Genomic DNA, 247,928 nt, shown 5'->3' with positions numbered 1-247,928 from the left:
GGGGCAGCACAAAGTCACACCTTACGACAGACAGAGCTCTCGTGGGAGGTTTATGGGGGGAGGCGCTGGGCAGCCTGTGAGCTAGAGCAGAAGGAAAGAGAGAGAAGGGCAGGAAGGGTTTGCCTTTATAATGAGGTGTAGTGCATGTGTATGGGGAGAATGCTCTACTTAGTGGCCCCGGCTGTCGCTACTGTGTCCTGCTAGGCCCTGAGAACAGGCCAGTGTAAATGTCTGAATGCTAACACTGCCTGTCTGAGCAGAAAGATGACACTACCTGGTGTTGCCCTCCCCCCACACTGTGTGCCTTCCTGTCTTCCTGCTTTTCCACCCTGCGCACACATAACTGGCACCCATATCCTACAATTCTAATTCCCAAGATTAGACACACTTGCCTTTGTTGGTTTTGGTTTGTTTTGAGACTGCGTTTCATGTGTACACAGTTGGAGTCTGAATACTAACAGGTATTGCTTTCGTATAAGACTATAATGATCTACTTAAGGTCCATATGATCATTTCCTGGAGACCTATCCCCAGTCACACAGTGTATTCTCATTATTTTAAAGCCAAATTATGACATCTTCAATCTAGAGCCCACAACTAAAATAAAGAACTATTTGCAAAACCAGTTAGCTACAAGTCAAAAACCGGACATGGAGCTCGCCGTAAGGGACACTTGAGCTGCCTGATGTAGCTGCGGCCCCTGCTCTTTGTCCTACACACTCACAGCCAAGGACGACTCTAAATATGTTCACCAACTGTGCCACTTTATCACTCAAAAACCATAAAGACAACACGCAGTATGTAACAATTTAAGATTTTATTTTTAGTTTTTATTTTAGAGGGGCTGGGGATTTAATTCAGTTGTAGAATGCTTGTCTAGCAAGCACAAGGTTCTGGGTTTGGTCCTCGGTTCTGAAAAAAGAATTTTTTATTCTGATGCCATCTTGCAACATGTGCCAGTTGGCCTTGAACTCACCATTCTCAGGTCTCAGCCTCCTGAATGCTGGGGAATGTGTACCACCGTGGCTAGCTCACAAGGTTTTAGAAAGGAATAGACATTCTGTTGGGAACTGAGCTAAAGGCTGTGTGTATTCTGGCAAACAATCTGACTTTGTTCCACACATCCTGAAATTTTGAGTGAGGCAGGAATGGAAAAAAGAAAGAAAGAAAGAAAAACAAAACAATGAGCTAGGCTGTCTCTCAAAGGGAAATTACAACATACCATAACATCCAGCATGTAGTATGTTTACTGAAAATTGTCTTGAAAAAAAAACCCAACAACTCAAGTAGTTTCTTTGAACTTTACCTGTTATGTTTCCCTTTTTTTTTTTTTTTTTGGTTTCTGGCTTGAGATTTGTTACATACAGGTTTAAAGAAATACTGCATACTATATTGCCCTTATTCGTGCTTTTGTGTACACATGTGCTTTCATTCTCTGGGACAAGCATCTACACATATGAATGTTGGGCTGCACGGTGTGTGTTTGGTTTTGTAAGAAACTACTAGGGCCTTGGCTGAACAGCTCTCCACATGTCCTTGGACCTAGATCCTACCCCTTTCTCACTTTTATTTCTTTTCTAAAAAAAAATTTCATGTGTACATGCCTGAGCATGTATATGTCAGAAGAGATCAGAAGAAGGCATTGGAGTTGCTGTGGCTGAGGTTATAGACAGTTGAAAACCACCATGAGGGCTCTAGAAACTAAATTCAGGTCCTCAGCAAGAGCAGAAAATGCTCTTAACCATTGAGCCATCTCTCCAAATCTTACCTGTGGTTCTTATGTATAACGAGATGGCAGGGAATTCAACATCCGGAAATAAGTCTCATCTCTGTTCCTGTTCCCTAGAAACAAGATGGCCTTCAGTAATTTAGCCCCGTGTGTCAATATGGCCTGGGATATAAAGGCCAGGGTGGTCTGCTTTCTGTGGCCCTCAGCTGTGACGTAGACAACACATGCATAGTTGAGACTCCAGCCTCCCTGGGCAGCCCTCCTGAGCCTTGTCAGGATCGGCTCACAATGAATGCCAGGCTTCCACTGACCTTTGCTGCCCATCTGCACATAATGAATTGTGTAACGAATGCATGCAAGTTTTCTCTCTTGGTAGATGCGGGATTTGGAAACCACCAAGCACCATGCACCAAACTTCTCCCCACGTTCCCAGAGCAGGCAGGCCTATCAATCTACATTCTCATCAACAACAGACAAATGAAGGCTCTTTAAATACTTCCTAAGAGCTCTGTAGATTAACTGAAGAGAATATAACTGTGCTTTTTGGTTTGTGGTTATTCCTGGACATGACCGTGGCTGTGCTTTTTTTTTTTTTTTTTGGTTATTCCTGGACTTGACCTTCTGATGAAAACATTCCATAGATTCCATAGCCCTCAGTCCCCATGGTTGGTTTTGTGTTTTAGGATGATGTCTATAGGGGAAAATGATTGCAAAACAAGTTAGGTCAAGGAAGTCTTAAGTAAAAAAAAAAAAAAAAAAAAAAAAAATTCAGCTTGTTGTAAGCCACCTTGTGGGTTCTAGGAACTAAACTCTGGTCTTCAACAAGAGCAGAAAATGCTCTTAACCATTGAGTTATCTCTCCAGCCCTTACCCATGGTTCTTATAAATAAGGACATGACTGGGAGCACAGCATCCTGAAATAAGTTCGGTTGACTTAACTGGAAAGGAAGGTATCTTTAAAGAAAGTTGGGAATGTATTCTAAAGGCTCTGAGAAGTGAGAAAACACGTTTATTGAGATGACAGGTTAAGCATGTCTCAATCTATCTCATTCATCTATCCCAGAGATGCTGTAAAAAAGATATTGTGTGCATTCTACAAACAATTCAAGCAAAGTAACTTTCCAAACAAGCTCTAGAATTTAGTGACTACAGGAAAGGAGAAACTTTACAGCAGCTCCTAATGACCTTTATCTCCGAAGTGTAAAAAAACAGGAAACAGGGGCTGGAGAGATGGCTCAGTGGTTAAGAGCACTGACTGCTCTTCCAGAGGTCCTGAGTTCAATTCCCAGCAACCACATGGTGGCTCACAACCACTTGTAAAGAGATCTGGCACCCTCTTCTGGCGTGCTGACATACATGGAGGCAGAATGTTGTATACATAATAAATAAATAAATCTAAAAAAAAACAGGAAACAATCAACACATTCATGAAAAAGACAGAAAGAAAGGGAATAAGAGAAGAATATCTGACTTAAGGTTTATGCGTCCCAGGCAGGAAAATTGACTCATCTGAATCTGTTTCTTTACCTGTTAAGGGAAGGTAGTGACACTTCCTTCACAAAACTGAAGTGATAAAATAGGAGAAAACTGTTTGAAAAGATGTAAATGACACATCATTATAATAGCTTACATCATATTCTAGTATAAGCACAGTCAGAGTCATAAGGAGGACTGAAAATGTAGGCATGCATCTCGGGTGGGTAGGACAGGGCCAGGAACTTGCTGGTATGGCCCCATGCAGATTGTTAGGTTTCCTTATGTGCAAATCATTGCCATGTTTACTACATTCAAGCACCTTTGTAACAGATTCTTAAAAACCATGTTTTAACAGAGAGTAGTCATCCTTTACATAAAGAATTTACAACTGTTTACTATATTTTCCAGGATGTAGAAAACTAGATAAGTGATTGTCTTTACCCATGACATTTGGTACTGTGTCAATTAGGCTGTTCTGGCCTATGTCAATATTATGACATTTGTTATTGGTGTGTGGGGTGTGTGTGTATGTGTGTGTGTGTGTGTGTGTGTGTTGTGTAAGCAGAGTTAGAATGGCTATTAGTATAAGGACTTGCACATACTTTCCAAACACCAGAGTTGAAGAAAGATGGGAATTACATAGAAGTCTGGAAGAGCAATCAAGGAATTGGTGGATTGTGTCTGGAGAAAGAATGTAGGTGATCTGGAGAAAGAATGTAGGTGACTAGGGTGAAGACGTATTATTTGTACTCGTTTGCATTCGTCATATTAGAAATTTGAGCTGATGTTAGTGTGCTACTCTTAAGAAATACACCGAAGGCAGGTTGTGGTGGTTCAGGTCTTTAATCATGGCACTTAGGTGGCAAAAGCAGGTGGATCTTTGAGGGTTTTTGTTTGTTTGGTTTTTGTTTTCTTTGTGCATCATTGGCTGTCATGGAACAAAGTTCTGCAGACCAGGCTGGTTGTGAACTCACAGAGATATGCCTGCCTCTGCCTCCTGAGGACTGGGATTAAAGGTGTGCAACAACACCACCTCATGGGATCTCTGGGTTTTAGGACAGCCAGGACTACATACCAACTTCCTGGCCAGCCACAATCACGGAGTGAGACCTCCCCCCCCTCACACACTCACACACACTACACTACACTGAAACACTATTCCCCAGTTTCCTCTGTTGCCATGGAATGCTATAAGGCTCAGATTTTGTATCTGTATCTCAGTTGACCAGACCAGTATGTGTCCAGATTGGCAATGCCTGCTGGGAGCCCTACTGCATAGGACACAGTATCCAGCCTAATGGCAAGATCACAAGTGACAGAACCATTAATGATGAATCCTTATTCACCTAATCTGGGGAGTCAGGCATTGGCAAGCATGCGCTCAGGGTATTGTTTGTAGACTTGAAACTCGCAATCACTGATGAAGTTCATGCTAACACCTATTTCTAGTTTTCCCACCCTGAGTAGCTCATCACAGTCTAGGAAGATGGTGCCCGTGACTGTACACGTAGACATAGCACCATGGGTAAGGAGATCATTGACTTCATTGTGGACTGAATTTAGAAGATGACTGACCAGCTCACGAGTCTTCAGGGCTTGTTCCTCTTTTCTGAAGACTTGGTTAGAAACACTGCTTCTGGTTTATGTCCCTGATGATGGAATGACTTCCCTGATTTTGGCAAGGCAGTTTTCCATTGGCCACCACCCCTCTTTCCTAGAGCACTCTGCATTTGCCTTCACGGCAGATATGATACCATCTATGACATCTGTCTGCTGTAGGATGATGCTCTTGTACTCTGTAAATGTAGCATGACGGCCGGCTTGTTGGGGTTTCTGTCCTGCCCAGTACTCCACAGCCGGCAAGCCCAAAGAAAATCACACACAGGACTCCATAAGGTTATAAACTGATTGGCCCATCAGGTCAGGCTCCTTATTAGTCCTTGTAACTTACATTAATCCATTATCATTATCTATGTTAGCACATGGCTATGTACCTTTCTCAGCTGGGCAAGTTACATGCTGCCTCTTCGGTGGTCTGCGCAGGAGTGGCAGAGGAACCTCTCTGCTTCCCAGAATTCTCCTGTTCTCATTGCATCACCTCTACTTCCTGTCTGGTTTCCCCGCCTATACTGCTTGCCTGGCCAATCAGCGTTTTATTAAAATATGATTGACAGAATACAGATAATGCTCCTGCACCATTTCCCTCTTTTTTTTTTTTTAAACAAAGGAAAATACCCATAATCCATTTGTTGGGAATGTGAGTGTAGTATTTCAGGCTACTTCCTGCTGGTTGGGGGTGCTGATAGTCTTATGGGGACCTAAAGAAAATTTAGAGTTATAATCAAGTCCTGACTGAAGTATCCTGTGAGTCTCGATCATCTCAGGCAGCAGTCTTGAATCTGTTCTGGATGTAAAACTCAGACATCTGGGCCATCTATTCTTGTCGGAGATTTTTCAGGTGGCCTTCCTTGGTCAAAGGTGATTTTTCTTAACTCTGAATAAATCCAGAGCCTCTCGTTTTCTGTGGAAACAAAAGCAGAATCTCTTCTCCAAAGTAACATACCTTTTGACTTCAATTTTGAAGCCAAGGTATTTTCAAAATACCTATCTTGGGTAAGTTCAGCAGCATTTATAAACAAAAGTCTTTTAGCAGCTGTTGCTCCTTCCTCAGCATTCAAACAATTCAAAGAGAGCATAATAGCATACAGTATCAAGATTCTCTGTGTATTTTCCATCTTTATGTGGCTTTATTTTAACCTCTATTTCTTTTATTTTTACTTTTAACTTTTGAGACAGGTTCTCTGTATATATCTTTGTCCTGGAATAACTCTGTAGACCAGGCTGTCCTTGAACTCACAGAGATTCCTCTGTCTCTGCCTCCCCAGTGCTGGGATTAAAGGCGTGTGCTACCACACCACACCTTGAACTCACAGAGATCTGTCTGCCTCTGCCTCGCAGGCATTGGGATTAAAGGTGCGTACCACCACACCCAACTACTCTCTTTCTTTCTTTTTACTTTAAGAACTTTAACTTTTATCCTGCATATATTTTTAACATACTGTAAACCATTTAGAGGTTTTCTTCCTCTTTGAATCTCTCTTTACTGTATATCTCTCTTTTTCTGACCACTTGAGTCTTTAAGAAGAGGATGAAAGCTGTGGCTTTGATGGCTAGATCCTCGTGGCTGAGGTACCAGCCAGAGTTGTGTTTACTGCCACAACTCAATGGCGTTTCAAGGTCCTTGCCAGCAAGCTGCAGCATTCTGCTCACAGACCACACTCAGTCAGACTACCTGCCTGAAAGTGTCAGAGATTGCCCTGGCAGGACAGCCCAGAAAGCTGGCATTTTAAAACAGTGCAGCTTTTTTCCTGCTACGGCTGAAAACCGAAAAGCATGCGTTCAGCTTTTCACCAACACGGTTTAAGTGTTTTGTGGCAGGACCTTTTAATGAGCTGCAGGGTTTTGCAGCTAAAGCTGAGTCAGGAAGCCTCTCTTAGATGAGAGCACTTGCTTGCCTCTAGCAAGCAGAGCAGACCCGAGAAATTGCTGCTACCAAGAAAATATGCTTTACCCTATTCTTTCCCAAGCTTTCTCAGGCTTTCCGTGGATTCAGTTATCCACGTCTGGGCGCCATATGTAACATGACGGGCCGACTTGTTTGGGTATCTGTTCCCGCCCGGTACCTTACAGCTGGCAAATCCCAAAGAGAAATCACACACAGGACTCCATAAGGTTATAAACTGATTGGTCCACTAGGTCAGGCTTCTTGTTAACTCTTATAACTTATATTAACCCATTATTCTCAACTATGTTAGCCATAATGGCTCCGTACCTTTCTCAGCTGGGCAAGTTACATGCTGCCTCTTCAGTGGTCTGCGCAGGAGTGGCAGAGGAACCTCTCTGCTTCCCAGAATTCTCCTGTTCTCATTGCATCACCTCTACTTCCTGTCTGGTTTTCCCGCCTATACTGCCTGCCTGGCCAATCGGCGTTTTATTAAAATATGATTGACAGAATACAGATAATTCTCCCGCACCATGCAAAGATTTGTCACTTGTATTGGTTTAATAAAATGCTGATTGGCCAGTAGCTAGGCAGGAAATATAGGTGGGGCGACCAGACTAGAAGAATTCTGGGAAAAGGAAAGGTTCAATCTGCAGTCATAACCCAGACTCACAGGAAGCAAGTTGGAAATGAGAAAAGGTACCAAGCCATGTGGCTAAACATAGATAAAAATTGTGGGTTAATTTAAGTTGCAAGAGCTAGTTAATAATATGTCTGAGTTAATAGACTAAACAGTTTATAATTACTATAAGCCTCTGTGTTTTCTTTGGAACTGAACAACTGTAGGACCAAGAGGGACAGAAACTTCCAGCTACATCTGCCAGAAAAATCATCATAACCAGGACCCAGCCTACATTGACTTAAACCACCTTGTCATCCAATGGTGTTTCCAATACTGCTTTCCTCAGATTTGATGGAGCCCTAAATATTTATTCAACAAAATTCCATACCAACCCAAGACCCTACCCTCACTCCACTCTCCTTCAGCTACATATACCTAGAGAAGAGACGGTGAGCTGTGTGCATTCTGGCCAAGATCATAGACATTGTAGAGACTCAGACTGACCTAGATCACAGGTTTGCTACGGTGTATGCCAAGCATGCCTTTGTATGTGGGTGAGTGTAGGCAGAAGAGTTTTCTGAAGCCCAAGATAATATGGCTGCCCCAGGGAAGGGTTAAAAGGCTGGGAGACAGTGCAAAAGAAGAGGAGGCCCGAGAAGGGTATTAGCTCATGTGCTGAAATTTTACACTTCATTGTTGGTGAATTTGTTCTCCCTATTTTTATAAAATTGTCTCTGGCAATCCTAAACTATCAATAGAGGTAATGTTTCCATTTAAAAAATAGGGGGTTGGAGAGATGACTCAGCAGTTGATAATGCTTAATTGTTTTCCTGTAGGTGTTAGGGTGATGTTCCCATGTGGTTCCAAACCACATTTGCTTGTAACTTGAGCTTCAGAGCAGTTGGAAGGTTTCTTCTGGCCTCTGTAAGCACTCACACACATGTGGCATTACCCCCACTCCACAGATATATAAATTAAAAGAAAATAAAAAAATAGGTACATGCCCTGTAGTGGTGGCTCACACGTTTAATCCCAGCATCTGGGATGCAGAGGCAGGCAGATCTCTACGAGTTCGAGGCCAGCCTGGTCTACAAAGCGAATTCCAGAACAGCTAAAACGATTACACAAAGAAACGCTGTCTCGAAAAATCAAAGAAGAAAAAAAAAAGATTCACTAAAAGCTTAGAAAATTCTCACGTAAAATCTAAGTGTAGCATACAAATAAAGCATATTTAGTTAGCATTGCTTTAGTTTCAATTAACTTAAATCATAAAACTACAAAGCTAGTTCATTTTCAATTTCCTATCTTCTCAACAAAGTTTGTGATTGTTGAGGGTGCTTAACTTCTGAATAAAGTCTTTTCTTTTTACTATTATTTTGTAAAACTGCTTTGTTAGGTGGTGTACCTAACTCATCAGAGTTATTGTCTAGAATAACATTAAGTGCAGGTAGGGGCTGCTGTTTTGATGCTGAGTTTAGAGAAGAAATGAAGCAGAAAGTAAACAAAGGAAAGTTAAGCAAAAGAGAGGAAGCGGTCAGACCCAGAATGGCCAAGGGCCAACTGCTGGAGCTCAGACTGTCATGGTTTCCATAAACATTCTGCCATCAAATAGTGATAAAAGCTTTTTGTAAGTATTTTTGTGTTTTGAGGCGGGATCTTGCTATGTTATAGTTCTACACAGGTTGCTTTGGTTTCCACTGTAGCTGGGATTATAGAAGGTCGCCTCTGTACCAGGGTGGGGTTACAGTGTGCAATGGGTCGCTAACGACCTAGTGCCTCCCAGCTCCTTGGGTGCTTAGAAAATGAGTTTAAAAGGGGAACGTATGACCTTTCCTTTTTTAGTTTCTAAAGTTAAAACATTCAAAATCAATTTATGGAAACACACTTTTTCTTTCTCTTCTAGTCTCAGACCCCGCACTACCCCAGCCAGCCAGTCAGGCTCGTGGCCCCACCCACTCTGCTCTCACAGGTGCCTGCTGTAAAAAGCCCCGCCCCCACAGTGGAGCTCCACCTCCACCTGGCCCTAAGCCCCGCCCTCTAAGCGTCCTTGTACCATTGTACGTCAGCGCGTCGCAGCGGAAGCCCGGCGGCAGCGAATGAGCGCGGGCGGCCGCGGCCTTGGCCTCGTTGTCAGCGCGTGCGCGCCGAGTGCGCGAGTCCCGAAACCCTGGCGGAGCGCAGCGCGAATGGAGGCCTGAGGGCGGCGGGGGCGGGGCGCGCCGCGAGCGGGGGCCGTGGCCGCGGCGGGCGCCGTCTAGAGGAGGCCCAGCCGTCCGCCACCACGCAGTCGGGCGCGGTGAAACGCAGGCGGCTGAGACCGTGTGCCGCGGCGGCGATGCAGCGACGGCGGCGCGCTCCGCCCGCGGCTCCGCCGGCCCAGGACGGCGGGTGCGGCGAGGAGCTGGAGGTGCAGTTCTCGGCCGGGCGTTTGGGCTCGGCCGCGCCTGCCGGCCCCCCTGCGCGTACCCCCTCCGAGGAAGAGGAGCGGCTGGAGCGCGAGCACTTCTGGAAGGTCATCAACGCGTTCCGCTACTACGGGTAAGGCGCGCCCCCAGCCCGCCCGGCAGCCTCGTGGCGAGCGGGTTCGCGGGTCACCTGCGCGCGCTCCCCGAGGACGGCTTTCCCACTTTTCCCGGCGCCGCCCGAAAGAGCGTGCACTTTCCTAGAGAAGTGAACGGCGCCGCTGAGTGGCTCAAACCGGATGGTGAAAGGTTGAAGTGATCCCGGAATTCCAAAACGTGCTGCTTGGGAAGGGAAAGACAGCAGGCACCGGAGCCGGCTTTATGTTCTCGTAGTCTGAGAGTAAGAATGAAATTCCTTTCGTGGGCTAGGCATGGTTGCAGGACCCTTAAGTATGCTCCGCGTTCGTAATACAACTTCCTAACTTTAACGTTTCGTCTAGATAGGTGTTCAGATAGTCTAGTCAGAGTGTGTAAGTGCAGGTCTGAAAGGGTCTTCGTGCGCCTGGATTTTGGGGCAAAGATAATAGATTTTATTCTGGTAAGTGATAGAGTCCCCTGGTTGCTGTATTTTGAGCCTGTAGTTGGAACCAGAGAGACGGACAAGACTCCTTGTGGGTCAGACCATTGTAGATGGGACCCTTGTGCTAGTAGTACAGTTGTTTATATAAATAATTTATTTGCCCAGCTGTGACCGCCCACCTCCAGGGCATGAACTGAGCCTTACTTATTTTTAATGTCACGGCACTTGGCAATGTTGGTGAAGCTCTATTTCTAACGAATAAAACATAGTAACAAAAAAAGGACACCCCAGTAGAACCCTCTTCAGTTTTGGCCAATGCTTACAGTACTTTGTTACTGGTTTGAATTGAGTAGAGTTATTTAGGATCTGATGGTTACGTTGTAGCAGGTATGGCAGAAGCACGGAATCCAAAACCTCAATCTTTCCAATTGGGAGTACTTACTGCTTAGCTACACTTCTAGGCTCATGACAGACTGTTTCTTAGATCAAAGATTTTGATGAAATAATTTACTATTTAAACTCAGAAGGAAGGGGTTATTCTGTGATAGTAGCACATTTTACTATTGACAAATAGGAAGAATTTCGGAAACAACTTGGCACATAGTAGACTCGGTTAAACTTAGGCGTTTGTATTCAGTTTTAGTATATTGGAGCCAAGAATTGGTGCTTATTATTAGGTATTGGGTGGGCCCTTAGCCTGGGGGAGAGGACCTTTGACTTGAGACTCATCTTGAATTTTGCCGTATAGAAAAGGATGCTGTGTGCATTTTCTAGTTGTAACGTAGTTCCCGGTGCTTTCTTCTCTCTTTAACAGTTGAATGTGGAATTGGGTTGGGGGAATTTTCATTAAAGTTTTTATTTGTGTATACTGTCTGTGTGAGACACTCCAAGTCTCTGGAAAAGTAGTGTAGCCTAAGTAACAAATAAATGCCATTGAGAGGTGAGGGGTATAGCAAGCACTGTGTTGCTGTCTAACATCTTTTGACGATCTGGCCTTGAAGGGTATACTGTATACTATACTGTAACCACTACTCACATCTGGACAGATGTAAATTCACTGAAGGTTAGGATTGAGTTGCTCGGTCTCACTAGCCATCTATCAAGTGCGCCACCACCTGTTGCTAGTGTACCACGTTAGAGTATGGGTAGATGTCTTTTCATCATTAGTCGGTTCTGACAGCCAGTCCTGTTCTAGACTCCCAGCACATTTTGGAGGGCTTAGTTTTACCACTAAATGTTACAGTAAATAGAAGACTTAGATTAAAGATTACAGGGCAAGAAATGCCTTTTGGCTCCTGAGTGTACCAAAAAAAAATCTGGTGTTTGAAGACATTCATGAGAAGCAGAGTGCCATCAAAAAGTTCCTATATTTTACCAATGAGGTCTTTACAGATGTTCAGCTTGGAACACATGAGCATTGTGTGAATAAAGGAGCTTGATGGCTGCTCTAGAAAGAGGCTACAAAATCATCAAATAGCTAGTGGACCTTAGCTTATAGTTTCCATAATAGCTATGTTACCCCAAATATTGCATGATAGGATCAGACTGCTTTCAGCTCTGGCAAAATGGTCCCCCCCCCATGTTTTTATTTGTTTTGTTTTGTTTCTTTCCTGACTGTGTGTGAGGAGGGCATTTTTAGGGCTGGCCCATAAACATATGCTGTACCTCATGAAGCTGCAGACCCTCAGCCCAAACCCTTTAAGGATCTCCCAGAGTGCCCTGGAGACAACTAGATCACTCGGGGTTAAGGACTGTGCTTCCTTTTATCCAGTTCTGTGGTTGCCTGAGTGATACATAGTCTCCATGAGCAGCTAGAAGCACCAGCATGCCCAGCATTGGTTTGTTGTTGTTGTTCTTACTGAAATTGGACATTTGAAAATGGTATAGATGGAAGTTGTACCTAGAAAAATGACTAGGAGAGCAGGGGACGATGGGGAGACCTTGTGGGGAGACAGCATGCATCTAGCAGCACTCTTGCTCAGTAGCAAGCTCTTGAGTACTCTCTGTGCACTGTGGGGCTGAGGAAAGTCATTCAGAGACTGTGTTAGCTGTGAAGATAGGGGGGCACAATCTAGGCGGTGATGGCACATGCCTTTAGTCCCACACTTGGGAGGTAGAGGCTGGGGAATCTCTGTGAGTTCGAGGCCAGCCTGGTCTACAGAGTGAGTTCCAGGACAGCCAGGGCTACACAGAGAAATCCTGTCTTGGAAAAGAAAGAAAAAAGGAAGAAAGAAGGGAGAGAGGGAGGGAGGAAGGAAGGAAGGAAGGAAGGAAAAAAGGGGGACACACGCTACTAAAAACCAGTTTGGTGGTTTTAGTCACGAGTTTTGAGGTGTGGTGAGAAAATGACAGGACAGCCATTGCCTAGGAATACTAGGAAGAAAGGTCTATAATAAGACTGAGCTGCTTAGAGTGAACTTGAAATTGTTGCCATTCTGCTGTTTGCCTGACTTTACTAAGGCAACATTAGAACTATGTAGGTATTGATTAAAACAAAACTTTTTGAAAGTCATTTTGTACTTATTCAAACCTGATAATACTACTTTGGGAAATTTGTTCCCTCCTCCTTTTTTTCCCTAAACAATCTGTTGCCATAAGTGAATCTCCCAAGTTAGGTAATTTACTTGTAAGGATTAAAGCTATAAAAAGGTGGGAGTTTCAAGGTGTGGACCACATTTAATGAAGTCCTTCTTGCTGGTGGAGAGTCTATGGAGCCCTGAGGCGGTATAGGACATCACTTGGTGGAAGGACTGGGCAGCCTCCAGGTCTCCTTTCTTTTCCTTCTAAAGCCACAGTCCTGTTAGATTAGGGGCTACGCTTCAGGTACCATTTAACTTAAATGATTTCCTCTAAGTCCTACCTTCAAATACCATAGTTGTCTTACGTTTCTAACACTTTATACCTCACAATGAGGATTAAATTTTAATGTGCATTTTTGTGGCTAGTTTCAAACCATAGTAAATACAGATTGTGAACATAAAAAAAGTTCACTGCTCAGTGCCCAGTAGTTAGAAAATAGCTTAGTAAATTTTGTTTGCATAAAGTAGAATGTTAAACAATCATTTTATTCATTTTATATTTGAGAACTTTTGTCCAACCTGAGAAAAGTTCTTCCTGCAAGGATGAAGAATTATAAATGATTCTCAGACTTTGAGGTGTACCCGAATCAGCTGTGAAACTTAGCTAAAAGGCAGATTCCACTCGGTAGGACATAGGTCTGTCTGGATGTCCATTCCTAACCTCTTCCAAGAGGTTTACTACTATTATATTTGGAGTAACTATTACATGACAGCAAGTCAGACATGGGAAGACAGATACCTCATGTTTCTATGTGTGGAATCTAAACAGTCGCACATAGAAGGAGCAGGATGTAGTTAACCACCAGATGGGAGCGCAGGGGTGAAGATGGGGTAAATAACACTTTGTGTTCCATAACTGTGTAGAACTAGAATTTGTGAATTCGGTCTTAGGTCATGAATGACTTTGTCTTTAACAGCTCCAAGAGGGGTAAATGTGGAAGGTTAGAAGTAGTTCCTTCTAGAAGAGGGCTTGCTATCTCTTTCCCGGGGGGGGGGTGTAGTTTTACTTTTCTGGGTTTTTGTTTTGTTTTGTTTTTGGTATTTCTACTGTGGGTTTGGTAATACGTAGAAAGTAGGTATGTCTGCTATATTTGCATGCTGTATTTGCCAGACTGTCACTGTGCTAAACCCCAGTGTAAACAACTTGATGGAGGGCAAATGTATTTGATGCACTGTTTCAAAGGTATCAGTCAGCTGTGAGAAATGTTGACTGAGCAGAGCGGCTGGTCTCCTGGCAGCCTGCAATCAGAAAGAATCTGGAGAAGATTCCCAAAAGGGTGTCCCCTTGCCCTGTGATCTGTCACCTCCTGCTACCTTGTAGAGTTTCTAGAACCTCCCCCAGAAGTGCTGTTAGCTAGAAACCAAGCCTTTTGGTATATGTTTCTTGGGTTTGTTTTGTTTTTCTCTTTTTTAAGGAAAGGGACTTCATATGCAAATCATAAAAAGTGTTTATGCTCACTAGTTTTCATAACCAGTGAAGGCTGATGGAATGAACAGAGGACTATAATGATACCTACCTTGTGGGTATTGTGGAAATTTATTCCAACCAGTCTGTTATGTACATGCTTGGTAGTTACTAAATTTCAATAAATGATACTTCCATCATCATTATTTTACCTTGTTTTATCAAGACACTTTGAGGTGTATAAGGATCCCATAGTAGTAAGACTGGAGAATGGACCTACAGTCCCCAAAAGTCCATACAGCCACTGCCCAGGTGGCCTCTAACATTACCCTCAGGGCCTCTCTATCAGAATGCCACACGTGCTTTTAGAAACATGACTGTAGCATGTGTGTATAGCATGAGCTTCATCTGTGCTTCTTCATGTTTCACAGAAGATATTTACATTTGTATTTTACAGAAGCATTTGTTTTATTTGTATTTAGAGAATGTAAAGAATGCTACGCTGAGTACCTATGAGCCACCGCCCCGTATCCACAGTTCATCACACTCGTGGCACACACACACCCCTGTCCTATTACTTTTTCTCACAGAGAGTGTTCTTGAAACATTTTCTTGCGCAGTCACTTGAGGTCTAAACAGTATATTGTTTAATATATAAAATGGAGTTGTATATCATGTGTCCTTTAATTTGCTGTTTTCAAATATTTGCGTTCTTGATTTTTATCTATTATGGTTGTGGTAGCGCTTTGTTCATTTCTCTGCATTCCACTGTAGAGCTATTATTTCTTCATCCTGACCACTGGTAATGTCCTTTCTGTGGTCTGTGGGTTTTTTGTTTGCCATTTAACAGTGCTGCGGTGAAGGAGACTTGTGTTTCTTGATTGTGTGTAAGATTATAATTTCTAGCTCATAGGGCAGATGAAACAGTAAGCTTTACTAAGTATGCTGTTATTTTACAAGATGGTGTGCATTCACCATTAGTGTGTAAATGTTCTGAGTTTTTCCACAGTTTTACCAATATTTGATCTAGTTTGGATTTTTAGATTTTTGCCAGTTTCGTTGATGTAAAATGACACTTATGTGTGAGTATATATTTAGCTTCTAAAAATGAGGCTCTCTTTTTTACTTCCTGAATAAACAATCCCCAAAGAACCATTCTACTTAGGAAGCTTTTGAAATACAAATTGTGAATTTTACATTTGGAACTCTTTAGAATCTTAATTTTCCATTTGCTTAATACTTTGGTATTATATGCTTTGTATTTTTCAGAATTCAACTTGGACTGGCTTTTAGTTATTTTCAAAACATTTTTTATTCTATATTATTACTATTTTGATTCTGGGGATTCAGCCTATACTCCTTAAGCATGCTGGGCAAGTACTTTGTCACTGAACTATATATTCAGACCTTTTTTTGTTTTGTTTTTTGTTTTGTTTTGTTTTGGAGACAAGGTTTCTCTGTAGCTTTGGAGCCTGTCCTGGAACTAGCTTTTGTAGACCAGGCTGGCCTCGAACTCAAAGAGATCCATCTGCTTCTGTCTCCCGAGTGCTGGGATTAAAGGTGTGTACCACCACTGCCCGGCTATTCAGACCTTTTCAATGTATTTTTACAGCAGCATGTTACGACTTGATGATACAGGAATCTAAGCCAATTTTACCCAAAATGTTTAATTTGAAAATTTAAATTATTAAAAGTAATTGTAAATTAATCTTTTTCCTCTTATTAGTACACATATCTGTTTTTACCATTTTGTTGTTGATTGCTCTAAGAAGTATTCCTCATGAAGTAAAAACATAAGCTTTCTAAGCTGATATTCTTCCAAAGTCAAAGGATAGTAAATGAGGGCAGTGTCCAGCATAGCTAAGGAATAGTTATGTGGGATGGCAGTCTTAAAGTATGGTTGGCCTCTGGCGAGAGTTTTTCTTGACAATTAAACACCTTTTCTGTTTTAGCACCAGTATGCATGAACGAGTGAAGCGAACAGAAAGGCAGTTCCGATCACTTCCAGACAACCAGCAAAAACTGCTTCCTCAGTTTCCTCTCCACTTGGACAAGATCCGGAAATGCATTGACCATAATCAGGAAATACTGCTGACCATTGTGAACGATTGCATACATATGTTTGAAAATAAAGAATATGGAGAAGATGTATGTGAAACTTATTCTGTCCCTTTTCCTGTGAGGGTAACCGTCTGTATGTGCAGGCCTTGAGCAGGTCATCCACTCTACTGAGAGGGTGTTTCCATGTGATAAAGCTGGAACAGCATGCTAGGGATTGCATTTGTTTGCTGTTTATTTCTTAAACACCTAGATAATTGGTAGTGCTTTCACGTGTTTTCAATCTTATATAGTATATAAAGGACTTTAATTATTTGAAAGACTTTACTAGCTGTATTAATTCCCCTTGTTGCGTTTTCAGTATCTTCTATTTGTTAATATTCATCTTTTATTTTAAAATAGGAATATTTTCACTTAAATATTAAGTGCCTGGCAGTAATAGGAACTGAAGTCTCTGTATTCACATGGTAGATGGTACAGTTTGGTCAGTCCAGTGCTATTCATCAGTGAGCTGGAAGGAATGTCTTCCCTCTCTTGGAGGGTGGGATGGCCTGTCCTTATAGCAGCTCAGTGCTGGTCCTTTCCCAAGTAAGGACTGCTTCACTTTGTGGTCGTTTTATGATTAATGATTCTTCCCTGTTGAGGGCAGAAGTGAGAGCACCGGACGTTTTTCATGAAGGCTCTCAAGCTGCACTTGAGCCCCTAGGTGAGAGGCTAACAACTATCCACTGACCCACCTGTATCTTAGTATGCTCATTTAATCATATTCAGAATTGACTTTCAGAAAATAATTCTTTTCTTTCCCCTCCCTTTTTAACAGGGCAATGGAAAGATTATGCCAGCATCGACATTTGACATGGATAAGTTAAAGTCTACATTGAAACAGTTTGTAAGAGACTGGAGTGAGACTGGCAAAGCAGAGAGGGACGCCTGCTATAAGCCAATCATAAAAGAAATCTTAAAAAACTTCCCCAAGGAGAGCTGGTAAATACTGCTGCATTTCTGACCCCTTTCTTTACGGCGTGTAAGCACTTAGCCACGACATTTCACCTTGTGATTCATTTTCATAGCCGCTCTGTGCCTGCATGTCTTTACATGTCTGAGAGATCTGTTTGTTACTGGATGCTGCAGTTGGGTGACGTCGGGGTTTTTATGTTCTGTAACATTTACTCTAGTAATTTTAAAAAACAATTTGAAACTAAAGTTAGAATAAATATTCATAATCAATAATACACACTACTTTATAAGTTGTTTTTATAGCAAAACAAAAGTGATAGATTTTACTTTATCTCATTATGGCATTCTTAAAAGAAATGAGGGGTCCAGAGATCTACTGACCAGAGAGATTTAATTAACTTTTTGAACATAGAACCTTTCAGACATTCGGAAGCTTATGGTCTGATTTTCAGACTAACATTCATAAATGAATACAATGAAATGCATGGCCTCAAAGAACTGGTTATTTTGAAATAAAGTTACTGAAATCTTTAAAAAGCAAACTTGTGGAGGGCTGGGGTGGTACTTGCTACAATACATGAGGGCCTGTGTTTGAATCCCTAGCACCTGCTTAAGAAGCCGGCTCTTAGTAGTCTGAACCGAGAGACCCTATCTTGTCTCAAAATTAAGTTGGGAAGCAACTGAAGAAGACACTCGTATACATTTCTAGTGACACAAACACACACATACACACAGACACAGATTCATATAAAATAAGTAATGTATCTTAATTAAGCAAATACTGTGCTCCTAGGTACTTTTTACAATGTATTGATTAAATACAACCTGGCAGTGGATATACGTAATACATTAAGAAAATACTGAATAGTTTGTACATTATTTTTCATAAAAGTGTGATTCCTATTGGTGATAAAGTTATAGATATTCCTAAATTTACCATTACTCATTGCCTACATTTTGTAATTGAAGACAAGTATCAATTAAATATTATTGTACTTAGAATCTGTTTGGGGCTACAGAGATGGTTCAGTAATTAGAGCCTGTACTTACTGCTCTTGTAGAGGACCCAAGTTCAGTTTCCAGCTGAACATTATCAGGCGGCTCACAATCACCGGGAATTTTAGCTCTAAGGGATCCGATGCCCTCTCTGGACCCTGTAGGCGTCGGCACTCATATATGCTTCTTACCACACTCAGACACATACAATGTGTACAATTTAAAGTAGACCATTTTTTAAAAAAATAATAAAATGAAATCTAACTTTCCCTCATGCTCCTAATGTGAATTTTGTCCTCAGACCCCCAGGATTCATTGGTCCCTGTGTTCAGCACTCCTGAGTTTGAGTGTATCCCTTGAGGGATGTTAGTGCCTGTGTCTCTCTCTCTTTCTTCTCGCTTTGAACTTTTAATTTTGAAATAGCTTCAAAATTATGGTTCATGAATTGTGTAACCACCCTCCACACTCTTTACCAAAGTTCATCAAGTTTTGGCATTTTACAGCATTGCTGTATCATTCCCACCTTCTCCTTCTCTCCATCTTCCAGCATGTGGATGGCGAAAAGCACACACTCAGAATGACTGCGAAGCCATTGGAGACTTGCGTTAGCATCTGCCGTGCTTTCTTCCTGCCTAGAAATTTCCAGCGTCAGTCTTCAGGGTCTCACTCTGTAGCCCTGGCTGACCTGGAGCACCCAGATCCATGCGCCTCTGCCTCCTGAGTCTGCATTGAAAGTGTGTGCCACCACCCAGGTGCACTTTATTCTTAAGTCTGTTCCCGTTCAGTTACCAGAGTCAGGAAATTGACCCTTGAACACAGTTATGGAACCTGATGGTATCTGCTTAGATTTCAGAATTGTCCTGGTAGTCTTGTACCATGTCCTGTCCGCTCTAGAATCCAGTCCTCTGGTGGTTCTTATGTGAGACCATCTCTTAGCCTTCAGAGTTTGTAGGCTGCCTTCTACCAAAGGAAGGCTCTTCTCTCTCCTTTATATATTTATTTTAGTGACTCATCATTTGTAGTCAGTGAACTATAATCTATTACCATTGTTTTAATTTTGTTGTTCAAATTCCTTTATTTTTTTATTTGTGAAAAAATATAAAATATTTCAGACTCATGTTGTAGTTTCCTGTGAGGTGTGGCTATTTCTCCAAAGATTTGAGTTTTTTGTAATTTGGCATGCTATCCAGATTCCCCAAAACAGATATGGGGTCTCTTTGTTGTTACTCAGATGTCATTTGCTTTTGGGCATTCTGCTGCACAGACACAAACACACATACCGATACTCAGTGCTGAATTCCTCTGTGGTACACATGGTCTCTCTCTTCAATTAGATGCTTTAACTTTATGCTTTTCTGAGGCAGGGTCTCACTGTAGCTCCTGAGCTCATGCTGGCCTTGAATTTATCCTCCTGTCCAGATCCACCTCCAGAGTGTAGGACTATGGGTGTGTGCTGCTACATCTCAGCTCAGTGTAGTTTACAGCGATTTTTTTCTTTTCATTTGTTTTTGTTGTTGTTTTTTTTTTTTTTAGTCACTACCCAATAACCCCAACATCTGTGTTGTTCGTGAGTTTCTTTTGAAAACTTCCTTTATTTTCTTGAGTTTTTTCATGAACAGTTTTGTTTTAGTGGGACATTTTACGTTAAAAAAAAGTGAAGATTAGCATAAAAAAATAAATGACGCTTTGCTTTTTCTGTCAGGACACTAGTATAGAGGGAAGGGTAAATAGTGTGTCTTAAATTTCTGAAATACTTGCAAGTATTTATTGCTTCAGACAGTCTCTTAAGAAATTTTTTTATAGGCTAGAGAGATGGCTCAGAAGTTAAGAGAACTGGCTGCTCTTACAGAGGTCCTGAGTTCAATTCCCAGCAACCACATGGTGGCTCACAGCCATCAGTAATGAGTTCTGGTTCCCTCTTCTGGTGTGCAGTCGTACATGCAGACAGAATACTGTATACATAATAAATAAATAAATCTTAAAAAAAATTTTTTTATAAACCTTGCATCAACAAATACAAGATTATTGCCTCTTTCTAGAGAATCAACTAGTTTATAAGGTTTTGGATATATTTCATCTTCTACTTCATACACATTAACTTCAGCATCTTACCGAGACAGGGTATTAGTTACTGGTCTCTACATAAAAACAATTACTACTTCAATAGTAAGTCAACTACTGTGTACACAGGAAACCATCGGCTTATTGAGATGTCATCTACAAAGGCTAGGAGCAAGATATTTTGTTGCTGAGTCAACTTTAACACAAAATGCTTGACTATCTTCCTTATTTAGATACCTCTCTCTACCTGTGTGTGTATTTTCATTACTGTTCTTTAAAATCGTCACAATTTGGGCTTTCTGGTTTTTTTTTCCTCCCAAAGTATTTTCTTTGATTTATTTTTTTTTAATTACCATACAACATAATGGGTTTCTTTATGCATTTTCAGGCATATATGTCAGATACAGCTCTTACTCATCCACTTCTCCATTGGCTCTTACTCATTCATTTCTCCATTATGTCATGTAGTTTATTTTCAGGAGAATAAACATCATAAAAGTCATGGTGTAAATGTTTGTGATCTTTTGACATTTTGGACTGTACTTTCTGAATAGGATCTAGCTTTCTTGTAGACTTTTTTTTGGGGGGAGGGAGGATTTCCATATGTAAGATATCATGCAAAAAGTCTTTATTTCTTCCTTTCCAATTTGAATACCTTTTATTCCTTGTTTTTGTTCTTAGGGAGAAAATTTTCTCTTTTCACCGTTATGTATAATACTAATTGTAGAGTTTTCGTAATTCTCTTTTTCTTGTTGAATAATTTCCATCTTTATTAGAAAGTGTGTTGAATATTAAATACCTTTTGATTCTATTGAGACAACTTTGCAGGTCTTCTCCACCCCCCCTCATTTTATTAAATTCTCATTTTCTTGTTTTAAACCACCTTTGCCTTCTTGGGATAAATCACATTTGGTTATGATAAATAATTTCCTAAGCATATTATTGGGTTAGATTTGCTAATATTTTGTTTGAGATTTCTACACTCATTTATTATAAGGGATAGTGGCCAACAGTTATGTTTTACTAGGAGTAAGCATTTACTTTCTACCCGTATGACCTTGAGACATTTGCAGCTTGTTTTTTATTCTCTGAAAGATAGGGAGCAATCTTCAGTAAGACTCATCTTGAAGACTTTACTTCCGTTCTTCAAGACTGCTCTGCTCAATCATCAATGCTACTACAAGTTATCTGCTCATGTGCTGCACATTGACCCTACCAATGAGTTCCATTCCTGCCTGAGATTCTTATCAGTGGCAGTTCATGGAGGGTTCCACAGCTAGTAGAACAGTGAACTAATCTCTTATGTTAATTTTTATAGTTTTTGTAATTGCTTTAAAGTTTATGAACCTTTATGGACATCATTGCTTCTATGGGGATAGTTTTTATTTTAAAGTTTCTAGTTTTTATTCTCTCTGAATGTCATCAGTACTTTGCTCACTAAAGTACTAGATAATGGCTTCTTTGAAGTCTACGTATCCCTGAAAATTCAAAGTATCTTTGTTTCTGAAAGTAGATTGTAAAGTAAGGCTCTTTAAAATTTGAGTGTACCAAAGCTTGAATGAATTTTAAAGGCTCAAAGATCAGCTGTTTATGTCAGCATAAATGACAACATATTTATAATTTTATTCATGCTCAGATTCTTAAATAATATATGCTGTTCTGTCTAATCAGCCTTTCAATACTAACTTATCTAAAAACCCGTGTCATTATTAAAGGTGGGGTAAGCTTGCACACTCACCACTGTTTTACGGTTACTTTCCTGCTGTTACAGTGTCGACAGTGTAAGCAGGTAAATGGATGAATGAACCCTAGGTGGTTCTAGTAAATTACTTAAAAAGTAAAAGACAAAGACATTTTTCAGTAGGTAAAAGTATTCAAAGCTGAGGTTAAGAAGGATGTGAATCTTTGAAACTGCTCTCCAGCCACCCACTTTTCTACAATGCTACAGACGTGGTGAGGATATGCATACACACACTCATAAACTTTAAATAGCATATATGGGTCAGGGGAGGGTATTTATTCCCTCCAGTTTTAGACTCGATGGGAAAATTGTGTATTTCCTTTCATATTATTTTGTCTTGTTTCACTTAGATTAGTTGCCTTATTGTATTGTAGAAAGTTAAATAGTGGGGCCACATATTAAAGTCATAGATTTCCCATAAAATGTAAACCCCATAGCCAGGTGTAGGTGTGGTGTCATGTTCCTGTGCCCCCATACAGCTGAGGTAGGATGGTGGTGAATTTGAGGCCAGCCTTCATTGCACAGCAAAACACTGTTTCAAAGAAGGAAAAGCACCTGGATAAGGCACATTAATTACAGCCGTTCAGAATCTGGGTTAGTTCTGGATAAAGTGTTGTCATCTGGATCTCAGATGGCACCACGGCAGGCATAGGAACTTGATGTCCTTATTTATATTTGAGCTGGATTTGACTCAGTTTCAACTGTCTTTCCCTACTGAGATTTCAGTGATGGCCATTCTGAGATGTGTATGAAAGATAGCATGTCTAACAGATATGCATAGAACTACCTGGACCTAATTATTACAATGTTTTATGTAAACATTTTATTTTCCTGTTTGTCCATGTTTGGGAATAATGTACTTGAGTTTTTTAAGTACAAAATTTGAAGGCACAGATCAAATTCTGCAAGGATCTGTGTGTTAATGAAGTACTTTCTACATTTTACCAAATGCCAGATCACTTGCCTCTGCTTTGGTTTTACCTAAAAGTGGTTTTCTATGCTGATATTGTAAACAGTTAACATTGAAGTTATCAGGCAGTACTATCTCTTTTTATTTTGTTTAAAATCCAAGTTTAGCTGGGCGTTTAATCCCAGCATTGGAGAGGCATAGGCAAGTGGATCTCTGTGAGTTTGAGGCCAGCCTGATCTACAGAGTGAGTTCTAGGACAGCCAAGGCTACACAGAGAAACCCTGTCTCAAAAAAACCCAAAACAAACAGAAAATCTGGGCTTATCTGAATGTGGTGGCTCGAACATCAGTAATCCTAGTATTCAGTAGGGAGAGGCAGGAGGAGCAACACAAGGGAAAGGCCACTGTGGTATAGCCTGTGTTAAACTAGCGAAGCTAAGTATTGAGACCATGTCTCAATCAAAAACATGAGCACAAGAATAGTGTAACACTAAGCATTTGGTGGAATAGTATGTATTGAAATTTTCATCCAAACAAGAAAACAATAAACACCACAAAACATATGTTCCTTTTTCCCAAGTGTCTGCTGCTTTGAGCTATAAAGTACATAAATGTGAAGGAAAGACATTTGGGCCTGTCTTAAAGGCTCAGAGTTTTTATCATAAGAACTGTTTTTTGTTATTGTTGTTTTAAGATCTTAATTGATGTGCCTATTTTAAGATAGTTTATGGTGATCTTTTTAATGAATATGTCAGTATTTACTGTACTCCAGAAGACGGTGGCGGGCGGACTTGGTGAAAATTTTGCTTTCTTATACTATTTAGGAAAATATTGTTTTAAAGGACCACTTTATATTTATATTAAAATAAGGATTTAAATTATTTTTATGAAGGGATTTATTAGCTTAAGGGAATCCATTTTAAAAGAGAAAATGGAGGAAATATAGAGTGCCAGGTACAATTATATAAAGAACATTTTCTCTCATTCTCAAAGCCTTCTTGACTGAAAACAGGTATGTGCTTTAGACTTCACTCAAATCAAATTTCAGATGTTCATAATTCTAGAATAATACCCCAGTGATAAAACTATCCAAGATTAGAAAAGAAAATGACATAAATTGGTATAAAAGAAATGACAATCTCACAAGAAAATTCAAATCTAAAAATCTATGTTAATAAACCATTTTTATGTAATTTATTAAAAAAATGAAAATTATGGAAAAGTGAAGCTGTGAAGAAACATTTTTCTTGTGAAAGAAAAAAATTAGTAAAAATTTTATGGAGGACAATTTGGTGGTGCTTATCATGTTTATTAAAAATCTTAGAGTTCAATTTTGTTGAATTTGATTTACAGATATACTTCTGTATGTGGAAACTATTCTAATAATAATATCAACTATTAAAAGTAATGTAGTTTCCTGTAATTTATTTATTTTTGTTTTTTCCAGACAGGATTTCTTTGTGTAGCCCTGTCTGTCCTTGTCCTGGTATAGTGTTTTAATAGTTTATTTATATAGGCCACCATTCAGAATGTATGTAAATATGCAGGCTCTAAATATAAGGTCCGTATGTAATTTTAAATGCTTTGAAGTAAAGTAGTGGAAACATTTTTTCCAGAATATTTCTACCACCAGGGGTCAGCCAAGTGTCATTCTGCTGATACCACAAAACAAAGAACAGTGTGTTAGAGTTTGCTAATTTGTAAAGGAGAAATAGTACAGTTAAATAAAGCTCTTTTATTTATTGTTGGTATATAACCCAGTCTGCTTGTGTGTTAGTTTTGTCCTAGTAGGTCCTCCTCTTCTTCACGCCTGTCCTGAATGAACTGCTGAGGTTCCCCTCATGTGTCAGGAGTCGCATTTAGAGTAGATGCACCTTACTAACTTGGTCAGCTTGCTGCTTTTTTGCTGAGAATCTCAAGCAGGCAGCATTTGATTATTTAGACACATTTTATATATCTATCTCTTCCTGGTTTTTCAAGTTTTAAAACCTCTATATCTGTTTTTTAAGTTTGTTTCTCCTCTCCATGAAAACAAGGAATGCTTGAGACTTCTTAAAGATTCCTATCATTATGTATACCTTTGGGGGAAACATCTAGCTAATATTACACATTTAGGAAAACCTTCTTGTCATCTGTTCTTGATCAATCATATTTTTATTCTGCTGAATTCATTCTAAGGCCCTTTGAAAACACCTTTTTGTCATAATATGATAGTTTGAAGATCTGCAACAGTGTTTGCTAGCTTGTGAGGCAGGATCTTGATATATTCTGTATTTTGTGTATTAGTGCCTTTTAATAGCAATATACACACTTAAAATGATTCCTTTTGGCACAAAGTTCATGGTTCTGTGGTGCAGGAGAATTGTCTGTATTCTGTCAATCATGTATTTTAATAAAACGCTGATTGGCCAGGTAGAAAGTATAGGCAGGTCAACCAGACAGGAAGTAGAGGCGGGGCAATGAGAACAGGATAAGCTAGGGGGGAGGAAGCTCCCTTTGCCATTCCTGCCCAGACCACTGAAGAAGCAACATGTGAGCTGACAGCTGAAAAAGGCACCAAGCCATATGGCTAACATAGATCAGAATAATGGGTTAAGATAAGTCATAAGAACTAATAAGTAGCCTGACCTAATGGGCCAATCAGCTTTATAACTTATAGAGATCTCTATGTGATTGATTTTCTCTGGGACTTGCCAACTGTGGGGTACCGGGCGGGAACAGATACCCCAACAAGCCGACCCTCATGTTACAGTTCTGGTTAGGGAAATTTTGATAAAAAGCAATAATAAAGCTAATCTTCCATAAGTTACTAAATTATTCTTGTTGAATTTTGTTTTGTTTCTTTAAAGACACGTTTTTCGTTGTGTAGACCTGACTGGCTTGGAACTCATTACGTAGCCAAGAATGGCCTCGAATTCACAATGATCTGCCTGCTTCTTTCTCCTGAGTTCTGGAATTGAAGGTGTGTGCCCATTCCTGACAGATGTATATTTCAAACATGTGTTCCATAAATGGATATATAAAATGAAATTACCTCGGGCTAATACTTTGGGACTACATTGTAGACTGAATTTTCAAGTTCCCGTAAATTGTTTGTGTATGTGTACATGCGTGTTTGTGTACACGTGCATGTGGGTGGAGGCCAGAGGTAACATTGATGTCTTTCTCGGTTGTTCTTCATCTTATTTTTTTAGATAGGATCTCTCACTGAACCTGAGCTCATTGATTCATCTAGAAAGCCCTGGGGATTCTCTTGTCTCTGTCTTCCTGGTGCCGGGACTATGAGGTTTTTGGAGATGCAGTTCAAGTTCGCAGGCTTGCACGGCCAGCACTTTACTGACTGAGCCATTTCCCTGGCCCCCAGTTCCTGTTTTTTTGTTGTTTTAAAATGGAATATGCAAAGATTGCCTTATAGAACACAATGCTAATAAAAAGGCCCTGTTGATCTCTGAGAGTGCACACCTCAGAGAACAGGTGGTAAGATTTGAATGGTTTGAAATAGAATTGAAAGAACCAAATTTTGGAAGTGTAATAGTTAAATTCCTTTTTTATAGACAATACCAACTGGTTACACACATTTTCCTTTGGCTTCCTATACAAGTGTCATTTTCTTCTCATTAAAAGAAAAGTTGTGTGTGTGACTACATGTATTCTTGTGTACACCAATGCACCTGTGGAGATCAGGGGATAGCGCAAAAGAGTTGGTCCTCTCCTTCTACTGTGTTGTTCCTAGGGATTGAACTTGAATTGTCAGTCTTTGTCCACTGAGACTTTTATCCACTGAGCCATCTTGATAACCCTAGAATTTGATTTGCTAGGGTTCCCAAGAAAAGTTCCCTGCTCCCTACCTTTTTTTCCTCTAAAGCTTATTGCAGTGTGCAGGTAAACTAGCAGACCTCGGAGAGAAGGAGCATGTATGTGACGGCAGTGCGATGGAGTAAATAGGGTCTCTGGGCTGTTGCGGGGTATTTGTCGTGAGTGCTTGCCCCGATGTCCTTATCAGGAGCTGTGGCAGGAAGGCCATGAGTTTGAGACCAATCTGGGGCTACTTAATGAAATCCTTGTGAGAAAAAGGCAGTTGCCCATTTTCTCCGAGAGAATATCCATCCCTCTGCTTCTTGCTTCTGGGGGAAGCGGTAAGGGCAGCTACTTTGGAGTTAACAATGAGGGCCAGGCTAGTCTCAAACTCAGTGGCAATCCTTCGAGCCTCCCAACTCTGGAATTACAGGTATGAGCTACTGTGCCCAGAACTTCTACCCTTTCCTTTTTGTACCTGAGGTCTATCAAATCTTAGACTTTATACATTAAAATGTAAATATAGTTAATTTATTTGTTTCTGTAAATCATTGTATTGTATGAACTTTAAAGTGTTCTCCGCCTCATGATGAAGTAATTGTTCAAATGTCCCATATGTAATTCTGGGATCACTTTGGGATGATTTATCTTCCCCAAAATAAGAATGGCTATAAATCTTTAGATACAATGTGATTCAGTTTTTCTCCTGAGAAGTATTGGGGGAGGTCAGATAAAATTCTCACATGATAATGCAATGATTCCTTCTATATCTTACTTTTATTGACATTTAGAAATACTTCAGTTTTAAGAAGTCTAGACTCTGAGTAAGGTTATTCTTATTGAATAATTCAGTAAATTTTTAGTTGTTAATATGGATTTTGTCTTTTTTTTCTAATTTTTTTCCTCTTTGAGGGGCAGGATATAATTGCCTTGTTTCATTGCAGGGATCCTTCTAAAGTAAATATTCTGGTACCTGGTGCTGGACTAGGAAGATTGGCCTGGGAAATAGCTATGCTAGGTTATGCTTGTCAAGGAAATGAATGGAGTTTTTTTATGCTCTTTTCTTCCAACTTTGTACTCAACAGGTATTTAATTTACTTTTTGCTGGAAATAGTAACTTCTCAAAATTAAATTGCTTTACCAATTTTTGAACAATTTTGAATTAGAAGAAAAGTATATAGTACTTGATTGATTTAGATCATATTTACAGTAAATTCATAATGTTTATACCAATTGCCACTGTAGCCAGTGTTAATTAGCTAGCAGTGTTGACACAGGGCAAGCAACAGCTATTTAGAAAGTAATTTGGCAGTCCATGAAATTAAAACAGTTTCTCTGTAGACTCTTTAGTGTTAATTATGATATAGAAAAGGGGTTTTTCCTCATTTTTTTTTAAAGGTCTTTTTACCTTTGTTTCTTGGTGAAGAGTTTATGGTAGCAATTGTAGCTGTTTTCCTTAACTGACTTTTCACTAAGTGGCCATACGTGCTTACTTGACTCATCTAGAATGAGGTCTGAGAACTGCTGTGTCCTCTACCAGAAGGTAGTAGACAAGAGTGACTATTGTAAGTCAGCAGGTGCAGCGCGTTAAAGACAGCTAGTCCCTGGCTCAGTAGCACACTACAGTGACATACTCGGTTCCTCAGTGTAGTTCTGTGTTGTTACTGGTGAGATGGGGGAAAAGGTTATATACAGAATGGTAAAAAATGGGTAACAAGACGAGCTTTCTTGCTTTTACTCAAGGTTTAGGTTCAGGAATACATTTTTGCTGGATGTGGTAGCACAGGCCTCTAATCTCAGCTTTTGTGGGGTGGAAACAGGAGGATCAAGAATTCAATGCCATTCTTAGTTACACAGTGAGTTCAAGGCCAGGCTGGGCTACTTAAGACCCGTCTCAAAAACCAACAAAATTTTAACAATTTTTTAAAAATTCGAATGAATAGCACATGTGAATCTCTAAGTTTCTTTCTTTTAATCCATGGTTGGTCATTTACATGTATACACACCTTCAATACCAGTGTAGTATAGATTGGCACTTTTCTAGTCTAATTAGTTTCATGCGAAGATCTTCAATAGATATTTTAATGCTTAAAGTAGATTCTTTTTTGGTAAAATGTGTAGTTAACATTGAACCTTATGTTCATATTTTACAGATGTTCTGAAATTAACAAATATAAACTTTATCCCTGGATCCATCAGTTTAGCAATAATCGGAGATCAGCTGATCAAATTCGACCCATTTTTTTCCCTGATGTTGACCCCCACAGTCTTCCTTCAGGTTCTAACTTTTCAATGACAGCAGGAGACTTTCAGGAGATTTATTCAGAATGCAGTAAGTTCAAAGCAAGTATTTAAAGTTCTTATCTGTTATTCTAAATAGTGACCCAGTGTTAAAACCATTTGTTTTGATGCCAGGATATAAGGTGTGCAATGTCAGCGACATTTTCAAAGTCATGTAAAAGGCAGTGACAGGAAATGTAAGGAAATATATGTACATTCAAAAGATGTTGAGTTGGGGCTGGAGTGATGGCTCAGGGGTAGGAGCACTGCCTGTTTTTCCAAAGGTCCTGAGTTCAATTCCCAGCAACCATATAGTGGCTCACTATAAGTAATGAGATCTGGTGTCCTCTTCTGGTCTGTAGACACATATGCAGGCAGAACACTATATATAATAAATAAATCTTAAAAATAAAAAGAAATGTTGACTCTGTTAATAAAAGAGTTCAAATGTATAGTGATTGCAGTAAGATGGAAATAAATAGTGGGAATGGAGCTTTCTAATGAGGCTGTGACTTGATTGATGGACAGAGATGAGTAGTTAAGAGAGTAAAGTCATCGGGGACTGCAGCAGGATTAGATTGGCAAGGAAAGAAATTTTATGGGTGATATGTCTTAAAAAGTAGGTTAGCTTCAGTTGTAGAAGGCTTGTATCAGGTTGGAAGTTAGATTCCAGTCTGGCAAATTAGTAAAGACATTGGAGGGAGGCAGGCATGGAAAGGGAAAGAGTATGAACTGGCAGTAGCAGGAAAAAGGGAAACAGAATTCTGAGCAGTAGCTAGAGTATCCTTTCAACAAGTATCTATTTGCCACGTGTTAAATGCCAAGTACATTCGAGACATCGAAAACATAACAGCAGGACAGAGTTCTTAGCCACAAGGGACTTATAACTGGAAGGAACAGAGAGGCCATAACATACAGTATTGTATGTAAGAAAATAAGGCACAGTACTAAGCCTAACAATAGAAACTAAGAAGGCGGTTGTCACTTACATGTTTAGGGATGGCAAGGGGCTTAGGAAAGAGTGCTTGGCTGAGTTCAGCAGGGGCTGTGGTGAAGTGAGTAGTGGGGATGAGGGAGATAGTAGGGCACAGGATTGGTTAGGCTAACTTAAAGCAAGAAGTTTGAATTTTACTCTGAGAGGGTCAGGAAGCCCCCAAAATATGGCTCGAAGCAGGGAGTAGCAACACAGAAAGATTTTATATATCTAATTTTCTAAGATAGGAAATAAGCGCCTAAATTCTGAGACTAGGACAAACTGCATTCTGAAGATAGAACGGAACAATTAAGAGAGGTTAAGCTGTTGAGTAAATGTTAAGGAGCAAGATCTTAGAATAGTGAAATAGTGGAAAGCATTGCAATGCCATAAGGAGTCATTTTCCTCTGACTGGAAGAGGACACAGATGATCTCTTTTGGACTGGGCACTTTTACAACATCAGGATTAGAATAGATAGTACATCTTGAATCTGGTCCCTACCTCTGCCTGGAACAGCGTACAAGAGCTGAACAGTTTTCTAGTTGAGGGCCCACCTTTTCTGTGCCTTTCCCAGCCAACTTCTCCCTGATGATTATCAGGTCATGCTAGGTATTCGGGTATTTTGATGTCATCATTTCTCAAACTGGCAAGAAAGGCCAACTTCTAAAACCTGCCAGAATCAGTAATTAACATTAGTTTAAATCAGAACTCAAAAATCAAGATGATTATTATTTTGTTTATGCGGATTTTAGATGAGAGCTAGGGTAGGCCATCACAGAGCACCTTCCAAGCTCAAGACCCTAGGTTTAGTTACAAGCATCACAGAAGAAGCATAGTAAAACTAAAGGCTACAGTTGAGTGTAGATGATGAGCAACTCTTTCAGTGTCACTTGGTAGTATGTGTTGATGTGTTAATAACAAGTGATTTCCAGATTGACTACTGTATCTACTACACTATAATCATCCTGATTATATATATATATATATACATATATATATATATATATATATATTTGCATCCTGATTATAGTGTTGATCAGAATAGTATAGTGTCTGTATCCCTTCAGGTAAATGAAATATTAGTACTCTGCAAGAGTTAGTTGGCAAGTATGGGGGAAAAGAAAAAAAAATAACAGATGCAATGGTCTGATTTCTGTTGATTAGATACCTGGGACTGTATTGCCACCTGTTTCTTCATAGACACAGCTCACAATGTAATTGATTATATTGATACGATATGGAGAATACTGAAACCAGGTGGAATTTGGATAAACCTCGGTAAGTGCTTTAATGTTCATTAATATTTTACACATCAGTCTGAGGATTAGAGTTTTTCCCCATTTGGTAGTGGCACAGTACCAGATACTTGTGAACATTGTAATTATGTTGTATTATCTGTTAGGACCACGTCCAAGTGGGTAATTACCTCCTGAAAGCAGTGGCAATCCAAGCATTGGGATGATCCTCTTAGATCATCAGCACATACTAAGTTCAGTCTGCTGCTTCATCTCGGTCCCTTGTAATCTTCCCCCACTCCATGCAGGTGGTGGCGTTTCATTCCGTTAAGAGGAGGGTGCTTTCAGAGACTGAAGCAGCAAGCATGAATTTGCACCAGATCCTCTGCATATATGTTACAGATTGATGTTCTTGTGAGACTCCTAACAGTGGGAGTGTGTTTATCTCAGACTCTTGTCTGCTCTTGCGACTCTTTTCTCCTATTGGGTTGTTTTGTGCAACCTCCATATGAGGGCTTTCGCCTTGTCTTATTGTATCTTATTTAGTCCTGTCTGGCTGTCGTGTCTTGCGGACCTTCTCTTCTGAAGAGGAAATGGAGGGAGAGTGGATCTAGGGGACCCAGGAGGTGTGGGGGAGCTAGGGGGAGTGGAGGAGGGAAAATTGGTTGGGATGTATTGTATGAGCAAAGGATCTATTGTCAAAAAAAAAAAAAGTTCACACAAAAAACAGAGGGAATGTTTTTATTGTTTTTAAATTTTAAAGGAAGGACTTTACCTCCATCATGAAATTCTCCTCTCAGTAGATGAAATAGTTTTTCTAACTATCATGAGTTTAAGAAGCAATAGAGATACAATTTCATACATGCAAAAATACCTTGTACTTTGAGCCTATTGCTTGATACTAAAATATAATTATGAGTATGCTTTGTTCCTTTATCAAGAATTAAAAGGTAATTGCCTATTTTCTCCTCTTAAAGTTACATTTAAGTTTGCATGTCTTCCTTAAGTGTGATGTGTGCCCTATGTTCAGAGTTAACCACGCTTAGAATATGAGACTTTCATGATGATTCTACCACAGCAAAGGGCATACATAAAGACCTAGTTTATTGCTGAGGTCCTGACAATTGTATTGTGTATTGTTTTATTTTTACTAGAAATTTTTTCATCAGGACCAAGACTAGAAGTAGTAAATCTTCCCACTTTCTCTTCAAAATTTTGTAAGATTAGCTGAGAACAGCTGTAAAATGCAGTCATCATAAGAATCAAATATCTCACCGGGCGGTGGTGTGCACCTCTAATCCCAGCACTCGGGAGGCAGAGACAGGTCGATCTCTGTGAGCTCAAGGCCAGCCTGGTCTACAAGAGTTAAGTTCTAGGACAGACCCCAAAGCTACAGAAAAACCCTGTTCTCGATCCCCCTCCCCCCAAAAAAGGGAATCATATCTTAAACCTTAGAATTTTAAAAATAAATGCTTTGGGAAAGTTGGCCCAAGGAATGACTTAAGGATACTGCTGAGAACCTGTGTGTTGTGATTTAGGTGCTGTTATAAATACTTTAAATTCATAGCAGCCCTATCCTGTTTTATAGTCCTAGAGGATTAAAGTAGAACATTGTATACCTGGACAGGTTCTCTTTCCACTGAGCTCCGTCCTCAGCCTCTCAGAGCAGCCCTAATGAAAAGGCGCTATTTACTAACAGTGGAAGAAAATGAGACCTGGTTCAGTAACTAGCAGAAAGGTCCCGGGCTTACTTGTGGCAAGAGGCAGGCTCATAGCCTGACACTGCCAGTTTGTACTTAGTGTTAACATGATCCTATATATACATAATTGAAGGTTTGCTTCCTAGTTACTGAGCTGTGATACAGTTTGTTGTCCTACTGAGATACTTGATTTAACTGATACAAGCAACTTTGTGTATGAACACTTCTTTTATTAATATTTTATTAATGTTACATAACAAGTGCCTGACATATTTAACAAAGTTGGCCCTTCTAAACACGGGGGTTGTTCTCTAAAAGTAGTTATGCTGCAGTATGTCTTATGTGTCGTGGACAGCAGAAGTCATGGAGCAGGTACTTACAAGAGGACAGAAGACTTTCTAGGCATCTAGACACAAGGTTTCAAAACAATCTGAGGTATTATAATAATTAAACACCTACTTTATCTTAATACTTCATAAATAGAATATTTTGCATGCTTAAATTAAAGAATATTACAAATAATAATCAGGGCTGGAAAACTGGCTCTGTAGTTTGGTGTGCATACTTTTCTTCAGAGGACCAGAGTTGATTGCCCAGCACTCACATCAGGTGCTCAGCTAGACCTCAAGTGAGCTCCAAAGGTCCTGGCCTCCAGGCTCCGGCACTCATGCTCACGTATGCACACATATACATATAATTAAAAGCAAAATCTTTAAAAATAAAGAATCTAGTTTTCCGTAAATATTGGTGTATTATGGATATTGTTAATGTTCTTTACTTTCCATACCACGTGCTGGCTCTTTACTTCATTCTTGCCACCCGGTTGCATAGTTTCCCCTATTGGTTTTAATTCTCTGTCAGTATTTTTGATTCAAATAATGCTCTTGTGTTCCAAGCCAGTTTTGTCTTTCATGGATTAAAAAAAGTCTAGATGTCTCAAGATGATTCTGGTGCCTCCCTGCTATTTTTCTATTTTCTGATCTGTTTAAACTACCTCAGCAAACATTGCAAGAATGTGTTTGATCTTTTGATTAGGTTGGGCTACTAAAACAATGCCTAACAGATTGGATAAACAGCAGGCATTTATTTTGTCTTAGTTTTGGAGATGGGATTCCAAGGATAAGGTGCCAGCCCAGTTGATGTCCGGAGAAGGCTGTCTTGTGTTGCAGTTACAGATTGCACATAGCTGCTGTCTCAGTTAGGATTACTACTGCTGTGATGAAACACTATGACCGATAGCAAATAGACAAAAAAAAAAAAAGGTTTATTTAGCTTTACATTTCTACATTGCTTTTCATCATTGGAGGAAGTCAGGACAGGAACTCAAGCAGGGCAGGAACCTGGAGGCTGATGCAGAGGTCATGGAGGGGTGCTGCTTACTGGCTTGCTCCTTATAAGTTGCTCAGTCTGCTTCCTTAAAGAACTCAGGACCACCAGCTCAGGGGTGGCACCACCCACCATGGGCTGTCCCCTCCCCCATCAATCATTAATTAAGAAAATGCCTTACAGCAGTGGTTCTCAACCATCCTAATGATGCTAACCCATATATGTAATACTTCATCCTGTACATCAAGGAAAGCCTGCAAGGAGATTCAGTATATTTTCTATTGAGAATCAGTGAATGGAGTAGAGATGGCTTTATTTTCTTTTGGTGCTATTTCATGTTACTTTAACTTTCTATTATGAACTTACTCTATATATTTTATGATCAAGGAAAATACATCTTAGTTCTTTCTCAATATGAAGAGAGATAATAACTGAAAAATTAGCTGGAACTGCTGTTTAGGTTTCTGTAAGTCCAGTCTCCCCCTTTTCACAATATCATGTGAACAGAACCAGAGAGTGTAGTGCTTTATGTATCCGGCTTCCATTGTCTGGCATGATGCTTTTGAGACTCACTTGGTCGCTATGTAACCCATGTGTTGTTCCCTTTTATTTTTGAGTGATACATCATTGGATGGATGGTTGACATTTTGTTTATCAGTTCTCAGTGGATGGACATTTGATTTATTGCCAGACTGCTGGTTAGGAATAAAGTTGCTATTGACACTTGGCACAAAATCTTAAGTGTGGCTGTAAGATTTCATTTCTCTTGGGTTAACACCTAGTAAAGAAATTTCTTAGTTATATATGATGAGTGGGTAGCAAATTTTGCAAGAAACTACTGACCTGTTTTCCAGAGTAACAGTACCATGGCTTCTCACCCCATAAGGTTTTGAGACAGTACTCCTCATGCAATTGTGAGTGAAAATCTATACAGATCTCTCTGAACTTGAAAGTCTAAATTGCTCTAAAATGTTGATATGCCAAGTGACAGAGTTCATACATGATCTCATCTGACAGATGACAGGCAACATTTTTGTACACGAAAACTACTGTGCAAAATTAGTTTTAGAGTTCAGAGTTAGAACTCATTGGTTAGAACCTTCCTATAAGCAAAGCCCTTTAGTCTAGGACTGCCAGACAAACTATCAGGCTACGTGATTAAGTATGTATGAAACTAGTTTTGTGGTTAGACTCAGTCCCTGCCTCTACCTCCTTTTGTATATGTAAATATTCTAAAATCTCAAACACCTGTACTCAAGCACTTCAGCTAAGAGACCTTCCTTCTGTAACTCCTTTGGCAGTTTGAATCACGTCAGCAAACGTAGTTGTTGACTCAAGAAATGTCTTTGTGTAAGGGAAGATCTGAAATATGTGGAGATGTCTGTCACAGCACAGTTAATAACAAAAGACTACAGAAAGTATTCACATCACAGTCACTGTCCTTTATTGTTAGTGTTACAAACACTTAAAGTTATACAATCAACGTGCAGTAGTTAGTCATTTTGGTAGACTTAAGAGAAATGTAAAGACTTCTTTGGGCTGGTGAGATGATTATGTGGATGGGAGTGCTTGCTATGCATCCACATACAAAGGCAGGTATGTAGCCTGGAGTCATAGCTTAGAGGTTACTAGCACTTGCTACTCTTCCAGTGGACCAGAGTACTGTTCCCAGACTGATGTTTCATGACTCACATCAACCTGTATGTAACTCAAGCACGGAGTGAATCTGATGCCTTCTTCAGGCCTCTGCAGGTTATCTGTATGAATGTGGCATATACTCAACACAGACACATCTACATAAATAAAATAAAAATAAATCTTATAAAATGAAGTGCCAGATGTTGCCATGAGCATGCCTGAAACCTCAGCACCGTTGGAGATACTGATAAGAGGATCACTGAGGCTTGCTGGCCACCACCATACATGGTCCTGGGTTCAGTGAGAGAGCGTGTCTCAAAGAAATAGGGTGGGGAATGATAGAGAAGGATAGCCAGTGTCATCCTCTGACCTTTGTGTGCACACATATGCATATACACCACATTCATCTTTATATATTGCTTGATGCGTAGTCTGCAAACTAGAGAATGCTGATACTTACCTGAAGGTAGTGTGAGATAGAACACTGCAGTAAAAGAGTTTTTTAAAAATATTTATTATGTAAATAATATTCTGTCTGTGTATATGCCTGCAGGCCAGAAGAGGGCACCAGATGATTGTGAGCCACCATGTGGTTGCTGGGAATTGAACTCAGGACCTTTGGAAGAGCAGGCAATGCTCTTAACCTCTGAGCCATATCTCCAGCCCCAGTAAAAGAGTTTTAAAAATGTACTATGAAGGACTTATTCTAGCTTACAGATTATAGTCAACCGTACAGGGAATCAAGGCAGGAGCAGAAACAACAGGAATTCTTCCTGGGTTACTCTCTCTGGCATAGTCTACTTTTCTTATACATCCTGGCCCACCTCTCTAAGGATGGCGCTGCCCACTGTGGACTGTCCACATCAGTAGCAACATGTGGCTTACTGGGTGAGTGTATACCTACAAAACTGTATTTTCAGATTCTCTTAAAACAGTAGAGCAAGGAGGTTATTGAGATGTTTCAGTGGTTAAGAGAACTTACTGCTCTTGCAGAGAGCCCAGGTTTAGTCCCAGAACCCACATGGTGGTTTCTCACAACCTTTTGTAACTCTGGTAACCAGGAAGTCCTTTTGCATCTTCTGACCTCCATGTGGTATATACACATACTTGCAGGCAAAACATTCATGCACATAAAATAAACATTTTTTTTAAAAAAGTGAAACAGGAGCAGACGTAAAGTAAGCTTTGAAGACTATAAAGATTGCTGTGAGGCTCTGCATCTGTAAAAAGGCTGTGATACAGTTTAGGACTGATCAGATGGCCAGAAATTGTCTCAGTAAGAGTAAGTAGGCTTTTAAAGAAGAGCTACTGTTATTTTGTCCCAAGTGTGCTAACATATAAATTATATTCATGATCATTTATTCTAGTGATTTTAGGTAGGGTAAAAGTAGAAGAGGGGCAGCAGGACTAAATTCCTAGCATTTAGAGGCTGAGGCAAAAGGATCTGGTGTTCAAGGCCTCCTGGGCTACTTTGAAAAAGCCTACCTCCAAACTAAAGGAGATGAAAATGCCCACAGGATGACAGGATGGCAAAGCCTCTTAAGAGCAGAAACTGTCTCACTTGTTACTTTTTTCTCCCTTACTTTTCTCTCGCTTCCCTTTCCTTTTCCCTTCCCCCTTCCCTTTCCTTTCCCCTCCCCTCCCCTCCTCTTCCCTTCCCTTTTTTCCTTTCTTTTCCTTTTTCCTTTCCTTCAATCTTAGTATGTTGTCTGAGGAGTGTAAATGGAGCTAACTTGTATGTAGGATTTATGATTTACTCAAAGGTAAAGACAAGACTGAGTAATCTGAGAATACAATTGTGATATGATGTTTCCCTCGCTGAAACTGATGGGTTCGTGTTTCAGAAGTTTTTATAATTGTCCTCAGCAAATGTAGTGGATCTTTCATTTTTACCTTATTTCCTACTCAACTATTACATCAGGAATTCAGTGTACAAAGCTATTAGTGTGTGCTTATGTTCATGTAACTCATTCATAGTTTCTTCAAACCATAGGTCCTCTACTGTACCATTTTGAAAATCTGGCAAATGAACTTTCTATAGAATTGAGCTATGAGGATATCAAAAACGTCGTTCTGCAGTATGGATTCCAGCTGGAGGTAAGAATGGAAAGACATTGCCAATGTTAAACTTGAAAAGCCTTTAAACAGGAATATAGGTATTATAGCAGTTACTAACTTTACTTTTTCTCATCCAGATAGAAAAGGTATTATTACATAGCTCTCTTAATTGTAAAGATTTGGGACAATATGTATATAAAGGGAAAACTGTAATTCCTGATGAAGTAGACCTTCAATAATGGTAGCTGATAATGGCCTGGCTAATCTTTCACTGACAGGCTCTGGAGAAGGCAGATATCAATGAAACAGTTCTTTCTATCTTATTTTATTCTGCCTGGCCTTTCTTCTCTCAGCCACCCCATATTAAATAAAACTTTATGGTACTTTGGCTATTGAGTTGGTTTTTTTACTTATTTAGGACTATTACACTCATTTACAAAGTAATGGGTTTATTCTTAATAAAGAGAAACAGTGCATATATGCACTTTGTAGTTGACTGCCTGAATTTGAAACCATTTTTAACCACCTATTAGTGGTGTGATGATGAATTTACATGACCTGTTACTTTGTGTGTGGGATTATGAATGCTACCAGTCTTATGGGGAGGGGGTTGGTATTGTTTTTGTTTTGTTTTGTTTCTTTTGGTTTTTCGAGACAGGGTTTCTCTGTAGCTTCGGTGCCTGTCCTGGACCTAACTCTTGTAGACCAGGCTGGCCTCGAACTCACAAAGATCTGCCTGCCTCTACCTCCCGAGTGCTGGGATTAAAGGTGTGTGCCACCACCGCCCGGCGGGGGGGGGGGGGGTATTGTTTAAATATAGCTATGATAGTGCCTATAACTATTAACTTCTTGTTTTTGTTAATTGTGTTGCAATCACGATCTTAGGATTTTTGCTTTTTTACAGGTGGAAGAGGAATCTGTATTGTCAACATATACTGTGAATGATCTCTCTATGATGAAATACTACTATGAATGTGTTTTGTTTGTGGTCCGGAAGCCACAGTAATGGTCCTAAGTGGTACTACCCAGAAAAAGGTTTAATATGAACAAATGCTGAAATAAACAGCTCACAGTCAGCTATCAGTGACAACAGGACACAACCTCAAATCAGTGGTGCCTTCTTATTCCTAACAAAATTTAGAAATAGTGTCTATTTTCTTAATAATATCTATTGCTTTTTTTCAGAAATATACTATACCATGCAAATTTATATTGCACAGAAAAAAAATGGAGAAAATATTTCCTGTGCCAGATATATAATGGAAGAAATATCTTCAAGTACTTTTCTTTGAAACCCAGAATCGTCCTTCTTTAAAGAAAACAAAAACAAAAAGAAACCAAACTCCAGTCTTTCTGAAGCTGTTGCAAGTCTGCCCTATTAATGACTGATAGTGCTGAAGTCCACATTGAGCTCCTTTTGGGCTTTACATTGCCTGTGTTACTTTTAGAAGAGGCTAAGGATGCTGTTATACTCAGCATCTGGAATTGGAACTTTCTTCTCATTGAATCTAAGTAACTCATAAAGAATATTGAAACTATTCTTTTATCATTCATTTTTTTTTCTTCTTAGTCCAGCTGAATTTAGAGAGGCATCAAATATGTCTTATATGAAATGCTAATTCGGTTGTATCACAGGTAAAAATTCAATGAAATGCATCAACAGAGAAATTTAGTCTTTGTCCATGCTAAACTGAATCTTCTATTAACTCCCGGAAAATCCCATTGAAGTGTATAAGATATAAACATTTGGAGGCACAAAATTTTTTAAGCAGTGTTTGCCCATCTGAAACATAACTTCAAATCAATGATGAGTTATAAAGTTTGTCAGTGTAATGTTTACAATGATGTCTTTTAAGTATGTGGCTTATGAAAGCAAGCACTTTTTTAAGTTAAAATATATTTTAGTAAAAACTGTCATGATAGAATTAATGTGAGAAGTTTTGAGTATGAAATTCAGGGATAAGTTAATGCCCATGGTCTGTCTTCAGTATCCTAGGCAGCAACCATTCATGGAATTTCAGATTAATAACAGTTTTGTCTCCTGGTAGAGTTGGAATTTAAACAGTGTGTGTGCTGCTTTAATTTTCTACCTCTAGGGAGACCTGTTTGGGAGGGAATTTCCTTGCTGCTGTTAATTTTGACATTTGTTACTCTGTTTCCATTAGCTAGGAGAGTAAAGATGACTGATGTTTTTACTTCTACATGAAAAGAAAAGTTCTTGCTGAATATTTCACAGATGCTTGTGACCTCTGTGGCCTTCGGATTAGATAGATTTAGTATGTGCTGTGGCATAACTGTCATGTTGCCATGCTTTCATACAAATCTTCAGGCCTTTGTGTTGCTATGGGATCTACTGTCCTTCTAGTTGGGGGTTCTACACAGTGTAGGAATTGCCATCTGTCCTCCCCTTAGGAAGTCCATGGCACCATGGAGTGCATTTTACTTACGCTATGTAAATCATACTCCACTTACCTTTGAAAATTATTTCTTGTTCTTCCAGTGCTCAGTACTTCATCATGTTCATTTGGTGGAAATTCTCACTTCTTACTATTGGCAAGGATGAAAAGTCTCCCAGAATTATTTTTTTTAAGGAAAAAAAATTTAAAGTGTTTTAAAAGGCGTTCACTGAACACAAGGCATGCATGTTTTTGTTTTTGTTCAGTTGTTACTTAGGAATGCTCTTTATGAATTTTGTAGTATTTCTCGTAGCCTGCTTGTTGTCTTTCTTACAAATGTAAGAACAAACTGACACCAGTGGGTTGGTTTTGTTACCTAAAGGTTTTTTCCCTGCCATGTTTTACTCTGAATAATACCACTTACATTTCTAAATTATATATTTTACTTATCTCTGAAGTCAGTTAATCCTTTTATTTTTAGTTTTTTTCCTTATATCATGAATATTTTTAAAAATATTCCTTATAAGTTTGCATTACCCTTATCTGGCTTTTGAAGTTAATATATTCTAAATTTGAAAATAAGGTATAAATCAATAATAGAAGAGTCACTGGAGGACTTTAGTTTTGTATTTTTATATTTAGGTTGAGCTGCTTAACCGTATAAGCCTTGAAGTTTTAAATTTTTTTTCCTAAATTTGCTCATACACAAATTTTTTCATCATAAGGTGATCATGTGCTTGCTGTTTTTAAATTTTGACTTTTTGATGTGATGCAAATTTAGGTTCTGATCAGTGAGCAAGATAGGGCATATAAAATATACAGGGAAGCTGCAGAAATCACAGTATGAAATGATCAAGTTTGAGAACTGTAAAGTATATGGTATTTATATGTAATTCACATTCTAAATGTTGCCAGAAAGTTGAATTGGAAATTTCATGTCTGCATGAAATTTCCTATATTTTTAATGTGTACATGAACTTAATTTTTCTTAAATATTAAAGTCTGCCAATTGCTATAACAGTTTTTGTTGGTGTTTCCCTCTCTGTAATGATGGCCATAATGGGAGTATTATTTAATTAATCATATTCTTTTCACCTCTTGGTTATCCTAATTTTTGTATGCTTTTAGAAAGTTAGTAATAATGTATATTTGACCTTTGAGTTTGCCCAGGTGGACAGTATTTATTTTCACTTTGTTTCATTCATGCTCACTATAATGGACTTGGAATCCCCCACGGAAGATTAGTCTTGACAGAGGCTAATCACCAAAACAAGTACCAGGATGAGCATTTTTATTTTCTGGGTTCATTTCCCTGAATTCTTCTCTAATGACTGGGGTTTGGGGTAGTCTCGGAGGCCTTTGGGAGAGGCCTGCATGGTGCTCAACAGAAGCCCGCTGGAGAGGGCTTCACACTTTGTGACTGGGCATTTTCTCCACTCCTAGTCTCTTCTCTCTTCTGTAGTATATGACAACATGTCTTTCAAGTAAAAAAGATAGCAGGTTTGCTGTTTTGTCTCAGTTTCTCTCTGAGCTCACTTGGCTGTTTTTTCTGTGGTAATGAAGCAGAACTTGAGGATTAGGATCAAAATGCAGTGAAGCAGTTGGGAAGCAGAGGATGCCTGATGTGGAAGGGCCAGGGCTAAAAACAGTTCCAGAGGCATGCCTGTAGAGGAAGATCCACCTTCCGGTATTCCATCCATGGATGATGTCATCAAAGAAATAGTTCGTCCATTCATGAGGTCAGAGCCTTCACTGCTAAGCAATCATTGGGGATCAAGTTTTTAATGTATATACACTGGGGGACCTTTTATACTCTGTCCCTACTGCATTGCAGAAGTCTTTTCAGGGTTCCCTGAGTGGTGAAGACCTGTTAATGTGCCCGACCTTGGTGCACTGTTTCAGGAGGGTGGAAAGAGGCAAAGGAGTCCCTTTTTTGATTTCGTCTTTGTATTAGTCAAGGTTCCCTAGAGTCACAGAATTTATGGAATGAATACACACACACACTCACCCCTGAGGCTGGGTGTCTCAGCTGGTCTTCTGTATGCTGGAATCCCGAGTAGGCTCCAGTGCCAGTGAAGGAATGGATATGCTCTTAAGGCGAGGGCAATCAAGCAAAGGGAGAAGGAACAAACCATACTTCTTCCATGTCTTAGGCTTCCAGCAGAAGGTGTGGCCCAGATTAAAGATGTGCCTTCCCACCTCAGAATCTGAATTAAAGGTGTGTGTCATCCTGCCTCAAAATCTGGATCACAGGTGTGCCCCCATTTCTGGGTTGTAGTTGATTCCAGATAGTCAGGCTGACAATCAAGAACAGCCATCAAAGTCTCTTACTCTATTTCAGCATGTAATTGAAACCTTGACTGTTACTGTCAAGATTTTGCTGTGCAAAAACATTGACCAAAAGCAACTTCGGAAGGAAAGGGTTTATTTCATCTTACAGAGTTCCACACCACACTAGATCACTGACGGAAGTCAGAAGAGGAACTCACACAGGGCAGGAACCTGGTGGCAAGAACTGTTGCAGAGGCCACGGAGGACTGATGCTTACTTGACTTGCTCCTTTGGCTTTTTGTTTAAATCTGCTGCTCTAACACTGGCAAGTTCACCTCTGGCTCTAGTTGATCCTCCAGGACCTTCTGTCCACACACATGCCAGCCTGCTTCACATTCGGTCAAACTGTGAATACGTAACAGCCTTTCAGAGCAAGAATATCTATAGGAATACATATCCAGCAAATAAAGTTCACGAGTGACCAATCAAAAATTGTCACACAGGGTTGGAGAAAAGGCTCAGAGCACATAGGTCTCTTAGAGAGGGAGGACTCATGTTCAATTCCAAGCACCTGTGTTAGACTCTGTAACTCTAGATCCAGGGGATCTGAGAGCACTTGTGGGCACACAGGTGCACATATTCACATACATACCCATGTATACACAGAATTAAAAGTAAATCCTTAATTACTGTGTGGCTCAGAAAGCAGGAAATAGAGAAAGGTGAGTGAAATGATACGGCCCCCAAACTAACATGGATTATAAAATTAGCAGAGAGCAGTTAAGACTGCCGTCATATATGTTCAGACATTATTAGACTCATGGGAAGAATAAAAATGACCCAACTTGAATTTGTAAAGGTGAAAAGTAGATATTATGGGATGGAAAATAGGCTGGCCCTAGTGGCAGCTTTGAAAACAATCTGTCTGGAACCATAGCACTGTGGAGAGAAGGCTGCCGTGGCTTCTTTGCTCAGGTAGGCACGCTTAGGTTATGTTCGGACTTGGGGACATTTCACACTTGCTGTGACTTCTGCCAAGGATCACTCCACTGTATATGACTTTCCGTCCACTCTTCGAGGTCTTTACTAGACAGTCAGCATAAAGAGTTCCTTTCCCCCACTAACTCCTTTTCTCTGCCTTTTGAAAATAAAGGCACATTTATTAGATATCCTGTCTGTCTCCCTCAATTCAACGAGAGTTGAAGGAAGTTATTTAACTTGGTCCTTAGCAGATACTCAGAGTGGTTATGAGGGCTTATGGCTATACTTCTGTGCCTGAGTGGTAAATGGTAGTGCATGGCAAACAGTGGAATACAGTCGTCACTATGCCCACAAATACTAGCCATCTGCTATATGGCACACATTGAAGTGACTGATGTAGAGAAGCTATATCCGTGAAGTCTCATGAACATAACTGCCTAAAACATGAGCTGAACAAGACCACCAATAGAAATGCTAACCTGGAAGGGCAGCTCGCAAGGCCTCAACCCTAGTTAACAAACAAACCTTCAAAAAATTACAGGGAACCAAGGGATGCTGAGAGTGGGAAAACGGTCTTTCCCAGGGAAGAGCAATCTGCTCAGTCTGTTATTTGTATATATATTTAGGAATACTCAGACATAAAACAGCCATGAATTTGAAAGAGTAGGGGGAAGGAGGACAGAAAAAGGGAGGAAATGTAATTTTAAAGTCTAAAAACATAATTCTTTGAAAGAGCCCTAATTACTGAAAACTCATTTCTAGTGTGGGAGACGAGAATAAAAAGTGACAGCTGTACTTTCCTTTATGGTGACCAGAGTTGGGCACACTGAGAAACTGACCAGTGCTCAGGGGAGGATTATCTATCAATTAGAAACATTTTAAAAATTGAGATCTGTTCAAGGTCTGCAAAACAACAACAACAAAAAAGTCAACCACTTAAAACTACTTTGTAAGGTTCCCACCAGTCTGATGATCAGAATAAAGCAGTGTAAAGGCTCCTGCTTGTGGCTCCAACCCTGGGGAAGGCAAAGGTAGAAGCTGCCTGAATCCAGGAGTGGGAGGACAGTCTGCATGAAAGAGTAAAACTCTCAAGACAGTAATTTTGTTTTTGTTTTTCAAGACAGGGTTTCTCTCTAGCTTTGGAACGTGTCCTGGAACTAGCTCTTAAAGATCACGCTGACCTCGAACTCTCAGAGATCCACCTGCCTCTGCCTCCTAAATGTTGGGATTAAAGAAAGCTATGTGCTACCACCACCCGGCTCAAAACAGTAAATTCTTAAAAATATATTACTTTATCAGGAAAACCAGGGGGTGGGTGAATTAAAAACCAACTTCTGGTACATTACTGATAGCATTTGATTTTTGTTCCATCTGTTCACTGTATGTGTGTCAACGCGCCAGCCACACTGGAGGTGAGCGTCAGGGGACTACTTCTCAGTTGTTATTTTTGTACCATATACAGGACTGGGGCCTAAACTCAGGTTGTTAGGTTTGGATGTATGCACTGTAGCCTGCTGAGCTACCTCACCAGTCCCAGACCGCATTTTATATCAAACTATAGGACAGGCAGAATTGGTTGAAGATACTATCAGGCCAATATGAAAATTGGTTGAATGAGTTGGGTTATGTTTTATATAAACAGTACAAAGTTTAAGCACAGGCTCTGAAAACCGGTTCAAGATGAATATTAACCTTAGAGTAACCATTACATATTAATGCAAAGAGCTATAACTAAAGCGCCAAGGGGTTAAACTGAAATGGAATTAAAAATATTCTGGTGATTTAATAGAAATCAGGAAGAAAATAAGAATTCCAATGTATTTCAGACCTTAAGAACAATGAAAGCAGCACACCAGACACTGCAGACTAGCTGAGGCAGCTGCAGCTTCAATGTTAGTACTGGAAAAGAAGACGGCTGGGCCTGCTGCACCAGTCCCAGCTCCTGCTCTAGTAATGCAATGAATATGCGGCGACCCTGGCTACAGGAACGAGAACATGTCTCAAAAGACCAAACAATTAGGAAGAGTATACTCAGTTTTAGGCTCCACCAGCACTAAGAAAGTATTACGACAACTTGTATTTCTTGACTAAGTAGATTGGTCCAACTGAGGGCAAAGTGACAGCAAGTACTATGGTGGCAGTTATGGGCAAAAAGGTAGAAGATGTCTATAATGAGAACTTCAACATTTTAATGAAGGACATTTAAAAATCTAACTAGAGCTTGGATACTCCAGAATTAGCAGTGGGCCTGATGTTGTAAAGATGAAAAATTTTCCTCAAACCAATCTATAATGATGGGGCCCATAGGTATGGGTCCATTCTACCTTGGCTAAAGGTCTAAGAGTTAGAACTTACTCCTTTCCTTCAAAGTTATTGTCAACAGCTCAAATAACAGGTATGGCTAATATCCAGACCTGGTTTTTCAGATACAAAGAAGTAGATCTGTTTCTACCTCAAACAAAAGTCTAAGAATCCAACTAGGTTCCTACTCCCTTAGGGAGATAACTATGGATTCCACCCAGGGAGTGGTTTGCCTACATACAGTTTTAGTCTAGGGTGTGTTACTTGTCTTGTTTTGGGAACAGAATGTTTAAGAATGTAGCCTCTAATCCTTTAATTGCTCTGTTCATTCCTGGTATCATATGAATGCAGGTTTTTTCTTTTTTCTTTTTTTAAATCTTACTCCTATCTTTTAATGTCAGGGTATTTAAGCAAATGGAAATTAAATGCAGGCGATTTTCAGTTTTCACTGGAACTCCCTCCCTGTGCTATCCTGTTTCTGTTTTATTTATTATTTTCACTCATGTCTTCATTCTCTTTACTTATGTTCCTAATCCCCATGCCTCTATCCTGGTAAGTGGTATCATTGTTGAAGCTGATCTCCAACATAATTCCCCTGTAATTCAAAAGACCCAAAGGGAAATGCTATGGTGGTTTCATATGGAAGAGCCAGGGGCTAAGTGTCCTGCACACAATCCTAAAAATAGTCAAGGATTGCTCTATAGCTATCAAATCTTTTAGTAAAAACAATGTGTGTGTGTGCACGTGCGTGCATTAACTTGAACACATGGCATGGATCAGAGAATACCTTGCTGAAGTTGTCTTTCCACCATAGGGGTCTCAGAAATTGAACTCAGGCTTAGGCTTGGAAGTAAGCATTTCTATCCATTAAGCTGTCTTGCTGGCCCTGTCAAACCTGCCTATAAAGCTGTAAGCATGTAGATGCTATTTATTGAGACACAATTGCAAATAGAATAGTTGAGCTGAATAGAGTGCCCAACCTCACAAGTTCAGGGAGGAATGGAGTTAGCATGGAGTAGGAACCACACAACAGTGAGCAACAACTGTCTCATACGGGAACAGAATATACTGTCCTTAGCATAAACACACACACACACACACATTGATTCCAAGTGTAGGAAAGACTCAAGTATGGAAAGAAAAATTAGAGACTGTAAAATGCTTAGACAAAACATTATGTACAAACTAAAACAGACATGGCAGATCTATCTTACTATATTAAGTCATGGCAGGGCCAATGAGATGGCTCCATGGGTTGAGGTACTAGCCACTTGTCTTGACCATCTGAATTTGATTCCTGGGACCCACAAGATGGAAGGAGAGAACGAATGCAACATTGTCATAAGCTGGGGGGCTTCAGCTCCAGGTTCTTTGCGAGTAGTACTGTGAGGACTTAATTTGACTTACCACTTATCTATAAAACACTTATCAATTAACATTTCCTAATCTTATCAATTATCATAAGATATCTCTTAACATTTCACACACTAAACATATGTATTAACACATCTATGCTCTTAACATCTCATACATGCATTAAATAGCATCATATGACCTGGTATTCTTCAGCTTTAAAAAGGACTTTTTGGATTTCCTTAGGCTGGATGCCTGACAGCACTGGGGGCTTGACAGCGTGGCTCAACTCTTGACCCTGTTAGTCTGCATTTGGGAGATAAGGCGTTCGATGTCCTGCTCTCAGGCTGGTATCAGGTGCTGGATCAATTCTTGACTGCAGTCTGTGGTCTGGTGCTAGTCTATCTCGGAATGCAGGGCCTTGAACTCTGCTTTCGGGTGACAGAGTCTCAGGAGACAAGGCTTTAGTTCTCTGCTCTCGAGATGGCAAAGCGTTCTGTCGGCTCTCGAGTCAGGAGGCGAAGCTCTGCTCTCAGGATGGCAAAGCATTAAATGTTTCTGCTTTCGGGAGGCAGGCTTGAGGATCTGTCTCTACGAGGCTCAGTGCCCAGGCCATAGTAAGAAGTGAAATAACTGCCCTGCTTCTGCCCTCTCTTTTTATGCCAGTTTGAAACTGCCTCTCGTTTGATCCTTCTGATAACCAGATGTCCTAGGTTATCAGTATCGACTGGCCACAGAAGGGTGGGCAAGATTACTTTTGTTACCAAGGTTGCTGGGTGCCTTCAAGTGGGCAAAATGTTCTCTTAATAGTTCACCTTAGTAATTCTCCACACCACACACAAGAAGAAATGCTTTTACACTACACCAAGTTGCACTCATTCTATAAATTTCCTGCTCTATCTACACTACAGATTTCCCTCTTTATTTATCCATTCAGAGGAATCTGTTTCCATGCTCATTACAAACATAAAATTAAAGTCAGACCTGGTAATACACACCTTTACTCTAGTTCTCAGGAGGCAGTGGCAGATGCAGCTCTATGAATTTGAGGCTAGCCTGGTCTACTTATAGAGCACAAGTCCAACTAGGGATACCTATTGAAACCCTGTCTCAAAAATAAATTACAAGTAATATACTAAACAATGAAAATATAAGACACAAGTTGGTAGCAGTATTTCTAACACCATTACTGTAGGAGACATTTCTAGAGTACTAAAGAAAAAGGTTCTCACAAACCAGAAAAAAGGATACCCAGTCTAATTTTTAAAGAGGGCTAACAATGCAACACACCTTTAACCAATGTCTAGCAATCCAAACGGGGCCAAGCAGGTACTAGAGGTCAAGTGTAGGCTTTGAAGCAGAGGTAGTGGTGGAAGGACAAACTCCTTACAGCAGACCGAAACCAAAAGGAAAAGCAGGACTGATCACTTGAGCCACATGTAAATATAGAATTCGTTTAGCAAAGAACATCATTAAATATAACGGCTTTTTGCACCAAAAAAAGATGTCCAACTTCACTGAGTAAGATGCAAATTGAGGCCACATGAGATCCATTTCACATCGACCACGTCAGACCACCAATGTTTGCTGCTGAGGATGTAACGAAAATGAAGTTGTAAACAATAGCCTACCAATGCTAAAAAACGCTTTAAACTGAGGAAAACATTTTATGAAATCAGCCTTTGTCTACACAAAATCTTCTTGACCAATGCTCTCAGCAGCTTTATACATAATAACTTTCACTGAAAAGTAATTAAGCCATCAACAAATGATTAAACATCCTCATGCAGTGGAATACTATTTGTCAATAAAAAGTAAATTAAGCCATCAACAAATGAATAAACATTCTCATGCAGTGGAATATTACTTATCAATAAAAAGTAAAGACCAACTAACATGGAAGGATCTTAAGATACTTACGCCAAGGCGGGGAAAGGTAAACAAAAGTATAGATTGCATTGTTCCATTTACATAGAGAAAATGCTGCAGAGAAGTAGATGACAGAAAGCAAATCTAATACTTAGGGGATATTAAGGGAGTCACAAGGGAGAAATTATTAAGGTGATGGACACATGTACTACCATGTATTTTCATAGGCGTATGTGATGACGATGTCACATTTGAAATATAAGCAATTTATTGTATCAGACCTCAATAAATCTTAAAAATATCAACAAAAACCTTTTGCAAATATATCTGGGTGAAATATAGTTTATTGTACGAGACCTCAATACATCTTAAAAATATCAGCAAAACCAAAAATCTTTCACAGATTTTCTGGGTGAGTGACTAGATGGGGAAATTATAAAGAAGTAATAAATAACTCTGAAACAAGACTACTTGGGCACAGAAAGGAGGTGCCAGTGGGGAGGCATGCAAGATGCTCTTTGGCCCTTCTGGTACTGTGCTGTTTCTGAAACTGGGTTAGGCAACTCGATGTCTTTATGGCTATTTTAGCCATGTGCCTGCTTTCTATTACCCTGTGTACATATGCAAAGCCTCACAACTGAGGGGCAAGGCACGAACCACTGCCCAGGCTGTATTCTTTTTGGAACAGGGTCTATGCAGAATAATCCATCTGAAGGATTAAGTTCTTGCATGTCTACACTGTGTCACTAGTTTGAAAATGGTAAACTTTTCATTTGTTTCAGGTGGAAGAATTATCAACTGGAAACAATTGGAGAGATTAAATGGAAAAGCTATGGTAAACCTCCCGATACACCAGTGTCTGCGCTTGTTAATACTTACACTCCTCCCACAACCCTCCAGGGTACACCTCCAAATACAAGTGGTTGAGCATGCACGTGGCACACATACATAATCATAGCTAAAACAGAATTATCTTCCTTGCATGCATTTTTTGCTCGAGAATATTGTTTCTTCAGAGTACTGAACCTACGACCTTGAGGCATGGTGGGCAAGCAGTCTATCACTGAGTAATGGGCCCGACCGCTAGTTGTTGCTTAAATCAAACGACTAAAATACAGCCTGAAGCAAACCCATCACGGTTTGCAGTTGTCTTCTCCAGACACTGGAAAGAAGGTCTTGGAATCGGGCCGGCCACAGCAGGCAGGGTAAGCGGGGCCTCGGGTTAAGCAGTCACCTCGGCCGCACGACAATCGCAGTGAAAAGTCAAAGGGCCCCAGCCTGCTTTCCTCCTGATCCTCTTGAAGCCGCGGAGTCTCTCGGCCGCTCGCGCCCATGGAAGCCCCAATACCATTTCAGATGCAAAGAGGGTCGCCAGACTGTAGCTGCAGGAGCCATGCCCCGCCTCCTAGAGGCGCGCACTTCCGGCCGCAAGGGCGCTCGGGAATGCAGGCCATGAGCTTCCACCAACCAGCGGTCGCGTCGGGCCGGCGCGACTGCGCGCGCATCGCGGCGCAGGTTCGAATCTCGGGCGCCTCTCTGCGGTTCCCCCAACGTCCCGGTCGCCCTCGGGGCGCCGTAGCCCGCTGCTCCGCGCCGCCCTCCGCCCTCCCGCCGCCACCCGCGTGCTACCCATCCCCGGCCCATGGCCAAGCGGCGTGCGGCCGAGCCGCTCACGTTCCGCGTGCCTTGGAAGCGGCTCTTGCTCAGTGACTTCCCCGAGGGGCCGCCGCTCTGGGTCCCGCCGGCTCGGTCCCGCAAACGGCAGGGGGACGCGGGGACCATGGAGCCTGCGGCTGCGCCCCGCAAGCGACGCGGCGGCGGGGACGGCGGCCAGGAGCGGCAACTTTGCCGCGGCCTGGAGCCGGGAGAGCCACCTCCCAGCGAGCAGGAGGAACCCCGGGGCAGCCGAGTTCCCGGCAACGACGACGGGATGGGGAGCGCGGGCAGCGGAGCCGACCGGGCGCACATCCAGGTAGGTCCGCCCCGCACAAGCCCGGAGCCGGGTCCCAGACTGCGGAAGTCTGGCCCACTCGAGGGTCTGGACCAAATGGTAAAGACCGTGGTCCCGAGGGTCAGCTCAGTGCAAGCGGGAGAGAGTTTGGTTTAATGGCGATTATTGTAGAACTTGTAGTAGGTTTTCCAGTAGCATCCGTCAGTTAATTGAGCATGGTGCTGGGCTGGGCAGAAGGCTAGGATGTCGTCGGGTCTTAAGAGAACCCGTTAACTCATAATGCTCAGTCCTATGAGAAAGGGTGGTGCCGCTGTCTGTTCCAGTAAAACACTAGAAGTGCAACTTATCCAAATTTATGTGTTGTAAATGTATAAAAGAGTAGGCACTTAAAATTTGGTTAAGATAAAAGTTCAGAGTTGCCCGGCAGTGGTGGTGATGCACACCTTTAATCCCAGAACTCGGGAGACAGAGGCAGTTGGAGCTCTGACGTCGAGGCCAGCCTGGTCTACAGAGGGAGTTCCGGCACAGCCGGAGGCTATAAAAAGAAACCCTGTCTCAAAAAACAAACAAACAAAAACCCAAAAACTGGGGAGTCTCAGGGTCTGTGCTTTGTTACACACGAAGTAACTTTTCACACATTAGGTGGAATGAAATGCTAATTTTACTTTGTAAAATGTGACCGGAAAACTCCTAATGAGTTTATAAACGCACATTGTATATGTGCTGCACAGCCTTGTCCAGACTTGAGAACTCCGACCTGCCTTTAAAACAGTTCTGGTGGAGGTTAGGGTATTTGGCAAGTGTATGGCAAGTGTAATTCTCAGAACTCAGCAAAACCACCTCAACCATCTTGGAATGCATCTGCTCAATGACTTTTTTTAGTGTCTTAAACATTTTATGACAAAGTTAAGAATCATGCCATGAATAAATAATTGAGATACTTTTGCCATTTTTTTTTTTCGTGCGAAGTCTGGTAACGGAAATTTTTTATTTGGAACTCCTCATTCCCTCTTGGTTGTGAGAAAGTATCTCTCTTTTTGTTTCGTTTTCCTAGCTGGGTTTCTTTATTTAATCTTGGTTGTCCTGGGCCAGAATGGCCTCTAACTCAGAGATCTGCCTGTCTGTGTCTCCCGGGTGCTGGGTTGAACGTGTGGGGAAAGATTATCTTTCAATGCTGTGGTGACTGTTTCTAGTTGTGGTTTCGAGTTGTAAGTATATAATTTAACGTGGGCCTTATTAGGATTTTCGTTAATTTGTGAGAAGTTCAAAACCAGCTTCCATAAAACAGAATCATAGTCTTCCATGACCATTGGGTAGAGGCGCATGGTGTCTAGACCATCTTTGGCAAGCTGCCCTAACGCACATTATCTTTCCTACCAGAATATACTGTGTGCAGTGTAGGTGCAGACTGCTATATGTGCACGGCTGATGAGGGACAGATGTTGGCCATGGGGAGCTTTTTGTTGTTTATTTGAGAGGATTTCTCTGTGTAACGGAGTGTACTGGAACTAACTCACTTTGTAGATCAGGCTAGCCTTGAACTCACTGAGCTCCGCCTGACTCTGCTCCCAAGTGCTGGGATTTAAAGTGTGTCCCACCACCACCTGACTCAAAGGGAGCTTTTAATATCTGCACAGCATCTGCTTACCTCATTTGGGTCTTGCCTCACATATTGGCTAGATATGGCAGTTTTTACCTGTGTTAGTTGCGGCCAGATGGCGGCCATGAAGCCCTGCAATGTTCTGTTGTTAGGTCTGTTCTTGAGTTCCTTCTCTTCTGCAGAACTATGAAAAGACAGAAATTCTTCATCTCTCTTGCCTTCAATGACAAGATTTTGTATTAAGAGCATATCGTCTAGGAGAAAAGAAAGACTATATCAAAAAGCATACTGACATCAGTGTTGGTCTGATTTCTCTTTGCTCAGATTAGGGCTTCCATCCTTGCCCTAACCCCATAGTCTCATGTAGGAAATGCTACCACAGATGCCTTCTTTCCACGCACAATATTCGTATCTACTTTGTGCTGTCAAGCTTCAGGATGGGTCCTGCATGGTTTCATATACAGAGTCAATGTATGTATGTACATATGTACTTGTGTGTATACATAGCTTATATGTGTATATAGAGAGGGGATAGTTTATTGTACATGTATACTGAAGACAAAGCCAAAAGTGCATGTGTTACATATAAAATATATCTTTAATGACAGTATAATTTTATGCAGACTAATTGCTTAGCCAATATTGCATTACACTTTTCAGTAACAGCAGAAATTTTTGTTTGTTTTTTGTTTTGCAAGACGGGGCTTCTCTGTGTAACAGCCCTAGCTGTCCTGGAACTAGTTCTTATAGACTAGGCTGGCCTCAAACTCAGAGATTCGCCCGCTCTGCCTCCCGAGTGCTGGGATTAAAGGCATGCACCACCACCGCCTGGCTCAGAAATGTTTTATTAGGACGAGAGTTAATGATAAATTCATTTGAGGATATGTGATATCCAGCAATAGTGAGCATTTACTGTCTTACCTTTTAATTCTCACAAAGATCCTAATTCATGTTTCTAAGGGGGTAAGAGCGGAGATTTTTGCCAGTTATTCACAGTGAGGTATACTTGATGGCAGTTCGTTCTCAGTCACTGCTAGGCTTACATCAGATGATCCTTTTCCTTTGTACTTGTAAGTAGAGAACTAGAGGGTAACTATTTTGACCCCATTTGTTTATTAAAGTGGAATGTTTTTTGATCATCCTTTAAAAGTTTTTCATGTATGTATTTGGTTATCTGCTGAACCATCTCACCAGTCCTTTGTCTTTTGACTTTATTGTATCTTTACCCCAATATTAAGAATTTCCCCAAAGACTAATCTTTTTTGCCTAAACGTCAAAAGGGTGACTGCAACATGACTGCTTATCCTGCTGTCTACTTTGTCATGTGTCCCCTGAGTATTGACATGTAGCCACTTTGAATAGTAGAAGTGTAAGGTACATTCTTAATTTTGAAAAGAGTGTCTTATACCATTAAGTTTTGAAATGTTGAAGCAATATTTTTGCTATATTGGGTTAAAGAAAATCAAAGTTAATTTCCCTTGTTTTTATTTCTGTTATCATTGGAGAAGTAAGTACAGGTCATTTCCATTCCGGTGGATGGAGTTACTGTAGCAAGTGTAAATTTAACACAGCAGAGTAAGGCCAGGGTGTTCAGGCTAAGAACTGTCACACGTCAGCCTTTGTGGGACTCCAGTGCTGCTGTCTTTCATGGAGTATTTTAAGGATATTGTGCCAATTTTCACTTCATTACTTAAAGTAATTTTGTAATCATTTAGGGTAAACTGCTTAAAGTTTAAGGGGTCACCATTCATTTGGCTTGGTAGACCTATTTGCCTGTCATACCGATAGTTCTGTGTTCTTCTCTTTAGCAAGTTTATATACTAAGCTTTATAGGAGGTCATGAACTATTTTGGCCTTTATGTTAGTCTCAATCCTAAACATCAGGAAAAATCAAAGTAAGTTATATTTCTCATTGAACTTAACACTGGCTGCAGGGTGCAATTCTTCAAACCCACATGGTGACTCACATCAGCCTGTAACAATAGTCTGTAACTCCAGTCTGAAGGGATCTGATGCCTTCTTCTGGCCTCCTCAGGCACTGCATGCCCACAGTACACAGACAAAATACCCATACACATAAATCAAAATTTTACAGCATTACAATTTTTTTGGGAAGATGCTATTGAAGGAATTTTTTTTTTAAATTAAACCCTTAGCAAATACAAACCCACAGATTTGATTGGGTATGTGAAATGCTTTATGAAAATCAAAACTGCCTTTGTTAAAAATGGAAAAGAGTGTGTAAAATATATCTGAGTCTTTTTTAGACAGGGAATTTAAAAAGTAGTTATTGGGCTGGCAAGATGTCTTAGCAGGTAAAGGCACTGCCTGCCAAGTCTAAGGACTTGAGTTCAGTCCCCAGAACTTACATTGTGGAAGGGGGGTGCTGTCTCCTGAAGGTTGTCCTCTGATCTCTTTGAGCCAGGGTAGCCCAGGATGGCCTTAAGTTTACAGCCCTTCCACTCAGTGCCCTCAGTGCTGTGATTCTGGGCATGTCAACCTGCACAGCTGAGAGAAGGAGATAATCCCTACAGTGTGTGTGTGTGGGGGGGTGCGGGTTTCTAAACAGTGCTAACATTTTATCTCTCTTCTTCCCATAAAGCCCAGGGAGGAGTTTTGGCAGTACAATACATTCCAGTACTGGAGGAACCCTCTACCACCCATTGATCTGGCGGCTCTTGAAGATGTGAGTGCAGACAGTTTGACAGAAACACTTCAGGACAAGAATGAAGTAGTTGAGATTGACATGGAATCCTGACAGGAGAAACTGAAGAAGTGGATTTTTTTAATTTGAGAAGAACTAAAGGAAATGTTATTTTCCGTCCTTGACATTTGACATGGTACTGTTGTCAAACCTGAAAAATGAGGAAGAGTTTTGAGGCTTAAATACTTGTAATTACTACTGAATATCCTAATGGAGATTTGTTAAAGAAATAACATGGTTGGAGGCAAAATACTTGCATTTTTAATGAACAGGGTTTTGTTCCTGCTCTAACTGTGGAGATGCTTATCTTGGAAAGGTGTTGGCAGCTTTAGAGGAAGCACTCAGCTCCTCCTCTCCTGCTCTGTCAAATGCTCCCCTGCACCAAAAAGCTTTCTTGCGGTACATGGAATGAACACATTTAACATTTATATAGCTGATGCTAATAAATACTTTCTAGTACATTTTATTGGCTCCTCTTGGTTGAACAAATAGACTTGAGTATCTATGCAAATTTAAAACGTGAGATTGTTTCTTAAGCTAATATTGTTTTAGAAGTCTATAAATTTTAAACTAGTGAAAATTTCCATTTGGGTAGCTTGTTTTAACTTTCAGTATTTGCTGTTTATTAGAGGCAATGGATATAGCCAAAAACTGGATAAAGAGCAGTAAGAAGTAGATGCCTGCCCCTCCTCCCCTTTTCTGAAGTGAAAGGAATGATGTGGTTGGTGTATTGAGTTTTGGTTTGAGTACATTTTGTTACTGTTGACTACTCTAGCCCTGCAGTTCTCAACACTGATAGCACTTTAACAGGTTCTTTATTTTTTTTTTGAGCCCCACCCTAGAGAAATTTTATTCAATTATTTGAAGGTGGGCTTTACACATAGTTAGTCTTTTGTTGTTGTGTTGTTTTGGGCGTCAAGTCTGCATTCCTGTAATGTGCAGACCTGGCCAGAACCACTAGACTAGGAGCTTTTCCTGTTTAAAGGAGACGCTAGTGAGCTGAAGAATGCCTGTTTGTTAGTCTTGTCCTTAATTTGTTACATTATTGGATCTGTCACTTCTAAGTTATTGTGTTACAATTTTGTTGTTAATAAAGTACACTGTTTATGCTTGAGTTATGTATCAATGACTGCTTTTTGTATTGCATACAGAATGCTGGCTTTGTTACTACTGAATAATTTGGTTATGTTTGTGTATTTTTGACATTGAATCCAGTCCAAAATTCAGAAAAGATAGTTGATGTCAGTAAGAGGAAAATGAGAAATAGTAAATAGTATCTATCTCAGAGTGACTACTTTTTAAAATGTTATGTTTTTCTGTGGTTGATCCTCTCTCCCATCTGCCTGCCTGTCCAGGCTTCCCTGATGTTTTTTTTTTTTTTTTTCATTCACAGGGCTGTTGTTTCAGCCTCTTCATCCTCCTTAAACCTTTTCTACCTCCTGAGGGCCCTGTCTCAGTCTCTTTCCTGTTGTGATGCCAACAGGATCAAAAAGCCACTTAGGGCAGAGAAGGTTCACTCCAGCTCTGCGAGGCTATAGTTCCCCTTATGAGGCCTCAGCAGCAAGAGCAGGAGGCAGTGGATGCGTGTACTCACTCTGAGATAACCTTTAAAATGGCACCTTGGTGTATATATGTGGGCACTTGTTTTCTCTGTGGTGGTCAGTGAACAACTTGAGAGTTGGTCCTGCCCGCTGTTTCCTGGGAGCCAAACTCAGGTCATCAGGCGTGGAAAGCTTTACCTTTACTTTTACCTACTGAGCCAGCCCGATGACAGTCACCTTTTTATATGGTCCAGGATTACTGCCCAAAGAATGGTTCCACCCACAGTGGCAAGACCTATCTCAGTCTCAGTTGGGATCAAAATAATTTCTCCTAGGTGACAATAGATGTTGTCAAGTTGACGGCATCACAGGTCTGTCTAGTTTCTCGGCTTGCCTATGCTCACCCCTCAAATACATGTTTGTTAGAAGCAGATCTATTTTAAGAGAAACATTTAATACTTGTTTTTCGGAACTTGGGTTACCTCCCCTAGTGCTTTCTACTTCATACGTTTTCCTACAACTTTTTAGTTTTGGTTGAATGAAATGTGATTACGTGTATCACATTTTCTTTGCTGATAGACATTGAGGCTGATTGCATTTACTCCTGGTGTGACTCGGACAGGAGCAAACACACCTCTAGCAGGATGTAGAGTCTTTTGCATACATGTGTGTCCAGAAATGATATAGCTGGGTCATATGGTAGTTCCACATTTAGTATAGGGATATTTTTTCTTTTTCTTTCTTTTGTTTAGGACTTCACCCTGACAGTGGCTGTACAAGTTTACATTCCCATGAACAAAAAGAGTTTTCCAACATCTGTTTTTTTTTTTTTTTCTCATTTTTTGAGACAGAGTCTTGTGTAGCCCTGGAACTCCAGGTGTGTTCCACTACACCCAACTTGGCATTTGTTTTCTTGATAGCCCTATTCACAAGGGTGGGATGTAATCATTACGTTTCAATTTGCATTTCTCGCGCTGGCCAAGGACATTACACCCTTTAAAAATACTTCTTAGTCCTTGTGTTTATTTTAAGGACTGTGTTCAGTTCGTTGCACACTTATTGGTCGGCAGTGTGTATGTGTGTGTCACAGTCCTTTGTATAGTGGGTATTAGCTCCTTGTCTGATGTGTGACCGACAAAGTCTCCGTGTGTCTCCCATCTTTTACCCTACTGAAGCTTTTGCTTTGCAGGAGCTTCGTGATTTTCTGTAATCCTGCATGTTCATTTTTGAAGCTGCTCTGTGATGCTGGAATTCTACCCAGAAAATGTCGTCTATATCTACATTTGAGAGTTGTCCCTATGCTTCCCCTACAGGTTCAGCATTTCATGTTTTAAATTAAGGTCTTTGGCCCACCTTGGATTTGTTCAAGATGTAGAGAGTTAGATGTAATCGTAATCTAATTCTGTAGATGGGCTCCTTTGCTGGGTGAAAATAACCTTGAACTGATCCTCCTGCCTCCACCTCCATGCTGGGATTACAGCTGTGTGACACCTCACCTGGTTTATGTGATGCTGGGGATCAAACCTAGGGCTTCCTGTATGCCAGACAAGTACTCCAACAACTGAGCCTCACGCCCAGCCCATAAATATTACATTTAGAGGTATATTACATAATAGAGAGTTGGTAGATTTGCTTAGTAGAACAAAGACGACAGGAAGAAACCAATGAACTTGATGGTGGAGCAAAAGAAATGATCACAGCTCAAAACAAGAAAGGATATCACTACAAGGAACAGAATCTTGGCAGCTCATGGTGCAACGCAGAAACTCAGAATATTTACGTCACTGAAGCTCTAAGAATCACCGAGCTGGGAATGCAGCTCAGGGTTATAGTGCTTGTTCAGTATATGCAGTGAGTCACTGGGTTCAGTACGAAAAAAACATGGGGGGAAATGAAAATGATAGTACATACAACTTTATTTTGAGGAATTAGATCAAGTGGATACATTTCTTTATAGGCATAAACTACTATGGCATCTTCATAAATATGTAACCTTAATAGTCTCATGTCTATTAAACTAAATATGAATTGAAACCTTCCAACAGCCCTCTGGAGTCATGTAATCTTGCTGGAAAATTCTTCCAATTATTTAAGGTAGAAATAACACAATTTCCTTCAGAAAAACGAGACAGAAACACTTCTCAGTGTCACTCTGATTCCAGAACTAGACAAACATGTCTCATGCACATAAGCATACAAGTCTTCCTCTACAAAATGCTGAGAAATGGGGCTGGAGAGATGGCTCAGAGGTTAAGAACACTGCCTGCTCTTCCAAAGGTCCTGAGCTCAATTCCCAGCAACCACATGGTGGCTCACAACCATCTGTAATGGGGTCTGGTGCCCTCTTCTGGCCTGCAGGCATACACACAGACAGAATATTGTATACATAATAAATAAATAATTTTAAAAATGCTGAGAAATAAAAGAAATAGTAACATAAATATACATATTCCTCTCTGATGTCCTAAGGTGTGTTTAGTAGCCATTCTTTTTTTCTTTTGCTTATCTAATTGTTTTTAATCTACATATTTCATTTTGCTTTTTAATCCAAGACAGACACTACAGTCATGATTGGTCCTGCCCATGTTTAGAATCTTCACAGGGCTAGTGAGTCTTGGAAACTCCAAGCTGTTGAAGTGACATTGCTCTGTATATAAAGAGCTTAGTGTTTCAGCCAGTAACCAGCTTTCAAATATGCTGGCTCGCCCTCCAGATGAAAGGTGGAGCTATTGCATGACGCTTATTAAAATTTTCACAACAATCATTTTACTTACATTAATATAGCTTTCCTGATGTTAACTCATAAAGCTACAGGTGCGAAAGTTTGGGACCATTCACTGGTGCCCAGTTGCTTACCAGCCCTGCTTTATAGGCATCTTCTGGATATTGAGTTCCAGGTCAGGTTAACAGCTGGGGAGTCTGGCAAAGATATTTATCTGGTGCCAAGCTCTAGCTACACAAAACTAAATCTATCAACCAACATCATAATAGTGTGCACTCACACACACACACACACACACACACAGGTTTTCTATTTATTAAAAAGAAGCAACTGAAAATGTAAGCAAAGAGTTGAACACAAAACAATTATTTTTAAATGACACCAATATAACTTAGAATAATGTATAATAGCATGAGATGAACATCCCACCCAGCCCCTCTTGATGGACACTGTGATGGACGAATGACAATTATGGACTAAAAGGAGAAGTAAATAGCAATATAGTTTTATTAATGGACATCATTTTACAGGAAATTTATTATTAATATATATATGTATATATATACACACAATTTTACTCGAACCTAATAAAAAAATTAAATAAAGTGCTATTTCCTAGATAAATTTTCTTTTACATTTTTATTTCTCTTTTAGAGTAGTTACACCAAAGTAAAAAAAGTGCTTACGCCAAAGGCTCACATCCGAGTTGTGGGCTAAGACACTGAACATCCGGTGTTTGGCTACTGGCTTGTGTGTCTCAACACTGCCTATCTCCTGCCCGACAAAAGTCTCTCTTCGTTACACATTGCTTAACAAAGGACAATGTGAAAGTTGAAAACCAAGATGATAAGGCAAGCAGCAAGGAGATGCACATATCTCCCCCACTACATCTACAGAGTCTTCTCGTGCCTTTTCCTCTGCCTGAGGCGCCTTAGGATCCCCTTTCTTTGAAGCCGTGAATACTTTTCACAGTGCTTTCAGCGCAGTTCGTACATCCACTCTCCCCACACAAAGGGAACAGTGCTGACCTGCATGCTTCCACTTTAGAACCTATTGAGGGAAGGAAGGAAGCAAGAAAATGTGTGTGAGAGAGACAGAAAGTCAGAGAGATGGAGTCAGCACAGCTCCAGCTCCCCGTGGGAACAAGAAGGCCCTTCCACTGTAAACCTAGCACCACAAGGACATTAAACCACATCTGCTTTCATTGCTGCCTCCAGCTTTCTCCGCTCATCAATTACATTTACTGAATTATCATTATGAACTCATGAATAACCTACTGACGTTTTAGCTTATCTGCCCCACCTCTTGTCTCATAGGTTCACAATTGGTCTTTCGTGGGACCAATTTCAGGGCTTCTAGCCATAATATCATCTGGCCTCTCAGCCTTTCCTTTGCTATCTTTCTCCATAGCTGAGCAACTCTTCGATTTTACTTGTCTACAAAACCAACAGCATTTAGACAAGGCTAAGGTCTTCCATTAGCCTGAGCTATACCACTGAGTCCTGGACAGCTGAACATAAGAGGGAGCCACTTGTTTGTTCCCGACTGCTTAGCCCCTAAATAATCACACAGAAACTGTATTAATTAAATCACTGTTTGGCCCATTAGTTCTAACCTTTGTTTGTTTGTTTGTTTGTTTGTTTGTTTTTTGGCTTTTCGAGACAGGGTTTCTTTGTGGGTTTGGAGCCTGTCCTGGAACTAGCACTTGTAGACCAGGCTGGCCTCGAACTCACAGAGATCCACCTGCCTCAGCCTCCCAAGTGCTGGGATTAAAGGCGTGTGCCACCACTGCCCCGCTTAGCTCTCTAACTTACTGGTTAACTCTTACATCTTAATTTAACTCATCACCATTAATCTGTGCATCACCACGAGGTCATTTCAGCATGTCTATCTCCGGAGGCAGTGGCTCCATGGCGTCTCTTAACCCCGCCTTTCTTTCTCGCAGCATACAGCCTAGCTTTCCCTGCCTACCAAAGTCCTACCCTAACAGGTCAAGGCAGTTTTTTTATTCATTAACCAATAAAAGCAACATATAGACAGAAGGACCTCCCACACCAGTTCCTCAGGATTTCTCAAACAAAAGTCATTGAAATGAGCTCATATTTTAAAACTATTTATTTTATGTGTATAAGTGTTTTTGTCTGCATTCTGCATGTACATATACCATGTGTATGCCTGATGCCCATGGAGATCAGAAGAGGGCCTTGGATCCCGTGGACCTGGACTCAAGTACAGTTGTGAACCCCTACATGGATTCTGGGAACCGAACTTGGATCCCCTGCAACAGCAGCAAGTCCTGTGAACTGCTGGGGCGTCTCTCCAGCCCTAGGAGTCCACACATCTATGTCTTTGAGCTTGCGATGAGTGGTGTCTTTGATTGCCAAGATTCCCTCATGGCACCTTTGCAACTGCTCTCCTGCCAAATACTTCATTCATTTAGCTGTTTAATTTTTAGAGTTTCATTTAATTTTTAATTATGTGTAGGCGTGTCTGTGTTGTGTGCACATTTGTGCAGGTGCCAGCAGAGGCCGGAGGTATAGTATTTCCCGAAGCAGACTGGATACAGGTGACTGTGAGCCACTTGATGTGGGTGCTGGGTATGAACTCAAATCCTCTGGAAGAACAATGCACTTCATTCTCTTACCTGCTGAGCCATTTTTTCCAGTCCCCTTTGATTTCTCTTTAGTGCTGCTTGCCTCTTTAACCACGACACCCTCTTTGGGTGCAATTTTTAACATGATTCTATTTCTAGCAAATTGCATATTTTTCACTTATTTCTTTTTATGGTCTTCATTCCTGTCTCTCTAAATAATAATCATGGCAAATGGTTGTTCTGTGTATCTAGTGTACCAGACACAGCAAGAAGCCCCACCTCTCAGGGCCAGTTTTCTGTGTCAGACAACTTTTCATCACTGTGACGAAACACCCAGAGTAGACTGACTTACAGGAAGAAAGATTCCTCTTGGTTCGTGGTTTTTGTTCATGTTGCACCGTAGCTCTGGGTTTGTGACAAGGTGAGACAACATGTCAGGAAGCACATGGAACAAAGTTTCTCAACAAGTAACCCAGGAAGACAAAGGAATAAGAAGAAAGAACCCCGACCCCAGTACACTCTGACAGTCATGTCTCAGTCCTGCTTCCTCTCTCTAGCTCCCACCTCCTGATGCTTCACCAGCTCCCAGGGCACCAGACGACTCAAGCCTTCAGCTTACAAACTTTTGGAGGGCATGGAAAACTGGAATCATAATATGGGGTTTCTGCTTTCTTTGTCCCACTTGGGCCCAGGTGGCACTCCTTCTGTCTCTCCCAACGCTGTTAGGACGATCTTCTCTCCTTGTGACTTCTCGGCCTTCCAGCACCAACTCTCCTGTCTGAAGGAGGATGACAGCACTTGGGATGTTACTTCCAGGCTATTGCAGCTTCTGAAAAGTTAAAGCAAGAAGAGAGAAACTAGGTACAACTATGTAAAAGTCATATAAGCTTCAGGCATTTTCATGCCCTTTTTGTGTACAGTTAACACCTTATATGGTCATCGTTAGCTTACTCTCATTCAGTTGAACATGTACAATGGTCACCTGTCTTGTGTGTTCTGTTCCTGTGATATTCTGCTTATAATATTTGTAATAAGAGTGCGAACTTTGTTACTCAAAATAGTTACTATTGAGCTTTGCAGTTTTATGGAGATCAGATCACCTTTGCCTGACACCTGGAGTCCAGTTCTGAGTCTATGTATACCATATGCCTACCACAGAAAACTATATGGTTTTCTTTTCCAGAATTTATTCTTCAGTGATGAGGAGATACCTACTGTGCTGAATTATAGTGAAACTTTTTAAAATAAAAAATATTAAAGATTTATTCTTATGTATGTATCTCTATGAGGATTTTGCCACAAATGTATAGATGTCCATGGAGGACAGAATATTGGATCCCCTTGGAGCTGGAATTACAGAAGGTTGTGAACATCTCAACACAGGTTCTGGGAACTGAACTTGGGTCCTCTGGAAGAGCATCAAGTGTTCCTAACTGCTGAACCATCTCTCCATCCCTCCACATTTTCATTATTCTCCGGAGCAGAGGATTTGACTTTAACTTGTGTCATTGACCCCTTTAGTTAAAGATCTTATAAATTATAACAATGTTTTTTTTCTGGAGATATTCACATGACAACCATACATTTTAAATGCAATTTTAGGGTTTTTTTTTTCAAGACTCCTGATTTGCTTTATATAGCAGATAGCTTTGACACCCGACCAATAATGGCAAATGATTTTGTTCTGTGCAGGCACTGTGAGAATGACTAACTACATGGATGGTGTGTGTGTGTGTGTGTGTGTGTGTGTGTGTGTGCATGTAAGTGGGTGTGTGGGTGTGTGCATGTAATTATTTTCTCCCGACTTCCTACTTAAATGTAGCTAGGCAAAAAGAAGGAGAGAATGGCAGATAAATCAGTGAGTACCCACTTTATTTCAGGGACTTTATGGAACATCTGAAGCTCACACAAAACCCTTGCTACCAAAATGAAAATCATCATAGGTGAACAGAGAGGAGGGAGATGAATTCATTGACAAGTTCAACAGCCCTGAAATCATTGAAGCTTGGTTTACTTGATAGGGTGTGGTGGGATGCGGTTAGGAAGACGTCTTTAGAGTCCTAGAACTTGGCAGGGAAAAAAAAAAAAAAGATAAGAACGCTGAGTCATCAATCTCCTCCTAAAGATCGGTCCCGGGGCTATCAGGGAAGTGAAGTTTATGACGCCATAAACACAAGTGGACTGCTCTTCTGCTCTGCCGCAGCCCACTGCAACCCCAGGTTTACAGTCACTGGCCATTTAGCCAGCATCAATTGCATGGTCTACTCTACGCTGTTGGAGTGGAGCAGGAGAACCAGAGTCTCTACTCGCATCATCGTCGTGGGCTCCTGGTTTAAAGACACTGCATAGACAGCTGTCCAGGAAATCTCAGCCATTTCTCTTATGGGGTGAGTGTATTTCTTTTCTTCTTCTAGAAGCGTCTATGAAGGACTATGATTGTTATTCACGTTGTTCTTCAAAGCAAACCATGTAGACAGAAAGCTTAGGAATCTCTGGAGACTTGTGGGTGCCTGTAAGTTGGGTGCTCCTATGTTCACCCTCCCCCTTTTTTCTATAACCCAAGGCTTCGGAAGAATAAATGCTTCACTTCAAAAGGCCACTTGCTTAGAAGTATCATTGAGGAGACAAGGCTGCAAGGAACACAGAGATTCTGTTAATGTTACTTACAAATCTTTGGAATTTTAAAGGAAAGGGTCAACGCGATAATTCATCTTTTAATATGAGGCACAGAAGTGAGAAGGAAAATGAACTTTTTCAGAACTATGATTGAATAAAAATGGCCACTCGTGAAATTAGCAATGCTCACAGGCACATTTTTACTTAGAATACCTAGGCCCTTGAGTCAAGTGGGGGCAAGCAGGTTCAGTGGGACCAGGAATTTACAACGTCCATTCCCAGAATTGCTAAGTTCCTGCAGCCAGGCACCTCCAGCTGGAGAGCTCTCTAGCAGATGTCAACAGAGGCGTTAATCATTTTCCCACCAACCTTAGTCACAAGTTCCTGTTAAAAGTGAAATCAACCCCTCGGGTTTAAGTGGCATTAAATGTTTTCTGTTTTTGTTTTTTTTTTTTTTTTTTTTTTTTTTTTTTTTTTTTTTTTTATTCTGCGAACATTACATTTCTCCCTTCTAGATTAAGCCCACGGGAATGTGTTGGGCAGCTCTTTTTACAGCTCCCTTTCCATTACTCTCACAAGCTGGGGTTTATCTGATGGTGTGCTGGATGGAAACCGAAGGACAGAAGTCAATGTCTGAAGACTGAGTCAAGGTTACGCCGGCTGTGGTGATGAAGAGGGTAAGTCGATGAACATTCTCATCACTACTGCTTGCATTTCTTTCTTTTCTGTGAGATTTTATACATCACAAAATGCTCAGGGCACGTCACGGGGAACTGCTATTGCAAGTCGAATGCATTTAGTGGTTGATTAGGTGAGCCTACTCTGAACCAAGAAATCAAACTGTACAGGGGAGTATGCATGGCAAACAACATTGCTTCAATTCTTGCGGGGGGGGGGGGGAGAACCCTTTTATTAATAATGAAGCAATGTGCTTAGTTAACTGACCTGTTAGAAAATGCCCTTTCGTATTATTATTTGACTACTTAGTATTTGACCACTCAGTAAATACATTGGAGATAATTTTGTGTGAAGAAAATGGCATAGATCATTTTGATTGTTATAAACAGAAGGTTGGATGTTGTATGGATTCTCTGGGGTCAGATGTCAAGTGACCAGTTATTCCATTCTAGTAAGAAAGTTTATTATGGTTGTGCATTTCTGTACAGCAAGACAGTATTTTTTTTTCTTAAAATTTCCTTGAAAACGTCATGATTTCAATTCCTTTCCTGTAAAGCAAAATATATTTAGGCATGGTTAGGAAAGTGAAGGATCTTCTTGCTCTGGGTGGGGATGCTTCATTCAACAGTTTTGTCGCTGCTGTTCTTCCTTTTCATGCTTCTTAATGGCAGTATACAGGTACACCAGTTCACACAGCCGCCATGACGCACAGCTACTGAATGAATGAGTGGTGCTCATCTCTAGTGCAGGGCTTCTGCATTTTGTTGGTTCTGTTTGGCTCTGAGAAAAACAGGAGGCAGTTATGTTTGTTTGGGATCATTCTGGTGACCAGTGACAGAACAGTGTGACTAAAATAACCAGAATTAAAAGTCTCTCTCTCTCTCTCTCTCTCTCTCTCTCACACACACACACACACACACACAGAGAGAGAGAGAGAGAGAGAGAGAGAGAGAGAGAAAGAGAGAGAGAGAGAGAGAGAGAGAGAGAGAGAGAGAGAGAGACTATATGTATGAAAATAGAAACCAGGAATTGTTAAGAATAAACCATGTGTTCCTTCTCTGGGTGGCCACTTAAATACCCTGTGGGAGGGGTCAGCGCTTGGCAGGCTGGGAATTGGAGTCTAAGCACTTGGCAGGCTGGGAGTTGGAGTCCAGACCAACAGGAAAGAGATTATTATTTGGGGGAGGGAGGAGCAGGAGGGAAGAAGAGAGAGAATATGAGGAAAATACAATGATATATCTTTATCTATATCTATCTGTATAATGTGTGTGTGTATGAAAATGTCATGCAGAAATCCATTATGTTGTACTTGTAAGACTAAATTAGGAATAGTGGATGGCTCAGCAGGTAAAGATGTGTGCTGTAAAGTCTAGTAATGATCTGAGTTCAGTCCCCAGTACTCACATAGAGGACCCTTGTAAATTGTCCTCTGACCTTCAGATGTGTGCAATGGTGTGCTGGCATGTGCATGTATGAGCACAATTTCAAGACACACACAGAATAAATAAATACATATTTTAAACCCCCAAATGGTCTTAAAATGTAAATAAAATAAAACTGGCAGAGGTAGCTTAAAGATGCTCCCGGTATGAGAAATAGCCAGACTGTATAGCTCAAAATAACTCCCCCATCTCTCTCACTTCCTTGTTCCTTTCTCTCTCCCTCTCTCCTTTCCCTTCTATCCCTTGTTTGTTATTGGATGAACTTCTTTCCTGAGGATGCAAATCAGCTGCTAGAGTCCCCAGGAACTGTAATATGTTCTTTCAGTTCCAGACCTATCATGAAAAAGCTAATCTTCATGTGAGCATTTATAGAGGCAAAAGCATGACACTCACTCAGGGTTAGGGAGAGCCACTCAATGGTCACTCCAGTCCAGACAGTCTGCATGAAGTCTTTGGTGAGCAGTTAATTCATCAATGCAAGCAGTAAGGGTGGGTGAAAGAACTCAGGGGAGCAAATGTGATGTGGGCTGTGAAGGCAGGATATGCACCTGCAGAGCTGGAAGGACTAAGAGGAGGAAGGCAGGAAGCAAGGAGGCCAGCACAGAAGAACCAGTTCTGAAAATTCAGTGGACGGGGTGTGTGTGTGTGTGTGTGTGTGTGTGTGTGTGTGTAGCTCCATGTGGCTGAAGATGACTGTGATGCTGGGTGGGAGTGTGGATGTGAGATTTAACATAGAAAATCTATTCAATTCTTGATTCAAAAGCTTCCAGGAGCTTCCTGCTGCCTATAGGATTAAATCAAACTCCCTAGAAGAGACCGCAAGTCCTCTGTGTCTTATTTATTGCTGGTTCATCTTAGTCCCGGCTTAGCTGCTACTCTCTAGGTTTCTGCTTCAGGATGGTGTGTTGTGCCACCAGTCCTTTCTTCTTGGCATGCCCACTCCTATATATAAGGTCAACGCAACCATAAACTTCCCAGCAGGCCTTTCCTACCTCACCGAGACCCTTTATACTGTTTTTGGATCGAATTAGCTGTACCTGTTTTCTACTTTTTACTTTTGAAATCAGTGCTGCCCAGATTATATGACTACTTCATTGGTTAATGTTCATATCCATCATTATAAGTTCCAGGAAGCAGGTCTCAAAGACCTTTCCCTCACATCTTTGCTTTTTCATTGCGCTGATAAAACACCATGGCAACTTATAAAAGAAATAGTTTACTTCTGCTTGCAATTCCAGAGCTAGAGTCTGCAATGGTAGAGAGACATGGTAGTAGGTGGCTGGAGCAGGAAGCTAATAGATTGCATCTATAGCAAAAAAGAAGCTGAGAAAGAACAGGAAGTGGGGGAGGTGCTAAGTTACCTGCAGTGATGTACTTCTTCTATCAAGTTTCTAACCTAAAGGTCCCAACACTTTCTCAAACAGTGCCACCAACTGGTGACCAAGTGTTCAAATACTTGAGCCTCTGGGGCACATTTCTCATTGAAAAACCACAATAGCCTTAATACTTTATGTACAGTTGATATTTGAGTGAACATATAAGTACTTGCTGAATAAATAAATGAATGAGTCAGAGGAATTAGCTAAAAGATTGAAATGAAAATTCTGCTAAAGGAAATCAGAAAACAGCAGTTGGGACGTGGAGATTAGAAGTGTTCTCAAGCAGCTCAGGTTTTAAGAAGAAATACTCAAATGGATCTTTAAAGTTGTTAGGTTTTGGGATGAGGGCTCACTGTAGAGCTCAGTTGGGCCTTAAGGTTGAGCTCTTTCTGCCTCAACTGGAATGATACAGGCATATGCAAAAGAAAGTCTGTGTATTGGCCTGCTTTCCATTATTATAACAAAACACCCGAAGTAATCAAGTTAAAAAACAGAGAAGGTTTGTTCTGACTCACAGTCTTGGAGGTTCTAAGCCATGACCAGCTGATCTTACTGCTTTGAACTTGTGACAAAATACCATGCAGTTACAGGAACAAATGATAGATCAAAACCTGATCGCTTCATGCCAAGAAACAAAGGAGAACAGACTGGGGTCCCACTGTCCCTTTATAGGGATGTCTCCAAGGACCTAAGTGTCTTTCATCAGGTTCCACCTGATATGGGCTCTGCACCTCCCAGCACACCATGCCAAAACCAAACCCTTAAGATGCAGACTTTAGGGAAGCATCCAAATTAGGATTTGTATTCTTAGTTTTGAGGAATGTATTTTAAAGACTAAGAATAGTAATGTCTTGTTCCTCCCTACTTTTTTTTTTAAAAAACAAAGTAGTCAGGATTTTAAGATCTATACACATTTCTATGTTATAAATATATTGTGATTGATACATCATACAAATGCTTTATTTCCAGCTGTTAGTTCAATCAGTATTATTTCTGACTCCTTGAACATCCCCCCTTTCGTTTTTGCATTGACAAACATGAAAATTTACTGGGATATTTATTCAGGAAAGACTTGCTGGACCTCAGAATGTATACATGTGTTTGATCTTACTTGGAAGGGCCTTATTTCTTGGCTAAATGTTAGCTGTTTATGGACCCCAACTCCCAGCCAATGTCCAGAGTATGTATAAATTATAAGACTCACCATACTTAGCCCTGCCAGCTTCCTAATTTTGCTTGTCAGAGGAAATATTAACATTCCGTTGTTGCCCTACTTGGCATGACTATTTACTAAAAAGCTTTGAAATCTTGCCATTTCTGTTTCTTCTATAATTACCCCTTTGTATTTTTTCATTTTTCTAATGAACTTTTGACATTTCCTTGTTAGTTTACTTTTACATGCTTATAATCAAATGACTGTATGGAATGCTAAATTACTTTATGCCAAGGTCTTCTCACTTTATAATTAGTAAAAGTTCTGATTGTGAGGTGGCAATGGATGTATAGTGCTTTTGGTTTCTGCTCTCCTCACACGTGAACAGAAGGCAAATCCAAAGAGCCACAAACAATGCTTAACAAACTAAGTGCATCCAGTTTCTGACCCTTCACCCAGCCTCAGCCCAGCTTCTCCTTCCTCCTCATCTGGGGCCTGCACCTGCCTCCTTGTCACTGGCTGCAAGAACCAGGCCAGGGGCCCTAGAAAGATTTAAGGTCATTAATTTTTCTGGTGTCATTTGCCCTTATTGCTAAGACCTGGGTTCCATGTTCCAGGTTGGGCCACTGTGTACCTTTGTTCTGAGAAGTCTTTGCTGCAGCGAGAACCACAAACTTTCTTAAGGGAGCACACCCTTATTCTGCTTCCAATCAGTCACAATCAGGCAATTTTCCTGGGATCCTAGAAAGGCTGGCTCTCCAGGACCAGTCCTTTGGAGAAAAAGGACATTTAGTGGTTGGCTTAGTTGGTGAGGAGCATGAGGTGGCTCCCAGACACAGCAAGCACACTGTTTCTCTCCAAGAAGCTTTTGACTACTAACTTTAGGGTCCTCTTTCTTTCATACGCCAGGGGAATGATGGGTTCTGTGTTGTTGCTTTTTTTTTTTAAAAAAATCTCTCTTTGTCTTTCTGTCTCTCTATGTCTCTGTCTCTGTCTCTGTCTCTGTCTCTCTCTCTCTCTCTGTGTGTGTGTGTGTGTGTGTGTGTGTGTGTGTGTGTGTGTGAGAGAGAGAGAGAGAGAGAGAGAGAGGGAGAGAGATTTGTCTGTGTGTGAGAGGCAGGCCCACACACGCCTTCTCTGTTGAACTATTGACTACTGATAGATTCTGGAAGAAGGGGAGTCATTGTCTTCAGTTGAGTACTAGGAAGTTCCCGATTCTACCCTACAACTAATTAGTAGTTTTTAATCCGTAAACACCAGCTTAAATAGGCAGATACTGGTCCTGAGCACATACTCTATTTAGTCAGTAAATGTCTCAGTGTTGGGGTTTTGCTCACTGATTTTTCAGAAATATGCTCTTCATAACGCGTGAATTATACTTGTCCCTTTTTCCTGTTCATTTCAGTTTAATCAAATCTACTTACCTTTTGCATTTGGGGAAAGGGTGGATTCTGGATTTAGAATCCCTCAGCATTTCTCTCAATGAACTCTTGGACACATACTTTTTTATGCCAAGTGTTAAAACAACACAGTGGTGACTAACCTTTGTGCTTTTTCGTTGATAACAACTTGCTCATGGTAATAACTAGGATTAAGGAGGCTTCCACAGCTTTTAAACTATAATCCTGGGCTAGTAAATGTTTTCTGGGCATTGAATTATATATATATATATATATATATATATATATATATATATAAATTCAACTGTTTTAACTTCCTCTTAACCTCTTTTATTATTTCCGATTTTCAGTAACTAGAGTAGTTGTTGCAAACTTTCTACGGAGTCCAAAAGTGTTCACTATCCCGAGTATGAAGGAAAGAGATTCAAACACAGAAAACTTTGGGAGGGTCAAGATACCTCTGTGTTTGACACAGCTTGTAAGAGGTAATAAATATTTCTTTGCGTTTGAGTCACGATGTATAAGAGACAATATCGTTGTTAAGTGGCAGGCCCATCAGCCAACAATACATAGTACGTTTGTAGATATTTTGCACACTAAGTAGTGTGGCATAGAGATCATGCATAATGACAGGGGAAATTATGTGAAAAGACTGGAAATAAAAGTGGCAAGAAAGCGATTTGATTCTGGATGTGAGGCGACAGAGCTGCAGAAAGCTCTGGAGCCGGTTCCCTTTTCTCTTTTGAAATAGACACATGGAAACTAGCAAAAAAGAGTACAGAAAGAGGTCCTACAGACCTGCAAATTTCTGTTAGGAACATCTATAGACCGATATTTAAGAGAGCGAATCCATATTTAGACCACATAGAGGCCTTTCCCAGTTGTTTGTAGCGTTATAGAGGCCGTCTAGAGAGGTCTTGCCAGTTTTCATCAATGAGTTCAAAGAGGAGGAATGCGGCAAACATGGCGGTGGACAAGCTGAACTCCTCTGAGAAGTCAGTCTCTTTCTGGGTCCTTTGGGTTGTAAACGTACCACATAATCCTTTGTAAACTGACCCTTCCCTTGCTTTGCTCCCTAGGCGACAACTGGTTGCCTACTGTCAGACTTCACGCTAACATTCTTTCTGTTCTCTTATTGTAGTGTTCTTAACCTCCTCCTAGAAACAGGTCAGCCCTCCCCACCCCCAAATACACACGTACACGCACAACCCCATCCCCACCAGTCACATAAACTGGACTGTTTGGATTTGTCAACTTGACACAAACTAGAGTTAGCTGGGAAGAGGAAGCCTCAACAGAAAAATCACCTTCATCAGGTTGGTCCATAAGAAGTCTGTGGGGGCATTTTCTTGAATAATGATTGATGTAGGAAGGTCCCGCCCACTTTGGGCGGTGCCATCCCTGGGCAGATGGCCCTGAACCATACAACAAAGCAAGCCGAATGAATCAGCAACAGGAAACAAACCAAAAGGCAGCATTTCCGCCTGGTCTCTGCTCCAGGCTGCTGCTTGAACTCCTACCCTGAATGCCTCAGTGATGGACTATGCTCAGGAAGCCAGATACACTCTTTGCTCCCTAAAGTGTTGTGGGTCACGGCGGTTATCACAGCAACTGAAAGCAAACTAGGGCAACTGCTTTGTAAATAAAGACACTGGGAACAGCATAAATCAGTGTAAGTAAGAACTGGGAGCAGATTTTCCTTGCACACACTAGCTTCCAAGTTCTAAGTTTCCTATTCTCCCTCCAGACCTATGCAGACGGCCCTGCAACGAATTCCCGCACAGAACAGTGTCTGTATTTTTAAGTCCATGCTCATAGCGATGCGGTTTCCAAAGATGCAGACATTTTTGCGAGTTAGAGAAAAGATGAACTCTGCTGTGTTAGATAGTCAAAATTGCCAGTAACTCATTCTCCCAGGATCTCTTCCTTCCCTCCTTTCTTTCTCCTGCACATTTTCGAGTTTCCTCCTGTCTCCAACGGTGATGTATGGCTTTTGTTGGTAGAGAGATAAGAGTTCTACCGAGCTGAAAGGGATACAACTGTTTGGAGAATTCCCAGCACTGTCTTTGGGAAAGGAGGTAGATTATGCAGCCCTGGGCTCCTTTGAGGTAGAGGTGAGGAGGCACATACCTACACATACTTACACACACACACACACACACACACACACACACACACACACACACGGGTTCTGAGTGCTGTAGGCACACGCGTGGTTTAGAACTTAGCCAAGAAACAGTATCTATGTGGAGAAAAAGTTCTCACTATCTTTGCTTTGTTTTCCACAGTGGGATGTTAAGCCACCACATATTCCTTCAGCTAGGGTTCTACCTGGGTAGAGAAAATTAGCCAATTCCCGGTAGGCGTCACCGCTGGAGAACCTCACATTTATGTTAGGGAATGCTGACAAACATCCAGTTCTCCTAGGTTGGGAACCGAACTTGGTGCCATCAAAGGTTCATCCTCCTTGACAGGAAAGCATGAAGGGCAAGCACCCAGGCAGCACTGAGGAGCATGCTCCTGAGATGACTTTGCTTTCCTGTGTGACTCTGACCTTGAAATCCGTCCGATGATCACGATAGTGTTGTTTTCTTCTCCCACCAGAGTCTCACACTAGGCTTCCTAGTCCTGTCTGTGGTGGCTTGGCTGGCACAGCAAGGCTATATGTGAACCTGCATGCCATGAATTTGGGATAGGGTTCAGCCCATATAAGCGTGTTTTACCACCTGTATCGGCACAGGGCCTTGCTTTGTCTGCAGGGACAATCTCCTTTTGTTGGTTTTAATTTTATTGTGCTGTTTCAGCTTTGCCAAACGTTATTAGGGACACCTAATACCCGCACACAAAGAAGGCCTTCCATTTCTCTCTGCGAACTCATGCTGGAGTCAGCATCGTAACGCCACACTCAGAGCAGCTTGGTTGTTCTTAGCACTATTTGCTTCTTAAGGAAAACCTGGAGCGTCCTACAGTCTAACTTAGTATTGTGACTTGGAGATGAAGAATCTCCTTAAAAATTTCTCATGTATGACAAGGTTGCTTACAGGGTAGCAGCAGTATTTTGGAAGGTTCTGGAAGGTGGGACTTGATTGGGGGAAGTAGGTCACTCAGTATGGGTTTTAGGGAGTGGGTATATTATTTCTGGCCCCTTCCTGTCATGTCCACTTTCTGCTTCCTGTCTGAGTGAGATGAGGACCTTCTTTACTACATACCATGATGTTTTTTTCTGTTCCACTACATGGGGCAAAATGCGCATAGACTGAACCCTCCACCACCATGAGTTAGAATAAACCTTTGCTTCTGAGTTACTTTCTTGGGCATTTAGTCATAATGATGAAAGTTAATATATTTCGTAGCCGGGTGGTGGTGACACATGCCTTTAATCTCAGCACTCAGGAGGCAGAGACAGGCGGATCTCTGTGAGTTCGAGGCCAGCCCGATCTACAAGAGTTAGTTCAAGGACAGGCTCCAAAGCCACAGAAAAATACACTTATAAAGTGTGTTAACTTTCTTTGTTTTCAAATACCATTTAATGTGGGAGATAATAACTTCCTTCCTTCCTTTCTGTCTGTCTGTCTTTCTTTCTTTCTTTCTTTCTCTTTTTTCCTTTTTGTTATTTCTCAATAGAGTTTCTCTGTGTAACAGCTCTGGCTGTCCTGGAACTCAATCTGTATAGCCCAGGGTGGCCTTGACCTCACAGAACTCAGCATTCCTCTGACTACCAAGTGCTAGATTAAAAGTGTGCACTACCACCGACCCTCTGGGAGAGGGTAATTTAAGGAAGTATGATCCTTTATTAAAGAGTCAAGGTTGGCTACGGAGCAGAAGTTTATGAGAATACCTGCCTGAGACCCAGGGTCAGCTTGATCAGGAGAACTGTAAATGCTGAGTGAGGAAAGAGTTTCCTACCTTTATTGAGCTTAAAACTAGTCAAAACAAAACCAGTTTAAAGCTTTTAAATGAATATCCTGTTTGCCCTTGTGCCAAGGGAGGTCTGGAGTATTTAGAGACATCAAAGTGGTTGGAAGAACCTCATAGCTGAAGGCTTCCAGGAAGGATTGTGGGTTGGCCTGGAAGGTAAAGTGGTTATGCAAACACAGACACTTTTAAGGGTAAGGAAGGGTGTAAATGATGTTTACACTTGTGCAAGAGGCACGTACTGGCTCCCCTAGTCAGGTAGTTCGTACAGCTTCTGAGTTTAACTGGTAGGAAAATATGTTAATCATTTAGGACACCATAACTGGCAACCTTGACACCACATTATTTCATTGCTGTGCATTTCTGGAAGCTAGAAACTGGAAATCAAGTGTCACTGAGGTTGATGCCTCTGAAGGCTGCGAGGGACATTCTGCTCAGGCTACCTTCTCCCTGGTACTCTTCGTCTGTTTCCTGTCCTTACATACCTGTGTTCAAAATTCCTCTCTTGTTATTTTGGTGTGAGATGTTATATGGAAGTATGAACATTCTTCACACAATTCTAACACAAATGCCGACATTCCAATTTGCATATTAATAATATGTAAAGAAAAGGAAATTAGTAGTTCAGTGGCAGAATACTTGCCTAGCATGTGTGCTAATCCTTAGCACTGAAAAAAAAATCATCATTTTTTTCTTCTTTTTAAAATAGAAAATTGTGTGTGTGTGTGTGTGTGTGTGTGTGTGTGTGTGTATGTGTGTGTGCATGTGAATCTGGAGGTCAGAAGCTGATTGTCAGTGCCTTCCTTCTCACTCTCCTTCTTATTATGTGTTGAAGCAGGGTTTCTCAGAGCTCGAGGTTTGGGCTAGTCTAGCCGGCCGTCTTCCTCTAAGGAATCCCTGTCTCCACTCTGGAGGAATGACAAGCGGACTGCCATAACTCCCTAGCATTTACATGGGTATTGAGGACTTGAACTCTGCTCCTCACACTTGAGACAATATTTCTAACTTAGCTTCCCAAGTGTTGGGATTATCGGCGTGTGCCACCCTGCCTGGCTTTGGTAGATTTCGAAAGTATGAAGTCCAAGGTTTGCAATTATGGTGGAAAGGGAGGTGCCTTGCATAGATTGCTGAAATCCCTCATCCCCAATTAAAGATATTCTAGTCTTTGTTTATGTGGGAGGAGAGATCCTCTGTCTTCGAGGCTGTTAGACAGAGCTGGAGCACACCAGATAAGTGCTATTCACCTAGTGAAAATGATAGAGCCTTTCCTTTCTATAGGAGTTCGGGTTTGCAGTGGTTTAAGAGAAAGAATGAACGGACAGAATAAGTTGCCACTCTGAGGTTGAACAGGAAGGTTGTTTTAGTCAGGATTTTTGTTACTGTGCTGAAACGCTATGACCACAAGCAGCTTAGGGAGGGAAGGGTTTCTTTCACTCATACTTCCATATTGCAGCGCATCAGTCATTGAAATCAGTTAGGGCAGGAACCCAAATAGAGAAGGAAACTGGAGGCAGAAGCTCCTCCTGTGGGGGAGACCTGCTTAAGGCTTCTTCCTCGTGGCTTGCTCAGATGCTTTTTTAAAATGGTAAAATTTCTTTTTCATACACCATATTTTGACTATGGTTTCTTCTTCCTCATTTCCTCCCAGTCCACCCTCCCACTATCTAACTCCACACCTTCTTTCTCTCTCTCTTTAGGAAACAAATAGTGTGATAGTCAGTGTAAAACAAAACAAACAAACAATAAAAAAGTAAAAGCATGACAGATACACACACACACACACACACACACACACACACACCATAGAAGTTCAAAATCAGAAACCATTATAAGTAACCAAATGACAAGTAAGGTTAAAAAAAATTCCCCAGCAAAGCATTCTGAGACAAAGCGTCTCCAAAAATACCACGGAGTTCATTCTATGTTGCCCATCTTCAGAAGGACATGGGCTTGCCGTAAGTGTTGTCTGTACTTCCAGTGAGACTCCATTGGAGGAAACTGTATTTTCCTTTGTGAGTGGCTGCCAACTGGAGATAGCTTTTGGGTTAGGGATGAGGCTTCAAGTACAGTGTCCTTCTCAGCATTGGGACCTATCTATCAGTCTACTTTCTTATAGAATCCAGGACTACCAGCCCAGGATGTCCCCATCCACAATGCTCTGGGCCCTCTTTCTCTTATCTATCACCAATTAAGAAAATGCACTACAGGCTTTCCTGCCCACAGCATGACCTTATAAAGTACATTTTCTCAGTTGAAGTTTCCTCCTTTCAGATGACTTTACCTTGTGTCAGTTTGGTTTCAGAACTAGCCAGGACAAAGGTCTAAAAACAGAAACAACTATGCAGAAAGGGCTGAATTCCATCCTTTATCTCTGGCTTTTCTCCAACTTTTAAAAGAAATATGTTTTTGAGACAAGGTTTTGGTCTGTGACCTAACCTGGCTCGAAGCACCCAGAAACTCTCCTGCCTCAGCCTCTGATGCACTTGGATTACAGGTGTGAGCCACCACTCCTACCCTGATCTCCTTAATAACCTATAATTCTACATTTCTCCCAATTGTGCAATTGCTTATTGTAATTGTAGCTGGCTTGTGGCAGTCGGAGTATATTACCTTTCCGCATGGCATTGTCCTTTCTTATGTTCTCTGGGCTTCTGAAAGCAAAAGAGTCGTGAGTCAACCTGAGGATCATAAGCCAGGCAAGACAGTGAACTGCACCAGACCACTCCCACACATGGTGCCTTTCCTTCTCGGTGCAAAGAAAAAGTCATTCATTTCCCCTTAGTCCTAAAAGAATGGGAGGTATGACTTTGGAAAATCTCTAAAAATCCTTCCAAGGAAAGGAAATGAAAGCAAAACCAAATTCAAATCCAAGCCTGCAACCATTCTCCTTCAGAGTCGACTATTTGTATTAGAAAATATCCCTTGGTGCTCTTGACTGTTTGGGACTCATTAAGAAACGAAGGATGGCTGGGGCACCATCCTTTCTCGTGATAAAAGATCAGCTGCTCAACTCCACCCTAAACTCACCAAGTTAACCTTTAATGTTGAAACCCTAGCGTAAGCGTTGTTAGCTCTTACAAGACTAACATGTGCGCGTGCCCATTAGAAGGCTGGAGACCTTGAAAACTCTGGGTGAGAGGAGAGACCAGACAAAAGAGAAGAAAACCTAAGAGAAGAATGGACAGAGGCATAAAGAGAGGGCAGGGATGCAGTCAACGGAGGAGAAAATGAAGCCCTTTAAGATGCTGAGGCTTGGGGATGGTGGCCCAGGCATGCTTCCGGTTCTGATTGCTCCCCTTCCTGTAAAGTTGAGCTCTTTGGAGGCTGGACAATATCTTATTCATCTTTGACTTTTCTGGCATCCAACATTGTCTGCAAAATAGTCTGTGTTCGAGGGACTATTTGTCGGTCTGAATCAGCCCACCCCAGACAAATAATGAACATGGCAAAATTTAAGCATCCTAAGTAGAGATATGCTTGTGGGCAGAATAATTTTATATACAATCTTTTCAACTGATTGAGGGAGCTATGAAAGAGATTCCTGGGCTCTACCTTAGGAATACCTGAGGATCTGTCAAGAGAAGCCCAGGATTTAAAACATCCCTAGTGACTGTTCTATGACTCGGGTGAGATAATACTTTCTTCCGTGATCATGAGCTTGGTAAACAGCAGGAGGACTTCAGGTAGCCTCGAGGCGACCGTTTTGCAATAACTACAGATGGTTGCATTAGTCAGTGGCAAGAACAGCCCAGAGAAATAATGGCCTTTGTTTTGCCATTCACAGAGCAGCCAGCTTTTCTGTGACTAGGCCTTCCAGTCTAGTGTGCATCCTTTGCTCCCACCCTGTGTCCCTGGAGGTCCCTCAAGAGCCCAGGAACGCCCATTAATGGTTCCTAGAAGAGATTAAGTCAGCTTTCCTGAAAGATGGGTTTTGTGACTGGTGTCCTTTATCTTCTGACTGAGCCAGTTTTTCTAATCAGGTCACCTTCCTGGCCTTAGCACCCGGCCAGCTGTACAGTGAGCAGCAGCCTTGGGGTTAGTAACACTCTTATTCCAATGCCTCCAGTACTTTCGATGCAGCTTGGAACCAAAGGGCCTTGTAAACCAGTACATTTAGAAGGTCAAAGCGTTTAGGAACCACCTTGGGTTCCAAGTGTCTTGAAGCTTGATCACGTGACCACGCTAAAACACACACACACACACACACACAAAACTGCCTGAGAGATAAAAGTAGACTATAATAGTTTCCAGACACTGAGAGGTGTCAGCATGTGCCAGTCCAGATGCTTAGTCACTTAGTCTTTTGGATGAGTCTAGATTTTTCGTTCGCTGGCTTTAGGGTTGTGAAGAGAGCTAACAGAAATGATCTATGACGAGCACCAGCCAGGAGGCTCTGGCTTGCCTTGTAAGAGCATCCATCCTGGTAAATGTCTACAGATCATTAACGATTTGAGGAGGTGAACCTAGAGGAAATGACTTCTCAATTTTTAGTAGGCAAAACAGCAAAGTGAGAATATACAATTTTACTAACAAACAAGGAAATGACTATTGAGACCACACTGAGAAATGAGGGAACAAGTTTTTTGTTTGTTTGTTCGTTTTTGTTTTCAAGACAGGGTTTTTCTGTGTAAAAGCCCTAGCTGTCCTGGAATTAGCTCTGTAGACCAGACTGGCCTCGAAATTAAAAAGATCCACTTGCTTCTGCCTCCTGCGTGCTGGGATTAAAGGCGTGCGCAGCCACCACCAGGCAGAAACAAGTTTTATTAACTGTGACTGCAAATGCGAGCTCACCAGGCAAAACTTTGGACTGGACTTAATCGTAGGTGTCGCTAATTTAAAGTCACCTGTCCGGGATAAATGCCTAGTATTGTTCATTATAGTTTTTGTATGTAGGAGGAGGGCCCGCTTGCTTGTCCTGGACCTCCCACACCATTTGTGATCCTCTGAATATTGTGTTTCTCCGATGTGTCACCTCTTCCAACACAGAGATACATCTGGAGTCACTGACCACAGCCTTAGACAAGACTGTGCAGTCAGAGGACCCCCTTCCCTGCAACAAGAATCACAAAAGACATTTGTATGATCCTTCATAAATAAGCCAAAGAAACTGTCTTTGTCCAGTGTAACCTCTGTGAGAAAGGCGGGTTTTCTTATTATTCTTTCTGTGTAAGTAAGTAAACCAGGTCCCAGGAGGACCTCTTATGTTCAGCAACTCACAGGTGTTAAAGAAACACTGCAAGCCTAAACTCTTGAGTGTCTCCTCACCTACAGCTCTGAATCAAGAATCTAAAATCTGTCTGATGACAGTGACCGTCCCATCTGATCCTGGGACTACTTTGGAGCCATCTCTTTCCTATACAGGAGGCAACAGAACCCAAAAGACCACGTGACAACTCCACGGAGCTGTAAAGGGCAGTGACCACGTGAAGGTGGAGGACAGATTTTTAACTCCACAGTCCTCAAACCAGGTTTTGGTAGCTGGCCTGGAAAATCTAGGATGAGGACCGGGGCAGCGCTCTGCGGTAGGCACGGGTCAGGCTCGGGGCCCCAGGTGGCTGTGGGTGGAGCCAGGCGCACGCGTATCTAACTGCGATCTAGAATAGGTAGGATTTGCGAAATGCTGGCTTTCAAGTCCTCTAGTCTCCACCCGAAGATGATTATCATAGCTGAAGTTTTGGCAACCTCGTGGACCCTCCCGAAGGGCAGGACCCGTAGTCTTTCCTCCGAGAGTTGGGACCCGGCCAGACCTGGGTCGTGGCCGAGCGGAAACCGAACCCGGGGTCAGGGCGGCGGGGCGCGCTTGTGAGTCCGGGTCTGCGGAATCCTGGAGGAATCGAGTTTCGGGAGGTGTCCGGAACCCGGAGGAATCCGCTGTCGCTTCGGCTCCTCTGGCGGTGAGAATGCAGGTCAAGGTAAAAGTTGGGCCTGCGGCTGTCCGCGTTGGCCCCTGTCTACTGCCGCTGCTGGGGACCCCTGCGCGACACCAATGTTCCCAGGTCGTGGACAGTGACAGCGCCCAGTCCAGTGCTTAGAAGAAAACAGGATGCGGTGCCTGGGTGTCCTTTAAGACCGCTAGGCATTGCTAGGCACAAGCTGCCTGTCATCTCTACCGGTTTTTCTTTACTTTCACACTTGGTGCGAGAAATAATACTTATTGTGCCCATTGTGTACAGGCATAGTTCAGGCTTGCTATGCGTTGGGTCTTTTCAGCCTGGCCTGGTTGAGAAGAGCACATTCTCTGTTATCTTTTCAGACATCGTGAATTGGCATCTCAGCTCCATCACCACCTGTAACTCTGGGAGCTTAGTTATTAGCTTTGGCTTTTGCATTTGGAGCAACTGGAAAATACTGTTATAAGATTAAGTGGGCTATGATACACCATGTTCCCTTAGAATAATGCTTAGTGTATTTGACAAGATGCAAGGGCTTTCCTTTTCCTCCTGTGTTGGGGTTTGATCCTATGGCCTCCAGGATCCAAGCTCTCTACCACTGAGCTACATTCCCAGCCTTTTAAATACTTTTTATTTCGAAGCAGGAACTCATCAAGTTTCCCAGACTAGCCTTGAACTTGTAATCCCCCTGCCTCACTCAGCCTCTCCAGTAATTGGGCTAAACAGGATGTCATCTCTCTTCTCCCAACCTCCTTCCTTCAGGGAGAAAACAAAGCTGAGGGAAAAAAGCAGAGTTGAGATTTGAAGTCATGCCAAGGTACAGAATGCATGGAAAAATCTAGCCATATACGTAATGGTGATAGTTTGTTCTAGAGAATTATACTTTTTTTTTTTTTTTGGACAGGGTTTTTCCGTAGCTTTTGGAGCCTTTCCTGGAACTTGCTCTGTAGACTAGGTTGGCCTCAGACTCACAGAGATCGACCTGCCTCTGCCTTCCAAGTGCTGGAATTAAAAGCATGTGCCACCACCGCCGGCTAACTATACAACTCTTAACTATTCAGTGGGAAATGCATGTATCCTTCAGTTTCTTTGTTCGTGTGTGCGCATGTGCATGCACACACACACATCATGATTGTGTGAGTTGCCATGGTATGCATGTGGAGAGCAGATGACAGCTTCATGAATTGGTTTTATATGTATGTATGTATGTATGTATGTATGGTTCTCACCTTCCCTTGTGGGACCTGGGGATTGAGTTTGGGTTATCAAGTTTGTGCGGTAATTGATTGTAAACACTTTTTCTTGGTGAGCCATTTCTTAGGCTCCCATATGCCTTTGATGTACTAATTTATTCTTTGCTTTGGATTCTTCTACAACCAATTTATCATTAGCTAGTCAGCTGGATTGGCTAATTTGACTACTTGGATTTGAGTTTAAGCTGTGAGAATTTGATTGACTGTTTCTTATTTCTCATGAGGGGTTGTAACCATATGGGTGGAAGAAATTATATAGGATAAATGTGTGTGTGTACAATTCATATATACATACTTTCTGTATATGGCTCCATTGTTTTAATTTGTGCATTGTGTAAAAGGAATCAGATTGTATACATTGCACTGTTAATAGTTTCTAGGGAAAAAAATTCATGTCGGTATATATAGTGCTTGCTCAAGTTAAGACCATACATGCAGCATTTTCTCCCTATGACTATCAGTCTTCTGGGTTCATTTAGCCAACACATGTTTGTAGCGTGTCAACTATGTGATGAGCCCTCGCTCAGAGCCTGGGACTGTAGTTTGACACTGGATTGTTGAGATAAAGATGTGATGAGGAACCCAATGGGATGGAGCTCAATGTCAGCTATAGTTAGGTTTTGTTTTTTTCCTTTCCGAGAGTGTCCATGCCATACAGTCAAGCATCTCCCCCTCTCTTCCCTCCTTGTAAAGTAATAACGTTAGCTTGCATGCCCTCGGACCCTCAGAGCCACACCCTTGAGATATAGGAGCAGACTTTCTGAGAGGATAGTGTGACACTTGCGCACACGCAGCCGATTAATTTTGGCCTTGGCAAGGGTGGAAGTTTTGACATTTGCTAGCAGACGAATGAAACCTGGGACCGTTATATTACGTGATATGAGCCAGTCATAAAAAAGACAAATAGGATTCCATTTATGATATATTTAAGAATGTCAAATTCGTAAAATTGATATGTTGAGTGGTGATTGCCAGGGTGGGGGGATAGAAAGATGGAGTTGCTGTATGGGTCTAGAGTCCCAGCTTTGACGCATAGAGGAGTTTCAGAGACGGCTGCCTAACAATGGAACTGTATGTATCAATACTGAATGTCAAACTTAGAAAACAGGACAGTAAATACTTTATCGTGTATCTTTTATCACAATTAAAAATAGAAAGAGACCAGTTAGAATGATCCATGCTTATAATCCCTGCTCTTAGGAGACAGATGCCGGAGGATCATGACTCCAAGCCAACCTGGGCTGTATATTGAATTAGAGGCCAGTTTCAGTTACAGAGAAAGACCTAGTAGCAAAATCAAGCAAATATGAAAGAAAGATGCTCACATAAACTATGTAATGAAGTTTTTTTTTTCTAAACTTTGGATATGATTGTGAAATCTGAACTCAGGTAGGAGTAGGGGAGGGGTGGCAATGGAACACCCTGGAAAATTTCCCCTTGATTTGGACAGCCCAACACTTACTCTTTCTCACTGTCTTTTGATACAGGGTCTCAATGACAGCCCTTCCACCATTGAGATTCTTTCCCTTAGTATTGATGAATGTTTGCATTTCTGTGTTTCTTTGGGAGAAGTTCTTGGTCATGGGTAGCACAGGGAAACTATAGGACTATTTCAGAGTGTCACCATCTGTTTCTAGCAGTGAGAAGCAACCATTTAATTTGCCTTAGAGGCTGGATACTTTCTCAGGGTTTGGCCAGCACTCCTTTCTGCCACAGCCCTGCAGTTCACCCGTGTAGACATGCGTGCTGAGGCCAGAGGTCAACACCAGGTGTCGTTCCTCAAGATGGCTGTCCACTTTATCCTGACACAGGGTCTGCCACTGGGATCTGTTGTTTGCCTGACTCTGTGCTGGCTGGTTTGGGAGGCCAGGACACTCCCTGCTTCTACCTCCCCAGCACTGAGATAACAAGCATGCACCACACCGTCTGACTTCTTCTGTGAGTATTAAGGATCAAACTCAGATCCTGTGCTTGTGAAAGTACTTTACCCACTGAGTCATATTTCCAGTTTCCTACAATCCATTCTGACTGGAAAAGAAGTGTACTCAAAGCTCAGCAAGACACCATCCCATATGTGGTTACATCACATTTCCCCGGCTGACCTTGGGTATGTAGCCTGTGGAAGCCTGGAGTGGTTGATATCGTGATGAACTCACTAGTGGGATGCATTGCCATTTTCTGCCTCTGCTGGTTCCAGATCTTCTGTAAATAGACTGAGCCAGATGAGCATCAGATACCCCAGGTTTCTAGTGGTAAGATTAACTTGTGAATTCAGTTGTTCTTTATATCTGTCCCATCCTTAAACTGTGTGTGGACATTACATGGCATTTCCTTTGCCTGACTCAAAGCCTGGGTCACTGAATGACTATAGTTCTTCAAAGTGTTTACCTTTCTTGCCTAGTTATGGACTAGTAACTTCTTATGAATGGTCCTTTTTCACCAGGGAAGCAAAGATATTGGTGAGAAGTAAGTGCCTTCTGTAGCAGATGCACTAAGAGGCCTCGGAGAAGGGTCATTGCCTAGTATGTTCAAGTCTGATGTTCTCTTCACCCTCCTTAGTGTTGGGAGATGATGGCCTCTGACTTGGGAGGGCTAGGTCAAGCTGCCCATGCAAACCACATTGAATCCTGGGGCAAGGCAGAACTTCTTGCTCATAATTAGATCATAATGTCTGAAAACCACAAACTGTTTTCAGAATGCATGTTGTGTTGCCTTTTCACGGAGTTCTCTCTGTTGGTACTAAATAGAAACGGAGAAATAGCAATGATAAACATTTGGAGATACTAGCAGCAGAAGTAAAGAACAAGGAGCTCTAGGGCGATAACTCAGTGTTAGAGTACTTGGTTAGCATGCAAAAGGCCCTTCAGCACCGAAGAAAAGAATGTAATGGAAAAAAACCCCTGTTTTACTGCGGGCTGCATGTCCTCTGGACTCATAAGTCACCTTAGTTACTTTACCCATGAAACAAATAGCCTCCCTTTATAGGCCACCTCTTTCTAAGGGTTGTGGCTGCGACTTGGGTCTGAGGTTCCATTGGAATCTGTTAAAAGCAATAGATGAGAGACTTGAAATCACAAATGGAGCCGAACCCAGCAGTGGCTGGAACCACAATAAACTGACTTCTACAAGCTCTGTCTTGCTAGGGCCCCTCAGCCCCAGCTTTCTCTTGCCATAATTTTTCTCCTACAATTTCTTATTAAAGAAAAACCAAATAATACAGATTATTTCTTGAAAGCGAAATCTTTTAGTTTTCACATTATGATGGTTGGTTTGAAATTTTTTCTTAAACTATATAGTCTGAACAGAACACTTGGGCGATCTGCAGTCTCAGTGGGGGCTATCACCTAATTTCTATGTGCTTTTGTTGTTTTCTGGGGTAAGGCTTTCTTTCTGCCTGTGTTTCATTCTTTTTTGTTTTTAAAACAGAAGTCGTGTATGCATACATGGTTGTGCGTGCGTGTGTGTGTGTGTGTGTGTGTATGTGTGTATGTGTGTGTGCTCATGCTTGTGTGCTTGGTGTATAGGTTTGTGCATGTGTGCACGGGCATTCTCGCTCACACAGAGACCCGTGGTTGATGTCAGACGTCTTCCACAGGTACTTCTGTACCTTTGAGATTAGGTTTCTCACTGAACTCACACACAACTGGCTACCCAGCAAACCCCTGGGATCCATCTGCCTGTCTCTGTACTCAATACCTCCTCACACTCCTCCCTAACAATGTTGTTGTAGGTATGAGCAGTGACAGCTGACTTTTTATGTGGGTTCTGGGCATCTGAACTCAGGTCTTTATACTTAAGCAGCAAGGACTCAGCCCACTAAACTGTCTCTCCAGCCCCTTCCATTTCTAAAGAAAAGGATTCCCCAAAGGAATCCCACTGGTATTAGTTATCCCCTCCTTCCACATCTATACTACCCGCCAATCACTGACCTGCCTGCTGTTGCTGTAAGTCTACCTGTTTCAGGCATCATATATAAAGGGTTGCATGCTGCTGAAAGTGCTTTGTGACAAGCTTATCTCATCCTGATGGGTTCAGGGTTATCCATGTTGCAGCATATGCAGGAACTTCATCTCTTTGTCTTATTAAACAATTTTCCATTGCGTGTGCGCGCGCGCACACACACACATACACACACATATAAAATCAGTTTTTCATTGATGGAATTTGGTTGCTTCTATATTTTGGACTATACAATGATGCTTTTATGAAAATTCGTGTACAAGATTTTGAGTGGATTTGTTTTCATTTCTCTTGGGTAGACACTTAGGGGTAGCATTGCTGGGAGATACAGTAAATCCGAGTTTAGCTTTTTGAGAAACTGTAGACTTCTTTCCTAAAGTCACTGTACCATTTTACATTCCTTCTAGCAATTGATGAGAGTTGCCATTTTTTTTTTCAATTTCCTCATCTTTCCCTTTCTGACTATGGCCATCACAATGAATGCACAGGCGACCTGCTGGTTTTGATTGACATTTCCCTAAAGTCTAACAAGTTTGACCACCTTTTGTGTGCTTATGGCTGTTTTCTTTGGAAAACTGAATGTTTAGGTCCTTTCCATGGCACTTAGGTTTGAACCAGTACTTGAGATTGTCTTCTGGAAGTGTTCCATATTCACAGAAAAGTTAGCTTGTAATTCCTAATGGCTGTCAACCCTCTTGTCACCTCTGTGGGTTTCAGGGCTCACACAGAGGGCATGATGTCTTGCAGCGACTTTCCTGAGGATTTTCCATGCTTGGTGTGTGAGGGGCCTCACAGGATTCAGATGGCAAAACAATATTCAAGAAATTAATTTGCAAACCTTAAAACCTTGCTGTTAAACTATCATTCTTTTTTAGATTTATTTTATATATTTTAAGATATATTTTATGTATATTAGTATTTTGCCTGTGTGTATTATGTGGGTACCTGGTATTTGTAGAGACTAGAAGAGGGAGATCGAGCCTCTGGAACTGAAGTTACAGATGGTTGTGAGCCACCGTATGGGTACCGGGACATGACCCCAGTTCCTCTGGAAGAACAAGTGTCCATAACCATTGAGCCATTCCTCTTTCCAGCCCCCAACCATGGTTCTTGGGGATGGAGGTTCTCTGAAGTAAAGGGTTTATTAAACCATTACAGAAAGACACCTGGCATGGGGACAAACCCCAGAGCCATGATCAACAAATGAGGCAGCAGCTGAAAATAGGACTACTGAAGCTAGGGGCCAAGAATAGTGTGTGTGTGTGTGTGTGTGTGTGTGTGTGTGTGTGTGTGTGTATCCCAGTGTTGGGTTCCCTGGGCACATTATTCACCGTCTGTAGATTTAGTATCTCATTTATAGAAAGGAGCTAATAGTTGCAGTCAGGTGTTCTGGGGCACATTAAGTACTTGGCATTGTGCAGGTGAGACCGTCGAGAGGGCAGAATCAATGCTCACCCCCCACCCCCGCTGCTACTATTCTTTAACAAACTGGGTTGGATTTCCAATATGGAGACCTCTTTTTTTTTTTCTGCAAAAATAGATAGCCTCCACTGACCTAAGGATCAAGAGATTTTGTAAACCGAGCCTTATAATCATCTCTGAGAGACAGTTTTCTTCCCAGATGAATCTAAGAGGGCACTCACAGACACTTGGCTTGTGTCCAGAAACCCTTTCCAAACTTCGTCTTCACGGTCAGCTTGTGCTTCACAAGGATTCTCAAACAAAACAGAACAAAACAAATCTCAATCTTTGACCTTATCTGTGCTAGATAAACTGGACCCTTTGAGCAGCCAGGTTTCCTGTTTGACCACAGGACCAAGTAAGGAGGTATTTTTGAATGTGTAGAGACGATTTTAAATTTTTTTGTTGGTTTTTTTTTTTCAAAGACAGGGTTTCCTTTTGTAACACTGACTGTCCTGGAACTTGCTTTGTAACTTAGAGATCTGCCTGCCTCTGCCTCCTGAGTGGTGGGAAGAAAGGGGTACACCACCACTGCCCAGCAAAGATTTTAAATCTTTAATTAAAAAACAAAACAAAACAAAATTTCTCTACTCTGCTCAGGTTATCCTTGAATCCTCTCAGCCTCCCATTCGGGTGGATTGCAGGAGTGCCTGGGCGTGTTTGGCTCCGGGGGTCAAAACCTTGCAATTAAAAACTTCTCTAACCTTAGTTTTTAACGGACAGCTCCAGGCCAAGCAAACTGACACAAGACACTTGCAAACTGGGTTCTTAATCTTGCAGGGAACACAGAGGCAAGCTACGGTGAGCCCATATTTGGCTTGCTCAAGTTCCTTGCAGCCACTCCCGCTGTGAGGGAAAGCATTCCTCAGGAGCAGGTCTTATCTTGGAGACCTTTCAGGCAGAAGTTATGTTCTGCTGACTGCCACTTAGGTTTAGCAAACGTCGAGCTGAAGAGCAGGGTTGGTGGCTGAAGGACCAGGAGCCCCGGAGGAGCTCGTCACCACCCTTGTGCCAGGGGGTGTGCAGGTGTCGTCTGGGTCCCTCCGATCAGCAGGAGGGCAGGTTTGCGGAGCAGGTGCCCGCGCACTTCTAGGAGGTACTGAATTCCTGTTCGTCAGCTTTGTTCTCCAACTGTAGGCAATGATGGTGGGTTCCTTTAAGTTATTTTAATTTGTAAAGCTTGGGCTTACACTCGGGGGCAACTAGAGTGAAACGTTCCTCTTTATAATCCAATCACAAGATGTGGTGAGCATCCGAGTAACTTGTTCTGGAGTAGGAAGTTTGCTGTTCTTTTTGTTTAATCCCTCTTTTGTGGCTGCCCTTTGGAGGCGAAGTCTCTTCCTTATGGAGTGATTGTATTTCTTCTCATCTTACAATGTCACAAGAACTCAAACAGAGAAGGAACATCTTAAGAATTAAAGTGAGCATGGAACCTGCCCTGCAGTTTGCTGCTGGGTGACTCTCGGAGGGAGGTGCTGTGTGGTGGCGGTGCCCTCTTTCCTTCCTGAGTGGCCCGGGTGTACACTCAAGCCTCCACGGAACAACCCCGGAGCTTTGAACACCACAGCAACAGCAACAAACAGGAGCCGGGAAATTCGGGCCTAGCAAATGCTTCATGCCTGCCAGTCTCTCTTAGTCACAGCATTCTTGCTCTCCTACTGACTGACCAACTGCTGAGGCTTCACTTCCTGGACCACCCTCCTTCTCACAAAACATCTTTTTGCTCACAGACTTTTAGGAGAGTTAGCTATTCTCAATACGGGAAATTTGATACTAACGTATTAAAGGCATTCCAGAGACTGTTTCTCTTTATCTTTGTGTGTGGTATATATGTATGTACATGTTTGTGTGTGGTGCACATGTGTCTATGTGTGTGTGTGTGCTGAGTCGTGTAGAAGCCACAGGTCAATGCCTGGTGTCTTCTTCCCTGCTTTCCACTTCATCTTTTGAGACAGGGTCTCTCACCAACCTGAAGTTCAATGATTTACCCCGACTGGCTGTCTTGTGAGTTCTGAGGTTACCCTTGTCTCTTTTTTACTCTTCAGCACTGGGGTTATAGATATAGGCCTCCACCCTCAACTTTTGTGTGGTTTCTAGATATTTGAATTCAGGTTCTCACATGGGAACACACTTTGATGAGAAATCTCGGGGCCCCCAGCAGCCCAGTGGTAGAGTTAAGCGCAGCATACATGAAGCTCTGGGCTTAACACCAACATCTGAACAAAAACAAACAGAAAGGTGAACAGGGCGGAAGGGATAGAAAACATAACAAAATAAAAGCCCCACAAGTGAAACAAAATGAAAGAACACATTAATGGTTCAAAATGTTCCTGTTGAATTAAAAACAATTGAAGATTGAGATGGAAATCTTTATTTTTCTACTTTAAAATAGCACCCAAAGATTAAGGTTAAACATCTTAACATGATAGAAAACAAACAAACAAACAAACAAACAAAAACAAAACAAAACAAAACAAAGAAAAAAGGAAAAAGGTTTAGGCAAGCAGGGTTCTTTATTGAAAATCTCCTAGAAAAAGAATCCCCCAAAATTATGTTTCCCAAGGAAACAATCCCGTGATCTTGTCAGAGGAACCCTGGACCACAGGTTCAGAGGAATCACACTAGATTATCAGGAGACTCACGATATTTTCAAACGCTTACATGGCCGCAATACCTTTTCTTTCTCCCATGTTGCGCCTTTGTTTTTCAGTATAGAAAGCAGTGGCAAGCGCTTGCACACAGCCCAGTCGGCAGGAAGGCCGGCCGAGCACAGAGGGTTTAAACAGGTCACAATGGAAGAGCGGATACCGAGAGTCCAGAGGCTCAGAGGGCACACAGGAGGAGAATTTGATCCACATTTTATTCTAGACAGCAAAGGAGTAGAGAGTGCCGACAGTGAGAACAGCCCGAAGAGAGCTCCTGAAGAGAGGGCCTGTAAGTTGTTTAGTGGATGTAAAATGTGACTTTTATAATTTAATAAAATTTACTAAAAAAAAAAAAAAAATGTGGGGGCTGAGGCAGGGAGACGAACACCCAGGATGTGGTTGGCCGGGAGTAGGGTGTGAACACAGTGACGGATTTCCAATACCCACAAGACCATGGGGAGCCACTGGGTGCTTTCAAGTGAATCTGCCTTTCTCTCTCACTTATGAAGACCACAGGCCTGATTGCAGAGATTGGGCCAGAGAAAAGCAAACTGGAGGCAGGAAGGTCTCAGAGATAACCGACACAAAACTTTACGGTGACTTTAGCTCGGGAAGTGGAAGCATTAACTAGGTTCGTGGTGACGCAGGTGCGGCGCTGTAGACAATCCGTCAGCTATTTCAGAGATAGGCCCCATAACTTAACAGACTGATAGGAGAAGGAAAAGCTTTTCTGAACAACAAGCCAGATATTGGAAGACAAACAACACACAGCAGTTCCTCTTGCTTGGTACAGAAAGGGAAGGCGCCCAGTGTCTTTTGTGAGACTACCATCCCAGCGTTCAGCAGGTGGCTGTCAGGGAGGTTCATTAGTTTTGAAAAGTTGCCGGTTCTGAAACATGGACTGTGCGTGTCTTAATCCAGGGGTCACCGAATATCCTGGACCTATGCAGCCAAGAAAACATGTTCCCTGCTTCCATTACAGTCAGTAACTGGCTGAATTATAGTTTTCTGACTATAATCTTTTAATGGGGATATCTCCTGGAACCTCAAGTCAGGAGAGCGCAGGGGAAGTGGCTGGTACATCTAACAGATTCCACAATCAGTCATAAAGATTTGGGGCAGGATGAAAAGAGGAAGCAAAGGTACACTCATCAACAGAAAAGAAGAAAGAGAGAAAGAAAAATAATTTCCCTTTTAGTTGAGGGTGCAGGTTCAGTCAGGATGGGAGTGTCCTAGTTTCTAACATGGACACTTGGGTTCAGTAAGGAGACTTTAGGGAGCCCCAGAGAGGCAGCAGTTTTGGGTGGGGGAAATGGTGGGCAGGCTAAGGCCCCAATCAGAGCTGCTCAGGTGAGTGGGTACGTCTTGCGTGAGCAGTTGCTTGAACTGCAGGCAGGTGAGTGGGCTGCCCGCAGTCAATGCCGATAGCAGCTCCCTGTCCTTGCGCTTCGCCCTCCGCTTTTCTCTACGTCTTCAATGTACGTGACCTCTGTTGATGTCCAGTCACAAATCACCAGACACAGAATAGTTGCGGTAGGGAAGCCGTCTGTTGTTCAATAGTCTGGTCTTTTCACGGCGCTGCTCTAGACGCTTTAACCTTCTAAACCTTCAAGGCAGTGCAAGGAGATGGCTTTTTTGTAGCAGCAAAGTGATATTTTTACTTACTGTATTTGTTATTATTACTTTATTTATTTATCTCTATTATTTGATTGTTTTTATTGTGCTATACACTTTTCTCTGTCTCCCCCCCCCCCCCATTATACGTTTAAGTAAGAGAAATTTGGTCCCTTCAAAATCCTTTTGGGAGGAAGTTGAACATAAATAATAGAGTTGGTAACTCTCTGAGGCAATTGAAATGCATTATGGTGAAACTATTCCTTCACCAGACAGTGCCTAACAGTCACTAGTAGCTTGTACTGGTCGGTCTTTCTGTCAGCTTGAAATAAGCTAGAGTCATCTAGGAAGAGGGCACCTCACATGAGGAATTAATTGGTTCTCTCAGAGTGTCCTGTAGATGAGTGGGGGGGGGCATTTTCTTGAGTAATGGTTGATATGTGAGGGCCCAGCCCACTATAGGTGGTGCCCGCCCCAGGCAGATGGTCCTAGGTTGTTTAAGAAGGAGAAAACCAGGGAGAGCAAGCCAGTAAGCAGCACTCCTCTCTGAGGTCTGCTGTGGCCCCACTTCCAGGTTTCTGACCTCCTTGATCCTGCCCGATTTCCCTCCGTGATGAACTGTGGCCTGGAAATTCAGAGGATGAGATAATAGTAGACATAGTAAATTATAAGATGAGATAAATCCTTTCCTTCCCTAAGCTGGTTTTGGTCAGTGTTTGATCACGGCAATAGAGAAATAGACTAGGATATAACTCATGGTTTTACTCATAAATCGACAGTCTGCACGGAGAACAAGATAGTATTTATCTGCATTTTCTTCCATTTCTACTCCACAAATACAGATGTGCATGAAAATTACGCTTTCAGGGACATTTTGTACAACATGAAGAATGACAGATTTACACGAGTAAGTTATTTGCCTTGTACAAAGATTTATGTATAAAAGAATATCTGTTGGCTCCCATAAGCAAATGTGTATGAGTATTAGTAACATCATGATTAATGTTAAAGCATTGAGGCATAGAGATGCATATTTGTGAAATTTTTTGTATATATTATAAATGCACAGGATGTCTTTGGAAGAATGTTCATTGAAGTGTAACAGAGCTTAGCTTTGAAAAGGGGAACTGGTGGCTCCAGTAGAGGGGTGAGACAGGCAGCTCATGTTCTCACTAGCATCTGCCGTCTTTTGGATTCTGTACCATTTGTAGCATTACCTATTAGAAGGTACGTTTGGGGGATACAGCTCAGAAGTAGAACACTAGCATATGTGAAGCCTGGGTTTGAGCTTTGGCCCTGGGAGAAGATAAGACCCGACACCTCCCCCCCCCCCCCCCAATTGCCAGGATCTGGTTTCCTATGTCAGGACCCATGCTCGGTTCTAAGAATCCACTTTGTGTGGCTCACAATTGCCTGTAATGCTGGCTCCAGGGGTCCAGTGCCCTCTTCTGGCTTTTGAGGGTACATGTACTCCTGTGCACATATACCCCATCCTCATCCAACATAGAGTTAATTATAAAATAATCTTTTAAAAAAGACTCATCCATGTTGCTGTTTGGGGTCCCCTGTAGGCTAGACAAGAGAGTAAATTTGTTTTAGCTCTTCCTTCCCACAGAATCTTATCCTTCCCTTGAGTGCAGGTACCTGCATATGCAGTAATTTCGAGACCCACGCTTTTAAGTTAAAATTTAGGAGAATTTCCTATTTATTATGTAGCAGGAAGATGGTGCTTTCTCTGGAGTATCCAATAGGCTGCTATGAATGCTCCCAATCTACCAAATTTAGTGGGTACTTTTCATTATGTCTTCGTTGCTCTTCTACTGTTGTGATAAAACACCATGACGAAGAAGCAGAAGAAGCAGAAGAAGCAGAAGAAGCAGAAGAAGAAGAAGAAGAAGAAGAAGAAGAAGAAGAAGAAGAAGAAGAAGAAGAAGAAGAAGAAGAAGAAGAAGAAGAAGAAGAAGTTGTTTAATGAGGTTTATAGTTTCAGAGGATGAGTCCATGACCATCATGATGAGGACCATGACAGCAGTTTGGTGCTGGAGCCGTAGCTGAGAGCATCCATCTGACCCACAATCACAAGGCAGAGAGAGAGAGAGAGAGAAAGGAGGTGGCGGATCCATCTACCCCCCAGAGATACGCCTCTTGCAATGAGTCTGCATTTTCTAACATTTCTCAAGCAGTTCCATAAGGGGAACAAATCATTCAAATATGTGAGCTATGGGGTCCATTCTCAAATCACCGGAGATTCTAAGAGCATTTCCTGTGTACTGCAAGCCCAAGCTTCACCAGACACAAGGTGAAAACACACTGCGATGGTACCTAGCTGTGTGGTGCTAATGCAAGAGAGGGGATGGTGAATGCATGGTGAGCTTCCTTCCTCTTCCTCTCTGGCTGAGGGTGACAGGACAGCAGACACTTCCAGTCCTCAGAGCTAAACTGACCGTGACTTCTTGTAGAACATGGAAAATAGAGCCTTGTACAAAATTACCATGGAAAATTAGCATGTCAGTCACTCTTTGTGTTTCAGGGGAGTGAACAGTTTCTGCAGTTATGAGCATGTCTCTCTCTCTCTCTCTCTCTTTGAAAAAGTAAATTACATTTACGGATTGTGTGTGTGTGTGTGTGTGTGTGTGTGTGTGTGTGTGTGTGTGTGTGTGTGCATGTACACATCTGCATGTGTGTGCATGTGGAGGTCAGAGGACAGCTTTCAGCAGTTAGTTGGCTCCCTCCTTCCATCTTGTGGGGTCTGAGGTATCAAAGTGGACTAAGCTGTCAGTGGCCTTGTCTGCAGAGTCAGCTCACAGCTCCTGAGCTCTGACTGTCCAGACCATGTGTACACAGCACCACCCAACCTTCCAACATCTCCACGGTCGTTTTCTTTCTTCTCTTGTCTTCTGTCCTTTTTCCCCTCATTCCTTTATCTTCCTTCTCTCTGAGGTGCTTTTTCTCTCTCTCTCTTTTCACTAACTGCTCCTTTGTGTTCACACAAGTCGTACTCTTCACATGAACTTTCCCTATAAAACATCACGTGGACAATTACTGCCCTTGTTTTTAGAGCACTGGTTCTCATTCTTCCTAAGGCTGCGACCTTTTAACACAGTTCCTCATGTTGTGCTGGCCCCCAACCATAACATTATTTTCATTGTTACTTCATAACTGTAATTTTGCCACTGTTATGAATCATACTGTAAATATCTGATATGCAGGACATCTGTTATGTGACCCTTGTGAAAGGTCGTTTGACCCCTAAAGGGGTCATGACCTACAGGTTGAGTACAGCTGTTTTAGATAGAACTTGTTCTTCTGCATAATGGAGCAGTAAGGTATCATATTAAGGCATAATAATACCAATAAGGTATTAGCCATGAAATTATGGATAATAGTTTAGTTAAGAAAAGAACACTTCCCACAGCTCTTGGCATATATAAAAGGCTATGTTAATATCAGATTTTGGGTTGTATTGTTGACTTAGGGACACTATGTGTGCGTGCATGTGCACATGCGCTTTTGTGCTTGAGCACGTGGCTGTTGTTTATACTGCTGTTGGTTTTCCCCAGAGTACCTCCTTCTGCCTAGCTGTTCTCACATTCAATTTGGTCATCGTGGACAAACCTGTCATCCTCTCTGGTTTGTTTGTGGTTTTAATCACAATGGAAGTATTTCTCTGAGATTTTCTGGGTTCGTAATAATGCACTTATTTCCATTGAGATGAAACTGCTGTGGACTTATGTGTCAAGTCACCATCGTGGATAGGCGCTGTTCTTTAGCTTCCGAGCCCTTCATCCTCTGCCTTAAACTTGGATCTTGTTTCCACAGTTTTCTCTTCCTCCCTGACCACATTTTTTTTTTTTTAAATAAAAATCCTACCATGAATGTTTTTGGATTCTCCAGTCACTGGGGTCAGTACCCGCAGACATGACTCAATAAAGCTTGTCAATGATCCTTCGTAGATTTTAGGGTATTAAAGAATCTTAAATCCCCCAAATTTGATGAGAAATGGAGACGAATCACCCACACTTAAAAACCTTTATAATAAGCATTGATTTCTGTGTGTCTGCACATGCGCCTGTCTTGGCGAGCAAGTGGCAGTCAGAAGATAACTTGTGGGTTCCTCTCCTTTTACCACGTGAGTCTGGGCACTGAACTCAGGTTGTTAGGCTTGGTGGCACACACTGAGGCTTTCGCAGCTGAGCCAGTTCACTGGCTCATGTCCGTACTTTCTATTTTTTAATTAAAAAAATTTTATATAATATACTTTGATTATTTTCCCATTCTCCAATTCCTTTCCATCCAACCTCATGTTCATTTGCTCTTTTTTTTTAAAGAAAAAAATCCACACAGCAAAAACAAGACCGAAAAACCCCCACAAAACACAAAAGACCAATAAGACAAAAACAACCCAAACAAAAGCAAATGAACAAACATCACAGGGTTAATTTTGTGTTGGCCAATTACCATTAGGTATGGGGTTTGTCCTGTGGCAATCCAGGGTAGATAACTGATTATTCCTTTGCATCTGGTATCAATGGCAATTAATTCTTGGTTAGGGTTAGGACCCCAGTTTTTCCCCTCAAGGCTGGGACCCTGTCTGACTTGAACATGTGCAAATCTTATGCAAGGTGTCACAGTCTCTGTGAGTTCACGTGTGCATCCGTCTTGTTGTAGCTGGAAGATGCTGTCTCCTGGAGTCATTCATCGTGGATCTTTTCCAATCTTTCTGCTTCCTCTTGTGCAGAGTTCCCTGAGTCCTGAGGGGAGGGTGTGACAGAGACGCCCCATTTAGAACTGAGTATCCCAAGGTCCGTTGCCTTCTGAACATTGTCCAGTTATGGTTCTTTGTATTCCCATTTTCCGCAGAGGTAGCTTATCTGATCATGGCTGAGTGAGAGACACTGATCTATGCACTTAGCAAAATGTAATTAGAAATCATTTTATTGCTATATTCCTTATCTGAATAATGGTAATGCATTTTCTCCTAGGCCCATAACCTTTCTAGGTGATTGGTTGCACCCACAATGTTTATTGCACCAGTTTATCTTGTAGGTTCATGGTTTATGTCCCAGGATTTGTATCTAGGAGATATCGATCATTATCAGTCATCCAGTGGCATGCAGAGTACCTTCCAGCCCCATGAAGGCAAGTCAGCAGGGGTGAAGCTGCTAGCTGGGCGCCAACTGAGCTTCTCCACATTCAAGGACATAGTGTTGTCTTCAGCAATAGGGCTTGTCCATCAGGCTGTGGAGAGTAAACCAATTGTTTTGACAATAGCCTGTGATGTTTGGGGGCGTTTTGTGGTCCCCTTTGACCAGTGACTCAACAAGATGTAACCAATTCCTGGCACTGGAGGTTTTACTTGGATATTCTTACACTTTTAAATCTGTCTTTCAGGCTTTCCTAGAACTCATTGTGTACGTAGCACAGGCTAGTCCTGAACCCAAAGTACCCTCCTGCTGGTATTACAGGCAAAGTCACCACACCTGGCTCTTTTCTCGTATTGTTTTAGAAAGGGTTTGTTTGCTTGTTTGTTTGTCCATATATTTATTTATTCTGAGACGGGTCTCTCTATGTATGTTTGTCTAATTTTAATAATATGACATAGGTTTCTACCATTTTTTCCCCATCCCACATCTGAGCAGACTCTCACTGTATAGGAAGGCCCGGAACTCTTGGCAGTCCTCCTGCCTCAGCCTCAGGAGTGCCGGACTGACAAGCCAGTGCATCATGTCCTGATGCAATAGACTTTAAGAAGGAAAGTCTTTCTTATACTTTTTCTGCTGGGCTACACTGAAAAATAAAAATAAAAAAGGCATTCCTGTAGATAATCACAATAGCATTTAGCCTGAAATTCCTAATTTGTTCCCTTAGGAAGTTACATTTCCTTTAAGTTTAATGTTTAGTCGATTATTTAAACATATAATTTTATGAGTGTTACATTTAGAATGTAAAATACCTTCCACAGATCATGTGTCTGAACTTTTAGTTCCCAGTGATGCTGGCAGTCCTACTGGTGTCTGTGAAGCTGTTTTGGGACATGCGGCCTAGCTAGCAGAATCGGGTTGCTTGGGTGGGTCTTGAAGGTATTATCCATCGATGGCCTGGGTGTGAGTTCTCTGGGTTTCCTGGTCCTCCCGGCTGGTTAGGATTTCTGTGTTCCTGCTTTCCCTGCCTTCCCTTCATGGTAGGCTAACACCTCAGAAATTGTGAGTCAGAACTAACCTTTCCTCCCAAGGTTGTTTACTTAGGTGTTTATCACAGCCGTATGAAAAGCAACACAGTCCGTTGTCCCCAGAAAGTGTGTTATCAACTATGTAGTGGGTGTGGGTGTTATCTTACTAACATTTTGGATAGTTTGGTTTGATATTTTTTGTTTTGAGCATAAGCAAAGACCATCTGTAGGAACTCGGATGTAACTCAGTGGTTGAACACTTGCCCATCGTGCAAAGATCCCTCGGTTTGATCTTGTGTTCATAGCCAACACATTTGCAGGTATATTGCTCCTTAGAAGTGGGAGGGACTTTTATGCATCTGCCAGGAAAGTCTTAATAGGTCAGAGCTGTAATGCAACAAATATTCTGGCATTTGCTTTAAATTAAAGTGCTCCCATTTAATTATCCAAGGACACTCGTTAAAAGAAAAACTCTATTTCCTCCTCTCCCCATCCCCCCGAGACAGCGTTTCTTTGTGTATTCCTGGCTGTCCTGGAACTCACTCTGTAGACCAGGCTGCCTCCAACTCACAGAGATCTCCATGCCTCTGCCTCCCAAGCACTGAGATTAAAGATACACACCACCACTGCCCAGTTATTTCCTTTTTTTTTTTAATATCAAAATGACCGAGCATGCCCAGAGCTCCAAGGTGTCTTACGTTTGCATTTGACAGGTGGGGAGTGTTTTTGATACAGGGTTTCTCTGTGTGACAGCCATGGCTGTCCTGGAACTCACAGAGATCCTCCTGCATCTGCCTCCTGAGTCCTGGGATTAAAGGTGTGCGCCAGCACTTCTGACTTGACATTTGTAGTTTTGTTCCTAAGACTGGACAACTGTGTGTGACAGCCCAGGAAAAGTTACCTTTCACTGATATTTTGAAAATCCTGAGCCCTTTAGAACTTTAAAGAACATAAGAAGAGGCAAGAAGGAGCGTGGCAGGAAGGGGCGTGGCATCAGTTTAGCATGCAACTTCATTATTTATTTATGGAAGGTCAGTGTTGTTGCCTCTAACTCTCCCATTTGGCCGTGTGAAAGACACGTACATGGATTGTTTCTTTGTCCATGAGTTCATGTAGTCTAGAAATTCATTCTGGGATTCTTAATGCTTTCACCTAGCAAAGCATTATGGGAAGATCTTTAGTTTACATAGAAGAAAACGCATTTTAGTAATGCATGGGTTATTTGGCTGACATTCTACTTTAGGGATGTTATAAAAATTACTAATATAAAAATGGCTCACCTTTACTATCAAAAAAGAGGAAAAAAGAATAAGTTACTTCTATGTTTTCTTTCTGTGAGTATTTCTAAATTCTGCTTCCTGGAAGAATATTTAATGGAAATTGAGTCAACATACCTATGGAAGTGTTGGTGGAACAGATACTAAATTCTTGGATATTCTGGGTATGAATGCTATTTTTTCTGAGATTGTTTCTCTTGTGGAAGAATGCAAGGCATTCTTCCCGAGTTCACACAGGACTTACACAATAGTTCCTAGAGCTGATTCTCCCAAAGGAGTGACCTCTCTTCCCTGAGCCAGCAGATGGTTTATCTATGAGATACATATTTTGAAAGAAGGAATTGCTCTAAGGGAGAAGTCATACAGAGAAAGCTTCAAATGTCACTCTGAAGCGCAAAATTATTATCGTTTCATTTGAGCTATTCTTGTGGTTCCCTACAGATTGTGAATTCCAAGATACATAAGATAATAATCTCTGTAACTAGAATCTCAATCTCAATCTCTCTCTCTCTCTCTCTCTCTCTCTCTCTCTCTCTCTCCATGCCTTTGCATTGTGTGAGTGTGTATATAGTGACCGGAGGTTGATACTGGGCATTGTGATTGCTTTCTATCTTACAAATGGAAAAAGAGTCTTTCATGTGATCTCAGAGTTGGCTGATTCCACTAGTCTGTCTACATAGATTGTTCCAGGGCCTCCCTATCTCTGCCTCCCGTATGTTAGTACTATAGGTGAGTCACCACATATATCAGGTTTTCACGTGAGAGCTGGAGATTTGATCTTCAGACCTCACTGTTCCAAGGCAAGTGCTTTATCTGCTGATGCACTCATAGACCAGACAATAATTTTTTTTTACAATTTATTTGTTTATTAAAAATTTCCACTTCCACCTTCCTTTTCCCTCCCCCTCTCCCCTCCCCCTCCCTCTCCAGTCCTAAGAGCAGTCAGGGTTCCGTGCCCCATGGGAAGTCCAAGGTCCTCCCTCCTCCATCCAGGTCTCACAGTCCATGCAGTCCAGGTCTCACAGTCCAAACAAACCAGGCTCTCACAGTCCATGCAGTAGAATCAAAACCCAGTGCCATTGTTCTTGGCTTCTCAGTCAACCTTCATTGACAACCACGTTCAGAGTGTCCATTTTGATCACATGCTCCGTCAGTCCCAGTCCCTCTGGCCTTGGTGAGCTCCCATTAGATCAGTCCCACCGTCTCAGTGGGTAGACACACCTCTCGCTGTCCTGACTTCCTTGCTCATGTTCTCCCGCCTTCTGCTCCTTATTTGGACTTTGGGAGCTCAGTCCAGTGCTCCAATGTGGGTCTCTGTCTCTAGCTCCATCTTTTCTCTTTTAGAGGTGCTGGATTTGGAATCCAGGTCTTGTACATGCTTGGCAAACCCACCACTGCTGACGTGAGTCTTTAAGTGCATGCTAGGCAAACCCACCACTGCTGACGTGAGTCTTTAAGTGCATGATATCCTCATCTAAAGTTGGTAAATACAGGTAGCAGAATGTATCCAGCTAGACTGTGTCAGTGCCATGCTCTGTGTAATGTAGAACAGGTGCCATCAAAACTGGAGCAAGTCATCTCTGGTGGGGAAGTTTGTGTGCGCTCTTTGAAGAAGTGAAAAAGTTTGGGGATGAAAATAAGTGATCTGTTCCTTTGTTTCCTTAGCCCCTCAGATGTTAAAATGAATGATAGGTGTTTAAAATGAAGAGACGCTTCCAAGAATCTGTCTTTTCAGAGATTCCACCGAAAGAATTTGTGTTCGGAAAGTATTTCAAAGCCCTAGGGCCTGGGAATGTGGCTTGAGGGTAGAGTCCATGTTCAGCATGTGTGAGGTGTGGGTTCAATCACCAGCCTTGTGGAAAAACCAGTAGTGTGAGCTGGGACTATTCATAGATAGTGACTATTCAAGGCCTGTCTCTGACTGTTTCTTTGTCTTTCCCAGGTTTACCTCAGGTCTAAGATTGGATGTGAAAGGTAATTTTAGTTTAGGGTGAAGGAAGTTGAGGCCAGCCCTGGTTCTTCTCTGCCTTTTCCTCCTCCAAGGCCAAATTGACAAGGAAAAAGTGCTGACCTATGGAGGCAGCTACAGCATCTCATCCTCACTATGTGGCCCAGGCTGGCTTTGAACTTTCTGCCTCATCCTCCCAAGTGCTGGAATTGGAAACTTTTGCTATAGTTTTGAGCTAAAACACAGTGACTGCAAGAAAAAAAATCTCTGTTTCTGTTAGGTCACAGGCTTCTTGTTTATACCCTTGAAAGGAAAATTGTATGCAATGTTACCCGCAGGTCTATTTTGAAGGTATTCATTTTGTTCATTCAATAATCCTTGGGTGGGGGCCTAGGACAACATACACAACTAATGCTGGGTCTGCATCACCTGGACTTTAAGGAGAAAGTGGAGGTGTAAGGCCATTACATCATATTATGAGGAGTCCTATGAGGGAGATTTGGAGGTTCTCACTTTGTTCTGTGGCATAGATACAATAACCAAATACTAATTTTACTCTTTGGTATAGCTAATAATGATAGCTAAGCTTTATAGAGACATAATAAGTCCTTGGAAGAAATCTAAACTTTAAATGAACAGATCTTTCCAATATCTCTGCGGAGGAGTGTTATTATAACTATTGTTTTTGTGCCAGGATTGTATCCTGGGCTGTACATGCTAAGCGCATGCGCTACCACTGAGCTACATGCCTGGATGAGCTAGTCTTGGCAAGCATTTTCATTTTTGAAAATGAGCAAACAGATAATGAAGAAATTGAGTCTGATCAGAGAGTTTGTTATCTAGTCTTTGAAAAGAATAGGCCGAGTGGCTGGATAGGCGGCTCAGCAGTTCAGAGCACTGGCTGCTCTCGGAGAACCTGGGTTTGATTCCCAGCACCCACATGGTGACTCACAACTGTCAAAATTCTCGTTCCAGGGAATCTTGTGCCCTCTTCTGACCTCTGGAGGCACCAGACACATATATAGTGCATTTACATACGCACAGACAAAGCAATCATATGCATAAACAATGCATATTTAAAAAAAGAAATAGACTGAGTTCAACTTGCTGTGTGTGTGTGTGTGTGTGTGTGTGTGTATAAATGCACACAGTATACTAGGGCCCTTCTTTGCAGTCAGTTGTTTGTTTTGTTTATTTATTTATATACTTGTATTTGGAGATAGCATCTTGCTGTGTTGCCATTCTGGGCTCAAATTCCTGGGATCCTCCTAGCTCAGCTTCTGAAGGAGCTGAGGCAATAATTGGATATTATTGTATCTGATTGACAATTCTTTTTTTTATAGCCCATTGTTCATATGATGTGTTATGTCAGTTTTTATCTCTTCCTCCCTTCGTTTTTACTTTTCTTGACATTAGGAACCTTGTATTTATTACAGATTTCCCAGTATGTAAGCACGGAGGTCTGTCCAAGGGAGTTTTGAATTATTTAATAGATTCAAATATTTGGAAATTCAGAGTAAAAAATTCTTTGAGGACATATTCGTGCCTTTGTAGCACTTTTGCTGTCACTTGGCAAAAATCAGCTATTTAATATGTCTGTAGAGTAGTTGGGTAAAATTGTCAATGTTTTTACTAGGGATAGAGTTTAATGCTTCTTAGTGTTTGTGTCATTTCTTCATATAATAAACACATCATGAGCTCCTGTCTATTTTGTTAATTTTAAATTCTGTCATTTTTGATTTTTTTGGATTTATATTTTTACAGTTCATTGAATGTTTTTAATTGACACAAATTGTGGCAGACTGTGCAAAAGGGACAGAAGGACTAAGGTCCAACCGCCCCCTCTCCCATCTGACTCAGATCTGGACTCCGTCCGTTATATTGTGCTGTATTCAGTAGTAGACCCGTGGATTTAGAGTTTGTGCATTTAGAATATAGTTACTTCCCTCGCATTCCATTATACTTGGTATGGATTTCTAAAGTTATATCCATACCTCTAATCTTAGGCTATTTGGTATCAAAATATTTTCACATGGGGTCCAGAGAGAGGGCTCAGTGGTAAGAGCCCTTAGTGATCTTTCAGGGCATTTGGGTTTGATTCCCAGAAACCACATGGTGGCTCATAACTCCAGCTCTAGGGGATCTGATGCCATCTTTTGGCTTTGTGGAGTAGCTAAGCATACATGTGGTGCATATATACATGTGCAGGCAAAGTATGTTTAGACATAGAAAATAGCACCTAAAATGAATAAATCAAAATAAATCAAAAAGCAGTTTTATATTATAACAAAGCCAAGCTTGTTGGTTAGTTGGGCACGATGGTGGCTCCCTGTCTTGTGTTTCCAGACTTCAAATGCAGCTGGAATGCATTCTAGTGCAGTTGGCTATGACTTGGATTTTGTAGAATGGAAGACCCTTTGCTAGAAGAAAGAGTGAGCCTCAGGTCCCCATGGAGGTTTTGTGTCATGAAGTGAAGTTGCCAATGGTAAGCTGTGCTCACAGGCTATCTCAAGAAACTGTCAAGATGGGAGCTGTTCTTTGACATGCTTTCCAGTGTTTTGACATCCTAGGCATGCTGGGATTTAAAGAGCGATAAGGCCTTTTCAGTCCTTGTGACTTCAATTCACAATCACCTAGTTATACCCAATCAATCATTATGAAGAGTGCACAATTTTCAATGAGATGGATCTATATTTGAAAATACTTGGGGTTCAGAATTAATATTCTAGTGAATATTTTTATTCTTTCAACCAAAATATCTCTATTTTCTTCAGTTTTGTTCTAATGTCTTTGGCTTTTGTGCTATCAGTGTTTGTGAAAGCAAAACCATTGTCTTATACCTGAATATCTATGACAATAGAGCAAGATTTCCGTTTGCCTTATGTTGAAAATTATGTCTCTATTATTTTAATAGATATTTAAGAAAAAACTCATTGAAGTTGAATTGAGGTCAATCAGGAAGGAGTTCTGTCTAAATTTGTATTAGATTGTGCTTCAGTCTCCAATCTCCTAATATTATTAGCCTTGGCTTTTCTGATGGAATGATTCATTTTACATACCCCTGTGATCTCCTTAGAGAAAACCAGCGCATATGTGCATCTTTTCTTCCCCATTATGTCCACAGTAAATCATAGTATTTGTTCTTCTTTTTAAAAAGAATGGAGAACACAATAGTCTTGTGTTGTTGGGATTATGGCACAAGACCTGGAAGTAAGTCTTAGCAGGTCTAAGGGAATGTATCAGTTACAGCTTTACTAAGACCTTGTTACTCAAGATGAAATCCTGCATCAGGTGGTTTTGTATTTTGTATGGACATTAGGCTGTAGAAGCTACTGAGTACTGAACCTGTTTTGATTTGGTCTATGTATTAATGCATGCGTGTGTGGTTGTGCATGAGAGGCCAGTGGTTGACATTGGGTGTCTTCCTCTATTGCTGAGTCAGCTAGATCAGTTTTCTGGTAGAACCCGGGCATCTTCTTTTCTCTGCTTTCCCAGAGCACAGTTACAGGTACACGCTACTACATCTGGCTTTTATGCTGAGTGTTAGGGAGCTGAACTCAGGGCTTCATGCTTGTGCAGCAAATACTTTACTGAAAGAACTGTGTCTCCAGCCCCTGGTCATGGTATTTTAATGAATATCATGATAATTACATATATATTGCCTACCCGAATTACCACAGTTATACCACACCCACCTTTCATTAAAACAGATCACAAAATAACATTTTTCTCTGTTTCAGAAATCTTGGATTGAAGGGGTATTCTACAAGAGAGAGTGTAACAAATTCATACCCAGCACAAAAGACCCTCACAGGTACAGTTTTAAATTTCATTCTCCCTTCTTAAAAGTGGTACGACTTCAAGTGCTAGTTGAAGAAACTTAGAAATATCACTTATGTAGGGTGTTTAATAATAGCTATGGAGTAAGGGTATTTACTCATTTCGATCTGTTTGTTCCTGTACTCCATAAAAGCCCATTTTGAAGATTGAAGAAAATCTACTAGGAGAAGGAACTGTCAGCTACGTGTGACAGCCCCAGTGCCTGTCACCGATATGGTCCTGTTAAATGTCCATCTAAAGAAGTAGTCAACTCAAAGAGGAAAAAAATACGTATAATAATAGCACTTACTCGTCGCACTGTGGTGGATTCTGGTCCATGTACCACTGCAGTTCCCCTTGGAGGCAGGACAGACGTCATAGGGATGTAAGGCTATAACCCACCAAGTTAGGGCAAATAATTTTTACTATCTCCATAGTGAATACTCCAAATGTTGTGGCTATTCTTCATTCCACCTAAAGTATCCCAACTACATGACGACTGTGGAGGACACATCAGGGACATTGCAGAGATCCAAAGGGGTCAGGAGGCTGAGTTGTGGTTTCCTTCTGAGGCTTTGTGTTTAGGCAGATTCTAGGCAGCAGGGTCGAGTTAGAGAACTCCACGTTCTGGACAACCCTATGGAAACTACTTGGAGAACAAAGTCCAGCAAGGCAGCTGGTACGAAATGGGAAGAAAGGTCTTCGGAAAATTCCTCAGGCTAATCAGGTCTGTGAACTTACGACCGGATGTCATTGCCCTGATGGAAAACCGATAGGGGAATAAAAAAGAAATATTTTCATTAGGGTAGCCAGTCTATTTTAGATTCCCTTGAGCCATTGGCCTTACATCCGTTTAAAGTTTAGAAGTCATGAGTGCATGCTTATGAAGGAAAGTGTGGTAAGGTCTGGGCGAGGACTGACGTGTTGCTCTTTGTCTTGGTTAAACATTGACTAGTCCCACCCTCCCTGAATTACCTATGCTTGGTAAGCCCTGTGATTGGAAATTCTCATTTTACCTGTGTACAAAGTATTTATCGGATGCTAAGGTAACACAGTTTTTTTCCCCATTCATCTTTTATGGTTTCATGCGACATGATACTCATTTCACTTCTTTGAATGGAAAATCATCTTCATAACTATCTTGGACCTCAGGAAAAGCGACAGAGTACCAACTGTGGTTATCCCTAAGATGCAAGGAGAATGATCTGGGACAGAATTCAGTGTTGGAGCATGCATTTAGTGTGCATTGGGCCCTGCTGTCCATCCCCAGCATTAGAGAAAAAGAAAACCACTGGGTATATATTTATTTTAAGATAGGGTATCAGTATGCTGCCTGGACTGGCCTTAAACTCATCATTCTCCTGCCTCCTTCCTGGGTACTACAACTACAGACATGTGCCACTGTGCCTGGCTCTGTTGAACATAATTTTATGAAACATTCAAGACTTCCTACTGTTTATGGGGGAAAAAATCTGTCTCTATGTTTGTGTGATTGCAAAAAATGCAATAGACGACCATGGAAATTCCTCTTATAGGTCGATTTTCTTGGGTTCTAGTAAGATTCTCAGGAAAAATAGTTTCGATGTGTTTTTTGTCATTACAATGGGTAGGAAGCTAGTAGTGTACTTGTTACTTCTCCCGTGTGACAAAATAGTCAACGGAAGCAGTTAGGGAAGAAGGACTTGTTTTGACTTTAACTCCAGAAGGTCTCAGTACCGCATGTAGGGTAGGCACTGACTATTGTATGTGGCTAGATATTGTTTACATTGTTCAGACTAGAAAACAGAAGCGGTGGTTGAAATGAGTGGTGAGTTATTACCCTCAAAGGCTTTCCATTAAGTGGAACATTTCTGCCAGTCAGGCTCCACCTCTCAAAGGTTATGCACCTATAAACAGCACCACATACGGTGGGGGTGAAAATCAAACATTCAAAGCATTAACCTGGGTTGAGGGGGACCAGATTAAAACTGTAAAACTAGTATTTCACTATTTAATACCAATAAAAATTTCTTTCTTCCATTAAATCTTTTTTTAGCTCCTAATAAGAAAACAAACCTAATAGTTTTGATTATAGCTTCCTTTTCCTTTCTTATTTTAAAGAAAAAAACACAAAGAAAAAGTGAAGCTTAGAATGCTGGGTTTTGAAGAGTTTAGACTGATCACATTTGATAAACAGTGTCTTTCTGTTGCTTAATTACAGTTTTAAAAAATTATTTTACACTTAAAATAAGATCATTTGCTAACAAATTCCTGGAAGTTTTTTCTGAAAATTAAAGAGGAAAACTAATCAGGAAAAGACTTATATTCATAGTAAGTCCCAAATCATTTTACAAATTAAATAAAATACTCATAAAAATCATGACATTTTCAAAAGATTTAAAAAAATTTATATAGGTTTATATGTGTTTAGAAAGGTAAAATAATTTTAATCTTATTTATTTATTTATTTATTTAGACACTAGAGATGGAATATTGGACTTCACATACTCCTCAGCCAAGAAAAGTAGAACAGTATTTAAAACAAGACAAAAATAGAGGACTTGCCTTTGAGATGTCATGATGTGTTACCAAACAGCAGTGATGAGAACTGAGTCCAGAACTCTGTGGCAACATGTGCACTCACATGTGCAAGGCTTTGGATTCCATTCTTAGCACTGTGCCAAACAAATAAACCAAAGCGAACCAGACAAAATCAATCCAAATCAACTAAAACAAACTAAGCCAAATCAAACTAAGCCAACTAAACCAAAGAAAATAAAAGCCAGCCTTATCAAAGTAACCAAACCAACTAAACCAAACCAACCAAACCAAACCAAGCCAAACTAACCAATAAAACCAATCAAACTAACCAAACAAATAAAAAAATACTCCAACAAAGCCGTGTTATGGAACAGAGTGGCATTAGTTAGACACTCATGTCTAATGGTGGATCAACGGCAGTATTTGATTGGATGCTGTTTTACACACACGTACATACACACACACAAGTACAAAAGACAGTGTCTCTTGTAGCTCAGCATGGTCTGGAACTCAGGATGTCACAGAGAATGACCTTGAGCTTCTGATCTTCCTCATTCCCCCACTGAGTCTACAAATTATTGGTGTGTGCCTTTATACCCAGTTTATGAGGGACTAGGGAAATAATCCAAGGCCTCTTTTGTGCTCAGCAAGCTGAGGGAGTTACATCACTGGTCCTGCTTTATAACTTTGAGCTATTTAAAAATACATTTTATTACTTGATTTCCTAGAGTTCTGTGTTACCTTCACTGTTCAGTAATTACAATAGCCAAGTAATAGCAACAGTAGTCATAATACCTACCCATGATGCTTAACCTCCACCACCTGCTTGACTGGATTGATAATCCCCTACTGAATTAATGAGACACACTTCTGGGTGTGTTTATGAGAGTGTTTCCAGGGAAGTTTTACCGAGTAGGAAAAGACCCACCCAGAATGTGGTTGGTAGATTTCCCATAGGCTGCTCCCAGAATGAATAAAAGGGGGAAAGTTGAGCACCAGCATTCCCCTCTCTGGTGCCCGATTTCTGACACAGTGTGAACAGCTGCCTCACACCTTTATGACTTAATTACCCGCGATGGACTGTATCCCCTCAAACTGTGAGCCAAAACTGACCCTTTCTTCCTCAAGTTGCTTTGATCAGATACCTTGCCACAGTGGTGAGAAAGGTAACTAATCTACCTTTATTCAATATATTGCAATGTAGGAGCTGGCACAAGCTACTTCAGATAGATTACTTATGATAATCCTTTTTATCACCTTATGGGGGGATGAAAAAGTGTTTGAAATTATTTTTAAGTGTGAGAGCTGGGACTTAAAAGAATCACTGAGTCAATGGTATTCAAACCTAGGTAGTTTGGTTTCATAGTTCATGGTTTATTAACTTTGTCATTGTTTCTACTGTATAATTATGCACAGGAAATGATATGGGAAGTAAATGATGAATGCATGTTTAGCAAATTCCAATTTTCAGACAATGGAAAATGATGTTTACTAGATAAGCAGAAAATTCTTAGTACAAATATTGGTAAACTAACAATGATTTTATTTCTTTAACTCAGATGCACTCAAGGCTGCCAAGTCTGTCAGAACTTAGTCAGGTGAGACTTTGACAAATCAGCTTCTTTTCATTTTAAGGTGTTCCCAATATGCTTAGAAGAGTTTCTTCAGATCTCCAGACCTTTTTTCTTTCCTTTCTTTTGGAGGTTCTAGCAGGGGAGCTAAACTCCTTGTGAATTTTAGACTGAGGAAGTCCCCTTTATCCAGGAAGGCTGTCCTCTTCATCAGATCATGAATGGAGTTTTGGGAGGGACACAAAAGGAACAGTGAGGGAGAGGTGGACAATCTTGTAGTGGGCTGGATCAGGGAAAACAGCTCTTTTGATTGAAGTAACAGATGTGTCGGGCTTCTCTCAGAAGTTGAGTGGACTCTGATTAAGGCACCTGTTATTTCCTCTGAAAAGAATGGAGGTATAAAAGGTGTGTGTGTGTGTGTGTGTGTGTGTGTGTGTGTTCTTCCTTACTTGAGCATGGAACTTGAGTCTAATAGAAGTCCTGAAGTCCTGAGTTATTGAGATATGCAAACATCTTAGGATATTTGACAAGAGCTTTTATCACCTAAAACATGTATGACATGTACCTCTTTATTTTGCTATTGCATTTGGATAAAATGTAACTCTATGTTGCATACGCAGTGAGGTATTTGACATATGAGTTACACATGTCATATTTGCACAAAACAGGCAAAACACTCACACTGCGCAATAAAGTGAACTTTGCAGTGCACGTTGTAGCAGTGACACACATCTTAAGGTGTATGTGCAAGTGGGTTTGTGTGTGTGCAAGTGGGTTTGTGTGTATGCAAGTGGGTTTGCCCTTCCTTTTAGTCAGTGGAGCAAAACAAAGTCCTTAATCCTGACCATATCCCAAAGTCTGTGAGTTTAAACAACGCTAACTTTAACTTTTATATTATTTGATTTTTATAGCTTTAAATTTTGAGACAGGGTCTTGGAGTCTTTTAAATTGCCTAGGGTGGACTTCAATTTCCAATTCTCTGGTCTCAGTTGCACTAGTAACTGAGATTGTAGGTGGTTATCACTACACTTGACTTACTGTTTTTTTTGTTTATTTTAAACAAGGTCTCATGTAGCTCAGGCTATCCTTAAACTTGTCATGTTTCTAAGGATGACCTCCAACTTCTGATTCTCCCTTCCCTATCTGTGTAGTGCTGTATTCCTTGTGTATACCTCTTTGCCTGATTTTGTGGTGCTGGAGATCAAACCCTGGGCTTCTTTCAGGCTGAGGAAAACACTCTACCAAGGGAGCTATCTGTTTAGCCCCATAGTGCATCCTTATTGATGAATGTTCAGGTTATTTAGTCATTTACAGTATTTTAAAGTTATGAACAGAAAAACAATGAACAGTTTGATGCATTTGTAATTTCACTTCTGTCTTGACTAATATTTACTATGTGGACTGACATGAGCATGTTATATTATTTATAAATGAATATACATATCTTGTGGTCCATGCTAAAGATTTCTGCTTTTGATTGAGTGAACTTCACATGTTTTACTCTATACTACATCATTAAACATTTTGGGTTATGTATATCAATATGCACATGATATGTGTGCTTATTTACAAATTACATAAATATATACTACTGTGTTAGTAAAGATTTATAAAGTGAAGGAAAAAGACAGATGAAGAATAGTGTAGAATTTTAGTTATAGAAAAGCCTTGGTTTCCCTCACTCACAGCTACTCCTATTTAGAATCCAGCCACATCTGATGGCACCCTATCGTGGTCTAACTACTTAGGAGGCTGGGGCAGAAGCATCATTTATATCTAGAGTTTAGTGTTCCAGACTAGCTTGAGCATCCTGGTGAGATTCCATCTTTAAAAAAAAAAGACCCCAAATATAAACAAAACAACAGTAAGGAGCGAGGGAAGATATAAAGTCCATTATATGTTTTATGATCTTTCATGACATGGCAGACAGAGTGTATATCAGTGTTAAGAAGGAGACATAGGAACTGGTGAGGTGGCTTACTGGGTACAGGTGCTCACTGCCAAGTCTGGTGACCTAAATATCAATTTTAAGAGTTATTAATACATGACATCTATACATCAATCTGAGGATTGGGATTATTGCACCAGTTTTCTGTTTTGAGTGACTGTCTTTCTGAATTTAGGTGCTACTGTGGCCGGCTGATTCAAGAACATCATGGGTTGGATTACACCTGGACCCTCTCAGCCGCTGAGGGCAGTGGAGAGGAACAGTGGTCTGCTGAGAAGCACACAGTGAAGAGCCCTACAGATACCTTTGGCACCATTAATTTCCAAGATGGAGAGCATATCTACCACTCCAAGGTCTGCTGATAACCCAAAGCATCTCACTAGTTTTGAACAGAAGAGATTTTTCAAGTGTACCTCTAAGGAGAGAGAGCCACATGCCATGACTTTCCTTCAAAGGGAGCCGTGTCATTGATCCACAGTCACATCTAGCCAGGTCCTCACTTCCCTTAGGTATGAAGGGCGTTGTCTGTCTCTCAAGTGTAGGACTAAGTCCAAATGGGTGCCTAGATGATGGTCTAAGTAGGTCATAACAGCAGTAGGAACTGATCTGAGCTGAAGCTCCTACGGCAGTTCCAAGTTCCCTGTGTGTTAGTCCCTTGACACACACTGAGGGTGGTCAGATGACACATCAGTAGAGTTCATTGTCATTTTATTGTTAGGTGATTTCTTCATTGTGGGGTCCAGGTGAGGGTGTTTCTCCACTATGGTGTTTCTCATAAGTTCTCAAAATTTTCTCATAGTTTTCTTGGATAACTTTAATATAGTTACGTGATCATATGGCCTCTGTTAACGTTATAAATTTATAGAGTAGAGCCTTTTTTAACATTTTAGGGTTATTTATCAGTTTGTTCACTGTGGGTGGTGCCAGGGAGATGGTACTGTTTATGTGGCCAATGAAGTGCAGAGTCTGCGCTTGCAGGCAAAGTGGAGTCATATCATGCTTGTAAAGTGGAATCTTTCAGGGCAAAGGTGCAGCCTGTAACACTATGGCTTTACACAGCATGCAGTCAGTGACTTTGGGCAGGGCACAGTCTGATTTTAACAGCAGCTGGGAAGAATTAGAGAATAGGGACAAGGGTAACAGTATCCTTGCAGGGTGCACCCCCAATGACCTAACGTCTTCCCATTCGGCCCCACCTTCTACAGCTTCTGCCATCTCCCATTAATGTGGGTGAGTAGGCCTTTAACACATGTAGTGCTTTTGGGGACACTACAGATCCAAACTGTAGCATACAGTGTTAACAGGTCACCTGTCCCTCAGGTGTACTCTTCTGAGAGCGGTCATTGCCTGATGTTTTCTTAGCACCTGATTTCCCAAGTGGAGCAACCTCAGGAAAGCCGAGGGCCAGTCATGCTCTGGAGGTGACCATCAGAAGGCAGCTTAATAAAGTTGCAGTGTGTCTCTAGAGGAATCCACATTTATAGTTATCCGTCTTCTTGCATTTAACTATGCAGGCTTATTTCTGTTTTAGTTAGCAGAAAAATTCCCCCTCATTTTCTGATCCCCTTCGGAGTCTGATTCTTAGAGAGCCCTGCGTACAATTTTCCCTTCAAGTTTGACACTCTTTCCTTTTGCTGTTTTTGTTTGTATGTTTGTTTGTTTTGTTCTTGTGAGACAGGGTTTCTCTGTGAAACAGCCTTAACTGTCCTGAAACTCCCTTTGCAGACTAGTCTGGCCTTGAACTCAGAAATCTGCCCTCCTTTGCCTCCCAAGTGGGATTAAAGGTGTGCACTACCACCACCAGGCTTGCTTTTTTTTTTAAAAGACATTTATTTACTTATTTATTGTGTGTGTGTGTGTGTGTGTGTGTGTGTGTATGTGTGTATGTGTTAGTATATGACATATGTGTGTGGTGCTGATGGAGGCCAGAAGAGACTATTGGATGCCCTGGGTCTAGGGTTATAGGTTGTTGTAAGCCACTTAATATAGGTGCTAAGAACTGAATTTGAGTCCTCTGGAAGAACAGCAAGTGTTCTTTACCACTGACCTTTCCTGTCTCCCCCTTTCTCTCTATACCTCTGTTTTTGTCTCATCGTTATTGTTGATTTGTTGCAGTACTAGGAGTAGAACCCAGGGCCTTCTATGTGTAAGCCAAGTACTCTATTATTGTATCATGATCCCAGATATTGTTCATTTTTAGCTTTATTTATTCTTTTTTCCTGCACATCCATTACTTATTGTGTGCCTATATGTAACATGAGGGCCAGCTGTGGGGATTTCCGTCCCGCCCAGTAGCCCACAGCCAGCAAGCCCCAAAGAAAATCACACAGAAGTCTCCATAAGATTATAAATTGATTGGCCCATTAGCTCAGGCTTCTTATTACCTCTTATCACTTAGATTAACCCATTATTCTTATCTATGCTAGCCAAATGGCTCAGTACCTTTTCTAGCTGGGCAGCTCACATGTTGCTTCTTCAGTGATCTGGGCTGGACTGTGGAGGGAACTTCCTGCTTCCCAGAATACTCCCATTCTCTTTGTTCCACCTCTACTTCCTGTCTGATTTTTCCACCTATACTTCCTGCCTGGCCAATCAGCATTTATTTAAAATATGCTTGACAGAATACAGACAATTCTTCCATACCATTTCCCCCTCTTTTTTTTTTTAAACAAAGGAAAATATCCATAGTCCATTTTTTGTGAATGTGGGCATAGTTTTCCAGGCTACTTCCTGCTGTTTGGGGGCACTGATAATCTTATGGTGACCTAAAGAAAATTTAGAATTATGATCAAGCCCCAACTGGAGTGTCCTGTGAGTCTTGATCATCTCAGGCAGCAGTCTTGAATCTGATCTGGATGTAGAACTCAGACATCCAGGCCATCTGTTCCTACCGGAGATTTCTCAGGTGGTCTTCCTTGATCAAACTAGATTTTTCTTATCTCAGAATGAATCCACAGCCTCTCATTTTCTGTGGAAACAAAAGCAAATCCTCTTCTCCAAAGTAACATACCTTTTGACTTCAATTTTGAAGTCAAGGTATTTTCAGAATACCTATCTTGGATTAATTCAGCAGCATTTATAAACAAATATCTTTTAACAGCTGTTGCTCCTTCCTCAACATTCAAACTATTCAAAGAGAGCATAATAGCATACAGTATCAAGATTCTCTGTGTATTTTCCATCTTTATGCAGCTTTATTTTAACTTTTATTTGTTTTATTTTTACTTTTACTTTTTGAGACAGGTTCTCTATATATCTTTGTCCTGGAATAACTCTGTAGACCAGGCTGCCCTTGAACTCACAGAGATCTGTCTGTCTCTGCCTACCCAGTGCTGGGATTAAACGTGTGTGCTATTACACCTTGAACTCACAGAGACCTGTGTGTCTCTGCCAACCAGGCATTGGGATTAAAGGCATGTGCTACCACACCTTGAAGTCACAGAGGTCAATCTACTTCTGTCTCCCAGGCATTGAGATTAAAGGTGTGTACCACCACACCCAACTACTCTCTTTCTTTCTTTTTACTTTAAGAACTTTAACTTTTATCCTTCATATATTTTTAACACACTGTAAACCATTTAGAGGTTTCTTCGTCTTTGAATCTCTCTTTACGGTATATCTCTCTCCTTTTTGACCACATGAATCTTTATGGAGAGGATTAAAGCCGTGGCTTTGACGACTGGATCGAGCCCATTCCTTAGCTTTCCAGCATCATGGCAGAGGTACCAGCTGTAGCCATTTTTATTGCCACAACTCTATGGCATTTCAAGGTCCCTGCCAGCAAGCAAGTTGTAACAGTCAAATGCTCTCTTTGTAGCTGACCTCCTGCCTCAAAGAGTCAGAGTTTGTCCTGGCAGGACAGCCTAGAAAGTTGGCATTTTAAAATGGTACAGCCTATTTTCTGCTACGGCTGAAAACTGAAAAGCATGTGTTCAGCTTTTCATCAACACTATGTAAGTGTTTCATGGCAGGACCTCTTAAAAGAGCTGCAGGGTTTTGCAGCTAAAGCTGAGTCAGGAAGCCTCTCTTAAATGAGAATGTTTACTTGCCTCTAGTAAGCAGAAAAGACCTGAGAAACTGCTGCCACCAAGAAGTCATGCCTTACTCTATTCTTTCCCAAGCTTTCTCAAGCATTCAGTTATCCACATGGGCACCGTTCTGTAACATGAAGGGCTTGCTTGTTGGGGTATCTGTCCGGCCCGATATCCCACAGCTGGCAAGCTCCAAAGAAAATCACACAAAGGACTCCATAAGATTATAAACTGATTGGCCCTTAGCTCAGGCTACCTATTAGCTCTTATAACTTATGTTAGCCCATTATTTTTTATCTATGTTAGCCACACGGCTCAATACCTTTCTCAGCGGTACATCTTGTCTTTCTGGTGGTCTGGGCAGAACTGTGGAGGGAGCTTCCTGCTTCCCAGAATACTCCTGTTCTCTTTGTTCCACCTCTACTTCCTGTCTGGTTTTCCCACCTATACTTCCTGCCTGGTCAATCATCATTTATTTAAAATCTGATTGACAGAATACAGACAATTCTCCCATACCTCCTATATACTTCCTATGGTCTAAAAAGAATCGGTTTTCTATATTGCCAATGGTTGGCATTTGGGGAGGGACATAGGGAATAAATATACAACCCTCACAAAAGTGGAGGATGCTATATGAACAGGTTCTTTGAGAGAATGAAAGTGATAACCCCTTCAGTCTCAGAGAGAGAGGACATAGTGTGCAATGAGGAAGACATTCAGAGATAGAGAAAACGGGCCCCTGTATTAAGCTGAGATCTGAAGGTGAACAAGGTCAAGGGGCCCAGTGAAGAAGTTGCTTTGCTTGTACAAAGGTCAAAGAACATTCAGGAAAATTGAGAATAGAGCTAGATATACCTCCTGACAATTGGCTTATTTTTCCCCTTAAATTTATTTTTATTTGATGTGCATGGATGTTTTGTCTGCATGTGTGTCTGTGCACCATGTGTGCCTGGTGCCCATGAAGGTGGGAAGAGAGCATCAGGTCTCCTGAACCTGGAGTTACAGATGGTTGGAATTCTCCATTTGGGTGCTAGGAATTGAACCTTCATTCTCTGGAAGGGCTGCCATCTCAGCAACCACTGAGCCATCTCTTCGGTTCCCACAGCTTCTGTCATCACAGCTTGTGTATCTGAGTGCATTTTAGTTCATGTCTCAGCAGAGTGTGCTTCATCCTTCCAGCTCATATTGAGCAGCATCCAATCTTGAGAGAGACTGTCTTTTGTTTCCCTCCGCTGCAGTGTTCTTCCCAGAGTCCCTCCCCTCCACGTGCGTACCCAGTTCTATGAAGGATATGAGAGAGAGTCTGCTTATTAGGTTCGGCCAGGGGAAGTGAGTTACTTATAAAGGAAATAGAAGAGAGGTTTTCAGTTAGCCTTTGGGTGGACAAACCATTGCTAATGACTTAGTTCTTTGCAGTGTTTCTCCAAAGAGCCATACCTGCTACAATGGGGAAGATCTAGAGTTGAAGTCAGGCTCACCCTAGAGAAGAGCTGGGGTACAGGCAGGTGAATGGAACCCAGGCTTCTCCTTTGCCCTCACCCATTGTTCTCAGCAACAGAACCATCTCTTAAGGGTCCGTTTGTGTTTGTCCTGCTATTGCAGTGTGTTGTAAAACCTGGCAGTGCAGTGGCATCTCTCATACATGGGCTCATGGTCTTCCTTCTATTCTTCCTATTACATGTGTGTTATGATAGCTGTACAGACCAGATGGTCAGAAATTCTAATATTTTACTTATGAAACGAAGTATTCCTATATTAACAAATTCAAAGATGAATAGCAAACTACTTTGTTATTTTAGAGGCTACTGTGATAATTTATACTTGCTTTTATGGAGCGTTCCACCCATGCTTTTGACATAGACTTGTAATTCATGTTTTCCCAATGTCCCCCCCCCCTTTTCCCCTCATAACCTGGTTTATTCCCACTGGTTGGGATTCTGTTTGAGGAAGCCGAACTCACCTCACTGTGCAGAAATTAGGTGGCCTGTGGCCAGTCATGCTCTGTAATGTCAAACCAGTGGCTCTCTTAGGTGTGACCTCACTGGTCTTTTCTTTGGCTAGCACTATCAGAGGTGAATGTACTTATTTTCAAAAGAAAATTTTCTCAGAGGGATAATGGTATGTAAAGAAATTATTGGTAGATAAATTAAAAACACAGGTTCATGCTCCTGAATTTTTAAAGTGTTTACAGATATATGAGAAGGATCAAGTACATGCAGAGTCATGTGCTATTGAAAAGTCATATTTCATCTTCTTTGTAAAGCTCCCTCCCAATCGCTTTGCTGATGTACTGATGAAGTATTTCTGCCTCACCTCCAGCCTTCTTATGAATCATGGAGGCCAAACCTCCAAACAGAGGAAGCTTATCTGTCATGGTTTATAATTCCCAGAAGGAAGTTGGAGGGAGTGTGGAGTCTTTAAAAGAAAACATTTCCATTAGGTGAAGTTAAACCTTCAGAGAAGCCCTCAACACTTCTGACCAGGTTGAGGCCACCCTAGTGGCCCTGCTGTGTGCTCATTTTCTCTACTGACTTGCATGGTGCACTGTGTTCTCTTCATGGGTGTATACTGTCCTTCCAGTACATCAGAACTTCTTGGGATACAAACTCGGAACACCTGTTGCATTTAATGTTGAAAGAATGGAATATGGAGCTGCCAAAGCTTGTGATCTCTGTTCATGGGGGTATCCAGAACTTCAAGATGTCCTCCAACCTCAAAGAAGCCTTCAGCCAGGGTCTGGTCAAAGCTGCAGAGACCACAGGAGCATGGATAATTACAGAAGGCATAAACTCAGGTAAAGCGCATGCTGGATCCCTTCCACTCCCCGCTTCCCTATCTGCCAAATACCCTGCTATCAAATCCCTGCTCTGTAGCACTCACAGCAGATTTGGTGATGGTAGGGAAAAAGACAAACCAAACCAAAACAAAAAACCCATCTCCCACACAGTGGTCTCTGAACCTCATGCCTTTATATCAGAGTTTCAGGGCATTTTACTGATTCATTTGATAACACTGCAATGCTCACGATGTTAAGCAGTACATGGAACATTCTAGCCAGGCAAGAGTAGTGATTGTGTTAGAAATTGGTCAAGGAAGAGGAGAATTATTCAGGTCCTGGCTCCAGGTAAGAGGAAGAGAGGTTAAGAGAAGAGAGAGAAAGTCAAGAAGCCAGCTTCCAATTCCACGGTGCTAAGAGTCTTCCTTAAGAATGACATTTTACATACGATCATCTATTTGTCTGTGAGAGTCCTTGTTTATCTTGATCTATGAGCTGAAATTTGACTTCTGCTCTGATTGTTTCATAGGAGTGTCCAAGCACGTTGGGGATGCCCTAAAAGCCCATTCCTCTAAGTGTTTGAGGAAAATCTGGACAGTTGGAATCCCTCCTTGGGGTGTCATTGAGAACCAGAGGGAACTGGTTGGAAGAGATGTGAGTAGACCATTCTTTCATAACAAAGAGAAATAAGATGTGTCTGAATTGCTGTCTTTACGATGTACCCAAATATCTGATAAGACACCTCAAATGTGATGAATCAACGTTTGCCTTCCTATGACATCTGTCACCCTAGCTCACAAAATGCCAGTTCTGTCTTGCAACTGCCTAATCCAAAACCTTGGATTAAGTTTAGAGCAACCCCTTTTGTGTTATGCCTCAAATTCAACCTTTCGGTAAACTCTCAACTCCTCCTTCAGAGTATAATCAGAGTCTAACTTCTTTTTCCCTCCCCTGTCATTGAGGCAGAACTAAATGACCATGCTCTAACACCCAAATGCTTGGAAGTCTCCCTTTCTCTTACTTTTGTAATCTGTTGTAGTCTAGCCTCAATGCAATAACAGAGTAATTCTTTCTTTCTTGTTTTTATTGAGCTCTCTATTTTTCTCTGCTCCCATTCCCCTTCCCTTCTAACCTCTCTCATGGTCCCAGTGCTACCAATTTCTTCAGGAGATCTTGTCTTTTTCTACTTCTCATGTAGATTAGATCCATGTATGTCTCTCTTAGGGTCGTTTTTGTTGCCTAGGTTCTCTAAGATTGTGAATTGTAGGCTGTTTTTTTTTCTTTATGTCTAAAAGCCATTTATGAGTGAGTAAATATAATATTTGTCTTTTTGGGTCTGGGCTACCTCACTCGATATGATATTTTCTATATCTATCCATTTGCCCTCAAATTTCAAGATGTCAATTTTTTTTCTGCTGTGCAGTCCACTGTGTAAATGAACCACATTTTCCTTATCTATTCTTCAGTCAAGGGACATTTAGGTTGTTTTCAGGTTCTGGCTATGACAAACAATGCTGCTATGAACATAGTTGAACATATATCCTTGTGGTACAATTGAGCATCCTTTGGTTATATACCCAAAAGTGGTATTGCTGGGTCTTGAGGTAGACTGTTTTCTAATTTTCTGAGAAATCGCCATAAAAGGGGCTGTACCAGTTTGTACTCCCACCAGCAATGGAGGAGTGTTCCCTTTACCCCACAACCTCTCCAGCATAAGTTGTCATCAGTGTTTTTGATCTTGACCATTCTTATAAGTGTAAGATGAAATCTCAGAGTTGTTTTGATTTTCATTTCTCTAATGAAAGGATGTCTCTAATGAAAGGCTAAGGATGTTGAGCATTTCCTTAAGTGCCTTTCAGCCATTTTAAATTTCTCTGTTGAGAGGTCTCTATTTATGCCTGTACCTCAATTTTTAATTGGATTATTTGTTCTTTTGATGACCAATTTCTTGAGTTCTTTCTATATTTTGAAGATCAGCCCCCTGTCTGATGTGGGATTGGTGAAGATATTTTCCCCTTCTGTAGGCTGCAGTTTTTTCTTGTTGACCATGTCCCTTGCTTTAGAGAAACCTATCAGTTTCAGGAGATCCCATTTATTAATTGTTTCTCTCAGTGTCTGTGCTGCTGTGGTTATATTTAGAAAGTGGTCTCCTATGACAATGCATTCAAGTGTACTTCCCACTTTGTCTTCTATGAGGTCTAGTTTTGCTGACTTTATGTTGAGGTCTTTAATCCATTTGGACTTGAGTTTTGTACATGACCTTAGATATGGATCTATTTTTATTCCTCTACATGTTGATATCCAGCTATGCCAGCACCATTTGTTGAATATGCTTTCTTTTTTCCATTTGATATTTTTTTGCTTCTTTGTCAAAAATCAGGTTGTGGATTGATATCTGGGTCTTCAATTCAGTTCCATTGGTCCTCCTGTCTGTTTTTATGCCAATACCAGGCTGTTTTCAGTATTGTAGCTCTGTAGTAGAGTTTGAAGTTGGGGATTGTGAGGCCTCCAGGAGTTTCTTTATTGTACAGGATTGTTTTGGCTATTTTGTATTTTTTTACTTTTCCATATGAAGTTGAGTATTGTTCTTTTGAGGTCTGTGAAGAATTTTGCTGGGATTTTGCTGGGTATTGCATTGAATCTGTAGATTGCTTTTGGTAAGATTGCCATTTTTACTATGTTAATTCTACCTACCCAAGTGCATGGGAGACCTTTTCATTTCTCTGGTGTCTTCTTCAATTTCTTTCTTCAAAGATTTAAAATTCTTGTCATACAGGTTTCTACTTGTTTGGTTAGAGTTAGTCCATTTGTGGCTATTGTGTAGAGTGATATTTTTCTGATTTCTTTCTTAACCCATTTATCATCTGTGTATAGGAGGGCTACTGATTTTTTTGAGTTATTCTTGTATCCTGCTACATTACTGAATATGTTTACGAGTTGTAAAAGTTACTTGGTAAAATTTTGGGGATCGCTTACGTAAACCATCATATCATCAGCAAACAGTGAGAATTTGACTTCTTTTCTGATTTGTATCCCCTTGATCTCCTTTTGTTGTTTTATTGCTCTAGTTAGACCTTCAAGAACTATATTAAATAGATATGGAGAGAGTGGACAACCTTGCCTTGTTCCTAATTTCAGTGGGGTCACTTTGATTCTCTCTCCATTTAGTTTGATGTTGACTGTTGACTTGATGTATATACTGCTTTTATTAGGGTTAGGTATGCTCCATGAATCTCTGCTCTTTCCAAGACCTTTATCAGGAAGGGATATTGTATTTTGTCAAAGGCCTTTTCAGCATCTTAATAAGATGATAATGTGTTTTTTTCAGCTTGCTTATTTGGTGGATTACATTGACAGATTTTTGTATGTTGCCATCCCTGCATCTCTGGGATGATGCCAACTTGATCATGGTGGATGATTTTTCTGATGTGTTCTTGAATTCTGTTTGCCAGTATTTTATTGAGTATTTTTGCATCAATGTTTATTGATTGATATTGGTCTGTAATTCTCTTTCTTAATAATGTCTTTGTGTAGTTTAGGTATCAGGGTAATTGTAGCCTCATAAAAAGACTTTGACAACATTCCTTCTGTTTCTATTGTGTGGAACAATTTGAGAAGTATTGATATTAGTTCTTTGAAAATCTTGTAGAATTCTATGCTGAAACCATCTGGTCCTGGGCTTTTTTTTTTTTGGTTGGGAGACTTTTGATGACTGTTTCTATTTCTTTAGCAGTTATAGGTCTATTTAATTTGCTTATCTGGTCTTGATTTAATTTTTGTAAGTGGTATTTATCTAGAAAATTGTCCATTTCCTTTAAGTTTTCCAATTTTGTAGAGTACAGGTTTTTGAAATATGAGCTAATGATTCAACACAGTAATTCTTATAAATTGGACCATGCTATTCTCTTTGTCAAATTCTTGAGTGGGTCCATCCTGCATACAACCAATGTATAGAGCCTTGTAGTGTTTTACACAAAGAACAAATCACACTGTTAAGTTGGCCCTTTCTACTTGTTTTTTCCTAGCTTATATTCTGCTCTGCTTCATTCATTCCTGTGTACTCATTCATTGTATATGTAAGAGTATTGTGTTTTTGTATGTGTGTATGTAAGAGTATGTGTATGTATGTTTGTATGTGTAAGAATATGTGTATGTGTGTGTAGAATATGTGTGTGTATGAATGTGTGTGTGTGATGTGTACAGACAGGTATACTTGCATGTATATATGTAGACTTGTGTACAGTCAGAACACAACCTTGGTATTGTTTCTCAGGTACCCTATATCTTCCTTTGCCTTTCTTTTGAAATATGGTCTCTCACAGGTCTAGAGTTCACTGACAATGCTAGGATGGCCAGTCAGTGAACCCCAGGGTTCTGCCAATTCTATCTCCCTAGTACCAACAATACAAATATGTGCACATATACCACCATGCTTGACTTTTTCCCCCACCTCCCCTAGCCCTACTGTTTTTTTTAAATGTGCATTCTGGGGACAGAAGTCAGTTCCTCATAGACTCTTTGTCATCTGAACCATCTCCCCAGACCCATATCTGTTTCTATCTTTGCCTGTTGATAGGGAACGGACTGTCTAAACTTATGTATAAAGCACATGTGTGTTTGTTGTTGAAAGTATAATGCATTAGTAAAAGATTCAAGGAGTTAATTATTGATAATATTTGATATGCTACCATTTTAGAATTTGGTTACACATTTGTATATGTCTAGAGTTAAAATGCTTGTTGTATGTATGTGTGTGTGTATGTGGTTTATGAATCTGTGCACATGTGTGTACATGTGCATGCCCATGGGTATGTCTGTGGAGGTCATAGGTCAATGCTAAATACCTATGGGTATTTCTATTGCTCTTCACCTTAAATTTTGAGAGTCATCTGCTGAATCTAGAATTTGCTGTTTGGCTAGGCTGGCCCTCTGCTAAGCCCTCAGAATTTACCCATCTATCCCCACAGCACTAGTGTTGAAGATACATATTGTCCTGCCTGGCTTTTGATGTGGGTGCTGGGGATCTGAGTGTAGGTCCTCATGCTTGTGCAGTAGCACATTACCATGTGAGCCTTTGCCACAGTTCCTACAAAATCTGTTTTTAAAAACAGATGAATCTGATATTTACTGTTTGATTATTCAACAGGTTTTTTTTAATGGTAGTTGCTACACACTGGTCATGGTTTATTTTGACTTGTATTTTGGAAAGTCCACATATTAAACAGTGGCAATGCTCCAACCATGAATTCTTGTGTACCATTTCTTAGTTTTAATGGCTATTGATTTGTTGTTCAACTTTGTTTCATTTATTTTTTTATCCATTTCCAAGTAATGGTGTTCATTACTTTGAAACAAACTACAGACATCAAATAATTGTATCTTCAAAATAAGAATTAAAAAAATCCCCCTTTTAGTCAACTCACAAAGTAGTAGGTTTCCACAGGACTTTCCCCACAATTCCTTATCTTATTAACTGTCCCATCTCTTTTTTCTATTCTTCTTCCTGAATTCCAGATTAAACCTTTCACTTGCAGAATCCCCTCCCTCTGCTTTCATATCACGTGTTCTAGTGTCTATTCCTTGCCATGCCTTACCCACCTTATGTCTATTTTCTTGGTCCCTTGTCTTTATAGATATTCACTCTGGATTAAACAAAGGAACATAAAAAATTGAAGCTATATATAAATGAAAGCCAATGTTGGATAGCTTTTATTTTTAGGCTTTCTATTACAAAGCTTAAAATTGATATATTTGCTTATATGTCCTTTGCATATACTTACCAGATTCCTTGCTTTTAGTAGTATAGAATATCATATCCATGGTTTTGTAGAAAATTAATGACAAAATCTATCTTAAAATTGTTTGTTTTTGCCCAACCTCCTTCTAAATATTATGATCACATGCAGAAAATAAACCATTAGTATGTGATCTGGGTACTATTTATAAAAATCTATTACTCCTATCAACATACACACATGCATGCTTGCACGCACACACGCACACACCCTATGCATTTAAAACCTAGCTCTGTTACTTTTCATGGCTCTGTGGATGTGACAATTAACTTCAATGATTTAGGTATTTGTTTTGTTAACTAAAACACACAGATAACTACAGCAACAGAAATCTTTAGTTAGCATAAGTATAGCAAATAATTCTTCAGTTTTTATACTAAGATCTATTTAAGTGCTTAGTAGTTGTTATTCATAATTGAAATTTTCTGAGTTTGATAAAGGGATTGAGCATTGAATTTGTATCAAATTTCAATAACCAACATCATTTTCAGCTTTAAAAAATTCACAAAACTTTGAAGCTAGGATTTGCAAATAAAAGAAAACATACAGGATTTGTTTGTCTAGGTCTGGATTACTTCAGTCAGTATAATTTTTCCAATTCTATTTGTTTCTCAACAAGCCTCATTTTTCTTCATAGATGAATAAACTTCCATAAGGTATTTTGGAAGTTTTGTTAGGTATTCATTTATTGATGGCTAATAGGCTGAAACCATTTCCTAGGTATTGTAACCAGAGCATCAATGAATGTAGATGTGTAGGCACCTCTGTGATAAAATGTAGAATCCTTTGGGTGTTTGCCCAGAAGTGGGGTTGTTGGGCCATATGGCAGTTCTATTTTAAATTTTTTTTAAGCAACTTCCAGGTTGATTTCCAAAGTGACTACACCAGTCACACTCCTACTAGCAGTGTAGGATTTCTCTTTCCCCACATCTTTTCCAGGATTTGCAGTCATTTGTTTTCTTGATTGACTGAGGTGAGATAGAATCTCAAAGTAGTTTTGATTTGCATTGCCATGGTGGCTAAGGATGTTGGGCACTTTAAAAGTTTTCATTGTTAGTCTATACTTTTAAAATGTTTTTGTTCAGTTCCTCAGCCCATATTTAATTGAGTTGTTTTAGTTTTTTGATGCTTAGCTTGTTAAATTTTTTACATATTCCAGATATTAATCCTCTATAGGATGTGTAAGTGGTAAAGGTCTTGTTCCATTTTGAATTCTGCCTCTTCAATTGATTAATAGTCTCTTTTGTTGTACAGAAACCTCTAAATTTCACGACGTCTTTTTTTTTGGTCAATCATTGGTTTTTTTTTTTTCCTATGGCTGGAGATCTAGTTAGAAAGCTATCCCCTTATCTATATCTTAAATTGTTTTATATTTTTTTCTTCTAGAAGCTTCTGAGTTTCAGGGCTTACATTAAGATACTTCTAAAATATATGGGCAATTTAAGAAAATATCATTATAATACTATTAAAGTTCCCAAAAATTAACAATAATTAATGAGTACCCTTGACTTCTCAGTGCAATCTAGTTTTTTATTTCTTCATGGTTTAAAATTTTTGATTAATCTATATTCATCACATAAAGTAATATACTTCATTACAACATCTTCACACATATATGCATGTAACATATCTGACTTAACTCTAGGTGTATTTTTCTTTCCCACCTGCTAGTTCCCAAGTAACCAACACAGAGACTCAATATTTATTATAAATGCTGAGCCCATAGCACAAGCTTAATATTAACTAGCTCTTACAACTTAAATTAACCCATTTCTTTTCATCTATGTGCTGCCATGTGGCTTGTGGCTTTACCTCTCCTCCGGCATGTCTTGGTCCCTCTACATCTCTCGGTGACTCTGAGACTCTGTCCTTCTTCTATCTGGCATTCTCAGTTTGGCTCTCCTGCCTAACCTTATCTTGTCCAGCTCTTGGCCAGTCAACTTCTTTATTAAAACAATTTGAATGACAAATCTTTGCAGCATACATAAGGATTATTCTACAGCACATATCTGTTCCCCCTTTACCCTCACTTGTCCTCCACTTACCATGTTTCTCTTTCTCTTCCAGAAGAGTATTCCCCTACTTTAATGTCTTTAAAATCTAAATTCAATATAGTTTCATACTTTTAAATCTTTTGATTTTTATTAAGCAACAATGTTTTATATATTGTGATGGACCAGTACATTTTTTTTATTTTCAATTTTCCTTATTGACTTATAGTTCATTTTGCCCTGTATATGACTTATAATGCCCCTATTATGACTTATAATTGATACTTACAATTAATTGCCCCTCTAATTTGTTGAAGAAATTAAACCATTTGCCTCAAAAAGTTTCTAACAGTTTTTTAGATATAGCCTATTGAAGCAGACCTAGCATGTTTTTTGTCTCTTGTCTTTCTTGTAAATTGCTAGTTTGATCTACAAGTGTGATCATATTCAGATTTCTTTTGTGCAAATTTATGCCTTGAGAGGAGCTATATCCCTTTTATGTAATATTTGATATCTACCAATTTATGATTTTTGGCAGCCATTATCTAGATTCAATTTTCAACAGTATTATGTCCTAGTTAGGTTTTCTATTCCCGTGATAAAGCCCATGACTAAAAACAACTTAGGGAGAAAGGCTGTATTTGTATTGTCATGAGACAGGAACTAAAGCAGAGACCATGGAAGAGTGCTGTGTGCTAGCTTGCTCCTTCTGACTTGCTCACTTTGCTTTCTTATACACCACAGGACCATTTGCCCAGGGGTGATATGACACACAGTTGCTTGAGCTCTTCTACATCAGTTATTAATCCAAAATTCCTCATAGGCTTGCCTATAAGCCAATCTGATGGAGGCATTTGCCGAGTGAAGGTCCCCCTTCTCAGATCATTCTAGCTTGTGTCACGTTGACAAAAAACTAACCAATGTAGGTATCAAATGATATTTAATTGTAGCATTCTTATTGTACTTACTAGCTTAATACCCTATAAAGAAAAATATTTTCATCAACATATATATCATCTTGTGCTACATGAGAATACAGAAAGGGGAAGGTACTACCTGATACCTTATTTGGCAGTTTTAAAAACCTTGAGACGTTCACCTATTATTCTTCAAAGGTGAAAGATGACTTAGAGCTTATGAATTTTTTATTTTTTTCTCCTATTTATTGATTTTTATTGAGCTCTACTTTTTGTCTGCTCCCCTCCCTGCTTCTCCCCTCCCCTCTTCAAGCCTCCCCCAAGGTCCCCATGCTCCCAATTTACTCAGGAGAGCTTGTCTTTTTCTACTTCCCATGTAGATTAGATCTATGTAAGTCTCTCTTCGTGTACTCATTGTTGTCTAGGTTCTCTGGGATTGTAATTTGTAGACTGGTTTTCTTTGCTTATGTTTATGAATTTTAAGCTTTTTGATGTGTTCTCATCTATTCATCCTGTGACTGATGTAGTGACGTTTCATTAGTATTTTAATAAAGTTTGCCTGAGGATCAGAAAAGTAAAATAACCACACTGGCCAACCTTGCAGACTAGGCAGCAATGACATGCACCTTTAGTCCCAGGAGCCACACTAACTTGCCATAGAAGTCAGACAGTAGTGGCACATGTCTTTCATCCCATAACTACAGGGGATTACAAGGTGGGAGGAGATAGCGCTCAGTCTCATTCTGAGAATCCTGGAGGTAGGATTGCTGTTTCAAACTGAGGTAGAGGTAAGAGCCAGTGGCTGCCTATTTTGCTTTTCTGACCTTCAGGTTGAACTCTAATTTCTGTCTCTGAGTTTTTGTTAATCATGCTTCACTCTGATTGTTTATGAGGTTTAGTATCTGTGTATATTTTTATGCATTACCATAATTCAACCCCATAACATTGTCAATATTAAGCATTTCTCCCAGTTTTTATTTTGCATTTTTTTATAAATGCACAGCTTGTAGTAAACCTACCAGTGACTTTCCCTCTGGTTTCTGGCCTCTGCTTTATGCTGTGAAATTATAAAGTTAATCATTAAAGGCTAAGGTCTGTTATTTCTTTGAAGTCTTACAAAAACCTTGTGGTATTGGAAGGATCATTATCCTTACTTCTACAAGAGAAAAAGCGAGACAGAAATTACTGAGAGTTAAAATTAGCCCGAGATTACACTTGGAAATAAGAAGCAGAGCAGCTTAAGGGAGAGTCCATAAATGTAACAAAGACCCTGAAGTCACACTGCTGTCTGTTAGCCTGTATTTCATTTGGAATATGTGAAAAAATAGTACCAAAATGTTATTCGAAAGTTTACTAGAATAATTTTCTTTTGGATAGTGGTGTAGTCTATGGACTGGTGCCCATCCTTGAACAGTTTTTTAATGGTCAGAAACAAGGTAAGTACCGAAAATGAGAAATTATTTTTTAGAACCATTTTAGTAATATGACTACCATGTCATCTAAGCCCATGGTGCCATGGCCGGGTGCTTATCCTGCTGACCTGGGTAGGGCATGTGGGCATTGCTCAGCTTGTCTTTTTCATGCACCGCGAGGTCCCCTATTGATGGAGGGCATCGTTTGATCTGTAAGAAATGAGAACTAATTTAAAAAGATAAGCTTGTTGAGAAATACGGTCCTAAATCGTCAGTAATACTTTTCATCTAGATAGGGTGCTCCACTAGTGTAGACAAACAGGGCTTAGAGTCGGCGAGGTCTGTGGAAGGACTCTGAGCTCTGAGGCCCCCTCGTCCTTGCTGTCTCCCAGGTAGTGTGCATGTACCAGCCTGTGAGTGGCAACCCGTTCAGTAAGCTCACCACCCTCAACTCCATGCACTCTCACTTCATCCTGTGTGACGATGGGACAGTGGGCAAGTATGGGAATGAGGTGAAGCTCAGGCGGAACCTGGAGAAGCATCTCTCCACGCAGAAGATCCACAGCTGTAAGTTCCATCGGGGCCCGGCATCTGGCGGCCGCGGGGTGGGGGGCTGGGAGCTTGCTAGTGAACCAGGTGCCTCCTTGCCATCTACTCAGGGTGAGCAGACCTCAGGGGCTCCCTGCCTTCGAGCAGCCAGAGCGTCCAGCTAACACGCATGAGCCAAAAGATAGAGGAAAGCAGGATGTTGGTTGATACAGCATTGTTGGTGACATTAGGACAGAGGAAGACGTCTTTTGGGGGACAGGGTAGTCGGGGCAGATTTCCTCATGAATGAAACTTTAGCAAGGCATCCAAGAGAGTGTAGGGCTAGACAGAGAGCAATAGGGAAGTGTCCATGTGTAAAAGGGAGTGGCTAAGGAGAAATAAAAAGATGAACTCAAGAGGAATATGCATCTGAGCTTTGTTTGTCAAGGAAGACTGAAATTTCATGTGTGTGCCCTCGGCAGGGAAGGAGTTAAAAATCAGCACTCAGGGTACGGGTTAAAACCTGTAGAAAGAAGAGTTTGGAAGGCATTAAGGCTGTGCCGTGTTCACACTGGTGCTGTAAGAATGTCACTTTTTGGCTGGAGAGTACATGTAGCAGACAGTGGCAATCCTTTTGGCATTACAGTTATGTGGTAAGGGGCTTGTCTAGCACGTGTGAGGCTCTGTTCCAACCCAGCACTGCCAAGATCCGTCCTCCCTCCTCAGCAGCAGCAACGACAACAAATGGCCATTTGGTGCTGTCTGTGGAGCAGGCGTGCTAGTCAGGCTGGCTAGAGAATCCTTCTAGAAAGAGGCGGGTGCGGGGAGGCTACTGCTTTCTGAAGGGACGGAGACTTTTTACTCAGGCGTCACCAAGTGGGCCCTGAGTTGTACTGAGCCAAGTCTTCCTTAAGATACCCGTACCCTTCAAGGGGCTCTAGTTCTTTGCCCCCTTCGCATGGTGGGTGCGGAAGTAAGTCCCTTTAGTTTTTGTTGTTGCTCCTTTGAGGCAGCAGCAAGTGTGGGATTAGAGACAACTCCGTGTTTGTTGTCTGTGAGCTTGGGCAATGGAGCTAACACTTGTGAAACTTTTAAACTTTATAAGTGTAAAGATTTGTCTATCTCGAACATTCGTTGCAGAAACCGAGAAAAAAAAAATGTGTTCAATAATGTCTTAGATTCCCCCATGATGAGATTCTCTGACAACAGCAACCGCGGGAAGGTTGAGCTTGGTCTGGCTCTCAGTTCAAGGGTATGGGCCATCATGCTGGGGTGGTCAAGGCCACAGCAGCTTGAAGAAATTGGTTCTCTCGCATCCACAATCAGGAGGCAGAGGGAAATAAACGTGTGTTAGTGTTCCACTTGTTTTTCTTCATTTTATACAGTCTGGGAAGCTCTTGCCAGAGAATAGTCCTGTTCACATTCAAGATGGTTCTTCCCATATCAATAAGTGCAATCAAGATAATCTCCCACAGGCGTGCCTAGAGGGCCATCTCTCAGGGGATTCCAGACTCGTCCTAGTTGACAGCTAACACTAATCTGCCTCTTGCTTTGCACAGGATGTCTTTGGGGCAGAGGCCCAAGCAGCCCCCAGAAGCCAAGATCTTGGGGCCTTGTGAGCTTCAGGAAGTGGGATGTGAGCATGGGCTTCTCCTGGCAGTCATCCTGCATAGATCCCTGTCTTAGGGTTTCTATTGCTGTGAAGAGACACCAGGATCAGGCAACTCTTATAAAGGAAAACATTTAATTGGGGCTGGCTTACCGTTTCAGAGGTTTAGTCCATTATCATCATGGCAGGAAGTAAGGTAGCACACAGGCAGACATGGTGCTCGAGATGTACCTGAGAGTTCTACATCCAGATCAGCAGAAAGCAGGAACAGAACACCACACTAGACAAGAAAGCTTTGTGACAGTGTGGTACTGTTTGTGACCTGAAACAGGCTCAAGACAAGGTGTGCCCGTGGTGGGGTTGGTGGTGGAAGGAGGCCCCAACGTCATCCTCTCGGTGTGGGAGACTGTCAAGAACAAGGAGCCTGTGGTGGTGTGTGAGGGCACAGGCCGAGCTGCTGACATCCTGGCCTTCACCTACAAACACTTGGAGGACGGAGGGTGAGTTGCTGACTCTTCTGTTCTGAAAATATGGTGACTATTCCTTCTGTGCGTGTTCGTGGGCCAGATGAGCCACGTGCAGAGACAGCCATTCCTCTTTCAGTGACTGAATTTGTGCAGTAGACTCCCACCCTGTAACTGGGAGAGTTGCTATTGTCTCAGTTGAGCAACCGCCTGCCGTTTCAGGCGATCAGACCATCTGACAATATTATACCCAGACTGTGAAAACGCACTGCCTTCTGGAACCCTATCAGATCAAGAAGACTAGTTTAGAATGTATTGTTTCAGGGGACCTGGTGGATGAATACTTCTCACATTACACTTCATCCTCTCCGCACCCCTCTCTCCCTGCCATGTATTTGCTTATTGCTCATGGACTCTCTTGAGGGCATGTTTCTCAGTAGGGTACCCACATGGAGTACCCTACTAGCATCCGTGCTACTGGCTTGGCCTCTTCAAGTTACGCCCATTTATTTCTCCGCCAGGATGCTGCGCCCTCAAGTGAAAGAAGAGATCATCTGCTTGGTTCAGAGCATGTTCAACTTTAGCCTTAGGCAGTCTAAGCACCTTTTCCAAATTCTAATGAACTGCATGGTGCACAAGGATTGTGTAAGTATGATGAGTTGATGGCTTAAAAAAAAAAAAGCCACCTTCTGGATATCAAAATATTTATTTTCACATTTTTTTTTTAAAAAAATGCATGGAATACCCATTTTGAACTTTGATGGATATGACTCTGCAAATTTGACCCTCCAGTTGTGTAAACTTGGATTCCTGCTCCACCTCCACTCTTACCCTTCATGTTTTGCATTTCAGATTCAATCTGGGACAAAGCACTTACAAAAACATATTACACAAAAGTTGCCAAACATAAACATTTGCAAGGGCTGCAAGAGTGGCTCCAGGAGTCCAGTGGACCCAAATCTGCTGTGTTAGATGACCACAGCGCACGCGCACGCGCGCACACACACACACACACATATATATCAAGTCTAAAAATCTAGAAAGGAGACCAAAAAAAGGGTAATACCAAACGATGAAGGATAGGGATGTGTATGTGGTGGGTCAAAGGACACACAGGACATCAAAGAGGAAGAGAATCTGTTGGGAGGGTGCCCGGGGACACAAAAGTACCAATGGATGTGGAGATGGTGGAAGCAAGAACCACATAATCATCATATTTCATTAAAAAGTGTCACAGTGGATCTGACACATTCTATGCTTTTTTTTTTTTAAGTCAGTCTCATACTAGAATGCCCTGGGCACTTACATCATGAAGAACGCAGCTCATTGGACCAACCGTGGGCTCCATGGTCACCATCTCACTGAGGTCAGGATGAACATTTGAGGAGTCACTTCTCATCGTGAAGCAAAGGTCTTAGTTTCAATGTTCATGTGCACAGAGGGCTCTCACAGTTTTTCCTTCCATAGGAGAGTGATTCAATTTACATAGAGTTGACAATGGGGCGTTTTACCCGAGGAGGATGCATCGTGAGCTCCACGACATGTGAGATTTTTAGTGTTTATTTTTTCCGAGTGCCTCTAATTCTTTGTCACCCTATTTGAAACAGTTTTTCTTCTGTAAGTCACATAACACCATGCTGTTTTTAAATTACAAAAGCAGGACCATTTTCTTCAGTAGCTGAAGTGTTCGTCTCATTGGTACCATTTGAAGATATGTCTGTGGTAGTTTCTAAACCGCATGACTTTTGATTTCCCCCGTCACAGATTACCATATTTGATGCTGATTCTGAGGAGCACCAAGACCTTGATTTGGCAATCCTCACGGCTTTGCTGAAGGGTGAGTGGCCCACCAACTTCACAGTTCCTCCTCCCTTCCCCTTCTCGTGTTCTAGAGGATTCTATGCTTTTCAAGTAGATAGTTTTGAAGAGAATATATGATTTTTCCTTTCTTCCCCCCCCCCCAGGCACAAGCTTATCAGTGTCAGAACAATTAAACCTGGCAATGGCTTGGGACAGAGTGGACATAGCCAAGAAACATATCCTAATTTATGGACAACACTGGAAGGTATAATGAAAATGAAGTGTTTTTTTAAAGGTATTTTGCATATTGGTTTGTTCAAGAGGGACAAAGAAAAAATTGGAGCAGAGATAGTATCGCTCTGATGGGTAGGAAGTCAGGGAAGCAAAGGCATGTCTCTTTCTTGGTTTGCCTCCTCAAAAACAAAATTTCTCTGGCTTCATGGAAGATGAAATAGGAAGTCAAAAGATCAAAAGAATGGAAAGAGCTTAAATTTATTTTTAATGAGTTAGATTTTGTTTTTTATTATTTATAACTTAAATATTATCTTAGTGTCTTACTTACCTTTACATGAAAATGTAGTATTTGTAGTGAAACATGAGAGACTGTCACAAGAAGACTCAAAACAAATACATTTTGAGTCCTAAACCTCTTTTTTTGATATTTATTGAGCTCTACATTTTTCTCTGCTCCCCTCCCTGCCTCTCCCCTCACCTCTTCAACCCTCCCCGAAGGTCCCCAAGCTCCCAATTTACTCAAGAGATCTTGTCGTTTTCTACTTTCTACTTCCCATGTAGATTAGATCTATGCAAGTCTCTCTTAGTGTCCTCATTGTTGTCTAAGTTCTCTGGGATTGTGGTTTGTAGGCTGGCTTTCTTTGCTAAACATAAAATTTATGTTTAAAAACCACATATGAGTGAGTACATGTGATAATTGTCTTTCTGTGTCTGGGTTACCTCACTCAAAATAATGCTTTCTAGCTCCATCCATTTTCCTGCAAAATTCAAGCTGTCATTATTTTTTTCTGCTGTGTAGTACTCCATTGTGTAAATGTACCACATTTTCTTTATCCATTTTTTCAGTTGAGGGGCATTTAGGTTGTTTCTAGGTTCTGGCTATGACAAACAAAGCTGCTATGAACATAGTTGAGCATATGTCCTTGTGGCACGATTGAGCATCCTTTGGATATATGCCCAAAAGTGGTATTACTGGGTCTTGAGGAAGGTTGTTTCCTAATTTTCTGAGAAATCGTCACACTGACACCCAAACGGGCTGCGCCAGCTTGCATTCCCACCAGCAATGCAGAAGTGTTCCCTTTACCCCACAACCTCTCCAGCATAGGTTGCCATCAGTGTTTTTGATCTTGGCCATTCTTACAGGTATGAGATGAAATCTCATATTAGTTTTGATTTGCATTTCTCTGATGACTAAGGATATTGAACATTTCCTTAAGTGTCTTTGAGCCATTTTAGATACCTCTGTTGAGATTTCTCTGTTTAGGTCTATACTCCATTTTTTAAATTGGATTATGTATTCTTTTGGTGTCCAATTTCTTGATTTCTTTGTATATTTTGGAGATCAGACCTTTGTCTTATGTGGAGTTAGTGAAGATCTTTTATCATTCTGTAAGCTGTCGTTTTGTCTTGTTGACCGTGTCCTTTGTTTTACAGAAGCTTTTCAGTTTCAGGAGGTCCCATTTATTAGTTGTTTCTCTCAGTATCTGTGCTGCTGGGGTTATATTTAGGAAGTGGTTCGGAGTGCCAATTCGTTCAAGTGTACTTTCCACCTTCTCTTTTATAAGGTTCAGTGTGCCGGCTTTATGTTGAAGTCTTTGATCCATTTGGACTTGAGTTTTGTGCATGGTGATAGCTATGGGTCTATTTTCATTCTTCTACATGTTGATATCCAGCACCACTTGTTAAATATACTTTCTTTTTTCCATTTGAAATTTTTTGCTTCCTTGTCAAAAAGTCCTTAACCTCTTAACCCAGTGAAAACACAATGTGTGTCTTTTGCCTCTGGTTAGTCCTTCCTTACACTCTGTCATCAGCTGTGCTGTGAAGAGCCAGACTAGATCACAAATCTAAAATGACTACAGGAGCTCCTTTTGACTAAACCAAGATAAAAACTACAAATGGCAAGCCAAGATGAAGGGAACAGTTACTGCCAAGAAAAACCTTTATTCCACAAGTTGTCTTCAAAAAGACTTGAGAATCACCTCCGAGGCCAGCATGCCATAAGACTGAATCTCCTCTCCTCCAGTCACGCCTCTGCTGTGTGGGCTATGATCACAGCTGTCCGGGGAACTCTGCAGACATGTTAGCTAGAAATCCTGGCTCTGCTTTGGGACATATACTTCCCGGGTAGATGACTGAAGTAGGAGACAGGACTTGGTATCTGTGCCTTCACATTCCCTGTCCCTTTGCTGCTCAGTCTTGATTCAGCCTTTGCTCTGCACGTAGACATGCTGATCATTTGAAAAATGTTTTGTTTAAAGACAGTGAAGGCTTAACTTGACCACGGCCAGCTGGAGCGGGTCTGAGTTTCTTACGCATGCACTCCCTTTAACTCAAGCACTGCAAGTCCTTCATCCTTGTAACGAGGCCAAGAAGTTTGTGCAAGATGAGGACATGACCCTTTACTCAGCAGCTCCTGAGTGGAGCTGAACACTTTTTAATCCACCAAATAGAAGACCAGGATGCTTGTGCTTAAGAGGAATAGTGTTTGAAACTCTGCCCATGACTAATGGACAATCACCAAATCTTGGACCATTCCCATAAAAGAATCAAAGCTGGCAGCCTTTTGCTGAAGTGAGCAGCTGCTCTCTTTTGGTTTGGCCTCATTTCTACTGTTACCATACTGTTCTCTGATCTCAATAATAGAAATCAGTGAAAAGCAGAAAAATCTATTCAATATTCAATATTACAGTGGTAATAACCACCATTAATACTGTACTAAGAATTTAAATTGTGATTATACCTCAGTTGCATTTCATTCAAACTAACACTTTCACATGGGTTTAAAAACATCAAGTAAGGTTGCAAGGCTATGAAAATGATAATTTTGTGCTGCAATGAGCCTTCTACATTTGACAATTTTGACTATTCTGATACTTATAACTTTCTAGATTCTAAATTGCATCACAAGGATATCTTCCAATTCATTAAAAGTTAGAAATGTCTTGACCTTTCTGTCTTGCAAGGCTTGCTCTGGAGCCGGAGGTTCCTTCTGGTTTTGGATCTTGGATATCATTATGGGTTCTCCCTCAACAGCAAGCGAACTTCTTGCCCCTCTGCTCTGTTTCCTGTGCCTCAAGACTGCTTTTCTAGTTTTTCTCTTCTGTAATGATGACATGGATTCTTTCATTAAGAAAGAATGTGTGAAATAAATCTTCAGAAGGCCTAATATATGCCTGTATTTTAATTCATGACTATAAATATTTTCAAGTTTTTGTTACTACTACTACTACTACTATTATTTTGTTGTTGGGGGAAGGGGCACACATGCCATGGCATGCAAGTGAAGACTAGAGGACAACTTTGAGGGGTCATTTCTGTCCTTACAACTTAATGTAGGTTCTAAGGATCCATCTCAGGTTGCTGGGCTTTCAGGGCAAATGTTTTTGCCCAATGAGCTATCTTACTTGTCCTAGAACTACATTTTTTTCCCCTGCAGGATTTTGAATGCCTAGCACTGATGTTGACAAATGAACATAATTTCATCTTTAGGTCCTTTGTGACCAATTTTTTTCTCTTTCCTGGAACTTTTAAGATATTTTCTTTCTCCAAGGTTCTGAGCTTTCACAATAGTGTATATTAGGTCTTGTTTTAATTACTTTCCTACTGTCGTGATAAAACATCATGACCAAGGCAACTTCTGAAAGAAAACATTTAATTGGGCTTATGGTTTCAGAGGGTCAGAGTTCATGATGGCAGAGTGAAGGCTTGGTGGCAGGAACAGCTGAAAGCTCTTATGTCAGAACCACAAGCACAAAAAAGAGAGACACACTGGGAAGGGTGCAAGTCTTTTGAAACCTCAAAGCCTGGCCCCAGTGACACACCTCCTCTGACAAGGCCACACCCCCTAATCCTTCCCAAACAGTTCTATCAGCTAGAGCATTCAGATATATGATGCTCATTCACACAGCACAAGTCTACAGATTTGTTATGCACACGCCTTCAAACTTTATTCACAGTTCCATTCTATCCCCTCTGTTTTCTCTGCTCATTTTTTTGGATTCCTGTTTCCTGAATCAGGAATATTTACTCAGCTGCTGATAATTTTTTCTCTTGCTTTTCTTATGCTTGTGTTTGGTAAGTTTTCTCAACTTCTCAGCCTCAGTGAAGCCGTACTTTACTGATAGCATAGGGTTAGTCTATCAATTTTCATGAGCACATTTGTTTGCTGAGTGGACTGCCTTTCCCCTGTGTTCAGTGTCAACTGGAATAGATCTTATAAATAATTATGAGGCAATTATTTATAATATTAACAAACCATTATTTTATTGATAATTGATTAACTATTATCAATATTAAAATTATTAATAACAGCCCTTTGGAGGCTTTCCTCCTGAATTATTTGGTTCCACCTAGCTTTTTAGAAACATTTGTGTTCAATTTTTTTACTCAAGGGTGAAAGACAGAGAGGGAGCTATTTTGTGCACGGTGAGTTTGAACTTGCAAAGGGTCATCTGATGCCATTTGCTGGGGGACTCCTCAGTGTCAGCATATTTGCATCTTCTCTTGCGTTGGTGATAATGCCAGAAAAGAAGTGTCTATCCAAGCTGGGAGGAGCAAGCGTTACTGCTTGTAGTGAGGGTCAAGTGGGAACAATGACTTCCAAGTCCTAATGCTAAACTCAGCACGTGTACATTGATGTCACTGTGGTGTCATGGTTACATGGCATCCATCTGAGGGATCCTTGGCACTTCTCAGTTCAGTTGTTTGGCTTTGGGTGGGCTGCTGAGCCAACTACCACGTGACCAACTGCGTTTCACATTTCACACTGCAATCCTCATCTCCTGTCACCCCTTTGTACTTATGAATTGATTTGGTTAAATAAGTTCCTCTAATGTAGTTTTGGTGAACTTTTGGTAGGGAAAATCAGGTGAATACATTCCATACGCTACTTTTACCCCTCATGCAGATAAGGTTTAAATGGAAGAATTATGGTAACAAAAACAAAGCTAAAATCAATATTTTTAAAAAAATCAGACAAATGAATGAGTAAATATTTCCCTCCACTTTCAAATTAAAAACAAACCCAGAAACTCTTGGAATTTCATTAGAATTACATTTAAGACTCACCATCAGTTTGGGGGAGCTTTGAGGTTGGTAAAGGGTTTAGTTTCCTCACACAAGAACGTGAATCATTCTTGCCTATGTCTTTAGTTGGTCCCTGCTTTCTTAGGAAGATTGTATTTCATAATGATGACATCTATGTAGTGTTATCTGTGATTCTTGTTTCTCTCGTGTCAATTGTCTTCATACCTCTTCCTTATTTGTACCTCCCGAAGCCTGGTGTTCTAGAACAAGCAATGTTAGATGCCTTAGTGATGGATCGGGTGGATTTTGTGAAACTCTTGATAGAGAATGGAGTGAACCTTCACCGTTTCCTCACCATCCCCCGACTGGAAGATCTTTATAATACAGTGAGTATGGAACACTTCATGCCATCTTACTCAAGATTCATGCTCTCTTTATCTTAGGGCTTGTCTGTCTCCTTGAATGCTCATGTCCTAACATAGTTTTCAGAATGCGGACTTACTTCCTAACTTAAGTCACACCCTTACCATGGAATCATTTTATCTCAAGACAGAGACTACAGTGTGAATAAGAAAAAATTGCTTTTTGTTCAATTATTGGGAGTATCTTGACCTAAAGCCACTATTACTATGATGCTCGTGGGCCAGTGAGGTGGCTTAGTGGGTAAAGGCACTTGTGTCCAAGACTGAAGACCAAGTCCAACCCCTGAAACCTGCTTATCCATTGGGAAAATGTCCATTGCTCATGCCAGGCACCTTCCTGTATTGTCTCTCCTGCTTCTGTCAGTACTGCCTCCCTTCTTCATTGCTCCAGGTGCTTAGCAGTGATCTCTTTCTAGAATTTGCATTACTTTCAGCTTCTTTTTAGCCTGCACATCTTCACACTTTTGGCCACTTTTAGGACACATACTGCTCTTCATTTTCTCTTATTGTGAAGGCTCCCTTGAATCCCTCAGGAGACTGAACATAGTAAGGATTTGATAAAGTACCAATTGATAGAATGCACTTGTGTACAGAGACGTGTGACTATCTGATAGAGTTTGTATACAGTAAAGGAAGGTCATAAATGCTCAAGGTCTGTACTATTAACCACATAAAACTAATGCCCTTACTATCTCTCTATATAAACATGCTTTGATAATTACTTTGAATAATCACAACTTCTCTTGGGAAACTCGCTCTTCAGGATGAAGGTAGCTTAAGTTTCATTACCAAAGATGTTGAGGAAGGTTTTCAATGTTCTGGGTTGCCCATATAATTTGAAATACCTATGCAGTTCTGAAACACAGCTCCTCCGGCGTATGACAGTCTAATGAAATTCTTCTTTTTCTTCGTTTTTAATCACAGAAACAAGGACCAACTAATATGTTTTTGCGTCATCTTGTCCAAGATGTCAAACAGGTAACTTAAGTATGAAAGTTGAAAAATACTCTTTGCCTAATACCTTAGATTTGAGATAGTTGAGTGAAAATTTATAAAATGTGGGTTTGGATTTTGTTGTAAATTAACTTACTCTTTAATCACCAAATTTTACTTTTAGGGTTTCCCACTGTTTCTGTTTTAGTTTGTTCCATTAACTAAGTTACTTAGTAATGAGAAACATGTATCCGAAGAAGTGGTTCAGTGGCACAGTGCTTTACGTAAAACCTTGAGTCCAGTTGTCAACACCACACAAATAAACAAATAAACAGGCCAGATTTGGGGGTTCATGCTTATAACACTCAGGAGGCTGAGGCACGAGGATCCAGGTTTTAAAGGCAGCGTGGGCTACATATTAGACCCTGTCTCAAAAGAAACAACCAAAATAAATGAAGAAACATAAGCAATGGGCCAGCACCCCAATAGATTATATCTATCACAGAGCCAATGAGAACAGCAGTCACATGGGCTTTTGGGAATGTCTAGTGTGTGATTTCTGATATTTTCTGCTATCCTTGTTTTGAGCACCAGTGTCATCTTAGGGATGAAGACAATACCTCTGCGTGTGTTTGAGCCCTGTTGTAGGGAGTTAGGATGGTCAAACATCCTTGCTTGTGTTTTTCTCAGTGTTCTCATTGGATGTTGAGTAACATACAACTTGAAAATTTAAAAGTCTTTCATTTGCCACTGTGGTAAAAAGCTACCCACAGTACATTTTAAGAGTGCTCTCATTTTTTGAGCTTCGTATCTCGTTGGATAGTGTGTGGGCTGTCTGCTTCTGTTGACTTAGTTGGAGAGTCAGATGAAAGAGGGGTATTTACTTGGCAAACTTACAGTAAGCAAAGTTGTCTATGCTGATATAAATTTAAGTTATATTGACTTGAACTGTAACAAAAGGACTGGCCTGAATTCTTTCCTGAAACCTTGTCACAATATACTGAAGATAAAGGGATGGGTAAGTTAAATGTGTTGCCTTCCGAGAGCCTGGAAAAAGGAATAGAGGAGAAAAAAAGCTGTGAATCCTTGTTCTTCGTTGTAGCACACTCTTCTCTCGAGCTACAGAATAACGCTCATCGACATTGGGCTGGTAATAGAATACCTCATTGGTGGAGCCTACCGAAGCAGCTACACTAGGAAAAGCTTTCGTGTTCTCTACAACAACCTCTACAGAAAAAACAAGGTAAAATCATTGAAAAGTACCCCAGTGTGTGGAAGGGGAATTGCAAAGTGTGGTTTTAGGAAAATGGCTGAAGGAATCCCAGAGGCTTCGGTGATGGCCCTCCCATCTGAGGGCACATGCCACCTGCTGTCTGTAGAGCGCTCTGCAAAACGGTTTGTGAGCTGGCATGAGATGACTACAAAGAAACCTTTTAGAGGAAGCAGATTGATGGGTGAATTACCCACAATACAAAGCAGGATGCTGTGCTGTATTGACATGGAAGCCGTGTGTGATGAATCTGGCTTGAGAGCAGCTGCTATTTCTTTTCTTCCTTTTGAAAACAAAGAGATCAAAGGTCAAACTCTTAATAAATTTATTTCCAAAGACTAACAATGGCCTCTATAGTCCGGAGACTGCATATGGGCTAAGCGTGTAAGGATTATATTGGAGGATTAAAAAAAAAAAAAAAGGGTGTGAACTTACAAAAGGGAAAGGTTTTACAGATGAGAGTGTATTTTCTGTCATAGTTTTGGAAGAGCAAGATGATAAAGGCAGAGTTGCCATCACAGATCAGCAGTCAGAGGAGCCTAGTTCTTTTTAGAGATACAAACACCAGACAAGGAGCCCTGGACACTGACGTAGAGAGAAAGATGAAAACAGAGAAAGGCAGTGTTCCGAACTCAGGGCGGAGTTCTGCAGCGACACCAAGACCTTTGTCGGGGGTGGACAGGTGTGAGATTGGAATGTGGCTTGGGAGGAGGTCCCATAAGGAATGCGGGCTATCCAGCTGCTTGGGACCTTCATAAAGAATTGGAAGAAGTGCTAGCCCAACTTAAGTTTAGGAAATGAACTAAACAACCCCCACAAAACCACGCAAAATAGGGGAAACCACATCTCACCTAGGAAAGAACCTCTAATGAGGTTTCTGAGGACAAAAGACACCCAGGATCAGCTCCTGCCTTTGAAAGGAACGACACTACTGGGTGCCAGTGAGGACAGCACTGCTGTGTGGCCTTGGTGCAGCTGGTTTGCTCTTTCCTAGGAGGCTCCATTCCTGCTCGTTCTGGAAGCAGGCCATTCATATGACACTTCCCATTTCACTAGTGGCTTTTCCTGAATGTAGGTGATGGTGTTTCAGAGCAGACCACAGTCAGACCACAGTGCTAACACCGATGGAGTGTGGAGTCAGAGTGGTTTGACATCAAATCCTATTTGTCTTTTTACTTGGTTTACAAAGCATAATCTGTCAAACTGGGCAACGGAGGCACAAGCCTTTAATCCCAGCCCTGGGGAGGCAGAGGCAGGCAGTTTTCTGTGAGTTCGAGGCCAGCTTGGTCTACAAGAGCTAGTTCCAGGACACCTTGGGCTGTTACACAGAGAAACCCTGTCTTGAAAAACAAACAAAAAACCAAACCAAACAAACCATGATTTGTCTGTGTTTCCACTCTCCCATCTATGAAATGGCATATTAGTGTCCTGGTCACAAACTTGTGAGAATACCCAAACTTTTCCATGTCCTCATTACAGAGCAAGCTTTGAGTGACTTAATTGTTATCCCCTGTGATTGTCACCATGTTGACATAATTAATTCTGTTACAATAATGATGAGACTAATGTGAGCATGGACACTGGAAAGTCTTGATGTCATTCTTCCTGTGTTGATTTTTTACCCAAAGCACACATGCTGAAGGAGAGTAGAGCTTTCAGAATCCTGAGGTTTGTAGCCTAGGCTCTCACGGCAGTCTCTGCAGACTTCTGCTCCTCCTAGCTGACACTTCATTTGGTGCCCATGCCGTGGAGATATCACATGCCACATGGAAACCTTCCGGAACTTTCTAACTTCACCTTCGCCTTAGAGCTCTTTGTGAATGGAAACTTTCTCTTACCAAAACTGTAAAGTTTTATTGCCTGTTTTGAGCTTGTTCTGCGGCTAATTGATTTCAAAGGAATTTCCTCATAGGAAAGAAACTCAGAGGTAGAATAGGAGACAAAGGAGCATGCTCTCTAAAAGGTCAGGAAATAGAGCTCCGCAGACGGACGTGGGGAGGCTAGTGAGTGGGGAATCTCCAGACACATTAGTTACTAATCCTGAACCAGAGACAGAGGTGTTGGTTGTTTGAGAGGACACGTATTTAGCTTTCCTCGTTGTCTGGAAAGATGATGTTTTCACTACTATAATCTTTTTTTGATCTCTCCCCGTTTGTTTTCTTTAAAAAAACAAAATAGCAGAGTGTGAGCAGCTTGTCTCAGAGCCTTTCCCAGCATCCTCTTCACCAGAGACATTCCTTGGGAAGCAGAAGTGACTCTTCAGAAAGCACCCCGCATTCCCAGTTCTTTAGGACTGCCCAGCCCTACAAATCCAAGGTACACTGTTTTGTTTGTAGAGTTGAATATAAAGCTGGTTTTGCAGACTGACATGGCCCTTTCCTTTGACACTGGAGAAAGGGAGGGGTTAATGAAGAATCATCGCCCTATCATGTAAACAGACGGTGTAATTCACAAGCATCACCGCGGCCACAGCTGTCCTTCAACAACACAGAATGCTGACAACCCAGTGATTGTCTGGACTTGCCCCTTGTACAGTTGGTGACACAGGAAGGCTGTGTGTGGCATGGTATTAGACATTCATAGTTATTAGCCTCACACTATGCACTTAACTTTCTTGCTCAAGCCTGGTTGGATATGAGGACCATCCCCTTTGTAACTCTCAGTTTTGGGGAGATGGTCGTTTTGTATCTTCTTTTTCCTAACTAAGTCTTTCTTGAAGTTAGTTTGATCCTAATTTTGCAATATAATAAAGGTCATGAATGTGTGTCTTTAGCCTGCCCTTCTCTGGGACAGAAAGGTTTTGCCTAAGTATTTCCATGGAAATCATATACTAATCATATACATCGTAGTGTTTGCTACGATGCTTCAAATTACAAGTGCTTATTTTAAAACCTTTATTAGTCCCCAAGCATTATGATGAGTACTTGGTTGGACTGGGGAGGTGAGCAGGTAGAGGCAGATAAAATGGTGACGGAGAAATGGTTCCACTTTTCTTAAGGTGCTAACTATTATACTGGACACTGGATCAGAGACAGGAAGCCGTACAAAGGTACACAGGGAGTTTGAGTGGCAAGTTAGTTGAACATTGGGTCAGTTTGCCAGGGGGATAATGCTCATTGTTACCAGAATAAAATAAAGCAAAGTGACCCTTTTGAAAGTATGCAGGCAACACTAGTGACGCTCTTCAAAGGAACAGTGACAAATCAAGTCATTAAGGTAAAAGTAGAGAATATTTAAAATAAAAGTCTTACCCAAATAAATGAAAGTGCAAATTGTGCTTGCTTGTTTATCTTAGTGATATTCCACATGCTCTTGAGACAAGGACTCACCACGGAGTCAGGATTGTTTTTTAGCTTAGTCCTCATGGCCTTCTAAGTCCTGTGTTGTAGTTCAATAAAGCATGCTTTTTTTTTAATAGTTCTGAGAATTGAACTCAGGGTTTTGTACATATCAGTTGGCCACTCTACCACAGAGTTACATCCCCAGCTGATTGCTTTTGTATGCCTTCTACAGTGGGCACACCGTCAGTTTTACTGGAGAATTTGTACTCACAGTTCCACTGCGGTGGATATCTGGGCTTTTTGTTTGCTTGGGTTTTTTTCTTCAGTGCCAGGATCTAGCATAGGTAGTAATTATCTTAAAAAAAAGTATATCCCTGGGAGGAAGGGAGGGGAATGGAGAAAAATGTGTACCTCGATAAAAACAATTTTAAAAAGTATCCCTAGGATACTTGCTGTGTTATATTTAGCAAAGTATTATGCACTGGAATATTCAGGACTTTGTTCTCCTTTGCTATAGGACAAGCCTGGAGACTCTCATAAATCAAAGAAGAAGTCAAAGGACATACACAGCCCGTCGGAGGACCCCGAGCCAGCTGGCTTTGTCTACCCATACAGCGAGCTGCTGGTGTGGGCTGTGCTCATGAAGAGGCAGAAGATGGCCATGTTCTTCTGGCAGCACGGAGAGGAGGCCACAGTCAAGGCAGTCATTGCTAGTATTCTCTATAGAGCCATGGCCCGGGAAGCTAAGGAGAGCAACATGGTGGATGATACCTCAGAGGAACTGGAAAATTACTCAGAGTAGGTCTTCTCTCTTCACTTCACACCAAGCAGCAATGCTTTATCCAAGTGTAGACACTCCTTTCTCCCTCGCTTTGCCGTAGGATAAAGGGATTTCCTTAGAATCGTATATTTTAGTCAAGCAACAGAACCAGTACGGTGTATAGATAGTTAAATGGGAGGGACTAGTAAGAGAATTGACTTAAGTGGTAAGTGATTCTGGTAGCTGACAAGACTGTGTGGACCCTGGAGACCATGGATGCTAGAAACATGGCTAAGTCCGTGTCCAGAGGCCCCAGAACCAGGGGATCTATGGCAGGCCTTTGACCTGGGGGGGGGGCTGTTGCTGGTATAACTGTGGAATCTTTGGACTGCAGAACCTGGGCTGCTGATGTCTGGGGCACACAACAGGTGTCTCACCTCTCAGGGGCAGAGGTCAATTCTCTTTCTGTACTTATCCTTTGTGGCTTCCTGGAGGATCGGGTGGTGGCCCTCCAGCTAGAAAAGGGATCTTCTTCACGTAGCCCACTCAGACTCCCATGCTAAGCCCTGGAAACACAATTGCAGACACAATGTAATACTGATTTCTAGGTATCCCTTGATCCTACTCACCCAGCAGCCAACGCTGACTATCACACTCCACATTTCTTGCTCTCTTGTAGTAAAGGGTTCCTGAGGATTTGAAGGAACTCTGTGGAATGTAGGAGAGAGGTGACCTTCCAGGGAGGCACACTGAGTCCCAGGGGCAACTCTTTTTGCATTGTGTAGGTTAGCCAACTCGATTTTAGCCTTTAGTTCCTTAAGGAGAGTTAATGAGTTTTGAAACAAATGATGTAGAAAGCCCTTTGGAGCTCCAAAGTCTTTGATGTTGTTAACATGGCTGCTGACCTTAGGAGTTCTTCAGGCTGAGGAAGTGAATACACACATTGTAGAAAGAATCAGAAGGCAGCTGGTGGGAAAGAGAAAGAGGAGAGATGCTCCCATTAATCGGAGTACTGAAGCATTATAGTCCTTGGGTGGAGGGAAGCTCAGAGAATGACGGAAGTTAACCTCTAGCTTGATTGACAGACCTAGAGAATTTCTGGAAAAGAAAGCCTCCTGGAATTTCCTGAGGGTTTCTGGGTCTAGATTCTTAGTACTTAAGGATTTTATAAAAAATAATAGTAATAGAAATATGGTGCCACAATGTTTCTTGAACATAGTGTTTTCTGTCAGAATTTCTGTCCTAAGTTTTATCATGTAGATTCACCCACCCCAGGATGAATATAGGACAAACACAGCATAGAATGGCTTCCGACACAAACATTAAATTCTACTTTGGGCTACCAGGAAAATAGGACACATTGTCTACCTTCCATACCTGAGACAGATCTGCTTCTGAGCAGCTGTGGTAGCTTCTGACAGCTGAGATGAATTGGCTGGTTTTTTTTTCAACATAGCCTAATTTTGTTTTGATCTCACAGCCCAATTATCTGTTGTGTTCTGTGTGCCGTGGCCCATCTTTGAAGACATTTCTGGGGCTCTGACCGGCCTTTTGTGTTCTCTGTTCACCACTGTGTCTTCAGGCAGTTCGGCCAGCTTGCCCTGGATGTGTTAGAGAAGGCTTTCAAGCAGAACGAGCCAATGGCCATGAAACTGTTGACCTATGAACTCAAGAACTGGAGCAATTTCACCTGCTTGAAACTGGCAGTGTCTGGAGGACTGCGTCCCTTTGTGTCACATTCTTGTACCCAAATGCTGCTGACAGACATGTGGATGGGACGTCTGAAAATGAGGAAAAATTCCTGGCTGAAGGTACATTCTTTTTCTGTACGTCATATCCTCAGTGTAGTGAGAGGGTCAGTGCCCCTGAGTTCCACGTGGGTCCTCTGTCAAACAGCACCTCCCTGCAGGTGCACAGATCCTCAGTGTAGTGAGATGGTCAGTGCTCCTGAGTTCCACGTGGGTCCTCTGTCAAACAACACCTCCCTGCAGGTGCACGGATCAGCCCATCCCTCAGGAATCTCTAAACTACTTTCCCGCAGTGACTTTTCAAAACTTGATGATTGTCCTGCCCTGCCACCACAGAGCCATTCTTGTGTGAAGGCGATCAGAGTCCCAAGCAAACAAAAGCGACCCTTCACTGTACCAAATGACAGTGTCTGAGAATTCCACAGGGGTTGGGGGTGCATAACTCACTTATAGAATGCTTAAACAGCATCCACAGGCCCTGGGTTTGGTCTCCAGTGCCATAAAATTAATAAACTGGAGTTCTGTTATCAACTGTTATGAACTGACATGTAAGTGCTGGGAACTGAACTGAGGTCCTGTGTGAGAGCAACCAGTGCTTTGGACCACTGAGACATCTTTCCAGCCCTTACAGTTTCCTCTTTATTGTTAACACTGCATTCCACCATTAGGTTTTTCTATATTATCTGTCCCTGTACAGCTGGACCTTGTTACTTGGTGAGTCTTATTTTTTTTTTTTTGCCTTTGCAATCAGCTGTGCACAAACACCTCTCTGCCCACCTTTGCACAGAGCTGAGGGACACATCTGTAGAACTGAAATGGATGAGCTAAACTATATGTAGACTCGGGATAGAAACTGAGCTGGGAGTGGATGGGGTATCTATACACACGCATTCTTACATCTGTTGCTCAGACAGTGCATGTGTCCTCTGTCCTCTGCTTATCCTTTGTCTTGTTTCCTCTGCAGATAATCATCAGTATCCTGTTACCACCCATGATTTTGACATTGGAATTTAAAAGCAAAGCTGAGATGTCACATGTCCCACAATCCCAGGATTTCCAGTTTACGTGGAATAACAGCGACCAGGATCTCAGTAACACCAAAGAAAGTGCTTGTGCGGTGAGTACACTTCCGTAGTAAATTGGCTTTCCAGGGTGTAACTGTGCACAGAGATGCACAAGCATGGAGCTTATCTGTAATAGGCATCTGTTAAACCAAACGTTTGCCCTTTTACTGTTAACAGGGTATTTATTAACCCCACCCCCAGTACACACCTCTCTGTGTGTAACTACATTTCCCAGAATGGCTTTGAGTTTCTGGCCAATGTTTCAGTCCAGTGAAGTTACATATTACCCTGAGGCTACACATTACTCTAAAAGCCCAGGACTGATTCATCAATCAAGCATTTAATTCTCCCCATGTAATCCCCATCTCGTTATATACGAGTTAGGTAGAGCATGTAAGCAAAGTATCCCATTTCTGCTTCAAAGACAAAGTCTTTGTGTCCAACAGCTGTCTCAGCATTGCTCTGAGAGGGGCAGAACGGATAAGCTTACCACTTTAGGCCTCCATCAACACCGCCACACACCCCTATGGTTCTCATCTGTAAAGACACGTTTAGAATTTGTGTTGATGGGCCTGAGAGATGACTTAGTGGGTGAGGGTACTTGCTGCCAAGCCTGGCATCCTGAGTTCAACGCCTGACCTCACACAGAAGAAGGCAAGGACTGACTCCAAGAGGCTGTCCTCTGACCTCCACACACACGCTGTGACATGTGTGTACCTCCCAAACAAATGGGACAAGATTTTTGTTGATCCTCCCACGTCTTATCCTTCTCACCCAGTGGCTGTGAGTAGTTTTTTTTTTTTGGGTTCTGGGTGTGTGCTCTTCCCTGGCCTGACAGTCCCTTTCCCAGCAGCTGACTGTCACAGGCAGGGGTCCAGGATGCTAGGAATGCTCTCTCTGCTTCCACTTTGACCATGATTCATAAAGCTGCCCTTTGTTGAAAGGTGCGGAGAACATCTTCTCTGGCACTTACACTGACTAAAGTGCCTTTAATACCTTGTCTGATATGCTGTGGCATGTATGATGTATTTATTTAAATATTATTTATTCTCCAAGTGCTAAATATGAAGGTTAACTCTGATGAGTGTATTTTGGCTAACGGTGCCTGGCTGAGCATCTGCATTCTGATACCCTGGAGATATGCCTCTTCCCTGTCATTAAATACTTCAGTTATTGCTCTTTTTTAGGTGTGTGTATATCCCCTCACTCCTTCCCTTCCTTCTGCCTAGTTCCATCTTGAACCCTTGGAATCCAGGAAGCCAAGTACCTTCTACTGTCTGTAGAACACACAAAGAATCTCTTAAAATCCTGGGCTAGACACATGGTTACATTTGTGTTGGTCTCAGGTTCAAACCTAGCAAAGGGAAGAAGTTCAATGATGGCCCCACCCGTGGAGATGTCACATGGGTCTGGCGCAGAGGTGCTCTACTTGGGTGTATGCCTGTTTGATTGTGCACTCCAAATTTAGTTTGCTAGTTGAAGCTGAACAAGGAAGAAAGTTGTATAAGCCCTACCTACTTAGAATGTACACACAACTGTCACAGGACATAGGCGATAGTTTGTCAGTGGTATGGAAATCCCACTTTTGGTTCTCATGGATTTGATAGAATGATGGAATCATCACACTTGAAGGGTTTTGGAAAACTGGTGTATTTATATCAGAACTGTTATCAAAGGGAGCATAGTTCCTTCACAGAATTGCAGATAAATATGTGCTCTTGAAATTAAATATATATAGTAAGTTCTTGAGACCCCCTGACTAGTGTCCTGCGATAGCAGTTGTCCCCGTAGGTAGTTTAGATGTGGCCATATCAATTAATTAATTCAGTGAATATTTAAGTTAAAGCAGATGTGGTCTCCACCATGATGAGCTTATTATCAGAAAAATATCCATGAAACATTAGCATTCTTCAATTTGAGACTCTCAGTGAAAGAGCTGTTGAAGAGCATTATATTATGACTGGCTTGTGATCATAAAAAGTGGATTTTGTTGTTACTCTTTATATTCATCTTAAGCAAAAATTATTGACTACACTTGTCTAGCAATTTTTGCTTGCTGGTGGAGGCTGCTTGTTCATTTCCCAGCTGCCTAGACCTAAAATAATCACACAGAATCTATACTTCAACACTGCTTGGCCAATGACTCTAGCATATTCCTAGCTAACTTTTACATCTTAAATTAACCCATTTCTATTATTTTATATTTTACCATGAGGCTCATGGTTTACCAGTAAGAGTCCCTGTGGGTGGCTCACATCTTCCTCCTCCAGGGGCTACATGGCGTCTCACTCACTCTGCCTTCTTTCTCCCAGCATTCAGTTTAGTTTTCCTGCCTAGCTCTATTCTGCCCTGTCATAGTTCCAAGCAGCTTCGTTATTCATTAGCCAATAAAAGCAACATATATACAAAAGGACTTCCCACATCTCTCGCTCTCTCTCACAATTTTTATTAAGTTTTACCTGGGAGATTTGGTAGACTATATATGAATTCATAATGAATAATATGTAAAAGTAATTGATTAAGGAACATGGTTTTCATTGTGTATTGTGGGAGAAAGCTGGAGGCAGCAATCAAAACAGATGTGGTTTAATGTGTCTTTGTGGTAGTAAGTTTACAACAGGAAAGGCCTTCTTGTTCCCACGGGGAGCTGAAGATGGATTATCAGATACTGCATTTGCTCTGTGAGGTTTTAATAAATTTCCCCCCACAACTCTTTCTGTAGTGGTATCGGCGGGCTGCTTTTCGTCCCGCCTAGCTCCTGGCCGCCTGGCTAGCTCTGCCCCGGAAATAATTACATGGAAACTGTATTCTTTTGAACACTGCCTGGCCCATTATCTCTAGAGAGTTAGTTACTGGCTAACTCTCACATCTTGATTAACCCATTTCTAATAATCTGTGTACCACCATGAGGTGGTGGCTTACCGGGAAAGATTCAGCATGTCTGACCTGGTGACTGGCTCCATGGTGTCTGCCTCATTGCCCTCTTCCCAGCATTCTGTTCTGTTTACTCTGCCTACCTAATTTTCTGTCCTATCAAAGGGCCAACGCAGTCTCTTTATTAACCAATGAAAATAACACATAGACAGAAGGCCCACCTATATCATCTCTCTCTTTCTCTCTCTCTCTCTCTCTCTCTCTCTCTCTCTCTCTCTCTCTCGTGTGTTTTTACCTGTCTTGCTATATTTTCTAGAATGGCCTTGAGTTTCTGGACTCAAGTGATCCCCCCATCTCAGTTTCATGAGTAGCTAGAACTGCAAGGGTACACTTCCATGCTAAATCAGAATTCTTTTTGGAAGTTTCCACAGGCAAAATAATTTTCTTTAAAGAAATGTAAGTTTATTGATTGCTAATCTCTTTAAGCATGACCTCTGTGACCTCAACTAGCCCAGAAATAAGCTGTATAAAGATACTGGAATGGAAAACTCTGGATGGAAGAGGAATGACTGTTTTCAGTAGGGCCAGTGGGGGAGGATTAGGGATGGATGACAGCTTCATGAAACCATAGCTCAGACACAGTGGCAGGAAGTGTGAGGCAGAGGGTTAGCATGGTAAGTGGGGCAGTTTGGCTGGACTGGTGGCTGTGGAGAGAGCTGGACAAGCAGGGGATAATTGTAGGCATGGCTGGAAATGCAGAAGGCGGATCATGAGATTCTTGTATGCCTTATAAGAGAGCATCATTCTGTTTCACTCAGCAGAGAAACAGTGGAGGTCAGTGAGCAGAGTAGTGAGACAAGCTGCCACAGGAAAGTCACTGCCTTAACTGCACAGGATCACCTGACAAGAAGACAGACTAGAGTCAAGGAGAACATAGACCAGCATGGCCATCAAGACCAGAAGGGACAAGGATGCCAGCCAGGATCAGTAACAAAAGATGCGGAAAGGAAAAGAGGGATTTTAACTAAATAAACAGGAGGCATGGGCAAGAGAGAAAGAGAGACAGCAAGCCCGACTGGGAATTAATGGTTTGCTCAGGGATGCCACTGCCCACCGTGGGCTGAGCCTCATTATGTAGATCAGAAGTTAAGAAAGTGCCCCACAGACATTCCCACAGGCCAATGTGATGAGGCAGTTCTTCACTGGAAGGTTCCTTTTCTCAGATATGTCAAGTTGGTAGCTGAGGTTAGCTGTCTCAGCAAGAAGTAATGATGGCAGGCTGCGGTGGTGCATGCCTTTAATCCTGGCACGGGAGACACAAAGGCACGGAGATCTCTGTGAGTTCCAGGACAGCTAGGGATTTATAGTAAGATCTTGTCTCCAAAAGCTTGAGGATGAGAGGGGGTATATTTATTGCTGTTTATTATTCTTAGTGGTGGCAGAGGATCTGGGAATTGAACCCAGGACCTTACACAAATAACACATGAATTTTACTACTATGTTACACCCTCTAGTCTATAGCATTATTGCTTACTTTTCAGAAAAACTATGATTTGGAAAGAGGCCCTGATGAGAAACTGGATGAAAATGTGCACTTCGACATCAAAAATGGGCCCCAGAGCCTCCCCTGGACAAGGAGAGTCTACGAGTTCTACAGCGCTCCCTTTGTGAAGTTTTGGTTTCACACGGTTCGTCTCATTACAGTAATGTTAATAATAATTAGTGGTTTACGATAATGTTACTAATGGTATGTCTCATTTGTTAACCTGAGATAAAAATGTAAGAATTTCATTGAAAAACAAGCAAAAGAAATGGGGGGATAGGAAAGTAGGCAGGTGACAGGGTTGGAAGAAGACAAAACAAGTCTCTCTCTCTCTCTCTCTCTCTCTCTGTGTGTGTGTGTGTGTGTATGTGTGTGTGTGTAGACTTTAAGTTCTGAATGAGTAACACTATTTTCTCAACAGGAGCAATCCGTGATTGTTTTTCACCATCATTTTTTTAAACGTCTATCTGTCATCTGTCTGTCTGTCTGTCTGTCTATCTATCTATCTATCTATCTATCTATCTATCTATCTATCTATCATCTATCTACCTACCTATATCATCTATCCTTAGCATCCAGAAGGCAGTTACAGATACCCTGGAACTTGAGTTACAGGCAGTTGTAAGCTGTGCTTGGACCCGTTGTTCATGCAAGAGCAGTATGTGCTCTTAACTGCTGAGCCGTTTCTCCATCTCCCTAGCCAGAATAACATTTACTCGTTATAAAATAACACTTTAGTGGTAGTGAATATCAGCTTACTGTGAAGATAGGCATCCACAGATACTGCTCATCTGGCAATCTTGGCATACATATCTTCCCAGCTGAAACTAAAGGGGAGGCATGAGATTCTTTCCTGGTCTGCCACTAGCTTGCCAGTGTGCACACTGCAGGGGTTAGTGCTAGTAGGGTAGCATCCCCTCCCTTTACTGGCAAACAGCGATGATCATTCATCGACCGTAGATACTTCCATTGTCCTTGACATCGAGTCATCAAGGATCAGAGGTGAGTCCCAGTTATAGTTTCATATTGTCGTGTCGAAGTCTGATGCTTCTGGGCTCCGTCTGCAGAGCTCTGCGTGGCATCCTTTGTGGTCTCTTGAGCTCACCTCCGGGGAATGTGTGTCCCTCACAGATGGCTTACCTGGCATTCCTCATGCTGTTCACTTACACAGTGTTGGTGGAGATGCAGCCTGAACCCATCGTGCAAGAGTGGTTTGTCATCATCTACATCTTCACCAACGCCATCGAGAAGGCCAGGGAGGTGAGTGCGCCTTCTGTGTCTTCTCCATGCCCACGGGAGAGGGGTTCTAGGCGCTGGGGATGAAAATGACCTCCTGTCAAGTGTGTGACGGAGAGAGAGCATACTGAATCCAATTCTCCTATAAGAAGGGTGCTCAGGGAAAAGTTTCTGGTTTTGTTCCTTTAACCTTACCAAATACTTTCTGTTGAACTTTGAAAACAGCTGTTTTGAAGCACAGTCTTCTTGTGCTTGTTACTCAAGAAGCAATAGGCATGCTTTGTTTGTTATTGAGCTCTCCAGCTGCCTGCTTCCCACGGTGCAGCTTTCTTTGTGACGTGGATTTTTAATCACCTAGCCTTACCTCATATTGTCAGTTTTACCCAATAGAGTGAGTGGCACATGAATGGCTACAGTTGTATAATATGTAAGGAATCCACTCACATTGGAAGGAAGTTTCTAGTCAACTCCCTTGAAAACAGAAGCTGGATATCCTGCTGGGAGAAGAGGACCGAGAGTTGAAGAAACTAAACATTTTCATTTCTACTTTGCCACTGGTCACTTAAAAGTTAGCGTTCTTAATGCAATTTTACATATAATTCCAAGTAGTTATGACTTTGACTCTCCCAGATGTGTGTGCATATCTCTGTATGTCTATAGGTTTGTCTTGTTCCAGTGGTAGTTTGGCCCACATTCTATGCTAAGTAAGCATCTTCTTAGAAGCTAGCCTGCATTGCCTGCTAAGTAAGGATCTTTATAGTCAAGAAACACTATCTGAATTCTACCATGATTTTTATGTTTTAGGGAAAACAAGCTTAGTGTTTACATTGCAGCGTGTCTGCTATAGGAGTGCATGGGAAGCTTCTTATTCTCGTGAGTCCCAACACCATGTTCTTAGTGATTTGCCAAGAACTCATTTAGCAGCAGCTGTAGGAGCTCACACGACTGCTGGGTTTCCAGTCAGAAATCTTTGCCCTCAGTTCATGAAGCAGAATGATGGCTAGGCAGAGCCACAGCAGTGCTGAGCTCTGAAATGGTCTGGTGTTGGTGTAAAATTTGGTAGGAATTGTTTTACTCTTTAAATGATGGGTTAATGAATTTAAAAAAGATGGTATTGATGGTATTCCCCTTCAGCTATGGTTTGGGGGCTTGAACCCAGGGTCTTTTGTGTCGGAGACGAGTGCTGTACCACTCTCCTCCACCCCCAGTCCTGTACCCTTCTTTACATTTTCCTCTTTCTCCCTTTAGATATGCATTTCAGAACCAAGCAAGTTTACTCAAAAGGTGAAGATGTGGTTGAGCGAATACTGGAACCTAATAGAAGCTGTGGCCATTGTCCTGTTTTTAGTGGGTTTTGGCCTACGGTGGGGAAGCTCCCCTTTGCACACTGTAGGAAGACTCATCTACTGCCTAGACATCATATTTTGGTTCTCTCGGCTCATGGACTTCTTCGCTGTCAATCAACATGCAGGTCCATATGTGACCATGATTGCAAAAATGGTATGTACCTCATATTTTATACACAAATGTCCCTTTTCAGCGGCACCACTGTTGTGCTTCGTATCTCACACTTTAACTCTCTCTCTTGTGATGTATGCATGCGTACACACATATGTTTGTGGGTGTCCTCACCCTTGTTTGCGTGTGTAGAGGGTGGACATCAGTGTCGAGTGCCTTCCATTATTTCCCTTGTCCTAGTTGTCTTTCTGCTGCTGTGAGGTGACAGCATGACCAGGGCAACTTAGAAAATGAAGAGTTTGATTTGGGGCCTTATACTTCCAGAGGATTAGTGTCCCTGGGGAGCATGGCAGCAGACAGGCAGGCATGCCACTGAAACAGTAGCAGAGAGCTCACATCTGATCCACGAGCACACAATAGACAGAAAGTTAACTATGATATGGACTTTGAAACTCCAAAGCCCACCCCCAGTGGCACACCTCTTCCATCAAGGCCACACCTCCTAATCCTTCCCAAACAGTTCCATCAACTGGGGACCAAACATTCAGATCTATGAGCCTATAGGAGATATTCTCATTCAAACCACCATAGATCTCATCTTAGCTTTGGAAACAGACACTACTTAAAGAACTTGAAGCTCACTGTTTTGTTCAGACTGGCTGGCTAGAGAATTCCCAGGATCCATACTATACCTGGTTGTTATATGCTTTCTTGGAATCCCCTCTCAGGTCCAGCAGGCATTTTAACACTGAGCCATCTCCCTAGCTCACTAATTAAATGTTTGAATTGTTCCAAGAGGCATACTGACTCATATCTGGCTAACCATAAACTTGTATATAAAATGGGCCTGGAGAGCACCTTGGGTAGTTAATAGGAACACTTAGTTTAGCCTTTTGTGAGGATTGTCAATATGAGATTGAGTCACATTAGTCTTTGATTTGTGCAAGGCCACCACCACGACTGTTTCTCTGAAGGTGTTGATTCATTCTTTTGACACTCTCTTACTCCTAAGTAGTACCACTATGTACCACACATGGTGCCAGATATTCTGTATATATTAACTCACAATGTTTGTAGCAACTTAATGAAATAAGTAGTATTGTCTATTTTTTTATGCAAGGAAATGGACATTAAGTAAATCCCTCATGAGCACATGTGGGGGATCCAAGCTCCCAAAGTGGGTGGCTTGGCTATGCACTGAGCTTGCTGAACAATGTGCCAGGTTTTGCCATCCGGCAATTTGAAAGTACCCAAAGATCTACCGCCTAGGCATACAGTATCAAGATTATATTGCATTTGCTTCTAGAATACAAGGAAAGGTATTATTCTGGAGGGTCAGGGGAACACAGAAATAAAGGAAGACAGAGGGAGAAGGCCCTGAAGAGTCTCCAGATGGACCTTATTGCTTCTGCTTCCATCTCTCTCCCCTTCTTAGTTTCCTCTTCTTCTTGTCCTCATATTTCTCCTTTTGGTCAGACTGGGGATTGAACCTAGGTCCTCATGCATGAGAGGCAGACACTGTACTGCCGAGACCCAGCTCAGCCTTTAGAGTTTCTTCTTCACTACTTTTCTCTTCGACCATAAGCAAGCACATCCTCTGGTTTTGCTAAGGTCACATTTGTTAGCGAAGCTATGTGAGATAACAAGTCCATCTCAGTGATGTGGCACAAGGTCTCTTCTCCCCGAAGCAGGCTGTGATGGGCTTTCCAAGTGCTGACTCCAGGACACAGAATTTCATCTTTGTGTGGCATAGCCATGCCAGCTCACCCCTTCCAGGGTCTCCTTTGTCAGCAACAGTTCAGCACCGTGTAAAAACTCGGGCAAAGCCACTGGGGTCACTCTCCAGCCTCTTGGCTACTTGGATCTTATAGTTGCTACTGAGTAAGATAAGAAATGTGGAGAACGTGAAAATGTTGGTGACTTCCGGGTCTGCCACACTGAACACGTGGGTTGAGTTGATGTATTTCACAAGATGGAGGGAAACTGGGGTGATCATTACATGGCTCTAGGGGCTCTGGGAGGTAATTCTGGGAACAGTTATTAGAATAATTTGAATATGTCTTATCCTTTTAAAATATTTTCTAACTAAGTTTTTGATTTAGTTGGTCAAAAGTTGGGTGCTAGCCAGCCAGAAACAGTTGACATTTGATGGCTGCTTCTACAAAGTCTTTATTTGTAATTTCTGCACATCATGTGTCTCCACAGATGTCACTAACCTAAAACACATACTGTGTAGGGAAAAGAAAATAACTTAGCCAGTTATTTTTGGATAGAGGGTTTTAGCCACTGGCTAGACTGCGTAACAATCTCTAGGTGTGCAATGAGAACCTTGAGGGCTTTGATGTGTGGTAAATTCTGGTTGTGCTGTGCTGTTTTGCAGGCAGCAAACATGTTCTACATTGTGATCATGATGGCCATTGTCCTGCTGAGCTTTGGCGTGGCGCGCAAAGCCATCCTCTCACCAAATGAGCCTCCTTCATGGCGCCTGGCTCGAGATATTGTTTTCGAGCCATACTGGATGATGTATGGAGAAGTCTATGCTTCAGATATAGATGGTACATTTGGGGTTTGCCCTCATGCAGAATCAGAACCCCTGTAGATACTGAGAGAAAAATGAATCTGGAAAGTATCCACGAGAATCTTTTCAATGTGTAAAGTGTGTGGCATTCTGTGGAGTTGAGGGACCAAATATTTTCAGAGGGCCCCAGGGCTGTGATTTGTCTTATCCCATTCTTGAATTCTTTGTTTTTAGTTTGTTCAAGTGACCCTTCTTGCCCTCCGGGTTCTTTCCTGACTCCATTTCTGCAAGCTGTCTACCTCTTTGTCCAATACATCATCATGGTGAACCTGCTGATTGCCTGCTTCAAGTAGGTAACTTCATTAACTGTGGTCATTTTGTTTACCAAAATATGCGAGCAGCTATATTGAATATATTCTGATAGATGTTGAATATGTGATCTTTTTATGTGTGTCACATGCTATATTTCTGTGGCTTTAAAGCAAGGGCTTGAAATTATTGGTAGAAAAAAAGTTGAACTTTTAGACCATAGAATAATGGAAGTCATATCTGATGTGCGGGAGAGGAACGCCGAGCCATCACTGTGTAGGTAGAGTCTTGTAGAATGAGGGTTGGAGCTGATGGCTCACCCAGGGTTCTTTGTGTGCTCTCCCCACATGGCCCCTGTCTGTTTGGCTTCCTTTCTTCTCTCTCAAACTTAGCTGCCTCTTCTTAGTCTCCCATTTCACACTAAAAAGTCATGGGCCTAGACATTGGACCTTTTCCTTTTCGTATTGTGCCTTTTCATGTCTGTGTTTAGTTTCCTGTATATTTGGGAAATCCCATTTCCATGTCCAGCTTTGCTGACACTCCAGGCTCATCAACCCACTGTTTCTCCCGGTGGCAACCTCTTGAACCCCCTCTTTTCCCAACATAGACTGATTCCATTTCCAGTCTTCTCAAAATCTATAGGGAAGAAGAGGAGCTTCCCTGGGAAGTCCAACCCACAGCTGTTTCCCTCCCTGCTGCTCCTCTCATCCTTTTTTTCCTTCCTCTGCATTCTTCCCCCTCTCCTCCCTTTATTCCCTTTCTTTTCCCCGACTCTCCATACAAACAACAACACTCTGAGGAGCAAGCAAGTGTGGCGATCCCAGATCTGATGACTTACTTATCTGGGAGAACACTTTAAGATGGAGTTCTTACCGTTAAAGACCCTGAAATACTTTGTGAATGACACCACCTGCTGGTGGACAGGCTGAAGTCACCTGTGAATTGAAGACCTAATTGGGACTAGCCTTGAGGGTGGCAGAACTGCAGGTTAATGGTGTTGAGGCAGAGGCCAAGAATGTGCTTGCCCCCTCTCCGTCTTATCCTGACCTGGTTCTCTCGAGGATGGATAGTCATGGCTTCTTCTCCCAGTTCTTGGTCAGTTTTTGGTTACCAATGTTTTCATTGCTAAGTTTGGCTCATATTCTACTCCACCACTTATTTTCCTCCGAAGAAACTTGTTTTTAAAAATCTGTTTTTTTTTTTAAAGTATAATGTTACAGTGGTTATTCCATTGGACCCACTACCTATATTGTGTTAAATACTAAACAGTTTGGGGTGATAAGTTGTTTTGAAGATCTGTTACCTGCTAGAATTTCCATTTGGAGTTATTTAGTGTCTGTGTTTATTGACTTCTTTTAAAACTGACATAATTTAAGAGAAAATCCAAAGTTCCCACCAGTAGAGACTTCCTTCACTGTGAAGCTAACGTGAATAATTTATCAAGTTCCCTTTGGAAGCTCCGGGGAGCTTATTTAAGGAGAAATCGATCCTTCTCTTCTATGTCTTCTTTATCCATATGATTCTCTTGCAATGTTTCAGTTAGAATAAGTCTTGCATGTCTTGCTTCTGGCAGGTGAGAGATATTTTTAATAAAGGCAGTAATGCAGAGGAACATCACACTTGTTTGCAATGAAGGATGAGCTATGTTTTGGAAAAGAGCATCAGAGGAGCAAAAGTGCCCCAGACAGGGCTGAGTGAGACGGGGCAGTTTTTGTTCCCCACCTAAAATGCTGTCATTTTTCTAATCTCTGATTCCAATGTTTGTGTTTTGCGCTTTGTTCCTTAACAATGAGCATTAACATTGTTCATTAACATTTGTTAATGTTCTTTGTTATAAAAGTGCTTATTCTATTTTATTTGATGGAAGAAAATTAATAAGTGGATCATAGTTATTGGCTATCTGCCGCTGATTGCTAACCAATCAGAAGAGTTTGGAGATAGAGTCTGTCACATTTCAGGGTCCCATAGTAAAACGTTGTCTCTCTCCTTTTCTACAACCTTCAGCAACATTTACTTCGATATAAAATCCATCTCGAACAAAGTCTGGAAATACAATCGCTATCGCTACATCATGACCTACCACCAGAAGCCCTGGCTGCCCCCACCCTTGATCCTGCTGAACCACATATGCCTGCTCCTCCGAGGTCTCTGCTGTCGCCCAGGGCCACAGGACCAGGAAGAGGGTGATGTAGGGCTAAGTAAGTTTCTCCAGTGGGGCAGGAGGAATGAGGAATTAAAGGGCAGATACCCAGGAACTCAAGGAGGGAGGAGGTAAACGCTGGAGACCTGGTGTTGACAGTTCCAATGAGGACATGGCATGAAGGCTCTCAGGGGACACTGGCTGCAGACCCTCGCCTTTGCCTGGGGTCTCAGGGTTGGTTTTGCCTCTGTTAAGTGGTCCTTGGAAGGAGAGAAGCAGAGGAGACAGTGTCTTTGATTGAATGCAAAAAAGCTTTACACCTTCTAGAAAACCTGGGCTTTCTCTGCTGACCAGGGAACTCCTCTGAACATCTCTTAGGGGGTAATCACCTGACCTGTTCTTATTGCCCTGTTGAGTAAAACGGTGACTCCAAAGGTCTGGGATCCAGGGAAACAGAGAAGCAAGCGTCTCCAGAATCACAGCTCTGGTTCCCTAAGCTCCCAAGAACGAATGAGGGTCCTAAAGGAGGTCTATTATTGTCAGAACATCAACATGAAGTGCAGGGATATAGAAAAGTGTGTTCTTATTTTGCTTTGTTTAAATCGGGATGCTTACATTTTTTTCCCAGATGTGACCATGGAAATGTAGGTCTATGAAAGGGGTGTTTACTAATAACAAATCACAGACATTTGTTTAAGAACAACCCTGGGGGTGTGTGTAGAGCTGATGCAATGGGTAAGAGAACTGATTGAGAAGACTTGAGCATGAGTCCCAGCACCCCATGGCAGCTTACAACTGCCTGTAATTCCAGTTCTAAGGGATCTAACTCCCCCTTCTGGCCTCCATAGACACTGCATGCATGTGGTACACTCAAGCAGGCAAAATGCCCATACACATTAAAATTTTAAAAAATCCTTGGGTATCCATTTATTAAAGGCAAAGCTAATAATTTACACAAGAATGAGGTGGATGTGCTTGTTTTTATACATAAATAATTTAAAGTTGACTATTGATACTTAGCGGTATAGAGCTTCCTCGGTGTTTATGGACATTTTGATTTTATAATTGTACATTTTAAGAATCCCTTTGCCTAAATATATGGTACAAAAGGCAGACGTATATTCAGAGCTATATAATCCCAAGCCAAAATTTATTTAATGATTCTTTTGAAACGCAAGTCAGCAACTTAGATAGCAGATTTTAAAATCACACAAGATACTTCAAAGAGATATTATTTCAGTATTTGTCTGCTGAGGAAAGTTACAATTGTTTGCTGTTTTGATAATTAAGCAATCATGTTTGTATACAAGCAGACAAATTTGTCTTACATCACAGTTCACTGCGTTCCTCACCTGCAGTTGTGTACAAGCGGAGTGTTCTCGGCAGTGTTCACTGGAACTGTCTGCTGTGATGACAGATACTGTCCAGTATTAGAACGAAGGCTGTAGTGAAGCCTAGTGACACAGCACCCGAGATCTGCCACACACACTTGAATATACAGCACCTGCTATACCACACACACCTGAATATACAGCACCTGCTATGCCACACACACCTGAATATACAGCACCTGCTATGCCACACACACCTGAATATACAGCACCTGCTATGCCACACACACTTGAATATACAGCACCTGCTATGCCACACACATCTGAATGTACGGCACCTGAGCTCTGCCGTACACACCTGATGACACGGTGAACACTACCGTACACACCTGATGATACAGTGGACACTGCCATACACACCTGATGATACGGTGAACACTGCCATACACACCTGATGATACAGTGAACTCTGCCATACACACCTGATGATACAGTGGACACTGCCATACACACCTGATGATACAGTGAACACTGCCATACACACCTGATGATACGGTGAACTCTGCCATACACACCTGATGATACGGTGAACACCGCCGTACACACCTGATGATACAGTGAACACTGCCATACACACCTGATGATACAGTGAACTCTGCCATACACACCTGATGATACGGTGAACTCTGCCATACACACCTGATGATACGGTGAACTCTGCCATGCACACCTGATGACACGGTGAACTCTGCCATACACACCTGATGATACGGTGAACACTGCCATACACACCTGATGATACAGTGAACACTGCCATACACATCTGATGATACAGTGGACACTGCCATACACACCTGATGATACAGTGGACACTGCCATACACACCTGATGATACAGTGGACACTGCCATACACACCTGATGATACAGTGAACTCTGCCGTACACACCTGATGCCACGGCACAGCGAACACTGCTGTACACACTGGGTTCATGAGTTTGACTTTGAGTTGGATGTTAGTTGTTGCAGGCTCACAGACCTTTTATTCCTGTTAGTTGTTTGTTTGTTTGTTTGTTTTTGCCATCCTCACACTCAGTTATGTGAGTCCATGTGAGCTGTGACCCTGCTGAGGTATGCAGAGTCCAGATCACAAGCCTGCATGCTTTGACATTCTCCCAGTTCATCCTGACTGTGATCTGACTGCTACTCGGCCTGCCACATGAGGACTTCACTTGGTCTCACAGATTGTTTGTGTTTCTGTCAAGCAATAACATGATTGGCGCCAGGCCCTTTTCTAGATCATTCCTATATATAGAGGACGTGACAAAGTCACATTTCTCTATCCCAAATATTTAACTCAAAATGTTTCTGAGGCCTTGTCTCCAAGTCTGGCAGTTTGAGTTCTTCCCTGGGACTCATGCGGTGGAAAGGGGAAATCAGCTTCTACTATTATCTTCTGACCTCCGCACATGTGCTGTGGCATGCTGGTATGTATACACACATATAAACTGACAGCCTTTTAGTCCTATGAACCAGGAAAGGACTCTTTAGGCCAAAAGTGGTCCGGAAACAGGAGCAGGGTAAAAGCAACTTACTTTCCACTCCATGAAGTTCGACCATCCAAGCATTTTCCTGTAGGCTTTGGAGACTGACTGAAATGGAAGAAGAAAAACTTTGTGAGCTCTGAGATACTACTGATTCCAGAAGTCTCGGAAAGGGTCTAGTGTCCTATTTACACAATCTTAAGGACTCTGTTATCTCCTGCCATGTGTGGTCATGGGACTGGAAGGACAGTGAGTGTGTGCTTACGGCCCATGGCCCTCTGAATGGCTCTTTCTGTTTGAAGAGTTATGATGCTCTTATTTCTTCTCAAGCGACTTGGCCATTAGAAGGAAGCCAAGAGCAGGCCCCTAGCAGCTTGTCATCCCAGCACCGGAGGTGGGGGTAGGGGTGAGAGTCAGGAGGGTCTTGAATCATGGCCAGCCTGGGCTGCATGGCAAGATAGTGTCTCAAAACACCAAAATAACAAGCAAGCGGGCAAAGATGAAGGCACAGCTGAATTTAAGCTAGCGGCACATGTTTTGAAATTTCAATTTCTGGTAGAGAGCTGAACCTGGCTCTCCCTGGGTAGCTACAATGACCCCAGTACAGTGCGAGACCCTAGTCAATTCTAGGACTAGCTAGGATTGACCAATCCCTGTAGAGGAGCCTTTCTTGGCCTAATAGGGTGGTGTCCACAGAAGACTTTTTTTTAAAAATCGTTTATTTATTTATTTGTTATATGTGTAGGTATTTTGAGTGTATGTACATCTGTGCACTACTTGAGTGTCTGACTCAGTTTTTGCTTCATGGCAAGTTCACTCAGAGCGCTAGACCATGAAGAGCAAGCTGACTTTATGGGCTAGGAGTGCCACCTTGTGGATCATTTTAGGTACTGCATACACTAAGGTGTGCCTGTTGCTGGACATGCTCTTGGGAGTTTGAGGAAGCAGGTGTGGGGAGAGAAGTTGGGGTAGGGGATTCGCTGCTGATGTATATTCTGGGGGGGGGAAGGAGTAGGGGATTCGCTACTGGTGTATATCCTGGGCCTGAAAAACTTCATACTTATAGGACATCAGAGATGGGGACTTTGGGAAACGGTCAATTTTTTTTTTTTAATGTCTAAAGGATTCTTCTACACTATATAAATCACAAAATAATGTGTGAGCACAGTTTGTATAGCTAAACACATTTTCAATTTGAAACTAATACCTTATTGCTCATTTAATTGAGCAATAAGTAACCTGTCGCGTTATTAATAAATTATGGATAAAGGTAATATTTAATTTTCTTCTGACTTAAGACACGAAAGAACTTTCCAGTTTTATCCTCTTAGGAACATCTCAGCCTCTTGATATTTCCCAAGTTTTAGGAACACATTTAAAGGTGATTTCTGGTCTCATTCCCTGATAACCAAGGCAGTATATAAGCAAGCCTGCTGAGGTTGGAGAAAGGCCTGCGCGGGCCTCAGCAGCACAGGGCGAGTGCCCCTTTAATGAGTCTATTACTTCATGGAAGGTGTGCTGTGCTGACTGGCCGTGGCTGGCAGTTCTCAGGAGGGGGACTTTGTTCATCCGTGCACAGCCTGACAAGGGAAGCCTTCCTCCCAGAGGCTGGAGCAGCACCCGCAGACTCTGCCCTCCCATAACGTCGATTTCCTACTGTAGATTTCTTATTGTCATCTTAGTAGCTAAAGCAGTTGACGGAGAAAAGGGACAATGGCATTCTTTCTCCAGCTGTATATGGATATAGGGAACCTTGGCTAACACACGAGAACATTGTGAGCTATGAAAATATTGAGATGAAAGTGTCAGTCTATCCTCATGTTGGTCTTTTTCAAAGAAGGAAGAAGGTGCAGTGTAGTATTCTTAGATGATTGCATGTCCTGCCTTTCTCAGAGCGCAGCGGACCACCTGGTGACATCTGTCACAGAAGCAACCGCTTCGCGTTTTCAGTACAAGTGGAAGCAAAGGCCGCCACACTTATGACATGGTTATCACACAATACCCGAGACTAGTTGCTTAGGAAAGATAAGAGGTTTCCATTTGATCTTTGAATAACCAAGGTTTAGTTGCAAATACTCTTGCACATAATTTTGCTTTTGAACATTTGCAATATTAAAAAAACCCTAGAAGACCATGCTGGGTACTGTGAGACACACTGGTAAACCCAGACTTGGGGAGTTGGAGGAAAGGGTGTCTGTGGGTTTGACATTAGCCTGAGCTACGTCGGAAAAGTGTTTCATTTAAAAACACACGATCAAACAATTTAAAACAAAAACTCTCAGATACCAATTCTATAGCATAGAAATTTGAGCAATATTAAGAAAAAAGGGGCTGGAGTGATAGTTCAGCCTATGACATGGCTCCCATGCAGACGTGAGGGCCTTAGCATGGTTCTCAGAACCCACGGGACATGACCTGCTCTGGAGATGCATTCTTTTAATCCCCGCATTGCGGAGGCAGAAACAGGCGTATCCCGTGGCCTCTTGCCATTCCGTCCAGATAAATGTTCTTGTCAGTGAGAGACCTTGATTTCAGAAACACAACCAGAAGGTTGACCTCTGACCTCTACATGTATGTGCACACATGTGCCCTCCTGTATGTTTATTTCCCTATAAACACACAGACACAGAAATATTCACAGAAAAAGGTATGAGTACATCGAATGCATTCAGAGACAATAATGTATTTTATCACATTTTACCAAAAAATGAAGAAAAATTGTGATCACAGAGCATCAGTAGTACCACTTGTACAAGAGGAATGCAAGCAAGCACAAAGACATAGTATTAAACTGCAGTTGTGTTTGTAACTGGAGCAGTAATGTGACCTTCACAGCCACCTGCTGCCCCCTTGCTGATCTAAAGTGCATCTGCTGAGGACCCTGTGTGTTGCTCATCACAGTGTGAGCAGCTGATCTGCTCCCCCAGTGCTGGTGTTGAAAGAATGCACCTCCACACAAAGCCATTTTATGTAGGTTCTGGAAATCAAATTCAGGACCTCCTGTCTGCATGGCAAGTATTGTTAGAGACTCAACTATTACTCTACCCCTCTTCTTAATGGAAAGTTAAAAAAAAGTGATTTCTTACAATTTCTCCACATATAATACATATATCATGGAAAGACATCTGAATCGCCTATGTTATTACTAGAGTGTCTGGCCAATGTAGATGGCTGGGAAACCAAATTTTATATGCAGATTTTTGACCACAAGCACATCAGCACCCGTAGCTCCGCCATTGAAGGATTTGCAGGCTGAAGTTCCAAGGTTGTCATCTACTTCCGGCCAGCTTCTAGAGATGGTCTTCTAGTCACATCATAACGTAGTGGGCGGGCTCCTGTAGTGCACGTGTATGGGGTGGGGAAGGGGAGGTGAAGTGGGGTAGGAGCCAGAAAGGGAGTGGGGGAGCCCTGCATGGAAAGATGTGAGACAGGAAAGCAGGAGATCTGGGAGAGGCTGGCTGATGTGACCAGCCCATCCTTCCATTCCTGAGGCAGTCCCCATGATCTGCTTATTGCCCAACATCCCACCATTTCAGCGTCACCAGTGGACCAAGCTTCTGGCACATGAACCACTAGGGACACGATCTGTGTGTCAGCTCCCCAGGAGCAGTCCTTTATATGTGTCATGCTTGTCTCCACAGAGCTCTACCTCACCGAGGAGGACTTGAAAAAGCTTTATGATTTTGAGGAACAGTGTGTGGAAAAATATTTCCATGAGAAGACGAAAGGGCTGAACTGTAGTTTTGAGGAACAGATCCGAGTGACGTCAGAACGGTAAAGTACCTCTTTCAAATCCCAAAACTGCCACCAAATCACGATTGTTCTAGAATGGCTAAGAGTATTCTTTTTGAAAGACTCACTTTCAAACCCCAGAGGTCTGAGCTCTGCACAATTTGAAGTATGTATTGCAGTATGATGTATGTATTCAGTATCTGTTTGTTGGACATTCCTGTGGTCTGAACAATCTTCCATTTCCAAGGGATCAGTGGAGACGGGAGACAAGGGTCCCCATCTGATGTGCTTTCATCCCGGTGTTTACATGTGGAGGAGTAGAAAACACAAGATAATCAAGGAAGTACACTGGGGAAACATGCACATTAGTGTTGGTCAGTAGTAAAAGCCATGAAGAACTGGGTGTCATGGCGCATGCCTTTAATCCCAGCCCTGGAGAGGCAGAGACAGGCAGATCTCTGTGAGACTGTGGTGAGCCTGGTCTACAGAGTGAGTTCCAGAACATCTAGGGCTACAGAGAGAGACCCTGTCCTGAAAAAAAACAGAACAATAAAATAAAAAGCTGTGAAGAAAATGAGGTGATTTAAAGATAAAGGAAATATGAAGAAGAGAGAACTCGCAGCCTGGGCTTTGGATTGTTCCGCTTCACTTAACTCGGTCCAGAGAGGTTGCTGGGAGGATTTTGAAGAGGAGGGGTCTCAAGGACTCCACATGGTGGAGTGATGTGCTCAGAGAAGTGACACCCACTGTCCCTGCAGGCCATATGGTGGCCCAGCAGCAGCTGCAGACCCAAGCAGGGGCAGGGCAGTGGCTGACTGGCAGCGTGGATTTCTGTAGCAGGCCCTGGTCAGCATTTGCTGGTGGTGTGACTGGAGACAACTTCCCTGCCCAGGAGCAAGAACAGGAGGGGTTGAATCAGCAAGCGTGGCAGTTTAGGGGAGCAAGTTGACTGCAAAGGGAAAGAAGGATGGGGCGTGGGGACACGATGAGCCGCCTTTGTTATCTACAGAAATGACAAAATAAATGTGTGTTGTTCTGGAAGGGATCTTGCCTGGGTTGTTACCACAAGAAGCCAGGATAGACTACGGGCAGTGGACAAGCCTGTGGGGGGTACAGCAGTGAGCACTCAGGTGCTTGCCTCAAAGCTGCGCCTGAGGGTGCTTGTGGTTCCTGAACTTTCTGGAAGGGGGGAGGGGTAGGAAGACCATTCAGAGCTTTGAGTGACGACAGATGTGTTGGAGAGAGGGGATGTATTAGGAAACCTAGTGCATGTGTCACTAGAATAATTGCATGTGTACGGCACTGAGTTAAAGTGTGGAAGGGTGCACATGATTTTATGGACTTTTAAAAACGGAATTGTTCTTGCAAGTAGAAGCAAATTGACATAAGTTAAATATATCCCTTCAGTTTTGAATATACATGAGACTGACTATAGAATGTTTAATCTAATTATATGTGTTTTTTTTCTGATGCCCACCCCCAAATCACATAGATAGATGTGACTTCTTAAGCACAGCTTCCCTTAAAATAGACGGACACTCGGAACTTTCCAAATGGCTTACAGTAGGCATGCCATATTTATGTAATCCTGTATTTTTCTGTTGATAACATGTTTACATAAAGATGTGCTTATGCAGCTGGTTGAACTTCAGATCAAACTTAATGCTGAGAAGTTGTTGACTATCAAATGAAGATTGTGGACCCATAAAGTTATAATTTACCTCAATAATCTCTTTAGACTGTAGCCACGTGAACCTTCTTTCTCCGTTTTCTGCATAGTCTCTCTGGACAGCTGTTTTTCTGCACTGCTGTGGGCCTGCTGGGCTTTGTGCTTTGTGTGATGTGTCGGCTCTTAGGAGCTGGCAGAGCCAGAATGCAGCACTGTGTCTACACCTGTAACTCTATGTTCTTAGAGAAGTGTGCGCTGTGCTATGTCACTTACTTGTGACATAGATGAGAACCTAGGCCAATCTCTTAGAGCTGTGTGGATCAACCTGGGTTAAAGGGGTGAGCCAGGCATAGGTGGGTAGAAAGATACAACACCACTTACTTGGGAAAATAGATCACAAATTAGGAGTAAAAAAAAATTTTTTTTGAAATACTGTATTTGTTACTTTTCATTGCGGTGATGAAACCCCTGATAAGAAGCAAGAGAGAAAGGACTTATTTCTGCTCTAAGTTTGAGGGTGTAATACATCACAGAAGAGGAAGCACGGCAGCAGGGGAGCGAAACGCCTAGTCACGTGGAATCCACAGTCAGGAAGCAGAGAGAGATGAATGCTGGTGTTCAGTTTGATTTCTCCTTTTTAGTTCAGTCTGGGACCTCTGCCCATGGGATGGTGCCACCCACATTCGTAACAGATTCATTTTAGAACTCACTGGAAACAGTCTCAAAGGTAAACTCAGAGATATGTTTCCAAGGTGATTCTAAATCCTGTCAAATTGATGTCAGCATTGATCATCATAAATACAAATTCCCCTTTAAGACCTGGAGAGAGATAAAATGAGGTCAGAGCGGCTCCTGCTGAGATTGTGAATACAGGCAGGGTCAGAGAGACCCCTCACTCTACCTGTGCTAAGGAAGGTGTCTACACCCGCTGTGGCATGGGAAGGCTTGTGAGCCTGGTAGATTTGAATGTGAATTCGAGGGATCACTTGGGGACCAGGGATGCCAAGTGCAAGAAGGTGTGTAGCACAGGCTGTGGCAGGGGGTGGAACAAAGGAATAATTCATGATTAGTAGGGATTAGTTGAAACTGAAGGGCAGAATGGAGCCTCAGATCCCAACAGGATCCCATCAGGAAACAGTGGCACCATCAGGAGACAAAGTACGAACATGCGGGAGAGCAACAGGGCTCGTGTTTCTTGGCCATGGGATTCACGTGACACAGTTAGCCACAGCTGCCCACGAGGCTGGGGACGGGAGTCTGCTGCCAGTTCCAGCAGAGAATGTGACAAGAGAAGTAGAACGAAGGCAGCACGTGCCAGAGGTGTAGAGTGGTGCCGGCATCTGTAAACCGCAGAAGAGGGACTTATGGAGAAGACTGGAAAGGCGAGCCGCAAGGGGGCGCAAGAGGTGTTCGCGGGGTTGGGGTGGGTAGTAATCAGAAATCAAGGCAATGCTGAGTGTGAACTTGGGTACCAAAGATTACAGCTTGTACCTCAGTGGTGATGGTCCGAAGACCTTCAGTCCCCTAACCCTCCCGCACCATCTTTCTTGAACTTGAGAATCTAAGAACCCAAGGGAGCTAGAAACAAGAACTTAAGTGGTGATGTTCCCCCCCACCCCCTTGCGTGACACTTCAGTTCTCTTAGACTTGTGGGGAGGACAGATGTTATGTCATTATATAACTCCTGAAAAATATGGATACTCCCAAGGGGTTTTGGACTTAGTTCTGAGTTTCTAATAGATTTTCTTCAAATGATCATATGTTTTCTTACTAGCATGATCCCCAGTGGCAATGATTTTATATTGCCGTCCTTGTTGGGGCTGTTTTGGGGTAACTCATAAATGAGGAATGCTAGGGAAGTAACTGAGCAACGGTTTTAGAGATAAGGAGATCTTAGAGGCCATTGCCTGTTTGCTACCTCCAAAGGGGGCATTAACCATCTACCTTCTAGAAGGAAATGACTTTGGTTGTGGACAGAGGGCAAGTGCTAAGGCCCTTAGGTATTGAGTAGGGACATCTGCTGGTGCTGTCTTCTCAGCAGGGTTTGCCAATTTCCTTTCTCCCTGGTCTGTGGGGAAAGATGCCCGTGGTGTCCTTTCCCCTTGAGCACATTCAGCACTGACCCGGGAAGGGCCACGCTTTCTACAATTTGTGGAAGCTTCGGCCCGGGCACGATGGGCACCTCGATTCCATTGTGCAGTTTGAACTTCAGCAAATTCCTGTCTCCTGGCTGAGGCTCTATGGAGCAACATCTGTGAGCATCTCCAGGGGCTTTATCCTTCACATCGGAGTCCCCATAAAAACGTGCTTTGATCCCAGATGATTTGCTAAGGGTGTTGGCTGGCTGCAGTGATGGGGTTAGGTGTGGGCTGTCTGGCTTGATGCCCAGCCACGTGACATCGAATCCGTGACCTAACCCCTTTCCTGCGATGTGCTGAAAGAAAGCAGTGTGCGTGGAACCTTGGTGTATAGCTTTGCTCATCCTGAGCCCTCCATGACGGGACTTTCAGGCTGATTATAATAGTATTTCTTGTTATCTCATTTTTAAGAATGCTGGCTAATGGCCCCACAGGTAAAACAGTCACCAGGCCTGTCTTTCCCCCACTCAGACCTTGCACAGAGGAAACTGCACTAGCAAGAATTTGTTTTATGTGTCAGAATGACTGAAAAGCTACATTGAGTTAATGCAGCCAGTGGTCTAGGAACATAATTAAAATATGCTTCACAGGACGCCGTGTTTTAGAAAATGAGTTCCCGTAAAAAGCAAGAGGGCCCATTTCAGGCGACCAGGTTATTTGTCTAACAGGTTCCTATTGTAGCATGCCACCTGTTGCTGTGAATAGTGCCTGGGTCCTATTGTATTCATTCGATGTGTCTGCAGCTAATGGAACTTAATGAGTCTCCATTACCGCTGCTCAGACCGCACTGTTTTTGAATTAGATGAAACGGGGCGCTGGATGGAGATGTTCCAATTAAGCATATTTGGAAGAAAATATACATATACTTTGTGCTCTTTCCTACACGGTCCTTGCCAGTTCGAACATTTTAGGTTTCAGAAGGTCAGCAAGCGTGTTTTAAGCCTCCGGTGAGTCACAGAAGTTGGATTTTATACAAAATTAGCCAGAAAGGGTTCTGCTCCTATAGAATACAATGAAAATGAAAACCACCACCCGCTTTATTTGTTAAGTTCCTATCTACAGTGCTCTCAGAAAGAAGGGGTGGGAAGCCACTTGAGTCCTGCGCTTTAGACTTGTGCCAGAGGCAGGAAACTGAGCACTGATTTGGGAGGTGCTTGCTAAAACTGAGTGCCCTTCTCTCTGCGGAGAGAACCTCCTTCTCCCAGTCCCAAGTAAGAATGGGACTATTTCTCAGGTCTGCAGATGACCACATCAGCTATGAAATCACTGGGTAGATTTCCTCCCTAATTGATTTTCAGTTTCATCTCATTATCAACGATTTTCTTTTTATGTGCAAACATGCCTTGTCTGCATGTAACTATGTATAGTTCATGCGTGCCTGGTGTCCAAGGAGGTCAGGAGAGCGGGCACTGGATCATCTGGAACTAGAGTTATAGACAGTTGTGAGCTATCATGTGGGGGCTGGGAACTGAACCTGGGTCCTCTGCAAGAGCAGTCAGTGTTCTTTGATTGTTGATTCAGCTCCCCAGTTGCAGAAATACCCTTTTAAAAAACTATTTATTTTGCTTTTACGTGCATGTATAGTGTGCCTGCAGAGGCCAGAGAGAGTGTCTGATCCCCTAGTTACAGATGGCCCATAGCTCTGGCCTCTCCAGTGTCATGGAGTCTACAACACAATCCAGGCTTTACTTTCATAGCTGCAAGCAGTGACCACTCTGGGCCTCCATAGAGGGAACACCCTGCACATGCCTGGTCACAGCAGCTTTTCTTAGTTGTGGAAGAATTTACAACTTCTTCACTCATGTATTTTTCATGACCTTAAAGTCGCACCATGTAACCTATGTTGCCAAGTTCTGTTGCCGGCTTGGGATGGAATCTCTCCCTCCTTGAATTATATTTACAAAAGCTTTGATTTGTTGATACTTTCCTTCCTACACGTTGGAAGCTTAGCTTGGTGGGATTTTTCCTTGAGGATACCAGTCCCTTTATTCCTTTCTGCATCAGGCCTGCCATCTCTCAGAACAACCCTTGGCTCCAACACTAAATTTTCTGATGCTCTTTTTCTCCTCAAACTGTACCTTTTGTATATTTTTTTTGCCCCATTTGCCCTTTTTCATTGTAGACCTGCATAAGAGAGGCTTATTAATAACCACACAAGACAGTAAAGAGTAGGCTGTCTTGTGTTTTGATACATCTGCCAAATAAATTAATATAAAACTCTTCAATTTAGCCTCCAGCAGATTTTTGTTTTTGTTTTTGTTTTTGTTTTTTGTATTTCAAGACAGAGTTTTCTGTAGCTTTGGAGCCTGTCCTGGAACTAGCTCTTGTAGACCAGGCTGGCCTCATATTCATAGAGATCCGCCTGTCTCTGCTTCCCGAGTGCCGGGATTAAAGGCATGTGCCACCACTGCTTGCCTTGCCTTACCTCCAGAAACAGCCCCCCCTTCTTTTTTTTTGCCAAAGCTTAAGTTGCTGATTTGTTACCTCTGAAACTTCTTGAACTGGTCCCCCATAGTTCACATTTCTCTTAGCCCTACTGTCCTCCATGCGCCTACTAGGATGATCTGTTAAGCCCTGCTTACAGCTTTCAACTGCCCTTCTAGTGCAAAGTCCAAAAATCAACATGGTCAGGCCTGTCAAAGCAACATCCCACTTCCTGGTACTAACTTCTATCTTAGTTACTTCTGTCTTTGGTATTCTTATGATAAGACACTATGATCAAAGCAGCACACAGAAGAAAAGAATTTCCTGTGTGCTTACAGTTTCAGAAGATGAGTCCATGACTGGTATGGCAAACAGCATGGCAGTAAGCAGGCAAGCATGGTGCGGGAGCAGTAGCTGAGAGTGTACATCTTTATCCATAAGTAAAAGTTAGAGAGACACAGAAAGAGAGAGAGATACACACACACAGAGGGACAGACGGAGGGAGGGAGGGAGAGAGAGAGAGAGAGAGAGAGAGAGAGAGAGAGAAAGAGAGAGAGACACAGAGAGAAAGACAGAGGAGAGAGAGAGAGAGAGAGAGAGAGAGAGAGAGAGAGAGAGAGAGAGAATTCAACCTGGTGGAATCCAAACTTGAAGTAATTAAATACTGGCCAGGACAATGGACATTGGCAAGGTCCATACTGCTGATTGCTGATTTCCAGAGTACGGTACCTAATTACATTAGTCAGGTGCTCATAGAGGCAAACCCCGCAAGGCTACATACATCCCACCTTCATCCGTTCAGGGCAAGCATACATCCTGACATAGGAATGTTTGTCCAAGCATACAATTCTGCCTATGTACCACCTGTCTACACGTGATCAAGCACATCCTGTGCAGCTGGGGCAAACAAGTTTATTTACAGAAGTGAAAACACGTGGCTTGCTCCCTTACCTGAGCACCAGCCCCTAGCATTCCAGGAAGTTATCTGTCCTTGGGCAGTGGGGCTTACAGGTTAGAGGCGTTTTTGTTTTATAGATCTCTTCAGCATAATAGTTTAAACTTAAAACATAACTTTAACTATGACATTCACCCCATGAATTGTTTCCTGAGTCAAACCCTTAACTCTGTGGTAGGTACCTGTTTATACTGGAATCTAATAATCATCATCTTAATGGCACCCAGATGGGAATTTATGTATTGGCATTAAATGACGCAAGGGCCAACAGTAATTAGCAGAAACAGAAGGGCCAAAGGCCCTGTGATGGCTGACATCAGAGTTATTATCTAGAAGGAGACTGAAAATGAGAATAGGAGTCAGCCATGTCTCTCGTCTTGGGACCAGATTATCCAGACGATTACTGAGTGGTTTGCATAGGAAACAATAGTTTTTTTCTTAAAGCCATACAATAACCTCCTTCTTCTCCATAGAGCAGGTTGAGTGCCCTATCACACTGTTTCAGATAGTGAATCTATTGATAGATTCAGATCAATTTAGTTTCCTAAGGTACCTTTTTGATAATGAGGCTGAAGGCCAGCATGACTTCTGATTTGCCAAGAGGTACACTATGTGGCCATTTTGTCCCCTTTTGCCTGGGATTTTCCTTTGAACCTAATATTCCAGCCTTTTGTTGAGGACAATGGGTGACATACTCTGTTTTGTAACCATTTTCTGCTGAAATTAGGACATTGCTATCAGGGTCCAAAAGGTTGAAACACTAGTCAAAGGCCAGGAGGAGATGTCAACAATGGGGGTATTCATCAGAAGCTTATGGTTAACTGACCCAACGTAAGAGACGGGGAACAATCACATTGGCTAGACTGGTTCACATCAACTTTTAGCAAGTTTGGGGCTCTACAGTCCTGTAGGACTATCAGGAGCTGACATATTGTCTTCAATTATTGGAGCAGTTTGTAGTCCTCAGCGGATTCCTGGATGATGTCTCTTAACCAAGTGGAAATCTGCTGGATAAATATAGATTAAGAGTAGAAGTTAGAGTTAAGAAAATTAAAGGGAATCTTACATTTGGAACTTCCACTTTCACGGTCCTGATAGTTGGGGAAGGGGAGGAGTCCTAAGACTTTCTGAGATTTAGATTTCAGGATTCTTTAACTTTCTGAAGCTTACGTGACTTTTTTGTTTACAAAAGAGATAAAAGTTTTAGATATATTAACATTATCATTGTTTGTCATCTGTATTGAAATCCACATTGCAGAAAAGGCAATTAACAAATGTCTGTAGAGCACCTGCAATAGGCTCAAACCTTTGAGTCATAGCAAAAGCTATGGTTTGGGGTTATAAAGCATGAACATTCTTTTCTCTTTCCAGAGGGCTAGATATATAAATTGGACAGAGATGTTTTCAGTCCAATGAGAAGGGCCTTTAAGTCTATACTAAGAAGACAACCAAAGGAAATTAAATTGTTAAGCTTATGATTATGATATAGTCAGTACTTTACCATCTTCTCATAACTTCATTGATCAATGTTAAAACTCTGAACCTTGGCCAGGCAGTGGTGGCACACGCCTTTAGTCCCAGCCCATGGGAGTCAGAGGCAGGCAGATCTCTGTGAGTTTGAGGCCAGCCTGGTCTACAAGAGCTACTTCCAGACAGCTAGGGCTATTACACAGAGAAACCCTGTCTCAAAAAAAAAAAAAAAAAACCCAAACAAACAAAACAAAAACAAACAAACAAAAAACACTCTGAACCTTTGAAACCTTAGTATAACAATAGCTTAGAGGAGAAAGAAATCTCAAAGAGTTGTTGTTTTTCACATACCTTAAATAACTTCCTTAGACTTTTATAGCTTGCATTTACACATCTTAAAACACTTTTTTTAGACCCTCACAACTTACTTAAGCTTCAAACCTTTTTATTTCCATCTAATCATTTACCACGAGGCACACGAAGTTAGTTACTGACAGCAGTCATTGCAAAACAAGTTTTTTTCTTCCTTTTTTTTTTTTTTAAATCAAGGAATGGTAAAAAAAAGTTACATCTGAAACATGTTTATCTTTTAAAATGAAGCCTGTTAGCAAGGCAAATCTGTCTGCCTTTCTCAGTAGGAGATCTCGTAGGCTAGAAACATCAAGGCTTGGTTTTGACATAGGAAATTAACTAACAAGGTAGCCGCAGCCTTGAGGAAGAAGCTGGTTTCCCACTGCTGCCAAACTGACAAAGCTACAGTTAGCCATCAACACCATTAGAGATCTGAGAGGGATAAATTAGGGCAGAAAATACAGACCAAGGCCTTTGCAGTGATTAAAATGCCAGAGACCTAGCTGCTACCTGTGAGGCTCCTGTGGTCTGTGTGTCTTCACTGGGCGCAGAAGTCGTAGTCTTTGGCTGTTACACAGGACAGCATTGCATCTTCAGCTGCGGCACAGGACAGCCTTGGCCTTTGCCTGTCAGACTTAGACGGTCTGAGAGATTTTACTATGGATGAAGAACTTGGAAAAACTGGTCTACCTTGACTTAGATAGAGGAAGATAATCAATCCAACAGTGTCCGCACTTTGTGCAGGTCCGAGCAGCTGGTGAGGCATGAAGAAGTTTTTCCCACTTGATAGTGGCACCACAATCCAGGTCTAGGATCTGGCATTTTTGTCTATCATAGGAAGCATTTTTTCCATTAAACATTTTACGTGCCATAGTCCTCAGATTTCTAAAAAGTTTTGAGTGCCATACATTAAGTACACTTGATTTTATTGAGTGTGGTGGCGCACACCTTTAATCCTAACATTCAGGAGAACAGAGGTAGGTGGATCTCTGGGAGTTCGAGGCCAGCTTGGTCTACAAAGTGAATTTCAGGACAGCCAGAAATATACAGAAAAACCCTGTCTTGAAAAATAAAACAAACAACAACAAAATGTATACCTGATTTCAAATAAAATTGACTTTTTGTTGTTACTTGCTTTAGGCTTAAGCTTGAAAACATATGGGAGACTAAATAAACCTTATTCCTGTAATTAATTACATTGGTACTCAGCATAATTGCAAGTATAGTTCTGAACAAATTAAAAGATATGATAATTCATAATATGACTATTAACTTGCATGTCTTAGACATCTTTAACAGTTTACAATAAGTTAATGGCTTTTATCAGATTAGGATTTGCATTTCTATCCCTGCTAAGCTTATCCTTAAAAGAAAAACAATTTTTGAGTTAAAGCCCTTTTAGTATTAGAATAAAACTTTAAGTCTTATGTATAATCTATAGGGAGACTGGCAACATTATTTCCTGGTGATTAAATACTGTATCATTACAGAATATCACAGTTTCTTGTATGACTCAGTTTTTCAAAATAGCTAATGCTTAACAAAGTTAGCAAGACAAAGAAGCTAGACATACATTCTCAAGTTAGAGTCTGTTCATTTGAATAGACTCTGGTAAGGAGAGACTTTCTATAGACTTTTTGCAAGACTGATTAGGTCCTTGTCTCACTGCATCTTAAGATAGGAATATCCCAGTTTCTAGTGTTTGGTGCTCATAGTTGTGACCCTAACTCATTTTTCTTTCTTTATATATTGATCCCTGTCGAATACTACTTCAACTATTCCCATATACCTTGCCCGCATTGTCTTTTTCAAATTTGGGGCCTCTTTTTCTTTAATATACACGATAATATGGAAAGGCAAAAGCTCAGGAGGCCTTAAACCCTAGGCAGCCACCGAAGACTGAGAGCAGAAGAAATAGTCTTCCCTAGCAAAGACCACACAGACTGAATGGTCAGCCACTGAAAACACACATACAAATTACAATGTATAGACTGAGAAAGACTTTTTTTTTCATATTTATGTTGCTTGTCTTCAAGTAGGGGTTAGTAAATGAAATAATTTTAACTCGACTACTTGTGTAAAGAACGAAATAAGGGTCTTGTGTTAAGATGTCAACATTGTTTTTTGAAGGAACCATAACACCCCTAATGGAGATATTTACAATGATATATATATATATATATATATATATATATATATATATATACAAACATTTAGCAAACAAGATTTTATTTTTTCTTCCCTCTCTGTGAATGGAAATGTTATCCCAATCCTATTTATTTGCAGTTTGTTCTTAAATGAGTCTACTATAGAATGTGCCATGTTGTTTTTACATAAATCAATGGCTATATATCATAATTTTGGGTTCACGTATTCAAAATAATTAAAAATTTTGCCATATTCTTTTCTGACGATAGACGTCCTAAAATGGATTTTATTTGGAGTGTGAGATGTATACTTGAACTACAGGGTTGAAGGTGTTTTCTGTCTCCATCGTTTTGATTTTCTCTTAGAGCTTCCTCCTACCAGGATTGTCCAAAAGAAGATTTTCCAGTGTTTGTCATGCAATAGGATGACTACATTAGAGAATAATAATGGGCTGGCCCATCAGATAATTGCAGTGATAACCTGCAGGCAGCTGGAAAGTCAGTCCTGAGATAGTAGAAAGATATCAGGGCTGGGAATTTAGATTTACAGCATTCCTCCCTGGAGTTGAAGTGGGAAGAGAGGGAAGTAAGATCACCTGGGATTGGAACACGTACTGTGTTAGAGAGAGAGAAGGACATAGGAGGCAGGCTAAATTTGGGAAGCAGGTACGATTTAGTTGTCACGTATGGGCGGGAGCAAATCGAGCAGAGAGCAAAACCAAGTTCAACAGATTAATGTGGTTATTGGCTTTCTTCCTGTCCGCACCATTAGGGTTTCAGAGATGTTCTTCCAACTGAAAGAGATGAATGAAAAAGTATCTTTTATAAAGGACTCCCTACTATCCTTGGACAGCCAGGTGGGCCACCTCCAGGACCTCTCTGCCCTGACCGTTGACACCCTGAAGGTCCTTTCCGCTGTTGACACGTTGCAGGAAGACGAGGTTCTTCGGACCGACAGAAAGCACTCCACTTGTCGAAAACGTCCCCACAGCTGGACCAATGTCATCTGCACAAATGTTCTCAGCAGCATGAGAAGCTGTGGAAAGAAGAAATTTCAATGCTACAGCATGCCCCCTTCTTTGCTGCGGAGTCTTGCCAGAAGCCAGCTTCCCCCAAGTGTGCAGAAGGGCACCTTGCTAGAGATTACACACGGTAAGGGAGAGGCCTCATGTGTAAGAGAAGACCAAGAGGAACAAGAAATGGACCCAGTTGCTTCCGGGGTGTCCCAGGTCAGACAAGTGCACTCTAAGTATGGTCAGTTTCTCCTGGTCCCGTCTTCTGGAAAACAAGTTCCTTTCTCTTTTGAAAGGCCCCCACCTCTTTTCAGATCATCTGAAGAAGCCAACATAGATGACCTGGCACTGGAACATGTATGCCAGCATGATATTACCATCCGTCTGCCTATGCAGACCTCTGCTGCCTCCCACCAGGCATTGGTAGCAGAACACAAGGAACAACATGAGGCAGTCACGCAGATGTCAGACAAACATGACAAGGCCGAAGAAGATTCACTCACGCTCAGTGGCCTACCTGCTCCCTTGACCATGACCTCGCTTCCTTCCCGGGCCATCAGCATGCAAGCCGAAGGTGGATATGTGAACTGGGCCTTTTCCGAAAGTGATGAAACCGATGTGTTCAGTTTCAAAAAAAAGTGGAAAACTTGCTTGCCATCTATGTGCAGCAGTGAAGAATGCCCCCTCCAGAGAGGAGGCAGGTTGGGACTGGAGAATTCAAGAAGATCGGCCCAGAGTAGTGGGCGCTCCGTCGTGGCAGGACCATGGGCCCAGCCAAGGAGATCTTTTTGCCTCAGTTCTCCCTGTAGAGACAGACCTCTCATCAGGAGCCATAGCTTTAGATTCCACAAGGAGGAGAAACTGAGGAAGAGCTGGAAGAACAACAGTAAGGAGCAAATGCTTTAAATTTATTTTTATTTTCTCACTCATAAGATCTCTTATTTTTTATTTTTAAAACTTTTCATGCAACATGTTTTGGTTGTGTTCTCTTTCCTCTCCCAGCTCCTCCCAGATCTTCCCTTCCCCCACAACTTCATGTTCTCTCTCTCTCTCTCTCTTTCTCTCTCTCTCTCTCTCCAAACAAACAGAAACAACAACAAAAAATCCAAACCAAAAGCAAGCTTGAAACAGAACAAAACACAGTAGAACCACGGAATTCTTTGTGTTGACCAATTACTCCCCGGGGCTTGCCCTGCCTGGGGTTTGGTTGATTTAGCCAGTGTCACTACATTGGAGAAAAGGGATTTTTCCCCATCTCTTAGCATCTATCACTTGCAATAGGTCCTTGATTAGGGGTTCAACTTAGGGTCCACCTCCCCTTCTTACTGGCATTTTTGTCTCGCATGAACTCTGGCAAGTCTTGTACCCGCTGTCCCAGGACATGCGAGTTCATATGTGCGGTAACCCTGCTTTGTCCGGAAGCACCGCCTCCTCAGAGTTATCCATCATCTCTGTTTATCACAGTCTTTCTAGCCACCTTTCTTGTTTCCTCCTGATTCCCGGATCTTGAGGCTTGAGGGATGATAAAGACATCCATTTATGGCTGGGTGAGGAGGAAACATTTTTAAAAGTGTGGTCATTAGCATTGCTACTCTTCTGAAAATGTCTGTGATTGTTAAGGGTGGTTAACTTTCTTCTCATTACCCCAGGCCTCTCTTTACAACAAAATTGTCTCCATACACAGCCTTCAGCATTCACATGCACACAATTTCCTTGCCAGGCCTCGCAAGAGCCTCAGAGACAGGCTCAACATGGATCAAAGCAAAACTCCTAACCAAGAACAGGAGCCTGTCAAAAAAGAAGAAGAAGAAGACAACTCAGGGACTCCAGGTGCCAGTAAGTATTCCTCCCTTTTACTTTGGGGTTTGAATATCTGAGTCAGTGGCATCTCCCCTTGGCTCCTGTTGTGGACACACACAATGACATTGTACCAGGAGGAGTGAAGACATCTGTCTTGACTTGCTTATCTGCTCACTAGCTGAAAGTCATTTAGAATGTTTCTGATTTGGGTTAGTCCAAGAGAGCCTGAGTGAGCACTTGTGTACAAGCCCTGTGAATATTTGTTTCATTTCTCTTTGGCAAGAACTTGGGAGAGGGTGAGGAACTCCAGCATCCTGTGACATTGTTGGGGATGTCATCCCATGACTTTCTGGGGCCATCTCTGGTTTGTGAGTTTATCAGCTGTTCTGCTTCTGCATCTGTGTGCACGCGGCTCAGTCTTGATCTCAGGCGCATTGGTGGCTCTGTAGTGAGCACCGCTGTGAGGTTAGTGAGGATTAACTCAAGTTCTTAGGAGACCTTCCGTGTGTTCATCTGGACTCACCTGTCTGCGTCCTTTATAGAATGCAGTAATTGATTTGTTTGCTTACTGTGATGTAAACTCTCGCTGTGTGTCCTAGTGTTTTGTTGGATTTTTTTGTGAACCCCCTTTCCCACTGGCACCTTACCCCTCTGCTGTCATGACTGCTGTCAGAAGTGCACAGATTTATTTTTAAAAATTTTTATCAAATATTTGACTTTTTCCTTCTGTAGCTAAAGGCTGCTCTTCCCCCAGAACCCAAGCTATCACCAAGATGTTGTCTCTTGTTTTCTGCTACGATTTCTACACTTTTTGTCTCTACATTTGCTCTAGAGCTCATTTTAAGGTTCTTTTTGTATATGGGGATAGGAAAGGATTGAATTTTCTCTCCTGTGTAAATATCAAAAAATTCTATCATTTTTTTTTTGGTAAAATTGTGACTTTTTTTTCTATTGAATTACCTTAACATTTGTCAAAAGCTAATTGACTATACAGACCCACAGTATGTGTGGCTCTATTTCTGTCTATCTCCATGCCAATACTAAATCCATCTCGACTACCGAAACTTTATAAGTTGTGAAATCATGCATAAAAGAAATCCTTCGTTTTTCAAGAAATGATTTGGCTATTTTATGTTCTTTGCATTTATATATAAATTTAGTCTCAGATTTCACTTTTTACACAGAAGCCTTCTGGAATTTGGAACAGAATTGCTCTGAATCTGCATGCCAGTTGTGGGAAATTGACATCTTATCCACAACTAGGTGTCTGATTCATTGGAAGTGATGTATGTCTAGCTTTAGGTAGTTTTAACCTGAGTAATTCTTTGTAGTTTTCAGCACTCAGGTCTTGAATATTTCTGGTTACATGTGTATCTAACATTGAAAATACATATCAAAGTTTTAAAATTTGTTGTGATTGTAGTTACTTTAAAATAGTAAATCTCCTTTTTCTCTTTCTCTCTCTGTGTATATGTATGTGTGTGAAGCCTTGGTCTTATATTTCACAATTTTGCCAAACTCACTTTTGCTTTCGAAAGTTTTTTGATAATATTTTATGTAAGTGATGATATTGACAATGGATTTTTAATTATTCATTTTCAATCTGGATACATTTTATTACTTTTTTTTGCCTGATTACACTGGCTGGAACACTGAGTACCGTGTTAAATAGAAGCGATGAAAGCAGGCATCTTTCCACGTTTTCTTTTCAACTATAATGGAGGCCGAACACAGTGTCTTTGTTTTTCTTTTATTGCTCCTGGTAGAGAGTACTTTGTCTTTCATCATTAAATAGGGTTTTTGTCAATATTTTGTGCACCAATTTAGATGGTTTTCTTCTTTACCTTGTTAATTGATTTTATAAGGTCAGAGTTAACATTTTGAGCATTAAACCAGCATTACTGGGATAAACGCCACTTGTCCACTTATGTACTCTTACAAATGATATCAATTTTGCTAGTCCTTTTGCACCTGTGTTCCTGGGGCATTGTCTTCAGTTCCTTTATTGACATAACTTTGGTTTGGGTAACAGTGTTATCCCAGGATAATTGGCTACATTGAGTATATGTCTTCAGTTTTCTTTGTGAGTTTGTAAAGAGTTGATAATGTTTCAACATTACATATTCTGTTGAATTATCCAATAAACCCATCTTTTTGGTAAAGTTTTTAACTAGATATTAAGCATCTGTAATAGTCATAGGGCTATTTAGATTATCGGATGTTAAATAGTCTTTGACTGTTTCTGTATTTAAAGACTATCTATTTTGTTTAATGTAAGTGGAGATTGCTTGTTCATTTCCCAGTCACCCAGACCCAAATAATCACAAAAAACCATATTAATTACAACACTGTTTGACCAATAGCTTAGACATATTCCTAGCTAGCTCCTACATCTTAAATCAACCCATTTCTATTATTTTATATTTTACCATGAGGATTGTGGTTTGTTACCTCTTGCTTCTTGGGCAACTCCATGGTGTCTGCCTCCTTTGGCAGCTACATGGCATGTCCCGGACTCAGCCTACTCTTTCTATAGATCTCTTCCAGACTGGTTATATTCTTCCCTGCCGTATAGGCCAAAGCAGCTTTATTCATTAACCAATAAAAGCAACACATAGACAGAAGGACATTCTGTATCATCATCCCTTTTCTGTCTAATTAAAATGGAAGGTTTTAGTTTTAACATAGTAAAATTACATATAACATAACAGTTATCAAGCAAGAATTACAGTTACAATCTTTCTTCGTGAGTTTAAAGTTTCATATCTAATTTATCTTTTATCAAAACTAAGGAAAACTGCAACTATAGCTATTTGTCTTAACTCCATCAAAGACTTCAGGAGGATAAACTATTATCTAAGTAAACAAAAAGTATATTGTAAGCAACTTCCAAAGTTCTAGAAATGACAGAGGTATCTTGCTGTCTTGACAGTCACCCGAAGTTCTTCTGTAATATTTGGGCATCCATCTTCAACTTACAGGCCCACAGTATCTTGCAGAATTTTCCATGAATCAGGAAATTTGAAAAACTGTTTTGCTTATATTGACAGTTTTCAGTCACTTTTTTCTGTGTCCTGCAGAACGTCTGGCAGTTTCCTCTGTGAATCAGAAACCCTGAAAAACCATCCATCTTTTGGAAAGTTTAGCAGTCTTTTTTTTTTTTTTTTTTTGTGGGTCCTGTATATCCAGTTCATACAGCATACTATCAAGCAGTCCAGGCAAGAGCAGTTTCTTAATCAAATGGCTAGCCTTGTCACATTGAATGCAAATTTCATAACAGGTTTCTTCGATGCCCATCTACTTCTCTGAAGTAATTGGTGTTGCCAGAAGCAGACATGTCTAACTGTTGAGAAATGTTGATGTTTTTAAAACATTTTAAATGCCATATTCTGTAGGTCTTTGACCATCTATTTAACTGAAATATATCTCTGTATATCTAGAAAACCTGACATGACTACAAGTTTGACAACTACAAATGACTATTAATCTGCAATTTTTAATTATTTATTACATTTAAAAATGAGCTGTACAAATAAAATACTGTAAATAAGAGTAGAAATATGCATATAACAAAACTGACCCTAAATTTGTATCAATGCAAAGTATTCATCTCTAAATCATATCCCTCTTTAAATGAAAACAAACATTTTTAAATAATCATTTTAAAAATTTGGCCATAGTTTTCTCCAAACTGCTTCCTGCTGTTTATTGGGTGAAGTATTTTTAGGGTTTCTGGAGACCTTTCAGGGGATCTTGTTCCAACAAATCACATTAGCCTGAAAGAAATCCATAGGTTCCCATTCTCTGTGGAAACAAAAAGAGAACCTCTTTTCTGAAGTAACATATTCTTAGACTCAAATTCTGAAGTCAAGATACCTTTAAAATATACGTGCTGGTTTAGCTTAGCAGCCCATACAATGAAATATCTCTCTCTACTTAGCTATTCACAGTCAAAAAATTCAAAGAAAACACAATAATATGCATAATCCATACTGTGTGAATTTTCCATCTTTACATGGATTATTTCTTTTTCACTCCCTTTACTTCTTTAATCTATGATTGTCTGTATTCTTTTATATTACTTTTACTGTCTCTTCAAAGACTTTTTTTTTTAGTTTTTAAATTTTTTTCTTCTCTCTACCAAGCCTATGTACATTTTTTCAAACACACTATGATCTATTCAGAGGTTTATTTCTGTCCAAATCTGTCTTTATTGCATAGCTGTAATCATTTTCTGACCAGAAGCGCTTTTAAAATAGTAAGCAGCTTGGCTGCAGCAGCCCTGGATGCTGGCTTCACCTCTTTTAGCCTTTCAATATGGTGGAAATCCATTTACCACCAGTTCTACAAGCCATGCTCACTGCCCCAGCTCCAGGGACACAGCTGATCTATGTTACCATTCATCAACTTATATAGCACTCTGCTCACAAACCCTAAATGCTCTGTAGAAGGAAGAGCCAGAGCCATTCATTGCTGCCAGTACAAACCAGGAAGCTGTTTTTAAAGGAACAATGCCTCTGCTTGTGGCCTGCAAATAGAGCCTATCTGGAAAAAAAAATGTGGCTACCAAGAAGCTGCATTTGGCTCCAGTTTTTGTGAGTCTAGAAGCCTCTTTTTTTTTCTTAAGCATTTTAGGTCTTATGTGAACTCATGCCCCAGACTGTGGGTGCCATTTTGTAAGCAGAGACTGCTTGTTTGTTTCCCAGCCACCCAGACCCAAATAATCACAAAAAACCATATTAATTACAATACTGTTTGACCAATAGCCTAGGCATATTCCTAGCTAGCTCTTAAATTTTAAATTAACCCATTTCTAATATTTTATATTGTACCATGACACTTGTGGTTTGTTACCTCTTGCTTCTTGGGCAACTACAACCCCATGGTGTCTGCTTCCTTTGGCAGCTACATGACATTTCCCTGATTCTGCCTACTCTCTCTATATATCTCTTCTAGCCTGATTATATCCTTCCATGCCATAGGCTAAAGCAGCTTTATTCATTAATCAATAAAAGCAACACATATACAGAAGGACATTCTACATCAGTTTAATGTTTCCTGTTCATCTCTGCTCCTGGTAACTTGGGTCATCTCTTCCTTTCTTTTGGTTAGTTGGGCCAAGAGTCTGTGTATCTTATTAGTTGGCCTAGTGTTATTTATAATAGCCCTTCCTCTTCTAACCCCTCTCTCCAGCTCTGTCTCTGAGACAGGGTATCACTATGTAGTTCTGGCTGGCCTGGAACTCATACTCCTCTCACCAAAGCATCGCAGAAGCTGTGATAGCAGGTGTGTGTGGTACACCTGCCTTGTTTTAATATTTTCTTGTTACACCTATAGTGATGCCGTCTCTTGAATTCTGAACATTTTAACTTTTTATTTTCTTTCTCTGTTTCATGATCAGTGTGGCTGTAGGATTTTATCTGTTTAATTAATTTTTTTTTCTTTTGGAAAAGCCAACTCAATTTTATGATTTTTTTTCCTGAATTAAATTCTATTTCCTTTGTTCAGTTTACTTTGGGTTTGACTTGATTTTCTCTTTCTAGTCTAATGTTAAAAAGTTTGGTTAATGATTTGGGAATTTCCAGTATTTAGAAAGAATATTTTAATTTATTCATTGACAGTTTTATACATGTAAATATTTTGCCTTTTATTTTTGAATACAGGCATTCAAGCATATGTAGTCAAGTCCTACAAACTCTGGTGTTTTCATGTTAGTCCAGGGAATCTGTTAGAATGACTCCATCTAATTTCGCAAGAATTCACTTTCATGGTCTTCAAGTGCTGTTTAATTTTCTTTTTCATTTACACATATTTTTTTCTGAATAAACTGATACTTAAAAAATACTCAGTTCTCTTTGTTACAGTAATAAGAAGCAGTTGAAGACTTTTAACTACTTATTTGTTATGGGTCTGTTTAAGTTCCTGATTGTTTATTATTGGTTCAAACTAAGTGGTTTGCATGAGTCTAGAAATTTGTTGATTTTTCCATTTTCTACTTAATGGAGTACAAGTTTTTAAAGCATTCTTTTACAATAGTCTGAATTTCTTTGGTGTCTGTTGTAATATTTTCCTGATCATCTTTGTTTTGATTAATTTGGGTCTTCTCTTTCTTTTGGTGAGTTGGTCAAAGGGTCTGTCAATCTTAAATACTTTCTCAAAGTGCCAGCTCTTAGATTCATTGATTTTTTTGTATTGTTTTCTTTGTTTCTTTTTCATTAATTTTTTGCTCTGATTTTAATTTTCTCTTTCCATCTACTGTGTTTGATTTGTTTGTTTTTTTTTCCAAATTCTTAAGTTGTATCATTAAGCCATGTGTTTCTGTCTTTAAATTTTTTTCAATGTGAGTGCTTTGGAGCTATCACTTTTCATGTTTAGACAGCTTCTACTGTGACACAGAGGTTTTTGTTGTATATGTGTTTTGTTTTCATTTTTATTTAGTACCAGGAATCTTCTAATTTCTTTCTCATTTCATCTTGGACCCATTCATCTTTCAGTAATGTGTTGTTTAATCTTCATGAGTTTGTGCAATTACTGGGAATTCATTTGGTGATGGTTTTAAGTTTATTGCATCGTGTTCAGAAAGAATAAATGGAATTATTTCAATTTTATGAATTTGTTAAGATTTGTTTTGTATCTCAGATTGGGTTTTTGGTGGTGCACACTTTTAATCCTAGCACTTGGGAGGTAGAGTCAAGTGGATCTCAATGAGTCGGAGGCCAGCCTGAGTCTACAAAGAGAGTTCCAGGACAGCAAGGACTGTTACATAGAGAAACCCTGTCTTGAAACAAAACAAACCAAAAACCAAAACCAAAAAATAAAAAATAAAAAAATAAAAACCCACCACCAACAGCAGAAAAACCCCAAAGATTTGTTTTGTATTTCATTATATGGTCTATTTTAGAGATGATTCCATGCACTGTTGAGTAGAATATTTATTTTTTAGTCTTTGGGTTGAATCTTCTTTAAATATCTACTAAGTCCATTTGATGCACATTATCATTTAATTATGATGTTTCTTCCTTTATTTTATTTATTTTGGGGTTTTTTTGTCCACTGGATAAAGTAGGGTACTGAAATTATCCTCTGTTATTAAACTGGAGTTTATTTGCATTTTCATATCCAGTATAATGCTTTTATGAAATTGAGCTCATCAGTGTTTGGGGGCATATATATTTAAGATGAAAATATTATCTTGGTTAATTGTTCACTTGACTAGGATTTCTGTTCTGATTAGTTTTAGTTTGGTTTTGATTTTGTTAGATACTAGGATAGTGACAGATGCTTTCTTCTTGATCTCATTTGCTTAGAATACTTCTTTTCATCTTTCGACTTTGAGATGGTACCTGTTTTGAAGGCAAACTGAGTTCCTTGTAGAACACAGAAAGATGAATTTTGCTTCTTAATCCATCCCACTAATCTTAGGTGAAGGGGGAGTTGAAGCTACTGATATTTACATTTATTACTGAAAGGTTGATTGATATAATTTTATTATTGTTATTATTGCTATCTGTGTTGTTAGTCCTATTTTGTGTTATAGTAATTATAGCTTTGTTCTTTTTTTATACTCTCTTGGATGCTTATTCCTGTCTTCAGCCTGGAGTAGGGCTTCTAGAATTTTCTGTAGGGTTGTTGGTCTGGTGGACATGAATTCTTTTAGTATGTTTGTATCTTGGAAAGTTTTGCTTTCTCCAACTATGGCGGATAGTTTGGCTGGTGCAGTGTTCTATGTTGACATCTGTGATCTTTTAGAACTTGAAGTAATTTATTACCCACTCCTCATCAAAAAGACTTTTTTTTGAAGTAGACTGAAAGCCATAACTGGTCAAAATGCTGGGAATAACTGACCATGGGCTGCCCAGCCCCAGCTGACAGATATCACCAACAACATAACCCTGACACCTGAGGCTTAGGGAATACTTTGGAAGAGGGGGCAGAAAGCTTGTAAGAACCAGATGATCAAGGTATCTGTTGTGAGATAGTGTCTTCTGTATATTGCATCCATGAAATCTCAAAAATAATATCACCTAAACAAGACCTGCACAATGACACCAGATAGGCTAATGTAGATGGAATATCTCAAAAGACCCTACCTCTAGATGAAGAGGAACAATCAATGGCTACTAGAAAAAGAATAATCAGTCTTTTCCAGGGACAAGTCCTCAATAAGTAATCCAGCTGGTCATTCTGTAACAGATACATGTAAGAGCACCACTGAATGGACTCAGCATGTTGTTTGTATACATGTGTATATATATATAAGCAAATATATAAAAATAATGAAAGAAGTCATGAGTTTGAGAGGAGTTGTAGGCTTGCAAGGAGTTGGAGGTTGAAATGATGTAAATATAGTGCTCATATGTAAACACTCCACCACCAATTAAGTTAAAAGGGAGCAGAAGCAAAGAGACAAGATGGAGACAATTATATAGACTCAGCTAGGAGAGAGTTAGTTTGAGAAGGAAGGCTACTATCTCAGAAGATGCCATGACCTGTTGGAATACTGTGGGATTAAGCGTTTAAGGAGATTTATTTTAAGAATATTTCAAATGGTCTGAGTTCAGTTAGGTTTCACCTGAGTTCAAGTATTCAAAATTTCATTCATGAATTGCTTTGAAATTTACTGTTTTGCCTGTTGTCTCTCCCTGGGAAAGGTGTAAGATAGTCATGGTATACCAGTCACCCATCACTTCAGTGCTGGAGACAGTGAGGGATGGAAATAGTAAACGATTTTCTAAGTCCACACAGGTTCTGATGGGGCAGAATTCCAATGCAAGTACTTTGAGTTGAAACCCTTTCCCTTCTCGACATAAGCAGATTTTGGAATATGGTTTCTGATCAGCAGCATGGGTTTCCCCTGGGAATGCATTAGATATCTCAGCCTAATCTCTCCCCAGACATTCTAACTAGAAACCCTGAGGGTGCAGGCCAGTGACCGTTCCTGAGCCCTAAGTGATTCTGATGCTTATTCAGGTTCCAATCACATTCTGGTTCTTCACCATGACCACAAAGAGAATGCACACAGATGTGTGTATCCTGCTAACCTGAGTGATGGGGTTTGTATGTGTTCCGGGTAATTCAAAGTGCAGCCAGGGTTAATCACTGCCTTCCACTGTGTGCTTCTATAAACATGATGTAAAATTTTATCAGATTAATGTCATGGCGTTCCTACATGTGACTGCCTCTCCAGGTGATAACAGTCAATACCTGCTATCAAAGTGACCCATTGAATTCAGAGCCAGGAGAAACAAACATCACTGAACAGTACGGCAAGAAGTGGCTCCCCGTGTCCAACTTCAACCAGATAAGTATGTGTTTGTGTAGTCTTGGACCCCAACATCTGGCAGAACCCTCTAAGGCACCTAGGACAGTGGTTCTCAACCCATGGGTCCTGACTCTTCGGGGATGTTGAACAACACTTTCTTAGGGAGTCACGTATCAGATATCCTGCATATCAGATATTTGCATTATGATTCATAACTAGCAAAATTATAGTTATGAAGTAGCAACAGAATAATTTTGTGGTTGGGAGTCACCACTAGGATAGCATAAGGAAGGTTGAGAACCACTGGTCTAGAGTGTGGCCTTTAGTCCATAGGTGGTTTCTGATTTTCTTTTGTTTAGAGATGAGCTAAGGAGATTGTAACATGAGGTCTTGCTAGTTTGTGTTTTCTGTCCTGCCCAGTTCCCACAGCTGTTTAGGTCCCAAAGAAAATCACACAAAGATCTCGATTAGTTATAAAGCTGATTGGCCCATTAGGTTAGGCTTCTTATTAGTTCTTGTAACTTATATTAACCCATTGTTCTTATCTATGCTAGCCATGTGGTTCAGTACCTTTTTCAGTGGGGCAGATCACATCCTGCTGCTTCAGTGATCTGGGCAGGAGTGGGAGGAATCAACTTCCTCCTCCCCAGAATTCTCCTGCTCTCCTTGCATCATTTCCACTTCCTGTCTGGTTTTCCCGCCTACACCTCCTGCCTGGCCAATCAGCATTTATTTAAAACATGATTGACAGAATACAGACAATACTCCCGTACCAGGAGATGGTCAAAACCTCTAAGGAAAGCAGTTCTTTGTTGCTTGTAATGCTTACAGAAGGGACAACACTTCATTTGTTTAAAGGAATTGTTATCAGGATACAGAAAAGAAATATTAAAATTTAGATAATTTTTCATATTCAAAGTGTTTCCCCCCAATTGGGGTCCTTCAGTCTGACTTATAGAGAAGGGAGTTTGCTTAATTTTCAGAATCCTTAGAGCTTGTACAATACTGATAAGAATCAGCAGTCAGCCATTGTTGGTAATTTACTGTGGCCCACATGGGATGTTTATATGTGGATGTATGTCCTTTAAGCTCAAAGGGCTGTGTGGGGAAGAGCTCCAAACAAACATAGCATGAGAAACAGGGAGGACGATTATTACTAAAAACACATACAAATGCAGATTCGAACTTTGTGCACTAGAAGTACTTTTGAAAAAGAAGAAATCACATGATCAAGGACACACATGCACACACATTTGAAATGTCGACACTACATAAAAGGCACTGATACATACTGCAGGGCCCTGTACTTCTTCATAAACCTTCCTCACTCAGGTACTCTGTGGTCCTCAACTAAGTGGGACATTTTCACAGTAACCCCAGCCCCTTGCCCTCCCCAAGGGATACTGGGCAAAGTCTTCAGACATGTTTTGTTGTCACAATCAAAGGGGCTGCTCTTGGTACTTGGTGAGAAGAGGCCAGGGGTGCTAAGAGGCATCCTGTGACATATGCTACGGACTTCAGGACAAAGAATTACCCAGACCAAACATCGATGCCAAAGTGGGTGAACCCTGTTTTGTATTTAAAATACAGAACCGTTTATGAAGCCAATGTGAATCAAGTGGGCACAAAGGTAGAAGACGCGTTAGAAATTAAATGGAAGCCAGGTGGTGGCAGCACACGCTTTTAATCCCAGCACTCAGGGAGGCAGAGGCAGGCAGATCTCTGTGAGTTTGAGGCCAGCTTGGTCGACTGAGTGAGTTCAGGATAGCCACTGATATCCAGAGAAACTCTGTCTCGAAAAAAACCAAAAAGAAAAGCAAAAAAGAAGAAATAAAAGAGGAACGACATTGATTTACAAATATGGCCCAGGAGCTTAATTGCCTTGCCTTAACTCACCATTTCCTGGAAACTACATTTACATATATCAAACCCTTGCATAAAATATGACTTGAGCTGGGCTGAGGCCTCCCTGACAACAACATGAGCATGAAGGAGGCTGAGGCAAGAAGACTGTGTCTTCCAGGTTAGTCTGGGCTGGACAGTGAGAACTTTCATCACAGTAAAAATGGGAACAAGGCAGTAAGCAAGCAAAGGAAAAACCCTGACATCAGTCTCGGATGAATCATAGAATGTAGTATGGATTTTACAGATACTATAACCTGTGTTTAGCTTTTATTTTTTAGGCTCTATTAATTTTAGAAAATGGGCTCACGATGATATTTCTGTACGTGTGTATAGCCTGCTTCGTTCATACTCACTTCGGTTCCCTTCTCTCGCCACCACTTCCTCGCCTCTGGCTCCCTTCCAAGAGTTCTCCTCCTACTTTAATACTCTTTAAAATCCTGAGTCTACAGATGAGAAAATACATGGATAGTTGTCCTACTCTGTCTGCCTTGATTTGCTGACTATGATGACTTCCATCTATGTTCCCCAAATGACATTGTTTTCTTCTTTATGCCGAGTGAAACTCCATGGTACCTACCTTAGGTCATAGTACATCATTCTAAATATGTATCTTCTTTCCAGTGAGACTCAGACAGGGAGCTCTGTGTCAGGAGGGTTTAGCGAGGCATTTTGTCCTAAGACAGAAAGTCCAGAGAAAATGTCTGACCTCAGGGCCAGCAGATCTGGTGAGGCCTGGCATCATCCTTGCGTCACATCTTGAATTGAGAAGCTTTGTTGTTTCTTTTGAAACACCTTACACAATAATTGAAAATTAAGAAAATAAAATTTGGTGAGTGGCAAGCTTCTTCCTTTCCCTCTCTGAATCAGGGTCTCCTGTAGCCCAGGTTAGCTTCAAAGATAAGGTGTAGCTGAGGATCACCTTGACCTCTGATCCTTCTGCCTCTAACTCCTGAATCCTGAGGTCGCAGGTATGTAGTACCATGCATTGCATATGCAGTGCTGGGGACTGAACTCAGGGCCTATGCATACTAGGGGCACTCTATGGGGGACTGAAGAACCCATGTATGCTAGGTATTCTATCCAGGGGATTGAACTCAGAACCCATGCATGCTAGGCACTCTGCCCAGGGGACTGAACTCAGAACCATGCATGCTAGGTACTCTATGGGAGACTGAAATCAGAGTTCATGCATACTGGACACTCTGTGGAGGACTGAACTCAGGACCCATGCATTCTAGGCTCTGTGTTGGGGACTGAACTCAGGGACCATCTGTTCTAGGCTCTCTGTGGGGGAGTGAACTCAGGGCCCATCTGTTCTAGGCTCTCTGTGGGGGACAGAACTCAGGGCCCATCCGTTCTAGGCACTCTATCGACTCTACCTACCCCAGTTTTCAGGCAGTTCTCATTATGCAATCACAAAATTTCTAAGAAAACTATGAAAAGATAAAACATGTTTTTTTTATAAATTTTTGTTTTAATGATAATACAGTTTTGACATTGAAATTGTATTTATTGTAATTTTATCATATGCCAGCAACTTTCTTTGTCCTTCTTATATATTTTTATGGTGCAAAAATCACATGGGAAAATATGATTATTGTCTCTTACATTTGTTACAACTCTTAACTCTGTAGATATCAGGTGTAACAGGGAAATAACGTCTCTCATCATCCTTTCTAAGAAAAGCATAAAAATTAAGCCTAAGAGATAGCATTTTTTTTTGCCCTTCTCTTTTGTTGTTATTGTACTTTTTTGTTTGGTGCCCTTATGAAGGAAGGATTACTAATATATAACAAAAATTTAATATATTTTAACGTATGGGTAGTTGAATACAGAAGATGGCAAATGTAAAAAACTGTTGGGTGTGTTTTATAGAGAGAAAACCATCATGCATTATCTAATTCCTGACTTTGATGGAGAAGTCAAAGCTAGGGTATGTGTGATGGCTTGGTGGGTAAGGCACTCGCTGCCCAAGCCTGAGGACGGGAGTTCAATCCCCAGCATCTCTGCAAAAGTGGAAGGGGAGAAAGGATTCTGCAGAGTTGTCCTCTGACCTCCAAGTGCAAGAGCCACATGTGCGTGCCTTGCAAGAATGGTGACTACATCTGGAAAGAGAAGTAGAAATGTATTACACCCGTGAGCGCAACTAGAGGAGACTGGAAACAGAATATACAGTTTTCAATCCCAAGGGGTAAAAAAAAAAGGAAAAATGAAACTTGGTGAAACTTTCTAAAAATAGAGAAAACTATATCTAAGTTTAAATAAATGTACTGTGTCCAGATTTTTCTATTTGAGAAATGTGATTTGAATGTAACACATTTCAACCAATTTTCTAATTTTTCTCCTTCTTTTAAAAACAAGGTTTAGAACCTTATATATATCAGAAAATGAAAATGAAGGAAATTGAGCAACATACCACACGAGCCAGCGACTACCTGAAGTATTGTCAAGAGGTAAAAATAATTTGAAAGTCTTTTAAGAATTTGGGCATGAACCACTTCGTTTGTCTCTGCTGACTTTCCCTGTCACAGTCCGTACATGGCCTCTGTTTCCTACTGGCCTTGGATTGAAATCCTTGGGGACTATGTGTTCAGGTCAGCCCTTGCTTAGTTTTCTAATAGCCTTTGTTCTCTTTCTCGTGCAGTTTGCTCCTCCCGGGATGCTTAGCCTAAGAAAAAAGAACTCACTTTTTCAGATATGTGAACATTGTCATATGCAAGAGAAAAAGGTTTTCTCCAAGCATGCTTCTCCGAGGCAGATCTAGGACAATCGTGGGGGAATTAATGTAAGACAGCTGATCTGAGAAGAAACTTTTACCAGTTGGAACCCTTCCAGGACAGAACGATAGGTTCTGGAGACAATGAATTCCTCGTGGGATTAGTCTAGCCTAGGCTGTGGGGATGTGTTCTGGGGACTAAAGCATTGCAGAGTGCAGGCGCCTCTGTGTTCCTCTAGTACCCCGATAGCAAGTTTTGCTTTTGGCTTTTCTACCACCTCCAAATAGGTGTCTTGTCCTAGTGCCTTCTTCCCATGTGGCATGTGTCACAGAGTAACCCAAGGAAACTAATTTTGGTCTTGGATTGAATAGCTGAACTTGGGAACAGTAAACCCTACCTATATAAATATCCTCAGGAGTTCTTGTAGCAATCTAAAGGAAGCTGAAAGTGCTCGCTTGAGGATGATTGTGAGCAACACCTGTGTTCACATCCCAATTCCATTGTTTCCATCTCTCCCCACTAAAGCTGGGTGTGTCAGTTAGCCTGTGAGAGTCTCTACCGATCTCCATGGGATGCTCTTGTTGCAAGATTGTCCGTACTTCCAAAGGTCCTGAGTTCAATTCCCAGCAACCACATGGTGGCTCACAACCATCTGTAATGATGTCTGGTGCCTTCTTCTGGCCTGCAGGCATACATGCAGACAGAATATTGTATAATATATAATAAATAAATAAATAAATAAATAATTTAAAAAAACAATTAGACTTGAGTCTGGAGAGATGGCGCAGAGGTTAAGAGCATTGCCTGCCCTTCCAAAAATCCTGAGTTCAATTCCCAGCAACCACATGGTGGCTCACAACCATCTGTAATGGGGTCTCATGCCCTCTTCTGGCCTGCAGGCATTCACACAGACAGAATATTGTATACATAATAATAAAAAAAAAAGATTGCCTGTAGTACCCAACCAAGAGACCTCACAGGAAAATTCCCAGTACAATGCCTGGAGTGTACTCTGTCTCAAGAAATATGGCTTGGATAAACAGGCAATAGGATGAGGTAAATCCAGGGTAATGCTCTTTAGACTACCCCCGCCATCGCCTGGAACTGTTGTGTACTTACGACTGGGATGCTATGATGTAATAGTCGATATTTCTAAATACCTAGCAAAAGGAAACCCCATGGGGGCCACACAAAGGCTATTTTTGGCTGTTTGTGAGCATGCAGTCAAGCAAGGGCCTGGAAGGCCCAATTGAATGTAGGAGTCGCAGAGAGTTGTGGTAGCTGGATGCGTGTTCCCATGTCTACAGAGCGGGATTCAGGAAGGGAATGCTTTCTCATCTCGGTTTTTAAGTCAGTTTGGAGCCCCAGGCCATGGCATGGTGCCAACCTCCTTCAGAATGTGTCTTCCCACCTGAGTTAATCCTCTCTGGAAACATCCTCACAGTAGCAGCCAGAGGAGTACCTCATTGTCTTAGTTAGCTTCCTATTGCTGTAATGAGACACCATTACCACAGCAACTCTTATAAACATTTGGTTGGGGTGGCTCGTTTACAGGTTCAAAGGTTCAGTCTATCATCACCATAATATGGAGCATGGTGGCAGGCAGTCAGATATGGTGCTGGATCTGGGAGTGCTACATCTTGACCAGAAGGCAAAAGGAAGTCAACTGACTCACTGGGCAGTATTTTGAGCATAGGAAACCTCAAAGCCTGCCCCCACAATGACTCACTTCCTCCAACAAGACCATACCCATTCCAACAAAACCACACCTCCTAACAGTGCCACTCCCTATGAGATTAAGGGGGCCATTTATATTCAAACTACCACATTCCACTCCCTGGTCTCCATAAACTTGTAACACTATCATAATGCAAATGACATTTAGTCTAATTTCAAAAGTCCCCATAGTCTCTAACAGTCTCTTGCTTTAAAGTCTGAAGTTCAAAGTCTCTTCTGAGACTCATGCAATCTCTTAACTGTAACCCCCTGTAAAAAATCAAAATCAAAAAACAGATCACATGTTTCCAATATATAATGGTATAGGACGTACATTACCATTCTAAAATTCAGGGTAGGGAGCACAGCAAGGAAATACTGGACCAAAGCAAGACTAAAATCAGCTGGGCAAGCTTCAAACTCTGTATCTCCATGTTTGATATCAAACGGCTCTTCAGCTCTCCAGCTGTCCAGCTCTGTTGACTGCAGCACACTTCTTTCTCTTGGGCTGGTTCCATCCCCTGTTAGCAGCTCTCCTCAGCATGTATCCCAGGACTCTGACATCTCTAACATTCTGGGTTCTCCAAGGCAATACAGGCTGCAACTTTACACCTTCACATAATGGCCTCTCTACTAGGCCTCCATTCAGAGATAGCCCTGACTCATGCCTGGCCTCAGTGACTTTATTCCATAATTCAATTTCTACTGTCCTTAACTCCAAACCCAGAGTCATGTAACCAAAGTTGCCAAATTCTGCTGCTTGATGGGGCTGGAACCTGATCTTTTCTTTCAGTTACATCTTTACCAGCTTTCTGTCTTTCACTGCCTAAGCTTACCTGTTCTGAAACTTGTTATATGGACCAGATTGGCTTCAATCTCAGAGATCTGCAAGCCTCTACCTTCCCAGTGTATGCCCCTCAACACCTGGCTCTAAGCATCTTTTTTTTTTTTAAAAGTTCCTTTTCACAAGTTGGAACGTTCGCTGGGTGGGATCTTGCCATGAGGTTACCACTCCCTTCATTCTATTTCTTAACCCATTTATCTCCTTGAATACATAATTTAGCTCTATTCCACTTCCTGTTGCTCTTTTTCTCCTCAAAACTTTAATTTTGCAATTTACCTTGCTCAGCTTGCTTCTCTTCATTGTAAATCTTCATTACAATTACTACTAAAAAACACATGGCAGAGTCTGTACTAGACTGTTTGGAGATTTCCTCTGCCAATGGAATTAATCCAAAACTCTTTATCCTCAGGTAGATTCTTCAGACAAAGGCAAAAGACAGTTACTTTGTTCACCAAAATATGACAAGAATGATCTTTAGGCAGCACACTAAAATTCTTTCGCCCCTGAAACCTCTTGAGTCAGTCTCCCATAGTTCAAATAACTCTTAGCACCGTTGTCTTCTATGCTCTTAGTAGTGTGGTCCATTCATCAGTGCTCAAAGCATTTCACCACTGCCTTCTAAACCCAAAGTACCAAAGTCCAAATTCCTCCAAACAAATACATGGTCAGGCCTATTAGCCTGGCAATAACCAGGCTTTACCCCACTTCTGGTACCAACTTCTGACTTAGTTTGGTTTCTAGGCTTCCAAGGGACACCATAACCACAGCAACTCATAAAAAAAAAAGCCAATTTAATTGGGGTGTCTCACTTACAGTTTCAAAAGTTCAGTCTATTATCATCATAACAGGTAGCATGGTGGCATGCAGGCAGATGTGATGTTGGAGCTGAGAGTGTTGTATCTTGACCAGAAGGCTACAGGAAGCTAACTGACTCACTAGGCAGTATTCTGAGCACAAGAAACCTCAAAGTCTGCCCCCACAATGACTTACTTCCTCCAACAAGGCCATACCCACTCAAACAAAGCCGTACCTCCTAATAGTGCCACTCCCTATGAATTTATGGGGCCCCATTATGTTCAAACTATCACATTCATTAATACCCTATGTGCTTTTTAATATGTTAAGTTGATAAAATTATCCATTGTATGTGCCAAGTAGGACCTTCATTCCTTCTTTCAGACCATTAGCTCAGTAATCTCTATTTCTGTAAAATTTTTCATATGTTGCATTTTCCTTTCAGTGTCCCCAAAAAAGTAGTTTCATTCAGTTAAAGCCATCAACTATGGGGCTATCTTGATTACAGGTTGACATTATGCATCTTTCTAGTTTGTGTTTCCTTTGTTGACTTAAAGAGAGGTACTGAGCCAGTCAGAGGAAGAGTGTGTTTTGCTGATGAGCCACTAAAAGGATGGGGTGGATGTGCTGGTTGCATTCATAATGTCCGTTCCCTTATTCTCAGAACCCAGATGCAAACCCCTCATGGAGTCCCAGGAACACCAACCTCAACAGGAGTTTTCTGTGAGTACTTCTGTGTGGCTTTCATCAGGACCTTCTGGATCCTGTCCTCCAAAGATAAGGAGCAAAAGTTTAGTTTGGTCAGAGTAGGAAGAAAAAAGTTCATGTGAGGTGACTTTTCCAGCTTCTAGTTCCTCACCCAAGTCCCTTTAAGAATAGGGTGATAAAATATATACTTTGACAGTCGATGAAAAATTCCTTTGTAAACTCAATAAAAATAATAAAAAGAAACATATAGAATACCAAATAGAAAAAATTCCTTTGTAGTATCAAAAAGTTCACACATGAATTGATTGTTATATCTTTTCAGATAGTAAGGTTGTGAATATGTTTACAGTGTAAAATACATGTGTTGGTTTATCTTAAAACAAACAAATAAACCTGAAGGCTTGTTTAAATTTATTTTCTATTTTTAGAATGTATATAAATAAATTATGTATCTATTTTTTATTTAATATATTTTCCCTGCATATATTTAAGCTAACATGTGTGCAATATTCACGGAGGCCAGATGGGATTTCTTGGATCTGGAGTTATGGATAGTCACTATCGACCAGGTGGATACTTAGAACTGAGACTAAGTCTTCTGCAAGAGCAACAAGTGCTCTTAACCACCAAGCTTCACTCCAGGCCTTGTTCGCTAGATTTCAAAACCCATTCTCCCCAGTGTGTTCCTTTTACAGAATGGGGTTGGTCTTGGTTTCCTCATTTTCAGTGGAATTCCAATTGTCAAGGCATCCACTCTGACAAGGACTGAGGGTGAGATGGGAAGGAGAGAATCTGGTATATTGAGTATATTCCTGAATTTGGTTTATTAGGAGAAATAGAATTTGAAACACAACCAAGTAAAGATGATTCCATTCTTTTAAAGTATTTTTTTTTTCAAGAGACATGGTCTCATGATGTTGCCCAGGCTGGCATAAACTCCTGGGCTCAAGTGATCCTCCTGTCTCAGTATCCTAAGTAGCTAGCATTGCAGGTGTTTGGCTCTGTGCTGCTGTGATGTTTCCACTTCATCTGTAGAGGGTGTGTGTGTGTGTATGTGTGTGTGTGTATATGTGTGTGTGTGTGTATGTGTGTGTGTATGTGTGTGTGTATGTGTGTGTGTATGTGTGTGTGTATGTGTGTGTGTATGTGTGTGTATGTGTGTGTGTGTGTGTGTGTGTGTGTGTATACTTTCCTAGTTACAGCATCAATCATCTACAAAGTCATAGGGGTAGAGGGAAATCTCCCTGTGGGAAGACCATTTGATGTAAAGAAGGTAAAAGATGTCTTTTAGTTATGGTCCTCAGCTCTATTGACGTGGCCTTTCTTGGGAACTGCCACCCCAGCCCCACGTAAGCCTGCTTCTAGACCGAAAGGATACATGACTTTCTTCTCCCAAAGGTTCAGTAGTTTGTGCTCATCCTGAGTGGTGGGTTATTGCAGCATGAAATTAAACAATAATTGTAATTGTACTTTCTTCCCTAAGGACCTGAAATCCTGGAGATATTCTTCGAATGCTTTTATTCAGACTTGCCCGTGGCCACTTGTGCACTTGAGCAGGACAAGTAACAATTTAAAGAGAGCTAATTCCAGCCTGTGAACATTTAGGGGCCACGTGGGCTAATGAAACTGATTTGTGGTCTTGTCCAGAGACATTCTCAGACTCATTTGTAGGCATCTGCTTTGCATAGTTCAGGCACCCTTTAGTTTAATTGATCCAGAATAACACAAACACAGTTAAATCTTATATATGTTATGTGATCACACAGCTAATTAAAACCACTAACACCACCATTTCTCAATTAGCTTGGGGCATAGATAATAAGTGATTTACATGCCTTACTGGCATTATTGTGTGTGTGTGTGTGTGTGAAAATAATTGTATGACTACAAACTTCTCTATTGGTAAAATAGGGATAAGATGGAGCAGCGAATTTCATACACATATGTGAAATATATATTACATAAGATATAATAAAATATAAATGTGCATGCATATATACATATACTCTTTATTTCTGTTTCAGATAATTTTTCAGTGTTTTGGAAATTAAAAGATTTAAAGCAGCATTTTCTAAATCATTTTATTTCCCCCCAAACAGAGCAAGAAGCTCAAGTGAAATTGACAGTAAGTTCTTATATTTAAACATTTATTTTTAATTTTTAATTTCATTGATAATGGAATTCATTGTCCTGTTATGAATTTTATAGTTCTTGACTTTTATTCTTTTTGTGTTTTTTTTTGTGGTTGTTGTTGCTATTTGAGATACATACAAAGTAGAAAATTCAGTAGAAAAATAGAAATTGCCCAGATAAATCAAAACTAATGTGTGCTCATGTGTTTTTGTTTTGTTTTATGTTTGTGATTCTGAGGCTTGAGTCCAGGACACTGTGTACTCTAGGCAAGCACCTTACCCACTGAGCTACATCCCCAGCTTGAGATTCTTTGTGTAACCTGTTTCCACTGTAACGTTCCTGTTGTTCCTCTGCATGAGAGCAGACCCACTGAACTCATATTGACTCTGCAGCAATTAATAGTGTCATATTTTACAGACACAGAGTCAGGCACATGCTTGCACATGGAAGCTTTCTTCAGTACAATTTCCAGGATGCTGTACCCCAAATGTCTGAATAGGGCCTGGTCACATAGCCAGCCACTCTCCTTGTGTTCTTGCTCTTTCTCTGAGAGTACTGCGCAGTCCGGCATGTGGTCCATCGGTGCTCAGTTAATATGTGTTAAATACCACCAAGGTTTTGAAGCTCCTCAGATGTTGAAGTCTAGATTGAAACTGATCAGATGACTGTGATCTTCCATCGTCCAGTTAGCATTAAGGAAATCCATAAACCTTGATATTCCGTGGTTTATTATCAATTAGCAAACTGATAATTAGATAAACAATTATCAATTAGCAAAATTATGATAACAGTTGCATGAGTTTTTCTCGAGTCCACCACATTTACCTTTCTGAAGGGCGAGCACCTTTTCCTAGTCCCTTCTCATGCCTAGTGTGACCCATAGTGGGAGTCAAAAGTCTACCAACTGAATTCAGAAATGGAAGCCTTTTCTGCTGACCATAGGTCTCAGCATGCCCCCTCAAAGGACGCTTGTTCCCTTGTTATGTGGCCACAGGAGCCGGAATGCTCTGTAATCCCAGGCTCACTTGGCTGCTTACTCTAGTAGTTGCAAAGCATTGGCTGTTGTGAGACTGAAGTTTCATCTCTTTAATTTTGATTTTCATGGAACAGCAAAATTATTTCAAAGGATTTCTCTGGAGCCGTATGATTTAGGGCTGGAACAGAAAGGAAAGTGAGAGTTAACATTGAAGGGGGCGTTCCCTATATAGGGTCCTGGTATAGCTTAGCAAATGGCATGCTGTGATACTAGCCACCCCCCTCCGATGTGTCTGGCATATACTTAATGTTCTGTCATTAGTTTCAGTCAATGAGCTAGCATGCTAATAAGTTGGCATTAATATTGTCTTTGCACGGGTAGATGCATCTTGGCAAGGAGCTCAGAGGACCATGCTTCTGGGATGTCATGATAGGCAGCTGTGTGCCCTCTCTAACCCAGAGGTGTAATTGGTTCAGAGGAACTACATCTTTGAGGCTAATATTACCTGTCTTTCTTCAATTCCCTCTATAAATATGCTTGGAGATATTACACTGATGATTGGAAGCTGTCAGGATACCATGAACAATAATGAGTTAAAGGGTATTGGGTGAGCTTTTCTGAATAGCGAGTAGCTATTCTGAGGAAGCCATTTAATAGTAACTTTGAAGGCAGTGTACAAACGTATTTATCTGCAGCCAAGTAATTAAAGTGCCAATCATTTCTATGATTTCAGAGATCTCGGCCTCCTTAAAGAGCCCTCAAGAGCCTCACCACCATTATTCAGGTAGGAAGCATGTGTGTAGATGGGTCATTGGAGCTAAACGTGTGTGATTCTGCCTCGTAAACATGAACACCCATCAACTCCACATTATCAATACAGCGCCAATTCAGAAGATCATTCACTCTAACAGTTAGAACAATTAGATTTCCCAACCATGGCCCTGACTCAGAGAAACAAATTGTTGGGATTTAAGAGAATTCACATGCAAGAAGTTTTGAAGGAGAAGACACCTTTGGTGCCTAAAATTTCCTTGCAAGCTCAGTGCTAGCCAAAATCCAAATATCTTAGTGTTTTGAGCAATGTCCTTTGTACTGTGCCCTTTTAATTGCCATGCTGGGGCTTGAACCCAGAGCTTTGCTGGACAAGTATCTACCACTGAGCTATACCCCAGTCTGATCTGAATGATTTGGATCAGGAAAAGGGCAGACTTGAAAGTCCTCAGTGAACTTGAAGGTTCCCTTGGCGAGCACAACCACCAAATAGATGCCTCCTCTCACGGCATTAAGGCCAACAAACATGCTTTGCAAAGATGCTGTTAAACAGAGATGTCAAGGGGCTCGACTCTGTTATTGGGCAAGGCTTCCCAGCTTTTCAGCTGCCTTTCTTTCAGAGGGGGAACGATTGTCCTTTCCTTCTCGGAGGGACAGTCTGCCAAATGGCTAGCTGAGAATTAAGAGGCAGATACTTTGAGATGCAAAGCAGCCTAGAGCAACTGGATTTGTGCCCTGGTGTGGTTTCTCCGTGGTCGCTGCTCTTGGTGGGTGAGCTGACGCAAGGACAAGGCTTTCACACCGTCTAGCACTCAGTGTGAGCAAGACCTTGCCGGCACTTCAATTACCAGTCTTATTATATGAAGGGCATTTGTTTAGGGTTCCATAACAGACTGTCTTATCCTGAGTTCTCCTCTGTGGTGAATAATGGTTCTGTGGACTCCAGCCTTCTCTAGGCTCCTATGACTGGGTCCTACAGCTCAGCAGTGATCTGTTATTTGGACTTTAACTGCGAGCTGTAGAGAGTCTCTGGTGAGGAATACTGTAACTCAGACGCACTCTGATCTGTTAGGCTATGGCTCTTGGCAGGAAAATGCAGATCAGTTGCTTCTAATTAAAATTAGTGTTCCATTCTCTCTGGGAAAAAGGGCGGCCAGCTCCGCAAAACCAACAGTAGGTGTCCCCACAGACCACTGTGCACTGGGTTTGCTTTGGAAAAAGGAAAGCAGAGACTGTGGGACATAGATTAAATCCATTTAAAAGAAAGACTTAAGTATTATTTGAGTTAGTGTCTAATTGGTTATTTGGGAGAGCGAGAAGATAGCCCCATCTTAGAAACATGTTACATAATCTCATGTAAAATTTCCCGAGAATAAGGTATGCTCACTGTTTAAGGCATATTTTATATTTAAAACTATCATTTATAATAGTTCTGCTAATGGAGAAGATAAAGGATGTTTGAAATGAAACATTCTGGAATTGATGTGTACTTTGGTATGTGGGGGTTCTCTGTAAGTTTAATCATTGATGCGGAGCTAAAGTAGTCAATCCGTTTTTGTTTGTAGCCATTGAAAGGAATAATTTAATGAGGCTTTCTCAGACCATCCCGTTTACACCAATCCAGCTGTTTGGTGAGTAATACCCCCTCCCCTTCTTGAGGTTAGGCGAGGGCGGAGTGAATGCTGGCACACAACAGAAAGAAAAAACAAAAACCAAAAAAAACAAGAAACAAAAGCACAATGTTGCTTCACTTGACTCACAGTTTTCATTTTGGCCATGTGGTCGACTAAGGAGATTCGTTTCCCAAAGTAGCAATTCTTGTTAACTACTGTGGCCAGCATTTGGGGGTTCAGACACTGATACCATGGGGATGAGACCTACAGGGGTCCACAGTGGGGAAACCAGCGTGCTGCCGCAGCTGGCGGTCACTGATTCTAGGCTGGACACGCACAGGGTAGAAAAGAGCAAACCAACCTTGTATAATGGACAGAGAAGAAAGCAGGACATGGCAGTCTGCAGAAAGCTGACAGGCCTGGGAAGAGAAGCCCTTTGTTGTCTTACAGCTGTTTGATTTGTTCCATGAACATGGATTGCTCTTTCTTCGAGCTGCAAATGTAGTCTTTAAAAGCTGGAGCGGTAAAGAAAAACAAGTTTGTGTTAGCCAAGAGTATCGGAGTTTTCCTGCCTTGCAGGATAAAGCGTGAGCAGTTGACAGAAGAACAAAGGTGCCTACGCTGCCCACCATCTTCATTCTCACACTGTTCCAACGGGCAGAGCCCAGGTTGGCTTCTGATCGTTTATGCAGATGCCTCCTTCTTCCCCTTGGCTCCAGGGCTCATTTTGCAAATCAATAGCTCTTCTCTAAAGCCTCCAGGAATTAGGACTCCAGAGAGCTCCTCAGTGGCATTCACTTGGGCATCAAGAGTAAACATTTGAGACTACACCACACATTCTTCAGATACTCTTATTGATAAGGAATTAGGAAGAAGGATGAGGGGGATAGATGGCTTCCCTTCTGGTAACTCAATACAATGTCCACAGAGAGCAAACAAACAAGCAGCAGCAGCAGCAGCAGCAACAACAAACGGATATTTGAAGCAAAGTGTAAGAAAACAAAGCGCTACAACTTTGAGGGGAACTCTGTGTGGCTTGTTACTCCTCTCATGCAGTTATAACACTGTATCTGTGAAGTCCGAGTCCAGCAATGACCCCTTCTTGCTCTCTAAGCTCCGAGTGGGTGCTGTGTTGCACTTACTCAGTGTGTTGTGTCTAAAGTCCTTTTAAGTGGGGTTGAGCCTGTTTCTGAGATTCTAATTTGCTGCAACCCTGATAACATATGTGATCTGTACTACAGACCACCGAAACAAAGGTTATCTTTCCCTTTTATTAAGAGAGGGTTTCAGTAATTTGCTAATGAGTGCAAAAGAAAATAGTAGAGACTCAGGGTATGATCTTAGTACTGAGTGATTCCCACTGGGGAAAACCATGCATTTTGGTGAGGTCAAATTGCACTTCATGGAGCAAGTGCAACAAGCAAAACCACACCCAGAAAACAAAACCCATCATGTCCTTCATGTTTAAAGTGAAGATACATATATAGCTCACAAAGAGTACACAGTGTATTTAACATTGTATGGAAGGCAGTTATAAAAGTACTTGCGCCTTATAAAAATGGCTAACTCTAGGTTAAACCGTCTCTAGAGATAGATTTGTTTTGAGCCAGGTGTCATAGCAGGTGCCTATAATCTCATCACTCAGAAGGCTAAGGCAGGAGAATCAGAAATTTGGAGCTACTCTGGAATATATAATGATTGCTAGGTCAGTCTTAGTTATAAAGCAAACCATGTCTCTAATAGAAAGTCTAACAGTGGCCGGGCAGTGGTGGCACATATCTTTAATCCCAGCACTCAGGAGGCAGAGGCCGAAGGATCTCTGTGAGTTTGAGGCCAGCCTGATCTACAAGAGCTAGTTCCAGGACAGGCTCCAAAGCTACAGAGAAACCCTGCCTTGAAAAACAAAAGAAAAACAAACAAACAAACAAACAAAAAGTATAACAGTGGCAACTTAGCCATGCTGTTCTAATATTGTTTTTGTCTAATTAGTTCATAATAAGCACAACTTAATTTTTATATGCTATTTGATGCATCGTTCCTCCTCTCCCTCCCCACCGTCATCAGTGGACAAGTCAGATGCATTTGTGCCCTGACCTTGTTCTGGCTCCTGCTAGCTGCATCCTCTGAACGCAGGGACAATTGAACTGATTCTGAGTTGATCTTCAGGGCACCAATCACACCCCAGACCTGCTGTTTTGTTGAACTGGCTTTCCCTTCTTATTGCAGCAGGAGAAGAGGTGACCATCTACAGGCTTGAGGAGAGTTCCCCTCTGACTCTCGATAAGAGCATGTCCTCTTGGTCCCAGCACGGGAGAGCTGCCATGATCCAGGTGCTGTCCCAAGAGGAAATGGACGGGGGCCTCCGCAAAGCCATGCGAGTCATCAGCACGTGGTCTGAGGATGAAGTTCTCAAGCCCGGGAAGGTTTTCATTGTGAAGTCCTTTCTCCCGGAGGTTGTACAGACGTGGTATAAAATCTTTCAAGAGAGCACTGTGCTTCATCTTTGCCTGAGGGTAGGTCTGAAGTTGAGAGACCCAGAGCCGAGATGGACAAAACAGAAGTGTAGAAACCTGGCTACATTTTTATTTAAGATGGGTTTTCATCAACCAAAGGGAGGTTGTTAGGTTTTGAAGGTGGTGGCAGCGTTTTATTATTTTTGTTCTGTAGGACACTTGCTTTTGGGGTATAGAGTACTAGAAGCTAAATAATGTTAAATGTTGGGCAATTGGGGACTGTTTGAGCTTTAATAAGAAGAGTAAGGTTAGTAAACAAATATTTATTTTTTTGGGGGAATTTCATTACAACATTTTCAGTCCTTTCTTCCTCTCCAACCCCTCCTATACCCCCAGATTCTCTGCCAAATTCTTTACCTCTTTTTCTATAATTATTATGGATACTTGATATTGATCTCTATCTCTCTCTCTCTCTTTCTCTCTCTCATACACACACACACACACACACACACACACACACACACTACTAGGTTCATTTAATGTTGCTCTTACACATATGTGTTTAAGGTTGACTGCTTGTGATTTAGATAACCTATCAGGAAGTTTGTCCCTAAACACCTCCCCATACACACGTATTTGATATATATACACACACACATATATATGTGTATATACATATATATACACATATATATTATAAATATATATTTTAATCAATTCTTCTTTTTTTGTTTTTTGTTTTTTTTTTTTAGGAAATTCAACAGCAAAGAGCTGCCCAAAAACTCATCTATACCTTCAACCAAGTCAAACCACAAACTATACCCTATACACCAAGGTGGGTAAACCTGCCACTGTGGTTCTTCATTATAGGAACTCCATTTAACCTCTTCTCAGCCCATTAGACACGAGAAATACCAGACCCAAGGGGAAGGTTCTCCATGACCCTTTTCAGGGTTCTTCCTTTAATAGTTATACAGACTGGTATAAAGATAGTTAAATGTTCCAGACATATCTGGGTTTCACTTCCTGAACTTATGTGAGTAGAAATAAAGTTCAGACAGATCGATGACAAACATTTCAGATAGGTGAGACAGGCAGAAGCTGGGTGTAGTCGCTAATATCTAGGGGTATTATGGCCTCAAAACATGTCTACTTAAAACTTAGCTGTCTCCTTAGCATCCTAAACCAATTAGGAAGCTTGCAATCATGAAGCTTCATTATTTTCCCTTGGGTGTCTTAATATGCTTATATTCACTTATCAAGGCAGATCATAATTTCGTGCTGAGAAATTAGAATAAAACCCTTTCCTCTATTTTACAAGAAATTTTATAGAGCCCAGCATGAAAAGTTGGATCCGGTACTCAGAAAAAAAGTTGGCAACTTTTCTCAAAGAAAAGGGAGACGAGCAAGCTTGGGAACAAACCTCCCAGCTGTGCTGTTTCCTCTGTCCATAGAAAGGCCAAGGTCAAATGGCGTTTGTGGTTGAGTGTTCTGAAGGGTAACTGCTACGCTTCCTTTCTGAGAGGAGGGGATCATTGGCTTCTTTTTCCCTCACAGGTTTCTGGAGGTTTTCTTGATCTACTGCCATTCAGCTAACCAATGGTTAACCATTGAGAAGTACATGACAGGGGAGTTCCGGAAATACAATAACAACAATGGTGACGAAATTGCCCCCACCAACACCCTCGAGGAGCTGATGCTGGCTTTCTCTCACTGGACATATGAGTATACCCGGGGAGAGCTGCTGGTTTTAGATTTGCAAGGTAACTAATTGATGATGCAGGAGGCCGAGTTCCTAGACATCTCGCAAGAACTAGGGTGGGCACGTGGAGCTGTTCTACCCAGCGTGGGAGAGAGATACAGGCATTTAGTTCTGAGACATTGGGGGATAACGAGCGTGGGTACCCACTCTGCTGGATTCTACTTAGCCAGAGGGGGAAATATAGGCAGAGAGTTAACTATTTACATCTTGAACAGTTAAGTAGATGGGGAATGATTTTTGTATCATTTGTTTGCGTGTTATCACTTTGCCTTATCTTCTGCTTACCAGAAACATCAACTGTATATCTGCATACGTGGGAAAGCTTCAATTCTGGATACTTTTCATTATTTTTAGTTTACTGCCTTGGCAATTTATAAGTTAGTTCATTATGTTTGATGTATTCCTTGATATGGCAGTTCGGTTCAGGGAAGTCCTTGGCTCCAAGAGAGGGCTGGAGTACACGCTTGTTTAATGAAGCCTTTGATCCAGTATCGCCCACAGTCAGCACCTCCTGCCAGAGAGATGTCTAATCCCACAGCGCAGTCAGTGTGTCCCCAGGAGGTTTTCCTCAGGAGGAGGCCACAGAATATGAGTTCTGGCCAAAGTTTCGTTCTTGGGCTCATGAGCTGGAGCTTTGGATTCAAATAAGGGATCTGGCCCAGACATGTCCTACAAGTTACCTCATTTAACCCCAGCAGCAGCACACGGAAGTATATATCACTGGGAATTTAGGACCAGAAGGTTTAAATAACTTGCCTCAGGTTGCACAGGTTTTAAAGGGGAAGTGGGATGTAGACTTCAGCTGGTGTCTTCCTACTATCCTTTTCTCCTCCCTAAGTCCCAGTATTTCTGTAGGAGTGTCATTCTGAGAAGAAATGACCATCTTCGGGTATATTTAAACAACATGAACTTTCTTCTTTTCCTTTCTGATTTTCCTTTCTAGTTCTTGGCAAAACCAGGTCTGAGGCTGGGGAAATGGACACTCCTAGGGCATCAGGAGCAATGTCCAGGACTAGGCAGTCACTTGGAAGTCTCTGTGACATGCTCAGTGATCCATGAACACTTAAAGCATTGCACATATTACTAAGCACATCTGTCTTCTGATACCCCCGGTGTTCTCAAGGCTGGGTTATATTTCTAAAACTCTAAAACAATTTTTTCAGGAAGGGATATAAACTGAATTAATGTGAAAAAGAATCCAGCTTTTTATACCAATAAGCACTTGATGAAAATCGGCCCGGAGTGGGGGTGCCAACAGCATCTGTTTTGTACTTCTGGCTGGAGAAACCTTGATTGTTTTCATCTGTGCTCCACTGTTTGTGTTTTTGCTTTGAATTTTGGGTGGAGTTGTTTTAAAAAAGCAAAAACAGAAACAATAACAACAAACAACCAAAGAAAAACTTTAAGGAATTAATGATGACTCTTCAGTGTGTTTTGTGTTTCACTTGAATAGGGTTTTGTTTAATGATGTTTATGTTTGGGGATTTTTATGTTTCTTAGTAATCCAAAGTGACATTAAACAGAACAAATGTTGCGATTATAGTCTTGGAGGGAAAAGGGAATTAACTTTATTCTTTTCCTGAGTAATTATGTGAATTGCTGAAATAGGTCCCTGCAAGTCAACTATGTCAAAACATCGACCTTCAAAGAAGGCCTGAGTGGACATCACAGAACCACAGGCTAGGTGTTATGAAATGCATGAAACTTATCAGAGAGCTAGATAATTGTTGGTCTGAATTCGTGGAAAAACATGAGTCTATCCCACTAATTATAAAATTATAATGCTGTTGCTAGTTAACGCTGAATAAGGTTGGAAAGGAAAATTGTGTTTTTAAGATTTTCTTGCTTACTTTTCTAAAGCCCTTTATTTACTAGTATTTTTAGTGTCTGGAAAGATGATGCATTCTGCCAGGCCCTACAGTGAATTGCTTGTATGCCTTGAGGAGCAACCACCTTGAGTCCCACCTCCCTCAGTTGTAAAGGGGAAAAATAGTATTATGCCTTTAAGTCGCTTGGTTATTAAATTCCTAACGAGCTCAGCTGAGGCGAGTTCTCCACATGTATCAAGCCCTTGATAAATGTCACCTGCTGTTGTCAGGAGTAACCCTTGAATGGCTCTTTGAAGGGGAATTTAAGCTTCAGGTATGGGGAAGCTATCCTTAGCTGTTTGACCCTGGGGTACCACAGGACCCCCTCTCCACCAGACCCTACTTGTTGCTGCTTGAGAGGAAGAAGGGTGAAGAAATACTTGGGCACTTGGTCTTTTTCTGTTTTCCTTTTTCTTATTTCATTCTTCCGAAAAGAATGAAACCCGGAAACAGCCATAGCATTCTAGGAAGCTGAGCTCTGAGGAGAGGCGTGACCAATTCCCCATTATTTATAAGTCTAATGAAGTTTTCTGGTCTTTTTCCACTTCAAAATCTTACATGGGAAGGCTTGAATCATCGTCACTGCACTTGAAGTCCAACAGTTAATTCCCAGCAGTGGAAATTAAAAACAACTGCATTCCAAATTAGAGCAATGTTTAGTTTCTTTGTCTTATTCTATTTTTCAGTGGACTTTTGGAGATACAGTCCTAATTTTTTGTTTAATAAAGCATTTTCTAGAAAAAGTTAGCACCCGCATCACCATGAATGATGTCACTACACAGAGGTGACCTGTTTGCATAGATTTGGGAATGGAGGTCACTGGTGATGCCGAGCTGGATGAAGTTCCATGGATGTTTCTGGGCTTTCTCTGGGTATGGGTATTTATTCATAATGACATCAGTAAAGAGAGAGCACCAGGATGTTTAGATATCCAATCAGCTTAATTGTTCCATATTTTGCAAATATCAGGAGGGTCCGAGACCAGTTGTCTTGGGTTGGGTGCTCTTGTGTGGCTAGAAGAGCTGAGTGACTCAGTCTGGCTAAGTGATGTGGAGGGCATTGAATCGTTGGTCTTTGGGGCCTTCTCTCCCTGTTCCTGGGTCATAAAGCCCTTCTTCCATTAGAACACCTCAAAATAAGTATTTAAGCTAAGTTTTATCATATAAAACATAGAGTTGTGCTTTAACATCTAAAAATGGGCTGGTGTATACTTTTTAACCCCTCTTTTAAGATGTTCTTTAGTACTAGGAAATATACTTTTGGGGAATGAGAGATAAACATGGCTTTACTGCTGGTATGGGAGCTTCTAGATAGAATACAGAAAATGGAGTAACAGCTGACATTGGAAGCTTCTTATGGGTTAGACGCAGCTCATTGAATTCCCCCCTAGCCCTCTTTGATAAGACCGGGATGCGACACTCTCAGATGACAAAAGCAGGCTTCAGGGAGATTAAACAGGGTACTGAGGCCTTACAGATAGAACATGGCAGAATTTGAAGTGGAACCTCTCTCTTTCTGTGTGTCTAACAAGCTATAGAGGTTCTGTAATAAGATTTAGACAAAAAAAATTTTAACTCTGTAAAGACCCCCCTCCCCCCAACTAATAGTGCTTCTTCAGCTACTCTAGGTAGTCCTGGCTTAAATTTGCGCTTTACTTAGACAAGGGTTTAAAACTTTAGTCATTGCTGTAAGCTCCAGGCTTAAGGTTCAACCCATGTTTAATTAAAATGGCGAAGACTACAACCGTCAGCCTGTCTACCCGCAGTGCTGGGATACATTTCTGCCCGGTATTCTGTTTGTTCCCTCCATGGCTGTAGAGAAGCAGGGGCTCCCTCAGCTGTCCCTCTTGTCTATGTGGCGAGAAAAGTACAAAGAGCTCCTTCCCGTGGCTTTGAAAATGTGAGGGCTCAGCAAGGTCTGCTTTTCACACTTGCCTTGTGTTTGTGTTTCAGCCCAACTTTTTCTTGCCCTGTTCAAAATCAGCGCGAAAACTTTCCAGGCTAGGGCTTGGGAAAGGGTCCTCTCAGAGTTGGGAAACTTTGATGAGAAACTAAGTTACACCTTTTTGCCACTAACCCATAACTGAAATCCACCATCTTCCATTATTAGCCAGACCTCAAACCCACAGTGACATCATCATCATCTGTGACTATCAGAAAGAGGAGCTGCAGATATTAACACAGCACCATGCAATGCAGGCAGATTTCAAAACACAGTTTGCAGTTATCATTTGTTAGATATGCTTCTGGAAAACAGATGGGGTAGATCCTGTTATTGAATGTACTATTAAACAAACACCCGTATGTATTGTAATACAGTAGTTAAAATGTTTTGATAAAACCTTTCAGGATCATATGTTTCCTTTGTTACATATTTAAATCATGCATTCTAAAATGTTATTTTCCTGAGGAAATCAGCTTCTTATCAGAAATCTTTGTAAGAATTTTTGGTTCCTCTGAAAAGGTTACTATTCCAAGAGAGAAGTCACAGCAGAAATCTTTAAGAGATACTGTTTAGGAAATATGGCTTTTGTCTTTTTAAAAAACAGTAATTTATTTTTAAAATAAGTTATTTTAATTAAAATATAATTGCATCATTTCCTCTTTTTCTTTTCCTTCCTCCAACCTCTCCTGTGACCCCTCCCTCCAACCTTTCCCATGTACCTCCCCCGATTCCCTCTCAAATTCATGGTTACTTTTCCTTTGATATATATATATGTATATATATATATACACACACACACATATATATATGTATGTATTATATATAAATACATATGCAAAAGCATGTAAATATAATCTGCAAAGTTCTTTTAGTTTTGCCTGTATGCATGTGATTTCAGGGATGACCACTTGGTATTAGTTAACTGGTGTAGGACTCGTCCCTGAAGAAGTCTAATGCTGTCTCTCTCTCAGCAGTCCTTAGTTTTCTGTAGGTTCTTTGTCTAGGGGTGGCGTCCCTTGACATTTTCCCCCTTTCACTTCAACAAAACATGAACTTTTCCCAACAAGTAGTAATAGATCACAATATTCTAAAGTTCATATTACTTTTGATTTCATGCCTTACAAAGTCAGTGTTTTTCAAGCAGAGAAAAACAGGCCCAGCTAGGGAATGATCTCAGAAGTTGTTGGGGATGCCTAGGTGGCTCATCGCTGTCTAACTGACTTCCCTGAGCTGTCCACAAGGTTAGAAGTTAGCCTCCTCACTGCCTGAATGGCATCACAGACGTTTGCTTTGGGTATCAAGCCCAGTTCTGATTAAGTTCAGCCTTCGGTTGCACCTCTATTATCTTTGTAGGCTTTGCTCTTTTCTCTTCAAAACTAAATTTTATTGAAGATACACCCCAAAAAGCGAACAGAACGTAAGCACCCACCTCAAAGAATTTTCTCAACTGAACACACAGGTGGAGCCAGCTCTCAGATCAAGAATTTGGTGTCGTTTTGTTCTGCTGTTTATAAGCGCTGTATATAGACAGAGCATTTGATGGGTCTCTTTGATGCCTAGAAGCTGTATTTGCAAAACCTCCCAGGGCCGTGCCCTTGCTGAGCACTGATGGAGGCCATCTAAGGAGACCATGAACTGGTGGGAGGAACACAAGCATTGCCCCAGCTTTAATCCTGTTATGGCCACTTAAGGGAAAGCCATCGTTGGCGAGTTCTTCCATCTCTTTGAACATCAATGTACTCATTGATGTAAATGAGGGTGAGATGTAAATTGAGGATATGAGGATAGTATTTTCCTTTCATGAGGATTAGAGAAAATAAAGTTAGCTGTCTTAGTGTATAGAACTGGTAAATGAAATGCCGATACACAGGTCTACAGAGAGAATGCCACTAGCAGCAAGTCTTATGACACCCTTGAAACACTAATTTGTAGCCAGATGTTCATTAATTCAGAGGGGGCTGTTGTAGGAGATGCTGTATTCAATAATTTTCCTAAATTTCCTAAATAATTTTCATAGCACATTTAATTATCATGGTGTTTTAAGTCTTACCTACTATGGAGTAAACGACACAGGGTCTCACACTGTAGATCAGGCTGGCCTAGAATTTACTATACAGCTCAGACTAGCCTTGAACTGGTGGCAATCCTCCCACCTTAGCCTCCCTAGTTTTGGGTTTGCAGGGGTGAGTCACCATATCTGGTTTCAATGTAACCTTCAAAATAAGGAAACGGAATTTGGTTATTATTTTTCTGTGTTTCTTAGAAAAATCAAACCTCATTTGCTTAACGAATTTTGTTTCTTCTTTTGAGGTGTTGGAGAAAACTTGACAGATCCGTCTGTTATAAAACCTGAAGACAAACAGTGAGTTAACTTACGTGTTATAATTTAGAAGATTGCACTTCAAGTTGTTCAAGTTTGTAACATTATTTTTAATTGTTGCAAAAAGTTATAAGATTATATGTATTAATGAGTATCATGTCATGTTTGTTATGTGCATAGATTATATAATGTTCAATGGTTCTGTTTTCATAACTTAAAAATTGATTTACTATTATACCTAAGGATGTTTTGCCCATATGTTTTGTTTATGCCTCATGTGAATGCCTGGGTTCCTGGAGACCAAGGGAGGGCATTTGGATCGCCTGGAACTGGAGTTATAGATATTTGCGAGCTGCCTTGTAGATGCTGGAAATTGAACCCTGAGTCCTCTGGAAGAGTTACCCGATGTTGTTAACCACTGATCCCAGTATTTTTTAATTTTTTTTTTCCAAAACCAAAATAAGACAGTGGAAATGAGCAGGGTGTTGTGAGCAGAGGTCTGTTGCAGTTTCTTGGAGGAGTTTTAAATATATGTGTGTCTTTTAGATCCCAGAGAAGTTTTCCAACACTTATTGCACAGAGATAAGAAACAATATTTTTAGACTTAAATCGAGATTCTTACACTTAAACAAGATTTTCTAAGTCACTTTAAATAGGTAATGAATAAGGAAAAGAATGAGGGTGAAATAAGTTTCATTCTAGAGACGGGTTAGTAAGTGTGAGTGGGCATTGTAAGGGGCAGCACAATTTCCCGATTTGGGCTGCAAATTTGACTCTTGTGTTTTCTTACTGGTTTAAATGTAAGGGGGAAATGTGTAAATTTAGCTTGACGTAAAAAGGTGCTGTAGCGAAAGCAGCTTCCTTTGTTGTTCTTCCCTGTGGAATGGTGGCCTTGAGCCTAGGCAGTCTCTTAATGGGGCAAATTGGAGAGATACGTGAGGTCTCAAAGCCACAGTGCTTGAATATAAGGCATCATCAGATGGTCTGAGATAATTTGGAGCCAAGATATACAGAGTCGGCCACCCATCTTAGGGCTCTTGGGTGTTCTGTTAAAGGAGGGACGGAAAGAGGTGACGGTGCCGATGGACTGGTGACTGGTCAATCCAGAGGGCAACAGTGGTTGTTGTGATCAATATGGAGACTAACAATGCTTACCTGTGAGTTGCCATCATGATCACCAGGAGAACTTGTTGAACTAGATTCTGCATTTCACCTCCAGAGTTTCTGATCTAATTGTTTTGCGGTAGGGCCAAATGATCTGCACTTTAACGCTTTGCAGGAGAGGTTGATGCCACAGGGCCACAGGCACTTGAAGAACCATGGCTCGAATGACACTTTAAATTCCTAATGAATTCATTTCTTAATTGTGTTGGCATCTCACTGTTGGGTAGCCCGTGGAGGGCTCGAGCTCTGGGTCCTCGAGCCTCTGCCTTCTTAGTGCTGAGATTATAGTATTCATGCTGGGTTGACATTTTTGTTTTTACTTTTTAGTCCAACTAAGGCTCCATACTTGGTTGCCAGGTCGTAGAAAACATTTAGGACTCAATAAATTGAAAGTCCGGACACAGTGAAATGTAAAAGTGTTGTTTTTCCTTCTTCCAGTTCTCACTAAATAATCAGTGCATTACTGCACCATCCCGTCACTGGGTAACCTTTACTGAATGAGAACATGGCCCATCCATGTTCCCTGAGAAGACGCTCGTCTACTAAGAGTCTATTAGCTATTATTGGCCTGGGTGGGCTAAGGAAGATCGAGCTGATCCACAGGGCTCCTGTACAGCATCCAGTTCCAAAGATATTTATTTGGTTATAGCGTCCATGTTGGACTTGAGGGTAAATGGACTGTTTTATTATTTTATTTTAGCAGAGCTGAAGTGTTTTCAGCTAAGCATATTATTTCTTCAGCAGTCTTGTGTGCTCAAGGGCTTGTATTAGGAAATTTTTTTATAGGAGAACTTTTTTTGCAATTTTGCAGACTTTTTACATATATAATGAACTCAGTTTATGTGTACTCTGTCTATTGTTCATTAAATTTTGACCTTGGCATATATCACTTAATATGACTTGAATACTCCATCCTTTTAGAATCTAAGATTATATTATCCTACTTGACAGTTAGGTATTTAATTGCATTCTATAGAAAGCGGGTTTCAATTTCTATTAAGGTCACCTGGGGGAATTAGAAAAAAACATGCTTGGCATTTTATTGCAATGTCTGAATAGGGCCCTGGCCTCTGTAATTTTTTCTTTTTCTCTCATACATTACAACCTGACTGCAGTTTCCCCTCCTTCCACTCTTCCCAGCGCTCCCCACACCTCCCCTCTCCCCCAGATCCACTCTTCCTCCGTTTCTCTTAAAAAAGGAACATCAACTGAGCACAGCATAATGAATTACAATAAAACTAGGCACAAACCTCCATATCAAGGTTGGATAAGGCAACTCAACAGTAGGAAAAAGGTCACAAGATCAGGAGGGGGGAACGTCAGAGGTCCCCCCACTCTCACTGTTAGGGGTAACACCCAGCTACGTAACCATAACGAATAGGCAGAAGGCTTAGCTCAGACCCATACAGGGTCTGTGATTGTTGTTTCAATCTCTGTCAGCTCCTACAAACCCTGCTTAGTTGATTCTGTGGGTGTGTTCTCATGGTGTCCTCGACCCCTCCGGCTCCTGCATACCCCACCCTGTTATGTGGGGTTCCTCTGACCCTGCCTAGTGTTTGGCTATGGGTATCTGCATCTGCTCCCATCAGTTGCTGGATGACACCTCTCTGATGACATTTGGGCTAGCCACCAATCTATGAGTATAGCAGAATATCATTAGTAAACTTTTTATGGAAAATTTCCCGGTCTTGTTTGGTTACGTCCTGAGTTTCTGGGCTGTCCAGACTCCAGTTCCTGGGAATCTAGGCAGTGTCAGTTTGGACTCCCTCTCTTGGTGTGGACCTCAAGTTCGACCAGTCATTGGTTGGTCACTCCCAGAAGTTCTGTGTCACTGTTACCCTAACACATCTTGGAGGCAGGACAGATTGTAGATGGAAGGTTTTGTGTCTGGGTTTGGGGTCCTAGTTCTGCTTTTGGAAACTTTGCCTGGTTGTAGAAGATGGCCCATATCCCCCATTACTAGGACTCTTTGATTGGGTCAATCTTGAAGATTTCAGGGAATTTCTGCTGCACTAGGTTACCACATTGTCCCCTAAATGTCCTTCAATTCCAGTTGTCTCTCCCTCCTGTAATTTTTTTTAAAGTTCCTCAGTGCAGTGAAATTATTATGACAACTTTGTTTTCTGTCACTTGAGGGCAGCGTCTCCTGAATCAGGTAGAGTGGTTTCATTGTGCCAATGCCCAATTCTGTGCATTTGGTTTTCAGTGACCTTCTGTTTTATTTTCTGTCAACTGGTTAGTTTCATTAGAACTGTATCTAATTAGTCAATGACCCTCATGAGTGTAAAAATCTGTTAAACAAAGTGTGAATCATAGGTCAACATCACCGTTGGGGACTTTGGTGGGAATGCATGGCCTCTGGGCTTCTCTGTACCTAAGGAGCCAGGATCTGAACTTCCGTAAAGTCTCCTGGTGAACCGATGTGAATTCAAGTCTGAGGTGCACAGATTTAAGCTATCGCGTTCACTCACTCAACCACTCTACGTGTTAGTTTAACCCCAGTTCACAGATGAGAATACTAAGGCTCACTCCAAGTTCCAACTTCCTTGTAAGGTGAAAGAATCAAAGGAAGGGAACAGTTATTATGGAAAGGGACGATGGCTTTGTGGACTGATTCTAATGTCCTTTCTCATGCCTGCTCCCGCTGTCTCAGACTCTCCCTAGCGAGCCTCATTTATTGGTAGTTTGGGACGGTGTCTTTTTAGCCTACTGCCTGATGGTTCTGAGTGTTTGACAAGTATGAAATGGTGCTGAGAGAGATGTTCTTTCGTGACTATGTATAGATAGCACTAATTAGCGTTTCCTCGTATGTAGAACCACGCTACCACCTGCTTTTCCTGTGTTGTAAAAAAAAAAAAAAAATCTGGAAAACAGCGAGTTGCGTTTTCCTTGAAAACTTGGTTGTCTGAGAATGCAAAGCTTGGAGCGTGCTGTGGGGTGTCCACGCACACGGAATGTCCCTACAACTCTTTCCCTCTGCTCTGGGAATCCTCATGACCCTGATAGAGAATTTTTTTTTTTGGCAGAGATTTTTGATGATTTCATTTTTTAATTTTCATGAAACTCTCAGAGACAAATAACTTCCAGATATTACTTGAAAATATTATATTTTAGTTGGGTGTCTTCGTGTCTTGCTGGAAGGACAGAAATGGCTGGTTTGGGGTGCAAAGAAGTGAAATTTTCCAACGAGGTCACAGAGAGACTCCAAAGGAAATCTTCCATGCTAATGACTGAGCAAAGGCCTTCATCTCTCACTTTATCAGATCAGAGCATTCTGGTCTAAATACCGAGTGATTCTGCTGGGTTTTTTTTTTGTTTTTTTGTTTTTGTTTTCTGCCCCTTTCAGTTTCACCTGACTGAAGCAGAGTCTCTCCAGCTGGACTGAAATGGAGGCAGAGTTAACAAGAGGCGGCTTCTGCTGCCTGGTAAATACCCCCAGAGCTGCGCTTTGTGTGAGCGATTGAGTGACCAGGAAAGTTAATCCCCAGTGTCTTTCCACTCTGTCTTCCCAAGAGGTTTTCTCCACCTACCCAGCACAGAGCGAGAGGCAATCTGAGATCAAATTGACATCAGCCCTCATTCCGAGCTTGGCACATCTTCAGAGAGCCACTGTTCTGCCAAAAGGAAGTGGAAATTGAGATAAATGCTTCAATCCTCGGATGGAAAAAAAGTCCATTTTTACACCATGTCCCTTTTGAGAAACCGCATTCCTCAGAAGCAAAGTTTATTGTTTCCCTTTGTGATAGTCTGCTGTGCTTTTTTTTTTTCTCTCTTCTCCTTCTTCTTCTTAAGACGTGGTATTTAAGAGCGGTAATTGAGTTCAGATTTTAAAATGTGCTGTTTCCACTGTGCATGTCATTAAAATAAAATATTAGCTTTCATACACTTTCTTTGGAGGCGGTCCTGGTGTGCTCCGTCCTGCGTTGTGCAGAGGGTCAAGATCTACAGAATAATGGTTGCGTGAACAGCGAGCCTGGAATCTGCAGAGGATCTTTATATTAGAATGTTCAAAATGTGTCTCAGAGACACTGACTCCCGGCGCTCGTGTGATTAATTCTACTACCTACTCTGGGCGTCTGCGGTCTATTCCCACAAGCGGTTTGTCTCGTCTAATAGTTGTCTTTACTTTCCGTGAAGACCCAGTTGAAACAGTTTGCAGAGTCAAAAGTGGCTTTCAAAAAGCCAGGAGTACTGGCTCTGGTGGCTAGTGAGGCGTTGGAAATGGAGAAAAAGTATGTGGGTGTGCGGCTTTGTATATCTTTTTAGAAGGTGCGCTCCTCAGCAAAGTTAGCCTAGCCTTTACCTTTGGGATGTTCTGGTAGCGCATATGGTAATGAATGTCGTTCTCTCACCCCATATGTATTCAGAAGGGTTTCGCTGTATTTTGTTTTAATGTAGCACATCGAAAATTCACTCTTCTATCAGATCAGTGTTGGAATGAGTTTCACAGTAGGTCTTGGAGTTGGGTACAAAGATTTAAGTGCATTTGAATTTTAAATTTGCAAACCTAACATTGTTACTTCCCCAAAGTGCTCTGTTCCTGGTTGGCTCCTTTAAGTGACTAGGTTACTACGGGATACTGTTCGCAATCTCAGAGAATCCTAGTTGGACTCCGTTTCCTCAGCTGTGATCTAATTGATATTCTGATATTCCCTGTAGATCAAGAGGGATGGTGTTTGGACCGGCCAATTTAGGGGAAGATGCAATTAGAAACTTCATTGCAAAACATCGCTGCAACTCCTGCTGTGAGAAGCTCAGGCTGCCGGGTAAGTCTCGGAGACTTTGAGAAACTCTCATGGAATAACAGTTATTATAACCCGGGAACGCGAGAAAATCTTCACCACATTTTTATTTCATGCGCAGCCGTTCACAAGCTTGACTTTCAGATTGAAAAATTTCAAGTCCCCGGAGGGATTTAAAGGACAGGGTTTTGCTTGAGGTTCTGCCAAAATGTGATAAAACAACCCTGGGCTCAGGGCTTGTCACAGTCGCTTCACGGAAAAAGTTCCACCTACTTAAAAGGAGTGAAGCGGGATGGAAGGCCCCCCCCCCCCCCCCCCGCTCCGCCCTTCCAAGGTCCTGTTTGCTCCCAGACGGCACGCCTGTAGCATTTTTATTCTGTTCCAGTTTGCTCATTGGGTACCAGAGAGGGTGTGGCCCAGAGGGAAAGAAAGGCTGTCAGTTAAAGCACTACTTTATCCTCTAACAACTGCCCCTTTGTTAGCTCATTTGTTTGTTTGTTTTACAGCAGTGGGCTTCGAATCCAGGACCCTGTCAGGCTAGGCCAGCGCTCTACTGCTGAGCTACGCTCTCAGCCTCCATACCTGTCACCTTAAATTTTCACTACAGTGGTTTTGTGTGTGTGTGTGTGTGTGTGTGTGTGTGTGTGTGTGCGTGCGCGTGCACGCGTGCACACACACACACACTCAAGCACCACTGTGCTTGCACAAAAGTCAGAAGACAACTTGAGGGGATGTGGTTCCCTCCTTCCGATGGGTAAATTCTGAGGTCTAAATTCTGGTCACCAGGTTTGTGGGGAGTCACGTTTCACTAGCTTAGACATCTCACTAGTCCCAAGTCCTGCCACCATAAACAATAGTATTGCCTCTTTAAGCAACACTTAAAAAACAGAACCATTAACTGGGCAGTGGTTGTGCACTCCTTTAATCCCAGTGCTCAGGAAGGAAGAGGCAGGTGGATCTCTGTGAGTCCAAGCCTCCCTGGTCTACAAAACGAGTTCTAGCACAGACAGGGCTACACAGAGGAATGCTGTCTTGAAAAATAAACAAAACAAAACAAAACAAAACCAACAAACAAAAATCAAAACCACCCCAGAAACATCCAGCTTAGAAATAAGGTTTATTTTCTCCGAGTCTAGTACATTAGGCACAAAACCAGAATCTTCAGCATGAAGCAAATGGCTGAAGACTGCTGCCTTCCAGTAGGGAATCCTGACTCTGTGTAGGGTCTGTTTGGCCTTTTCAGAAAGGGGCTTTACTATCTGCCTCAGCCTGCTCAGCTCTTGTTTTCTGGGTCATAGCAAGGGTGTCCTTCCACTGGAATTTCATAGAGTTTAAGATAGCAGCTTTGCCTGCTTATCAAAGGGTACAGCCCTGAGTAGGGCACTGTGGCCACACCTATAGCCTAAGATGTTCCAGAGGCAGGAGGATCACCTTGGTCCAGGAACTTATGGTCAGTTTGGGCAGCATAGTTAGGACTCATATCTTTGACAAAAAGTCATATCCCAACCTGAAAATCAATAGAAGAGCGTCCTCCCTTGTAACCTGGGGTGGACCTAGAGAGAACTACAACAAAACAGGCAATTTCTGATTCTGTTGGAATTGAGGGAGGGAGGCTTTTATGAGCAAGACTTAGTTTAAAAAAAAAAAAGGCATTAGGATCGGGCCCCTAATTTCCCCCATCAGTGACAATAGAGTGTACCATTCCGCAGCGGCAGATTGCTGTGTGGAATGGGAAGGCAAAGGAGCAAGGAGGAGCTGTAGTCTCATGACTGCAAAGATGGACAAAGAGATGGATACACAATGCTGTGTTCTCCGGGCTGGAATCAGGAACCTGGGGAGGGGTTGGAGCTGGGATGAGGCACACCGCAGCTCTAAGGAAGGGAGGAAGGAGCTGATGAATATCTGAATCATCCCACAGTTGCAGACCGCCATCTGCTCAGGGATCATCATGTTAGGCCCTGCACTCTGCCCAGTCTGACTCACTGTAGCCTGGACAGGGCAGATTCTATTCTGGAAGACCCAGGACTATATCTGGTCAATCAGGGACCAGTGAGACTCACGCCATTACTCACTGCTTCCAATCTTTGGGCCCAGTTAGTTGTTGAGTATGGTTAAGGATTCATGTGCACATGTAGGCATGGCATGGTAGGCTGTAGGCTGGAAGTCAGTGGTCTATTTTCTCCCTCCACCATGTGGGTCCCGGGATTTGAACTTTGGTCATGAGACTTGGCAGCAAGCACCTTTATCTGCCAAGCCATCTCATTGTGCAGTTTTTGTTTTCCTTTTAGCTAAAAGTAAGTTTGTTCCTTTTAACAGTCTCTCAGCCTGACCTACTCACTCTAACTTTTTATCTTCTTTATTTTTGAATATTTTTTTAAATTTACAAACTGCAGGAATTTCTAGAGTGCTTATTTATATTCTCTCTCTCTCTCTCTCTCCTCTCTCCGTCTGCAACCGTAGTTTTAAGAAATTAGTATTGAAGTGGAAATGAAGAAGTACTGTCATTTTATTATCATTGGTAATTGAATAAAAATGTTTGATTTGGGGAACATAATGAGAAAACATTTTAGTTTTTACATTTCCTTTGTTTTTAAGGCAAAGGCAGATTAAGCCAATGCCTAAGACCCTGGAATCCAAACCTAGGCAGGCATGGTTTATGCACCCCAGTTCTGCTTTCTACTGGCTATAGGGCTTTGGCTTTCAACTTCTTCATCTGCAAGCAAGGAGATAATTGTACCTGTCTCACCAAGTTGATGTGAAGATTTATTTTATGTATATGTTCAATATTTGCTGGTTATATTATTACATATACACACACACATTAGTTTTTAATCTAGAAAACCCAGCATTTAACATTAAAAAGTAAAACATACAACAACAACAAAAACCTATGAGCTTTTTCTCTTGGTACCAGAGGTTGATGCCAGTCCTTCACACAGATTCTCTGCACAGCCGACCCCTGAATGACAATCTTGGTTCCTTAGAACCATCACCCATAGCTCTCACTCCTTGAGCTAACTAATCAAGGGAGCAAAGAGGAAGGGCTATACTCTCTTAACCACTCGTGATGAGTTCACAATGCATGGGTAAGGAAATGGTACAACACTGTGTTCTCTGGACTGGCCATCAGGAACCTAGGAAGGGGTGTGGGCTGGGCTGACACCCCGGATGACACACATCAGGTCTCTAAGTAAGGAAGGCGGGAGCTAGCGGAGAGTTGAATCATCCCACAACTGCTGGCCAGAATTCACTCAGGAATCACAGCACAAAGAGACGTATGCACCGCTTAATGCTCCTTTCCCTATAGTTGTGTCCCTCCCCTCCTCCCCGCAAAGGTTACTCGGTTTACTGTTTTCTTTAAATGCCCTTTTCAAACGAAAGTGGAAGGGCTTGGGGAATGTCTGATGTGATCTTTGGTTGATGAAACTTTTATAGGTGGCCACAAAACTGCAGGCAGCTTTCTTACAGAAAGCCAAGCCTTAGAATCTAAAGTCACCGTTTTGACTCATCCCTTTGATCATTCCTAAGGTTCCCATGTCTTGCTGGACCTCATTTAAGTTTTATCAGACACATCTTGTCCCACTAGGAGGTGGCCAGTGACTTACACAGGGACAACACACACAGTTAGAATTTCATGCGGTCATTGGGATGGGAGGGGGCCTGGGTTTAGATATGGTTTACTGTTTGGAATCTGTATGCCCAAGGCCTGGGGCAAGAGATTCCCTGAACACTTTGACTAAGCCTGAAGTTCAAGCTATCTACATGATTCAATGTGTTCTAAGCCATCTACTAAAACTGTCTTGGTTTCTTTGTAGATTTAAAAAGAAATGATTATTCCCTTGCAAGGGAACATTGCAACTCAGGACTTGAGAAAAATATTGAACCAGCTGAGGGACTTCCAGCAAGAGACAGAAATAGAAATCCCCTGGAAGATCACACACGGCTCTAAAGAGGGCGACAAGGAAGACGATGGTCTCTTAGCTCCTTTTCCTTGAACTCTGTGGTGATGTCCACAGACACGATTCTGTCTACATCAGAATCCCTGTCAGGCTGACTGTACAGTGTGGAAGTTTCTGGAAGTGTCCTCTGATCCTCATCTCCTGCTATACCAAGGACACAATGCCTAATGGAGGGATCCTCCCAGATGTTGACCTCAGAGCAGAATGTTTGGCGTACATTCTCATCTCCTTGTTCTGCATGAAGACACTGAAGGAGTCCACCAGGGATGCTCTCCTTTATACCTCATTGCTTCAGCTGGCCGCTTGGAACTCTTGGAGCAGAATGCTGTGCACTGAAGAACTGGGGAATGAATTAATTTATTTTCTCATGATGTTTGCAGACTCTATCCCCACTGCTATTCATCATTTCATTCAAGCATTGTATCTATATACATACCTATACCTATAGGCATACATACCTATACATACAATAAAATGTATGTGATTTCTTCTTCCTTCTCCAGGAACACAAGGTTTGAATGCAACAAACTTGGATGAGTATCTGTTGGCCCAGGTTGGAGCATAAAGAGCCACAAATGTCAAGTCCTGGTAAACTCTAGATGCTTTGGATTATTGTCTTCTAGTTCCTCTGAATGAGGGAAAAGGACAAATTTAAACAATTTTTTTCTTACATACCCCCTTTTATAAATTCAAAAATGGGAATATGTAATCCTACAAACTGTTATGAAAGGCTTCACTGTATTAAGCTCAGGACACTAAGGTTAGAGACCATTGCCACCCTCTGCTCATTTCTCCCTCTTGGCACTGGATCGCATCACACCCTCACTCCCCTTGATCAGTCCTGTGGGGAAAGATGCATCTCAAGCTGAAAGGCTTTCCACATATTTTCCTCCCTCCACTGCAGCGTTCTGATGGTTTGAACACTTTATCAGTTTCTGGAGCTTGAAATGAGGTGTCCCTGGAAGCAACCCTGTGTTGGGGCAGGTCCCTGTTGCATGCTGGGTAGGGTTACCCTGCCTCAGAACAAGTGTGATTTTTTTTTTTTAACAACAGCAGCAGCAACAGCAAAGATTGAAAGATGACTCCCGTCTACCCCTGAGGCCCTCACTTAGCCTTCCCACCGGCCAGCAGCAAACCTCCTAGACCTAAAATTTTCATCTTTAGTTTTGTCTTTAGTTCTTACATTCATTACCTTACTTCTAAATCTCCTTTAGAATTCTAAATCCCTGCTTCCTTAGACTGCACTTCAAGGGAAGTATTGCTTTGTGGGATGGAAAACAATTGCATCTGGTTCACGTGATTTTGAGGGTTCATCTGTAGTCTGTTTCCTTTGATTGGTAGGAGGTGGAAAGCTTGGACAATTTCTTACCTCTTTTCTTCCCTCCCTTCCTCCTTCCCTCTTTCTCTACCACCCCCCACCCTTTTGTAGCATAGGCAGCCTTCAAACTCCCAATCCTCCTGCCTCAGCCCTTGAAGTATGTGCTTGGGTGAAACAGTGATCGGCAGTGAGGCTAGACTATTGGTGTTGGGAGGCGGTGCTTAGCAATATTGTCCAATCTCTGAAGCAGTAAGGGATTTGTTTGTTGTCTCACTTTAGCACTGTACTCAACTCTAGAAAGAGCAGAGTTTACTTACGCAAGGGCCAAACCAAGTACACCAATTTATTGACCAAAATACCTGTAAACTGGAATGAAACTTGAAAGCAAATACAAAAAACTTGATTGTAAACTTTTGTGGTATGCTTTTTTTTTTCAAAACAACAACAATAAAAAAAAACCCCTAAGAAAAACAACTGCAAAATATTATCTGAAAGAAAAGAACTGTTGGGCAAAGGTCACTGGAATTGCATGCATATGATGTGACAGTGTTGACTGAGTGACATGGTCACAAAAGGAGGCAGTGTTTGTTCATCCAGTCGACGGGCTAGGCTTCAGAAGTTATTTGTGAAGCAACCTTTCTCAGCAGCATTGCTGGGAAGATTGTGGCGGTGAAGATCCAACTCATATCTCACTTCTCTTCCTTCCTTCGTTTGTTCGATCGTTCCTCCCTCCCTCCCTCCCTCTCTCCCTCCTTCCCTCCCTCCTTCCCTTCCTCCCTCTACCCCTCCCTTCCTCCTGCCCTCCCTCCTAACTCCCGCCCTCCCTTCTTCCCTCCCTTCTTTCCTTCTCTTCCCCCTCTCTCCCTCCCTCCTTCTTTCCCTTCTCCCCTTCCTTCCTCTTCCTTTTTTCTTCCTTCTCCTTCCTCTCCTCCACCCCCACTTCCTCCTTCTTTTGTTCCATATTTGGAACTCTACTAAGTCCTGAGATATTTGACTTCTAGGCAGATGTCAGATTCAGAAAAGGGTCCTTTACCCTCCCTGCTAGCACTGTGGGCTCTGGTTGGGGTAAGAGAACCAGGGTGAATAAGAAGATAGGGATACTCTAGCACCTCCGGGTAAAGGTGAACCGCACAGTCCTTTCCTAGGTGCACAACCTTGGTCATGGGTGGGATCTGGATGTGAGGGTCTGAGAAGAGGTCAGGAAATTCCTGTGCAGGCAATCTAGAGTATGGAGTTTCCTTGCCATGGACTTTGCATCTCTGCATTCTGAGTGATGCCCACTACTTGCTGTCTTCCTCACTCCAGCTTTGTAAAACAAATGCTGGGTGGCAGGAACCATTCAGTCAGTGCTTCAAGGACATTCTGATACTGTTGACTGTTGTTTTACATGAGAGCCAATACTCTAGTTTTGGAAATGATGGCACATGCCATCCACAGGTCTTCTTATGCTACTCACTAGATCAAGCAAAAGGCATGGTTCACAGCATGAGGTCAACAACGTTTTTTTTAAAAAAGAAATAACACAATCTTCAAATGATAGTGAATTTCATTCACTAGGTAATAAATTATATTTACATTTTTGACTGAGAAGGAAATGACTACCAACTCTTTAAGACCCAGTATGATTCTTTTGATGTCTCTCTGTTTTAATTTCTTAGGAAATAGCTTTTAACAACCTATACCTTGCCTATTGAATTCTTAACCAGTCTTACCCTTATCACCATTGGTGATAACGCCTGAGAGCAGTCCTTTACTGGTGACTATTAAAATGAGATGATAACGTCCCAGAAACTGCCTAGAAATAATCATCACTTTATTACCCTTTGAAAAGAGGATTGATAGAAAAGTCATTTGAAAGATGGTTCATTACCATGCCCTAGTAAGATTTCTTTACTCACATCTCACCAAAGCACGAGAAAGGGAGGATTATTCTCTGAGGTCGGAATTTGAAGGCTATGTGTTTGCCTCTTTGAAGTCTTGGTATTTAATTTTCTGTAGTCATTTCTTGGGCAATTTTCTAAGAAACTAGTTGAAGCTAATTTATCATAAGTTAAAGTCAAATGACAGCAAAGATTCTTCCCCCTTAACAGCATTTTATTCCACAGAGGTTAGCTTCTGAAGGAAATTGAGACTTAAATAGCATTTCAAATCTCCAGTCACATGGATGGGGACAGAAAAAAGCAAGGATTCAGGAAGACACACTGGCTTTGCAGTTAGCACAATTGTTATTATTATTATTTTTGCTTTTTCTTTGTAGACCACTATGTGCAGATAAAACATATTTTTTTGAAATACTCCCCTAAAAATAATTAGGTATGTTGCTTAATTTTTTCCAAGAAAGACATGCCATCCTCATGGGATCCTACACCTTGGTCTCTATCATTTCAGACTTTTAATATAAGTTTATATAATTTGTTTAACCTTTCTGTTAACTCCTAACTCTGAAATGGAGATGAAGATGCTTAACTTCTAAATGAAGGTGAATGATAATGAGATAGCATTTAGAAGGTCCTTGGAGAATCTCATCTAAAAAGCTTTTTGTGAGCCTGGAATACAGTTCAATAAATAGTGAGGGATTTTCATTTTGGCATGATGTGATTCGTTACTGAGTATTACAGACGGTGCTCAGTGGATGTGTTTTTTCTTTCTTTCCACACCCACCCCCCCAAGCACAAAAGGATTCCTGCTCCTTCTTCGATTCGAGAGAGAGAGAGAGAGAGAGAGAGAGAGAGAGAGAGAGAGAGAAACAACCCATGGCTCCCTTTTTGGTTTCAAGATTAAAAGTTTCAAATCGGGAAATCTGTCAGTTCCCAGCAGCTCTCCTTTGCTCTTTGAGGCTCTAGACTTATCTGTCTTGTTTGTTCTGCCACCCTCTGTCTGGAGAAAGTGTTCTAGGACAAGACATCAAGCCCAGAGTGGCAGCACCCTAGGTGTTATTGTTGAAGGCATGAGAAGATAGAATATACAGAGTTTGATGTTTGCAAAGCAATGTGGTCTTTTTTTTTCCTGCAAGTTTTTATTAGCTATGATTTAAATTTTACCAGTACAGAGCTGGTTGGTAATAAGAAAATTTTGATCTTTCACTCACCCGTGTCTTCTTTTTAGCAACTAGCATCCTCTGAACTTTCAGCTCCTCCAAGGGAAAATTTACTGTAGATCCTTAGAAATTCTATCTATTGAGTTAGTGACAAAGCTCTTGCAATTATTATGGAAGAAACTGTTCTGCTAATGACTGTCTAAATGTGGATGTAACAGTTGTCTTTTGTTGGACGGGTTTGGAGGGGGACTCTTCATTGGCATCAGGGGCTTGTACTTTAGCTTCTAATGAATCTTTTGCTCTGTATCTTAATGGTAACCAAGCAACCAGTCACAGAGCCTTGGGATGCTTTGGTAGAAAGAAGAAACCTTCAGTGTGTTGCCTTGTTTTAGAATTTCCATATCACCCTTGGAATTGTACCAATGAAGACTGGGGAAAGCAGAAGTGGTGGGCAGAGGGGTACGGGCCAAGCCTGTGTCTGCGATGGGTGAGGTTACAGTGTCATGGATGGTGGCCGGGCCGGTGAATGATTTCTCGAGGAAGAGGTGTGTTTGGAAGATTATAGGCCTGTTGCAGATGGAAACAACATGAGATGAAATGCTGTCTACTTCTAGAGTACTTTTGGGAATTTCTTAGTGATAGGGTAGGAAGAGAGGTGTGGTGAGCATCACTATTTAGTCCTTAGTATGTGTTACTGTTCAGTGTCTGTCCTAGCCTAAAATGTTCCATGAGTGTTCTTATATTAACCTGACACTAAGATTAAATTTAATAGATGAAATATGATCAGATATCAAGCTTTTTCCAGGCAAATAAGGAATGTGCAACACAGAGGCTCATATTGATCAACAAATCGCCACAGTGGCAGCACCACTATTATAGGGAAGGCACCAGGCACGCCTTGACTCACAAGCGCTGTGTGTGATATGCATGTGTCTATGCGATGATCTGATTCACTGAGTCCATTATGTGGATTATCTAGGCTTAAAACCACTACCTATTAATACGTTAGGACATTAATTGGGATCATCTCTCCGAGGAGCCCTGAGATTTGAACCTGCAGCAGATCATTGATACAGTAATTTACATGATCCTAGCCAGCACAGATACTGGGAAGGTTGAAATCTAGATTTGAAAGTTGGGATCTAATTTAGGTCCTCAGATAAGACTATCCAAACTGGGCTTGTGGGATGTTTTCTGGCATCGTCTCTACCTCTTAGACATTACAGGGTTCAGTTCTGCACATCCGGGACATCTGTGATCCTTGTAAGTCCCTAGGCCAGCCAATTACTCTTGTTATGCCATGAAATCCATGCAGGGCAATGGGTGCATTCCTTTGGGTGGTCCTGGCACTGGGTCTGTTGGGGAATTTTCTTCCTTCACATGACTCTTTATCTTGTTCTTTTTCTCTCAACGATTTGATAGACTCTAGTGCCCTGCTAGCTTTTCATGATAGAGTGAAATCATAGAAAGTATGCAACCTGCAAAGCTTCTATTGGCCTGGCCCTCAGGCCACGTCTCCATAGGTCTCAGAAGCTGATTTCCAATCAGAAGATGGCTTGAAGAATCAGGACAAAGAAAGGCAAATACACCAACAATCGACTGGTGTCAAGATGATTTTTTTCCCCTATCATTTCCCTCAAGAGGAATGGGTCTCCTGCTGTTAATGAAGTTGAATTCTGAACTCTGTCAGCTTGATTCTTGAGAGGGTGGTTGGATTTTAGACAGTACTTCCATGAGCCACAGAAAAACTGGGCTAGCTTAGGTGAATACTGCTTTCCCATTTCTCCTTCTCACTATCTCTCCCCCCTTTTCCCTCTTTTCCCCCCTACTTCTTCCTTTGGTTGATTTTTCTCTTTGTTACATCCAGTAGGCTGCAGATGTAGATAGAGAAATGTCACCAGTTTTGCAACTGAGATATAAATTTCCTCAAACATGGAGAAATAGAAAATTGAGACTTTAAAAAAGTGAGAAGTCAAAGGATATATAAGAATGGTTTCAAAAAAGATTGTGTGCCGGGAGGGTGGGCACATGCCTTTAATCCCAGCCCTTAGGAGGCAGAGGCAGGCAGATCTCTGTGAGTTTGAGGATGATGTGGTATACAGAGTGAGTTCCAGGACAGCCAGGGCTACACAGAGAAATCTTGTCTTGAAAAACAAAACAAAACGGACAAGCAAACAAACCAAAAAAATGTGCTTCACCCAAAGATAATAAATTGGAAGAGGGACTAGAACCTAGGCCCCGAAAATCACCAATTAGTCTAATAACAACCACATTTGAATTTTAAAACAAATGCTATTATTCTACTATGGTGTTACAAAAAAACAATTACATGTTGATGTGACTAGATTTTGAGCTTGGGATCTCTGTGAGGTGTGCCAGGTAGGATTCTTGTTTATGTCTTCTCAGAGAGAATAAGCCACTAAGTATGTGACTTCACAATGACAGCTGCAAAAATGATACTCTGTTAAATTATTTGCGTATGAACATGTATTTACATAAGTGGAAAATAGCTGTTTGAGTGACCACAGAAGACCTCAAACGAAATGATTTAAAATATTTTTGTTACATTTATTTATATTGACTCTTTTGCCATTTTAGAGTGAGGGAGACCCATGTGAAGATTTAGAGAAACAAGGCAATTTCTATGCTGTAAATTCATCCTTATAACCTAATGCACACCAGATCAAACTGTTAAGGGAATTAAAGAGAACCACAACAAACCTAGTATGATCTGGCACAATAAGCATGATGGGAAACCAATACTTGCAATTTGACTTATTTTTTGCTTTTCTCCAAAATTACCTTTAACCCAAGATTCATGGGGATGAAGGTGTTTCTTGCTTTAAGCTTTCATTTTCGTAGTTGACGACGTAGCTCCCAGAATACCAGGGCTGGCAGGGTTACCGTGAGATGGAACAAGAAGAAGATGCTGAAAGGTGAAGACAGCTGAGTGATGGAAGATTCAAGTCAGAAAATTCCATGAGGCGTCGATTGTAATGAGCGGTTCAAATATTTAACTTGATCATTTTGATGGTACTATTGTGAGAATTGATGTTCCACTTCCTTACGCTCCCCTGGGCTATGACCATACGTGTGTGTGTGTGTGTGTGTGTGTGTGTGTGTGTGTGGTGGGGGGCTCAGAACCACTTAGGGTTTTTTGGTGTTAGGGTTCTACTGTCTTTAGCGGAAGGATTCCAAGACAGCTCTGGGATTCCTCAGCTCGAGAGGACAGCTATAAGTTAGCCCAGTGAGAGGCACACATTGTGCATGTGCGTGTGTGTGTGTGTGTGTGTGTGTGTGTGTGTGTATGTGTGCATACCATTAACTGAAACGCTGTCAGAGGACTACATCTACCTGCAAAGGAGTTTAGGAAATGCAGTCTATCACTTATATAGAAGACAAAAAGGAGAAAGGAAGTTTGAGGAATGATTGGCTGCTTTGTCAAATGAGAGGCTGTGCATTTGGGTCCAGTTCCTTGTGTTGCTGTTGTGCATGGTCATAGAGGTAGAGAATGCCTTTTGAGGTTTCCTTTCTGTAGAAGCGTTAGAATATTTCCTTTATTGAGTACCTGGGACACTTTTTCTAACTCGCTGCTAAGACACCTTCTGACTAGACATCTTTAAAATCTTGTCACCTCTATCGTCTTTTGGTTTTCGTAATTTCTTTATAATGGCAAATCTACTGGAGGCACACAAAAATACCTATTTGGAATGAAAGCTGGCTTTATTGAACCACTGTTGGCTTGGTAACGGCTATAAAATATGTTCATTGTCCCTCTCCCTTCCATGCTTGGCCCCCACCCTTCGCTCCTTTGCTCCAAGTGTGAACGCAGTCATTCTTGCCCTCCTTTCTAAATTGCATGCAGCCAGCTAACAGGCAAGTAAGCAGTGAGGTAAGAAGAGACATTTACATAAGGAGCCTATTAATATCCTATACCAATGAGGGTCCTGGGGAGAATGTTAATTCATTTCCTACACTGAATGGCCATGATCGGTGTAAGTTTCCATCACTGCAGGAGCTAGTAGAGAAGGTAGGTGGAAAGTCTGGATACACGTAAGAGACAAGTGCTGACGAGATTTTTCTGAAGGGAGTTCGCTGTCACGTATGCTTTCCACAAAGCAGAAGATCTTAGAGTGTGGATTCATAAACTTGAAATAACACAGAGTCACCTTGCATTATTTCTTGAAGAGAAGTGTGGGTAGGAGACTGGAATATTTTATTAAAAGAGTTTTACTTGTCAGTTTCAGAAACTGAAGGCATATTTAGGTATTACCGTGACAATCAGTCCACTTAGACCACTGAAAGATCTATCAGACCTCAGGAAGACAATATGTGGGATATTTTTGAAACTCCCCCAGCAGTTCCTTGATTCCTCAATTGGTTGAATCATTGAGTTATTAATTTAACTAAGATTGATTTTAGGCACTATACTGAGATTTTTAGGCAGGTGATTATATATCTTGAGAAGGCAGATACCCGGAACAATCTCCTTGAATCAGGAGATACAATTTGAAATCTTGCTAAAGTGTTTTTAGAGTCATGTGAAGGAAAGGCTTTGTGAGGAATGATGAACGAGAAGGAGCAGCTTGCCTGGCAGAAGACAGAGCATCGAGATGATCAGGTGTTTGAAGAAAGGGAACAAGTTTGCAGCTACTTCTTAGGGGCACATACTGGGCAGTGTAGGTCCAGATAGGAAGAGGCGAAACTAGAAGCATGGACAAATATTCAACTCTTCGTACACGTAGGAGAAGTCAAATTTTTGTTTGTTTATTTTGGTTTTGTTATTTTGAGAGTGGGCCTCCCTGTATAGTTCCTTGTGTGCTGGGATCCAGTCATGTACCACCATGCTCAGATAAAAGCCATTAAGTTGTGACATGCAAGTTCGGGCTGCTAGCAAATGTTCGAAACAAAAAGTTCTTGGTCAATTAATTAATTCAATCAACACTTATTGGCCGTCTTCTAACTATAAACCTCTTGGCCTTTGAAGTGCAATGGTGAACCAGATTTGTTATCATAAATAATAGAGATAGCTGTGTGAGTTTTGGGGGAAGTTCTTTAATTAATCAGTACCATCAATTGCTTCTGAGTTTCTTCCTGTGCCACCATCACCATCATCATTTTTTTTACATGTTTGATGAAAGTTTTCTGAATCACATGTCAAGTGTGGGTTTCAAAAAGGGTGTTGTTTTATTGCTCAAGAGCATGAATCTATGAACACACTGTCCAAGTACAGAAAGATTTCTAGCTTACACTTTTCAATTCTATGGCTCCCTCTCTGGTGACAAGTTTTACCGCACACAGGTACAAAATCGCTGTATTGTGTGTACTGGGAATACGCACCAGTCAGTTGCTTCAGCACTGGGTGCTAAGTACAGAGATAGACAGGGGCACAGCACATGCAGACACACTCCTGTGGACACCTAGTGTGTAAGGTTGTGGGTGGGGCAGGCTGGAGAAGCCAGTGGAAGCCCGGGAATAGCATGCTCAGCAGGGAGAGCTTTGGTTTGCTGGGGGCAGTGCATGTCTCAGGGTCACAGCTCTGACTGCTCTAAGGAGTGGATATTGAAGGCTGACAGTGGAAGCCTAGAATGCATGCTGCTTTGGATTAGATCCCTGTCATCCTCGTTTCTTCACAAATTCCATGAAATAATGAGAATTGTGAGCCAAGTATAGACTACCGCTGTGGCTTGGGTTCGTCCTTTAATTTCATTAATTGGAATCCTACTTCCAAAATGCTTTTTTTTTTTCATCTGGAGGTGAGGCCTGTTGGAGACTTTAAGGACTGATGAAATCTAAATAAAGTCATGAGAGTTGGGTCCTAGCTCATATTAGTTACTACTTTATAGAAGAAAAAGAGAGACCCAAGGTAGCATCCTTGCTGCCTGCATGTAATACCCTCAGGAAGAAGGCCCCCACCAGATGCTGAGTAGATGCTGGCACAATGTTCTTGGAAATCCCAGTCTTCACCACCGTGAACCAAGTCAGTGTTCATTCTTTATAAGTTACCCAGCGTTGGGTATTTTGTTATAGCATCTGAATATGGACTAAGACAACTGCCAAACATCTCTTCTTTCATAGTCTGCTTTTCAAGGTTGTTGACACTTCTCTCATGGCCTTCATGATGTGGTATGAGAATTTGTGTGTCACAATCTGATATCTGATTTCCCTTGGACTAAATAGACAACAGGAATTAATAAAAATGATTTTCATTGGCTTCCGAGGTCTGAACTAAGATCTGAGAAGTCTGTCAAGAAAAAACAAGAACGTAAAAAGACTGTAGGTGTGGCTAAGTTTAAAAGATGGGGAACCGGTCTGCCTCTGTCAAGTTTTAGAGGAAGCAAAGAGAATGGAGGGTTCAGGGCTCTAGTGGGGAAGTGACATTTCTGTTGACCAAATGTGGTTCTTCAAGATGTCAGGGGCCACTTTTCCTCCCCTCATTGTGATCTGCCACATATACTTTTTCTAGGAGTACGAGCCATCTCCTCTTCTAGTTATTCTGAGGTACAATCTAAGTGTCTTTTCTTCCTTCCTTTTTCTTTTTCTTTTCTTTTGGGGGGGTAGGGAATCAAACTCAGGTCTTTACCCATCTAAGCAAGCTCTCCTTCCTAATGCAAGACAAAATTTGCCACCAGTGTAGAAGAGAGGCACTGTTCTCAACCTCAACATCACTTTTTCCGACCCTGACTATTTCAGAATGACCTACCTGACTTGGCAGTGTCTTCTAGGAGTTCCTCTGTTCCTGCTAATATTAATTGACCTATGGTGTAAAACACCTAGGGGCCATTTGCTTGTTGCTTGGGTCTCCAACCCTTGCCCCCACCCCATCCAAAGCAATGTCCATGTCGTGAGTAAAATTTCAAATTGTGTCTCTCTGATGATGCACTCTTGAGTCTCTGGGAAAGTATTTTAATTAGGTTTTGGAAAATTAGCTGAAATCTCTGTCTTGTTCTCTGGGTAAGGAAGCTTCTCCTGCCCACGGTTCCTCTCATAGCCACTGACCTCACTGGAAGATTTCTGTGGTGCTCTCTGCGAGGAAGAAGGGCTCACAGGTCAGTGAGTATCAGCAGTCCCTCGCTCTGGGCTGCTGACACAGAGAATTCCCGCGCCTTCTCATCTTACTTTTTGGCTTCACTGAGGTATAGTTACTTCCTGCTGGTCAGTTGCCTTCAAGACACTCACTCTAGCCTCCTGGTCTGAGCCTTCCAGCCTCATCTGGGATTTGAACTCGTGGTCCCGAGAGCAGGATGGATTAGCGCTCAAGGGCTCCCACGCTGACTTCATCAAAGCTTTCCCCGGCACATCTCCATTATGTGAATGGCTCTGTTAACCAAACCTATTATCTCCCCCCTTGGTTTTCAACTTGAGAAAGGGAAAGCAACTTCTTTAATGGCCCACAGATTGATGATTAACATTTTACATGTCCCTGCTGCTAAGTAAAAGAACTGCTTTGTGGACAGTGAAATGCCTGGGAGAAGGAAGCGGGAGTCAACGTGGTTTATTAACTTGTGCTGCTTCATTAATCACAATCTTTTTTTATGGCGGTGCTTAAAGGCCCATCCATTGTACTTCTCAGGAATGGGGCAGATCAAAACCAAGTGCTTTTAGTGCACCTTTGACATCTGGCATAGCAGCCGGCTATCTGCGATATTGCTCTCCAGCAGGATGGGGAACTGCATTCCCTGTGACCGTGCTGGCCCCTCTGATTTAAGCTGCTACAGAGGGCAATGAATTACCTTAAAGGAGCTCCAGTGCAGAACTCCAAGTTTTATGCCGGACCCCTGCCAGCTTCCCCACTTTATGAGTATGAACAATCAGACAATTGAACTGATTTGACTTTGCCGCTCCTGGAGTTTCATTGCTGTGAACCTGGGGCTGTAATGATGGCAATGCCATGCTAAGTGCCGCTCTGACTAGCGGCATTGCCTGCTGCCCGTTCAAGTAGGGCACCCATTCTTGTTAGCTGGGAACTGCTCTGATTTGCAGCAAGGGGGAAAATAGATCCCATGCAATCAGATTAACTCAACTCTGAATGTTATTTTCATTTAACACGGTGGAACCAGGCAGTGTCCCAATTTTTTTTTTAATGGTAAACTCATTAAAAGGCAGGGTTCTTTTCAATGAGTCTTTATAGAGGGGAGGTGGAAAGCACCTGTAAAGTCTTTCCACAGATCACGGATATACACAGACACCAATATGCATAATGTCCATAGTCACCTCCCCACAGACAGGTTCGGGCTTGTGGGGGGCCAAGGAATCAACAGAGTGAATGTTTGCTGATTCGACTGAGTAATCCAAGAAGATATAATAATTCCCTTCAAAAGAAAAAAAGCCATGTTGACCTTTCGGGCAGGAAATTCAATGTAGACAATAAAATGTTATTTTCAAGAAAAAAAATTAAACTTTATTACTCAAGAACTTTATAGTTCACAAATTTCTTATGTGAAAATGAAAAGCAACCCAGCCTGAGAGACTGTGAGAGAATCATTCTCTTCTAGATATTTACTTGTCAGGATGCTGAAAACCGAGTGGATCACAAGAAGGAAGGAAACAATCATCATGCTCAAGGGGTTTGCTGTGTTCTGGACTCTCCTGGGTGTACACCATAATCCATTTAAATCTATTTTGTGCAAATCAATAACAGTCAGAGTTGAGTTACTCTGACAGCAGTGCAATTGATCCCTACTGTTAAGGGGGAAGCTGAGGTACAGACAAGTCTGTTGATTTCCTTGCTCAAACCTCGTGCCAGGGGCTACCAGGGTGGGCCTCCTGCAGCTTTTACATTTAGTGCTTATGTTGTGTTACCTCTGCTGAGTCTTTGACATGATCACAGGAACTGATATTGATGATCCCAAAAGATTACTTCACTCACTTACAAAATACAGTGCTAAAAAAAATAAAAAGAATGCTTCACCTGACATTGTTCAGAAGCCCAGATAAAAGGAAAGATAAGGCTGAGAAAAAGGTCCTTAAAACAAAATGCTGGACTCATTGTTTAAGGAAAAAAAATTAAAAAATCAATCATTTTGATTTTGTTATTGATGATTAGATAAAGATGTACATACTCTTATATAAAAGCACACAGAACAGTTCTGCTCTAAGGTCCTCAGCAATAGCAGCAAGGACACTTAATGGCTGAGTCACCTCTTTAGCCCCTGCACATCTCTCTGGAAAATGACATAGACAGTTTTAATGGAAATGGGCAGTGAAGGCTTCCTGTATATGAGACATAAGCTCTCTGCATTGTGCATGTAGAGCAGTGACCCGAACCTAGTGAGGAATACAGCAGTAGTGAGGTGATTAGTCTTCATAAGTTAACTTGACTGCAGTTTGAGTGAGCTAGACATCTCTGGGTAAACCTGCGAGTGTAAATTCCTGAGAGATCTAGCCCCGTGCTAGCACACTATCCATGGGCTGGGGTTCAAGCAGAATAAAAAGGAAGAGCTGGACCACTGGTGTAGGAGGGTCTTCTTTCTATGTGTTGCTTTCATTGGTCAAATAAAGAAACTGCCTTGGCTTTTCAATAGGCAGAATTTAGATAGGTGGAGTAGACCAAACAAAATGCTGGGAGAAAGAAAGCAGAGTCAGGCAGACGCCATGGCTCTCCTCTCCGAGATGGATGCTGGTTAGACTCATGCCGGTAAGCCACAGTCAAGTGGCAATGCACATTAATGGAGATGGGTTAAACTAATATGTGAGAGTTAGCCAATAAAAGGCTATATATAATGGGCCAGGCAGTGTTTAAATGAATACAGTTTCCATGTAATTCTTTTGGGGTATAAACTAGCCGGGGCCGGCGGGAAGTGGCCCACTGCTCCTTTTACTACAGATCATGAGCGTTTAACTCTCTCTGCTTTCTGAGTACGAATGTGCACTGTGAGCAGCTGCCTTAGCCTCTGCCTGCCACATCTTCCCAGACATGAGGGACTGTAACCTCAGACCATGACCCAGCATAAGCCCTTCTTCCTTAAGTTGCCTTTTGCAAGTGTTTTGTCATAGCAACGAGAAATATGCAACGTAACTGGGTGTGGGGAGACAATAACCCCATTATACAGAGTTACTAACAATTCCCTCCATAGTCCCTCCCTTTTGCCAGGCATGGTGGTGCATTCCTTGAAGCCCAACACTTGAGAGGCAGAGGCAGGTGGATCTCTTGTGAGTTGGAGGTCAGGCTGGTCTACATAGTGAGTTCGAGGCCAGAAAGAGCTACATGGTGAGACTCAGCCTCAAAGTTTCCCTCACTTTTGACAGCAAATTTGGCAAATTTCAAGGAATTCCTAAGTCACCACAGAAGTGATAATCCATTAGGGACACTTACAGCAATCACTAAGACTACGATACTCATGGATTTGGTTTCCTACAAGGAAGCAGCCAAAGAAAGAATGCACAGAAGACAACCCAGGAGTTCAAGTGTGAACATTCATGGAGAAGTTGTCCTTCTCTGTGACCATGCTGTGTGACAACACATGTGGCCTATAACCCACGGGAGAAACTCATCACATTGTGTCTAGACTTTCTGCCAAGGACTAATTATAAATTTTCCGAATAACTATTTTAGTATCCAGGACCACTAGCATGCTGTGGTAGCATCTTGGTCTCTGGTCCTTGTTGAGATCAGAACTGACAGTGTGGTCCAAAGTCTCGACATAAATTACTATGTCAAACTGACCAGTGACCCAGACTCCCAAACTGACATTTCTATCAGCTGGTGCATCTTAAGAGCCTAGAGAACCACCTTCCATTAACCAAGGGCAAAATCCAGACCTGTTTTGGGTGAGGGTCAATCTTTATTGAATAAATACACGGCGATGAAGACTAATAAAGCAATGAAAGGGAGCAGAGGAGAAAGTGGTGGTGGTCTCTCTTGTAGACAGAATAGCAGAAGTGGGATGAGAGGGACACCTGGGCAAGAACATTTCAAACAGAGAAAGATGAAAGGCAGTGAGACACTAAAAGAGCAAGGAGCTGATTTCAGCTAAGGAGGCGTGAGCAGAACGTGAGCATCAGGGAGATGGTGAGGAGCAGGCTGAGGGTCAAAAGAGATTGGGAGAAAGATGGATCGTCCTGGGCCTTGGCTATCAGAGATTAACTCTGAGGGAGACGCCTGGGAAGACTTGAGCAGAGGAAAGAAATGGCGCTCATCCCTGTTAGCTTGACCCAGCCTGGTGTCATCTGAGAGGAACTGTCTAGATCAAATTGGCTTGTGGGCATATCGTCTTGGTTGTTAGTTAAGGCACACAGTTCCAGTCCCACCTATAGGCAGATTGGTCCTGGGTTGTATAAGGAAACCAGCTGAACATGAGACTGCCTATGATTGAGCCAGCAAGCAGCGGTTCCCCATGGTTTCTTGCCCTTGAGTTCCCGCACGAGTTCCTGTCCAGACTTCCCTCAGGGGCAGACTGCTAACTAAAAGTGTAAGCCAAGTAAATCCTTCCAGACCCTAAATTGCGTTTGGTCAGAGTGATTTGCCATAGCAACAGAAAGGAAACCGGAACGCTGTTATAACAAAATACTTGAGATGAGGTAACGGCAAAGCGAAGAGACTGTTTGGGCTCAAGTTTCTTGAGACTTGGATGAGGCTGATTAGAGTGCAAACATCGAGGGCGAGTCTTCCTGCTGCACCGCAGCATGGTGGGTTAACGTCAGACTCCTCCTCCTTTGCGGAAATCCACTCATGCTATCACAGGGTCCCACCCTCACGATCTGTTCAAATATGAATTCATTTTTAATTTACATCTTCATTTCTCCTTCAGTCTATGGGTTACCTAGCCGAAATGTCTAGTTGCTTTGATTTTTCTGTTTTGGGTGGTAGTAGGCTCTTCATGCAGTTGAAATATTTCTTCACTTTGGAATTTATTGAGACTTTATTTGTGACAGAACACACTTTTTAATGAACGTACCATGTGTTTGAAAACAATGTGCACTCCCAAGTTTATTGGGAACAGAGTTAAGTATTTATCTTATGAGATCAACTTATTAGCTGCGTTATGACGATCGTCTCTAAATTATCTTGGAAGAAACTTATTTGATCTTTTAGTAGCTAAGCACTTTGTTCCATGTGGTTTTCCAAGTCTTCCTTAGAACTCTAAAATATTTCAGAAGTGAAGGCTGAGGTACATAAAGGAACCTACAAGTATTGAACACTCTGAGTGGTTTTGTAATTATTTGAAATGTTATACAGTTCACCTCTATTTCTCTTGAATTCTTTCGTCTGTTACGGTTTCTATACATATAGAATATTTATTGTTAATCTTTATCTCCGATTTAAAAATTAGTTTTACTACTACTATGATTATTATTGTATGTGCTTGTGTGCATGTGTGTGTGTGTTTGTGTGTGTGCATGTGCACACTCCCCACAGTGCACATTTGGAGATCAGGGACAATGTGCAGGACGTCACTCTTCCATTCCCCTATGTGGGTCCCAGAGACTGAAGCTCAGGTTGGCAGGTTGGCAGCCCGGCTATGAGCTGCAGTTGTCCACTTGACACACCTGGGAAGGGGGAATCTCAGCTGAAGAACCGCCTTTATCTGATTGACCTGTGTGCCTTTTCTTGCTGCTTGATTGATGTGGGAGGGCCTAGTCCACCGCGGGAAGGGCAGATGGGCTTAGCCTATGTAAGGGAGGTGTCCTGGACCAAGCTGGTAGGCAGCATTCTTCTGCGGTCTCTGATTTAGTTCCTACCTTGGCTTCTCTTGATGATGTACAGTTAATCGGTAAGCCAAACCTGCAAGTCCTTTCCTCTCCAGCTTACTTTTTGTCACGGTGCTTATTAGAGCAACAGAAACTAAACCAATACACACGCAAAGCCATCTTGCCAGGTCCCTTCTCTAGGGCAGTTCTTCATTACTTTGTTTTCTCCTTTTCTCTTCCAACTATCTTTAAAATTTTACTTTGAAACATTGCATATTAAAGTGTTTAAAAATAAACAAATTTGTGATCTTATCATTAACAGGAGACAGGACCTCTCTTATAAATTATTAGCATGAGTAGTTTTTTTAGTTCAGTTTCATTTTATGTTCCTTATGTATTATACGTGACTATATTATGATTCCGTTGTTCAACCTGTTCTTTCCCCTTTGGGAATTCAGTGAATTTCTTCATCTTCTTGAGTGTGTGTATATTTATAACTTTATCTATACAGGTCTGCTAATTTTTTTCTGTTACTTTATGGCATTTATTACACTGTAGTTTATGGGGTTTTTTTCCTGTATTTTTTAATAATCTAGAACTTTAAAAAGATGAGGATTTTTTACACACTTATTCACTTAGCTACCTAGTGAAAGTGTCTTTTCATGTCAGGCAGAGGTGGTGCACACCTTTAATATCAGAACTCGGGAGACAGAGGCAGAGGCAGATCACTATGAGTTCGAGGCCAGCCTAATCAACAGAGCCACTTCCAGGAAAGCCAAGACTACACAAAGATACCCTGTCTCAAAAACCAAAAAAAGGTCTTTTTCATTTGAATAGATTTTAAAAATCAGGTTTTCTAGAAATAGTTATCATACAATTATAAAGATGATTTTTATCTCTACTTTGTAGTGATATTTCATTTTTAATAAATAAAGCTTGCCTCAAGATCAGAGAGTAAAACAGCCACCCTGGTCAGCCTTACAGACCAGGCAGTAGTGACAAGCAACTGCAATCCCAGTAGCCCCACTAGTTTCTCAGAGAAACCAGGCAGTAGTGGTGTGTGCCTTAATCTCAGCACTAGAAAGGAAAATAAGATGGGAGCAGACAGCTCTCAGATAGTCTTAGTCTGAGGATTCTTGGAGGCAGAATCTCTATTTCAGACTGAGGTAGAGATAAGAGCCAGTGGCTGACTGTTTTGCTTTTCTGATCTTCAGGTTGAACCCCAATATCTGCCTCTGGATTTTTATTAATCGTGCTTTATTACTCTCTTATATTTACACTTTTATCATTATTGCATGTGTGTGATTTGTGTTGGGGAGCATGCGTGCACAGGAAGTGGGTGGAAGCCAGATAGCATCTTTTAAGGGTTGGACATCTCCTTCTGCCGTAGGTTCTCTGGATTCGGGTAGTCAGGCTTCCTCACTTTTACTCGTGGAACCATCCCATTGGCCTCTGCTCTCTGATACCTGTCTGATTATCTAGTTCTCTTCATCAGCTATACTCCATGGCTTCCTTCTCTTCAGGTATTAATAAGAGCTTTTATTAAGAATGTTTTTGACAGTTATTAGTAAATACATTCGTACTTCTATATTTTTACCAGGGAATGACTGCCACAAGAATACAGTATAGGAATTATTTTAGTAACTTGATAAGCAGTCTGAATCTTGAATTTCTGGTCCTATTAAAATATGAAGGACTTCGTTCTATCTCTCAGATATATTTGGCTTCGTTTGGAGAAGGGAAGTTGCATGTCACAACTGAAGTTTGGAAGTCCGACCTGCCTGCAAATATTGATCTTCTGCAACACCACTTTTCTCCTATAGGTTGTTGGGATGCTCCAATGAAGGGTACATGTGAATGATATCTCTGTGAGGAAATCTGCAACAGTTCTCTACTGTTATTGCATGAGGTATTCAGTTAGCATCAGTTATTTCAATTTGATAGCTAATGTGGTCGCCTTCATCAGATATTTTCTTTTTAATCAGTGCTATGTAAAAAGAGATATGGGATCACGTGTCCAGAGGCACAGTGGGAGAGTGGGAATTATTTACTTAGAAATGAATAATATGCAGCTTTCTTTAAAGGCAAACCCCAGAGTGTTTTTTTCCCTCCTGCTGATCCTAACAACACATCTGTGCAATCCAGCTTCCCAGTGGTCATTTTTGTCCAACACAAAGCTGAACAGATGCTCGCTCAAGTCCCAGCCACCTGGCAGGCTATTGTTGCCTTGGCAGGCACCTCCAGACCGGGGAATCTGAGGGAGACATTTCATCCCAGCTGACGGCAGGATTACGACTCTGTGAATCAGTGTGCGACCCAAGGTTTACTACAGGCATCATTGGGAAGGGCATGGGAAGTTTGGGAATTCACATCCATCAGGCACAAGCATCAGGAGCCAGCAGGTAAATTATGGACCAAAGCTGTCATGCCAGCTGGAAAGATGTTGCAATTCAACTATAGTGCAGGTAGGACTGCCCTCGTTAACAAAAAGTAATTGGGAAAACTGGGATATGCTTTGCCACAACATTGCTTATAGTGAATTGTTAGTATACATGGCACACAGAGCTTTAGAGAAAGTGCCCCGTTTTTTACCACCTTGAGTTCCATGAACCTCTTTCTAAGCAAAGAACTAGAGAATCCAAGAAAACCTTCTCTTGACTCATATTGACTTCAGTCAATAGGCATGTTCAGACGCTATGTTGTATCTTGTTGGTCCTTACACAAAATTAATGCAGTTTCATCAGAAATTAATATTGAATGGCAAAATAACTTAAAATATTTAATAATTTAATAAAATAGTTTGATTTTAAACAATAATAAAATTCTCATGTAAATAATATTTTATCAAGATTTTCTTCTGTTATGAGACTCAGATTACATATACAGTTCCCTGCCTGTGGACAGTCAAACCTCTTCCAGACATCCTTATGTTTCCTGGGAAATATTTAAACTCTCATCATCTCATAAATCATTTGAGGTTGACTATATGAGTGTATTGCTGTTATGTCCTTGTGAAATATCACGTTTGGGAACTTAGTTCCCAGTTGTTGGTACCGTTTTGGGAAGTTATAGGACTTTTGGAATATAGGCCTGTCCAGCTTACCCAGAGTACTATGGCTGGGCCTAGAGGACTAGCTCTGACTAGTTTTCCTCCCAGTCCAAGGGCCTTGCTTCCTGCCTGCCATTGTGATGTTACCAGTGGCAGCAAGCTATGATGGACACAGGACAATCTGCTCAGTTGTTCTGCTTTCCCTGCAGTGAACTGTGAGCTAAAATAAACCGTTGCCTTTTAGCTAGTTTCACTTATTTGGGCCTAATGATGACAAAAAACGGTAACTAATACAAGTACACAGTGCTCTTTGAATAGCCAACAGTCCAAAGCCTATGTCGCCACTTGGTTCTGCTGCTCCTGAGAGCCATCCCTGCTACGGGGAGTTTAGGGACCTCTGACTTATCAGTGCATTGGTTTCCAGATCTCATTGGCTCCCGTCTTGATATGTCCTTCGTATTTCCACATGTCCATCTTTTCTCTTGAAGAGCCCCGGAAGCTAGGTTCTTCTTTTCCTGCAGTCAAGTCTCAGCAGGACTGAGTTTTCTCCACAATAGAAAGGGTCTTTCTGAGCAGGTGGCAGTGAAGATCTAAGAATTGACATGTTTGTCACTTTTATGGGCAATGCTATGCCCAAGGCGACTTCCAGAAGAAAAGGTTTATGTTGGCTTACGTTTCCAGAGGATGAGGGTCACAATGGGAGCGACAAGGAAGCAGGCTGCCAGCATGGCGGCCTGAGCAGGAGTCTGAGTGCTCACATCTTTACTTCTTGAATAAAGTGGTAGAGTGGGGGTGGGGGAAGAAGGAGAAGGAGACAGTGAAAGTGGTAGAGGCTTTAACCTTAAAACTCTCCCCCAGGGATGGACCTTTCTCCAGCAAGATGGTACCACCTAAACCTCCCTCACATCCATTAACTGGGAACTGAGTTGGTCAGTCAAACACCCAAGACTATGAGGCACATTGCCCAATCAAAGCACCACAAAGGGCGTCTTCTTTTTGTTTGCAAATCAATCTTGATGAGCTGAAGCCAATCCTGATGGGTTTTGTTTTTGTTTTGTTTTATTAAGAAAATATATAGGGAAAGAGAAATAACTGGTTTAGCCCACGGATGGCTACTTCTGTGAGGGCAGCATTATAAAAGTATTCAACTAAAAATTAGCCTCCACGGAGGCATACCAGCGTTTTGCAACAGCTGGCTTCTGATCTTCCCCCACCACTGAGCACCAGATGCTCAGCTGCCTGCAGAGCCAGGAAGATGGAGACAGGCAGAGAGGAAACTGGGGGAACTGTGTCCTGGGTGGAGGAAGGACTTTGCCTGGGAACAGTCACCGTTTCCACATGTCTGTGTGGAAACTATGTGGCCAGACCCCTTCTGTTTTCTCTTTTGTTTTACAAAAATTCTTCAAATGTTGATTTAATATGAAACTTCCTAATTAGATGAAAGCTAAACAAGGCATGTTTGGAGTAAGAATTTGAATGTAGTCGCCAATTGTTCTGCATCCCAGTTTTCTCTCCTTCTCTCTGTTTCCTCTCCCTTTCTGCCCTTTCTCCTTTCTTCCTGTTTTTTTTCGCTTCCCTCTTCCTCCTCTCTTTTTCCCCTGCCCTCCTCTCTTCTCCTTTCCTCTTCCTACTTTTGTCTCTCATTCTTTCTCTTCCTTCTTCCTCTCCCTATCTTCCATCCTCTCTTTCATTCTCCTCTCTGGATTCTTCTTCACCACATATTCTGGTTATCGTTTTAGGACTCTGTCAAAATGACAGTCTTTTTCTGATCTCCATTTATCCTACAGCTATTTCCAAGTAGATTTAGTCACTTCTTTTCAGTTCAAATACATATTTTAAAGTATCAAACTATTTGTTTGCTGGCCTATTTGCCTTGCTAGACTGTGGAAACCTGAAAGACAGAAGCCATGTTAGCCACCTGTCATCTCAGGAGTGTCATAGAATGTTTAACATGTAGCAAACTCTCTAAGCGTGCTCAGGAGATGAGGGCAACAGACATGTCTCTTAACTGAGTCCTGACTGCCTTACTTCTCTGCTTCATTTCTCCCACAAGGCAAGGTATCATGATGCTCTTCTATTGGGCACAAAGAAAATTGTACTTGGTCCTTGGGGACAAACAGAAAAGTAGCTGTTTGAATCTATATGAGAAAAAAAGATATTTGTTTTCAGCATATATCTGGGCTCTCTTTTTGAAGAGCCTATTTAAACAAACAAACAAACTTTCTACCCCTCAAATTATCCCATAAAATAGAAATAGAAAGATCATTGCCCAACTTGTTTTATGAGGCCACAGTTATCCTGATAAAAAAAAAACCAAAAAAAAGACTCATCAGAGAGAATTAAGGATCAATTTTCTTAATAATAAAGATACAAACATTCTCAATAAAATAATTACAAATGAATCCAAGAACACATCAAAAAGATCATTCACTATGATCAAGTAGGCTTCATCCCAGAGATGCAAGCATGATTCAATATATAAACCAATAAATGTAATCCACCGTACAAACAGACTGAAAGACAAAAACCATATGATAATCTCATTAGATGTACAAAAGGGTCTATGGCCATACCACCCTGAACGTGCCTGATCTGATCTCGTCTGATCTCAGAAGCTAAGCAGGGTCGGGCCTGGTTAGTACTTGGATGGGAGACCGCCTGGGAATACCGGGTGCAGTAGGCTTTAAAAAAGAAAAAGAAAAAGAAAAGCAAAAAGAAAAAGAAAAAGAAGAAGAAAAAGAAAGATGTACAAAAGGTCTTTGACAAAAATCTGACATTTCTTCATGATAAAAGTACCAGAAAGATTAGGGATGCAAGAGACATACCACAACATAATAAAGGAAGTTAGCAGCAAGTTCATAACTTAAATGGCAAGAAACTCAAAGCAATTTTATTAAAATCAGGAACAAGACAAGGTTGTCTAGTTTCTCCATACCTAATCAAGACAGTACCTGAAGTTTTTGCTCTAATAGCTAGAGCATTAAGACAACTGAAGAAGATTAAAGGGATATGAATAGGAAAGGAAAAAGTCAAAGTATCTTTATTTGCAGATGACATGATAGTATACATAAATTACTCTAAAAATTCTACGGGTAAACTCCTTTAACTAATAAACACTTTAAGCAAAGTAGTTAGATATAAAATCAACTCACAAAAATCAATAGCCCTCATATATATTGTTGACAAATGGACTAAGAAAGAAACAGGGAAACAACACTTCACAATAGCCTCAAACAATGTAAAATATCTTGAGCTAACTATGACCAAGAAAGTAAATGGTAAGAGTTTTGCTCTTGAATGGTAAGAACTTTGCTGAGTACAGTGGCACACACCTTTAAATCCAGCACTCAGGAGGCATAGGTGGCAGATCACTGAGTCAGGAGTTAGCCTGGTCTACAGAGTGTCTTCCAGGACAGTCAGGACAACACAGAGAAATCCTATCTTAGAAGACAAAACAAAAACAAAACATCAAAAAAACCTTTAAGACTCTGAAAAAAGAAAATGAAGAAGATATTAGAAGATGGAATAATCGCCCATGCTCAAGGATTGGTTTGATTAATACAGTAAAAATGGTCATCCTGCCAACAGCAATCTATATATTCAATGCAATCCCCATCAAAATTCCAACACAATTCTGCATACATCTTAAGCGGACAATTTCAGTTTCTTAGAGAAACACAACAAACTGAAAATAGCTAAAATAATCTTCAATAATAAAGTAATTGCTGGAGGTATTACCATTCCCAATTCCAAATTGTACCTGAGAACTATGGTAATAAAAGCAACATGGTATTGTCACAAAAATAAATATGTTGATCAAGGAAATCAAACTGGAGACCCAGTCATAAATACACACACCTATGACCACCTGAGTTTTGAGAAAGAAATCAGAAAAATACACTGGGAAAAAAGACAACATCTTTAACAAGTGGTGCTGGCCAAACTGGAAAGCTACAAGTAGAAGAATTCATATAGATGTGTAGTTATCACCTTGCACAAAACTAAACTCAAAATGAATTAAAACTTTAACATAAATCCAGATACACAGAACCTGTTAGAAGAAAAAGTGGGGACTAGCCACTTTTGGCACAGGAAAAACTTTCTGAACAGAACACTGCTGGCATAGGAAGTATGAGCAACAATTAATAAATGGGACCTCATGACACTGAGATGTTTTTGTATGGCAAGGGACATTGTCATTTAAACAAATTGGCAGCTTCAGAGTGGGAAAATATTTTTACCAACTACATACTTGATTGAGGGCCGGTATCCAAAATATATGAACTACTCAAGAGACTTGTAAACACCAAGTCAGGCACAAATTCCTTGTCTACAGTGGTGTGCTAACTGCATGCTATGCTAAGGCAATGGTGCACAGAGCTTGTTGGGATGAATCAACTGTCTTCGTTAGGTTTTTTCTTGCTATGAAGGGACACCAAGACCACAGCAACGCATAAAGAAAACATCTAGTTTGGGTGGCTCGCTTACAGTTTCAGAGGTTCAGTCAATTTTCATCATGATGGGGAGCATGGCAGCGTGCAGGCAGACATGGGGCTGCAGTAGTA

At 41.5% G+C, this 247,928-nt stretch overlaps 3 protein-coding genes and 1 pseudogene across 8 annotated transcripts; all 4 read left to right on the top strand.

Moving 5' to 3' along the window:
• Window positions 1-9,556: 9,556 nt before the first annotated feature.
• Window positions 9,557-41,437, top strand: Carnmt1 (carnosine N-methyltransferase 1). 2 transcript variants are annotated; one of them, XM_048429776.3, is made up of 8 exons: window positions 9,557-9,867; window positions 16,248-16,443; window positions 17,174-17,337; window positions 27,757-27,897; window positions 28,966-29,144; window positions 31,231-31,344; window positions 37,959-38,062; window positions 38,928-41,437. In XM_048429776.3, exons 1-8 carry the CDS (start codon window positions 9,665-9,667, stop codon window positions 39,027-39,029), a joined length of 1,203 nt encoding a protein of 400 aa, XP_048285733.2. In that variant the 5' UTR covers window positions 9,557-9,664; the 3' UTR covers window positions 39,030-41,437. The 2 variants fall into 2 exon arrangements, with proteins under 2 accessions (XP_048285733.2, XP_048285732.1); XM_048429775.3 differs by lacking the exon at window positions 9,557-9,867 and adding an exon at window positions 9,983-10,131.
• A 9,257-nt stretch (window positions 41,438-50,694) lies between these two features.
• Window positions 50,695-56,563, top strand: C7H9orf40 (chromosome 7 C9orf40 homolog). The gene is made up of 2 exons (XM_085693683.2): window positions 50,695-51,166; window positions 55,348-56,563. Exons 1-2 carry the CDS (start codon window positions 50,837-50,839, stop codon window positions 55,501-55,503), a joined length of 486 nt encoding a protein of 161 aa, XP_085549809.1. The 5' UTR covers window positions 50,695-50,836; the 3' UTR covers window positions 55,504-56,563.
• Window positions 56,564-64,500: 7,937 nt separating this feature from the next.
• Trpm6 (transient receptor potential cation channel subfamily M member 6) lies at window positions 64,501-225,057 on the top strand. 5 transcript variants are annotated; one of them, XM_087908041.1, is made up of 40 exons: window positions 64,501-64,692; window positions 65,501-65,598; window positions 104,847-104,920; window positions 109,005-109,043; window positions 111,140-111,317; window positions 117,576-117,789; window positions 118,301-118,425; window positions 128,279-128,453; window positions 130,355-130,523; window positions 131,009-131,132; window positions 132,252-132,324; window positions 132,452-132,552; window positions 137,801-137,935; window positions 138,896-138,949; window positions 140,007-140,147; window positions 142,353-142,490; window positions 143,973-144,253; window positions 145,798-146,026; window positions 146,928-147,080; window positions 151,443-151,589; window positions 152,576-152,704; window positions 153,929-154,180; window positions 156,519-156,693; window positions 156,891-157,005; window positions 158,970-159,163; window positions 165,620-165,752; window positions 177,637-178,763; window positions 179,598-179,713; window positions 188,865-188,982; window positions 193,206-193,297; window positions 197,581-197,639; window positions 199,724-199,749; window positions 201,467-201,517; window positions 203,070-203,135; window positions 205,344-205,630; window positions 206,323-206,405; window positions 207,128-207,333; window positions 213,455-213,506; window positions 219,288-219,394; window positions 223,186-225,057. In XM_087908041.1, the coding sequence occupies exons 2-40, from the start codon at window positions 65,590-65,592 to the stop codon at window positions 223,317-223,319; spliced, it is 6,081 nt and encodes a 2,026-aa protein (XP_087764167.1). In that variant the 5' UTR covers window positions 64,501-64,692; window positions 65,501-65,589; the 3' UTR covers window positions 223,320-225,057. The 5 variants fall into 5 exon arrangements, with proteins under 5 accessions (XP_087764167.1, XP_087764166.1, XP_085549812.2 ...); XM_087908040.1 differs by having other exon boundaries at window positions 65,437-65,598; XM_085693686.2 differs by lacking the exons at window positions 64,501-64,692; window positions 65,501-65,598 and adding an exon at window positions 80,612-80,800.
• Window positions 225,058-245,922: 20,865 nt separating this feature from the next.
• Window positions 245,923-246,046, top strand: LOC125397472 (5S ribosomal RNA; annotated as a pseudogene).
• Window positions 246,047-247,928: the final 1,882 nt, after the last annotated feature.

Source organism: Myodes glareolus, chromosome 7 (genome assembly GCF_982192425.1).
Source record: "Myodes glareolus chromosome 7, mMyoGla1.1, whole genome shotgun sequence".
Taxonomy (NCBI): domain Eukaryota; kingdom Metazoa; phylum Chordata; class Mammalia; order Rodentia; family Cricetidae; genus Myodes; species Myodes glareolus.
This window is presented reverse-complemented; position numbering and strand designations above follow the sequence as displayed.

What these genes read in the sequence shown, in the direction of transcription:
- Carnmt1 (XM_048429776.3), top strand. Translation starts at nt 9,665, where the DNA reads ATGCAGCGACGGCGGCGCGCTCCGCCCGCGGCTCCGCCGGCCCAGGAC. An exon ending in TGGAATTTGGATAAACCTCG is followed by an intron (nt 31,345 to 37,958) that starts GTAAGTGCTTTA and finishes TTCAAACCATAG; the next exon opens with GTCCTCTACTGTACCATTTT. An exon ending in AGTATGGATTCCAGCTGGAG is followed by an intron (nt 38,063 to 38,927) that starts GTAAGAATGGAA and finishes GCTTTTTTACAG; the next exon opens with GTGGAAGAGGAATCTGTATT.
- C7H9orf40 (XM_085693683.2), top strand. Translation starts at nt 50,837, where the DNA reads ATGGCCAAGCGGCGTGCGGCCGAGCCGCTCACGTTCCGCGTGCCTTGG. An exon ending in CCGACCGGGCGCACATCCAG is followed by an intron (nt 51,167 to 55,347) that starts GTAGGTCCGCCC and finishes CTTCCCATAAAG; the next exon opens with CCCAGGGAGGAGTTTTGGCA.
- Trpm6 (XM_085693684.2), top strand. Translation starts at nt 103,556, where the DNA reads ATGGAGGTTTTGTGTCATGAAGTGAAGTTGCCAATG. An exon ending in GTCTGTCAGAACTTAGTCAG is followed by an intron (nt 109,044 to 111,139) that starts GTGAGACTTTGA and finishes TTCTGAATTTAG; the next exon opens with GTGCTACTGTGGCCGGCTGA. An exon ending in TTTATGGACAACACTGGAAG is followed by an intron (nt 132,553 to 137,800) that starts GTATAATGAAAA and finishes TACCTCCCGAAG; the next exon opens with CCTGGTGTTCTAGAACAAGC.